Source organism: Lontra canadensis, unplaced genomic scaffold (genome assembly GCF_010015895.1).
Source record: "Lontra canadensis isolate GAN:19392208 unplaced genomic scaffold, GSC_riverotter_1.0 scaffold181, whole genome shotgun sequence".
In the NCBI taxonomy this organism is placed as follows: Eukaryota; Metazoa; Chordata; class Mammalia; order Carnivora; family Mustelidae; genus Lontra; species Lontra canadensis.
The window spans coordinates 790058-1051426 of NW_022631175.1; the positions used below are offsets into that span (position 1 = coordinate 790058).

A 261369-nucleotide genomic window follows, 5' to 3' on the forward strand; every position below is an offset into this window, starting at 1 on the left:
TGAGTGCTTTCTTGAGAAGTTCGAACCACATCCTTGCTGTTAGAGACCAGACGAGCACCCCTCTTCCTCCTTCCCGATCCAACCCAGCCCCCTCCCACCAGCCTCAGCATTGGCACCAAGAAGGCACGGGAGTTTCCAGAAAAGGACACAGTGGCCAGCATGGCAGACATTCAAGGACACACACGCTCCTCCCACACACCTGAGATGACATGGCGTTAACGTCACGGGAAACATGTGACCTGACCCAGAACCACAATGAGCACGTTTAGGAAACAGATGGAGGCATCCTTCTTGCCCAAGGACACAACCACAGTTCAGGCCGTTTCTCCTACCCACAGGAGCCACGTAGACATGTAAATGCGTCCAAGTCCTCAGATCCCCGGCATGAGAACGGAAACTCCAGCCTCCACTTTCTGGACTTAGATCTGGCAGCAGACCTCGTGGACCTGGGACCCCCACCCCCACCCCCACAAACACATACACCTGTCGATTTTTATAGACTCCGTGAAACACGAGTTTAAGGCGAACGCTTGACATGTTCCCGTGTGCGGCTGGCTTCTCTTCCTCACGTGTCTGTTCTCATCATCCCTGTAAGACGCCACAAACACGGTCGTGCCCCCCCAATCACAACCCCTCAGAGAACCATGGTGGAGAGAGCCATCAGGAGTGTCGCCTCCCGGTGACCAGCAGCGTTGTGTTTCTAATCACGTGAGGCTGGAACAGCATGGAATTTGTAAGGTCTCAACAGCTTTTTCTTTTTTTACCATCCACCAAGGGCTTCTGTTGAGGTTCCCCCCCTCCTTTTTATGGTCTTTGTACTATAAACATATTTTTAATAAACAGTTTCAAGAGGGCACTGTCCAGAAAGACAAGCTTTGCGCCCGCGGCTTTGCAGCGAGGGACTGGACCTGGAGGAGATGAGAACTCCGTGTGCCAGACGCTCTGGGACACACACCCGAGCTTTGTTTGGCTTGGCTCCTGTGACTGGGAAGATGGCTCACTTCTGGCCATGCTGTCCTCGCCGTGACCTTGATTTCCTGCTCCCGAGCTGAGACCCTCTCCGAGCATTCTCTCCTGATTTGTACCATCTGGAAAAAGCATATGCGTCACATTGCACTCGAGACATGACTTTTCCGGGAAAGGAATGAAATCGCACGAGAAGGAGGTAGAGATTCGAGCCCCTCAGAAATCTACCTGTTAAACAATAGTTGAGTTTCTGGCATATCTAGGGCACGCCTTCACTGTCAAAGAGCCAAGGAGGCATTTCTTACAGGGGAATTCATTCAGAATAGTGCCCCAGGTCCCAGCTCAACACCTTTTCCCTAAAAATCGAGGCCACTTCCCTGCTCAGCTACAGAATGTCCTGCCTTTGTCAGGACAGACGGTGACTTCTGCGTGGAGGTCACAACCCCCACAGGGAGCAGCAATGTTCCTCCCAAATAACAGCCTCTTTGCCGGCATGGGGGCTGGAGACCCCTCTGGGGAGCCACTCCAGGGACCCTGGACGGCAGGGACGCTTGGGGAGGACAACCTTCTCAGCACCCCTGCCTCGGAGAAGTTCGAGGTTTGGGGAGCAGCTCATCGACCATACAGGCAGGGTGGGGGTTATGGAGAGACACTCCTCCCCTGACCTATGAGCATCTCAGCCACAGCAAGACTTACAGTCACAGTGGTCATCAGTGAGGACGTGTAAATAACTTCTGATCAGGTTTTGTTTTGTTTTTGTTCTTGTTTTTGGTGGGTGGGGGTTACTATTTGAAGAACAGAAGGGACAGAGGAACTAGCTGCTTCTACCACAAACCCTTGTCCCTCTGGCGGACTGCTCTGAGCTGGACCTGGCTTCCAGCCTCTGCTTCCCCCTTCCCCCTCTACCTCCCCCCTCCCCCTCTACCTCTCCCTTCCCCCTCCATTTCCTCCTTCCCCCTCTGCCTCCCCCCTACATCCCCCCCATCTTCCCCTTCCCCCTCTGTCGCCCCACTTCCTTCAAGCCAGAACACAATAAGAAGGCCAGGCCTGGAGTCAGCCGGTTGGTGGGTGCAATGGGCAGCGAGTCCATCCAGGGCTGCCTGCCACTGCCCCACCCCACCCCCCCACTGCAAGGGAAGACAGGCTCTACTCCCCGCTGGTGACAGACCCCTCAGCAAGTCTGGGGAGCTCTGCTCAGGAAGGAAGGCTCCATCCCCCAGCTCCTCCTCAGGCCCAGCTCAGAGAAACTCCCCCACCCTCTGCACTTGGGGGCCGGGCCTATACCGCCAGCCCCCCCCCAAGGCCCCCAACAGCCCAGCTTCCAAAACACGGTGGGTTCCAAGGGTTTAGACAAGACAGGATGACTGAATCTGACGGATCTGATAGCTCCTGCGGAACTGAGCGTTCCTGCAGGCTTCATGAACTCTCCTTGTTTGTTATGACTGCCCACACCCACTTCTTTCCACCATCTCCATGTTCAGTGAAACTGGTTTTAACTGAGGGCAAATCCTAAGTGTCCTCTTGCTGTTGGCCTTGATCGCTTAGACCCGGTTTCTGCTCTGGGGAAGCGAGGAGGTGGTGCTCGCGTCACGTCCCCTTGTGAAGCGGTCACGGCACCTAAACGTCATCAGACACCAACACTGATGTCCAGGAAGTAGAATTTGAAAGGGAAAAGGCAGGATTATGAGGTCGCTCTCTCCAAGAGCCCTTGATTAAGTGCCCACCTTGTGCTAAACGCACACACTCAGAGCTCAGGCCACCCCAGTGACTGTGAAGACAGGCTGTGAGAGAAACTGGTACGTTAACAGTCAGCTGCAGTGGGAGGCCAGGCACCTTGGGGGCGAGTCAGGAAGAGGGAGGTTTCCTGGGTGCAGAAGGAGGTGCACAGGGCAGCCATGCAGAGGTGTGACTGGTCTCAGGACCCTGAGACTGGCAAGGGTGGTGGGAGGGGGCATATCACTTCCCAGGGTGGGTGTGGACCAGACAGGTTGCCCCCCTCAGGGGCCTGGTCAGTTAGGCTGACCCCAGGTCCCACTGAGAGCGGGAAAGGAGGGTGCCAGGAGGCTGAAGCAGAAGCCCAGGTTGGCAGTCTCGGTGACACGGGGGCTGTTGGTGGGACCCAGAGAGCACCCTGGTGGGGACACTTTCCATCTCAGGCTGACAGGGCCTCTAGAGGGAGGCCTGGAGAACCAGCTCTCGGGCTCAGGCAGAGTTTTGGTAGAGAAAAGGGGGTCAAGGTGGGGCCCCTCCACATCGGAATCCCTGGGAAGCTGTGTTTTAAATGAACTTGTCACCTGCACCTACCAAAGTAGGCCCCAATCCCAGGGATGCCCTAAACCTTATCCTTTCTTACCCCTTCCTCCCTGTCTCCCACCTTCTCCCCTCCCTCCCACCCTCTTTCTCCCCTTTCTGCCTCCCCCTTCCCTCTCTGTCTCTCCCACTCCCCAGTCTCCCTCCTGTCTTCTCTGTTTCTCCCCTTCTCCCCTCTCCCCTTACCCCCCCACCCATCTTCCCCTCTCCCCTCCCTGTCTCCCCTCTTCTTCCCTCCCTCCCACCCTCTTCTCCCCTCCCTCTACCCTCTCTCCTCCCCCCTTACGCCTTTCTCCCCACATACACACACAGATGTGTACACAAGGCACATGCACACACATGCACACACACACACACACACACACACACACACTTGCTCACAGGAGTTAGAACCCCCCAGAGTGGGTGTCCAGCTGGGCCTGGTGTTACCTTAATTTCCGATGATGGTGGAGGCCAGTGTGGGGCTAATATTGCCCGGTGCCATGAGAGCCAGGCTTGGGAAAATGCCCTGGGGACCCTGACATTTAAGGTATGAATAGAACGAGCTCCTGACAGCGACCAATTTAGAAAAACCACTGAGTGTCACTTCCCTCTTCAAGAAAGGAGGTGTTGGCCTGACCACATTGCCACAGGCAGAGGGACTGGCCCTCACTCACTCCCAGAATCAGAGTTTGGAGTGATTCAACAGAGCGTTCACTCCCAACTCCACACCCGAGTAAGGGATATTACCATAGGAGGACCACTGTGACACCCTCAGCTTAAAAGAAGTGTCCTCCCTGCTAAGAGCAGTTGTGCCCTTTCTTGTGACCTTGTCAGTAAATCATTCCAAAGCCCACTGGGAAAAGGAGAAAATGAGTGTATATGTTCACATAACATCCATGGATATTTTAGCAGGACTGGAAAACTTCCCTTCCAGAGGGAAGGTGCCTGTATTGGGTGCATGGACCTGTACTTTTCTTACTGTCCAGCAAAACAGCAGGAAGAGCCTGGCATAGCAGAAGGAGAAAGTTTTCTCCCCTAGCTGCTGAGCCCCTTTACCCCACTCTGGGGCTCCCAGCCCCCTTGTGGCCATGGGGCTCCTCTGGGGTGCCAGTCGGGTCAAGGAGTGTGTGGTCTTTCTTAGGAGTGTCCTGAAAGATCTCAACAAACTGAGCCTTGAAGAAGAGAGTCTGGTGGGCCCCCAGCAGACATGGAATGCAGTCACCTGCGTTCCCCAGAGCGACGTCCCACCGGCCTCCTGTGACTGTGGAGGGGAAGGGGGTGCCGGGGACCTCAGCTGCCCAAAGGATGACATGTATCTCCCCAAGACTTGACTCTCTTGGTCTCTTGTGGTCTAATGAGACCCTGTGGGGGCCCCCAGTCCATGACCTGGGACTTATCTGGGGTTTTCCCTCTTGCCGTTCACTCTAGCTAAAGCCATTCGTTGTTTTCTTCACTCTGACTTGGGGAAGAAGGAAGATACTTCAGGACAAACAAAAAACAAGAAAAAAAGAATTTTTTTTTTTTTTGGAATTTCATGCATACTTGAGTATTAAACTTTCGGAAGGATTCAGTGCTGCTGGAACCATGCAGAACTCCGTCCTGGGCTTTCATAGTCCCTCCCTTTGAATTTTCTACATGCATATACCACAAAAAACAGAGGTTCGAGGTGGCGCTAACCCGGCTTGGCATCCTGAAAGGAATGACTTTCTCTGGAACAGCAGGCCTGGGGAGTGTTGCTGGTGGGCCAAGGGCAGCTGGCAGCTTCCAGAGACCCTGGTGCACAAGGCAAGGGTGGTCATCAAAATCAGGGTAAGCGTCTTTATAAACCACACGCATTGTCCTTGGGTAGAAAAGCCAAGAGCTGGAGCATGTCATTGACCTTTTCTCAGCTGCAGTGGATCCTTAATCCCCTGTGACACAACTTCAAGGGGCCCCCACCCAGTGGAGTGCTGGCCCGAAACCAGGCTCATTTCCCACCAGTCCACCGTCATCCACTTGAGTGAGCAGGCATGCAGGGAAGACGCATGTCATGTTGGTCGGTCATCTGACAAGCCCAGCTGGCCTTCATCAGCAACCTATCCCCTAGGCGGACTGTCACCCTCTCTCTCTCCAGCTCTCTTTAGACCTACGGGCAACTGTCGAAAGCTACAGATGATTGTTCTGAGCTATATTTTTACAAGTTTAACCCAACACAAAGTGAATTCTAATTTGTTTTCAGACTTATCCTTCATCCACAATTAAATTCATGGGGATTCACACTGTGAGATATTAAAGGACTATTCTAGTGACCGGTAGGTACTGAGCGAGGTGTTTGTAAAAACAAAAGGTGGGGATGGGGGATAGGTAGACTCTTAACACCCAGGCCATTTCTTTCCCTTCACTCAAGTACGCTGTCCCTAAGCAGGTTGACTGCCTACTGACTGCCAGCATGCTGTGTGGACCAAGTCACTCGCTGTGGCCAGTGTCAGGGTCCTAGCACTTTTACTGGGTGCCCCACCTGTAATGACACATACCGTCCTGGAAAGGGCGCTGTGTCCTTTGTCTCCATGGTCAGCTGACCCAGCTGGAGGAGGGGCGCCCTTGGCTGGTGTTGGGGTCAGAATGGAAAGCTAAGTCTAAAACTGAGAATGAGAAGCAAAGTCCACTCCCAAGTGGCCATGAATCTCTAAGGAAACCTGACCAGTGCAATCACAGAAACAGGGAAAAGACCCCAAGCTAGGAAATGCTATTTGGGGTAGGAACGGCCCTCACCTACTAGAACGTCCTGTTCCTGTACAAGAGCAGGAGTTGGTCCAAACCGTAGGCTACACACGTCACAATTGTTTTTGACCCTCAGCAGCTTTTGTACTCATCTAAAATATTCAAGTTACCCTTTCACATTTGGGTCATTCACAGAGCTCCTCTCATTCTGAGTTCCTGCTAACTATGCACAACATCTCAGAGGATGGCATACAGAACTATTTTTCTAACCGTAGCACAGGTAATTTGGGGGTGGGGGAGGCTTGGGATATATTTAAATGTGGCAAATGACTTCCCTTCCACCTTGAGGGATGAAAGGGATACTATGCACTTGAATTTTCATTCACCAGTGGATAGCTTGTGCCAGAAAGAACACATATCAAATAGCCAAAAAAGCAAAATCGATCACTTGCTTAGTTTAGGGGCTCACTGAAGGGGGGTTACCTTGTCTAGAAACACAGATACCTGCAAATAGAATGTAAGCTGATTTCTTGGCAAGCAGATCTTATAAGCCCTTTGAAATGTCCTGGGCAGCACAATGCCTAGGTCCATATGGTTAATGTAAGTATAATTAAGTAGTGAAATGGTATGGTCTATACCTATATGCTGATAGTGTATACCTGTATGTGTGGGGATTTGCGAATATAACCGTTCCAATAAAAACCTATTGACAAAGCTGCTTTGGCCATAGTGGTAATCTGTATCCGCGAGGACCCCCTTGGTTGTAAGTGACAGAAACCCCACCCAAACTGGCTTGAGCAAAAGGTGACCTTAGTGGCTCCCAAAAGCTAAAATGCCAGGGCTGTCCTCACGTCACTTGCGGCACGGGTTAGCCCTCAAACACGGACACCAGGACACACTTGCTAGCTCCCCCCCCCCAGGGAGGCTCCAGGCTCGGGAGTAAGGTGGCAGTAGCCCCATCAGCATGGGAGCTGGGCTCCTTCCCCAGGAGGTAACCCAGACTGGAATGGGCATCTCCTTGAGCCTGACTGGCTTGGTTGGAGGCCTGTGGCCCTCTCCCTGAACCAGCCACTGTGGTCACAGAGTTGATGTGTGCCAGTGGCCGAGGCCAGCATGTGCTTCACTTCTGCAGCCATGAAGTGAATGTGGCTTTCCCTGAAAGACAGGAGATGAGAGTTCTGAAGGTGGGGTTTCCTCAACAAAATCATGATGCTGCACACGAAGAAGTGGATGCTGGGACAAAAGCAGCAAATGTCCAACATGTGTAGAAAAGAGTTGGTACCCAAAAAGGTCTGGACATCGCTACCACCTCTGCCACTCACTAGTATGAACTCGACAGGTAATTTCTTCTGCCTGGATTTCAGTTGTATCGTCTCTCATGTAGAGATCATAAAATACCTCATGGCATTAACATGTGGAGATTAGAGTTTAAGGAATGTAAGAAGTAGGCTTAATATCACTTATCCAGTAACAGTCTAGTATTTAGAATATATATGGGGCACCTGGGTGGCTCAGTCATTTAGGTGTCTGTCTTCAGCTTAGGTCATGATCCTGGAACCCCAGGATCCAGCCCCACGTTGGGTTCTCTGCTCGGCAGAGAGTCTGCTTCTCCCTCTGCTCCTTACCCCACTTGTGCTCTCTGTCAAATAAATAAAATCTTTAAAAAAAAATAGAATTATAAATAAATTTTTTTAATTAAAAATAAATCTTATAATTCAACAATAAAAAAAGCAACCCAATTGAAAAATGGGCAAAGCATATGAATAGGCATTTCTCTATTGAAGATATGCAAATGACCATCAAGGACATGAAAAGATACCCAACATCATAAGTCATTAGGGAAAGGCAGATCTAAACCACATAAGATACTACTTCCCTAAAGTGGCTATGTGAAAAAAAGATAGGCAATAACAAATGGAGATACGGAGAAACTGCAAACCTCACCCATCACTGGTGGAAATGTGCAATGGTGCAGCTGCTTTGGAGAACAGTTTGGTGATTTCTCAAAAAGTTAAACATAGGGGCGCCTGGGTGGCTCAGTTGGTTAAGCATCTGACTCTCGATCTCAGTTCAGGTCTTGATCTCAGGGCTGTGAGTTCAAGCCCCATGTTGGTTTCCACACCAGGCATGGAACCTACTTAAAAAGAAAAAGAGTTACACAGCTTTACCACAGGACCCAGCAGTTCCCCTCCTAGAAACATAGCCAAGAGAACTGAAAACATGTTCACACAAAAGCATTGGTCATAATTGCCAAAAAGGGGAAACAACCCAAATATCCAACTGATTAATCGATCAACACAATGGGGTGTGTTTCTACAATGGAATATTATTCAGCCTTAAAAAGGAATGAGGACTGATACCTGCTATAACATCAACCTTGAACGCATTCCAGCAAGTGGAAGAAACCAGACACAAAGGCCACATAGTGTGTATGATTTCATGTTTGGGACATGTCCAGAATGGGCAAATCCAGAGAGACAGAAAGAGATTCGTGGTTGCCAGGGGTGGAGGGGGTTGGGGAATGGAGAGTGATTACTAATAGGTAAGAGGTTTCTTTTTCTTTAAGATTTTATTTATTTATTTGCCAGAGAGAGAGAGAGAGAACACAAACAGGAGGAGCAGCAGGCAGAGCAGGCAGAGGCAGAATCAGGCTCCCTGCCGAGCAAGGATCCCCATGCGGGACTTGATCCCAGGACTCTAGGATCATGACCTGAGCCAAAGGCAGCAGCTTAACTGACTGAGCCACCCAGGCGTCCCTAAGAGGTTTCTTTTTGGAATGATGGAATTAGTGGTAATGATTGCACAACTCTGTGAATATACTAATACTGAATTGTGTACTTTAAAAGGATGAATTTTATGCAACATGAATTATATCTTAGAAGAAGGGGGAAAATGAAGTAGGTTTAGCACAGCCTAAGTGCTCAATAAATGTTTGTTTTTTTCCTTCTTATAAAGCATAGTTATCAAAAGGTGGTCAGCAGCATCAACATCACCTAGGAACTTGCTAGAAATGCAAACACTCTGAGGTGGGGCCCAACCATGTGTGTTTTAACAAGCCTTGCCTTTGATTCTGATGCATGCTCAAGCCTGAGAAAGAACAAAATAACCATTTACCACCTCCCAGGGTGGTAACAAGTACTCCAAATTCCTGAGGGTGGTTACTCCCCAGAGAGCATGCTATCAATGTAAGCTTCCAAGGTCTTAGGGGAAAATGGCCTCTACATCTCAATTCAGTCTCAAGCAATATTTCAGAGGACTTTTGATTACTCTGGCTGTCCACCATGAAACTGCCCACTTTACCTCCATCTATCATATTGGATTCTTGAATGCCCGTGACAGAAACCCAATGGGCAACCAGCTTAAACTCCCGGGATGATCCCAAAGTGCCCCTTTCCCTCTGCCCTCCTTCGGGGTCCTGGCAGGCTCAGGCCAGCAGCCTGATCCTGCCACCCAACTGGCCCGTGGACATTCTGGATTGCCCCAGAGGGAGTTCACAGCTCCCCCTTTCCCTCAAAAGGGTCAGCGTTGGGGGTTTAGCGCTGGGAGAGCAGGGACCCACATCCCCCAAGGCGGGGGGCGGGGGGAACGGGTAATGCTGCCCTTGCCTATGCAAAAAAACCCAAAGTCCCAGGGCCAGCCCTGTCCCCGAACCCTACACCACCCAGCCCCAGTGTCCGCATCTGTCAGGTGAGTGGACTGCAGGGATTTCTGAGGATCCTGCCAGCTTCGGCGCTCCGGGCGGTTCTCCTAGTCTCCCGCCCGAGTGTCAGAATTCTGAGAATTACGACAATCTTCTCCACCCGTCCGCAGCAGCCCTTTGCAAAGTCAACACGCCCTGGGGTGCACAGCACAATCAGCCGAAAGTGTTTTTGCAAAGGCTATTTCTTTACATTTTCTCCGTCCCCACAAGCCCCTGGACTGGTTTTCACAAAACGCCAGGGGCCCGGCTTTCTGCACAACCCGTTCCTGTGGCCTGGGCACTCGGCCATTCTCCCCGTGTCCCCGGGGCTGGCCCGTAGCTCCTAGATGAGTCTGCAGCGGCCGGGCCTGGGCCAGAGGGCGGTGGACGCGGTCGGGCCACGCCAGCCAGTGACGCGAGGCCGGGGGCGGGGCCTGGGGGCGGGGCGGGCGGGGCCCCGGGAGGTGCGCGCGCCGGGCGGGCCCGGAACCCGCGTGTGTTGGTCCGCGCGCCCGCCAGGGGGCGCCGCCTGCTCGGCCCGCCCGCCCCGCCCCGCCTGCTCGGCTCCCGCGGCAGCGACGACGGCGGCGGCGGTGGCGGCGGCGGCGCTTCCGCCTGGCGGGCCTCGGCCCGGTGCGAGCGGCCCCACAATGTGGCTGGGTCCGGAGGAGGTGCTGGTGGCCAACGCGCTGTGGGTGACGGAGCGGGCCAACCCCTTCTTCGTGCTGCAGCGGCGCCGCGGCCACGGCAAGGGTGGCGGCCTCACGGGTGAGGGGCGCGCGGCGGTCGGGCCTGTGGCGGCGCGCCGGGCGGTGAGGGCACGCCGGCAGCGGCGGGGGGCCGGGCCGGGCGCGGGGCGCAGGGTGGGGAGGGCCGAGGGGGTGTCTGCGAGGCGGGGTGGGGGGGGACGGGGCCGCGGCCAGGAGGCGGGGGCGGGGGCGCGCCGGGGGTGCGGGCCTAGGACCGGGGGAAGGCGAAGGTGCCGTCGTTGGGAGGGTGGTGGGTGACTGCGGCCGACCCAGGGCGCCCAGGGGAAAGCTGGCAGCGGCCTCTGCCCGGACGCGGCGCCCGTGAGCTCCCTGGGACTTAGCCCAGGCGCGTGCAGCCTCCTGGAGTGGGATTCACAGCTGAAAGGCGGCGACGCCTCCTCGGGCTTCGTCCTCTGCCTCAGTTTCCCCAAGTGCCTCTGAGCGGCCAAGTGACAGAAGCACATATTCTCTTTTGCCTCTTTCCTTCCCCCCAAAATTGCCCTTTGAGCGAGATCAGAGGTCCCCCGAGCTGCTGCTGGCCTCAGCCCCCATCTTTCCGGTCGGTCTGTCCTCGCCCACCTTTCCTGCTTCTTGGTGACCGGGAGCGGCAGACGCAGGCCTTGCCTGATTACCAGAGTCTGCTGTTCTGGTGAGCCAGCCAGGGTGCCCTTTTGTCCACCTGGGCAAAACCGGTAACTGTGGACAGGCACTTCATGAAGTCGTGTGACACCTGGGATCCAGGGAAGGCCTATGTGGCGTGCCCTCTGCAGTGTGGTCTGAGGTCCCTCTTGCTCCAAGCCCGTTGTGGCCACATCCCCCACTCTCGAGCTGGGGCAGACTGGGGGCCAGACCAATCAGTGGCCCACTGTGGCCATGCAAGACTGAGGGCGCATCTTCCAAGTTACCAGCAGCAATTTCTGTGAAACATCCTGATTTGAAACATTAGCAGTGAATACAGTCCTGCCAGATGCAGGCAGAAGTTTCCCGTGGATGTCCTCTGCCACCCTCTCTGGAGCCACACCTCCTAATGTGGAAGACACTGTCCCTTTCCTAAGAAAACTGTTCCCTTCACTGCCTGGGGCTGCCTCCCCACAGCCTCAGGAATCCCAAGAGCCAGCGCTGGACCTGCATCCTGGACTCGCTGCTCAGCGGAGGTGAGACAGCAGCCCCTCTGGACAGTCTGAACAGTGGTCAGCCTCAGAAGCTACGGCAAGCCAGAGCAGGAAGACGAGGCATAGTGCCCAGAACCTTTTGTTACATTGCACCAGCGTACCAGTGTGTCCAGTCTGGTCAGTGCGCTTCCACCAGCTTGTTCGGTTTTCAGTGCTTCTGAGGGTCATCTCAGAGGGTGGCTGGGACCCTCTGTGCACAGAAGGCCCTTCCCACCTCACGCATCTCTCTGCGTCCGCCAGGATGGAGCCCAGCCCTCCCCTACCCCACCCCAGGAACCACTCCTTCAACTTCCCATTCCAGTTAGGTTTGGCGAGTCCTGCCCGGGCCTCTGCCTGGCCTTCCCTGTGCCATCATAGGCATCATGGCCTCCTGTACCCCATCTTCCCCAAGGGAGGAACAGTTAGTGATGTGGTTTTGTTCAGGATGGCTTTTACAGACAGACGCGAGCCTGGATCTTTCAGTGACGAGTCTAAGAGCGGCGTGGGTGGCTCAGTCAGCTAAGCGTCTGCCTTCGGCTCAGGTCGTGATCCTGGGGTCCCGGGATCGAGCCTCACATCAGGCTCCTTGCTCAGTGGGGAGCCTGCTTCCCCCTCTGCCTGCTGCTTCCCCTGCTTGTGCTCTCTCCCTCTCTGTCAAATAAATAAATAAAACCTTTTTTTAAAAAAAGGGGGAAGAGGAAGAGCCTGAGTATGATGAGATGGTCTGCGCACGAAAGAGCTTTCAGGTCTCGAAACACGGATATGCCAACAGAATAAGCATTGAAATAAAGTTCCCAAGACCAGAAGAGAAACCCCAACAGGAACCATGAAAAAAAGTTTATTCTACACACTGATAAAGCTTGAATATATGCCACTTTAATGACTACGTAGAGAGACATTTTAGAACATTTCAGTAAAATAGGCGAGATTACAGGCTCCTAACTTGGGTGTATGCGATGCGTACCTTCTTTTTTAATTAGTAATTTTATTTGTTCAAGACTGGGGAGGGAAAAAAATCATTAAAAGTGGAATATGAAATGAAAGTGTTGTATTCAAGTTAATACAATCAGTAAAAATTATTCTGACATCAACAGGAAAACGGTAACAGACTATTTCCAGAGCATACCAAAAGCAGCACTTCATCAAAGAGGAAAACATAAATTCCAAATAGGAACAGTGAACAGATTTTAGAGAGCTTGATAATTCACTTAACAAAGAGGAGAGAATCAAACACAGCGGTAAAAGGCAGACCACTTCTCTGATTTGTTGGGGGAGATGGTGTCATTGACAAAGGCTGTACGTGAGGAGAAGGAAAATCTGAAATGCTCTGAAATGCTTCAGAGCTGGAAAACACTGGATAAGTGTTTTCCCAAATGGGACAGTTCTAAAAATTGCTGTGTCCTCTTCAGCCATGACTTTTGAAGCCACAAGGAACTTTCTTAACACTTCCCAGAATAAAAATTTGTGATTACTTGGCGGAGGAAAAACTACATTATCTTCTGTTGTTGATAATGGAAAATGATACTATAAAATCATCGTCTTACTTTTTTTTAAAAAAAGCGGGCAGAGTACATGGCCAAAAATGTTGGGAAAATGTACCTTAAGAGATGTGTCTGGCAGTTAATAAAACACACTGTACTCTTTGTCTGGATTTTGTGATATCCGTGGTGGTGTTTTTGTCTTTAATTTGTGACAGTTGTACTTTCTCATCTTTGAGAATTTTGAAAAAATTTTTGAAAAAAGTATTTAAAATAAATTTAAAAATTAAAGAACAACCTAATTTTTCCTAAAAAGGGCCTTCCAGAATGGTTTAAGCTTATAAAGAAGGCCCCCTAAAACCTGCCTCAGCCCCTGCCTCCAAGTGTTCGTAAGTCCGGGGAGTGAGCCCAAGCTGCCAGGAAGAAGTGGGAGGGGATTTTTCCATAGGCCTTAGAGGAAAAAGAAGTCCTTTGGTGGATGAGGGGGGTGCCAGCTGTGTCTCCGTCTGGGCCGGGGCATCGAGGGCAGTGCCACTGTTTTGGGCAGCCTCCAGGGCTCAGCTGTGAGCGTGGCCCTCCCTCACCCTCTTCTCTCTGCCCTGCCCCCAGGTCTTCTCGTGGGCACCCTGGACGTGGTGTTGGACTCCAGTGCCCGCGTGGCCCCTTACCGAATCCTGCACCAGACCCAGGACTCGCAGGTCTACTGGACAGTGGCGTGTGGTAGGTGCTGGGTAGGGCCTACTGTGGACGAGTGGGGGGACCCCAGGAGGAAGGGGACACAGCCTGCATTCCTGGGCTTGATGTTGCCTCTGGAGAACCCAGTGCTGCCTTTCCTTCAGCCCACATGGCCAGGCTGGCATCCCGCTTAGGAAGGCAGCTCATATGGTCATGGGCACCCTGTGGACAGTCATGGAAATGTGCAATGAGCATCTTGAGTCTCCCGACACTCGGGTTCCCAGCCCAAGGGGGACAATACATCCTTCTGCTTTCTGGCAGTTGTCAGACTATAAAACAGGGGTCCTTCCTGCGGTCTTTGAGCCGTACTTTGGGCATTTTGTAGGTTTTGTGGGTGGTTTTGCTGTTGCCAGTGGCCCCAAGTGGGGTGCCAAGGTGCCAGTTGTGTCCCTCAGCACAAACATGGTAATGGACCTCCTGGTGAGAGGTCGTGTGTTTGGGAGGCTCCTTTCAGGCCTGAGTTACAGCTGGTGCCGCTGGCCTCAAGTGCAATGGGAGGGAATTAATATATACGAAATAAGGCGCCTTTAAAGTGAAGGCTGCGTGAAACACAGTCATGGACTGATCGGTTGATGGAGACGTGTGACCCCACGTTTTCGGGAGCATAGCCCTCCCCACAGCTCTGGGATCCGTCCTGGCCTGTTCCATGTTCCAGGAGACGTGATGGAATGCAGCTGCCGCCAGTAATGACAGCGGTGGCTGTCCTCCCGGGCAGAGACACACACCACCCTCCCAGGGTCTGGGAAGAGGTCCCCATCAGCCCGTACTGGCCTTGCTAAGGTCACTTGGACACATTCACGGATACACTCAGATAGCACTTCCTACAGGCCAGGCACTTAGCAAATCTCCCAAGAACTTCAGAAGGTGGAACTTTGTGGGGGGTGGGGGGTTGGGGTTTGGGGTTTTTTTCTATTTTGAAGATGAAGCAGTGGCCCCGAGGGGGTTAGGAGGCCTGAGAAAGGTGACAAGACCATCCACAGCTGGGATCCTGGCTTTGGAAGTCAGCCTCCTCTGTGGTTGGGGGTGGGTCTGAACGGAGGTGCCCTTTCCCCTGTGTATGAATCCAGGTCTGGGTTTGCCCACGGCCAAGTGGGGCATGGCAGGACCCCGGTGCTCCTGGTTCCAGAGCCTGCAGGAGAGAGGGGTTTCCATGGGGTGGGGCCCAGGGAGATTGGTGTGTGCTTGGGCTGGAGCGAGAGACGTGAGTCTAAAATGGGCCCTCGAGATTTTCCTCTGTCTCCCTGATGTTCTTTCTCAGGGAACAAATCTGGAGGCAGTGAGGGAGGTAGGAGGCCACGCTGGAGAGCCTTAGTCCTTAGCCTCAGGCCACACGCTCCCAGCTGCTGCGGCTTCTATCAGGCCTCCCAGCCCTGCCCTGACCTCTACTGGGCACGCCCCTCACCTCCAGCTCTACCAAGCCAGGTTTGGTCATGCCTACACCTGCCCAGTGAATCCAGACTCCTTAGCCTGCCCCTGAAGGCCTTTCGGGATCAGCCTGCCTCCATTCCTGTCCTCCCCTCAGCTCACACCTGGCCTGCAGCCAGACCAGACAGACATTCACGGGACCCGAAGTTCCCAGCCACACCTGTCTTGGTCCCTGTGCCTGGTGTCCCCCCCCACATCCACCTAACCTACCACTCCTACCACTCTGTTGAGACCCTGCCCAGGTGTCAGCTCCTATGGAAAACCAGATTCCCCAGACCCAGACATCCATCTTTCCTTCTTGCTCCCCTGGACTTGCCGTGTCTTTATCAGCATCTCATACACTGCAGGCTCACAGGCTCTCCCACTCGACTTGCAGCTCTCTGAGGGCAAGGGTAGACAGCCTCAGTTAGGATTGTGCTTTGCTTACTTCCCAGCTCTGTGACACTGGGCCACTTACTTAACCTCTCTGTGCCTCAGTTTCTTCCTGTGAAATGAAAATAATGGTCCTGTCTCCAAGATTCTCTAAGAAATAAACAAGAGACATCACGAAAAGGTCTGAAAGCCAAAATAGCACTTTATAATAATTAGCAGTTACATTTTTTATAGTCTCTGAACCTAACACACAGAGATGGCATAGTTTGTGTTCAGTTATTGCTAAATGAAGACTGAGTTGCTGCTAACTAATAATTATTTTAAATGCACACATATTAATATTTATAATCAAAATGCACACAGATCCACACGGGTAGTGTGGACAAGATTTCTTCTGTTTGAGGTTGCCAGGAACACGAGTGTAAAAGAGAATGACACGCTTGAGTTGCATTGCTTGCAGATTTAACTTCCAAATTCAAACGTGGGATCTTGGCAGAAGAAGAGGGAAATCCCTTCTCCCAGCAGCTAGACCTTGGCCTTTGTACACCAGGGAAAGGAGGCTACATGAAAAGCCCAAAGAAAAATGGGGGGGACAGGTCATTTATGGATGATTGAAGGGGCTTGCCGGGGTCCCGTTGATTGTATGTTGTGGCTCACTGTAAGTCATATGATCCTGGGTTTTAATCGCCTTCACAGAGGCAGCCTCATGCTGGCCCACAGGGGAGGGGGAGGGCCCTAATTCAGAATGGTTATAGAGTAGTGAGCGCCCTGGGTAAAGGTAAAGAAACAGTCATTCCTCACCAAGACACAGCTGGGCTGTGATATGTGCCAGAGCAATGAGCAATGACAGAGGAAATGGTGGGGACCAACTCGACCTGGCCAGGGTGGGCTCAGGAGTCTCCAGCAGGTAGAAGAGTGTTGCCAGGTAGGGAAGGACGGGCTACCAGAGAATCAGGCAGCCTAGCAAAAATGTCTTTGGTCCACAGCCGTGTTGATCTTGTGTCTTTGCTCGGGCTCCCTCCATGTAGACATAGGTCACAGGGGATCAGCTGGGCCTTCTTGGCACTCTCAATCCATAGACTGTCCCACCCTGGGTCAGCTGGGAGGAGGCAGGGCCCTCCCCCTTCTTCTTGTGTTCACTCCTTCAGAAAACAGCTCTTGAGTGCAAGGCCCCTGCCAGGCACAAGCAAAACCCCAGAGAGGCAGGGGAAGGCAGGCCAGGCAGAGACTTCCCTCATCCTTTGCTTCTCCTCTTGGGGGGCCCTTTTCCCAGTTCCGGGGGTGGGGGCAGAGAAAACAGCCACCCCGCCCTTTGGGAGTGGTGGTGAACTGCCTTCTCTGAGTTTTTCCGTTACCAGTGGACTTGCTGTGCCCCACAGGGCCCCTTCCTGAGGAGCACAGGACCACCTCCTAGACAGAAAAGACACAAGGGCCCAGCCAGAAGCTGACGGGGTCAGGCAGGGCTTCCTGGAGGAGGCAGGAGCAGGGCTGGGATGTGAGCAGGGATGGGGAGGAGAGGCTGCAGGCAAAGACCTGGGTGGCTGCATCTGGCTTCAGAGAGGGGGTGAGAGCCTCTAGTATGCTCAGCAGGAGACCAGCCGGCCAGGGGGCCGGAGTCCTACAAGAAGGAACTGTCTGGAGGACTTCAGTCCCTTACACCAAGTCTGTGTCTGGTTAGTCCCCTGCATACCAGAGACCACAGGAAATCCTTTATCCTGAAGGAAAATCGTGACAACCTAGCAGATCCACAGACCTACAGACTGCTTCTGGAAGGGCATATGGGGAATAGTGGCCACTCTTCTGTGGTGTTAGGGGAGATGCAGACCTTAGCTTGCAAATGACTGCCATTCTGCCCGAGTTATTTTCGGGTACACTGGGACCATTCATAACTACTGTCATGTACCCATACAGAACGCTGGAGGAAGGAAAAGAGAAAGCAGCCTCAAGATTGTAGTGTCTTGGGTAGAGCAAATTAGGTCATCCATGTTAGCCTCCGAACTTATGTTTAAGGCCTGGTGAGTGTAATGATTTTCCTCTTTACTCCACCAAACCTCCCCCAGGTTCTTCCCGCAAAGAGATCACCAAGCACTGGGAATGGCTGGAAAATAACTTACTCCAGACGCTGTCCATCTTCGACAATGAGGAAGACATCACCACCTTTGTCAAGGGCAAGATCCACGTAAGGTCCACCTTTTCCACTTCTGGTTCCCATGCCTGGCTCGGTGCGGGCAGTGTTGGCCTGTGTCATCTCATTTACTCATCAGACAGGGTGGTGTGGCCCTCATCTCCCTTTAATAGCAGCGAAGGCAACCGTGTGCTCCCATTCTGCTCCGGGAAGGGACGTTTGATTGAACTCATTGTCAGGCAGGGCCTTTCCTCTCAGGGCGGGCCCGGGGTCAGCCTGCACTTAGCCACGACTTCCTGTCCCCTGCAGAGGATCTTAGAGCAAGCAGGGGGCACGCATCGCTGATGGTCCGTCCCACAGAACAGGGAAATGCTGGAAGTACCAGGTTAGCCGGAGGTACATTTCACTTAGGAAATTACAACTGCATGTGCCTCTGATTCAGCCTGTCCCTTGCCTGGTGTTGGTCCCACAGCATAGGCACATGTGCAGGGTGACACATGGGTCCCAGGATGCTCCCTACAGTGCTGGCAGCAGAAACAGTACCTCCAGGCTGAGGCGGGGAGGGGAAGTAGCCGCAGCCGATTCCTCAGAGCCAGAGCCGAGCGGCTTGCTGGCCTGGCATTTATCGAGCACTTTTTACCGAGTCCTGCACCCAGCTCATCCAGTTCAGTCACATGCGGTACACTGCATGGGGTGTGTTACAGCTGTAAAAACTGGAGCCGTGTGTCAAAACCCACAGGGATGCTTCAGCTTCTCTTCAGGAGCTCATTCATGTGGTAACGAGCCTCTACCTGAGAACATAGGCCTGTGCGTCGTCGTCTTTCTGTCCCGTGATTTTGCCTTAGATTAGGTTTCTTGGAGGGCTTTTACGGGGTCCAAGTTTAGCCGTGCAGGGTTGCTTTGGGCAGGTCCCCGTCACTTCATTATTCCGGAACCTTCTAGATGCAGGCAGACGGCGTGAGCTCCTTGGCTCTTCCTTATGCACTTTGAGGCTCCAAGCAGGACCCACTTCACCTTTGTAGCTCCATGAGAAAAGGCAAGGAGAGCAGAGGCAAGTCTCCCTTCTCCCAGTGAGCAAGCTGGGCAAGAATGATAATAATAATAATAATAAAGCAACATTATTGTATGCTTCTTGCATGCCAGACCCAAAGTCACCAACAGAATGGAAAAAAAATTTCTCCATGACACATGGGTTAAAGAAGAAATGTGCGTTAGAAAATATTTAGAACCGAATGATCCTCAGAATGCCACGGCATATCCAAATTTGTAGGCTGCGGCAAAAGGAGGACACAGCAGGACATTCGAAGGCTTAAATCTTAGGAGGAGAAGAGAGGGTGGGATTTCACAACCCAAGCTCAGTAAGTTCAATAAGTTAGCGTGTCTAAGCCCAGAAATGAGGAAATCCGAAGGAATTAGTACAGGGCAGAAGTTAACTCCATAGGAAATGAGAGAACGGTGCAGAAAGATAACAGGTCCGGGGAATGACCTAAGACATAAGCAGACCTGTGGCAAATGGGATGCAGGACCAAAGCGGGAAGCCTCAAGCCAGTAGGGTTAGAAGGGAACTATAAAAAAGCAGAGTTTTAGAAAAGAGAAAAATGCCATGAATAGCTTCGAGCCAGGCAATCCAAGAGTTTAGACAACACGGATACTTTCTCACAATAGGAGGCGTTCGTTTCCATCGCTGCTTGCCACAAGTTCCCATACGCTTCAGGCCCCACACAGGTCCATTAGCTGGGAGTTCTGGGAGTCAGCAGAATTCAGCAGGTCTCGGCTGAACGCCAGGTTTGGGCGGATGGGGCTCCTTCTGGAGGTTCAGGGCGGGGAGGACCTGTTTCCCCGCCAGTTCCTTTTACAGGGCCGCAGGTCTTCCTCGGTTCTGAGCCCCTTCCCTCATCTGCATGCCAGCAGCACGGCACCCGAGACCACGTCCTCTCTCTCCCCACTCCTGTCCTCTCATTCCCTCCACGGCTCTGACCCTCCTGGGTCTTGACAAGGACCCTGGTGATGATATACCGGGCTCACCTGAATCATCCAGGGCCTTCTCCCTGGGTCAGAATACATATGTTAGCACATCCGCAGAGCTCTTTCTGCCACATAAGGTAACCTGTGCCCCAGCTCTGGGGTTTGGGCTGTGGACATCTCTGAGGCGCTCTTATTTGGCCTACCGTGTAATATAACTAAAACTGGGACTCAGGAAGAAGTAAGGAAGCTGAATATGCCTAAAACTATTAAAGAAATGGACTCAGTCATTTAAAATCAGCCGAGTAATTTCTGCAGTCCCATTCGGTCAGCCAACAAACCAAATCCCAGCTTTGTGAGCCAGGCCAGCTCATTCCCATTGGTAGGGACCATTCCTCCTGCCACACTGTTCCTAAAGGGCAAGGCATTGGGAAGAGGGGCCCCAGGAGATCGCAGAGGGAAAGGCAGAGCAGGAGAGGTCAGCCCCTCTGTGCCCTGCTTCGGGGTCCCAGCTGCAGGGAGAAGGGAAGAGGGGGCTTCCGACTGAGACCCAGGAAGGTGACAGATGCAGCAGGGTGTGGGTGATGGCCCATCCGCGCTCCACCAGTGGGCCTGCTTCCCCAGCCTCCCAGTAGGTGGGACAGGGCAGCAGAAGACAAAGGTGGGGCCTTAGTGACAAGGCAGGCGCTTTGCAACCTCTGGCCCTCACCCAGGCCCCAGCTATCCGCCCTCCCCCTGGATGGAGGGGCAAGAGGCCACCAGGAGGCCTGGTGGGAGCAGTAGGCCAGGCCCCAAACGCTGCCCTTGAATTACTTTCATTTATTGAGGAATCATCCTCCTGGAAAATCTGCATGTGTTTTGAGCCAAGGGTGCTAAGAACATCTTTTACCTCAAGAGGTTTTGGGCTGGCTCTGTGGCCCAGGGTGGTATCTCTGGGCATCCTGAGACCAGGGAAGATGCCGGCAGAGCACAGCACGGATATGTCCTGAGCTGAGAGGGGCCTGCAGCTGGTCTGGGAGTGGGGTCAAGAAGCAGGAGCCCCTGGTATATTGAGGGAGTGGGGAGAAAGTCAAAGAAATACAGAGCGTCCTTTTCATGAGAAAGGCACTTCACTGAATGTTGCCGCAACTGGATGCCATTTGGGTAAAGAAAGAGGGAAAGAGAAAACCATGTGTTTGTGCAAAGGAACGTTGGTGCCCGCATGTCCGAAGGGAACCAGGAGAGTGGGCAAGCGGGAGGCTCCATGCTTACTGAATACACTGTTGTACTCGGTGTTTTTTACCACATTTATTAAATTTTCCAAAAAGTTTACATAGAAATAAATGTTTATTTGAAAAGTCCCTACTTCCGCTCAGCCATGCTGGAGGGATTATCAGCTCAGGGGTTGAGGGAACCTGCCTGGCATCTGTCCCACCACGTGCCTCGGCTCGTCAGCCTGTAGCCCTGGGGCCAGCGTCCAGGAGTCCTGAACGAGGCACCTGCCCCCCCCCCGCCTCCCCCACTGCCAGGGTCTGCCAGAATCAGTCCCCTTGTCCCCCTGCAGGGCATCATCGCAGAAGAGAACAAGAACCTGCAGCCGCAGGGAGATGAGGACCCTGGGAAGTTCAAGGAGGCTGAGCTGAAGATGCGGAAGCAGTTCGGGATGCCCGAGGGGGAGAAGCTGGTCAACTACTACTCCTGCAGCTACTGGAAGGGCCGCGTGCCCCGGCAGGGCTGGCTCTACCTGAGCGTCAACCACCTGTGCTTCTACTCCTTCCTGCTGGGCAAGGAAGGTGAGCGGCCCCCAGACCCCTGCCCCCCAGCCATCCTCGCCTCTCCCACCGCCGGAGCTCCTGAGTTGCTTCCCCCCCGCCATGGCCCCCTGATAATCTGCCCGCACACCACCCCCCTCCCCGGAGGGTCTCCCTGAAACTCAGTGCACTTCCGTGGTTCATAGCAAGGAGGCCCCGATATGAGGCAGGCAGGCACCTGGCCCACCTGCACCCACCGATGGGGTTCTTCCCAGAACGACGGGTCAGGGGCTCACTGCTCTCCTTGAAGTCAGAACATTCTAGGTCCGCTGCCATCCCTGAGCGGCAGAACATGGTGGAAGGGCCTTGCTTGGGGAAGCCCTGGCCTTGGGGCATAAGGCACAGTCCCCAGGGCAGCCACGCCACCCCCAGAAAGAGCTCTCAGGGTTTCAGTGCTTCCGAGCACAGCAAGGCCTTGCCCCACTGTGCACACACCTGTCGTACACCCTTCCCCTGCCCTCCTCCTACCTGGCACCTCCTCACGGGGCAGGGTCCCCTCTGGCTCACCTCCCTGTGCCCTTTATCACCCTTCAGCCATTTGTGGGGCAGATATTCCTCAGGGTGGGGTGCTAGTTTGGCCAGGGGTCCAGAGGAGACCCTTATGGCCCCCTCCTTGCAGGACCCCCGTCCCAGCACAGCCAGGCTCAGGCATGGGGAAGGGACAGGGGCCCCACTACGGTCCGTGATGCCCTCGGGTATGGTTCTCCTGGTGGGTTTCAGGCGCCGGAGCTGTTCCACTCTCTGGCCCATGTGACCCACCAGCCTGTGTCCCTGCTGGTGTCCAGTGAGCCTGGTGGTGCAGTGGGTGGATGTCACAAGGCTGGAGAAGAATGCCACTCTGCTCTTCCCTGAGAGCATCCGTGTGGACACGCGGGACCAGGAGCTCTTCTTCTCTATGTTCCTCAACATCGGTGAGACCTTCAAGCTCATGGAGCAGCTGGCCAACCTGGCCATGCGGCAGCTGCTGGACAGCGAGGGCTTCCTGGAGGAGAAGGCGCTGCCCCGGCCCACCCGGCCACACAGAAACATCTCAGCTCTGAAGCGGTGCGCAGCCCCCTCGGGTGGGAGGGCCCAGAAAGGGCTGGTTGCCCATAGTTACAGGAAGGCACCATCCAAGGATGTCACTCTCCTTATGCCAGTGACGGGGTGCTTTTAGAACCTTCCAGAAAGGAAACGAGCAAGGGCCAGGACTTGACAGTGTCCATCAGGCTGTGCCCGCCAGGCCCTGCTCAGGAGGCCAGCAGCCCCCGTGGCACTGGGGAGAGAGATGCTTACAAGGAAAGAGCCACCAAGCAGGCCAAGAGCAGGGTGCCAGGCGGCCGCCTCTCAAGGTCATCGGGCAGGCGTGCCTTGGTGTCCATCCGCAATACCATGGGTTTGAGCTCAGGAGGTGCTCGTCTGGGTGTCTCCATGGGGCCGGGTCTTCTGTGGTGGCAGCAGCAGCCTCAGGGCAGAGGCGTGGGATAGGTGTGGGGTGCCTCTAGGCCCTGGGCCCCTGTCTGCCCTCGGCACCTAGCAGGTGACTTGTCAAACCCTGTCAAGCCTCTGGCTGTCCTCCAGAGCCCTCGGGGCTCCAGGGCGTGCTGTTTGCTGACCGATCTCTGCTGGTCTTTCAGATGTGTATTATGGTATCTGGCCATCTGCCAAGTGTGTTCCATGGAACTCTGAGATCCCTGGGCATGACTTGCTCACGGGAGGACCCCAAAGAGCCCGATCCCACATGGCAGCCCCCTTGCAGGCACACTGGCCCTGACTACTCTCCCCTTCCCCCTCTTACCCTGCCGTGCTTCCCCAGAGACCTGGACGCCCGAGCCAAGAACGAGTGCTACCGGGCCACATTCCGGCTGCCCAGGGACGAGCGCCTGGATGGCCACACAGGCTGTACCCTGTGGACCCCGTTCAACAAGCTGCACATCCCTGGCCAGATGTTCATCTCCAGCAACTACATCTGTTTCGCCAGCAAGGAGGAGGATGCCTGCCACCTCATCATACCCTTGCGGGAGGTGAGCCCCCAGCCCCCTCAGCCAGCTCTCCCCTGACTCCCCGGGGCACCTGGTGGAGGTCGCCAGCCCAGGCAGCCCTCTGGGGTTTGGTAGTGGGCACGTGGGGAGCACATAGTGAGTCAGCAGCTTCCCTGAGCCCCTGCCTCGTGTCAGGCCCCTCCAGGCATGGGGTGAGCTGGATGCTCCCCCGGGGTCCACCTCTCCTCATGGGGAGACAGGCTGGGGTTTGGCATTCCAGAAGAGCTCAGCTAACTTCAGGAAAGACCTGTGCCTCCCCTATCAGATCCCAGAGGCTTCCTGCAGGGGAGTGTCCCCAAGTCCTGCCTTCTTGGCCCAGCAGTTGGACTTTAGCAAAGCCCCACTTTGGCTAGACTGGGAGGACTTTGACCCTGACCAGCCCCACCTTGTCACTCTCAGAGGCCACCTCACTGTTCCTCTCCCGACACTTGTCTTGGCTGTGACTCAGACTCCAGCAGGGCTGCTGGAAGTCCACTCTCACCTGTCAGGTTGGGGATGGTTCTCACCTGTCAGCTCTCAGCTGTCAGGGATGGTGACAGATCTCAGCTGTCATAGGTAGGGGTCAGCTCTCACCTGCCACAGGTAGGGGTCAGCTCTCACCTGTCACTGGTAGAAGTCAGCTCTCACCTGTGAGGGATGGGGACAGATCTCACCAGTCACAGGCAGGAGTCAGCTGTCACCTGTCCCAGGGGTCGGCTCTCAGCAGTCACAGGTAGGGGACAGCTCTCATTTGTCGCAGGTAGGGGGTCAGCTCTAACCTGTCATTCTTTCCTCGGGTTTCTTGGGCTTCTACGGTGACCCTGATGGAAGCAAGGCCGTTTGTCCTATGCCACAGTGAGGGGTGTGGACAGTGAGGGAGAGGGCTCCCTCCCAGATGAGAAGCACTGACAGACCCCCCCCCCACCCTCAGAAGGTCCCCAGGCCTCCTTTTCCTCATGGCCCAGCAGGGCAGATTGGCTGTTCAGCTCTCTGAAGCACAGTGAGGTGCTTAAGTTATAATCTAAATCACAGTGTCCTGATTTTATTAACGACCTGGAGGGATGAGATTTCCCCTTGCATTTACAAAGCCCTCCAGTTGTAGGTGCAGCGGTGATAGGTATGGGGTCAGTGAGAGGGGGTTCCTGTGTGCTGCCTCATTTTCCCCAGGGAAGTCTAAGGCACAGGACTGGAAGGCGCCACAGCTCTAGAAGCTCCTGGCTGAGGGCTCAGGGCACCCCTGACCCTATATCTCCTGTTCCTGCTGGGCCGTGAGTCTGTCCTGGGCCAAGGCCTGGGGGTGGATACAGAGGTCTCCGTAGTCCTCAGCTCTGTTTCTCCTGATGACCCCGCCGTTTCTGATGGCAGAGAGCTCTGGCTGAGGCAGGGAGCAGGACTGACTTGGTCTCTGGGGTTGGGACTGAGGTCTGGAGCTGATGATCCTCAGTGTGCCCACCACAGGCCTTCCCAGGGCCACTCCCGCAGAGCAGGCTCCACACCCACCTCCCGCAGGCTCTGGACATGATGCCCCCAGATGTGCTCTTCTCATCGCCGCCTAGGGAACCAGCATTTCTTCCGTCCATCCGCTCAGCTGAAAAGCAGGAGCTGGCCTGGATGCTGACCTGGCCTTGTTCCCGCACCCCACCCGTAGCACGTCCCTTTCCCACAGCTGTCCCCCCCCCCCGCCAGGAGGATGCTAACTGCCCCTGCCCCCCTCTAGTTCCCCTACCCTGACAGCAGCCCGTGGAATTCAGAACATCAGTCAGCGCCTGTTGGTGCCCGGCCATGACCTGTGCACCTTCAGTGAACCGTTGGCCCCTTAGATCTCAGCTCCCATGCATGCAGACCTGTGCACACACACACACATGCACACATGTACACACGCACACCTGCACACTCTCACGTGCCCCACCCCTGCTCACTCTTGTACCAGTTTCTCCAGCCTGTCCTTGTCTGTCAGGCCAGCCCCTGCATGTCTGTTGTCTGTCTGCCCTCTCTGGGCTGCAGGCTGTGCAGAGGCATCCCATGAAAGCCCGTTCTGCAACCCCCATGCCTGTGATGCTGTGCCCATGTCTCAAGGTCAGAGCCGGGCCTGGGGCTGCACCTGTCGGCCTATGCCAGGGCAGGCCATGCTTAGGCCAGTGCGTGGGCAGGGCTGCTCCCTGTGCTTCAGAGAGTAACTGGATGTCTCTGGGAAGCCGAATGGACTGGCAGCAGGGCTGGCGAGCTCACCTCGCCCATCCATGGGGGGACACCAGGCTGCGCATGCACATGACTTGCTCAGAGTTGCCCAGTGGCAAGCAGCAGACTCAACGCAGGAACACAGTGGGGCCCAACCAGTGCCCCTGGCCCAGACACAACCACGGGAGGCCACTGGGCTCCCACGTGCACAGAGCCGATCAGCTTCCCGTCCTCAGACACTGACACCCGGTGCTTAATTTGCCTTTTCAGGTGACCATTGTCGAGAAAGCTGACAGCTCCAGTGTCCTGCCCAGCCCTCTGTCCATCAGCACCAAGAGCAAAATGACCTTCCTATTCGCCAACCTGAAAGACCGTGATTTCTTAGTGCAGAGGATCTCTGACTTCCTCCAGAAGATGCCGTCCAAGCAGCCAGGAGGCAGCGGCGGGGGAAGGAAAGCCAGCACCGCGGACCCGGCCCCAGAGGTCAGGGGGTCCCCGGGAGCGCTGGGCCGGAGTGGTCAGGGCCAGGAAAAGAGACCGGGCAGCCATCAGCCTCCATGCTGCTGCCTGCCATGAGCCTCAGGTGGGGGGGCTCCCTCCGGGTGCAGGATGGCAAGCCTAAGCTAGCCTGACTCAGGTGTTCCAGCCATGCCTGTCTCTGCCCCCGCAGTCCTCCTGAGTGTCACCTGCCTGGCTCAAACCCCAGCCATATAAGAAACCACCTCTGGCTTGACCAGCCAACCTCATGTCCATCCGTTAGGAACTTCTGCCATACTGTCGAGGCCTAGCCAGCTTGGGTTTATTTACTGGTATTTCTCTCGTCAATCTTGAACCTTTCAGGGATTTTCACAGGGAAAGATTTTTTTTTTTTTTTTTTTTTTTTAGTTTAATTTTCTTTGGCGGGGCGGGGAGACATCCTTTTTGAAGACTTAATTTCAATGTCATTATTGCGCCAACAAAATTAACAGTAATTCCTTGACATCAAATACAGTTGACCTTTGAACAATGCAAAGGTAAGGGGTGCCAACCCCTCACACAGTCAGAAATCTGTGTAGAACTTGTGACTTCTCCAGAACTTAACTACTAACAGCCCACGCTGGACTGGAAGCCTTACTAAGCATTAGCAGTTGATTAACCTGGATTTGGTATATTACATGTATTATATACCGTATTCTTACAATAGCAAAAAAAATTTGAAAAATCGTAAGGGAAGGAAGACACATTTACAGCACTGTGTTTATCCAAAACAGGGGGCCTGCACGCTCAGAACTGGGCTACTCAGAGGTACAGTACTTGTGTTCACATTTCCACAAACACAGGCCTACTTTTTACCGGTTGAGCACTATTGGCCTTGAAATGCACATAGGTCATAGATAGGCGGCTGATAAGTCTTTCAAATTCCTTTTGAAATTTTTGGAGATGTTTGCTCCATCTCTCTTTCTTCTTGCAGTATTTTACGGAAGGAAGGGGGTCATTTGTGCTGTAGAGGGCCTCGCGGTCTGGTTCTTCCTGACAGCATCTCTCTGGAGGCGTTTAGCGTGTTTCTCGGTCCTTGTCTCCTGTAGGTTGGTGGTTGAATAGCAAAACCCAGATCAGATTCAGATTCACTTGTTTGTGCGTTTAGGGGGCAGGTCTGCTTGTAGGTGGGCTTGAGGACCTATATCCAACACCCACTCTTCTTGTCACATGCTCTTTCCAGCCCCTGTTGGGCTTTGCATAGATGTGGAAATTCATCAGGGGTTGCAAGAGGGCAGCAGTCTGCTGGTGTCAGTCCTTCTGTTTATGAGCTGGAATCCGTCCCTAGGCAGACTACTTCACTACTTGAGGCACAGTTCACCTAGGAAAGGCAGAGGAAATCTTTTATCCCTGCTTTTACTCACCAGTTGTTAGAACGAGGAGCTGCATTTCTAGTATACTCCAAACGTGATCGAGTCACTTGCAATGTTCAGTTTGTGATATAATTATGAACTTAGAGATTTAGGCAGTGTGATGTGCTTCAGTCCATGGCAGTGATTACCCTCATGTCTATCTGGGACCAGAGGGAGCTCGCTGAGGTTGGCACAGCCGTGGCCATATCTAATTACTTCCTGGTATGACAAGGTATGTGTGCTGTGGGTCGGTCTGAGTTTGTGAAACCACTTCATGAGTAGAAGAGTCCTTATAAAGATCCACATAGCTGGCTTCTCTGGAAGAATCAGCAGCGTTGGCATTACGGGGTCCACATTCCTGCCAGGTGGCATTGGACCTGAGCGATGGCACGTGCCTGACAGCTCCCCAGAACCCCACCTGGTCTGGCCCATGGAGGCCTTTGTATTTTATATCCCCATGGTCAATGCTCAGTAAGCTGTTAAGTAGGTAGGGAAGGGATGCCGAGGGGCCAGACAGGAGACATTGAGAACGGTCTCTTACAGGAAGGTAGGCTTGACCTGGGATTTCAAGAGAGTGAGTTTAGGTTGGGTGAAAAGGGACACAAGCAAGAATGTTGAGGCCTTCATGAGGCCCAACACGACAAATGACGGGGCCCACCAGGCCAGAGTAAGCACAAACCCTGGGCCCCTTCTAAACGCTCACCATTCACCCAGCATAGTTTTGGGTTGTTTTTTGTTTTTTGTTTTTGTTAAGATTTTATTTATTTATTTTGAGAGGGAGAGAGAGAGCACGAGCAGGGGTTGGGATGGGGAACAGAGGGAGAGGGACAAGCAGACTGCGCTGAGTGGGGAGCCTGATGTGAGGCTCATTCCCATGACCCGGAGATCACAACCTGAGCTGAAACCAAGAATCGGATGCTTAACCCACTGAACCACCCAGGCAGCCTCCGCTAACATGTTTTTACTGCATTTCCCTTGGGTGCCAGGTGCTACCCCAGGCACTGGGAATAGAGCAGCGAACTGATTAGACAGAGCTTGTATTCTAGTGAGAGAGACAGATAGTAAGCAAACATCTGAGATACTGCAGGTGGTAATAAGATCTATGGATAAAAATAGAACAGGATAAAGGGATTGGGAAATGGAGGGGCTCCGATCAAGCTTGAAAGAAGCAAGGGAACAAGCCATGAAGTACCTGGGGAAGGGGCGTTGGAGGCAGAGGGAATAACAGGTGCAAAGGCCCAGAGGTGGGACTGGGCTTGGCACCGGCTACAGAGGCGAGCAAAGACCAGTGTAGAAGTTGAGGTCAGGGAGGAAGCAGGAAGCCCGAGCACAGAAGCCTGTAGGCCTTGTGGGCACTTCAGCTCTGACTCTGAGTGAGATGGGAAGCCGTTGGGGACTTCTGGCCAGAGCGACAGGATTTGTGTGTGCTTTCATAGAGTGAGTCTGGCATGTCAGATTGGGAATGGGTTAGAGGCGCAGCTACTCTGTACTGAAACCACATGCGGCTCTGGAGCCCTTGGATCTCAGTAACTTTCTATAGTAATTCCATGTCGTAGTAAGCATATATTGGCTCTAGCAGATCAAATGAAATCGGCTATTTAAAACTCATCTCACCAGTTTCTCTCCTGTGTCTTAACATGGCTGCTAGAACGCGTTAAATTACATATGCTTTTCTAATTCTTCTTTTTTCTTTTAAAGATTTTATTTATTTATTTAAGAGAGACAGACAGAGACAGAGATAGTAAGAGAGACTACAAGCAGGGAGGAGAGGGAGAAGCAGGCTCCCCACTGAGCAGGGAGCCCAGAGCGAGGCTCAATCCCAGGACCCTGGGATCACGACCTGAGCCAAAGGCAGATCCCCAACCAGCTGAACCACCCAGGCTGCTCTCATCCTGTTTCTCTCGGGCAGTGCTAGGCTCAAGAAGGGTCTGGGTAGAAGCAGACAGGAGTTGAAGGCTGCTCAAATAATCAAGACATGGAATGATAGAGCCTTGGTCAAGGGTAGGAGCAGAGGCGCTCAGGAGAAGTGGTCAAATTCAGGAGGTCTTTTTTTTTTTTTTTTTTTTTTAAATTGTGGTAAAAGACACGTAACCTAAAACTCGCCACCTTACCCTTTTTGAAGCGTACAGTTCAGTGGCGTGATGTCCATTCACTTCTTGTGCGGTGCACCCACCACCACCATCCGTCCCCAGCACTCTTTCCATCTTGCAGAACTGAAACACTATCCCCGGTCCCCCTCCCTGCTGCCCCTGGGAACCACCACTCCGCTATCCACTTCTATGACTCTGACCGCTCTAGGGGCCTCATAGAAGAGGAATCCTATGGTATCTGTCCTTCCATGGTTGGCTGATCTTATTAGTGTCACGTCATCAAGGTTCGTCCTCATGATAGCAATGTCAGAATTTCCTTCCTTTTTAAGGCTGAATAATATCCCATTGTAGATGTATGCCATATTTGTTTTTCCATTCACCCCCTTTTTTTTTTTTTTAGAGAGAGTGTGTGAGCAGGAGCCTTGGGGGGGTGGGTAGAGGGAAAGAGAGAATCTTAAGTAGGCTCCACATTTAGCATGGAGCCCAATGCGGGCCTTGATCTTATAAACCTGAGATCATGACCTGAGCTGAAATCAAGAGTCTGACGCTAAACCCACTGAGCCACCCAGGCAGCCGCTGTCCGTCTTTCAATGGACTCTTGGGTTGCTTCTGTCTTCGGGCTATTGTATAATGCTGCTGTGAATGTAGGTATACACGTATCTCTTTGAGACCCTGCTTTCAGTTCTGAGAGGGAGATACCGGGAAGTGGAATTGCTGAGAAGAGGTCAGTGGGTAATTCAGTGTTGAGTATTTTGAGGAATTTCCACACCTTTCTCCACAGCAGCAGCATCATTTTATGCTCCCACCAGCAATGCACAAGGGTTCCAGTTCCTCCCCATCCTTGCCAATGCTGGTTACCTTCCAGGTTTTTTGTAATAACTATTTTAATGGGTGTAAAGTGGTATGTCATTGTGGTTTTGATTTGTGTTTCCCCAGTGATCAGTGATATTGAGTATCTTTTCATGTCCTCTTGGCCATTTGTCCAGCTTCTTTGGAGAAATGTCTATTCAAGCCCCTCACCTTTTTTATTAAGTTGGGTTGTTTGTTGTCAAGCTGTAGAAAATCTCTATATGTTCTGGATATTAACTCATCAGAGATATAATTTGCAAATATTTTCTCTCATTCCCATGGATTGTCTTCTCATTTTGATGATTGTGTCCTTTGATGTACGGAAGTTTTACATTTTCATGTAGTCCAGTTTATCTATTTTTCTTTTATTTCTTGTGCTTTTAATGTCATCTCCCCAACATGTACATGATCTTCCCAAAAGTACAGAAGGATTCACGTCATTTAAACCCAAGCAACAGAGGATTATGATCACACCCCATACAAAAGCATCATAGGGGGAAACAAACCCAAGTAACCTTCCACAATGAAAGTCTGTCAGAACACTGTTCCCCCAAAGCAGATGAAAACCGTACCCTAATACTTCAAAATGACCTTAAAAAAAAAAACTAGAAAAGTAATAGAAACTACCAAAGAATGGTATAAATAAAATTTTTTAGAAAGCTCGGAAACAAAGTTGACAAGTCAACAGGAAAGAGAGTTGATGGGACTCGAGAAATTTTTGAGAAGTAAGTATTATGCAAAGAGAATGCAACAATGAATAGTCTTGAAGGGTTAAAGAATGGATGGGGGTCAGAGGAGGGACAAACAAGTGAAGAAAGAGAAAAAAATAGTCAGAAGCTGTGATAAGGAAGTCAGACAAAGAAGATCCAACTTATGCAAAAGAGCATAGACTAACAGCTGATAGAAACTACTAGTCGAGAAAACTTTTCTGAGCGTAAAAAGACTTGACGGTGCATGGTGGAAGGGCATGTCATACATCTGGGAAAACCAGTCCATTATTACAGAATGCGGTAAAAACTATTTAAAGATTAAAAAGAAAAAATCTTTGGGACAACCAGTCAAAAAAGACCCAAGTCATTTATGAAGGAAGAAAATCAGAGTGGGTTCAGACTTTCAGATAGCAACATTTTATATAGAGTAACATTTTATTTTTAATTTTCTTAAAAATAAGCATCAGAGATGTCTTTTTTTCTTAAGACTTCTTTTAAGACTTCTTTTTTTATTTGAGAGAGAGAGCACGTGAGCCAGAGGGAGTGGCAGAGGGAGAGAGAGAGAATCTCAAGCAGACTCCATGCAGAACCTGACGTGGGGCTCGATCCCAGGACCCTGAGACCATGACCTGAGCCAAATCAAGTCAGATGCTCAATTAACTGAACCACCCAGGCGCTCCCAGAATAACATTTTTTTAAGATTTTATTTATTTATTTATTTATTTATTTATTTATTTATTTATTTATTTTAAAAAGATTTTATTTATTTATTTGACAGACAGAGATCACAAGTAGGCAGAGAGGCAGGCAGAGAGAGAGGGAAGCAGGCTCCCCGCTGAGCAGAGAGCCCGATGCAGGACTCGATCCCAGGACCCTGAGATCATGACCTGAGCCGAAGGCAGAGGCTCAGCCCACGGAGCCACCCAAGCGCCCCAGAATAACATTTTGAAAATAACACAATTTTTAAAAAGCACAAGTGAAGAATTTTATATTGGCAAACTAAGATTCAGGAGTGAAGACCACAGGTAATAAGTAAAGAACATGAAAGAATTTAAGAAATCTAACAGCTTTATGGAGCACCTGGGTGGCTCCATCGGTTAAGCTCAGGTCATTATCTCAGCGTCCTGGGATCAAGCTTTGCATCAGGTTCCCTGCTCAGCAGGGATTCTGCTTCTCCCTGTCCTGCCTCTCCTCCTGCTCGTTCTCTCTCTCCCTCCCTCCTCTTTCTCTCTCTCTCAAATAAATAAAATCTTTTTTTTCAAAGGCATGGAAAGTAAAATAAGTTCCTCAGTTGCCTCCTTACCTGAGAATGAAAGTGTATTACTGTATATCGACAGGGAAAGCAGGGATGGGGAGAAGCTCACTCGCTGATTTCAGTATTGCCCATGGGATGGAATTGACAGGGTCTAGGAAGAAAGGACCCAGGTACTAGGTATTAGACAATAGAACATGGAGGTATACTTTCTGACGGACTGGGGGAAAAGAAACAGTCTAATAGTCTAAACAGCTGTTTTGAGAAGTTTGTATAAAGGTCAGCTGAGAAGAACAGGGGTCACTTCAGTTGAAGTATAACCCATACACCAGTGGAAGTGCGAGGAGGGCTTGTAGAGACGGCGCAGCCTGGATCAAGTCCATGGGCCCACTGGCGGGGGGGCGGTAGTTGCCTAGAGGGAGGTCCTGGAGGTGGAATGGTGGGACTGTGGGCCACGGATGCAGGAAGGAAGGCTGGCTGACGGCCGTGGCCATGACGGACCCTGGTGCTCACGCTTGCTCACTCAAGCAGGAGGCTGGAGGTTCTGTTGAGCAGGAAACGAGGTGGGCAGGTGATTCAGGAGGTTGGCACTGGACAGATGTGTGAGGTGGTCACCTGCAGGCATGGGAGGACCTGCCCCAGGAAAACACAGGGCTCCCAGGTGGCCCGTGAGCTTCCCGTCTCGCACACGGCTGTCACAGAGGATGGTACAGCCAAGGCCACATCCTGGAGTCCAGGCCCTTCACTGGCACTGAGAGTCTGATTCCCTGAGGTACTCTGGGGCCTGCAAGTCCATTTGCGCCCTGGTCCCTTTGGGGAACCTCGGGCAGGAAGCAGAATCTCCATGTAAGTCTAGACTGGGGTTGTGTCTCACAGACTGAGCAGACCCAAAATCCATTTCCGAAACACCAGTGGGGGACAGAGAGATGGACTATGGATGGGACCTAGCAGAGTTCGCTTCTTTTTTTTTTTTTCTTTCTTTTTTTCCCCACCTTTTATTAAAAACAGCATCTCCAGGATAAAACTGACATATAATATGCCATATATAGTCAAAGACTAGGGTTCGGTGGGTTTAACACATATTCCCTACATCACCTGTCATCACAGCCAAGAAGAGGGCTCTCTTATAAGGAACACAGAGAGGGTGAGGTCCCGCAGGAAGCCAGCCAGCGTCCCCTGTCCCTGCCACTTGGGGGACAGGACCATGCGGGGAGTTGGGATCAGAGACAACAGGACCCAGACTGGAACACGACATGCAAAGGCGGGGGAGGGTTACAGATCCACAAGCCACGAAGTCCTCGCAGTCGGCCGCCTGTCTTCAGAGGGGCCTCTCCCTGCTGGACAGGGCTTTTCACCAGGAAGGCCTAGTTCCCAGGCCGTGTATGGGACCAGGATCCTCCTTGGCTCATCCCAGCATTCCCTGCAGAGTCACCCGTGTTGTCCTTGATGGTGACTGGGTAACATAGTGCCTCTAACCACCCTCTGGGCCCAGCGGTGGGAAAAGCTCATCATTAGTACTGGCTATCACCCCAGTTCTCAGTGGAGCCCACAAAGTACGAGGCCAAGAGTGGAGAGAAGTGTGCCCCCACATAAAAACGGGGAACTGCTGCTGGCAGGAAGGGAAGTGAATGGTGAGGAGCCAGTGACGAGTGCCCACCTCAGAGCAGTGTTGTTCTTGTCGGTGGGTGCTCGGGGAGGGAGCCGAGGGGAGAACAGGCAGAAGGCGCCAGCTCTGGCCCGCGTGACCCCCTGGGCCAGGGGACAAGGCAAGCTCCCTGCATAGGGCGTCGCCCGCACCGAGCTCCCCTGGAAGTCAGGCCGCAGGGACAGTGGACAAGCAGGGAGCAGATGTCAGGTATCACCCACACTGGGCCTGAAGGGTCATGGCTGCCAGCGCTCCCCTGAGGAGATGTGTTTGCCAGGGGACCGGTTCCAGAAAACCAGGGGAAGAGCCCTAGAAGTTAGGGCTCCCCTATAGACCTTTGTCCCTGAATCCTCCCTTCCCTCTGCCAGTCCCATACTGCCGCCCACCCTGGTATGTTCGCTGGGCCACTCTGGGCTCCCTTTCTCAGCTCCTTGGCTGGCTATGTGGTGTGAAAACAGACCCCTGGACCTCCATCCCGGGCAGGGGCCTATAGCCCTCTGAGGCCCTGTTTATGGCTAGACCCCATGGGGGAAATAGCTAGTGGCACCCAAGGCAGAGAGGGTCCGTACCCTCTCTGTGTACTAGAACACACCCAGTTCTAGTACGCCAGACGCCACAGTACCCAGTGCCCAGCTGACACGAGTGTCCAGGACCAAGGGGTCGTGTGGCCGCTGTGGGGCACACCCCACACCAGGCATGTGGACCAGAGGAAGATAGAAATGCAGGGAGCTATAGGGGCACCAAGCAGCCCTCTTGGGAGCCCCTTCTTCTTGGAAGGGCCCTTGAGGCCCGAGTGGACAGGTCGCCCAAGGGAGAGGAGGCAGAGGAGGGTTCCTGGCCTGGCCCGGCAGTCATCAGGAGCTCCTGCAGCACCGATTGCCTCTATCAACATACAACGGACAGGCCGGGCCCTCAGGTCACCCTGCCTCTGCTCTATTGTGCAGCCCGGCCCTTGGGCTCTGTGGGGTTCGCCACTCTGTCCTTGCATGCCCAACATGAACGGCTCCCCGCGGCCCGGGGCCAAGAGCTCAAACAGCCTATGGGCAAATACATCAGAGACCCCGCGCTGGGCAGCCCACTCACTGGGTCCTTCTTCTCCCTCCCACCCCCACCCCATGTTGTGTTTTTCAGCGCCCCCCAGTTCCAGCAGAGGCGGCAGATCAGCCCAGCCCCACCACCCCCCTGGGGAGCCGCCAGGGCTCCAGTGTGCAGGAGGCACCAACCGCATCCCAGGGGCTGCTTAAACTCTTCCAGGGAAACTCTCCCATGGAGGACCTGGGGGCCAAGGGGGTAAGCCCGGAGCGTGGACCCCATCACCGCACGGGACCCGGGCCTGGGAGGAGGCTTCGTGCCTGCACGCCACCTCAGGTCCTTGGACCCCGAGGGACAGTGTTCGGGGGCACCCTGCCCGACCTGGGCTCGAGGCCTCCACGCGGAGGCTCGTGTCCCTGCTGCCCAGCATGGGCCCTCGTGCCATGTGCAGTAGATGGCGGAGGGCCCTGACCCACACGCCCAGAGCGTTTGCTTCTCCCCCAGGCCAAGGAGAAGATGAAAGAGGAGTCATGGGACATTCACTTCTTCGAGTACGGCCGCGGTGTGTGCATGTACCGCACAGCCAAGACTCGGGAGCTGGTGCTGAAGGGCATCCCCGAGAGCCTCCGTGGGGAGCTGTGGCTCCTCTTCTCTGGTGAGCTGCCCGGCATCAGCCCGGCCCCCAGCACCGCCATGTGAGAACCCCACGGGCCCCGGGCCAGCCTTTTGTGTCCTCCGGGCTGGAGCTGCCAGCCCTTTTCCAAGGCCGAAATGGGGCTCTGAGCTGTGAGGGGCCCGAGCTTGGGGCACTGTCCCAGGGTGCAGACATGGAGGGCGGGGCTCTGTCACCCAGATGGTGTCTTCCCACCCCCGCCAGGCCTCCTCTCCTCGGGTCAGGCTCTGTCAGCACGCACGCCCTTAGCCACCTGGACGGTTTCTTGAGAAGACCACTCAAGCTGTGGTGGGGCGACCCCTCCCAGGAGCTGCCACCAAGGGACGCTTGCCTCACAACTCCTGATGGGCCCCAGAGTTCCTCTTCTCTTTGTGGTGCACTGACACGCCCGGCCTGCCCTGTCACTGTCCCCATGGCCCCAGCAGGAAGGGAGGAGGTGGGAGACAGCTGCCGGCTCTGTCTCCTCAGGGGCCTGGAACGAGATGGTGACTCACCCGGGCTACTACGCAGAGCTGGTGGAGAAGTCCATGGGGAAGTACAGCCTGGCCACAGAGGAGATCGAGCGAGACCTCCACCGCTCCATGCCCGAGCACCCCGCCTTCCAGAACGAGCTGGGCATCGCTGCCCTCCGGCGGGTGCTAACTGCCTATGCTTTCCGAAACCCCACCATCGGCTACTGTCAGGTAGAGGGGGTGAGCCGGGCCCAAGGGCCACACCTCCCGCCAGTGGCTCACTCAGCAGAGGCCAGAGTGTGCCCTGTGTCCCCTGCAAGAGCCCGACTACCGAGAGTGGTGTAATGGGAGCCACTCTTACCTGCTCACTTCGCCCCTTGGCAGGGACGCCTTCTGCGGGCTCAGGTCTGGGTCCCAGAGCATTTGGTTGTCTGGTGTCTGCCAACGACTCCCCTGCAGTCCCCTTACTGCCTTCCATCTCTATGGCTTTGCACGCCTTAAGTACCTCCCCAAAACTGAGTTGTGTGGGATTCGCCTTTTGGGCACCGGCCAACTCCATTAGCGCAGCATCCTCGGGGCTCATCCCTGTTGGGTCCCGTGTCAGAATCTCTCGAACCATACTGCACTTCGTGGATAGGCCACACTCGCTCTCCCTTGCATCTTCAGCTGGGCACGTGGTGGCTTCTTCTTCGGGCTCTTGTGAATACCACCGCCATGAGCGGGCCCTTGCGGTGCCTGTTCCTCTCCCTGCTTTCACTTCTCTTGAGTCCGTTCCCAGAAGTGTAATTGCTGGACCGTATGGCAATTTGACCTTTAATGTTTTTGTTTTGTTTTTGGAATACCCATAGTGCTTTCCACAGCGATGACACCATCTTACACGTGCCGCCCCCCCCCCCCACCGTGATACACAAGGTTCCACTTACCCCACGTGCTCACCACGCTGGCTTTCTGGTCTTTGGACCGTAGCCACCCTAATGGTGTGAGGTGGCCTCTCATCATGGTTTCGAGGTGCACTTCCGGCAGCATCTGATTTTACATCTGGGGAGGCCATTTTCCTGGCCCCGTCCGATGGTGTTCTGTTTCCCTGAGACTGTGTCTGGGTTTCTAAGAAGCATGCTGCCCCCTCAGAATCCCCTTTCCCAATGGCCAGTGTTCTGCAAGACCTGTTACTGGGACAGGGAAAGTCCACGTGCTGGCTTGAGCGAATTTTTAAGATGGAATCTTATTCTGAGTAGCCTTGCTATCGGTGCAGACTGTGTGCAGCCCCGTTCGACCTCAGCCATGTGGCTGTCACGTGGAGCTCACTCACCGATCCTCCTGTCCCTGTGTCACACCTCTTACCCCAGAAACCTCTCTGAAGAAGAGCCACATGCTCATTCCCTCCCTCTTGGCTTTCCAAGCACCCACTGGCCCGATTGGAGGGATCTGGCTGATGGTTCTTGCCAAATTGGTTTCCTGCAAATGGCCTTTTGGCAAATTGCCTGCTGTTGTCATTTGTTGTAGTCGGACTTACGTGGAGAGTGAGCCCATGCAGGTCCTTGGGGGGATGGGACGGTTTTACGTGGTGGCCCAGCTCCATGAGCCTCCCCTTTGCTGTCTCTGTGCCTGCAGGCCATGAACATCGTCACCTCTGTGCTCCTGCTCTACGGCAGCGAGGAGGAGGCCTTCTGGCTGCTGGTGGCCCTCTGTGAGCGCATGCTGCCTGACTATTACAACACCAGGGTCGTGGGTGAGTGCCCAAGGCTCCCCGTGGGGGTGGTGCCCCTAGGCCAGCCCCCGCACCGAGCACTCAGCACAAGTGAGCTCTGGGGGGTCCTCAATGATGTGCAGCAGGCTGCAGACCCTCACGGCTCCATTCCCCAGATGACGCTGAGAAATGACCACATAGCTGGAAGGAAGAGGCCACGCAGACCCCCGTCCACCTTGCACAGACTCCGTGCAGCTCCCCAGGAGCTGCTGGCAGGGAGAGAAGCTATTACACATTCAGTGGTTTTCAGAGGTCAGCCTGGTCCTCCGTTCTCAGCTGTCTAACTCTGTGTAAGGGTTTTCATTGTGCCGGATTTCCAACCTTGCAGTGAGAAGGGGTAGTACCTCCCTGCGTACCTGTCACCCAGCCTGACGACCAGCCCGAAGATTAAGTGGAAATGCACTGGCAAAGTGTTTAATTACAGACCTGACTCAGTCTGCTATTTGAAGATGCCCTTCCCCTACCATTTGGTTTGGGGGACCTCCCCCACTGGGGTTCACAAGTTTCAGGGCATGACAAGCAGTAGCACCCATGGCTCCTGCTTACTCCTGACACTTCTAGAAGGGAGGGATTTGTGTTTCCCCCAAAGCAAATCCAAGCACAGTGGGAGCAAGTGTTCTTCTCCCACAGTAGTTTGGACGCCGAGGAAAGGAAGCCCGCACGCTGTTTCTCTCTTGTTTCCTCCAGCCCATCCCCTCTGGCCCTGCATGTGAGTGGAGCTGGCTGGGGATCCAGTGGGCTCCCCGCATCCCCTGGGGCCTAAGCCAGCGGCATGGGCTTGGCCTTCAGACTCCCTTGTTCTCTCCCTAGGGGCCCTGGTGGACCAAGGCATCTTTGAGGAGCTCACGAAAGACTTCCTGCCCCAGCTCTCGGAGAAGATGCAGGACCTGGGGGTGATCTCCAGCATCTCTCTCTCCTGGTTCCTGACCCTCTTCCTCAGCGTCATGCCCTTCGAGAGCGCTGTGGTCATCGTTGACTGCTTCTTCTACGAGGGCATCAAGGTGATCCTGCAGGTGGCCTTGGCCATCCTGGATGCCAACATGGAGCAGCTGCTGGGCTGCGGCGATGAGGGCGAGGCCATGACCGTCCTGGGCAGGTGACCGAGCCGGCCTCCCTCGTCCTGCCGGGCTGCTGGCCGGCACCCCTGCATATGGTAGAGCCCAGCCCCCCAGCAGCTCTGGGCACTCCTCACTCAGCATGCACCGATGAGCCCACTGAGCACACTGGGCAGTGAGGAGCCTCCTTTCTGGGGGGAACATGGCAACAAACAGCCCTGGGGTGTGATAGCTCTGGGAGCAGATAAAGTGGGCTGGAACAGCATGGCCTCCAGCCACGGGTGGACGCCCTGCATCTGCTTTCCTCCCAAAGCAGTCCTGATGCTGCTTTCCCCGTTCCGCATCACTCCCCATCACTGTCACCCAGATGGAGAGGTCCACGCTAGGCTTGACAGCACAGCTGAATGGATTCATACATACCTGTCTCCTGGCCACCACATGCCCCCTGAGTCCCCACATCCCACCCTTGCACATTCTCTAGGACCCAGCCCCTCCCTTCATCTCCATGCTAGCCCACAGTCCCCCTACCCTGGGCCCTGGGCCTGCTTCATCACAGTTTTGCCTGCGCTGGCCCCAGCCAGCAGCATCCCACAGAGCTCATTCACCTCAGAATCTGGCCTTGGGACTCCCCATGCCCCCTGCATCCAGGACCCCCGCCCCGCCCCAGCCTCACACTGGCCCAGGCCCTGAGTTCTGTAGGGCCCTACTGGCCATGTGTGCATAGTTGCCTGGCCTGGAACACTCCCAGCAACCCTGGCCTGCCAGGGGTGCTGCCGCCTGCCCACCGAGCCAGCCCAGAGCCCTGTCGTCCCTCCCACTGGGACAGACCTTTCTCGTGGTGTGGTTGGGTCTGGGCTTAAACAGTGTCCTGACCCAAGGAACCCCCAGAGGACAGCCTGGCTTCCTAGAGTTAGTGCTCAGGCCTCATGAGGGGTGAGGTCTCTCACTGCCTCCAAGGGGATTCCCAACTTGCCAAGGCACCTCATTTACTGATGGGGAGTCTATGCAGGTTAGGTTCTCCATGTCAGTTAGTAGGTAAGACACCCCCGTTGCCTGTGGGGGTCCAGGCTTCAGTCCTTTAATCCTTGCAGATACCTAGATAACGTGGTCAACAAGCAGAGTGTTTCTCCTCCTATCCCACACCTCCATGCCCTGCTGACTAGTGGAGATGACCCTCCAGCCGAAGTGGACATCTTCGACCTCCTGAAGGTGTCCTATGAGGTCAGCACCCTCTGGGGCTTTCAGGCCAATCTGCGCCATCCGGGCGTGTGGGTGTGGGTGGCCGTGGCCCAGGGCATTTCTCTGCTCTGTGGTTCTGCCTCCTCTCACTGAGTCACCTCTGGCCGGTAGAAATTCAGCAGCCTGAGGGCCGATGACATCGAGCAGATGCGGTTTAAACAGAGGCTGAAAGTGATCCAGTCCTTGGAGGACACGGCCAAGCGCAGCGTGGTATGGACAGGGCTGGGCTCTGATGGCCACAGGTTGCTGGGGGCGGGGGCGGTGGGCATGACCCAGGTGGGCTGCTCCTCCCCAGAGGGTGTGGGGCAGAGTCCCTTAGTGCTGCCTCTTGTGGGACTGGAATCTGGGAGTGAAGGTGCAAATTTGAGGAAGTGGGAGGGGCCTGGTGGCTATTTTCTGCTCCTGGGCTGTCACCTCAAGTTTCTTTGACACCCCAGCACCTAAAGGCCAAGGGTCATCCTCCTGTGGGCTGAGTCCTCCAGCCTGGCTTCTCCCATGCCCCTGGGTAATGACACTTAGCCACCCTCCACCTACCCAACACGCTGTGCCTCTACTACAAGCCTTTGTCCTCCCCAACTCTGTAGAGATCCCTTACTGGGAAGTTCTAGGACACCTTCCAGAGAGCCAATGCCAGAGTCTTTCCAAGGATCCAGACAGCGGTCACTGCATCATTGCCCTCACCCTGTGTCCCTGACTGGGTGTTCGGGACAGAAAGGCCCCTGTGGCACTCACCACGAAGGAACTTGGAGTGTGGACTGAGTGGTGGGATGGGTGACCAGGGAGAAGCGTATGGTCCACACCCCCTTCCCTGAATGGACCGCCGTCCTGGGCTTGGTCGACTAGCAGCACCCTGGCAGGGTGGTTTGTCTTAGCCTTTGTCTGGTGGGGATTCTCTCAGAGACCTGGAACTTGAGAATCCCTCAGTACATCCTGTTGCCCTTTCCTTCTAGGTCCGAGCTATACCTGGGGACATCGGTTTCTCAATTGAAGAGCTGGAGGACCTCTACATGGTGTTTAAGGTGACAGCCAAGACCAAGGGCAGGCCCGATACCCCAGCCTAAGTGTGTCCCCTAAGTCTCCTAAGTGCGTCCTCAGTGCGACAACCTCCTGCCAAAGGACAAATCGATTTTTTTTAAAGATTTTATTTGAGAGAGCATGAGCGGGGAAGAGAAGGAGAAGCAGGCTTCCCACAAGCAGGGAGCTCGACATGGGGCTCCATTCCTGGACCCTGGGATCATGACCTGAGTTGAAGGCAAACACTTAACCGACTGAGCCACCCAGGTGCCCCGAGAAATCAATTTATAAGCATCCTCAGATGTAGTTACCACAGACTTCCTAGGGCAGAATTTATTCCTTCAGGGAGTTTAGGCAGGATACTTTCTTAAGAGGCAGAAAATCCACTCAAGTCAGCTTACAGTTACGTGAGAGGAGATATATTGGTTCATGTTACTGGAAAGTCTAGGAATGCATAGCTTCATGCATGGCTAGATCCAGGTGCTTAAACATGCAGCCCAGCTCCCCTACTTCGGATGTCCTCTAGACTGCTCTTCCTACAGAATGGCAGGACTGTCATCTGCAGCTCCAGGCTCATCCCGTTCTCTCAGGGGAAAGAGCCTTTTCTTTCCAAGTGGTTTTAACAAGAAGTCCAGAGTTAATTGTTGGACTAACTCAGGTTAGGTGCTGTGGCTACAGGAGGGTGTTTGTTGAGCCAAATCTAGGCCATGTGCCCAGCTCACAGCCTGAGGATGGGACAGGAGGGGCTCTCCCCAAAAATTTCACATGCTGTTAACAGAAGGGGAGCAGTTGTGAAGGGCAGGCAGAAACAGCTAAGTCCAGACCACCTATTGTTGGTTCCCGGCGGCCTCTGGTTTGGCACTCAGACCTGAGCCTTATGGTCACAACGGTCCAGTCGGTGCCGCCTCCCACCCGCTGTGGCCTGTTGTAGCCAGCCAGCAGCCCTAGGGCTGTGTTTCCGCTCCTGCATCTGTCCATGAGAGGCCGATGGGGCCTGTGTGGCAGTTCTGTGAGATGCTGTGTCGGGCTGGTCCCGGGACTCTGCAGGCTCCGACGGAGCGGGTAGGACACATGGACCAGTCGGGCAGTCCTGAGCACCGGGGCGCTGGGGGACCCGGCCATCTCACCAGGCTGTGTCCCCTGCAGGCCAAGCACCTGGCAAGTCAGTACTGGGGGGGCAGCCGGCCCACCGCTGTGCGTCGGGACCCCAGCCTGCCCTACCTGGAGCAGTACCGCATTGACGCCAGCCAGTTCCGGGAGCTCTTCACCAGCCTGACACCCTGGGCCTGTGGCGCCCACACGCCAGTCTTGGCAGGGCGCATGTTCCGGCTCCTAGATGAAAACAGGGACTCTCTGATCAACTTCAAGGAGTTTGTGATGGGGATGAGTGAGTAGCTCCAGGGCCCTGCCCCCAGAAGCCTCCAGATGCCAGCCCCACCAGTTCTCCCACTGCAGCAGCAACCTTGATATGGAAAGGGCAGTTTTCCCACTGGGGACATGTGGGCGTCCAGTGGGGTCCTCCCCACCACTTCCCCTCCCTCGGGCCATGGCTGCTTGGGGTGGGTTTGCCAACTCTGAGAAGGGCAAAGCTCAGGGCAAGTGGGGGGCCTGGGGCTCCCTCCAGAGAGCTCTCCAGGAGAGAGGCTGGAAGGAGGGATGCACCAGAACCCACTCCAAGGGCAGGGTCTCCATTGGGGACTGGTTGGGGGGCTTTGGTGCCCTCTTGCTGGCAGGCCTCCTCACTGGCTTCCCTTTGCAGGTGGGATGTACCATGGGGACCTGACCGACAAGCTCAAGGCCCTCTACAAGCTGCACCTGCCCCCAGGTGAGGGCCCCCTCACCAGTCAGGGCCTCTCATGCACGGGATGGGGACCGTGTTGTGCAGCCCATAGCAGGAGCTGCTCTCCCTGGGCTCTCTGCGCTGTGCTTGAGCTTCCCAGGGTCACCAGCAGGCCACAGGGGGAGAAGGATGACAGGCAGCAAGTCCTCGGGCCGAATCCCATAGTCTTTCGGTTCCCACTGCATGGCCCAGCTCTCCCTGCCCAGCACGGAGAGTTCTCCAAGATGAGGCTCCTTGTTTCCACTGGGAAACGAAGACTCAGGCCGAGGTGAATTCCAGCCCAGGGGTGGAGCCGCCAGGTCCCTGCTGCTGCTCACCAGCTGCCCCAGGGCTACGTGGAGCGGCTGGCACAGTGGTTTAGAACACAGTGCTGCGTGCGCCCCTGAGGCTGTCACTTCATCGGCCAGGAATGCGGTTCTAGAGCTGCCTGGGGGTTGGTTCTGGATGGCTGGAGCTGGAAGCCGCAGGCCTGGACCTAGGTGTTCTCACCTGTGGCTGGTTTTTGCCTGTAATTCAACACGAACAGTGGCCTCAGGCATGCCTCCAGGGAAGGTTGGTGCCAGCCACCTCTCACCCTGTGGAGGGAAAGGCCTGGGCTGGGCAGACCCCACTGGGCCATGCTCCTCCGGGTGAGGGCACGTGGGACCATCTTCGCCCACTCCCAAGCCACCTGTGTCTGCCCTGCTCCATCCGGGGCTCCCAGAGCCCACAGACCACACTCTGCCACCTCCCCCAAGTGCCACCTGTTTAACCCCTGTCATTGCATTCCCATCTGCACTGGGGGTGGGGAGAACGAGTCCCCCCCGCCACCACAGAACCACGTGGCTCCCAAACCCTGGGGACCACATCATCACGAAGAACGTACCAGTGGGAAACGATGCCCAAGATGCGTAGAGCAAGAAGAGCAAGTCCCTTGTATGTGGCTGGTCCCCATGCAGCTGCCCACAGGGGCCTGGTCCCCTCAGGACGCTTTGTACCACACCAGCAGGGTGGGAGGGAGGCTGGCTGTTGGCAGGACTCCCAGCTACGAATGACAGGGTATTCGAATGAGCTACTTGTGACGTTCTCAGACACAACGTGGAAGTCAAGAAAGGAGCAATACCCAAGATCCGTGGTCATTGTTACCGCTCTGCCCACACCGTATCTCCGGGCCCTGTGGTAGCGCGCCTCACTATGCTCTCACTCCCCTTTCTCTCTGAGCACAGCCCTGAGCCCGGAGGAGGCCGAGTCAGCCCTGGAAGCGACGCACTACTTCACGGAAGACAGCTCCTCAGAAGGTGAGTGCCACTGGCCCCAGCATTGAGCGGGGAGCTAGCTTCCAGCCTTGCTGTGGGGCAGTCGTGCAGTGGGACCTGCACAGATGGTCCGCGGCCCTCGGTGGGATTGGGGAGCCACGGGTGACGGCAACAGCCTCTCTCTGGGAGGGCCCCCGGGATGTTCTCACTCCTGTTTCTCTTGTCTCTGCCTTCCTGGACCTTGGTCTCTCCCTCCCTCTCTCCTCTACTCCTCCGCTCTCCCTTCCAGCATCTCCTCTGGCCTCAGATCTGGACCTTTTCCTGCCCTGGGAGGCTCAAGGTCAGTCCCTGGGGACCAGGGGCACCTGCTTTGTGCTGGGCTGTGTCTGCCTAACACCCCCACCTCCCACCACACATGGTCGGGAGGCCTGGACACGCTTGGTCCCTCCTTAGTCCAGGGAAGCCTCCTGTGAGAATGAGGTCTGAGGAGGACCCAGGACCAAGCCGCAGTATACTGGGGAGGAGGGAGGTGGCCTCTGTGCTGGTCGAGGGGCATAGCAAATGAGGACATACGGCACAGTACTAAGCATCAGCTCCCCAGCCGCACGCAAACAGCATTCCATCGTCAGGCTCGAGGGAGAAAGTCCAAACGCCATCATTGCAACAGTGGGAAACGGACAGGCAGCAGGGGAGGAGGGCGGTGGAAAACGTTCTCATGGTCTACACAGCTCTTCTGTTAAGGAGAGAGAGATTTGTGGGGTGCCTTTTTAAAGGTGTACCTGCTACACGTAAAGCCTGTTGAGAGCGTCACATCCAGGGTGATGGTGCATTCTGGGCCTGGGGTTCACCGGCCAAAACCCCAGACTGTCAGTTCTCATGGTAGTTACTGCCCAGCAAGGATGACACAGAGCCAAGAGAGAGATGAAACACAGTGCATATTAGGATACCCAAGGCAGGCCTGCCGGTGGAGTCAAAGGCTTAATTTGAACTTGATAGGAAGCCTGAGGACCTTGATTTCAGGTACACAAAGCAAAGAAGCAGATGGGTCTTCTGTTACCATGAGAATCTGGGAAAATACAGGCACTTCTGGCCTTTCCCAGGGGCTTCTAGTTAAGGCCAGGGCCTAGGGATACAGAGCCCTGTCCTTAGACCCCACGCAGCCCCAGGCAGTGGGTCTCTACTCCACAGTGAGAAGCCTGAGCCCAGAGGCTCCCTGCTGCTAACTGCGCTGGGAGGCTGCCACCCACTGGGGGACCCCCGGTGGCCTTGCCACCCCCAGGTCTGGGAGAGCTGGGCTGCCAGCTCCTCCCCACGTTCATGGGCCCCATAGCAGACAGTGTGGGCCAACTCCAGCAAATGTGTCACTTTGAGAAACGGTGCCCAGGACAGAATTCCTGTATGTAAAACTCCTCATCAGTCAGTGTGCTGGTTGGTGGAGGGTTGAACTGATGATCAGGACCGCCCTCAGTTTGACCCTTTTCAGCAGACACTACAGAAATCAGTTCTTGGGCTTTTCTCCCCACGGGCTGAGACTCGTGTTCCCTTGGCAGAGAGGAAGGTGGGTCTAGTGGCGCATCAGTCCCTGTGAGCAGGTGAAGAACGTGAGTGGGCGCTGGGCCCACTGCTCCTGCGGGAAGCCAGAGCGGGCTGCTCGCAGACCTCCGTGGTTTGCGATTGCAAACAGGAGTGTTCCCTGTGTGCTTTCTCTTTTCTGGTCGTCCAGAGACCCTACGGCAGGAAGAGCAAGAAAGAGGCGGAAATGAAGACAGCCAAGAAAAAAGAGGAGGTACAGGCAGGCTGTTGTTTGCGGTGCTGATCCAGATCCCAGGGCCCTGGGGCTGGGCCGTCCTCCCTGTGGGTGGGACCCCCACCCAGGGAAGCATGCTGCGGGTTGAAGCCACTCTCATCAGCCCCAGACCTGAATCTCTCGTAGCTGCCACCCCCCACGCCCATCACCACCTCCTTTCAGGGCACCTGCTTTCTGCCAGGACCTCTCTGGGTGTCCAGTCTCCCTCCCTCTCCTGCCAGCCTCTCCCCACCCTCCACGTCATCCCTCCTTCACCATCTTGGAGGAGACAGGGTGGGGCCATCTTCATCAGCTCAGGCCTTACTTTAGCATAAGAACTCGGGGAAGACATCGGGTGTTCTGGAGTGTTCTTTCCAACACCACCTCCCCCAAAACCAGGGTGTTTTGTAAAAGGGCGCAGGTAACCCCGTGCCAGACAACACCGAAACCCACTCACTACCTGCTACTGGCTCCCAGCTCTTTCTCTAATTTGACAGATTTTTTTCTCCCAACTCAACAGAGGAGAAGGGGACTAGCCCTCCCGACTATCGGCACTACCTTCGCATGTGGGCCAAAGAGAAAGAGGTTCAGAAGGAGACAATTAAGGATCTCCCCAAAATGAACCAGGTAGGCCCACTCAGAGCCCACAACAGACACTTTTGAGGCTGGGTTCCCCCCAACCCAGCAGCTCCCAGCTCCCCTCCCTCCCTCCCTCCCAGCGCTCCCTGGAGGGCGGAAGTTCTCCTGCCTACCTGCTGCATCTGCCAGTCAGACAGCCATCAGGGAGGATTCCAGAAGGACGGGGGCCAGTTCTTTGGGGCTTTATCCTGGATGGTGTATCGTGGCGATGATCCATTCACATTTCACCAGTATCTACACACCAGAGAAGCGGTAGGGAAGGTTAGCCTCTGACACACAGAGACCCACACTACCCCTTTTATAGGACAGCCTCACAGTGCCCCTGTTCCTCCCAGGCCCCTCCTCGGTGCCGTGCCCACCCAGGCCATCTCTGCCCATGGCCCCTTTTTCAGTTGCTGGCCTCTGGGTCGGGAGCCCAGCATCTGGCCAAGGGTCTCAGAGCTGGGGCCACAGCCCGACCACAGCCCTGCCCTGCCCAGAGGGGCCCCCTGCAGTCTGGGCACTCTCTCACCTGTGTCCCGAAGAGTGGTGGGGTCCCCCATGGAGCAAGGCAGGAGGCCTGAGTGTGTAGTGTCAGACTTCTGTACCCCCTCCCCCGACCCAGGCTCTGCTTGCTTTGTCCTCACCCTCCATCCTGGTCAAAGATAACAAAAAACTCAAAGTGATTGCAAAACACACTGAAGAAGTCCTTGTAGCCACTGGATCTGGAAGGTCCTGATAGAAATCGGCCTGGCTCTGCCCACAGCGCCGCTGTAGGGACAGGGAGAGGCTCTCAGTTACTCTCCGTGCTGAAAGAAAGGCAGCTGGGAGAGAACGCTCTTCTAAGGCTGTGATACTAGTCAAGGCACTTTCCCTCTTCTGCACTTCCATGTCCCAGTCTGTGAAATGGGCACAAGGCACAGGTCTTGGAGACCATGAACAGGACAGCGCAGTGCTGGCAGTCTGGCTGATTCCAGGCCAGACTAACCCGTCTTTCACCATCTCCCTGTCCTTCCTCTGTGTCTCCCCGGCAAAGGAACAGTTCATTGAGCTGTGCAAGACGCTGTACAATATGTTCAGTGAGGACCCCATGGAGCAGGCCTTGTACCACGCCATTGCCACCGTGGCCAGCCTGCTGCTTCGCATCGGCGAGGTGGGGAAGAAGTTTTCCGCCCCACCAGGCAGGAAGCCCAGGGCCGGTGTCGCTGAGGAGGACGAGCCGCCAGCCCCCGACCCCACACAGGACCCAGCCCTGGAGCTTCAGCCTCCAGCTGCAGGGGACCCCCAGGCCAAAGCCGGCGGGGACACCCACCTCGGGAAGGCTCCCCAGGAGACCCAGGTGGTGGGTGACGGGGGTGGTGGTGAGGGCCGGGGCTCCCCGTCCCAGCTGCTGTCCGACGACGAAACCAAAGACGACATGTCCATGTCCTCGTACTCGGTGGTCAGCACAGGCTCCCTGCAGTGTGAGGACCTGGCCGACGACACGGTGCTGGTGGGCGCGGAGGCCCGCGGCCCCCCGGCCCCCACCCGCGGCGGGGGCACTGTGGACACGGACTGGTGCATCTCCTTCGAGCAGATCTTGGCCTCCATCCTGACAGAGTCCGTCCTGGTGAACTTCTTTGAAAAGAGGGTGGACATTGGACTCAAGATCAAGGACCAAAAGAAGGTGGAGAGACAGTTCAGCACGTCCAGTGACCTCGAACAGTCTGGAGTTTCAGGCTGACAGGGACCCGGCCTGTCTCTCCTCCCTGCCCCCTCCTCCCTCCTGTTCTGTTTGCTCTCTCAGGACACACCTCTCCTGTTCTCCCTGGACCGGTGAGCTGCAAATGGAAAAAAGGCAGAATAGCCACAATAGGGCCCAGACAGAGGCTCCCAGTCCCTTCTTCCTGCCTGCCTGGCGGGACCTGCCTTGGTCCCTGTGTTGTCGTGTCAGAGGCCGCCCATCCTGGCCTGCTTGCCCAGTGCCTCTGTGGCCCGTTCTGTGGCCAGGCCACACCGCACCTTCCGCACTTGGGGTGAGGGGGTGGGGGTCCTGGTGCTCTCTAGGAGCCTGGAGCCTGAGCCCCTGGCTCAGCCCCTGGGGTGCACCAGAGCGGACCATGAGGGCATTACTCTATATCCTCTCTCAGCTCGTCAGCCTCACCGTTAACCTTACAAGCACACCCCTCAGGTCCTGGTAGATTTCCTTGTCTTCATTTCGGTTGGCAGCAAATCACACTGTGCGCAATGCCTTAATAAACCCCCGAAAGAACTCAATACCACACTGTGTACAGAGCCTTCATGTGGCCTCAGCTACTGCTTGGCTTCTGGCTTCCTCCCAGGTCGGGGGCCCAGGACATGTTCCAGGGGTTCTGGCCACTCAGACCCCCACGGGGTGGGGCTTCAGGGTCCCCAGGGAGAAGGACGACACAGAAGGTGCTACTGCAGGCCCAGAAGAGCTCGAGCTGACGTCTGCCAACAGGGGAGGTCCCCAGCTCCACAGGTACAAACAGCCTGGGTCCAGTGTGCAGGCGTGGGCTTGGGCCTGGACCTGGGCTGTAGCAAGCACTTGGGTTCAGGTGTTGTGGGGCCACAGGTGACAGACTGAGCCAGGAGCACCCCCTAGCTTTGCAGCAAAAGCTGATCTTCAGTGTCTAACATTCGCCCCCCATCCCCACCACATGGGGCAGCTCTTCTACCGAAAGATACATCTGAGGGACACCTTGGTGGCTTAGTTGGTTAAGCGTCTGCCTTCAGCTCAGGTCATGGTCCCAGGGTCCTGGAGTAGAGCCCGGCATCGGGCTCCCTGCTCAGCCTGGAGCCTGCTTCTCCCTTTACCTGCAGCTTCCTCTGCTGGCTCACTCTCTCTCTCTGACAAATAAATAAATAAAACCTTAAAAAAATATATGCGGATCTGAGGCTGGGAGGCTTTTTCCTCTTTTTTTGTTTTTGTTTTTTTTTTTGTTTGTTTGTTTGTTTTTGTAGGTGGGCTCCATGCCCAGCCTGGAGCCCAGTGTAGGGTTTGAACTCACAACCCTGAAATCAAGACCCTAGCTGAGCTCGAGTCGGTTACTTAACCAAGTGAGCCACCCAGGCGCCTCTGTTTTTGTTTTTTAATTTAATAGCTTTATTGAGGCATAATTTATGTGTCATAAAATTCACTTATTTTGAGTTATAATTCAATGATTTTGAGTAAATTTATAGTGTGACTATCACCACCATGCAATTTTAGAATACTTCCATCACCTGAGACATACCCTCCTACCCATGTGCAGCCAATCCCTGTTTCCACCCCCAGCCCCAAGCAACCGCTAATCTACTTTCTATCTTTAGATTTTATGGCTGGTTGTTTAAATAACAAGTCTCCATGATTTTACCTTGTTCACAGCTGCTGGGTCCCATCTCAGTAAACGCAGCAAAACAACAGCAGGGAAACTGAATACCTTGGCTTTCTTAACAACAACAAAAGATGTCAATCAATGTAACTTCCTTTCTAGTATTTACACAAACTGACTACATGCTTTGCCATAAAGTAATGTCAAAGGGCTCAAACCAGAAAGACCATATTCTTGGCCATAATGAAATTAAGTAAAGATAAACATGAAAATTCCACAAAGTTGGCAGTTTTAAGTCTTAAATTATAATCAATTAGATTTAAATAATGTGAAATTTGGATATGTATTTTATATATCATGTGGAAGTCTAAATGTGAGAATATACCAAAGAAACAGAAGAATATAAAACAGGAATCTAGCCTTTCATATGATAAAAGAATATACAAAAATGTACAATAGTACTTTCATCTATTAATCATTCAACCTGCAACGACATTCAAAATGACAACTAGGACAGTAACACTAAAAAATAGATGGATAATACAAGTAAAGCTTTAAAAATATTTTTCTTCTGTAAGTGGATGTAATTATATTTTAAAACTGCTTACCAGGTGATGTACCAAACCACGTCAATTTTATAATTCCTAAGAAAACTATATGAAGTTTTAAAACTTACATATTTGTTGGGGCGCCTGGGTGGCTCAGTGGTTTAAAGCCTCTGCCTTTGGCTCAGGTCATGATCCCAGAGTCCTGGTATCAAGCCCCAAGTCGGGCTCTCTGCTCTGCAGGGAGCCTGCTTCCTCCCCTCTCTCTCTCTGCCTGCCTCTCTGCCTACTTGTGATTTCTCTGTCAAATAAATAAAATCTTTTTTAAAAAAATTTACCTATTTGTTGTGAAAGGAAAAGTAGAAAAGTGATTTTTCCTAGTATTTAAAATTACTTAGGTTTTTTTTTAAAGATTTTGTTATTTATTTGACAGAGAGGGATCACAAGGAGGCAGAGAGAGAGGGAGAAGCAGGCTCCCCACTGAGCAGAGAGCCTGATGCGCGGCTCGGTCCCAGGACCCTGAGCTCATGACCTGAGCCAAAGGCAGAGGCATAATCCACTGAGCCACCCAGGCACCCCTACTCAGTATTTTTTTTAAGATTTTATTTATCAATGAGAGAGAAATGCAGAGGGAGAAGCAGGCTCCCCACATTGCTGGGAGCCCAACTGGGGGACTCATTCCCAGGATCCTGGGATCATGACCCCGACACTTAGCTGACTGAGCCACCCAGGCGCCCAAAGATTACTCCGTATTTTTGTGTTTATTTTTTTATCTTTTTCAAACCTGAACCCATACCGCATATAAAAATAACTTAAGGTTTTAGAGAGAGTGCGCGTGCCTGTGGGGGGGGGGGCAGGGAGGCAGAGGAGCAGAGGGAACAGGAGAGGAAGAATCTCAAGCAGACGCTGTGCTCACTGGATCTCACAGTCCCGGAGATTGTGACCAGAGCCAAAATCAAGTCATACGCTTCACTGCTTTGCCAGCTGAGCCATCGAGGTGTCCCATGAAATTGTTCTGCTCTTTTCATTAAGCATAAAACACTCTTTTCAACTGCCTTCTGCTTTTAGCCACAGTAACTCAAACAGGTGGGAATAAACAAAGACCACCCAAATGAGAACAGGGACTGTGCATCTGGAGCTTGCTAGAAAAGGAGCCACCCATCATCCCTTGCATTTGGCAGAGACTCAAGGTAGAGGAGTGGGAAAGCCTTAAGCGTGAAAACGAGGGAAGGTTTCAGGGGGTGTGCTGATTAGGGGCTGTTGGCCTGGAAGGGGAAGCTGGCTAACTGGAAGGGGAAGCTGGCTAACTGGAAGGATTTCTTCTATGTTGGTGTGAGGAGCATAATTGGCTTTCTCTGGCTGGTCCTGAGATGAAGACGAAGTGCAAAATATAAGGAAATTGGCCTTTTTGACTGAGCCCTGTCTGTCCTAGAGGTTGAAGGTTGGCTTGGAGGGTTGGGGGTTGGTTTTCATGTGTGATCTGGTCACAGTCCGTTTGTAAATCCAGCATCTTAAACATTTTTTTTAAAAGATTTTATTTATTTGAGAGAGCTCACAAGAAAGGGAGTATGGGGGGGGGCGTGGGAAAAGGAGGGGGACGCTGGATCACAGGACCTCAGGATCATGACCTGACCAGAAGTCCAGATGTGTAACCGACTGAGCCACCCAGGCGCCCCTCAAACAATTTTTTAAGCAATTTGGTTTTTTTTCCCTAATATATGCTACTGTGCAAAATTTGGAAAATATAAACAACTTTAAATCTTCTATAACAGTAATCCCCTCTCCACCCCTGGAAATAAATAATGCCTGGTTTTACCTAATTGTAATTATGTACTGTCTGTAACTTCTTTGCTTCCCATCAATACACATGCAGCATCTGCACGGGGAAACTCAAAAGATTGTCTGTAACGGACCTGCACGATGGTCCGTTTAGCACGTCTACTTCCATTTTCCTGTTCTACGTCAGTGAACACTAGTACATAAATAATAAATCTGGGTGAGTCAGATTGTTTTCTTAGAGCAGGGGTAACTGCTCTAAGATGGTTTTCCATTTTACCCTTCTACCAGGATCCGTTAAGAAGGGTTCCTCCCACCAGGCCCTTGTCAGGGTGTGGTGATGGAACGTCTTGGCGGGCTGCCGGGCTGGGACAGAAGGGATCCTGCCCCTCCAACCTTTGAGGGGGTCGTGGCGGGGCTTTCCCGGGGGGTGGTTGGTTGCGTCCACAGCAGCTTCCTGTCTCCGGAAAGCGTGGGGCTCATGAGCCACCCTCCCGGGATCCTCAGTTCCGCAGCCCTCGGGCTTGGGCTCAAAGGTTACCAAAGGCAGCCTCCGCCTAGAGGTCCTTCGAATTCCAACCCCGATCCCCAGCGTTTGGGCCGCAGCGGGGAGGAGCCCACCCGCTTCCGGTGGGCGACTAGAAGCCGCAGAGGGAACGGCGCGGGCAGAAGCCGTACCCGTAGCGGCGCTGGAGGCCCGGCCCTTGCAACTTCAATCTTCCCAGCGAGCCCCGGCGAAGACGCGGGCTTAGAGACGGGGGCGGGCCTGCTCCGGGCAGCAAGTCGGTGGTAACCCGGCTGACCCAAACCCCTTGCGATGCCCGACTGCCTTGCCTGGGCAGTCACAGGGACCACGGCTGACCGCCGAGACGCTAGGCGGGCTAGAGAGGCCCGAACGCGTGGAGGGTAGCTGGGCGCTGCAGGGGCGGGCCGAAGCGCAGAGCGCACGCGCACGCGAGGCGCGCCGGGGTCTAAAGGACCCCGAACGCGCGCGCAAGACGAAGCCGGAACGGACAAGAGCATAGGGCGCATGCGCAGCGGCGACGGCGTCCGCAATGGCTCCCTCACAGCGCGTTTGGGTGCTGCGGTGCTGCCGCTGTCGCCTTTTCCAGGCGCACCAGGTGGGGCGGGCACCGGCCTCCCCCTCCTCCGGGCGCGGGGAGGGCGGGCAGGACTTGGCGGGGCCGCGGGGGGGGCCGGGTCTTCTTTGTGTTCCTTGCGGCTGCCAGGCGCGGGCGCCGTCTCGTGCGGTTGCTTGGGTCTCCCGGACGCCCGGACTCCTGACGGTGACTGGCCCTGAGGACTGGGTTTTTGCTGTCCCGCCAGAACGTCGTTCCGGGCTTTTTTTTTTTTTTTTTTTTTTTAAGTTTCCGGCGTGATGGTTATAAGATGCGTAGAAACCGGGGGTAATGGTTTTTGCGGAGGCAGCCTCGTGGCTTCTTGCGGATATTTGGGGAAAGCAGGTTGAGGATAGCCCCTCCCAGAGCGGCTCGCTCTTAATTTCACTAAGAGAGGGATTACTGCTTTTGAGACTGAGACACGACTCGGCGTGCCTTGCCGTCCAGCCCTTAGCTCCGTGGTGTCTCCCTCCCGGTGATGAGGGGCTGTTCCCCAGACGGTGAACAACCCTCGCATGGAGCGTTTTAAACAAGATACTCGGTATTTCCAAAAGGTACTGCTTCCTTGACTGTCAAGACGCAGGAGAGGGGATGTCACTTAACCTGTTTTCTCCTGGATTGCATTTCATCTTCCTACTTGCTGTCGCCTAATACTGCCGTCCAGCATACCTACTTCTTGACAGTTCTCTCTTCCCCCTGGTTACCTGCTCGTCTGTTGTGTCCTGGAAAAGGATAACATCAAACTCACTCAAAATGAGTGTTTAAAAGATGCTCAGTATGCACCTGGAAGCTTGCTAAGACCCCCCCCAAGGGCTACCGGGGGGCTCAGAAACTGTTTCTACTTCACTTTTTTGCACTGTGTTGTAGGAGTTGAGATTCAATGGAAATCGTGTCCATTTTTCAGTTATTACACATATGTAGTACGCATTCTCACGGTCATTTTCAACTATGAGAAATGATTTGAAACTAAAGCGAGAAAAGAGTTACGGGTAATTGCAGATGGGACCATTTCACACACCCCATACTATCTCTCTCCAGACTCCACACCCGTAGAGCTAGCCACTTGTATGTCCTTCCAGACCTTTTTTTTTTTTTTAAAGTGCATTTCTTACCTCCAGATGTACCCATAGAAAGCGGTATTTTTATGGTGTTTGAAGATAGGTGCTAGAGAATCAGAAGTGCTGAATCGGCAGATATGCCCACAAAAATTTGTAGTAGGTGCTTTAGGTGCTGCTGTCCTCCTTAGAATCCTTTTGGGTACTTCCCCAAGAAGACTGATTGTACTAGGATCATACTCATATTAATTTTCATATATCAACCCAGGCATCTTGATGTTAAGCATGCAGCTTCATTCCATTTTTTTAAAGCAACGTTGTGTACCTTGATAACACTCTTTCTTGCTATTATAAATGGACTCTCCCATTACCTTTTCTAACTAGGTATTCACTTATGTAAAGCTATTAACTTTGTACTCAGCCCCACTCTATTTAATTGTCTTACTGTTTTTAGTACTTTTTCATTTGATTTTCTTGAGTTTTCAGGTAGATAAATCATATCTGGGGCACGTGGGTGGCTCAGTGGGTTAAAGCATCAGGCTCTGCTCAATGGGGAGCCTGCTTCTCCCTCTCTCTTTGCCTGCCTCTCTGCCTACTTGTGATCTCTGTCTGTCAAATAAATAAATAAAATATTTTTTAAAAATCATATCTATAACGTTATTTTTTTCCTCCTCTCTGGTTTTCATACCTCATTACTTTTTCTTTCCCAATTCCATTGGCAGAAATTGAATAGTAATGGGGATTTTTGGCTTGTTCTTGATTTTCATGGGAGTGTTGGTCGTGATTTTCCAGTTTTAGAGCTGAATGTAAGGTGTTTTTTCATGTTAAGAGAGAACCCATCTAGTTAAACTTCTCAAGAATTGAAATTAAAGGTTGTGGAAGTAGTAGAGATCTACTTGACTTTGTTGCATGTGGACAGCAAGCTTTTCCAGCACCATTTATTAAATAGTCTGTTTTTTCCTCATTCCTAAAATGCCACCTTTATAATATAGTAGCTTTTGGTAGCTTTTTTTTTTTTTTTAACATATATGGTGATTTGTTTTTAGGCTTCTATTCTTCATTGATCTTTTAAAATCATTATGATTCAGCTCCACCTGTTTTAAACAATCATCTAAGCCAAATTTCTGGAATTTCATTGTAGGAGAAAAAGGGTCTGAAGTGGACATGCAAAGCTTGTGGAGAGAAGCAGTCATTTTTGCGGGTGAGTCTTGAGAAACAGGGGTTCTAACAGCCATGCCAGAAAGCGGTAGGACCCAGCCCTACAGAAGCGTGTTACTGTGGAGCCCCAGGATTCCAGTATTGGGACCAAGTTCCCTAGATCTAGAACTTTCGCCCCGTGGGTTCCTATTCCTTCAGGAAGTGAACTGGATGGAGCAGTGGCTAGAAAGTTCCCTTCATTGTTCATTCAGTTAGCAAGTATTTACTGAGCACCCTCTGTGTGCAGGCACAGGAGAAACAAGGGAAGGCCAAACTTTGTTATTCTTGCCCTCACAGATCTGCTCACGTGGAAGAGAATCTGATACACACACACAGGTCATTTAAAACTAGACTGAGGGGCGCCTGGGTGGCTCAGTAGGTTAAGGCATGTGCCTTCGGCTCAGGTCATGATCCCAGGGTCCTGGGATCGAGCCCCGCATCGGGCTCTCTGTGAAGCAGCGAGCCTGCTTCCCTTCCTCTTTCTCTGCCTGCCTCTCTGCCTACTTGTGATCTGTCTGTCGACTAAATAAATAAAGTCTTTAAAAAAATAAAAATAAAAAATTAAACTAGACTGAGAAATGCAAGGAGAAGGCAGGGCATGTAAGGAGATGACCGGGCCATCAGACCCAGCCGGTGGGTGTGTGTCAGTGCGCACAGCGTTCGGGTGAGGTGGGCTCAGTCAGGAAGTGGAGGCCGGTAGGAGACACTCGAGAGAGAGTGTATGGACTGAAGGAAGCTCGGGGTAAAATCTCTCACTGAGGCCACTTCAGTCTTTTGCAGGCGAGTTCCTATTGCGCCACCTCATCTCTTCACTACCACCAACTGTCCTGCACCCTTTGCCTCACCGAGCGCTTCGCTCGCCTTCTCTGGCCCTTGATGCCACGTCTCCTGCCTCAGCTTCTCGTTCTCCTCCTCCAGCCGTAAAGCCTTTCCTTTCAGACCTTGAAACGGTCCAGCGCCGCACTCTCACAGCCTATGTGCGCGTTGCTGGGGCTTCCCCCAGCTCTTCTTGTTTTCCTGGTTTAGATATTGTGTCCGAGTGTGTTTACGCGAGTATCGTTTATCTCCTGGAAGTTCAAGCTTCGCCATGTTTGTTTACTGATACACCCTCTCACGTAGCACAGTGCCTGACACGATAAGTTTACTGGCTTAGCCAGTAAATATTTGTTGAATCAGAAAATAATCAAGCCCACAGTGATTGGCATTTAGGCTGATTTTCGTTTTCATTGTTATGAACAGCTCTGCAGTTAATCTTCTTACAAAGACCTCTTTCTTGACCAATTATTTCCTTAGGACAAATTCCTAGAAGTCAAGTTGCTATTTCAAAGGATATCTTTTGACCAAGGTTCTTTTAGTTTCAAATAGAAAAACAAAACAAAACAAAAAGAACACTTCAGGATGGCTTCAGCAAAATTAAAAAAAAAAAAAAAAAAAAAGACTGGCAAGGTAACGGGGTATCTTGGGGCTTGCAAAGGAGGAGTTTCTTCCCTGAGCCCTTGAAGGACCAGCCCCAGAAACTACAAAGCTGCAGACGACGCGGGCATTTTTTCTTCCCCTGGTTTCCTTGCACCCAGATTCTCCCTGTATCTTCCTTCCCTGTTCCCTGCCTCCTCTCCTTCCTTTCCTCTGTCTCCCCAGATAGTTCACGGTGACATACTCCACCCACAGACCACAGACTCTCACTTCAAGCCAACTAGAGTGGCCGAGTCCCAATTAATAAACTGGGAGAAACAATCTGATCGGCTCCGTTGACCCAGATGGCCACATCTGGTCAAGCCAACTGGGATGGTGGGAGTAGGGACGATCAGGTCATTGGTTAGCAGTATAGCTGCTGAGGCCCACCCCGAAGACAAGTAGCGGGCTCGTGAGCTAGTGACTGCTGCTTGTTTTCCATGTCAGCATGTATTTCCAAATTCTGGAGGGGAGCTCCTCTCGCACCTCCGTGCCTGTGCAGTTGAGCCTGGCTTCCTGTAGGCTAGGCCACAGTGACACACAGACAACAAAACGGAGGTAGCCTGACAGATAGAGTTGTCTCTCTTGTTCAATCCTGGGAGGGATTGAGAGCAACAGCATGGCCATCCTTGGTGCCATCATGCAGGTACCCAGGCCCCCTTCCTCTCAAGGTCCTCTTACTCCCCGAGGCCTGTCTCCTGCTGCCTGCGGCCACCGAGGACCAAAAACAGGAAGGAACTACATGGGAGGCTTTTAGGGGTCAGGCTTGGAAGTGGCTCACATCCCACTAGAAAGAACCTTGTCTCCTGGCCACCCTTGACTGCAAGGAAGACTAGAAAACGTTGTCCAGTTTGTGCCCAGATGAGGGAAGAAGGATTTTAGCATTCGGCTGTGGTCCCTGCCATTTATGCCAGATGTCAAGTAACGTCTTGCAAAGCTTTTTCATTTCGTTCTTCAGTTCCCCTCTCCCCCTCTCACTTGAACTTGCCCCAGCTGGGCTTTTATTCCCCACAGTGCAGTAAAAGGGCTCCTGTCAAAGTCAGCGGTGCTCTCCATTTGCAAAAAACAGTAGTGAGTTCTCAGGCCTCCAGGGACTTGACCTATTGGCAGCATCTGTCACAGTTTGTCATTTCCTCCCCCTCAAACACTGTGTTCACTTGGACTTCCAGTCATCCCACTCCTAGTTCTCCTGCTGTCTCTCTGGCTGGGTTTCAGTCCTCTTGGCTAGCTCTTTCTAAGCTAGCCAACTTCTAAATTTGAGAATTGCTCTGGCTCTCAGTTTGTTGGCCTCACTCCCTTCGTGCTCTGAGAGGAGGTCATCTAACTGTTCTGGGATGTCTGTCTCGGACCCCACGCCCAGCCCTGAACCTCCCATTAAGGGCTCTACTGGTTCTCGGATAGGCATCCAGAGACCCCTTTCCAAACAGAAGGCCTCACCAGCCCCCACCTGCCTGCTCTCCCACAGTCCTCCCCCTCACGTATGTGTTAGTTGTTTGGGCTTAAAACCTGGAGGATATCATGACTCGTCTTTTTTTTTTTTAAACACTCTTCGTCCAGTCCATCAGCAGATTTTGTCAGCTCTGCTTTGCGGATGCGCCCAGCCTGACCACTTGCTACTCCAGTGGTTGGAGCCACACCACTGTTGGTGACACTCCCTGCCACCCGCCCTGTTGCTGCGCACAGCCTGCCCTCAGCACTGCAGCCTCAGGTCCTACTAAAACGGTGCAGGGCCAAGCCACTCTCCCCAGCCTTACAGGTTAGAGCAAAATCCCTGGTCCTACAGACAGGGCCAAGTGTGCCTGGTACAAAATGAAAATGGAAGGCCCCTTGTTCAAAAGCAGAAAAAAAAAGCCATGAAAGGTACTAAAATAGTAAGTTTTTCCTTTCTTTCCTGGTCTCTCTTGACTCCTCGTAATGTTTTTAATTTACTGTGGCATGTCTTCCTAAGTTAAGAAAAACCGGTATTTTAAATTATTAGCGTGAATTTTACCATTGGTATTATGCAACACCAGTTTGTTTTTTTAAGATTTTATTTATTTATTTGACACAGGAGAGAGATCACAAGTAGGCAGAGAGGCAGGCAGAGACAGAAAGGAGGAAGCAGGCTCTCCGTGGAGCAGAAAGCCCGACGTGGGGCTCGATCCCAGGACCCCAGGATCATGACCTGAGCCGAAAGCAGAGGCTTTAACCCACTGAGCCACCCAGGCGCCCTGCAACACCAGTTTAAAATGCAAAGAGCATTTAGCCATGAGCCAAGTAACATAAGAGTGTTTACTGTATATGCAGAATTATCCAGATTGTCCTCCTTGGGTTTTGGATCTCATACATGCCTATGTATTTCACTGTTCCCAAAACAGTGGAAATGCTGCACAAAATTAATTCAGCTTTTTTCTTAGTGATATGCACACATTCTGCCCACACTCCCCCTCATCAGCTCCCTGATGTGTAAGGAAGGACTGAAAGGGAAAGGAACGAGGGTCTCCCTTTCTTGCCTTTCCCTTCAGTGTCCTCCTTTTCAGCATCAGTGATCAGCTGTCTAGGCAAGTAACTGAAATAAGAAAAGATATGACAGGGTTCCTTGGTCATCCGTGTATGTTTAGAACACCCTTGCCTTTTATCTGCATCTGAAGCAGGTTCTTGTTCTTTGGAAAGCCTGGCTTCTCAGGCTATGGGTGCCCCCCATACTCAGGTGTAGACAGCAAACACTTAGCGTCTACGCTCGGACTCTCCGTGTCTACGCTCGGACTCTCCGTGAACACTCCCACATGTTTGTTGTGAGTCCACTGGAATCCTGTGCTCTGGGGTCAGTGAGCATGCTGTGAGCAAATGGTGCAGCAGAGAACCACGGGCGTGTATAGCGTGTGTATCCCTGCTTACAGACACGACCCATTGTCCCATGAGACTTCACTTAATGCAACACAAGTTCAAAGGTAAGATTATTAAGAATTTCAAATTAAAAAAAAATGTTTTCGGGACACCTGGGTGGCTCAGTTGGTTGAGCGGCTGCCTTCGGCTCAGGTCATGATCCCAGAGTCCTGGGATCGAGTCCCACATCAGGCTCCTTACTCAGCAGGGAGCCTGCTTCTCGCTCTGCCTCTGCCTGCCACTCTATCTGCCTGTGCTCACTCTCACGCTCTCTCTCTCTCTCTCTCTCTGACAAAAAAAGAAATAAAATCTTTAAAAAAAAAAAAAAAATGTTTTCAAGATGGCAGCAACAAAACAGGTCTCATGCCCACAAAGCCAGCTTGGCCTGTGGTAGGGACTACACTCAGACCTCACCTCCTGCCATTTTCCCTCAGACCACTCAGCTCTAGACATGTGGCTGCCTTATGGTTCCCCCAAAGTGCCAGGCACAGGGCCCTGACTCTCGTGTCCTTTTCATTGCTTCTGCTGAATCCTACCCCCAGGTGCCTACATGGCTCTGGCCCTCATATTTTCCTGTTGTGTGCTCAGATGTCAGCCTAGTGATCTGTTCCCTGAAAACCCTATATAAAATTGTCTGCTCTGTCTCCACTCTACCCCTTTCATTGCCTTATTCTCCTGGGTAGTACTTATCATCTGATGGCCACATAGTTATATGCTTATTGTCTGTCTTCTCGCACTAGAATGTACACTCCAACATGACAGTGATTTTTGTCCACTCTTGTAATGTATTGTCCTTACCTCGTCCAGGGGCCTGGCACATAATAGGTATGCAATAAATGTTAAACAAATGATTGCTAGGTGGGGAAGAAAAGGTACTTCGTTGTATTTTGATTTATGTTCCTCTGATTATCAGTGAATAGTAAGTATCATATTGTATGTTTATTGATGGTTCATGTTACTTCTCTTCCAAATTTCTTGTTTACATTCAGTAACCATTTAGTGTGGGGTTTGGGGCTGAGTGTGTCTTTGATATGCAGAGTTCTGAGTGCTTTAGAAGGACAGCCAGAGGGGCACCTGGGTGGCTCAGTTGGTTAAGCGACTGCCTTCGGCTCAAGTCATGATCCCAGAATCCTGGGATTGAGTCCTGCATTGGGCTCCCAGCTCCATGGGGAGTCTGCGTCTCCCTCTGACCTTCTCCCCTCTCCTGCTCGCTTGCTCGCTCTCTCTCTCTTCAAATAAATAAATAAAATCTTAAAAAAAAAAAAAAAAAGGACAGCCAGATAGCCCAGAACTATTAGTTCCTGAGTTTAGTTTGTAAATAAACTACAAATAAATAAATTGTAAATAAACTACAAACTTTAGTTTGTAAATAAATCACTCCAGAAATAGTGGTCAGACATCAGGATTTCTGCATGTTGTTTCTGGGCCTTGCAAAGTACAGCTTTCCACTTCCTGAGGTACATCACTAATGGATCTGTTTCTCAGCATTCCATCCCTGTTTCTTAAACTTACTATTTTTTTTGTTTTTCAGACTTACGGTGAGGGCTCCGGTGCTGACTGTAGACGCCATGTCCAAAAATTAAATCTGCTACAGGGACAGATTTCAGAGATGGCATTAAGGTATAGTTGTTTGAGAAGGGCATGGTTATCTTATCTTGGCCTGCATTCACCTTGAATGGTTAGTGGAAGTAGAAGATGGAGAAATCCCTTAGATTTCCATGTGATGATTAGTTTCCCTGAAGGGTCTTCCCACTTAAAATAACTAAAAATGCTAACTGTAGTATTTTGAGTACCCTGATGAGATGGCAGGGAAGTAAACGAAATATCAGAAGTCAAAAATAAAGCAAAAGCCAAAGTCCAGAGAGTAAGTGCCTGAGCTGCTCCAGAGCTCCCATTTACATGGCTAGGAAGGGTGTGGGGGACAAAGACAAGGCCTATGGCCTGGTCAATGTGGGAGGGTCAGTAGGAGACCACCACCTAAAGTTGAGTCCCCAAAATACTACACCCTCAGTGGATCAGCAAATGAACTAGAAATACACCCTTTCTGCAACGGGGAGCATGTTGGCCTTGGAATGGGGAATGGAACTATCTCTCTAGGAATTTATAAACACAAGAAAGCGGTCACGTGGCTTTTCAGCCTTTTACACGCTCTGTGTGAAAAGCCTCAAGCTGAGAATTTATTTTTAAATCGTCCAAGGAAGCAAAGGTAAATGCAGCGCCTTTGGAGCATACATCTTCAACCCAGGCCTGAAAGAATTTCTGCAGATAAAGTTCCAGGAAGCATATACTCAGAGTTAAAAAATCATTAAACACTCAAGGAGATATGTCATCATGAGCAAAAGAGAACAGAAACAACAGAAAAGTGAGACCCACAGAGACTTCAGACTACAGAATATATATTTGATACATTTAATGAGATAAAAGACAGTGTTGATAATATAAAAAGTAAAGGACTTCAGGCCACCTGGCTGGTTCAGTTAGTAGAGCATGCAACTCTTGATCTCAGGGTCATAAATTCAAGCCCCACACTGGGGATAGAGTGCAAAAAAAAAAAGAAGCAAAGGACTTTTAAAAATGCCCAAGTAGGTGACAGACAACCAGAAAGAGTTTATAGAAATGAAAAGTATAATCATTGAAATTAAAAATTCAGTGGATAGGTTTAGCATTAAATGTAGCTGAAGAGACAATCAGTGAAATGGAAGCAAAATCTGAAGAAAGTATTCACAATGCAACACAGAAATAAAAAGACGGAAAATGTCAGTTGAGAAACATGAAAGCTACAGGGAAGAGTTCCAGTGAGAGAGAGTAAAGAAAGTGGGGCAGAGGCAATATCTGAAGAGAAAAGACTAGAGCATTTTCCAGATTCATAGTCTTACATTCTTAGATTTAGGAAACAATAAATCTCAAACTGGATAACGTCATTATTTTATTTGCAAACAACATGGTTGTATATAAGGAAATCCTAATGAACTTATACAAATGCTACTAGAGCTAATATTTTACCAAGATCACAACAATACAAATTTAACATACAGGAGCGCATGGGTGGGTCAGTCTGTTAAGCATTTGACTTCAGCTCAGGTCATGATCTCAGGGTCCTGGGATTGAGCCCTGCATAGGGCTCCATGCTCAGCAGGGAGTCTGCTTGTCCCTCCCCTGCTCCCGGCCTCTCCCCTAACTTGTGCAGTCTCTCTCTCTCTCTCCCCCTCATATAAATAAATAAAATCTAAAGAAGTCAATAGGTAGAATTAAACTATTTCTATATAAATGCTATGAGCAATTAGAAAAAAATTTTTAAAGATTTTATTTGACAGAGAGAGACACAGTGAGAGAGGGAACACAAGCAGGGGGAGTGGGAGAGGGAGAAGCAGGCTTCCTGCTGAGCAGAGAGTCCAATGTGGGGCTCAATCCCAGACCTGGGATCATGACCTGAACCAAAGACTTAACCAACTGAGCCACCCAGGAACCCCGGAAAATTATTTTTTAAATCAAATACAATTTAGGACAGCATCAAAAAATTAGATATGTAGGGATAAATATAACAAAATATATGCAAGATCTGTTCAGTAAAAACTACAAAACATTGCTGAGAGAAATTAAAGAAGAGCTCAATTAACGAAAAGATATAACATGTTCATGGATTGGAAAACTCAATATCACGAAGATTTCAGTTTATCTTAAATTGGTAGAGATAACCTAATCCAAGTCAAAATTCCAGTGGGCTTCTTTTTTTTTTACAAAAATTGACAAACTGATCCTATTATATAGAAATACAGTACCTTGGGGCACCTGGGTGGCTCAGCGGGTTAAGCCTCTGCCTTCGGCTCAGGTCGTGGTCTCAGGATCCTGGGATCGAGCCCCACGTTGGGCTCTCTGCTCAGCGGGGAGCCTGCTTCCTCTCTCTGCCTACTTGTGATCTCTCTCTCCCTGTCAAATAAATAAATAAAATCTTAAAAAAAAAAAAAAGAAATATAGTACCTATAATTACCAAGACAGAGCTGGAGGACTTGTGCAGCCTGGTTTCAAGATCTACTATAATGCTACAGTAATTGAGACAGTGCGCTATTGGTGAAAGGCTAGACATAGAGATAAATCAGAAGGTAAATGGATAAATAAATTACAGGTATGTTCCTGCAGTGGGATGATACAATATTCAAAATAACAAGGGCAAATCTCAGAAACATTGCTAAGTGAGAGAAGCCAGACACAAAAGTCTACATATTATAGGGATCAGTGGTTTTCTGGGGGAGAGGAGAATTGCCTCTAAAGACACATATGAGAATTTCTGGGGGTGATGAAAATTTTCCATATGTTGTCCATTATATCTCAATTAAAATTTTTTTTCTCGATCTTAATTGGATAATAGTTTCAAAGATATAATTCATCAAAGCTCATCTAACTATACACTTAAATTTTAGTGTATGTCCTACCTTAAGTTAATTTTTAAGGTTAAAAAAAATCTGCCCTTAGACACAGGAACATAATAAAATTAAAGAACACAGAAGACAAAGGGAAGAGCTGAAAAGCAGCTGGAGAGAAGAGAGATTGCCTACAAAGGAACAGCAGAGGCCGAACTTCTCAGTGGTAACTTTAAAGCAAGAAGACAGACTGCTATCTTCAGACTGTTGAGAGCTGTCCTTTGTTGGAGTTGAGTCCCTGAGTCAGAAAGATGAGCAGAGGTCTGGCCGGTAGCTGGTAGGACACGGCTCAAGTGAACGCCAGAGTATCATCCCCGTGGCCGGGTAGGTGTTGCATGTGCATGCTCCCGTTGCCTCTTTATAATCGCTCTGTGAAGATCATGGATGTCTGCGTACCAGTGAGGAAACTGAAGACCAGATGCCCACACTCGGCCGCTCACTGGAGAGAGGTCCCATCTGATGGTGCGATGTAACCACCCCATCCGACGTGGGGGGGGGGGGGGGGGCGTGGCTTTGCTCCAGCCTCCGGCGTGGGCACAGTAAGTGTTCTCCTGGCCAGTCATGCCCCTCAGAGGCCATGGAGGCCCTGGCCCCCCACTCTCTATGTGTCGAGAGGACCCTGCTGCCCCAGGGAGACTGGCAGAAGGCACTGTGACACACACACAGTGTTTGTCCTCACTCATAATGGTAGAACTCTGAAGACATACTTGTATAACTGTGCAGCAGACACCTCCTCGCCTTTGCTGACAGGAGGGACTCTGCTATAAGGCTTCCGCTGACGTTACTCTGTATCCCAGACCCTCAGCAAGGCACGGGCACATATCATCTCTTTCATCTTCATAGTCACCCACGCCATCTTGTGTTTGTGGAGAGGGAACTGGGGTACATTGACAAACCCAAAGTCACACTGTCACAGTGACGGCCAGTCACTGGCAAAGCCAGGATGCAAACACGGGTCTGTCTAGGTGAAGAGTTGGCCCCTTCTGCCAGTGTCACCTTTCTTGTTGATGGACGGCTTGACCAGCCTAAATCTGAACAACAAAGGGTCCCTCCTCGCAGGCCCTTCTGAACTGTTTGAGTATCACCAGATTACATCAAAACAACAGACATAAGATCCTAAGATCCCTAGAGCAGTCCTTGATATCCATTGTCAAGTATGCACATCCTGGCATCCCCATCTCCTTGCCCTTTGTCTCCTGGGTCATTTCACTAAGGACACATGTATAATCTTTCACTGAGGTCTCTGGAAGAACCTGGAAATGTTGATGAAGAGGAAAATGCGGGGCCCAGGCAGGCTGAGCGTGAGAGTGTGCAGGTAAGTATGTCCCAGAGGGGGTTCTCTTGTTGGTCTTTTGTGCAACAAATGCTGTCCGTAACACACACTGGCTTAAAGCTGCAGGGAACACAAACCCATCCCTTTGGTGAGGCTGGAGACAGCCGTGTGTAGTGGTTATTATGGGACTCTGAAAAGGGCGTTGTCTTTGGCTAGGAGCTCTCTGAACTTCGCCTGAACTTCACCTCCTCGTGTTTCTCCCCTTGGCTCCGTTGCGCTCTGGGCACACCTCAGCTAGGGGAAAGATGCTGTTGCAGAGTCCCTGGCTTTCATGTTCCCTTTCTCCAGACAGAGCCTCCCCATGGGGCTCCCATCCAGTTTTCTGCCCCAGTGCCCAGTAAAGTAGGTGCTCAGGCCATGGTGGGTGGGTGGTGTATGTCAGAGCTTGAGTGACTGAGGAGGTGACACCATGGGTACACAGGGTGCCGTGGGTACACGGAACACTGTCCTGCCAGGGCCGGGGGCGTGGGAACAGCTGTCGGAGGTTCCCCGCCCACCGGAGGACAGAGCCCGCCTCTGCTCACAGAATCGCATTGGCAACGTCCTCCCTCTGCTGGCTTTCCATATTTTTATTATAAACGGGAGTGTTGCTCCTACGCCACTTTAACACAACAACTCTCACATGGTTGGCGCTCTGTTTCCGGTTTTGTCTGCTGAGGGACTCCATCTCACATCATCACGATTATGAGAAATCCTAGTTTGCGCCCCGGAGTTTTCACGTGTGTCGTTCCCTTGCTGTAGAGTCTGCAATGATGCCCGGTATCTACAGAATATAGTGGAGGTACTGATACTTACCCCATGATGAATGGGCATGTAGATTATTTCCAGATTTTCACTGTGGTGAGTTTTCACTCTGATTTATGTCACTTGGATGAGCCTTTTTGTGCTTTTGTCTTCCTTTGGAACCACTAGGTCGGGGAGCGTGGACATTTGGAAAGTTCCTTGATGAGTCGTGCCCAGCAGCTTTCCCACGCTCTATGCCAGTGCACAGCCCCCAGTGTGCCATAGGATGTCCATCTCCCCATTACTACCCCCCATCACACACGCACACACACGAAATGCCTTTCCTGGTGCCAGGGCGGATATGGGTCCTGAGAATAAACTTGCTTCCCAATCCTGCAGGAAAAACCCCAGTCCTCAGAGAACCGCTGGCTGAAGTATCTGGAAAAAGACTCGAAAGGGCTGGGGATGGAAGGAGGCGTGTGTTTCGAGAGCCCACCCTCGTCCAGGACAGAGAAGCCAGAGCCTTCCTTCAACACAGGCCTGCCTAAAAAAAGGTGCCGAGCTCGTCACTGATCCAGCCACCGCCCTGTCCCCACGGTGTCTCACAGGGAGTGACGAGTGGCCTCTGGCAGGCAGCAGCGCAGAGTAGCCTGGCGGGAGGTGCCATTACCACCAAGCCCTTCTTGGCCTTGCAGGGTCCCGAGTGCTGCTGTGTGGTGGTCAGGGTCGGGTAGGATGCCAGCACAGGTGCCTTTTATGGTGCTCACATCCTTGTGACTGCACACAAAGTGCAGTGTGGCCAGGGTGGTTCGCGGTTCTGGGAGCTTGTAGCCTACAGCAGGGAAGACCTGACCTTTTGTAGGTCTGTGCTCCTCTAGTTTCCATGAGTCTTCGGAGAAAGTACCTGGTCTAGAACCAGTGTGGCCCCTACAGGGCAAGTGATATTGGGAGTTAGATTCCAGTTCAAAGTAAGAACTTTCTAGCAACTACAAGCTCTGGGCCAGAGAGGTGGGCTGCCTTGGGTGTCATCGGGCAGCCTGCTCTTGGCAGCCAAGCAGAAGTTGAGTGGCCATCTGGGTGGGAGGCTGTATGGGAGGACAGGCCCCTACCTGTGCTGGGATGACCCCAAGTATGGTGACAGGACTGGATTCTTGACAGTGCTTTCTCTCTACCAGGAAATGGAGCCAGAGCACAGTCCAGCCTCCACCCAGCCCTGATCTCCAGAACCTAGGTGATTCTGAGGTTACCTTGGAGCCCCAGAAGGTCAGTGATTGAGGACAGTGTTTCTCTTCTGGTCCCGGTAACCATGAAACACACATAGAATTGCTAACTACCCGAGTGTTTTGTCTGCTCTGACTTAAGCCATCCTCGTTCTCTGGCCTGACCATCTCCCTGCCATGCCCAGTCTCAGTGATGTGAGCTGCTGGGCACGAGGACAGCTTGTTGCCTTGGATTCAACCAAGGTTGAGCAGTAGGGCTTTTCTGAGTCAGGACCATTCTCTTCCCTTGACTTGCCGGGGCGGGTCTTTGTCTGACTGTCCAGCATGGGACCTGCCCCGGACTTCCGATCGTCACCCACCCAGGTGGTCCTTGCGCATCGAGGCACTATCCTCACCTAGGACCTGCTCTTTTTTTTTTGTTTGTTTGTTTTTTAATTTAATAGAGATCGCAAGTAGGCAGAGAGAGAGGAGAAAGCAGGCTCCCTGCTGAGCAGAAAGCCCAGTTCAGGGCTTGATCCCAGGACCCTGAGATCATGACCTGAGCTGAAGGCAGAGGCTTTAACCCACTGAGCCACCCAGGCGCCCCCCTGGTCCTGTTTCTATTTTCATTTTTGAAGTATGGTTGACAGATGATGGTATATTACTTCCAGGGGCACAACACAGTGGTCTGGCAGTTTAGTACTTGAGTCCGTGCTCACCAGGCCAGTCATCGTCCATCAGCACACGTTGTTACAATATTACTGACTCTATGCCCTCTGCTATATTTCTCATCTCCTTCCTTATTTTTCACCAGAAGTTTGTACCACTCAATACCCTTCATCTGTTTTGCCCATCCCTTCGTCCCCTTCCCCTTGGGCCACCACCGGTTCTCTGTACTTATGAGTTCTTTTTTATGCCTGAGTAATATTCCATTATGTAGGTACACACCACATCTTCTCTTTCCATTCACCTGTCAGTGGACACTTGGGCTGCATCCCTATCTTGACTGTTGTAAATAATGCTGCAGCAAACATAGGGGTGCGTAGATCTTTTCAACTAGTGTTATTGCTCTCATGGGTAATGAAATTACTGGATCATATGATTTTCTATTTTTAATTTTTGGAAGAAGTTCCATACAGTTTTCCACAATGGCTGCACCAATGTACATTTCCACCAACACTGCACAAGAGTTCCCTTTCTCCACATCTTCCCCAATACTTGTTATTTCTTGTCTTCTTGGTACTACCCATTCTGACAGGTGTGAGGATAATCTCGGGGTTTTGATTTGCAGTTCCCTGATGGTGAGTGATGTTGAGCATCTTTTCATGTGTCTGTTACCTATCTGTATCTCTTCTTTGGGAAAATGTCTATTCAGGTCCTCTGCCCATTTTTTAATTGGATTATTTGGGGTTTTGGTGTTTATAAGTTCTTTATATATTAAGGATGTTTTCAGGTACATTGTTTGTGAAGATCTTCTTCCATTCAGTATGTTGTCTTTTCATTTTGTTAATGGCTTCCTTCACTATGCAAAAGCTTTTTATTTTTATGTACTCCCAGTATTTTGTTTTTGCTTTTGTTTCCCTTGCCTGAGAAGACATAACCATAAATACGTTGGTAAGGCCAATGTCCAGCAGCTTACTGGCTATGTTTTCTTTTAGGAGTTTCATGGTTTCATTTCTCACATTTAGGTCTTTAATCCATTTTGAATTTATTTTCTCATATCGTGTAAGAAAGCAGTCCCGTTTTCTCACCACCTTTCATTAAAGAGACTCTCTTTGGCCCATTGTATATTCTTGCCTCTTTCATCCTTGATTATCTGGCCATATAATTGTGGGTTTAATTCTGAACTTTCTGTTATGTACCATTGATCTATGTGTCAGTTTTTTATGCCAGAACCATACTGTTTTGATTACGATGCCTTTGTACTATATCTTGAAATCCGGGATAGGTTTTTTTTTCTTTCTCAAGTTTGCTTTTGCTATTCAGGGTCTTTTGGGTCCCATACAAATTTAAGGATTATCTGTTCTAGTTCTGTGAAAAATAGTATTGGTATTTTCTTGTGGATTGCACTGAATTTCATAGAATGCTTAGGGTAGTATGGACATTTTAACTATATTGGCCCTTCCCATCCATGAGCATGGTTTATCTTTACATTTGTTTGTGTCATCTTCAGTTTCTTTCATCAGCATCTTAGTTTTCAGAGTATAGACCTTTCACCTCCTTGGTTAAATTTATTCCTAAGTATTTTACTCCTTTTTTTTTAATTAATTAATTTATTTGAGAGAGGCAATAGCAAGAGAGAACACGAGGTGGGTGGGGAGAGGGAAAAGCAGGCTCCCTGCCCAGTGCAGGAATTGATCCCAGGATCCTGGGATCATGACCTGAGCCGAAGACAGACGCTTAACCGAGTGAGCCAGGCCTCCCTTTTTGTTTTTTATTTTTGCTTTTTTTTCTTTTTGCTATTTCGTTATTAGTGTATAGAAACACAACAGATTTCTGTATATTCATTTTGTAACTTCACTGAATTCATTTATCAGTTCTAGAAGTTTTTAGGTGGAGTCCTTAGGGTTCTCTGTATAAAGTATCATGTCACCTGTAAATAGGGAATTTACTTCTTCCTTACCAATTCAGATGCCTTTTATTTCTTTTCCTTGTCTGACTGCTGTGATAGGACTTCTAGTACTGTGTTGGATAGAAGTAGTGAGTGTGGACATCCTTGTCTTGTTCCTGAGTTCTTAGAGGAAACGCTTTCACTTCTGTGCCATTTGGTATGGTGTTAACTATGGGTTTGACATCTGTGGCTGTTATTATGTTGAAGTATGTTTCCTCTAAACCCATTTTGTTGAGAGTTTTTTTTTTTTTTTTTTATCCTGAGTAGATGCTGTATTTTGACAGATGCTTTTTATGCGTCTGTTGGGGTGACTATATGGTTTTTATCTTTAGTCTTGTTGATGCGACGTGTCCCATTGAATTGCAAATATTGAACGACCCTGGTGTAACTGGAATAAATCCTGCTTGATCGTGCTGAATGATCCTTCTAACGTATTACTGAATTTGGGTTACTGAGATTTTGTTGACGATTTTTGCATCTATGTTCATTAGGGATTTTGGTCCATAATTTTCTTTTTACATAGTGCCTTTTCTGGTTTTGGTATCAGGGTGATGCTGGTAGAAGGCTTATAAAATGAATTTAGAAATTTTCTTTCCTCTTCAATTTTTTTGAGTAGTGTAAAGAAAATAAGTACTAAGTCTTTAAATGTTTGCTAGAATTCACCTGTGAAGCCTTCTGGTCCTGGACTTTGGTTCGTTGGGAATTTTTTTTATTACAAATTCTATTTCATCACTACTAATTGGTCTGTTCAAATTTTCTATTTCTTCCTGATTCATTTTTGAAAGATTTGTTTCTAGAAATTTATGTAATGCTTCTAGGCGGTCCAACTTGTTGTCATATAATTTTTTAATGGTAGTCCCAGAGTCTTGTGTTTCTGTGATGGTGGTTGCTACCTCTCCTCTTTCATTTCTGATCTTATGTATTTGAGTTTACTTGATGAGTCTAGCTAAAGATGTACCAATTTTATTTTTCAGAGAACCAGCCTTAGTTTCACTTGTCTTTTCTATTGTTTTCTTAGTCTCTTTTTCCTTTATTGCTGCTGTTTTTGAGTCCTTCCTTCTACTAACTTTGGGCTTTGTTCTTTTTCTTTCTAGTTCCTTTAGGTGTAAGATTAGATTATTTGAGATGTTTATCGTTCTCCTTTTTTAAAAGATTGTATTTATTTATGTATTTGAGAGAGACCATGGAACAGGGGCAGATGGAGAGGGAGAAGCAGGCTCCTTACTGAGCAGAGAGCATGATGTGGGGCTCCATCCCAGGACCCTGGGATCATGACCTGAGCTGAAGACAGATGCTTAGCTGACTGGGCCACCCAGGTATCCCCTGAGATTTTTATTGTTCTTGAGGGAGGCCTATATTGCTATAAACTTCCATCTTAAAACTGATTTTCCTACATCCCAAAGATTTTGGACCATTGTGTTTCATTTTCTTTTCTCTCCGTGTGTTTTTTTTTTTCCTCTTTAATTTCATGGTTGAGCCACTGGTTGTTCAGTAACATGTTGTTAGCCTCCATTATGTTTGTGTTTTTTCCAGTTCTTTTCTGGTCATTGATTTTAGTTTCATAGAGTGTGGTTGGAAAAGATGTTTGATGTGATGTCAGTCTTCTTAAATTTATTGAGACTTGTTTCATAGCCTAACATGTGACCTCTCCTGGAGATAGTTCTGTGTATACTTGAAAAGTATACGTATTCTGCTTTTCTTAGATGGAATGTTCTGTATGTGTCTGCTAAGTACATCTGTGTCTTTCAAAGCCACCATTTCCTTATTGATTTTCCATGTGCATAATCTGTCCATCGATGTAATAGAGGCGTTAAAGTCCCCTACAATTATTCTATTACTGTCAACTTCTCCCCTTTGTCTGTTAATACTTACGGGTTTAGGTGTTCCTCTGATGTTGGGTGCACGGATACTTACAGCTGTTACCTCCTTTTGTTGGGCTGATCCCTTTATCACTGTGTAATGCCCATACAGTCCTTAAGTCTACTTTTTCTGATGAAGTATTGCTACCGCAGCTTTCTTTTCACTTCCATTTGCATGGTGTATCTTTTCCTGTCCCTTCACTTTCAGTCTGTCTTTAGGTCTGAAGTGACTCTTGTAGGCAGCACATAGCCTTTTTATCCGTTCAGTTACCCCATACCTTTTGACTGGAGCACTGAGACGATTTAAGATAATCATCAATAGTACGTGTTTACTGACATTTTGTTATTCCTGGTTGTTTTCGTGGTTCTTCTCTGTTCCTTTCCTTAGTGTTGTGCTTAGGTTCCTTTCTATTCTTTGTGCATCTGTCATAGCTTTTTTTTTTTTTTTTTTTTTAGGATTTTTATTTATTTTACAGAGAGAGTGTCGGTGGGGGCGGGGGCAGAGGGAGAGACAATCTGGAGCCTGAGGGCGGTGGAGCCCAACATGGTGCTCAGTCCCACAACCCTGCCCTCACCACCTGAGCCGGAATCAAGAGCTGGACACTTAACCTGAGTCACCCAGGCGCCCCAGTTTTTTGTAGTTTTTTTTAACTATCCTAGATTTTTGATTTGTGATTACCGTTGGGTTCATACAGAACAAGAGCTGTACGTATGGCAGTCTGTATTAAATTAATGGCTGCGTAAGTTCAAACACATTCTAAGAGCCATAAATTGTTACTTCCCCCTCCACATTTTATGTGTATATTTTATATCTTTTGTGTGTGTGTGCCTTGACTACTATCTGTAGATATCATTGATTTTACTACTTTTGCATTTTAATCTCCATAGGGGCTTTATAAGTGATTAACCCACTACCTTTCCTAGATGTTTGCTTTCCCCTGTTAGATTTTTTCCCTTCATAATTTTCTTCCACTTACGGGCTTTTCTTTCTTGTGAAAGTTCCTTTAATATTTCTTGTAAAGGTTGATTTAGTGGTGATCCTTTGAATTTTGTCTGGGGAACTATTTAGCACGTTTAAAAGTCTGAATAACGGTCTTACCAGGTAGAATATTCCTGACTGTGGGTTTTTCCTTTCAGCACTTCGAGTGTGTCATGCCACTCGCTTCTGGCCTGCAGAGTTTCTACTGAAAATCAGCATGTAGCCTTATGGCATTTCCCTCGTATGTATGTTTGCTTTGCTCTGATTGCTTTTAAGATCTTCTCCTTGAAGGGCACCTGGGTGGCTCAGTGGGTTAAGCCTCTGCCTTCAGCTCAGGTCATGATCTCAGGGTCCTGGGATCGAGCCCCGCGTCGGGCTCTCTGCTCAGCGGGGGTCCTGCTTCCCCCCTCTCTCTGCCTGCATCTCTGCCTACTTGTGATCTCTCTCTGTCAAATAAATAGAATCTTTAAAAAAAGAAAAAATCTTCTCTTTGATTTTGCCATCTTCATTATGTCCTTTGTGGGAAACCTGTTTGCGGCTTTCTGTGCTTCCCAGTCCTGGATATCTGTTTCCTTCCCCAGATTAGGGAGGATTTTAGCTATTGTTTCTTCAGATAAATTTTCTGCCGCGTCTCTCTTCTTCTCTTGAGACCCCTGCAATGTGAATGTTGTGAAGTTTGCTGATATCTTAGAGGTCCTCTCACCTGGTCTCATTTTTCATTATTTTTGCTGTTCAGCATGGTGCTTTCCATGACCCTGTCTTCCAGATCGCTGAATCGGTCTTCCGCATCCTCTAATCTGCCACCAATTCCTTCTGGTGTATTTTTTATCATTTTTATCTCTTTGTTGACAGTTTACCCACTTACCTCTCAAGTTCAGAAACCATTTCTTACCATTGTTTTGAACTGTTTATCCAGCATATTGCTTATTTCCATTTTGTTTAGTTCTTTTTCTGTGGTTTTGTCCCATTCTTTCATTTGGGACATGGTCCTCTGTCTCATTTTGTCGGATTCTGTTTGTTTCTATAGATTAGGTAGGTCAGCTGTCTCCTGCTCTTGCAAATAGTGGCTTCATGGAGAAGCGTTCCTGTGCTGCTCTGAGGCGCAGTCCCACACGGTCAGCAGAACCACGCCGTGGTGCTAGGGGTGTCCCCTGTGAGCGGTGAGCCCCTGTTGTGTCTGAACTGTGGCCGCTGTGGGCGTGCTTGCAGGTGGGGCTGGCTGCAGTGGCCTGCTTCCCTGCTGCAGCTACACGGGCACGGTCTGTTCCCGGCACCTTAGAGGCCCGGCCGCAGCCACCAGGGGCTCCCGGGAGCAGGGCCTGAGTCAGCCCCACAATAGCAGTGGGGGCACTAGAGCACCGGGCTTGCCCCCTTCATAGCTAGCCAGGAGGGCAGGCTGGCACACTGGTCCCTGCCCCCAGCCCCAGGGCAGGAGCCACTCTGCAGGCAGAGAGGTTGGGTGGAATAAGCCCGCAGGGGTGCTGGAGCAGGGCACCCACCTGGAGCTGGCACGGGGATGGAGCACTCGCTCGTCCAGGCCGGGGGAGGGCAAGTGAAATGCTCCCCCCCACAATACTGTTATTCCGGGGGGAAAACTGTAGCTCCCTGGCCTGCCAACACACATCCTAAAATTAGTCGTTAAACCTTCACATGCATACCAGGCGCTTTTTCCGACTGCTATTTCCATGCGGTGTTGGGCTGGGCTCTTGAGCATGTTGGTTTTTTTGTTGTTGTTTTTTTAAGATTTTATTTATTCATTTGACAGAGATCACAAGCAGGCAGAGAGGCAGAGAGAGAGAGGGGGAAGCAGGCTCCCCGCCGAGCAGAGAGCCCGATGCAGGCTCGATCCCAGGACCCTGGGATCACGACCTGAGCTGAAGGCCGCGGCTTAACCCACGGAGCCACCCAGGCGCCGCAGCATGTTGGCTTTTTAAGGGCAGGGACTTAGTGTCCTGTCACCCTCCAGCGCTGGGTGTTAGGCCCCAGGTTTTCAAAGCCAGATGGGATGCAGGGACTGGCTTGCCCAGTGCAGGTCCCCAAGGCCGGGGACGCCCAGTTCTGACCCCATGTTCTCAGAGCTTGTGAGGCCCTTCCCATCTGTGGCCAGTCACTCCAGAGGTTTGGTTCCTGACCACACGTCCACCCCTCCTACCGTTTGTGATGTGACCTTGCTACAGCCAGCCGTGGACGGTCAGTCCTGCTGGCTTCACGGCATCTTCAGTTAGTTGCAGTACGTGCAGTTGTTGCCTCAGTGTGTCTGTGGTAGGAGGTAAGCTCAGGGTCCTCCTGCCCTGCACCCCACGCTCCACCCCACCACGCCATCCGCACACCGCTGCTCATTCTAGAGGCTTCCCGCCCGGCAGGCCAGACCCCACTGCACTTTTAAGGCCGCAGAATGCAGGCTCAGCTGTTGTCTCACAGGAGCCACAGGCACGGAGGCCAAGGCTCTCTGCTGGGCATCGGTCTCTGCCGTCCCCCAACAAGGCCAAGGCCAGCCTGCCCAGCTTCAACTGGTAGTGCAAAGGTCAGACTTTGATGTTGCCTCTAGCTGTGTGGCCCTGAAGCTCTGAGTCATAGAATAATGGCAGTTACTGATGGGCCAGGCCCAAGGTTAACATTCAACTGCATTCTCACAGGGAGGGCTCACGCGGGCACAGTTTTGAAGGGGAGGAACTCAGGCTGCACCATAGTTGAGTGGAGTCCCGGCAGGTCAGGGGCACTGCGTCTGGAACAGAGCACCACGAGCCTCTTCCACACCGCCCCGGGGTTGTGATGCGGGGTCCTGCCTGTCATCGTGAGCCTCCCTCTATGGGCAGTCAGGACCCGGTGCTGCGGTTGCTTCCTCCTGGGGTCCTCTGCAGCCACTCCCACGGCTCCGAACCCTCCCCCTGGTTCCGGAGACTTTCGCATCTGCCTGGCACTGAGCAGACAGGACAGAAGCTTTTCCACCCTTTCTAGATGATCTCAGGCACCTGATTCTAAGGCTTCCGTGGGAATATTCCCTTGAGGGAAGGCCGGTCATGGAATCTGGCCGAGGTGGGGAGGGCATTTGTCTGCCCTGCTTTGCTAACCCACCGGATGACAGCAGGAAGGATCGGTGGAACAGAGAGTGAGACGCGGGAGCCTCGAGGCGGAGAGGAGAAAGCAGCAGTGCAGGCGTGGGCATCCTTCCCTCCCCTCCCTTGGCCTTGCCAGGCCACTGCCACTTGTTCAGAATAGAGGACATGGTTCTCTCCTGTCATTTCCATTGCAGGACGAAGCTGGCCTGGCCGGGAAGGTCAAAGGCGGCGGGGACCACCACAAGGACAGGGGAGCTGTTCCTCGGGTGGGTCCTCCACGTCTGGCCCCACAGGTCAGAGCTACATCTTCCAAGTGGGAACGATTCCTTCTGCCACCTGGAAATGGCCCACGTGCAGACATGGAGCCCTCACTGGCCCTACAGAGAGACCCCAAGCATGCTGAGGCAGCACTGGCTGAGCAGGGGACCCTGTGGGTCCAGACCCCAAGGGAAGGGCACCCCAGCAGGCCACTCGGTGCACCCAAACTTCCCTGGCCTGCGCATACTTCCACATCGGGGTCTCAGAGGCCCTGTGTAAAGCCCTCCAGACAACCACGGGACACTGGTCCTCTGGCAAAGGGCAGTCCCTTGGTCACAGGGATACAGGAGCCCCCACTTGTGCGACTATGTGACCTTTTTAAAACTGGTGAGGACTTTGAAGATGATCTGTGAAGTGACTTAAACAAGGTTACCCACCCGGACACATGTTACGTGAGCCCTTATCCCCTGGACCTCTTGGCCACTGCCAGAAAAAAAATTAGCTTTTAAATAGGATGGGACGGGTGGGGCAGTACCTGAGAGGCTCAGTTGGTAAAGCCTGTGCCTTCAGCTCAGGTCATGATCTCAGGGTCCTGGGATCGAGTCCTGCATCTGGCTCCCTGCCTGGTGGTTGCGGGGGGCAGGGAAGGGAGAGTCTGCTTCTCCTTCTGCCCCTCCCCTTGCTCATGCTTCCATCCCTCCCTCCCTCCCTCTCTCCCTCACACTTTCTCTCTCAAATAAAATCTTTAAAAAAAAAAAAAAAAAAAGGACCAGGGAGGATTTATACAAACTATCAACAAGAACAAACTATCAAGTCGTCTCTGGTTGCAACATCTTTGATTAAAGTGCTTATACCATTTAATTACAGATTGTTTGCAACACAGCAACAGAATGGTTACAAACGGGTGTTCTTACTGTGAAAGCAACAGACATACTCAAAAGTGAGAGAATTAGAGTGGTTATGGAACAGGCGGTATTCCGTGAGCACCAGCCTCCCTCTCGCAGCCCCTCCTCAGTCACAGATTCAAGAAGCCCAGGCTTGGACTGCCTTGTCTGCCCTGCCCTCCCCATCCTCACTCCTGCCCCACCTGACAGAATGTCTGCTGTCCTCGCTCTGAACTTGGAGCCGATCAGGTTTCCGGTGAAAATCAACTATAGGTCAGCTTACTATTATAGTCATTAAAAAAAGAAAAAGCGTAAGACCATTAGGCAGGACATTCTGGACTGCTGGTGTGATCCTGGTGCTGGGGGAGAGCAGCAGCAGGCCATCGGGCCTCCGCGTCCTCCCAGCAAGGACTACTTCGTCCACCCACAGGAGCCGGCAGACACTTCGACATCAGCAGCCACACACATGGGCCTCCCCCTCCCATCACTTGCGTTACTGCCCTGGATGGCCTGGTGCATCCCCACCCCCAGATTCTGGAAGAAGAATGCAGAGAAACTGGCCCTGAGAGGGGCCCCGCTGTTCTACACTAGCTCAACACGACCAGGAGACAAGAAGGGGGACGGGACCGGGGGCAGAAGCCGTCACAACGGGTGCTTCGAATACTGGATGGTGTCCAGCGCCGCCCCGATGTCGTAGTTCTTGGTCTGCAGGAGCCTGGTGAGCCAGCCGCCTTCGTCGGAGAAGCCCATGGACAGCATCTGGGACAGGGACTCGATGAGCCGGGGGTCAGCCTCTGCCAGGAGGAGGACAGAAGCCGTGAGGGGGGCAGCCAGCCAGCACCCAAGGGACCAGACCTTCCACGAGCCCTCTGCCCAGCATAGCGACCCTCCCAGACAGCCAGACAGGTGCTTTCCAGAAAAGGCCAGAAGGTGAGGATTTTGAGCAGCTCTGCAAGGCTGTATGGTCTCCTAACTCGCTTCTGCCATTACAGCGAACAGCATAGAGTCTGAACAGAAGGCCGCAGCCGTGCTCCACGGCAACTTCCGGCCCAAATACGGACATCTGACCTTCTTCCAGTTTTCACATCTTGACCTCTTCCCAGCCATTATCCAAATGAAAAAAATCAGGGCACCTGCCTAGGGGCTCAGTCAGTTAAGTGTCTGCCTTCGGCTCAGGTCATGATCTCAGGGTCCAGGGATCGAGGCCCGCATTGGGTTCCCTGCATAGCAGGGAGCCTGCTTCTCCCTTTGCCCCTCCCCCTCCCCCTGCTCATACTCTCTAATAAATAAAAAAATATTTTTTTTTTAAAACAACAGTTCTTGGCCTATAAGTGATAGCTTGCTGTCCCTGCTCCAAGGCAGAGATTAGTATCAGTAGCCCAAAGGGCCAAATGTGGCCCACAGGTGTGTTTTCACCAGTTTTATTGTTTAATGTTATTGTGAGAATAACGAGCCTGAGCAAGGGATCAGCTGTCCCCTGCTACTCAGCTGTGCTCCAGGCTGCCACCGGGCCTTACTGCCACACACACACCACCTCTCCACGTTGCTGGGCGTCCTGCCTGGCTCCAAAGGGACCCTGGCCATGGACCCCGCCCAGAGGTCGACACCGTCCTCAGGGAAACTGGAGGCGTACTCTAAGTCCGACGGCCTTCGTGATTCTGGGTCCGGACGCTAAAAAGAGGGGAGGGGATGTTCAGAGAGAAAGAGGCAGAAACAATTGCTTGAAGCCACTTGCCTGGTGGCAGATGTGGGTACAACGCAGCTTCCTTCAGTCCCGTGGGCCCTTCCTGGGAAGAGTCTAGAGAGCCCGGCCCTTCAGATTCAGGCATCTGTAGAGACTGGAGTTCCCCTGTAGACGGGTCCACTTCCTTTGAAGACAAATGAGTCCAGTCTTCGTCTCCTCCCGAGCAGTTATCCGACTCCATCTGCTCCTGGAACAGAAACCCCGTGAGCACACAGGACCCCCGCACCGAGCCCACCTGCCCCCAGCCTCCACTCCTGCAAATGGTAAGGAACGTTCAAGCAGCGGGTTTGCAGAACGACACAAACGCCCTAGGCGGCCCTCTGCCAGGAAGGCGGCCTGGTGGGCTGTGTGCAGGCCGGGGGTCGAGGTAGGAAGCGCTTGCCTCGGGCGGCCCTGACTCCAGGGCAACCTTGTCCATCCGCTCCGCCAAGGACTGCACCACGCCCTCCGGGTCCCCGTCCGGTTTGCTGGGGTCTGAAGAGCAGCTGCTCGGCTGAGAGCCACACTTCTCCTCGGTGCTGGAGCTGCCTGGAGAGACGGGGGTGAGGCGGCTTCTTTTCCCCCCGTGTTCCACATCAATATCCACTTCGATGCCTGCAGAGACCGAGGAGGAAGCAAACACCTGCGAGGTCTCCGGAGGGCCTCCTGGCTGGGGACACAGTGTAGTGGGGCGGGGACCCCACAGCGTAGGAGGGGGCTCCACAGAGTAGTGGGGAGGGGACCCAGCATACTGGGGGGGGCCCCAGAGTGGAGGGTGGCACAGGATAGCACAGCCACAGCAGGACCAAGGCACAAGGCCAGCCCCCCGCCGCCACAAGGCAGATGGCCGTTCATCTGCCCTTCAGGATCCCCAAGGGCTAACTGCTGCCCGTACCCTGGCCCCAAACCTTGGATCCCAGCACATGTCTGCTGACTTGTGCACCTTAACTGGCCCTTCCTCTTCTTCCAAGTTAATGCAACCTAATCTCAGTGAACATCCCAGGTCAGCACTGGAGCCGAAAAGCCCATAAAGAGCCCCTGTTTGCCCTGTGTGGGCAGCGGGCTAGAAACAGGGAGCCACATAGCAGACGTGGCCAGAGAGCCCCAGCCACAGCACCCAGGACCACACGAAGCCTCACACGTTGGGTGGGGGGTTGCGGCGCAGTGACAGGAAACCCAAGAATCCTGCTCGGCCTGTGGGAAGCCCACTAGGAGGGAAGCCTGGGCCAGCCATCAGGTCGCCTGCAGCCCCTCACAAGGGTGCACGTGCCCACTGAGGGGACGGAGGGCAGAGTCACTGATGCTGTTTCTAATTAATTTTTCAGACGGCCACATGCCCCCAGCTTAGACTCCAACCATTCCAGAAGGCTCAAGCAGAGATTCCTGGCCCCAACACATAGCCCGCCCACTCCCCAAAGACAGCTTTTACCCCACGCCACCTTTTCTCTGATGGCTCGAGTTCACGGCTTCTTGTTCTAGATCAACACTTAGCTCCCCTTCCCCTGTCCTTTCAGAAACTCTTCAGTGAAAACCACACTCAGTGTTCAGGTGAATGCCACTACATACAGCTTTGCTCTGCCCTCATACGTTAAGCGTTTCAGCTGGGAATCGCGCTCAAGGTTGAGAAGCCAGTTCTGTTCAGACGTTCACAGTCACTGGTTGACCCACAGTCTTCCGGTGTTGGCCCCTGGAACTCTCGAGCTCTTACAGTAACCTGGAGCATTTCCAGAGCCTCCCGTTCTCCAGAGGGTTCTGCGCCAGGACAATGAGGTCTGGAGTGGAATCTTTTCTGGTCACTGTCCAGGGCACTTGGAGTCCTTTTCAATCTAGAGGTTAATGTCCTCTGGGCCAAGATGGTCTTATATTCTTTGTTCATTTCCTTCCTTCAGTTTTGTCTGCTCTCTTCACAGAATTCCTGCTAGCTGTCCTACCCTGGGCATCTGGGAATTAATCCTTGATTCTTCTCACTTTTTCTCTCTTCTCACCTCTATTTTGTTTTTGGAGTATTTCCTTGAAGTAACCTTAAAATCTAAGCCTTCTTTTAAAGTTCTTTATTCTGGCTATTTTTCTTAATTTCTAAAAAAAAAAATGTTCTTGAACTGTTTATCTGCTCTTAAGATACCAGTTGTATCTTGTTCTTTTTTCAAGGATGGAAAAGCTGGACACTGACATTCTCTTTCCTGTAAAGCCCGTCCCCAAGTTCCTTCTCGTCCATGTGCAGGAAGTGCCCAAAAGACTGGAGACCGTGGCCTTCAGACCCTACCAAGGCCCTCTCAGAGGGGCCAGAGCCATCATTCGTCTCCCTCTGGAGGGTGGCTGAGTGCCTGGCCAGGCAGCGGGATCCCAAGTGGCAGAGCTGTGGGACCTGGCTCTGGCCTGTCTGGCCTCTACTGAGCAGGGACACCCCAGCCAGACCCACTGCCCATTCACGGGGCCCAATTTCAGGCTGGTGCCTCACCCTGCCCTGTGTCCCTAGGGCTGGAGTTTCCCTGGGTCAAATGCTCCAGCAACAAAGCATCAGGTCACGTGCGTGCGTGGGCAACGACCAGCAGCCGGCTGACCAGCCAGTGATCTCCACGTGATCCTGAAGAGTGGCCTTCAACCAACCACACCACCCCCTCCCCAGTTCCTTGGCCTTTCCTGACAGGCCCCAGGACCCCTGAGCAGGTCCGTGGGTTTCCACGCTGCTGGTTACCACTCTCAAACTCTTTTCCCACCACTCAAGGTGTGAGGTCTTCTTACCTTCTCTAGCACTTTTCCCCCCTTTTCTTTGTCCATGTTGCTTTATATTCCTGTGTTTAATCCCTTTACTGCTAATTTGGTACAGCGTGAGGAGCAAAGAGAGATAAAAGCGGGCTTAGCTACCAATACCCTCATCTGAATATTTAAGTCCTTTTTCTCCTTCTATCCTCCCCCAACTTTTCGTCATGAATGGTTCAAGCATGGGTGTCTGAGTGGCTCAGTCAGTTGAGCTTTTGGGCTCTTAGTTTCAACTCCGGTCATGATCTCAGGGTCATGAGCTGGAGCCCCGCATCAGGCTCTGTACTCACTGGGAAGTCTGCTTGAGATTCTCTCTCCCTCTGCCCCTCCCCCACACGTGCTCTAAATAAATATTTTTTTTTAATAAATCTTAAAAAAAAAAAAAAAGGTTCAAGCAAACAGAAAAGTTGGAAGGACATACAATAAACACCCATACACAGTCTCAGTTTTCTATGTGGACAAATGACAGGACTTCCGTAAATGAACCAGAGAGATTCTAGAACCCCAATTTCTCCAACAGATGATAACCTGAGACCTAGGGGCTTACAGACTGTACCACTGGTTGTGGCCTGCTTCCCCCGGAGCCTGTGAAGAGGAGGGTCTTCTGAAGACCCTGGGACAAGGAAAGGACCTGTGGTTCTGGGTCGCAGAGGTCAGTGACTGCAAACTCGGGCTGGGAGTGGTCTTGGGCCTCAGCGGCAGACCTGCTCAGCTGGCTCTCAGGGCACCTACCAAACAAGGCCTTGAGGCTGTGCTTTAAAATTGCTGAGTCACTCATATAGTCCGCCCTCTGGGAAGTGTTACTGGCTGTCCCTCTGGGCCCCTGCTCTGGGAACAGTCCCTTCTAGGCCATTAGCATAGGAGTCATCCTAGCTGTCAGGACCTCCTAAGAAGGAAAATACCCAGAGTTCTATAGAGTTTAATCAATTCAGCAAGTAGCTTTCCTCAACTGAAACCACTCAGAGGCATAGGTACTGAAACTGTCCTTGTTCGAGAGCTTCAGGCTCCTCCCTAGTGGGTACACAGCAGCTCTGCAAGACCTGAAAAGGCCTTTACCCTTATCCTACACCTCTGAGCCTGGCCAAAATTATTCCCCTCTGTCCCAAGTGGGAAATCCGGGTCAAGTTCTGAAACAGGTCACATGCTCAGATGGGCCTCACGATGGACAGCAAGTGGAACTCAAAGTCCCTGGCAAGCCTTTGAAATTCACAGCTCCCAGGCCTGACCCACGACCAATTTGCCAGAATCCAGAAGGTGGACCTGGGACTCTGCAGTTTCAAGGTTCCCTACCTGGACCTAGAATGGGGTTTGGGACTCCCCAGCTTGTCTGGTTTGTTCTTTTAGCGAAAGACTTTGTTCTTCAGAGTAATTTTAGACAAGTTTACATACGCCAAAACATACCAAAAAACAAACAAACAAAACACCCCATGTTGGTGATTCGGAGGCTCAAGCCAGCCTTGAGAACCACTGGCCATTTACCAGCTTCCAAAGAGAAGCTTCCCATCCCCCCAAATCATGGCTCCCACCACAGCACCTTGAGCAGCAGCTGGGCTTCAGCACCAGCTTGTCTCCTGATGAGAACCTGGTCACCACCCCTCTGCTATCCTGCTAGAAAGCATTAAAAACATCCGTTCTTTTCCTTGCTCTCCAGAGCCTTTAACTCCAGTGTGAAACTGCAGTCCACTGTTTCACGGAGGAGCAACGCCAGGAGGTCCCCACTGAGCACCGTCCCTGCCCAAAGGAGGGGGAGCTGAAATGCCCTCAAGCTGGGGGCAAGAACAGGCCTGCCTCCCCTTCCCATCAGCATCCGCTCACACGTGGACACTCGCTGCCATGGCAATCACAAAGCCTCTAGTCAGAGATCACGGGTCCACTGCACCCTTGAACCAGAAGTCCCAGTCCTAGTGGACTCCCACTGCCACAGGGCCCAGCCCTGTAGCAGAGGCTACTGGGATCATCCCAACCTAACACTTGTGGATTCCACTTCACTCCACAGGGAAAGTTCCAGAAAGTGTCAGGGAATTCAACTTTGAGTGGCCTGTGGTGCAGCGCACGGCGAAGGCTGGTGTGAGGCGACAAATGCTGGCCAGCCCTCAGGGCCCAGAAGTCACCATTCCTCCACGGCGACCCAAGTGGTGACAAACAACCCACCAGCCACCCCCTCACCGAGTAAAACACTGCTGCTCTCAAAGGACAGAGGCCACCACTTACCCAGAGGGCTCAGGGCAGCCGCCACACTCTCCCCTACGTTCTTAAGGAAATTTACACTGGGATCCTCCGACGGACCAGCAGCTTCAGTTTCCAAAAAAAAAACCAAACAAACAATGTACAAAGCAGACTTCAATACCTGATATGATCCTATCACCTTCCTCACAGGTGCGCCCCCCATCCCCGGGGCGGGGGGGGGGGGGGTCTTGTCCTGGCAGCCTTCCCGAACTCTCTCCTGCTCTGGGCTCCTTTGTGCCCCTGGTGCTCAGCCCATGGGGGATTTGCTACATGCGCTTTACAATACTGACCACATTCTAGCTCAAACCCCATCAGGATCAAACATCCCCACCTTTGTTCCAAAGAAAGAGGACATCAGAAGACAGTAAGTTAATAAGATCAGAATAAAACCAGAATCCAGGATTCTGGAACACAAGCCAGATGTTAAGCTCTTCACTTCGGGACTGTGCTCCAGAATACTTGAGCAGGGGCCCCTGGCCGCCTCAGTCAGGAGAGCACGCAACTCTCAGAGCTCAGGGTTGGGAGTTCAAACCCCACACTGGGTGTAGAGCTCACTTTAAAAAACAGAAGCTTGGGGGCGCCTGGGTGGCTCAGTGGGTTAAGCCACTGCCTTCGGCTCAGGTCATGATCTCAGGGTCCTGGGATCGAGTCCCGCATCGGGCTCTCTGCTCAGCAGGGAGCCTGCTTCCTCCTCTCTCTCTGCCTGCCTGTCTGCCTACTTGTGATCTCTCTCTCTGTCAAATAAATAAATAAAATCTTTAAAAAACAAAACAAAATAAAAAAAAAAACAGAAGCTTGTCAAATAAATAAAATCTTTAAAAAAAAAACAACAACAAAGCTTGATGAGGGTGCAGTTTAGGGCTGAGCACTCAGCTAGTACAGGCAAAAGAGCAGCCTCAGGCACTCTATGTGTGCAAGGAAGAGAAAGGAGATGCTCCCCACTCCCCAGGGCTCTGTGAGCTGAGGGACACCACCACCACCACCAGGACATGGGGAAGGCTCCCAGGCCGCCAGCTGGCCACCTCCCCCGTCGGAAGCCAGCAGACGCAAGCCTCACCTGGTTCTGCTGCAGAGCTGGGCCGGGTGTCCCCTGCCCGGGGAGGACGTGGGCTCCAGTTCCCTGGTGGGCCCATCTCCCAGCCGGGCCACCCAAAGTGCCCGTGTTTCAGCTTCCGCAGCCAGCGGCTGTGAGAGAAACCCTGGGGGCGGGGAGGAACAGAGGGGCCCAGTGACACCAGAGCAGAGGACTCCCCCACCTCCAGCTCCTGGCCCTCCATGCCCCCCACCCCGCCTGCAGCGCAGCCCCGCTCACCTCAGGGAAGGGCCCGAAGGCAGCAGGGAGAACCAGCTTGCTGTGCTCCCGGTGCAGGCCCTTCCCCTCGCAGGCAGCACACAGATCGTAGTCTGGGCAGACACTGCACTTGTAGCGGGTCCCTACCACAGGCCCATTGCAACCGTCGCAGATCACGTTGGGGTGCACCAGGCCGCGGGGCATCTCCTGAGCACACGGGGGGCGGTGGTCCCGCCGACACTCCTTCTTCTCTGCAGGAAGGGCAGAGAGGCAGAAGGTGGGACTCCATGGTTCCCGCTCATCCCCACTGCGGGGGCTTTCAGTCAGCCGGCCCCTGGTCCTGCTCTCCAGACACGGGGTCCGTGTGCAACCCGGCTGTTCAAGTGACAGCAGCAGGGCACCCAAGAACCTGCCATGAGGCTCGCAGTCCTGTGCCTGGTATCCAGTACAGGGGGCCCAGGCAAGCGAGAAGCCGCAGGGAGTGCTGCTGCCCCACTGCATCCCCAAAGCCGCCCCTGGCACCTGGCTGGGGCAGCATCAAGAGTGAACCCAGGGGCGCCTGGGTGGCTCAGTGGGTTAAAGCCTCTGCCTTCGGCTCAGGTCATGATCCCAGGGTTCTGGGATCTAGCCCCGCATCGGGATCTCTGCTCAGCAGGGAGCCTGCTTCCTCCTCTCTCTCTCTGCCTGCTTCTCTGCCTACTTGTTATCTCTGTCAAATAAATAAATAAAATCTTTAAAAAAAAAAAAAAAAAAAAAAGAGTGAACCCAGAGATCCCCAGGCCCAACCCCTGCGGGACTCCTCTCTCAGGCCAAGCACAGAGAGGACAGAGTCTAGCTCTTAAAGAACCCCAGGACCTTCCCTGCTCCTCGGAAGGGATTGCTCAAGAACCTCAAGCAGGTTTTATTCAGCAAGAAGCACCCGGCTTCAGGGGGCCCCCAGAACAAGCCTTTACCTTTAATGTAAATACGGAAAATGTCATCCTTCACATACGACAGTGCCATGGTCAGTTCCTCGTCACTGGAAAAGGCCACCAAGTCTCCGTCTTCATCTAGATTGTTTACAAGACAGCATGTGAGCACCAGAGGCTTCTCAGTTGGACCCAAGCTGCTGAGAAGGACACAGGCTAGGCTGGTACTAGAGGGGCATCTGCACGCCTAGGAACTGAGGCACACCTGAGTGAGCCAGTGCCCGGCGGGGCAGAGGCCGGACTGCCCACTCACTGTGACACTGCCTGGAAGGTAAGCTCTCTGACATGGGCCCTGGGTTCCCATGGGGGACAGAGTATGTGCCAGCGAATGGGGGTTGCTGAGGGCGGGGGGCGGCTGGGGGGGGCGTACTGCAGCTGCCACTCTGCCTCTGAGCCAGCGGCCCCTTAAGCAGGCACTGCCTCAGTCCGCGTCTGGCCAGGCCAAGACCCATCTTCAACTGTAGCAGACCCCCACCCGTGAGGGATTCCTGGGGCCCCAGCCCCACCAAAGGCCTTGGGCCTTTGGCTTTTTAGGAAAGCCAAGAAGAGGAGTCCACCTGCCTGCTTCCGCCCCCAATAAAGCTACAGGATTTGTAATGTACTCTCTGATTTTTAGTTTAGCAAACGGTGCTGAAGTCCCACCATGCAGGCCAAACCATCCCCCGCACCTGCAGGCTGCGCCAGCTCTGTGGGCCCAGGACACAACATCTGCCATAAGAACAAGCGCAGCGTCAAAACATCATAACCCAAACCCCCACCAGCTAAGGAGCGAACGAACAAAACGTGGTTATGTGCGTAGAATGGCCTGTTATTCAGCACAAAAAGGAATGAAGTCCAGACACAAGCTACAAGCCCCTAAACCTCGAAAGTGTTACGCTGAGTACAAGCCGGTTGCAAAAGAGGAGGAAAATACAGGGTTCCTTGTCCACAGGAAACGTCCAGAATAAGAAAATCCATCAAGAAAAACATTAGCGGTTGCTTAGAGCGAATGAGAAGGAGAGCTACCTATGCCTTAGCTAAACCTTAGGTCCTTTCTCAGGTGACGTAAAGGCTCTAGAACTGTTCCCGCAATGGGGGAGTTACACGGGAAGTGGATTAGAGCTCCATGAAGTTGTCACAAAAACAAACAAACCAGGAACCAGGCGGGCCAGCTGGCAGCGCTCCTAGGGAGGGCTTGGCACTGCCCCGCCCAGGGGCCGGTCTTGGCTGCCCGCCCCCCCCCCGCCCCCACCGGCTCCCCCGCCCCCACCCCCAGCGGCCAGGGCCCACACCCGCGCCGCAAGAGACGGAGCGCGTTCCTGGGCATCTCCGCTGACACTGCTGCAGGACGGCCCCGACTGGGTCCCCTTGCCCACTGCCGGCGGGAGGTCGTCCGCACCCAGGCCGCCCTCGGGCGCTCCTAGGCCGCTCCCGCCCGCTCCTCCCCGCCGCGCCGCCTGCACGCGCCCCGGTGCTGGTTGGCCCGCCTCCCCCGCCAGCCCTTCCTCCGCGGCCGGCCGGCTCTTCCCAGGCCCCAGGCAGCCCCGACTCGGCCGCAGCAATCGGTCAGCGTAACCCGAGTGCCCGCCGCCGGCAGGCGAGGACGCCCCAGTGCGCCCGGGCCCCGACCTGCGACGTCACCGCAGGGAGGAGGGAGGGGCCGGCGCCCCGGGTCTGCGGCCCCGACCCCCGCCGAGAGGGCCACCCCCCCCCCCCCCCCCGGGGCCCCCCCCCCCGGGGGGGCGGCCCCCCCCCCCCCCCCGCCCCCCCCCCCCCCCCACCCCGCGGGCGCCCCCAGGCCGGAGGAGCAGAGGCAGCCGCCCGCCCCGCCCCGTGCTGCCCTGCCAGCCGGCGTCACGGCTCCCCGCAGTCCCCCGAGGGCGCCCGGCCCGCTCACCGCGGTAGTGCGTCTGGAAGCCGCCGGGCCGCAACACCGGGAACAGGGCGGCCACCCGGCTCAGCAGCCGCTCGCAGGGCCCGGGCCCGGCCGCGCCCTCCGCCTCGGCCTCGGCGCTGAAGCAGAAGCTGAAGCGGCGGATCTCGCGGGCCGCCTCCTCCTTGCCCAGAAGGTAGGCCTTCACCGTGAGAGACGCCATCACTACCCTTCGGGCGCCTGGGGACGAGCCGGGCCCAGATGACGGCGGGCGCGCGCTTTTATAAGGATCACGGGAAGCCCCGCTCCGGCCGGCCTCCTGGGGGCGGGGTCTCCGCGCCCCGCCCCTCTGCGCTGCCCTGCGCGAGCCGCCCTGCCGAGGCCCCGAGCCCGCTGCCCCCTCCCGTGTGTCGCCCCCCCCCCCCCCCCCTCCCCCCACGGTGTCCCGCACCCCCCTACAGCCGACCCCCTCCTCACTGTCCTCAGTGCCCCCGGGACCCCAAGAGGCCGACCCGGGACTCCGACCTCTAGGGTTGGGCTCCGACCTCCTCACCTGCGGGAAAGCACCCACGGGGGTCCCGCCCCGGAACCCTTCCAGGCCTGGGCCTGACCGTGACTCAGCAAAGCAGAACAAAGGCCTCCGGAGATGCCCAGTGCAGCGGCCCGAAGCCCTAGGCCGGAACTAACTGGCTCCCGAGGTCCTGTGCGGGACACTTCACTCTTCACAGCCTCCCATCCATTGGAAGAAGTTGGCTTCCAGGTGGCAGCCCGTTCCAGCGCCTCCAGCATTTTCCATGATGGCCCCTTACTGGAGTGAGGGACATAACCGCAGTTGGGCCTGAGCATCAGAGGAGCTCCTGGTGGGTAAGGCTGAGAGGTGCCTCAGGAGCACGGGGTCTCCTACCCTCACCTGGCCCTGGTGCCTCAGTGGTCCTCTGGTGTTCACTATAACCCAAGAGACTCCCCAAGGGCAGCCCGACCCCTGCTGGTCAGCACAGAGTTCAGTTCCACAGGTGGTGCCCAAAGGGCCAGCGTGGCCTCGGGCCTGTTGGCCACATGGACATCCCAGGAGTCAGACCAACAGCCGTCCAGCTAATAACCAAGAAACACGGTTTTATGGAACCAAACCCACCAGTTCACAAGGTCTGGAGGAAGGTGGGGGGAGGGTCTTCCAAGGAGGTGGGCAAGAAGGGTAGGTCACCCTATGCAGTCTCCCAGGTGGGGTCCTGTGAGTAGAAGGCAGACTTGCTGAGTCATGTCCTCTCATGGTGGGGTTTGGAGGAGCAGGCAAAACCTCAAGGGATGGGAAACCCGGAAGGGAAGGGTGGCTGGACTTGGCTGTCAGGTGTGAAGATGATTTGCTTATGGGAACACAGCAGGGACCTGTCCACAGGTGTAGATGGTCCTTCCCAGGGAGTCCAGAGTAGGTACACCCCTTTAAAAAGGACATACCCTCGCAAGCCCCTCCCTGCATCCCTGCTGTGAGCCTGGGAAAGGGACCTGATGCCCACTGCCCCAGGGTCAGAGGATGGACAAGGGGTGGCTCTGGGCAGAGGCTGCCGCAGCCCCCAGGTGTCCCAGGGCAGTCTTGACCCAGAGCCCAGCTTCCCACTCCCCCCAAGTTTCAGTGGCTTCATCGGAGCGAGTGGGGGTGCAGAAGGAAAGCCCTGGGGCCCTGGGAACCTCCGGTCTCAGGAAGGGCTCGAGGCGCAGGCCCTGTCCAAATAAGCGGGGGAAACAGACACTTGCCGCCAGAACCTCTTTGCTTTCTGACCCTTTGGCCCCATTGGGGACTGTGGTGGGTTTTCAAGGACAGATGGAGAGCTTAGGGGGAAAGAGAGTGGCAGGAAATGGCCCCAGGGAAGCCAACCTGGAGGCCCCACCCCTGGAGAGTCCCTGCTCTGGCCTTCCCAGGATGCCCTCCTGCTGAGCAGAGCCCTGGCCCTGGCCCTGCCCTCCTCTCCTCCCCCAAGGCCAGTGAGAAGTAAACAAGGCGGCAGCTGGGGAACCCCCTGGCAGGGCCCTCTCGCCTGCCTGCGGGGAGAGGTCAGGTGGTCTGGCCAGCAGTGAGTCAGTGTCCCATGACCACCCGTCATAACAGGGGGGATCCCCGCCCCCCTGCCACCTAGCTGGGTGACATTTTAACAGGCAGCCATGCCGCCAAGGTGGGGAGCAGTACTCCAGAGCTGCAAGAGGCCCCAGTGGCAGCAGGGAGACCAGAGCCAGCCAGACCCTGTCCCTGGGGTCCCAGGCCCCCTTCTGAGATCTGCTGCCTGTCCCCTCCCAGGACTCCACGAACCTCCCCTGTGCCCACTGGGACGTGAATCGGAAGACCCACCATCCACCAGTTCTGTCATCTTCAGGCATATGAGAAGCCTTTCAGTTTCCCCATCTCTGAAATGGGACTAGAATGGGGCTCCTCCCAGGGAGCTGGCTGGGATTTGGCTGCCTTTGGGGACATCAGCTGGGGGGTTGGGGTGTCAGAAAGGAGACTACAGTAGGGTTTGAGGTGCGGAGCAGAGAGAGACATGAGTCAGGAGTTTCTGGGGGAGGAGCAGGGGTGGCCGGGAGGTCATCTGACTGGGTTTATTGCCCTCTCTAGGTTGTAACCCCCCCCAAGGCCTCCTCCCTTACAGAAGTAATCCCATCCCTTGACCACGAATTTCTGATGTTCTGTGTATTTTCTTTGGGGTATGGAGCCAAGCCTACAGGTGGGTGGTGGGGCAACCAGAGACAAGGCCATGGCAGGACTCTGGCCACAATGCTCTGGGCCACCTTGAGGAAACTGAGGTTCACAGGGGATCAGGTTCCTCCAGAACCCAGCTAGGGGCCCAAGGGCTGAGTCTTATTTCTCCATGGAGAAACAGTGTGCTTCGTGGGTGGGAGCTCCACACCGTCCTCCACAAGGGAGGAACACATCCCCTCCTTGGCTCCTGATCCTGCCAACTCATTCTACCTGATGACTTTCCCCAGGCTCCTCCCTATCTGGAACTCTCCCTCCTCCTCCTGCATTGGCATCTCCTCCATGGGGAGAGGCCTTTCCTGAGCATCCCCTTGGGAAAACCCACAGACACTGGATGTTACCTCCTTTTAACCCCTCCTGCGAAAGCCCACAGTCCAGCCAAGAGGTGTGGGGGGCCATTGCAGGGTGAGGGTGGGGTGGGTTTGGGGGTGTTCTTAAAGAAAAAGGGCTCTGGGTACAGGAGTGGTGCAGTCGGTTAAGCCTCCGACTCTTGGTTTTGGCTCAGGTCGTGTTCTCGGGTCAAGAGATCAAGCCCCAGGTTGGGCTCCACGCTCAGCAGAGTTGGCTTGGGAATCTCTCTCTCTCCCTCTCCCTTTGCCCTCCCCCCTACCTGCTGTCTCAAAAATAAATATATAAATGTTTAAAAAAAAGAAAGAAATAAAAGAGGCTCAGGGTATGCAGCATCAGGGAAATGCAGTAAAGCCGCAAGGCGTCATGATTGGAGAGTTCGGGAATGCTAAGTTGCCAGGCATGTAGCTGGAGGACAGGAGCTTCAGTCTGGGCTCAGCTGCCTGCATGCCATCCCATGGGGGCGGGACACTTGTCCCAGATGGCCACTGAGGGGCACCCTCTGCACGTGACAGTGCTCCTCCGTGGGCAGCAGGCCGCTCTCATCAACACTGAATGAGGGAAAGGAAGCACGGCAAGGCCCAATTCGGGCCGTATGTGTAAATACCTGTCAGAAAGCTCGGGGACACCTGGGTGGCTCAGTCCATTGAGCATCTGCCTTTGGCTCAGGTCATGATCTTGGGGTCCTGGGTTCGAGTCCTGTATCAGGCTCCCTGCTCAGTGGGGATCCTGCTTCCCTCTCTCCCTCTGCTGCTCCCCCGACTTGTGCTTGCTTGCTCTCTCTCAAATAAATATATAAAATCTGAAAAAAAGAAGCAAGCAAGCAAGCTCAGTGCCCAGGCTGGGCGGTACTAGGGACCTCTCTAGCTGAGCCGCGTGCCTGCCATGTGCCTGGCCAGGAACAAATGTGCAGCCAGAGCTTGGCCCAAGGTGGGAGTCCTTGGAGGGAGCCATAGGCCACCTGGGTAGAGGCTGGACTGGACCTCGTCCTCACTACTGGTGCCCACTGGCCAGCCCCCTCTCAATCGTGTGTCCCTGGGCCCTTAGCCCTGGGTAGGTCCTTGCCCTGTGGAGATGCCAGCAGCGGCACTGGTTTCCCCACCCACAGCACCAAGGAGAGCACCCTCACTGCACACACATCAGATCTGGTGGTCCCCTAAGGCCATTGATTACTTGGAACCTACCCACGCCTGGGTGGAGGCTCAGACAAGGGTCACTGGGGTCACGGACGGAGATCTGACAATGGAGCCAGACCTCGCAAGCCTCTCCCATTCTTTTGCACACTGTTGTGGGCCCCCAGGGGGGCCAGCCTGAAGGCAGATGGTTCTGGAATCATCTGTGGAGAAGCTTGGTGGTATGGGAGAGGGGACCATGATGAGAGAGTGCAGAGACCCCGGACAGGTTTAGGCGCCCCAGGCTGATCCAAGACAGGAGACCAGAGGAGGCATCTGGGCCTGGCAGAGCAGGTGGCTGCAACTGGAGGCAGAGGGGTGGGGGCGGGGGCTGAAGTTCCCCTTGATAAAAGTTTGGGTGAGGAGCACCTGGGTGGCTCAGTGGGTTAAAGCCTCTGCCTTCGGCTCAGGTCCCAGGGTCCTGGAGTCAAGCCCTGCATCGGGCTCCCTGTTCAGCCGGGAGCCTGCTTCCTCCTCTCTCTCTCTGCCTACCTCTCTGCCTACTTGTGATCTCTGTCAGATAAATAAAATCTTAAAAAAAAAAAAAAAGTTCGGGTGAGAGAAGGAAGTTTACAGCCCTCACTGTTGCATTTCACATGCATTCCTAATTTCCTTTAAGGATGGAAATTGTCCCTTAAGGATTCATTTCTCTCCAAGGGCTGAGGGAAGGGTGGGACAGGGACATGCCCAAGCTTGGCCAACTAGAGCACTGTGGCACCCTGGGTCAGGGCTGGGTGGCTAACCCTAGCTGGCCACCGACCCTGACCTCAGCCTCTGAGCTCCTTGGTCCCCGGCAGGCTTGACGCTGTGTCACGAGATGCCTTAATCCAGTTGATTTGGGTCTCGGTCAGTGGTAACCACGAGTACTACCGACCACCCGTCACGCCTGCCCCAGGGCCCCCAATGACAAGGATACTCCGCACAATGCCGGCCAGCAGGCGGGGCTCAGCTGTGACCCTGTGGTGCCTTCAGACCCCTGGCAGGTTCCTGTTGGTCATACATTCAGATAATCACAGTAAAACACTCAGCAAGTGCTTCTCTTATGCCAGGAAGCAGTCTGAATATTTTATGTATGAACTCACCTGCTCCCCTGAGGTAATGTCACACCGTTCATTCCAGCCCAGGACCTGAGACAAGAGCCCCATAAGACTTATAGGCCAGAGCATGTGTTTATTTGCCAATGTCAAAGCTTCTGTCCCTGTCGGAGAAGCCCATAATGTTCAGACGGTCGCATCTGAAAGCCTGGGCAGGAACTACCACAACCAGAGTTCCCCAACGACCCGTGAGAGATGCCTGGCTTTGAGAAATATACCGTTATTAAATCATGGAAATGTGCGGTTATGAAGCCTATCCTGACTGATTATTATCCCCACTTTTCACCCCAGGGAAAGAGGCAGAGAAAAGATTCAGTAACTTGCCCAGAATCAGGATTATGAACCCAGGCAGGCTGCCTCTCTAGTCCACGCTCTTGACCTCAACAATATACAATCCCCTGAAGGTTGTCCTGCACCTATCGACTTCATCTCCAAAACCCTGTCCCCCATTCCAGGCCGTCTTGCTCCCAGATGCCTGCATCAGGGCATCTACCTCTACCACTTCCCTTTTAGGTTCAGTACCTAGGGCCTGTGAATTAAATTAACAAAACAAAACAAAAAAAAAGATTAGCAAGAGATAAGTCAGAATTTTATTTCAGTACTAGGCAGTTAGAATTTGGGGGCTGATAGCCCAACTTAATAGGGAAAGCAGAGGAGGAGATGGTACTTAAGGGGGAAACAAAAGACTTCTAGGAAAGATAAATGGCTGCTCAGGAGAAGGATGAGAGGTATTATTGATGGTTTTGTAACAATGGGCTTATCAGGTTATAAAAGCCACTCTGAAAGGGATTTAGAATAACTGAGTTATTTTGGGAGGCCTTGCTTTCAGGCAGATAAGGGAGTTCAAGGAAAAGCCTATTTTCAGATGCTTTCAGCTCGATACAATTTTCATGCCCCAGTGATGTATTCTGGACTCCTTCACCTACAAGGGCCCTTTGCTCATCTCCCTGCTTCCTTTCTTCCTCCCTCCGGCCCCTTCCACACACCTCTCCCCTCTTGCTGTAGTGATCTTTTCAAAATGTCAGTATGACCATCTCAGTCCCTGGTTTGGATGCTCCCCGTAGCTCCAAGGGTAAAACCCCCAACCTCTGAAAAGGTGTGCAAGGACTTGCTCCCCACCCACCCCTTCTCTCACTGAGCTGTAGGGACTCCTTCCATGGCTGATCCAGCTGACCCCCTCTGCTAGGGCCAGTCCTCCTTCTCCCCTGGGGCATATCACTAACCTCATCTCCCCAGGAAGGCCCACTATCTTCGGACAAGGGAACTTCCCCCACTGTAAGCTTTCTGAGCTCCATGGACTTTACCTTTCCAGGACTGGGTGGAGTGGCCAGAGACAGGACGCCGGCTGTGTAGTGTCCCCGCTAGTGTCCCTGGTATCGTTGGTGACTCAGGCATGTCTGGCACACAGCAAACACTCAGAACATTGGTTATGAATGAAAATAGAAATGAGGTATCCAAGGAAAGAAGGGACCGCTGAGGGCTGAGGTGAGGCTTAGGGCAGGACTTCCAAACTCTCACGGGGCAGGAGATTGATTCCCTTAGCATCTGGAGAGGACAAAACATGCTTAGAACCATGTTTTGAAATGCTTAAAATATATTGCATCACACAAGGAGTACTAATATTGAAATGCAATTATCAAAATATAAAAACACAAGTGTGGGGGGTGCCTGCCCGGCTGGCTCGGTCCATGAACTCTTGATCTCAGGGTCCTGAATTTGAGCCCCACATTGGAGAGGGGCTTGAATTCATGAGCCTGAGCTCATGACCCTGAGATCAAGGGTCCCGTGCTTTACCAACTGAGCCAGGCGCCGCACCTGTGATTCTTTATTAACTCATTCCATTAAAACATAGGCAGGGCTGATAAACACGAGAATCACCAAGCAGAAGTGTGTTACTGCTCTTCAGAGGCACCTGCGACACCCATAGTCTGAAAATCCCTGAAATTTCTGTGCAGTGGTCTCAAATACCACTCATTCTGCCCAACTTCCCTCACCTCTGTTCATAACTGGAGGAAATGCTGCGTTGCAGTTACAGATTAGTAAACATTTAAGATGGATTTTTTTTTTTTTTCTTTCTCATCTTATCTCCTAGACCTTCCCAGTTCCAGGTCCCTGGACCACAGGTTGAGAAGCCCAGGAGAGAAGGATGGAAAGACCAGCAGTGCCAAGGGTCATGCCAGAAAATCTCCAGGAAGGCAAAGTGGGCTGAGGGCTGACAGGTGATCCCGATATGGGGGAGTTTTCGCTCTGTAGGAGGCAAGACAAGGGAAGAAGGACAAACAGCTTGGAGTCTGGGGAGAGAGCAGGACTTTTCTGTGCCCATTTGGCTCCATGCTTTCTCCTGGGTGGGGATCAGAGTTGCCAACCCCAGGACAGAAGCTGAACCCTTGGGTGAGGAGGTGCTGTTCCCCAGGCCTTAAAGGGCCTGGAGGGAGTCTGGCTGTGGACAGTCCCTGGGGAATGAATTATTTCAAGGGCACAGAGAGCATGGAAAACTGCATGGGGGCCCAGCAAATGCTCCTGTTTCAAAGGAGAAAGGTAGGAAGGAGTCCTCCAGGAGCTGGGACAGCAAGACCCCCACCACAGTGGGCAGAATGAATGAATGAATGAATCCAGGAACAAATGAATTAAGAAACACCGGGCCTCCCCTCCCGGGGATGTCACTTCTGCAGGCTTCTGTTCTCTTGCCAGGACCACCCCACTTCCAGCCCCCTTCTGGTGGCAGCACCGGCTTTCTTGGGGATGTCCCTTCTCTCCCTCAGCTTACAATCCCAGCAGGACATTCGGGCATGGCATTGACAAACTGGCAAATGCGTGGGGAATCCCTCCTGGGGAAGACTGCTCCCAAAACGCCATAGCCTGGACCCCTGTGGCTGCCCAACCACTGGCTCGGGTGTGTGGCCCCCTCCAGCCTAGAGCCCCTAGCCCCTCTCACACTCCCCTTCACTCCAGATTTTAGACTTCTCGAAGTCGATCACCACCGTTCTCCCCCACCATGGCCCTGGATAGTCCCATTCTTTTCTTTTTTTTTTTTTTTTAGATTTTATTTATTTATTTGACAGATAGAGATCACAAGTAGGCAGAGAGGCAGGCAGAGAGAGAGGAGGAAGCAGGCTCCCCGATGAGCAGAGAGCCTGATGCGGGGCTTGATCCCAGAACCCTGAGATCATGACCTGAGCTGAAGGCAGAGGCTTAACCCACTGAGTCACCCAGGTGCCCCAGATAGTCCCATTCTTGATAGAGGCTTTGCAATCTCCAGGATTCTGTCTCCATCCCTGGGGCATCCCTAATTCCGGTTCCTCCTCCCCAAAGCCAGAGTGTCTGTGGGAGGGGACTTGGATGAGTTCCCCAAACTTTTATCACAGACAGGCCATCTCTTTAATTTTTACTGGTTTAGTAATTTTCCTTAAATCAACTCGCTTTTAAACTTAGACATTTAGATAAATTTAAAAACCCCTGTATCACAGTCCAGATGAAAAACCATTATCCCTTGCCACAACCAGTAGATGCCCTGTAAAAACACAGGAACACAGTTTCCTTCAGAAGACTCCAACAGGGGCGCCTGGGTGGCTCAGTGGGTTAAAGCCTCTGCCTTCAGCTTAGGTCATGATCCCAGAGTCCTCTCTGCTCAGCAGGGAGCCGGCTTCCTCTTCTCTCTGCCTGCCTCTCTTGCCTACTTGTGATCTCTGTCAAATAAATAAAATCTTAAAAAAAAAAAAAAAGACTCCAACAATGGCTCAGTGGGTTAAGAACCTGCCTTCGGCTCTTTGGGTCATGATTCCAGCGTCCTGGGTTCCAGCTGGGAGTCCGCTTCTCCCTCTCAGACCTCTTCCTTTGCCCCTCCCCCCTGCTCATGCATCCCAGAGTTCTCTTTCTCTCTCAAATAAAAAAAGGCGGGGGGCATCTGGGTGGCTCAGTTGGTTGGGCGACGGCCTTCCTCTTGGGTCATGATCCCAGAGTCCTGGGATGGAGTCGTGCATGGAGCTCCCTGCTGCCGGTGAAGCCTTCTTCTCCCTCTCCTCCCTGCTCCTGCCCTCTCTCACTATCTGTCTCGCTCTCTCCAATAAATAAATAAAACCTTAAAAGAGAAGAAGGAAAATCCAACAAAGCCTCGTGTCAGTTCATAAAGTTCATTAGGGGGCCCCTGGGTGGCTCAGTCGGTTAAGTGACGGACTCGGTTTGGGCTCAGGTCATGCATGCTCTCGCGGTCCGGCGATGGGGCCCAGGGACAACCGGCTCCGCACTCAGCGTGGAATCTGCTTAGACTCTGTCTCCTTACTTGCTCCCGGCATAAATACCTCTGCAGAGGCTCCCGCCCAGACCCTCCCGTGCTCCCCGGAGCACATCCTACCCCCAGATGTGGACCCGGGCTGGAAGGAAAAACAAACCCCCAGCAACTCCTGGTCTGAAGCCTCTCCCACCGGGCGGAGCCTGCGAGCAATGCTGGGAACCATGACTCTAGGAACTGGAAAAGGGCTCTCCCCAAATGCCCGGCCCGAACCTCAGTAGGACGAATCCTTTTACCGTTTGCAGTTTGCACCCTCCCCGGTTTCACCGAGGGCTGGGGAAAGAAGGAAGGCCGGAGCGCCCCGCGGGGAGGGGAGAGGCGAGGGACCGCGAAGGGCCGTGGCCCGCCTCACCCTGAGGTCCCCCTGCCTCCCGCCCACCCGCGCCACCCCGGGAGCCAGCCCCGCTCTGGACTGGCCACTGTGCCCAACACCAGCGCAACAGCGGCTCTTTTGCTCGGGAAAACGGCCCGCTGCCCGCACTCTGCGGAGCAGGAGCGCCTCCGGCAGCCCCCTGCGCGCCCTCATCCCGCCGACTGAGAAAGATTCTGGAAGGCGAAACGCCCGGGGCGCGGTGCAGGCAGCGGCCACTCCGGGCCAGCCTCCCAGCTCGAGGCACCGCCAGCTCCAGCTGCACCTCGCCCCCTCCCGCCGGCCCGAGGGTCCCGGGGTAAAGGGGACGTGGGGTCCGGGGCTCAGCTGGAAAGGGGCAGTGGGTCCTAACGGAGAGGTTAAGAAACCGAGGTCCCGGCCGCCGCTCCCCACCCCCGGCTCACCACCTCCCCTGCAGCCGACCCGCACTCGCGAAGGCCCCGGCCTCGACCTACCCGAGGCTGCCCGACGCCGGGGCCGCGCGAGCCCACGCAAGGAGCCACAGTCCCGGGCCGCGCGGGCGGGATCCCGGGAGCCGCTACCCCACCCCGCCCCCTCGCGGTGCTGGCGGCGGCAGCTGGTGTTGCGGCCCCTTTAAATCCGGGCCGCCCCGCCCTGCGCTGCCGACTCCGCGGCGGCCCCGGATCCAGGCCGGGCCGCGGCTCTCGCCGCCCAGCCTCGCGGAGCCCAGCCCGGCCCGGCCCAGCCGCCCAGTCGAGGCCGCCCGCGCCGCCCGCCCCGCGCCCGCGAGGAGCCGTCAGCGCGGCGCCCGGCCCGTGTCCCCGGCGTTGCCCGCCCGCGCCCCCGCCCGGCCCCGGGCCCCCAGCCCCATCCCGCCCCGGGGCCGGGGCCCCCCACCGCCTCCCGGCCCCCCGCGCCCCGGCCCCGGCTCCCCGGGCCATGCGGCCTCGGCCCCGCCGGCGCCCGCCGCGCACCGGAGGAGATGAGGCTCCGCAATGGCACCTTCCTGACGCTGCTGCTCTTCTGCCTGTGCGCCTTCCTCTCGCTCTCCTGGTACGCGGCGCTCAGCGGCCAGAAAGGTGAGCCCCTCCCCCGCCGGGCCCCGCGCCACGTCCCGCACCTGGGCTCACCTGGGCGCCGGCGGCCGTAGCGGGGTCCGGCCGACCGCCGCGGGAGGCGGCCGGAAGCCGACGCAGGCGCCCCTTCCCCGCCCGGGAGGCGCGGGAGGACGCCCCTCCCATCCTCGCCCCCACTTGTTTGCTGCCGGAATAGCGAAATCCTCCTCTGGCCTGGGCTGGGCCGCCGGGGCCGAGCGGTTGGCGGGGGCCCGGGGCGGCGCTCCGGACCGCGGGATCGGCCTCGGTGAGTACGGCTGCGCCCGTACTAGGGCTGGTCGCTCCCGCGGGCGACCTAGGGACCTTGGAGTTTCCAGAGAGGGGCAGAGACACAAGGTCAGGAGATGGTCGTGGCCAGGTGGCCCCAAGGTACCTTCTCCAGGCACCTGGGCAGGAGCAGGTGCAGTGTCCCTGAGACAGGTGCGAGGGGGCAGCCCGGCAGCACCCTCCACCCCACACCACCTCTCCACCCCAGCGTAAGGTGGGGGGCCGCTCTCTGGGGCCTCCGCTGCCCTCCCCCATGACGTCTGGCCCCAGGATTCCTCGGCGGGGACCTGGGTGCTGGGGGAGCACTCCCGTGGCTGCTGGCCCGCTGCTGGCCTGGTGAGTAGCCCGCCCAGCCTCAGCTACCCGTTAACTTATTTCGTGTGGTCTCATCGGACCTCCAACCCTCCACCTGAAGTTTGGGCAGGCTGGCCAGACCACCACTCCTCTGAGCTTAGTCTGCACACCTGGGGATGGGGGCAGGCCGCAGCTCTGGCTGAAGTCGCTTGATGTTGGTTGGGACTGGGACGGCTGGGGCTGAGGAGGCCCTCACAGGCCTCATTCCCCCCGGCCTGCAGCATAGGAGCCTCCGGGAAAAGCTGCTTCCTTCCTGCCTCCTGGCCTTCCTGCGGGAAGTCTAAGCGGGATGGGCTGGGGCCAGCTGACCCTCTGCCTCCCTCCTACCTCCTGCTTCCCTCTTTTCTCAACCCCATGCTACATGAAGCTGGAGGAGGGACGCCTGAGGGAAGCTCTGGAAACTACCTGACCCTCCAAGCCCCAACGACCCCCACCTGCCTCTCCTGCCTGACCAGCTCCCCGCCCCCACTACAGTCCACCCGCCTGTTTGGGTCAGGGCCTTAAGGCTCCAGGGGCCCTGAAGGGAGGTCCCTGGGGCCTGGCACAGGGAGGGCATGGCTGGGGCAGAGTTCTCTGGAAGTCTGTAGGTTGGGTGTGTCACCTGGGAGAAGGCATGGATGGGGCAGAGTCCTCTGTAGGTGGGTGTGTCATCAGGAGGAAAGCATGTCAGACCTTTGGGACAGTAGCCACATAAGCAGGGTGGCATGGAGACCAGGGTGGTCCTGGATCCAATGCGCTGGGACACACCTGTCTGCCCGTGAGTGGGCTGATGAGCCCTTGCACCCCATCTTCAGCCAGGCCGCGGTTCCTGTGCGCCTCCTGCAACAGCCAGGTGCCCTCATCCTGAGATCAGGAGTTGCAGTGCAGGTGTCCCCCCACACAACCCCTTCTCTGGGAGCCTGGCTGGCCCAGGGAACTGACCTCCAGGAGCAGCAGAGGGACAGCGGACACCAGAAGCTCCATCCAGGGCCCACTGTCTCCGAGGGGGCCATCCGGGAGGCTGGCACTCCAAGCCAAAGACATGTGGGGCCCAGTGGCAGGGGTCCTCACAGAAGCCCAAAAGCCTGTGAGGCACAGTGACAGGGTGACCAGGCACTTCTCTGTCAAAGGCCTGGCAAAGCCAGGTCTTTGGAGGCCTCAAGAAGAGCCTGAATCTGGGCTCTTAGGCAAACCCTTCTCCTTTGTATGTGTAGACACCTGCACGTGGGGAGGCCGGGCCTGACCCCAGCTTCTGGCTGCAGTAAAGTGAGGGGTTTAGGACAGGCCTAGCCCAGGCACCAGTACAGAAGGGAAGGGCAGAAGAACCCGGATCTGTAAGAAAGGTAGGCTGGGAGCCAAAGAGGAAGGAGGCAGCAGGAGCAGGTGGCTTCCTGGAAGCCTAGGGCCAAGGGCCAGGAAGGATACCTAGGCCTTGGCCAGCTGGACCCTGCATCCGGGTTTGGGGCCCACTTTCATAACCAGCCTTGACCAGATTTGTGCAACAGCTCCACTAGCACTCAGACTCTGGCCCTGAGCCAAGCACCTGCTGCAGGCCCATCCCCAGGGAGAACAGCAGACCCTGTGGGGCTGGCCTCCGCCCTGCCCAGCATCCCAGCAGCCCGGATGTCAGCAACTACTGGCACCCTCCTTGCCCCCTGCGAGGGGGTTTGCGAGGCCTGGAGAGGAGACCACCCCGGGTCCACCTGCACATTAACCCCACCCCTTCACGGGGCCTGACACCTGCCTGTGCCCCTTGGAGCCTGTTTCCCCTTCCCTAATTACATGGCACATGGCCTGTGCCCGGCTTGGCTCTTAAATCTGTTTCTTCAATCAAGGAGGGAATCAGGGGAAGACTGTGGTCCTTGGTCCTCAGATGTCCTGATTACTTTGCCTTTGGGTGGGGGGAGGAGTGGGAAAGGCGCCCTAGTGGGGCCCCAGCTGCTGTCCTTCCCTAGGGCCAGCTGCACCTGGGCCAGGCCTCCACCTTTCCTCCCTGGGCTAGGAAGGTGTGCAGAGAGAGAAGCCAAAGTGCCCTCAGCCCTAGCTCCCAGGAACTTCTGTCCCTTTGCCCCTCCCCTCCCTTGAGCCACCTCCCTAGCCTGTTCACCGTGGCAGTCCAGCCACCTAGCCTGAAAAGGTTGTAGGGGTGCCAGGATGGCTTTGCAGAGCCCCGCCACCTAAGGCTCAGCCCAGAGAGACGCAGGCACAGAGCTTGAGTTTCCAGCTTTGCGAGGCAAAGACAGTGGACCCAGGACCAGGGACATCACAGACGATGGTCCAGTTGGGGACCTTGTAGGCAGGGCAGGAGCAGGGCAGGCTGCTGAGGGACAGGGCCTGTGGTGTGGAGGGAAAGAACAGAAGGGTTGGTGTGGGCCTATTGCCTTCTGGTAAACAGAGGAAGTTCAGGACCCTGGGTTGGGGAGGCCCCTAGGAAGGGAGGCCGGAGTAGGGAGCAGGCTGGGCCCAGGCCTCGGTGGCCAGGGTGACTCAGGTGCCCACGGCTGCCCATCTGGCTTGTCTGCCCAGGCAGGTGAAGGTGGAACAAAGCTTAGTCTACACAAGAGAGAAGGCCAGGGAGGCCACCTCCCCTCCCCCAACTTCACAGAACAGCTCTGAACTCCCTCCCGGGCCCTGAGCACTCCAGTCCCCGTTTCCTGTGGGACCGCTGCCCCAGAGGAAGAAGCTCATGGTGCCTGGTGCCACCCCACTCTGGGCAGGGTGGATGAGTGTTTGATGGGGGTGGTTGGCTCCTGTTCAAGGGGTCAGGTTTCCAGGGTAACCCGGCCACTGAACCCAGCACAGAGCCTCACAGATCTTGTAACCTGACTCTCCCCTCCCTCCTCCTGCAGGGCTGTCCCTGTGGGGCCAGCAGATGAGTCTGGAGTGCCTTCTGGAGGGCCCACTTGGCTCACCTCCCCAGCCTCCCCTCCCTCCACACACCCTCCACCCCCCTTCCTCTTCCCTTTGGATTTAGCTCTTAGACCTCTGCCCCTTGCAGCTTAAGGGGGGAGGGGTATCCCGAGATGACAAATTTGCCTTGGTCATGACCTTTGGTGCACATTGCTGGGTGGGGGTGGCCACTATCCCGGGGCATGCTGGGGGCTGGGACCCCATAGGGAAATCAAGAAACAGAAGAGCTGCCTAGGGTTGAGAGGGGAGACTTTGAAACTAGGCCTGGAAGGCTTCATGGGTTTTCATTAGACCCAGAAAAGAAAAGGAGCTCCTAGGCAGAAGAGAGTGCACACACGAAGACACAAACAGGAGCCAAGGTAAAGCCGGTGTAGGGATGACAAATAGAGCAGAAGCGAGCTGAGAACAGTCCTTGAGTGCACAGCCCCACGGGACACGCCTGCACTGGCCACTGGTTGGTGGGGGGGATTGTTGTTTGTCTCATTCTTGCTCACTGGTCCCTCCCAGACCAGTGGGGCCAGGTGCTTGGCACCCTGGGAATCCCTTTCCACTGCCAGCACCCTGGTGGTGCTCCCACCCTGCCTGCACCCCTAATGCCCGCAGCTGGGGCCCGGCTGGAGGTTGGAACACAGGTCCTCCTGGGGGAGAGGGACACGTGCTTAGTACAGGTCTCCAGAGAGCCAGGCCCGTGGACATTCGGAGCTGTGTCCCCTTGCAGCTGCTGACTCACTGAGTGACCTGGGAGTAGTTCCTCAATTTCATTTATTCCTTGGAGCATAGGGAGGCCCTAACTGCAGCAGCTACCCCGTGGGGCTGGAGGGCGACAGAGAATCCAGAGCTGGTGCTTAGTGCACAATGAGCACTGGGGCCCATTGCTACTTGGAGAACAGAATGAGAACCCAGGGAGGGCCATTCCCAGAGGGACTTGGGCCTGCCTGTGACCTCCTCTGTGAACACCAGTGGGGAGCGAAGGGCAGAAGCCGAGGGGAGGGAAGTATCCTGGGGGATACCCTGGGCATCGATCCTCCTGGAAAGAGTGGATACTACAGAAAGAACCAAGAGGGGGTTTGGGAGCCACTGGGTGATAATTCAGTCTAAGGACTGCCCCAACTGGGGCTGGAAGTGACCCCGAAGCTCTCCTTCAGCTGTCCCCTCAAAAGTGAAGATAATGGGGAAGGGGGAGAGCACTGGAGAGTACTGATCCTGCCAGGGAGGATTTTTCTCCCCGCAGTGTGTCAGTGTGACCTCAGAGTGACCCTTATGCACACTCCCCCTGCGTGCGCCCACACACACACACACACACACAGGGAGCTGGCATGTGCACAGGCACAAGAACAGATGTAGGTGGACCATCGCACAGATGGGCACAAAAATGCGCGTGCGGGCACACTCCCCGAACAGTAGGTCAGCGCTCGGCTGCCCCCTGGTGACAGCGTGCGAACTCCCCACAGGCGATGTGGTGGACGTGTACCAGCGGGAGTTCCTGGCGCTGCGTGACCGGCTGCATGCGGCTGAGCAGGAGAGCCTCAAGCGCTCCAAGGAGCTCAACCTGGTGCTGGACGAGATCAAGAGGGCCGTGTCGGAGAGGCAGGCGCTTCGAGAGGGGGAGGGCAATCGCACCTGGGGCCGCCTAACTGGTGAGCGCGGGAGCGGCGCCCGCGGCGACCGGGGAGGCGGGGCGGATGGCGGGCCGCCTCGTCTGACCCGTCCCTCCCCGACCCGCTCAGAGGATCCACGACTGAAGCCGTGGAACGTCTCCCACAAGCACGTGCTGCACCTGCCCACCGTCTTCCACCACCTGCCGCACCTGCTGGCCAAGGAAAGCAGCCTGCAGCCCGCCGTGCGCGTGGGTCAGGGCCGCACCGGAGGTAGGGGCAGGTCCCGGCAGGGGCTGGGCGGTGGGGGGCGGGCCCCACCATCCCGCCGGTACCGACTCCTCATACCCCTGCAGTGTCGGTAGTGATGGGCATCCCCAGCGTGCGGCGCGAGGTGCACTCGTACCTGACGGACACACTGCACTCGCTCATCTCGGAGCTGAGCCCGCAGGAGAAGGAGGACTCGGTCATCGTGGTGCTGATCGCCGAGGCGAGTGGGCTGGGGGACGGGGTGGGGGCGGGGTGGAGCATTCGGGGAACACAGGGCACGAAATAACAAGGAGGAGAAATGAAAACAGAGCAACATTCTGGAGGAAAACACTGCTAGAGGTTCGATTGTCAGTTTCATTCACAAATTTATGAAAAGTTAAAAAAAAAAAAAAAGAAAAAGAAAAGAACCATTTCAGCGCCCCCTGGTGGAGACGCCAGTTACCTAGGCTGCCGCACCCCCAGGGCCCCGTGTACACAGAAGGCCCCACCTGTGGCCCCCAGGCCCAGACTTACTCGGCCCTCAGGATGGAGGGTTCACTCCCTCTGTGCATGGGGTCATCTGAAGCCCGCGCCCTTCCCCCAACCCCTTCTCTCAGGGCATTTGGGGTGGCAGTCAGACTTAGGGAGGGCACTTGGTCTCCCCACAGACTGACCCACAGTACACCTCAGTGGTGACAGAGAACATCAAAGCCTTGTGAGTACTGGCGGACCCATAAAACTGGTGGGGGGGAGGGGCTCTGCAGAGTGTGGGGCAGGCAGGTGCCTTCTTCCCCTACATGATCCTGGCTTCTTATGTGGGAAAGGGGGCTACCTCTCTTCTCTGAAAGACAGTGAGTGTGTAGAGGTGGCCCAGCCCCCTGGAGCCTCACTGCCTCCTTAGGGTGGGTGTGCTGTTGGGTGATGGCTGCCTGGGGGGCCTGAGCAGAGGGACTGGGTCCAGCTAGCTCAGCACTGCCCCAACTGCTGTGCCTGGAGACTGCCCACCCACTGGCCTTCCGTCCCCCCAGGTTCCCCACGGAGATCCATTCCGGGCTCCTGGAAGTCATCTCCCCTTCCCCCCACTTCTACCCTGACTTCTCCCGCCTCCGAGAGTCCTTTGGGGACCCCAAGGAGAGAGTCAGGTACGAGAACTCCCCCCTTCCCCATGCACCCTGACCACCTGCCCACTGGTGCTGAGAACCTGGTCTGTGGGTGCCCAAGTCCCAGGCACTTCCTGGCAGTGCCTCCGTTTCTCCATCAGAGAACCCCTGCATGGGGTTGGGGTGGTGGGTCTGAGCTCCTGAGCCCCTGCCCCTGCCTTGCAGGTGGAGGACCAAACAAAACCTCGATTACTGCTTTCTCATGATGTATGCGCAGTCCAAAGGCATCTACTACGTGCAGGTCAGCACCGAGACCCTGTTTTGCCCCCCATCGGCCCTGGCCCCTGGTGGTGAGCCCAGCCCCACCCCAGTGCCCATCCTGAGTCCAGCCCCCCTTCTACCCACCCCTGTGCAGCTGGAGGATGACATTGTCGCCAAGCCCAACTACCTGAGCACCATGAAGAACTTTGCACTCCAGCAGCCTTCAGAGGACTGGATGATCCTGGAGTTTTCCCAGCTGGGCTTCATTGGTGCGCCCCCCCCACCCCACCCCATGCCACCAGCCTGACCAGGGCCCCTCAGTCTGGCCGACCTTGGCCTCTCTGTCCTTGTCCCTGCAGCCCTGGGACCACAGAACGTCATGCTTGCAAGCTTTGCCAGGAGTGTCCCCTGCAGCCCCAGCTGACCTGTTTCCCCTCGCCCTCTACCACAGGATGTTGGGGCTCACCACACCCGTCTGTCCCCTCGTGCCCGCCCCTGTCTGTAGCTGGCCATGGGGCTTTCTGTGGGAGCCTTCTTAGTGACCCCCCCACACCCACCCAGCACTCCTTCCCCCCTTTCCACCCCCAGGAAAGATGTTCAAGTCGCTGGACCTGAGCCTGATTGTGGAGTTCATCCTCATGTTCTACCGGGACAAGCCCATTGACTGGCTCCTGGACCACATTCTGTGGGTGAAGGTCTGCAACCCCGAGAAGGATGCGGTGAGCAGGAACAGCACCAAGGGCGGGGCAGGGCAGGGGGAGGCATGCAGCCTCCAGCATGGACCGACACAAGGAGACAACCAAGCTGGGCCCTCAGCTATCCCTATCCCTCTGCAGAAGCACTGTGACCGGCAGAAGGCCAACCTGCGGATCCGCTTCAAGCCATCCCTCTTCCAGCACGTGGGCACGCACTCCTCACTGGCTGGCAAGATCCAGAAACTGAAGGTGGGCTGTGCCACCCTCGGGCCTGGCTGGGGACAGGCAGAGCCCCAGGGAGCTGGGGAGGGTGGCTGGGGGTGGCAGGGCAAGTCCCCCTCGAGAGGGGGCCCTCTCTAAGTCTGCTGTTCCTCCTCGGTGGCAGGACAAGGACTTTGGGAAGCAGGCACTGAGAAAGGAGCACGTGAACCCACCGGCCGAGGTGAGCACAAGCCTCAAGACATACCAGCACTTCACCCTGGAGAAGGCCTACCTGCGCGAGGATTTCTTCTGGGCCTTCACGCCTGCGGCCGGGGACTTCATCCGCTTCCGCTTCTTCCAGCCGCTGCGCCTTGAGCGGTCAGTCCTGGCACCCATAGCTCCACCCCGGGGGAGGGGCAGGGAGACCGCCAGGGGATCGGCCTCACCATATGCCCCTCTTGGGCCCCCAGCAAATGACTTAACCTCACCTTGCCTCAGTGTCCTTATCTGAAGAGGAAGGTTCAGCATGGTAGGTACTAAGTATAAGGCAGTGCCCACAGTAGCTCTGTGACAGTGGCCCATCACCTTCATCCCTGGTTGCCTTGCACGAAACAACGTCTACCCCCCGGGTGGTCCCCCGCCTGGCTCAGCACCCCAGGGCTCACCTGCTACCCTCCTGGGCCAGGCCTGGCCTTTTCTGTGCCAGATGGGGGCCAGGGCTGCACCCCCATCCCTCTCCCTCCCCCACCCCTCCCCCACCCGGGCAGCAACTCACAGGCCTGTCTGGCCGCAGGTTCTTCTTCCGCAGCGGGAACATCGAGCACCCAGAGGACAAGCTCTTCAACACGTCAGTGGAGGTGCTGCCCTTCGATGTGAGTGTGGCAGGGGAAGGATGTGCTGGAAGGCCGGCCCCTCCCACGGCCACTGGCTTCAGCCCCTTTCTGTTGCCCCCCAGAACCCCCAGTCAGACAAGGAGGCCCTGCAGGAGGGCCGCTCAGCCACCCTCCGGTACCCTCGGAGCCCTGACGGCTACCTCCAGATAGGTGAGTGGGGGGCAGGCAGGAGGACACGGGGGTTGGGGGGATGGGGCTGGGCTGAGCGGAGGTCTGGGGCTCGCGGCTCAGCGCTGCCCTCCCTCAGGCTCCTTCTCCAAGGGTGTGGCAGAGGGCGAGGTGGACCCTGCCTTTGGCCCCCTGGAAGCACTGCGCCTCTCCATCCAGACGGACTCCCCAGTGTGGGTCATTCTGAGCGAGGTAAGCCGGGCAGGTCAGGGAGCCAGACCAGGGCTGAGCGCTGAGGCCCCCCGCACCTCGCTGACCCCGAGCCCTGCTCTTCTAGATCTTCCTGAAAAAGGCCGACTAAGCCGAGGGCTTCTGAGGGTGCACTCTGGCCGGTCCTGAAGCCCCCTGGGAGACCCAGGATGTTGTCGCTGCTGCCCCGGAGGGCCCGGTGCCGCCGCCGCCCCAAGCCTGAGGGGTTCTGCCCGGCGCCCCGCTCCGCAGGCCTGGGATCCCCGCTGGCCCGGAGGCCCCAGGAGCTGGTGCTGCCCCCGCCCGCCCGGCCGCGGGAGGAGGCAGGCGGCCCCCACACTGTGCCTGAGGCCGGCCCTTGCCGCCCGGAACCGTTCGCATCCCCGGCCGGCTCGAGCCAGGCCGTTTTAGAAGAGCTTTTTCCTGGGCGCCCGCTGTCTCCGGCGCGAACACTGGAATGCATATACTACTTTATGTGCTGTGTTTTTTATTCTTGGATACATTTGATTTTTTCACGTAAGTCCACATATACTTCTATAAGAGCGTGACTTGTAATAAAGGGTTAATGAAGCGCGTGCCTCCTGTGTGAGTGCGCGTTCCCAGAGCTCCGGCCGGTGGCGGGAGGCCGAGCGCCAGGCAGTGCCGCCGGTGCCCGCGGCCACCTCCGCCCGCCGCGCCGCGCAGCTCCGCACGACCTCGGCCGCGCTTCCCCAAGGGCCCGGGCCTCCGGAGCGGTGACTTGCAGGTGGAGCCGGCACGGAATCCCGGGGCGGGAGCCCAAAGCCTCCTCTGCTTCCGGACGACCGCCCCCGCCCCCCGCCAAGCACGCCCCCTAACACCCATCATCCCGCCGCAACTGCCTGCTCCTCTCAAACGCGAGGCATCCCGGATCTTCCACATCGTGAGTCCCAGCCCTGCTCTAGTCTTCGGTCCCCAAGGCCCGGCTCACCCCGCCACGCCCCCCACCCACGTATCGGACATATTTTAGGGTCTCCCGCCCACGTTGGGGCCAGTGCACGCGCGGCTGCCCTGCCTGGAAAGCTCCTCTCTTCTGCAGACTGGGCTAAAAAATCTCCTCTTTAGGGACGCTGTCCGGCCAGCAGGCCTTGCCCAGGTCTGGTCACCCAAGGCACCCGGGCGTCCCTCCCCCGCCCCCCAGAGCGCCTGTCACAGCTACGTTGCCTGCACTGGTCGCCGCCCCCACGGCTGCGCGCCAGGGTGCCTGAGCATCTACACCGTGCTGGACGCCAGGCACCGAGTGCTGACCCGAAAATGGCCCTGGTGTCAGCTGTGAAAGCCAGGGGACGAGGAAGAGGGCGGCGGGGGGACAGTGAAGAGGCAGCAGGCCTCAGAGGAGGGGACAGGCGAGGAAAGCGTTGAACGCAGGGAAGAGGAGCCGTGGGGTGAACCCCGGTGAAAAGGGCGGCCCCAGGGCCGGAGAGCAGGGCCGGAGAGGGCCCTGTCCTTCCGCAGCACCCCACCCTCCGGGAAGCCCACCGGCCGCCGCGGCTCGGGGCTGGGCTCCACCGCACGCGACGCGCGAACCCCTCCGACCCAGAGCATGCGTCCGTGGTCCAGCCATCGACACTTTAATTGGAGACTGAGATGGGGCGAGCACCCCTCCCCTGTCCTCCCGGAAGCTCCGGCCCTTCTCCGGTTCCGCTGACCAGGCGTCCTCCATCTCAGGCCCTGGGCAGCAGCTTCCCGAGCCGTCCCAGGAGCGCGGCGCGCAGCGCGCGGGGGAGAAAGTGGACGAGCAGGCCGAGCGCCGCGAGCGCCACGAGCAGCCAGAGCGCGCGCGCGCTCGCGTACAACGGGGTCAACCTGCGGGCGGGGCTCAGCGGGGGCGGGGCGCCGGCGGCCCCGCCCCGCCCCCCTGCCCGGGCCGTCAGACCCCGCCCACAAGGCCCCCGCCCCGCCCCGTCCGATCCCCACTTCCTCGGCCCCTGGCGCCCTCCCACGATCCCCGCCCGGGTCCTCACCTTTGCTGCGCCGAGCGCGCGTAGCCCTGAAAGTAGCGGAGGCGCGCGAAAAGGTAGACCAAGCCGCACAGGGCCGCTGTACCTGGGGGAGGGCGGGCGGGGCAAGGTGAGCCGACGGGCGCGGGACCCGGGGCTGCGGGGTGGGCGCGCCTGTCCCGAGCGCAGACCTTCGTGAAAGAAGATGCCGGCGACCCAGAGCGTGGCCAGGAACAGCGGGAAGTACTCGCTGCAGTTCACCCTGCGGTGGGGGCGGCATGAGGGCGCCGACGGAGGCGTGGGGGGCGCTCGGACCCTGCCGCCTCCCGGGCTCGCTCCCTTCCGGTCCCGCGCCCTCCCTCCAAGTCTCACTGGGCTCGGTAGACGCGTTCGAACTCCGGCGGCCCGGTGGTGAGCGGCGGAGAGACGCGGAAGGCTCTGCGCGCGGAGATCACCTGCAGGGAGAAATAGGCTGGGGGCGAGAAGGGGCGGGAGTCAGGTCTGGCTGCCCGGAGGCCCGCACCCTCTGTCCGTTCCCACCTTTTCTGCGCCCTCTCCTCGCCGACCTTGTCACGACTCCCCTTTAAAGCTTTCCTGGAAAATAAAGGCCAGCCAAGGGGCTCTCTCGCCCCCACCCCTTGTTTCTGGGCCCGCCCAGTATTTAAGATGCTCAAGAGGGAGTTCAGGGTGAGGGCCTGGGATGCCAAGATGCCCCTGCCCTGTCCCTCCATCCCACCTCCCCAGACACATTTGTACCGGGGAGGGACTGGAAGCTCAGGACTTGGCTCCTGAGTCCTTTGACTTGCAAAACACAGGCAAATGACTAGCTCCTACTCTTTAGACACGGACCTTGACTTTGGGGGTCCCTGAAGAGGGCACACAACTGGGGCTTGAGGGCAGAGGTGGCTCTTCCTTCCAGGTACAGGAGAGTATACACTCTGCGGTCTACAGTTTCTGGTCCCCACCTACAGGGCCCACTGGGCGGGGAGGATCTCTTGACCCTACATCAGGCCAGTTTCTCTGTTCACGTGTTCCGGACCCCAACCTAAATCTGACAGACATTCCCTCTCCTCTCCTCAGGTGGTTGCTGCTGGGACACTTCTAGTCCCACCCCGGGCCTCCTGGGGCTCTGTCTCCCTCCATTTCAGCATGGGTGGCTGTGGAGGGTGGGCTGGCCCCAGAGGATCTGCATGCACAGGGTCCCCACCACACACACAGCTCCGGTGCTGGTTGTCACCAGCTGTCTTCCAGCAACTCCTGTGGCCTTGGTGCCCTTGGTGCCATATACCTTCCCAGCTGCCCTGTGGGTGCCGAGGGCATGCGTACCATCAGTGTAGGACCTGGAGGAGGCCCTGTGGCTGCATGAGGAGGGCTTGCTGGCTGCATGAGGAGGGCTTGCTCATGAAGCAGAAGATAAATTCAGCCCCATAGCAGGGCCCCTGCCCAGGCTATGCCTTGTCCTAGCCCCTACAGCGTGGGGTCACGGTGTCCCAAGTGGGTCCCAAGGATACCTAGCCTGGGAATGTGTCCTCTAGGGCTAGCCTAAAAGGCCAACACACAGGCCCCTTTGGGGGCTCAGGGAGCAGGTTCCAACCCTGTCCAGCTCTATGTGGATCCCAGCATAGAGAGGATGCCTTTGAAGGCAGAGCTGGATTCTCCTGGGAACTCCAGCAAGAGGACAGTGGGAGAGGAAAAGGGAGGGAGAGGACAAGGGCAGGATCCATTGGAGCAGGGCTGCACCAGGCCCACGGCTGCCCCTCTTCGAGACCACAGCCAGAACCATGCAAGCTTCTCAGTATTCAACTGCGGCCAGAAGAGGTGGGGCCCCAGGACTCTGGGCGCTCCAGACTTTGCCTCTGCCCCTACCATCCCCCCTCCTCGGGCCCTCCAGCTCCTCCCCAGGGTCTGGAGGGCAGAAGGCAGGCTGCAGGAGTCCAGAGCCCATCCACCTCCCCAAACAGGAGCCATCTCACCTTGCAGCAGGACTCCCAGGAGGGTGACAGTGGCCAGAAGAGCCACCTCGTCCTGCATGGTGCTGGCAGCTCTATGGGCCCAGGCTGGTGTGTGAAGAGAGTCACTGCAGAGTTCTTCTCAGCCCCAGTCCGCTGGCTCTCTCAAAAGGCTGGCAGGAAAGGAAGACTGGCCCTTCTCCCCGCCCCTTCTCAGGGGAGGGGCCTGAAGGAGGGGCGTGACCACAGCCAGTGAAAGGGCAGAAGCCTGAGCAGGCGGAAACCAGGGCCAGAGGGAGCCCAGGGAAGGATGGAGCAGCGGCCTGGGGGCAGCCTGGCCATTTCCTCCCAATCATTGTTTTGTTTTGTTTAAGATTTTACTTATTTATTTGAGAGAGGGAGAGCATAAGGAGAGGGACAAGTGGACTCCACACTGAGCGTGGAGCCCTATGTGGGGCTCAATCCCATGATCCTGAGATGACCTGAGCCAAAACCAAGAGGCAGAGGCTTCATGGACTGAGGCCCCACCAGGCGCCCCTTCCCGGTCATTCTTGCCTCTTCTGTGCCTAGCGTTGTGCTGGCAGAGCTCCAGGCATCTGCCCGAGCCTCCTGCAGCCTTGCGTGGGCCTGGCTCCCTTGTCCACCCAGCGTCCTCCAGGCCCTGCACCCACAGCAGTCCCCGTTGGCTTTCCGGACCTCCCCTTGTCCTGAGTCCGGTCCCAGGGAACCAGAGGGTCCTCCCCAACGCCCCCCCCCCAACCCCCCCTTCGGCTATCACTTTCCACTGACCCTCAAGTCCTTCTCATTCTCAAATCCACCCCGTGCCACCTTCTGAGCCCTGCCCTGCATCAGTCGTCTCTCATTGGGGCACAGGTCACGGGCTCCTCAAGGGTTCCCAGCCCCACCCCCCCCCCACCCATACATGCTCACATACCTGTTTCCCCCACCGCCCAACCAGGGCTGTGATGGAACATGGAACCCTGATGCAGGACTGTCGCTGCACCCAGACCACACTGGGCACAGCCATGTCCCTGCTCCCCTCAGGAAACCTGATGTCTGCCAGCTTCACAGCTGCCTGGGCTCTGTGCACACAGACCACTAGAAGACGACCCTGCTAGCCTGGCACGGTGGGTCAGACCCCTCAGGATCCTTGAGCCCATCCTCTCCTGGGGCTCTGACCCTAGCCAGAATGGTCACCTGCTGTTTCCACCTGCCCAGCGTCCCCCACTTGGGGGATCCCAACCCTTCATCTTCCCAGGTCCTATGGTGTGGACAGAGCTGCCTGCCACCCCTCCCAGGCCTGAGGGATGGACATGTGAGTCAGAACTGACTGTGCTGGCTGAGGCTAATTCAAGAGGGTGAGATGCAGTTCTGGAAACTTCCTTAGAACTTTGGGAAACGGAACTCTGGGGGGGAGGAAGATTTCTGAGGGCCCTTTATGGCCACTGGCCACCCCAAGGAGGAGAGAGCCAACATGAGGCCACACTGGGAGGAAGGAGGTGGCTGATGTCCTGGAGCCCCAGGGCCAACTTGCCCAGAGCAACCCTCTAGCCGGGCAGCCTTGCCATTTCATAAGGCAGCCACTTCTTCCTTTGTGTAGGGCTGGTTGGAGCTGGGTTTGGTCAACAATGGCAGAGCCCAGCCTGATAGGGGCACATGGGCAGGAGCTGACAAGGCTGCACACACAGGCAGGTCCGGCTGCAGGAGGGAGAAGTGGCTGGGTCCTTGGGGCAACCGCCTCTGCATTTAGTCCTGGGCCGTTATGAAACCCTGGCACCCTCTGCCTGGTTGCTCTGGGGGAGTCTCCACATGTCAGCGTCCGGGGACCCCAGGAGCTCTGTCCTTGCCACCTAGTGTTGTGGTGCATGGAAATGAAGTTCTCAGTCACCAGCCTGAGCAGCTGTGCTGGGCCGCCTCTGCCAGGGAGAACAGCTGCCGCTGAATCCCGCACAGAGTTTTTATTTTTGTTTTTTTATCAGAAAGCAAGGACAGATGTCTCCAACCATGGAAAGGAGTACAAAGGGGCAAATATCTTCCCTAGGCATAGGCACTCAGGGAGTCAGTCCTGGGATAAGGGAGGAGCAGATGTTCGTGCTAGCAATCTCCAGGTACAGAAAGGGGAGGCTGAGGTTACATTCCTTCCTAGCTCCTAACTCATGCCCTGTGCCTGGGGATCATGGGATCCTGCTCCCACCAGGCCACTGCACTCAACAGCTGAGAACAGGACCGCAGCTGACACTCACCCCTTAGGGCTTACGATATATTTTCTAAGAATAATTCCACAGTTCCCCCTTGCCTTGACAACTATAATGAGAAAGGAGATCATTAAAAGCAGTATGCCCATGTCAAACCGAGAGTAGAAATTGAACCCAGGGAACCAATTTTTTTTTCTGGACTGAGCACACAGAAACGTCCCTGACATTCTTCATGATAGCCTGTTGACTTCCCTGTAGTTGTGCTTATACCCTAAGTTTCAAATTTTCAATGGAGAGATTCAAAGAGGAGGAAAAGCCTTGATGAAGATGAGTCTTCAATTGCCCCCAAGTCTGGTTATAGGGAATTGAAGTAACGCAGTGGGAGGAAAGAGTCAGGAGTTTGCTGGGATCTGGTCCAGAGTGCTTGGGATCTAGCGCCTCCTAGCCAGACAACAGCGGCCTTGAGAGCCTACCATCTAGCTAAAATGTGTGGCTTGACCTTGACCCGTTCTTCTAAATTAGATGTAGTGTTTTGCATATATGAATGCATTTGTCGCGCAGTTTGGAGATAGAAAAGATGCGGCAGCAATGGCCGAAACAGCAGTGATGGTTAAAATGGCTGCTAATGGGATACCTACGAACCTATTTGTTCTTTTTCTCTCTCTTGTAAAGCATAGACCAGTTATTATAGGCGAGATCCCCCCTTGCCATGGCCCGGACAATCGGACTGAGAGCCAGGCTTGGGCTTAAAGGACAGAAAATGCTCCAATAAAGCCTTCTTGTTTGGGGGCTTTTTATAACCTTTTTTTTTTTTTTTTTTTTTTTAAATGGAAAAGGAGGCACTCTCTCCGACAGCTTTATTTTCTGCCCTCAGAGAGGGCGGAGGATGAGGCAATTTATTAGGGGATAATGTTGGAGCCTCTGGTGGGGTGCTAGGGGCTGTTGTTGCAACTGGGGACAGTGGGGGCCAGATTTGAAAGGGGGAGGAATAAAGTCCTGCCAACTAGTTTTAGCTGTTTTTCTTCTGCAAAGAGTAGATAGCAATCCATGGATCCGAATGAGAAATTTTAAGAGGACCCAAAGCATCTTTTAGCCTTTTGCCCATGTGCTCTCAGTCTTCAACCGAAAGAGCCTTCAGGCAGGTGCCCTAGGCAATGTTGATATAGTACAGACAACAGCTGTGTCGAATCTTCATTCCTTCGAATCCTATAGAATGTAGCAGTATATGTAGTTGTTTTTTATGAGAACCTGTTCCTTCCTTAAATATGTTCCCATGACTGACAGGTTTATAACAGACAGAAAAGTAGATCAGGACGAAATAGAAAGTAAATTCTGCACAAAATAGAGAAAAAATGAGGTCAATGGTTACTCCGTCACAGACATCGAGTGCCTGTAGTTCCTACCTGGATGAGCGGACGTCCTTTCCCTTTCTAGGGCTTGAGGAGTGATGTGCAGACGAGGACTCTTACCAGATCCTGAAGATGTCCAAGCGCCAAATGTCATTGCGCACTGAAATAAAATTCTCAGTCACCAACCTGAGCAGCCATGCAGGGCTGCCTCTGCTAGGGGGAGCAACCGCCACTGAATCCCACACAGAGCTTTTATTTTATTATTATTATTTTTTTATCAGAAAAGCAAGGACAGACGCCTCCAAGAGTGGGAAAGGAGTACAAAGGGGCAAATATCTGGAAGTGGGCTTGCATTCTTCCCTAGGCATGGGCACGCAGGGAGTCAGTCCTGGGATAAGGGAGGAGCGGATGTTCGTGCTAGCAATCTCCGGGTGCAGAAAGGGAGGACTGAGGTTACATTCCTTCCTAGCTTCTAACTCATGCCTTGTCCCCTGGGGATTGTGGGATCTGCTCCCAGGGGCCACTGTGTTCAACAGCCTGAGAACAAGACTGCTGCTGACACTCCCACACTCGTCCCTTAGGGCTTACGATATATTTTCTAAGAATAACTCCACAACCCATCTGGCCTCTTTCCTTGCTGCCCCCACAAGCATGGGTTCTAGCCTGAGAGCTTCGTAGTCTGCTGGGCTCCCCGAGAGCCCCTTTCACCCCTCTCCTGTCCTGGCCAGTGCCCAAGGAATGCCCTTTGCCATCAGGGGGCGCTGCAGGCCCCCTGGCGACAGGGGTGGGGGCTCCATGCCAGTGCCCTGCTTTAGACCAGCTCTGCCAATTGCAGGAGTGGGCGCTCAGGGGTGGAGACATGTCCTCCAGCTCGCTCACTCTCTCTCTGCCACTCAGCCCCCTTCCTCCCTGAAAGCGGTCCTGACCACAGTCCCCTGTCCAGCCTCCTCTCCCACCCCCTCGGGGACGACTATGAGGACCATGCGTGTCTGTGGGCAGGCATGGTGTGTGTCCCTTGGGGCCTCTGTGCCTGTCGCGTTTGGGAGCTCACGTGTGTGTCTGTGGGTCTCCACACATTTCAGGGGATCCCTTCTGCCAAAGCCTCATTTCCTCTGAGGCCCAGACATCCTCCCCTTCAAGCCAATCCCCTGCCCTGGCAACAGGAAGCTGAGGCCTAGCCCAAGCAGCTTCTGAGGAAGTCCTTGGGCAGAGGTCCATGCCATAACTGGGGTCTCCACCCCTGGAGCTCTCCCCAGGCCTTCTCATCTGCACCTCCCTCCCTGCCCTCGCCCAGCCTCTCAGGGCCCTGCCTGGGCTGGGACTGCTCCGGCTGACCGAGGTGTCGCCGGAGGCCCCTCTGGGCATGGCCATCCTCCTGGGCAGCCCTAAGGTGCTCATATCATGAAGGAAGTGGAAAAGCCCCTCCCTGAGCCCCTGCAGGACACACCTCTGTGACCCTGGACCTACTTCTCCTACAGGGGCCCTGAGGAACATTCTGGAAGCTGAGCTCATCAAGGACCTCTGAGGAAAGGAAGAGCCAACAGAGCCATTTTGTTGAGAAGAAACCACAACTTCAGAACAACAGACCGTGATAAGCGTGAAGAACTCAGACACTAAGCTAAATTTAAAAAGTAATAATAAAAGGGGAGCAGGGTTGAGGGGAGAGAGAGGAGGGCTGCTGGGACTGGCTGACTTAGTTGACTGGAGCTCATGACTAAATCCTGGGGTTGTGAATTCAAGACCCACACTGGGTATGGAGATAAATAAATAAACCTTTAAAAAAAAGATGTTAAGGGGCGCCTGGGTGGCTCAGTGAGTTAAAGCCTCTGCCTTCAGCTCAGGTCATGATCCCAGGGTCCTGGGATCGAGCCCCGTGTCGGGCTCTCTGCTCGGCAGGGAGCCTGCTTCCCTTCCTCTCTCTCTGTCTGCCTCTCTGCCTACTTGTGATCTCTATCTGTCAAATAAATAAATAAAATCTTTAAAAAAAAAGATGTTAAAATTATTTTACTTACCAAAAACGTTGCAAAAATAGTACACAGTTCCCAGATACCCTTCGCCCAGCTTCCCTTAATGTTAAAATCTGATAAGCCATAATTCCATTATGTAAACTGAGAAATTAATATGGATACAAATCTATCACTGGTCATTCTAGAGACCTTATTTAACATACACCAACTGTCCCACCAAAATGGGACAAAGGCCTCAAAACCATTATACTAAGTTATACCAAACACAGAAGGCCATATATTATATGATCTTTACATGAAATGTCCAGAAAAAGCAAACCAAAAGATGCAGAGAGTAGAACACTGGGAGTCCAGGGCTCGGGGTGGGATGAAGACATTCTAAAACCAGATTATGTTTGCACAGCTCAGTATATTTACTAAAAGTCACTGAAGTGTATTTACTAAAAGTCACTGAATGGGGGGCGCCTGGGTGGGTCAGTGGGTTAAGCCTCTGCCTTCGGCTCAGGTCATGCCTCTCTGCCTGCTTGTGATCTCTGTCTGTCAAATAAATAAATAAAATATTTTAAAAAATAAAGTCACTGAATGGTACCTTTAAAATGGGCAAATTTTGTGGTATATCAGTTAGTTGATGCCTGAACAACGAATGTAGCACAGTCAAACATCTGAGTATAATTCCCTCAAAACTTAACTTTAACAGCCTATGGTAGACCAGAAGCCCTACCCATAATGTAATCAATTCACATGTATTTTGTATTTTGTGTTTTACATGTCTTATATACTACAGCCTTACAATAAAGTTAGCTAGAAAAAATTATTAAGAAAATCACAAGGGGGCGCCTGGCTGGTTTACTCCATTGAGCGTGTGACTTGGGATTTCAGGGATGTGAGTTCAAGCCCCAAGTTGGGTGTAGAGATTACTTAAAATATTTTTTTTTCTTGAAGATTTTATTTATTTGACAGAGAGAAACAATGGAAGAGTGAACACAAGCAGGGGGAGTGGTTAAGGGAGAAGCAGGCTATCCCTAAAAATAAAATCTTCAAAAAAAAATCATAAAAAAGAGAAAACACATTTACAGAATATACTGTATTTATCAAAAAAAATCTGCGTCTAAGTGGACCTGTGCAGTTCAAACCCGTGTTTTTCAAGTGCCAGCTATATATCTCCATGCAGTTGTTTTAATGCATAATACAAAGAATGTGTGTATGTGCTTGACTGAGCTTCCTCAAATGATAGCATGTTATGTAACAACAGCATAATGATTACAACCAGGTAATTTTGTAATATTGATCCAGGACTCTTAATCAATAGACCTTATCCAGATTTCAATAGTTGTCCCATAATGTCCTTTTACTGGTCCAGGATCTGATGGAGTATCATGTGTCCTTAGCTTACTCCAGGCTGGGACAACTGGATGGTCCCTCAGCCTGTCTCTGTCTTTTTATGATCTCGGCACTGTTGAGGACTGCCAGTCCCTGTTTGGTTTGTCTGATGTTGTCACGTGTTAGACTGAGTTCAGACTCAGTTTTGACAAGAATGCCACAGATGTGCCATGTGCCCTTCACGTCAGAAGGGACATGAATTCCATAGGTCACCACTATAAGCTTTAGGAGGAAGGAAGGAAGGAAGAAGGAAGGAAGGAAGGAAGGAAAGAAGGAAGGAAGGACCGCTGATGCTGGCACTTCCTGCTCTAGACTTTCAGCCCAGCCTGCCCTCAGCCCACACTCCACCAGCAGAGTCCCTCACTGATTCATGGCTCTGAACTGGGTCTTCCTCAGCCTGATGCCCTTTGGGTGCTGGGGCCCCTTAGGCACCTGCCAGGACTCCTGAGACCCTTCCCTGGCTTCCCTTGTCCCTCTCCATTTTCCTAGTTGGGTTTTCTATCTCTGCACCCTTCCAGGAGGGCTTGAGAGGAGACACCTGTGCTATGCCTGGCCCCCAGGCTCGGTGTGGAGAGGGTGCTCAAAGAAACGGAGCCACGAATGAGGAAACAGAGGGCTGCCCAGCTGGCCTGGCTGTGCTTCCATTCCCCGCCCACCTGCCCCCCAGAAACCACTGAACTGATAGTGAGCCCATGGTGACCTGAGTACACAGGGCACTTCCCTTTAGGGGAGGGTTGGGGGGGGCACTGGCCATAGTGTCGCAAGGTTTTCACAAGGATACTTGGCCTCTGCTTCAGTCAGTGGGGTTCTGGGTCTGAGAACTGATTTAGGTTTGGAAACGGGCAAGGGATCATGTGTTCCCACTGGCTCGGCTAACTTGGCTTTTCTGCTTGTCTGTTCTGGATCTCCTTTGGTTATGATATCTGTTAAGCAGTGTATCCCCCATCAGCTGCCTGTTACTCTTGTCACTAGGTACCCCATTTTCTGTGAGCAATTGCTCTAGACCCTTTTTTTTTTTTTTTAAGATTTTATTTGAGAGAGAGAGGGAAAGGCAGAGGGAGAGGGAGAAGCAGACTCCCCGCCGAGTAGGGAACCCGATGCTGGATTCAATCCCAGGACCCTGAGATCATGACCTGAGATCATGACCTGAGCCGAAGGCAGATACTTAACCAAATGACCTACCCGGGTGCCCTAGACCCTGCCATTTGATCCTGCAAACCATCATGGCAGTCATTGACACATGGCCTTTGCCAGGTGTGTGTTGTGCTCTAGGTTTTCTGCCTCTATCATTTCCATTTGTTCCCCAGGCACCCTGTTCTATCATGGCATCTCTTATCACCCATCCCAGACCACAGCGGCCAAGGAGAGTCATGTAACAAACTCAAGCGTGTTCTGGGCCTTCCAAAAGGAGTCTTAGCCAAGTTCCATTTCACAGGGAATGAGCCGGGCTTGAGGGCCCTGGGTCATTTCCCTGGTTCCTAGCTGTATCATTAGCCGGTTGTACTGGGCGGTTGGCATTGTGTAAAAACAGAGTTTGCACAACGTGGCTGTCACTGCTGTCCTCGTGGGGCTGGCCCTTGGCTGATGTCTGCTAACTTAAGATGTTGGGAGAGTTCCCACCATTAACTGAGATTAATGGCTCAACCGTGCCTAACCTATTTGGGTTTACGGGGAGCATCTACTCTCCTTTGGGGAGTCTGGCACTGTGGCTCCTGCTAGACGGATGAGAACTACATGACCAGCCCCCTAGTAAAAACCTTGGGGTGCTGAGTCTCTGATGAGCTTTCGCAGTTGGCCATAATTCACACGTGTCATCACATCTTATTGCTGGAGGAATGAAGCATGTCCTACATGACTCCAGAAGCTAGTATCTGCTTCCCTAGTCTTCACCCCATGTGCCTTCTCCCCTTTGCTGATTTTGCCCTGCACCCATTGGCCAGAATCCAGCATGACCTTCTACTGAGTGCAAGAAGTTGTACTATGAGCAACATTACTGCTGAGTCCTGGGGGTTCTCCCAGCACATCATGGGACCCAGGCTGGCCTTGGGGAGCCTCTGACACAGGCAGATTCATACACTGGTTCCTTGACCTATAGAGTAGGAGGTACTGGAGGAGGAAAAATCAAGAACAAGATTGCCTCTGGGAGGAAATTGCCATGCTGAAAGCCTTTAACAGTTGGAGGGCGGTGGCTCTCATCACATCCCCAGGTTATTTACCAGGCTGGCCTCTGCAGAAAGCAGAGGAGCCTGCCCTCCCAGCAGCATTGGTGACAGATGTGACATACTTATCAGAGCGTATCAGCAGGCTGGAGTAGCTGCTGTGCAGCCGCTGGCTGCGCTCATTTCTATTCCCATGGGGAAGGAGGATCAGAAGCAGTTTGCATTTGCAAGGGATGGACAATGTGTTCTCTCACCTCAGGACTATTGGAACTGTTGCACTATCTCCGCCATAACACAGTTCGGAGGGACCTCGATGCTCTGGGCATTCCCCCCAAACCACGTGCATCCAGTATACGGCTGATGTCATGTGATTGATCAGAGGAGCAGGAAATGCCGAGGACATGGGTGGCCTTGGTAAGACACACACACTGGGGGCGGGAGTGTCAGGGACTCGTCCCCTCAGTGACCTGTCGGGCATTCCGTAAGTACAGGCTATTATTCCCACCAATGGGAGAAGGAAGAGAGACGTGGTGGGTCTCTCTGGGTTTGGGATGCAGTATATTCCACACTGGGGGGACCCCGCAGGGACACATTTACTGGATGTCACAGAAGGCTGCCAGTTGTGAGCAGGACCTAAGGTAAGGATGAGGCACTACAGCAAGGACTAAGGAGTAAGCACCCTCCTGTTTGGTGACCGGGCTCAGTATATCCCCTGGGGCTAGAAGTATCTGTGATAGAGAAAAAGACGCCCTATATCTCTAGCAAGCCCCAGTTGGAGCCTGGCGCTCACCCTCAGGGCCTGGAGTGAGGCCCCAGGAAATGTACATCATTCTGAAAATGAAGCAAAACTTGACCCCATATGGGGCCACAGGAAAATGGGGCACCAATTGAGAATGTGGCCAGAGCAGCCTGTCATCTCAGCTGGTTCTATGGGACTGAACAAGTCAAAACACAGGACCAACAGACAAGGGAAGAGAGGCTTGGTATTGGCTGAATGGGGTCCTGGGCACATGGGAGTGCCCAGGTCATCTACCGCAGCAACCCTAGCACCTCTTTCAGCTGCTGGCCAGAACTAGGCCCGGGGAGGGACTCCCTTTGACCAGAGGCTGGTGTCTTCAGAGTCCTTAGAGTGGCTTGCAGTGCATGCAAGCTCTGAACTTTACTGTAAGAAGTTTATCCATGAGGACCCCTGGGTAGCTCAATCAGTTAAGCGTCTGCCTTCAGCTCACGTCATGATCCCATGGTCCTGGGATTGAGCCCCACATCGGGTTACCTGCTCAGCAGGGAGTCTGCTTGTCCCTCTTCTTCCTGATCATGCTCGCTCTCTCTCTCAAAGAAAAAATCTTTTTTTAAAAAATAAAACAAAAACTAAAAAAGACACTATCATTATCGAATCAACAGACTTCCATGAGATATGCCTGTCTTTATGGCAAAAGAAATGCCAGGATTCGGCGCTGTGTTTCACTGTCAAGGGTGTTCAGTTCCCTTTAGTCTGGAAGCATTCATCAGTTCACATATGTTTATCTTTCATGAGGCCAGTTATTTTGCAGAAATCCACTGATCTGGGTTTATCTGATGTTTCCGCTGACGACAATTGATCATGCGCTTTGAGCAAGAGAGTCAGGGGAAAGGCGTTGTGTTCCTCTCAAGGAACTGTCAGGAAGATACGTGATGTCAGTCTGTCCTGTTTCTGAAGATAGGTTCCATGTTTTTTTTTTTTTTTTTCTTCTTCCTCTGAAGACTTTAAGTAATTTCTACATCCCAGAGATCAAGAGTTGCATGCTCCACCAAGTAAGGCTTGTTCCTGGAAAGGTTTGAACTGTGCTGTTAACATGAGGTCTGCTGGCTTTTCTGCTGTGAAGCGAGATCTGCAAGAACTCTCCGCACGCTGACTCTGTCCACATCCCTTGCACTAATGGACTTTGCTCAAATTCTCCTGAGGCTTCTGGCAGCCCAAGACCTAAGCCTAAGGCCACTGGGATGACCCAGCCCCCTTGAGTGCCAGTCTGGCAGAGTTAAAGGTTGATGAAAGAATTGACTGTTTGTTCCAGCCAGCCCCAGAAGATGGGCTCCTGACATCCCATTCTTAGAGCCTTTGTAGAAAAACCTTACAACTGTTTAAATCCCTTCTCTGAAATGTCCCTCTGAAATGGCGTCCTCAGGAAGGCTGGGGTCTCTGTCTCCCTGTCTCAGAGGGAGGGAGAAGCCTGACTTCACAAAGCACCTCATGACTTTGACAATGACAATGACCAACCGTCTTAGCTGCTTCTTGCGGTTTCTCAGTCCCTGACTCTGTAGAGTCCCCGGTCTGTTTTTACCTCCCGCACCTTGACCCTGGCTTTGTTGATCTTTGACAAAACATAACTCTTTTTCCCATTGAAACTTCTCTTTGTCGGGTCACACCTTGAGGCTCTGAGGAAAAAAAATCCTGTTACTCCTCAAACTTTCCCCGACTGATTTTAACCACCATTAGGGATCCTTGCCCAAGTCACTTACTAGCCCAATGGTCATTTTCTTTCTTTTTTTTTTTTTTTAAGATTTTATTTATTTATTTGACAGACAGAGATCACAAGTAGGCAGAGAGGCAGGCAGAGAGAGAGAGGAGGAAGCAGGCTCCCTGCTGAACAGAGAGCCCGAAGTGGGGCTCAATCCCAGGACTCTGAGATCATGACCTGAGCCGAAGGCAGAGGCTTTAACCCACCGAGCCACCCAGGCGCCCCCCAATGGTCATTTTCTAATTCCGTTCTTTCTACATTGGTGAAAAAGAACGTTCCCTTCTCGTCCACTTGAGTACATATTTGAATCATTATGAATTCATAAATTCTTAAATTAAAAAATTCATATTTTACTCAAGGGTTATACTTCTTTGTTGTTATTTATTGGGATGTCCATGTTGTCCATGGTTGGCCAGGGTGTCATTTTCTGCATTTACACCCTCCTGATGGAAAGAACTGGGAAACAGGTGTGCATATATATATATACATGTATGTATATACATATATACATATATATACATATATACATATATATACACATATATATATATACATATATACATATATATATATATGCACACCTGTTTCCCAGTTCTCTCCATCAGGAGGGTGTATATAGTTAGTTCATATACATATATATATATATGCATACATATGTTGAGGGGCTCCTGGGTGGCTCAGTCAGTTAAGCATTTGCCTTCGACTCAGGTCATGATCCCAGAGTCTCAGGAATGAGCTCAGAGAGGAGTCAGCTTCTCCTTCTGACCCTCCCCCCACCTCATGCTCTCTCTTTCTCAAATAAATAAATAAAATCTTAAAAAGAAATGTTGTTTAAAAAAAGAAAACAAGGGGTGCCTGGGTGGCTCAGTGGGTTGAGCTTCTGCCTTTGACTCAGGTCATGATCTCAGAGTCCTGGGATCGAGTCCCATATCGGGCTCTGCTCTGCGTAGAGCCTGCTTCCTCCTCTCTCTCTCTGCCTGCCTCTCTGACTACTTGTGATCTCTCTGCCAAATAAATAAATAAATTCTTAAAAAAAAAAAAGAAAACAAAATTCAAACAAGGAAATGTGAAGATCTCACTGGCTTTAATATTAAATGATTCATGAATTGGGCAGCATCCCCATCTAGCAAGTAGAGGGGAGCCCTAAAGCGCCCTAGAAAAGGAAAAGTTTTTAAAGGCAGGACTTAACTAACCTACTAACCTATAACTAACTTCCCGATCACCTGCTTCTCCTGTGCAACACCCCCCATACCCTTTTTCCGTCCTTCCTCCTTTAAAACCTTCCAGCTTCCCTTGGGTGCGGTTGGGTGTGGGGAATGGTCTCTGAGACATTAGTCCACCATCTTCACAGGTTGCCGGCTTCCTGAATAAAGCCTTTCCTCTCCCACATTGATTTTCAGGCAGTGAGCAGCAAAATCTGAGTTCTAGCCAGGTTCTCTGTCCAGTAACAATATGATATACATACTGATTTAAATATCATGGCCAATGAGACTTGGTGACATTCACTGAAATTCTCTACCTGTGTATTTACTTATTTTCTTTTAAAGATTGTATTTATTTATTTATGAAATGGAGGGGGATAGGGAGAGAATGAACAGCGGGGAGGGGCAGAAGGAGAGGGAGAAGCAGACTGTCCACTAAGCAAGGAACCCGGATGGGGGACTCCATCCCTGGACTCCGGGATCATGACCTGAGCTGAAGGCAGTAGCTCAACCAACTGAGCCACCCAGGCGCCCTGTACTTACTTTTTAAGTGCTGTGTGCAACCATAAAGTGGGACCTGAACCCAGGACCCCAAGATCGAGAGTTGCGTGCTCTGCCCACGGAGCCAGCCAGGCACCCCCTCTTCCTGACAATTTTAGAAGAGCTTAAAATCAGAAAGAAAGACACATAAATTGCTTATTTTCCAGATGCCCCATGCAGTGAGATAGGCCCGGGGGGTGAGAAAGGACACCTTTTCATCCCCACAGGCTCTGCGGGGAGACTGAAAGAGGGCGGGACCCCCAGTTTGGGGGACAGGAAAAAGCCTTTGAAATGCTGATGAGCTCCGGTTCGCACTGAGCAGGTTGCTCGGAAACTGAGCGCGTGGGGACTGCGTCCCGGATTTGGGGACTGGGTCCCAGAACGTGCATGCTTGTAACAGAGGTGAGGGAGGCGAGAGGGGCAGGGGCCCGCTGAGCTGGGACAGGGCGCGGCCGAGCCCCAGCCCGTCGCCCCGCGGAGGGGGCCCTGCAGCTGCGCTGGCCTTCGGGGGCGGTCCAGGGCTGGGGCGGCATTGAACGCGGGTGGCCTTGCGGAGGGGAGTAGCGCACGAGAAGCGCAGCTGCTTGCGCAGCCCCGGGCCCAGCCCATTCCCAGGGAGAATCCCGTGGCCCCCCGGGGGCAGCACTGGGGGGCGCCACAGCGTCACCTAGAATCCGCACATTGCGCCACTCGGGTCCTCTTCATCCAGTAAGTATAAGTCCGATTACACGTCAGCGGACCTGGAGGGGCCACCCAAACCCATTCCCCGGGAGGGGGCCCGAGCCCCTGATCACTCAGCACTAGCAATGCTTGGTGGCCGCCCTGCCCCCTTGCCACCAAAACTGTACCAAGAGGGCACCAGCGGGGCAGCGGGGGGGCATGCATTGTCTCTCCCCAGTATGGAACTTCACCCTCCTCCCTTGATGGTCGGGGTCCTCTCCTCCTGCCAGATTTCTGGGCACAAGGAGCTCCAAGGCCCAGGAAGCAGGTAGCTTGGAGCCTAACAGTCCTGCTGTGTCTTCTGGTGGCTATGTTGTCCCTTCAGGAGCCAGGGTCCCTGGTCGCACACAGTCTTAAGTGGAAGGACCTCCCAGGGGGGTCTCCGGAGTGAGAGCAAGCAACATCTCCTCAACCTCTGCTCCCGGATCCCCCTCCATGTCTCCTATCTAGTGGAGGCCCATGTCCCCCAGTCACTGATCTGGGGTACATACCCCTTCCTAGAGGATGGCGCCCTCTCCTTGTAAGGCCCTCTCACTGAGCTGACCCCTGACCTGTACTGTGCTCCTGGACAGCAGCTCCCGGGTGTCTGGAGATGACGGCACAGTGGATCCTATGCCGTGCTCCCCGTGACGGCACTGCTGTGCAGAGATGCTCCCTCCAAGGTGTCATAGGACACAGACTTTGTAGTGGTGGGTCAAACACTCTTGACCCTCAGTGGCAGGACAGCCAGAGCCACACCCAGACGCAGCGTCTGTTCCCAAGACATGTGAATGAATGGCTGCTGCCAATGACCGCAGTGACAAAGACCGAGGAAGCCGCACAGATCATGGGAGACGAAGGAGGCTGGACAGCTCAAATGCAGTGTGATCCTGGATGGGATCCCAGACTAGAAAAACAGGCATTACAGGACAACTCTCGACAGCTGAATAAGATCTGTGGATTAGTTGACAGTCTTCGTTTCAGTATTAAGTTCCTATTTTTAATTTTTGTTTTATTTTAAATTTGGGCGGGGGGGGGGTGGTTTCTGAACTCATGTCCCTGAGATCAAGACCTGAGCTGAAATGGAGAGTCAGACACTTAATCAACTGAGCCATCCAGGTGCCCCTAATTTCCTGTATTTAATAATTATACTGTTGGGGCCTCTGGGTGGCTCAGTCAGTTAAGCGTCTGCCTTCAGCTCAGGTCATGATCCCAGGGTCCTGGGATCGAGTTCCATATCAGGCTCCTTGCTCAGTGGAGAGCCTGCTTCTCCCTCTTCCTTTCCCTCTATGCGTTCTCTCTCTCTCGTGAATAAATAAATAAAATCTTTTAAAAAACTATTATACTGTTGCTATAAAGGATGGGGAAGCTGGGGGAACCATATCTAAGCATTGAGAATGGCAACTTTGCTGAGGTATAGAATTTATATACCATAAAATTCACCCATCTTGAATGTCCAACTCAACGACTTTTAGTAAATTCGCCCAGCTGTGCGAAGGATCACCATGATTTGGTGTTACAGCAAATTCATCATCCCAGCAAGCTCAGCCCCAGGCTACCTGAATCTTTTCTGTCTTTACTGGTTTGCCTTTTCTGGACATTTCACATAAAGGGATTCATTCATTCTTGTTACACGTGGTTTTTGTGTCCATTGCGACTCAGCACACTTTTGTGACCTTTGTCCTCTTTTCAGAGTTTTTTGTAGGTTTTTTGTTTGTTTGTTTGGTACATCTGAGGTTCTAGCTAAACCAAAAGGCAGAAAACAAAAAAACAAAAACAAAAACCAAAAAAAAAAAAGGAAGAAAAAAGATGACTCACCATCCTTTCCTGGCGTGGGAGGGACAGACGTAGTACCAAGTGGCTAGCTGGTCTCCAGACGTGGGCTGACTCAGAGGCTGGGCATTGGTGTCTGTCGCTAGCAGGGTGGACACTAAGCAGTGATGATGCTCGAGCTCCTGGGTGAGTCAGAGGCATGCTGCCGGGATCCTGCAGAGACGCCCCCTGACCCCTAGCTAGTCTGTTCATAAGCCCCCTTTTCTAGCACAGGGAAGGGCAGAGTGGGATGGCAGAGGCTGGCTGATGTTCCCTGTAGCTGCAGTTTGGGACTTGGTCTCTCCTTTGCTCAAGGGGTGGTGTCCCTCAGGGTGCCCTTTTTCTGGTCTATGGATGTCCTCGGGCTCCCTTTGTGAACATACTTGGCTGGTGGGCCTATCTGGCCATCACAAATACAGAGGTACATGCACTCTAGTGTGCAGGATTTAAGCAAAGTCTCTTTTACTGCACAAGCAAATATCAAAAAGAAGAAATGGCATGGGAGTGGCAGATATAACTAATAGATGGGGTTTAAAAAAATTTTTTTTTCACTACTCAGGGTCTAGCTACCCACCCCCCCACCCCGATTCTCCATCACCGAGAATAACATGACACAGTAATGGGCTACCTTGAAGATGACAGTAAGTGGTTGGGCTCTGCCCCCCACAGTGCAGAGAAGTAGCTAGGTATTTAAGAAAATACGGAACCCATCTGAAACCTTGACATTCAAGACAAGACAGCGGGTGATGGTGTGTCAGGAGGGAGAGATCCAAAGATAGTTCAGCAAGCACTCACCTTGGCTGTTTCAAGGGAAGCTACCACCTCCGTAACTTGAATATAGAATGCCAGCTTTTCCTTTGGCAGTCTTGAAAAGTTCTGCTTTCCAGGGACAGGAACAAATGGAGCCTCCTGCACAGGCCTTGTCGAGCTACTAGTCCCCGGGCCATTGCCTTGTGGCTTCTGCTCCTTCCATGCCTGCAGGCTGGCCAGGACCTGTGGCCTGGAGCAGGGAAGACACTGGACCGCCCTCTCCCGCCCCCGGGTCCAACAGCTCTGGCTCTAGCTGTTGTCATTATGGTTTTGCAGCACACCGTGTATCCTTCCCTTCCCCTCACGCAGGCCAACTCCCTCAGAGATCAGCATTCCAGGACACAGATATGAAGGCGGATGGGTGAGTTCTTTGTCCTGCGGTTTCTAATGTGGGAAACAAAGGCGGAAGAAAAATTATTAAATATCCGTATTAGCTATAGCCCATTGACAAATCCTTGAAACAGGCAGAGTGACATTCTTCTAGGGACTCAAGGGCCTCTATGCTAATACTTTGCTAAGGGCAAAAGGCAATCTTACCCCAATGCCCAGGACTCTGTGAGTCTACTTTAACATACAAAAATTCCTTTGGAAACTTCCTTTATCTCTAAACACCCCAAAATATGTGTTGGCAATCATCCCCCAAACATACAGCCCACCGATAAACATTTGAAGGGTCTCGTGACTCAGGTTTTATGAGACAGTAATAAATGACCTTGTCTCAACAACAGCCAGCCCTCTCAAGGTCCTGGATACCTTGCTTCTGAAATTCCTTAGTCACTTAACACTACCCCCTCACCCCCTCCCAACCTGAAAGTGTATAATGGGCTGCTCCTCACAACCCCAGTGCAGCTCTTTCACCCCACGGGTCCTGTCCCTGTGCTTTAATAAAATCACCTTTTTGCACCAGAGAGGTCTCAAGAGTTCTTTCTTGACCGACAGCTTGGAACCCTAACGCCTTTCCTATGTCAGTTTCTGCTCTGGGTGAGGGTCCAAAGATCATCTTTCCCAACCTCCCCAAGAAGGTCTGTAGGCACTAGCTAGCCTCTGGGGCTGGGCTTAGGGCAGCCACTCAGCCAGCCAGTTCTCTTTGAAACACAAGCACAGCCAAGAGGGAAGAGGGGCAGGTGCATTACCAGTGTGAAGACAAAAGGGGAAGGGTGGGTCCATCATGTGATGACCCCCACAGTGGACAGTGACAACAGTGGGTGGGTGGGTGGGCTGGAGCATATGTTCTTCTAAAAAAAAGCGGGGGGAGGACACCAGATAGGACCTAGGGGAGTGGGGTGTTTGGAGGATAAGTCTCAGGGCTTCCAGTAAAACATCTCAACTGTTGAAGACCTAAAGTATCCAAGTCACCAGGTCCAACTTCCTCCCTCCCATTAGACATAAGGACGGGGTGGGGGGTACACAAGAGGGGAGAGGCTGGTGGCCCCAAATTCCACCCTCCTACCCGTGATCAGGTAATAAAAGTTACTCTGAGGTAAATCAGACCAAATGTCCCTCCTTCCACCACCACGCAGCGGGCAAGCAGCTCCATCCCGGATGGACACCAACTACCCAAGAAGTCACACGTCGGTCCCCCACCCACCCTGCTGGCGCGGCCACGTGAGGTCCAAGACACAGGCAGTTTCCATACTAGCAAAATACTTTTATTATTTTATAATGATAAAAGAAGGAAAGTAAAGATTTCTTTTTGGTGTATACCAGAGTTAAGGGCAGTAGAAGAATAAGGGAATTAATGGGATTTTTATGTACTTTGATGACAATAAAAAGTTAACAATACCAACTGTTTGCCATAAAACTTATCATACTCCCCCAAAACACATATATAAAGGATCATAGTTTTAAAATCTATAAAAGTAAAAAATATACAGTCAGAAACTCTAACGCTTATTTCCTCTTTAATATAAAATTGTAAACATTTATTTACACAAAGCAAATGTGTATAACAAAGTCCGAGCACCCTTCTTTTGAGTCATGGCTCCTGGAAGAGGGGATTTGCACTGAAGCGGAGACGTCTCCTCCCCTGACTCCCCAAAAACCAGATTCATAAATAAAGCCACGGGCAGCTCCCTGGGGGGACCCCAAGCATCACATTTTATTGCTCTGACACTGCAGCGAGAAGCCTGCTGTCTGTCTGGCGGCCCGAGGACTAAGGCAGGGGCAGCCCTCCCCAGGAGGCGACAGAGGTGAGCAGCCAGAGGCAGACCAGGAGAGGAACAGGACCCATCACCAGCCTTCAGCCCTCTATTTTTGGTAGAAAACCCGCTGAAGTCACCCTCTTCCCCTTCAGATTGGGGAACTCACGCAGAGGGTGGAGTCTTCACTGGCTTTATGATTCATTCCCTTCTTTGAAAGCTAAATTCAGCATCTGGGAGGGCAAGGGAGGGCATTTAAAGGGGAAATGGCCCAGACACCACCCAAGGTGGCAAATGGCTATTATAGAGAAGAGGATCTGAGGGTCCAAGTACCCCCAGCAAAGGCACTGCTGGTGCAGAATTACCCCTGTGTGCACAACCCTTCGTCCCCTCAAAAGCCACTCAGGCTGCCCACGCAGATTATCTTCCCTGGCTCAATTCTTTACATAGGACACTCCTTGAATCATCTACTTTGAGACTCCAGGGAAATAAACACGGGGTTTCAGTTTGTCCCGAGACCACTCTGCATGGAAGCCACTCTTCTCAGTGTCCTCTCTGCTCTCCGACACTGTTTAAAAGGGTCTCACCCTGCACTTACCACTCTGCTTTCATTCTAACCCAAGTGCTCTCTCCATCTGTGTTGTCCAGAAACAGCCCACAGGGAATCCTGTTTTGCGGACTTTTAGCTTAGTCAAGTCCATAGACCTTCAGAGAGACATCCACTCAAATCCCGAGAAGGATATATTAGTGTTATAAAGCCATTCTCTTCAAAAAGTGCAAGTCATCTGGCGTGGGAGAGTGGCCAAAGTGGTGAAACCAAGTGGAATTCTCTTCTCCAGCCTGGCCTGCACCCCTCCCCCTTCGGGGCCCCCACACTCCTGGCTTTCCCTCCTTCCCCCGCACCCTTGCCTTCTGGGGAGGGGACGCCCTCCCACCTACAACGCTGGGGCTCCCTAAGGGATTTTAGTGACTCCCCACCAATCTGGTACACTGCCTTCAAGAGGTTTTCCATTTGGGCTGGAGCAACAAAGAGGGGAGGCAGGAAGGTCACAGGAACTGGAGACGAGGTGAGGACCTCTGCGCGCAGCTCAGCTAGGATCACCTTCCTGATACAGCAAATCCCAGTTTTCAGAGAAACTGCAGAAGGAGGGCAAAGACACAGACACAGGCACCCCAAACATTCCATTTCAGCACGTAGCCTGGGGGCAAGTCATGAGTGTCGACCCAGAGGGCGCAGCACTGTGGGAGGAGGAAGAAGGCGAGTGGCTGGAGAGGCCACATCTGTGTTCCCAGCGCTGCCACCTCGTGGCATCCTGTTCCTTTTTGGCACATACAGTCACAGGCTGCGCTGACAGAAATTATCTCCCAGGGACCCTCCCTCTCCCCTGAAAAGCAGACAAAGAGCAGGAATAAGAAAGGCTCTTGACCACAAGGAAACCCTCAGTTCCCAATGCCAATCAGTTTAAACCACCACCTATCCTAATCGGTCTTCAAATCTTTAAAAACATTTTTTAAAATCTTTTCTATGCTACAAATTGCGAATGGTTCTGCTATACAAAGTTGCAACGAAACCTGTCCCCAGCCTTGGGGCAAGTGGTGAAATCTTGGATTATCAACACGATGGCACACATCGTGGGGTTTCACCGTCATTATTCTTGGGGTTTTTTTTGGTCATTTAGATAGAAAACCACCTGCAGAACCCTGTCCTGCTGTCCCGACACCAGGCAGTGGATGCCAGCAGAGGGGCTGGGGCCAGCCCGACGGACCGCAACTGCTGGCTGGGAGCTGGAGGTGGGGGGGGGCGGTCCCCGCAGATCCTGGCCAGGGCCCGCTTCGGCCCTGGGGCTCCAATCCCACACCTTAGCCCTGTTCTCTGGGCCACGAGCTTTTGGTCCAAAGTAGTTGATATTTCTTGAATCTGAGAACAAAAATACAGGCTGTACGAACACCGAGAACACTGCAAACCCTCCAGTTACTGAGGCCCTAAAAGGTCATCCAAATCATTCATCCACTCTTCCGAAGTCCTGTTCTTCAGCAGGGAGTCGATCAGGTCGGCATCTCCGGCCATGCTGGCCAGCCCACTGGCCCCCGGCTGCCCGCTGTAGGCAAAGGGCAGCTCCTGGCCCGCGGTCCGCACAGAGTATGCCTGAGTGCAGTGCAGTCCCGCCCGGCCTCCCATGGGTGGTGCCGGGCTCTGGCTGAAGGCCCCCAGCTCAGGCCCACCGGGGCTCAGGCCCGGCAAGCCTGGCTGTGGGGCTCCCTGGGGAGGTGCTGGGGCGGGGGCACTGGTCCTCTGCTGCGCACTCACTGGGGGCAGCATGGACCCCGCCGCGGCTGCCGAGCTCATGGGGGCCATGGGCCTGCTGGGCATCGCCTGGGAGAATTGGGGGCTGGACATTTTCATGTGGGCCTGCTGCATGTGGAAACTGGAGGCTGCCGTGAAGGGGCTCACGGTGCTGCTCCCCGGGGTCTGGCTGCTCAAGTTTGGCAGGCCCTGATGTGGCCACGAGGCGTTCTGGGCTCCCACAGTGGCTGACACCCTTGGGACCTGTGGCTTGGTTAAGCCAGAGTTCATAGTCCCCTTATTGTGCTGCTGGGAGAGGCTGGAGTTCCCCAGAGAGTTCTGCCCGTAGGCAGCGGAGACAGAGGTGTTCTGGCCCAGGCCGGTCTGCCGTGCAATGTGGGCATGTCCGTTGGTGGCCTGTGGCGGCGGCTGGGCAACGATCTGGGTGATGCCGGAGGCCATGCCGTAGAGACCGCCCTGCGGCAGGCTTTGGGAGCCAGTGAACTGAGCCACACCCCGGTCCTGCGGGCCTGAGTTTGAAGGGAGAGAGGAAACCGAAGTGTGTCCAGGGCCCATTGGCATCAGATTCCCAGCCTGAGGGAACCCTCGAGGACAGCTGGAGTTAGATGGCCCCAAGTTGTTCATGCCAGGCACAGCACCAGAGGACCCTAGAAGGCAGAGAAGAGCCAGTCAATTGAGCTGGCATTTCTGGGCCCGCTGCCACCGAGAGGCTCTAGGACCCCAGCTGCAGGCACTGTTCTCTGGCGTGAAAGGCCAAATCAGAACACCAGGTATCTTAAGGTCAGTGGACCCTCAAAGAAGACGGCCCTGTGGGCCAAAGGGGAGCAGGTTTCCCATAGGGTGGAATGGAGGCCAGTCTGGAACAGTGATGAATTTAAGACCAGCTCAGAGGAGGGGGCCAAAGCCCAGGGCGGGGGAAGCCAGGAGACTTAATGATTCACCCGTCAAAGGCCCACTCTGTTTCTGCTCCGTGGGAGCCCCACACCAGCACGGCGGACTCCAAGAGAGATATGGCCCAGGGTCTGCCTCAGGGAGGCAAAGGCTCTGTGGTATGACAGGGTGGTAACAACAGCTGGCAGGGCAGGGGACCAGAGGCTCAGTGCCTTGGAAGATCTGGGGACGGCTTCAGAAAAATGGTGACAAAGACATCGGGTTTTCAAAGGGATGAATTGAAAAACTGATTCCAACAGTTTGGAGAAACAGAATATTCTAGACAGAGAAGAGAGTGTGAAAATGCCAGAGTTATGAGAGGTGGTCTGTGTGGGGAGCTCTGTGGCTGGGGTATGGGGAGGGTGTCCCCACAGGCTGGGGATACAACTGGACAGAGAGCTGTGGCCAGACTCAGGGAAGCTGCGGGGGGCATGTCAAGGGCAGGAATGCAGGGCAACAGGGCAAATAGATGGCAACAGTGGTTCTAGGCCCAGGCAGTGGTTACTCAGATCACTCAGGTGAGGGGTGCACAAGCTGCTGGCACCGTCGGGATGAAAGAGGGAGGGTGTGAGGTCCTCTCATATTCCTGGAGGGATGGCCCGAGCAAGGGCAGTCAGGTTCCCATGCACATCTGAGATGTGACAGCTGAGACCTCAGAGTGCTATCTGCCTGTGACACCAAAGTGAGCCGACAGGAAGAAAGAGAAGCAGCAAAAAGGCCACATAAACTACCCCAAGTCTCTCCTTAACTGGAAAACGAGAGGGTCACTTTTTGAAGGCATATCACAGCAGAAACAAAGAGCTTTCTTAAGAATTACAGAACCCATTTCCTGTTGGTTAGCTATCCTCCAGCCAGAAATGATTTCACTTCAAAAGATTGTGTGGCCAGAGTGCCCGCCAAAGTGGTCTGCCCCTGCGACCCTTTCCCCCGACCCTGGGCCTGCAGGCTCTACCGGCACACTGATGTTTACACAAGCCAGTTGATCTAGTTAGCCCCTAGCAGGAAGCCATGCAGACAGCAAGAGCCACCCACTGCGTCCCGTGTTGCCTGCGCCGACTCCGCGGTCCCCTCACCTGGGAACTGTCCAACCTGCTGGGGGAAGGTGCTCTGGGATGGGTCCTGGTACTGGGGAGGTGGGCGTGTCAGGTGCCGCTGAAACTGCTGCTTCTCCTAGAAAATGCCAAGGATGGAAGAACAAAACAACAAGACCCACATAAAACAAAAACAATAGAGTCAGAGCAGACAAAAGCACACCCCTATGTTTGTTACTCACGGATGCGTTCCTGTGGACACAATGCTTGTGGTTTCGTTTGGGGGATTTTTAATAAACTGTGTGAAACAGAACAATGGCACAGACCTAAGGAGCAATGATTTTAAAAAGAAAACAAAAACAACAGCGGTGTATTGGTTTAAAAGAAGTTGGGTGGGGAGCACCTGGGTAGCTCAGTCGGTTGGGTGTCCCACTCTTGCTTTCGGCTCAGGTCACGGTCTCAAGACCGTGAGATGGAGCCCCATATCAGGCTCGGAGCTGGGCATGGGGCCTGCTTAAGATTCACTCTCTCCCGCTGCCCCTCTCCCAAAGCTGGGAGGGCAGATCAGGCAAATGCGAATCAAAGCCACAGTGCCATACCACTTCACGCCCACCAGGATGGCGAGAACCAAAAGACAAGTACGGGAAAGCTGAAGAGAGACTGGCGCTCTCACGCCACTGTGGGCATGTAAAATGGCATGGCCGCTTGGGAGAACAGTCTGGCAGCTCCTCGCAGGGCACCAAGTAAGAGCTACCACAGGACCCAGCGATTCCTGGAATACACTCAACAGAGCTGAAAACCTCCAACCATAAGAAGGGGGAACAACCCAAATGTCACCAACCGGTGAATGGATAAATCAAATAGAGCTTATCCACAAAAGAGAGTACTGCTCAGCCACGGGAAACACTGGTGTGCACCGCAACACAGGTGGTAGCTTTTTTTTAAGATTTTATTTATTTACTTGACAGAGAGATCACTAGTAGGCAGAGAGGCAGGCAGAGACAGGGGGAAGCAGGCTCCCTGCTGAGCAGAGAGCCTGGTGTGGGGCTCGATCCCAGGACCCTGAGATCATGACCTGAGCCGAACGCAGAGGCTTAACCCACTGAGCCACCCAGGCGCCCCAACAGGTGGTAGCTTTTAATGGGTATATGGCTTCTTTTTAGGGGCTGAAAACGGATGAAATCGACTGTGGTGATGGTTGCACTCCTGTGTGAGTATAGTAAAAACCACTGAATTATACACTTCAAATGGGTGGATTCAAGGTCACATGACTTGAGCCCCAATAAAGCTGGTATTTTTAAAAATGGCAGAACTGAGGCAGAGATGTGGGCTTTAAAGTCATTCTCAATCACCTTTGTCTTCTGGGTAGCTGCTGCTTCTCTTACGACTTTAAAGATGGAATCTGAAATCCCGAGCACTGCTGTCACCTTGGTGTCTGCGCACCAGACTTGGGGACCGAGCAGGTGAACCGCAGGATATGAGGTGGGTGGGTGGGGCTTGGCAGGCCCGATTCTAGAACTCGAGGGCCGCAGGGACATTTCCATTTGCCTGTGTCATATTCTGGCTCATCACAAACTACGCTTACGACAAAGCTGGATCCCACATTGAACCAGGAGACCAAGGAGCTCAGTGCTCTGGCAGCTGCAGACACAGGACATGGAAAAACATCCCTAACAAATATAGTTTAAGCCACAGATTTGCCTTCACGAATCCCCACCAAGTGATTTGAAAGCTGCTTCTGACACAGGCCACCACTGCCTGAGAAACGCCACATTCCTGAGAAGGGGCTGAAAAGGGCAAGGGGGGGGCACCTGGGTGGCTCAGTTGCTCAAGGGGAGTCTGCTTGAGTCTTTCGCTCTAAAATAAATAAATCAATCTTTAAAAAAAAAATTTAGGGGCACCTGGGTGGCTCAGTGGGTTAAAGCCTCTGCCTTCGGCTTGGGTCATGATCCCGGGGTCCTGGGATAGAGCCCCATGTCGGGCTCTCTGCTCAGCGGGGAGCCTGCTTCCTCCTCTCTCTCTGCCTGCCGCTCTGCCTGCTTGTGCTCTCTGCCAAATGAATAAATAATCTTAAAAAAATAATAATAAAATAAAAAAAATTTAGAAAGGGCACACGCAGCAGGCCCATACACAGGCGCACGCACGCACGCACAGTGGGGCTGACGGCCGAGCAGCGACACCGGAGGCAGATGAAGATGCAGCTGGCGGGGGTCGTCTTCCCCTCTCGCTCTACCTGTTCTGCCAGAAGGTGCTGCTGCCTCTGTAAGAACTGCTGCTGCTGCAGATGCTTTTGCTGCTGCTCCCTCTGTTTCTGCTGGTCCAAAAGCAAGTGATGCTGCTTCATGACTGCCGCCTGCTGCTGACTGCTGAGATAGGGGGCGCTGCTGCGCGTGCTGGCCGCAGATGCCGCGGGTGGCTGGCTCCCCACGCCACCTGCGGGGGCAGCCACAGGGACGCTGGGCGGGTTCTGCTCCTGTGAGTGCAGAGAAGGGGGGGGTCTCAGGTCAGGGGGCACACAGTGGAGTCTACAAGCTTCTGCCCAACGCCCCCGACCCAGTCACTGCAGAGCCAAGGGCACACGTCCTCCAGGGCCAGGTGGAGAGGCGAACACCCGCGTATCCCGGCACAGCAAGAAGATTTGAAATCTAAGCCCGTCTATTCACACGCATGACGCCCCGTCGGCAGCCGGAGCTTCTAAATCCTCACTTTCTGGAATGCGTGAGTACAGATGGGCCCCCAGAGGAGGAACGCTCTGCCAGATGGAGACAAGATGTTCCAAGCCAGCCAACCTCATGTCCCCCGCCATGGGACTGTCCCTGAACTGCCTGAAGCCGTACCACGTGTCTGTCTGTGTAGAGCATTTTCCTGGGACCAGACTGCTGGGCTTTTGTCAGATACGCTCACAAAATACTGAATATCAATGAAAACTTGAATAAATATTCTCAACACAAAGGGTAGAAGTGAGAGTCATGTCAGAGGCTCCACAGTATTATCCCATCATGACTTACATTTAAAAGGGGGGAGACTGGGGAGCCTGGGTGGCTCAGTGGGTTAACCCTTTGCCTTTGGTTCAGGTCATGATCTCAGGGTCCTGAGATCGAGCCCCGCATTAGGCCCCCTGCTCGGCAGGAAGCCTGCTCCACCCCCCAACTCCTGCCTGCCTCTCTTCCTACTTGACATCTCTGTCAAATAAATAAATAAAATTTTGTAAAAAAAAAAAGAAAAAAAGGGGGAAACTTAACTTGAAAAGGGAAAAAGGGAAAAAGCAATGATCATTTAAAGGATCTCAACTTTCCAGTCCTTATGAGCCTGGACATTTCATCCTTACAAGAGTCTAATCTTCGAGCAGATGCACCGAGGTAATTTGCTCACCCCCCCCCCCAAGTCTCCAGGCTCAGGCTCCGAGTGCTTTGTGAGGCGCTAAGCACTGGCAGTTGTCACACTCTTAAGGATGCTCCCAGGGGCTGTGCAGAGCTTCTTGGCTGGCAACGGCAGCAGCAGCATCAACATTTACATGCGTGCACTCCTGCTGGGAGATGCCCAATCTGCTTCCAGTTTGGGGCAATTAGAAATAACGATGCAATGAATATCCTGTATCTAACTTTCCTATTTTTTTAGGGATTGTTTCTTGCAGGGGTATAATGTGTTGATGCTTACGAACAATTTTATGGCTTAAGAAGAATATCTAATGCCAAATTACTTCCTACCAGCACCAGGCCTGTGTATACACCCTCCTCACCAGGAGGACATTGACTTCCCAATTTTTATCATTACCAACACTGGGATTTTAATATTTAAAATTTCATAAATCCACACCGGAAGCCACAAGGGTACTGGCCGCAGGCTTCCTTATAGTCATGAAGACCCAGAGACGACGGGGTACACCAACACGAGGGCATGCCTCAAAACTGTGGCTACACGACTGGTAACAAGTATCAAGAGAGCTACATGTCCAGACACGAAGGACAGTCCGGGACACGCTGTGGAGGGAGAAAACAAGTGCGCTCCCCTCTGTCCTGGAGGAAGTTGTGGGGACACGCCATCACCGTGAGAAGGTTGCCAGGGAAGAGACATCTTTGAACACATCTGACCATGAGGAGAAATGCAAACAGTGATCATGGTAAGACTGGTGCTTGACCATTCTCCACCCTACAGAGCTCTGCCAGGCTGCACGGGGTTTAAATCTTAAGGTACTTTGCGAAGATCTGAAAGGTGGTTTAAAATTAAAAAAGGCAAAGCCTCTAAGAAGCACATCAAGTGTGACCTCTCCCTGCAGAACACAGACCACACCTGACTGAATTTACACTGCATGGTAGGCAGGAGAACTCAATGCCTCCGCCCAGGTGCCCGGTGATGCCTCAAACGTATGGATACTTTAAACCAAGTTACACCAGGGAATTCTACCTTATTTTTGCTTATTCAGAATCGAGCCCACTTTGCTCAGCTGATTTTCTCCTTCCAGGGACTCAAAGGCCAAGGGCAGCTGTTCCCTGCCTCCCTCCTGCTGACCGCAGGGGTACACAGTGACAGAGAGGGAAGCTGCGAGCTCACCTGGTTAGGTGGAACCAGTGACCGGAAGGGCATGTTTCCTGGCTTTGGTTTCATCAGAAACAAGGAGTTCTGCTCATTGCTCAGATGAGGCAGCTGCTGGGGAAGGTAAGCCATGAGGGCGGTCTTGCTCTGGCCGGACGCGGGGCCGCCTTGCCCGCAGTCGGCTTTGTAATGAGACAGGGGTTTGGTGTTGCCGTAGTCCAGCACTGAGCCCTGGCTAGGCACGGTGCTCTGATTCAGGTTACTTGACGGTGGGTGACTCAGCAGGTTCACATGGCCAGCCTGGAGGTAGGGGCCTCCGGGCCGCGGGGAGCTCTTGTTCACTCCGGGCATCATAAGCAGTTTGGGGCTGGTAAAGTCTTGCTTGTAGCCGGGAGGGCTGGCAGGCTTCTCCAAGGGATAAGGGACGTTCAGGGGGCTGTGGGAGGGGCCTGTCTGCTGCCATGGGGACATCTGGCCTGGGGCTGGTGCAGAGGCGGCCGGCTGTGGGTTTTGGAGCATCTGCTCGCGCTTCTGCTTGGCAGCAATCTGCTGCAGCTGGTGGGCAGAGGACAGCTCCGAGGCCCCTCCCGGGCCCTGGCTGGGCAACACCACACCAGAGAGGGCTCTTGGGGTATTCTGGGCCTGCACTGATGCTGGCATCAGGGTGGGACTGGGGTTGTCAGCCCCGGGCTGACCAGAGGCGTGGAACAGAGGTTGAGCGCCCCCCAGGCTGGGTGACTCTGTGCTGCCAGGGCCAGCTGAAGGCCCCATAAAGGTCTGTCCTGCAGACCCAGCCCTCACTTGTGGAGAGCCTAACTGTTCTTGTTCGAAGGCTGCCGGAGAGAATTCTGTCTTAATATTAATGTCCTGTGCCAATGGGGTCTGTGTTGCCGACCCAGATGACTCTGGGTCTTTCTTCTCTTCAAAGTCCTCATTAAACAGATCCTTCATGTCTTCATCGGGCACTGACCTGTTCAGCTCCTCGATAAGCTCCTTCCACTCCTGCTCATTAAGGTTGAGGTCAGGCATGAGGTTGCTCTGAGATATAGAGCCCCCGGCCCCTGCGATCATGCAAGGCAGGTCATCGACGGGCTCTTGCTTCAGCTCTTTATTCAGGCTCAGAGGAAAGGGCTCCCCGGGGTTGCTGCCCCCGTTCAAGTGGAGGCTCGCATCTGCCAGACACTTCTTGCTAAGGGAGTCCAGCCCCAGGGAGTGCTTGCTGCCAACCTGCAGTGCCTCGGTGCCGGGCTTGTCAGGCTGCCCCATGGGGGAGGCCGGGGGCAGGCCATTGGAAGCAACGGCTACACCCAGAGGAGCCTCACGCCGGGTCTTCTTGTGTCCAGGAAAGAGGTCTCCATAGCCATTCTGCTGCTCGCCATTCTGAGGAGAGGTGGTGCTATCGAGGTTCCTCTTCACCGTATCGTGGAGATGCTGCAAAACATGGACAAGAGGGACTTAAGACACAGCATCGTGTAGGAGGCCCCTCCGCGTCTGTTGGTGACGTCAGTCGGGGCCCACATCCCACAACACTCTAATGATTGTGCTTGTCCAGTTCGTGCTCCCTCCACCCCCACTACCCTTCTCCCGGGTCCCATGGCTGGGCCTGACTCCCGACCACTACCTGCGCTCCAGGAAAGTGAGCACGCGTCAGTCAGCACATGGATCCTGGCTTCTGGGGCCCTCTCTTCCCACAGGACGCAAGCCTGATGCTGCCCATAGTCGTCTAGTCAGAGAGTGTGCCCAAGAATGGAGCCGATGAGAAAGAACCAGAAGATACAGATCCGTTCTCGAGGGCGCTACCTAAGTCCAGTTTGTACAGGAGACCATTGCCCCTGGACTTTTCACTTCAGGGAACCAAAGAATTCCTCCTGTGTTTAAGCTGATTTAACGCGGATTTCTATCGCTTTCCACAGGAAGGAGCACTGGTTGCTAGCGGCTCCTTCTCAGGCCTCAGTGGGGGCAGCTCATGAGCACCAGGCCACGCTTCCTGCCCTGTGCAGCTTCTCGAGGAGCCACTGCCTGGCCCCATCCCTTCTCCCCAGGCAGGGCTGCTCCCATGTGCCCACCCTCCTCCCTGCGGCAGGCCAAGCAGCTTCCAATCCCCTGTGCCCAGTCACGAGCCCCAACAAACCCCACTTCTTATCAGAAGCATTCCTCTGAGCACAGCCAGTATGCCTTACATTGCTGTCCTTGCTTCCCCCTCTTCTCCTCAGAGGGTTTGTTCAGCTAACCTTCCTAACAGTCCACCTTGTGCGGGAGGACAAGGGCTGTGTGCAGATCAAGACAAAAGTGGTGGTTGCTGTGGAATTCATGCGCCACAGAACCCAAGCAGACACGGCTACAGAAGAAGACAGAGGCCCTCCAGAAACAGCTGAGCAACCGCGCCCTGAGACGGGGCTCCAGATGCAGGGGTTTCGTGAAGAGAATGCGACAATGAGAGTGGGGAGGAGAGAAGGTGGTATCGTTCCACTCCTTCCCCAGCATTGTTTTCAGCTCCCGGGACAGGACTCCTCCAAGTGGAGGTACCTACACTTAGCTCTTAACAGGGTGCTACTCCTTTCCAGGCTTACTTTGGTTACATTTTTGTCCTTCACCCTTCCTCCCACTGACCCCAAGCATCTACACCACGCTATTTACATAGTTCCGAATGGTAGCTTTCATTGTATCTTTAAATAGCCACCAGAGGAGTCGGTAGCACCTAGAACTCCAGAACGCTGTCCTCCGGCTACAGAGAAGGGCTACACAGACCCAGTGCAGCATCCCGAGAAGCCTGCGTGCGTGAGCGCTCTGACCCGGGCTCCTGCCTAGATACAAATGCGCAATGAGCAAGGAAACAAGGAGGGCAAATTTTCTCAATCTGGAGTTCCAATTCCATTGCTCCTTTGCCTTTGTTTATCCCCACTTCAAGATTTCCCGCTTTCTCTACTGTTAAAGCCCACTGCACAGGGCTCTATAAATCCTGGCTGAGTCTGTATTTCTCTAAATCCGTGTCTGGGTACCTAAGTTAGCTCCTAAACACTTAAGGATACTCAATAGGTGGAACAGTAGGGCAGTGGTGTAAGCTGATCCTAGGACCCTACAAGAAGACAGCGGCCTTCCTTTCATGTGGGTTCTTCTGCTTCCTGCTGCCACCTAGGGGTGGGAGCGGGGAAGGGACCCATGCTCTTAACATGGACCTTCCTAAGATCTACTGTTGGGAAGTTTCCTTTGGGGAAGTCAATTCATAGCCATTTAATCCGTCACAAGGAAATCAAAATGAGTTCATTTTCCTTGGATTTTTTAATCTTTCTATTATTTCTTTTTGGAAAATCATTTGTTCCTCAGTGTCAGCTTGGGGCCATCTGTGAACCTGGGAGCTCAGTTTTCCACTCTCCTAAGAGGGAAGATGGAAATCTAGGAGGTCAGGACACTTGATGAGTCAGCTGGTTGTCCCAGATTAGAAACAGAATCTTTCTTTGCCTGAATCATTATAAAAGCCACCACTCCCTCTTTCAATATCTGCATGCAAACAGCTGCAGACAAGTTCCAAAGGAACAACTCAATTTTGCAATCCCATTACTTTCGGCCAAAGGAAACAGCAGGTCATTTTCTCAACTGCTCACAAAGTGTACCTGGGATGATGTAGGCGGGGGTGAGGAGTGTGGAATGTGGTGGCCCTGGCAGATTTTTCAATCTGGAGCATTTGCAGGAATGCCTGATATGTGCAGGGCACTGGAGAGGAAGACGAAGATGGGTAAACCATGGAGACTAACCACCAGGAATTTACAACAGAGTGGGCAGACAGCCTGAACGGATTATAAATTATATAAGAATAAACAGTGTAAGAGACATAAAGCATCCAAAACTGGCTGCCATGGATAAACACACGGACTTGCTCTCAGCAGATCTGGTACTTGTGGGTGCTCAGTGCAGAGGCTCCCGTCCTAACCATCAGGGTTCCAGGAGGATCTGGTCCTGGACAACGTGATCTGATGTTCATTTCCTTTGCAAGGGGGTTTTGTTAAAGGGTACCAAGTACCTGATGCTAAGCTGGAGGCCCTGCATGCTCACCCAGTCTTCCACCAAAGGACCCTGCAGGCCTCTACCACCCACCACTGAAGTTCCAGTGCACTTTCTGGTCAGACTAACCACAGGCTAACACCTGTACTCTTGCACTGAGCTAACAAACACGTGTGGCTGCTTAAGACAGGGGTGGCTCTCTCCTCCATATTCCTTACATGTGGGTAGTGACCTGGGGCAGCACCAGTGCTTCCTGCTCCTTCTCAGATCCTCTTTTCCTCGGTCATCCTTCTATCAGCCAAACACGACTCCCTAACCCCCGTCTGGAGAGTCAATACCCTGACCCACTGCAATATGGGTTCCATCCTCTGGGGATGCTGGGTGCGGATGAGTAGAAGGGAGAATTTAGGGCTGCTTTCCCTGAGGCCAGCAAAGACCTTGGTGCTGTTAAATGCAGTCCACAATTTCAGTCTTTCCCTCCATCATCTGCCTCTTAATAATTCCCTGCATTTTAAAGTTCTCTATCCTCCTATTTCTTTACCACATTATCTTGCTTTCTCTTCTACTTTTCTGGTTGTTTCTTCTAGTCTCCTTTGAGATAGGTCTCCCCTTCAAATGAGTATGGGAGTCCTCTTTTTTTTTAATTTTTAAAAAAGATTTATTGATTCATTTGAGAGAGAGAGTGTGCATGCGAGTGTATGAGCAGGGGGGAGGGGCAAGTGGCGAGAGAGAGAAAAGCCCAAGCAAACTCTTCACTGAGCACAGAGCCCAACGAGGGGCTCACTTCCACAACTCATGAGATCATGACCTGAGCCGAAGGCAAGGGTTGGACACCCAAATGAGCCACCCAATTGCCCCCTCTTGTATTCTATACACACTCTGATCTTATCTACTCCCATGGCTTCAAACTCCTATGACTGAACATCACACTCAGAATAGACCCAACTGTCAGGGATCAAGTGCTGATCTATCAGCCCTCACCCTCCATCCAACCCCCTTTTCCATGCTCCCCACGGTACAGCACACTGAGTCACACCAGCCTTCTTACAGTTTCTCAAATGTGCTGTCTGCCTCAGGGCCTTTGCACTTGTTCTCTTTGCCCAAAACACTTCTTCCCCATCTCCCTAGGAGCACATAATTTGGGTCCCTCATCTCCTAAAAGTCATAGAACGACTATTCTCCATCTCTCCAACCTATCTCCTTGCTAAGTCCCCCATGGAGGCACTCACGTGAATAAGCCGAGCTTCCCCCATTAGAATGAAAAGCAGAAACCCACTACCTAGAACAGTGCCTGGCACTCAATAAGTATTTGTGAATGAATGTGCTCCTACCCACCATGTCGACAGAGCTCCAGACCCCCGTCTGTCCAACCACCCACCTGATGTGCAGGGTATACCACAGATAATCCAGACTTAATCTGTCCCAACCTGAAGCAGCCTCTCTCCCAGCCCCATTTTCCTTTCTCTGTTCCTGTCCCCAACAGTGTCACTACCATCCACCTAGTCATATAAACCAGAACCAGAGAACAGCTCTAGCCCCTTCTTTTCCACTCCCTGCATCCAATCAACACCCTTGTCCTGCTGAGCCCACCTCCTCAGCATTCTTGGATCTATCTACACACTAACTTCTCTTGCTTGAATCATTTCAACCACGTCTACAGCCAGGCTCCTTGCAATCTCTGCCCTCAACTACATTCCGCACTACGGTCAGAGTGACTCCATCGAAGGGCAAATCTGATCCTGTCCCTCTCCTCCTGAAAGCTCTTCAATGGCACCTCGTTGCCCTTAGGTCTTGGTCACCCTCAGCTCAGCTCCGCTGTCCTCCTGGCTCCGGCACTAGTTTTAACTCTCCACCAACTTTCCCACCACACCCATGCTGTACACCAGTGCTACAGCTCCCTGGAGTGCTGCCAAAGTGTAGGCTGAAACATACAAATCCTTAACTTTTAAAGGCAGCAATTCAACCTAATACCATGCCCACTTTTCCTTCTCCCCTATGTTCTTTTTGTACCCTGTACGGACACTCAGGAACCCGGACTGTTGGTGGAAAAGACCATCTCCAGGTAAAGTCGACCTACTTTCAGGCACCATTCAAGATTTCAGTGATTTGAGGGGCAATGCGGGAAATCCGTGTCAAGTAGCAACCTCGGGAAGGCACGAGTCTGAGCCAAATGCCACAGGGCCAAGTCATTACTTCCTCAGTGGCCTTGCTGACTGCTCAGTACCTGCCCCTAGCTATTCCTCATGGTGTCAGAATCTCACGCAACCTTCAAAGGCATGCTACGAAGGAGGATCACTGGTCCTGTCTTCCAGCAGATGAAAAGTCAGATTGCAGGATGCTTCCCAAGGCGGGAGGCATTGGGGCTCAAAGGAAGGGAAGGGTCTGATGCCGACCCTCCCTCCTGGTCTGACGGGGAAGGGCCCACATCAACTCTGCTGCCACCTGTGAGGCTGAGTGAGGCGTCTGGTATAAAACCCAGGCAGCAGGGAGTGAGTCAGAGCTGCAAGCTGTGAGAAGAGCACTTCCCCTCTGCCAAGCATGAAGAAGCCCATTAAGGTGTTGTGACCAGAAAAACGGGCCATGCAGTGAGGAAATCACACATACACACTAAAGAAAAGGAAAAATATCACAGAACCAAATATAACCTGCTTCTAAAGATTCCCACTTTTTTTTTTTTTAAGATTTTATTTATTTATTTGACAGAGAGAGAAACACAGCAAAAGAGGGAATACAATTAGGGGGAGTGGGAGAGGGAGAAGCAGGCTTCCCGCTGAGCAGGAAGCCAGACGCAGGGCTTGATCCAAGACACCAGGATCACGACCTGAGCTGAAGGCAGACACTCAATGACTGAGCCACCAGGTGCCCTAAGATTCCCATTTTTTCTTAAAGGTTTCTTTTTATTTATTTGAGAGAGAGAGAGAGAGAGAGAGAGAGATCACAAGTAGGCAGAGGGGGAGCAGGAAGCAGGCTCCCTGCTGAGCAGAGAGCCCGATGCAGGGCTTGATCCTAGGACACTGAATTCATGACCTGAGCCGAAGGCAGAGGCTTAACCCACTAAGCCACCTAGGTACCCCCAAGATTCCCACTTTTAAGATATTTGTCTTCATAGTTTGGAATCACCAGTGATTTTTGAAGGATGGTAAATACTACAGAGATCAGTAAACACTACTCTTTCCCACTGAATCCACCTATAAGAACATGCTGAAAATGGAAAGTTCCGAGAAATGCATTTTCCAGAAAACTTTATACTTTGGGGTCCAGACATCTTTACCATAATTTCTTTAATGTTTTATTTTTAACGAATTATAGGTTCCTGTGTCAACTATACTCAAATTTAAAAAATTAAAAAAATATATCGAGGTTCACAGGAAATTGGAAAGAGAGTACAGAGAGGTCCTATGTATCCTTCCACAACTTTTCCCAGAGGTATCCCCATGCACTGCTCATTCACAAGATCCTACTATTTGCCAGACACTGCCCTACGCAAGTTGAGCACAAAATAATTGTAAATTCAGATAAGCACTTGGTTTTTACTGTATTCTAGGCAGGGCACTGGGTCCTGGGATAAAAAAGACAAATAAGGCATGGTTCCTGCTCCCACTAGCTGGGATGAGATGGTGAAGCGATGGAGGTAGGACAGAGTATTACGGGTGGAAGGAGAGGGGGACACCTGAGTTAGGTACTAAAAGAACAAAGAAGTCATCCAGAAGTAGGGGGCAGGCATTCCAGGCTGAAAGGCATAGGCAAGGATACGCAAACGAACACTGAGAGTGGGAGTGGACAGAAGGGAGGCAAGCAGAAAAAATAAGTCGCAGTTTAATGTTGCTCAAGTGTAAATGGCACAACAGGAAGTGCTGAAAGTCAGGCTGGGAACGGACGCCAATGGCCCTGAAATGTTATTTAATAATGTGAGATTTCAAAAAATACACAAAACGAGAGAGTACAGTACACTGAACCCTCATGCACCCCTCACCCAACTTAAACGACTCTTAATATTTGGCCATTTTGTTGCATTTCCACCTCCCTATTCCCCACCCCCCCAAATTGGATTATTTAAGAAACAAATCCTGGGCATAATACCATTCAACTCACAAATACTTCAGTATGTATCTCTGAAAAGTAAAAACTCTTAAAAATATACATGGGTGTATAATATCCCAATACCATTAATCACACCTAAAAGATTAATTATTTTTTTAAAGATTTTATTTACTTATTTGACAGAGAGAGAGAGAGCGATAAAGGGAACACAAGCAGGGGGAATGGGAGAGGGAGAAGCAGGGAGCTTGATGCAGGGCTTGATCCCAGGACCCTGGGATCATGACCCGAGGTGAAGGCAGATGCTTAACAACTGAGGCACCCAAGCTCCCCAACTTTAATAATTATTATCACCACCTCAAACACATTAGGATGGCTACGATCCAAAACAAACAAACAAACAAATAAAAAAAACTGAAATAACAAATGTTGGCAAGGACATGGAGAAACCATATAGTGCATCTGCTATGGAAAACAGTTTGGTGGTTCCTCAAAAAATAAAAAACCTAGATATACCATATTAGTCAGCAATATCATTTCTAAAATAATTCCATTTCCAAAAGCACTGAAAGCAAGGACTTGAACAGATAATTTGTAGACCGTGTTCATAGCTGCGAAATCACTGTAGCCGAAAAGTAGAAGCAACCCAAGAGTTCACCAGTGGATGAATGAATAAACTCCATACAATGGAATATTATTCAGCCTTAAAAAAGATGGGGCTCCTGGGTGGCTCAGTGGGTTAAAGCCTCTGCCTTCTGCTCAGGTCATGATCCCAGGGTCCTGGAATGGAGCCCCGTATTGGGCTCTCTGCTCAGCAGGGGGCCTGCTCCCCCCCACCCGCCTGCCTCTCTGCCTACTTGTGATCTCTGTCAAATAAATAAATAAATAAAATAAGAGAGAGACATTCAGACATGTGCTACAATATGGAGTAACCTTGAGGACATTATGTCAGGTGATATAAACCCGTCACAAAAAGACAAATACTGTAGAATTCCACTTATGCATGGTACCTAGAGTCATTGAATTCAGAGACAGAAAGGACAATGGTGGTGTCTGGGGGCTGCGGGGAGAGGGAAGTAGGCAGCTAATGTTTTTGTTCTGCAAGATGAAAAGAGCTATGGAGACGGATGGTGATTGTGGTTGCACAAACAACATGAATGTACTTAGTACTAGTGTGTATACTTAAAAATGGTTAAGCTGGTAAAGTTACACACACACACACACACACGTGTGTATTTTTTTTTTTTTTTTAAGAGGGAGAAGGAGAGAAAGAATCCCAAGCAGGCTCCATCCTGAGTGTGGGGCCCAACACAGGGCTCGATGCCACATCCCTCTGAGATCACGACCTGAGCTGAAACCAAGTCGGATACTTAATCAGCGGTGCCATCCAGGCACCCCTTGTTTTATTTTAGTACAATTTAAAAAATTTTTAATTCCTTATTATCATCCTGTAGGCCAGCAGTGTTCAAGTTTCCCTGTCTTAAGATCTTTCCAAGACTAACAAAATAACCCCTTTATTATGGAAAACTTCAAACACACACTAAAATAGGGAGAAAGTAGAATGACCCTCCATGCACTCACTGCCCAAGTGAAACAACGCCCAGCCCATTTTGTCTCATTCATACCCTACCCCTGGGCTAACATACCAATCACATCATTTCTCCTTATATAGTTCAGCATGCATCACTAAAATATGAAAGTTCTTCAAAAAATAACCAGAAAATCATTAGTGAATGTCAAAAAAAAAAAAAAAATCGTGGCTACAGTTTGGTTTATTCAAGTCAGGATCCAATACACTGCATCTGGTTGACATGCTGTTAGGACTTCTAGTACGTATCAATTCTCTCTCCCTTTCTTAATTTGCCATTTATTTGTCCAAGACACGTAGTCCCTCGTCCTGTAGCATTTTCCATTTCCACAGCTGGCTAATTGTATGCCCACCCAAACGTGTCATTTACAAGTTCTTCTATCCTCTGTATTTCCAGTAAACTGATAGAAGCTTGATCGGATTCAGATTTTTTTTTTTTTACATAAATACTTAAATGAGATGTTGCCCTGCATGTCACTTTAATTGGATCTTAGCAGATGAAGTCAGACTTGCATTATTATTATTATTATTTTTGGACCTGCATTTTTATAAGCTATCTCTAATGCCTCTGTGGCAAATACATTTTAGGGAGGGAGGCCACAGCCAGAGTGATCACCAAGGAGACTACCGAAGTAGTCCATGAAAGAGATGAGGGCCAGAGAGCAGGCATGAGGAAGAAGAGAGGATTTCAGAGTTGGGAGGCGGAATTCAGCAGGTCCTGAAGACTGATCTTATATTGGGGTTGAGGAAGAAAGAAGTTTTTCTCTAGTTTGGGCACACAGGTAAGACAGAGAACAAAGGCAAGGCAGAGTTTTGATGGGGGAAGGTGATAGTTTAGTTTTAGCCATGAAGAGATGACTAGACCACTCAGGTAATGTCCAAGAGGCAGTGAATAACACTGATGATGAGTTCAGGGGGAAGACTGTCACCAGCAATGTGCGCAGCTGAAACCATGAGCAAGATCCAATCACTCAGAAGAGTGACAAGCCAGCCAAGGGGCAGATGAAGTGCCCATAATAAAGACGGAGCACAAGGGAGAATGCTGGGTTAAATACATCCGAAAGGTCCAGAAGGATAAAAGCTGAACATGTCCACTTGGTCAGAACATGTCCAAAAGGTCACTCACTGATGCCATTGTCCAAAGCAGTTCCAGAAGGCTGACTGGAGTAAAAACCCTTGACTTCAGAAGTAACTGGAAAGCAAGTGAAAAGAGTATGAATTGTTCTTTCCCAAGCTTAATTTATTTTAAACATATTTTATTTATTTATTGACACAGAGAAGAGTCAGAGAGGAACACAAGCAGGGGGAGTGGGAGAGGGAGAAGCAGGCTTCCCACAAAGCAGGGAGCCCGATGTGGGGCTCGATCCTAGGACCCTGGGATCATGACCTGAGTTGAAGACAGATGCTTAATGACCGAGCCACCCAGGACCCCTCCCCCAAGTTTAATTTTAAAAGGGAGATAGAGAGACACAGTAGATTAACCTATTACTTGGACAGGAATTGGGGGGTGGAGGCATTGATGGGTGACAGCTAGGGTTGTGGGGCTTTCTGGGATGAGGTAATGTTCTAAAACCTGTGTTGATGGTCAGACAATTCTGTGGATAAATGTAAAACCACTGAAATGTATGTGGGAAATGTAAGGCAGATGTGCTAACCACTACACTATGGAACCTGTATATGGGAAATGAATTTAAATGGGTGAAATGTATAGTATGGAAACTGGATCTCAATAAAGGTAAAAAAAAGTGAGGGAAGGGCACCTGGGTGGCTCAGTTGGTTGTATTCAACTCTTGATTTCGGTTCAGGTCAGATCTTGGGATCATGAGACTGAGTCCCACATCGGGGTCCATGATTGGTGGGGAGTCCGCTTGAGATTCTCTCTCCCTCACCCTCTGCCCCACCCCACCCAGCTCATACACTCTTTCTCTCTCTCAGGAAATAATAAATAAAGAAATAAGTTATTATTTTTTTAAGTGAGGGAGAGAGACCGGGTAGCCAGAGAGGGTCAAAGAAGGGTTATTTTGGAATAATACTTGAGCTCACTTAAAGATCAGCAGATAAGTGGTGACTGGGTGGCTCAGCTGGCTAAGCAGCAGCTGCCTTGGCTTAGGTCATGATCCCAGGGTCCTGGGATTGAGACCCACCTTGGGCTCCTTGCTCAGCGGGAAGCCTGCTTCTCCCTCTGCCTGCTCTGCCTGCCACCCGCCCCCCTCACTTGTGTGTGTTCTCTCTCTCTTGATGACAAATAAATAAATAAAACCTAAAAAAAAAAAAAAAAGAATAGCAGATAATTATCTATTAGACCAGATCTATAATATCCTCTGGAACTCTGTGATACTGTGCAATCAGGCATTCACAGATAAATATGAAAAAGATGCACCACGAACAACTGAAAGCAAAAACACCAAGATCTTCTCCTGCACAAGGTGATCCTGACTTACTGAGGGGCTGTGCATGAGGCTGTGCATGTAAGGATGATACTCTACCCTTCCCAAGCTGCGCCTTCCACCTGGGTTCTCTATCCCATTCCCATTCCATCCATCTCCCTGTTTTCCAGGTCTTTCCCCACCTAAGCATTTACTTGCAATGCTCAGTACCCCCATCTTTTAGCCCCCATCCTACTCTACATTTAGCTCAGGGTTAAGGGGGTAGCTAAACTGGGTTTAGATTCTGCTCTGGTTGCTTAACAGCTGTGTGCTCACATGCAAATTAACAGCATCTCGAGAAGCTCTGGTTCCTCATCTAAAGAGGGGCTGGCGGGGGGTGGTGTGCAGAGGATAGTCACTTCCTGGGGGAGCTGTGAGGCACACGCCTACTGCTTAACCAGGCAGCTGATAACATCCTCACCCTTCAGCCAATCCCCTTCCTTCACTTTGGAGCTTCCTCAAAGATGGGTCTCTAATTTGCCGTATGCGCCAAGGTGACCTCCTGGATCTTAAATCCAAGGGACACTTCTTTTTTTTTTTTTTTTAAGATTTTTATTTATTTATTTGACAGAGAGAGAGAGAGACAGATCACAAGTAGGCAGAGAGGCAGGCAGAGAGAGGAGGAAGCAGGCTCACTGCTGAGCAGAGAGCCCGATGCGGGGCTCGATCCCAGGACCCTGAGATCATGACCTGAGCTGAAGGCAGATGCTTAACCCACTGAGTCACCCAGGTACTCCTGGGGTCTTCATCTTTGTGCCCAGCTCTCTCTCCTGTGCTCTAGATGTATTCGACTGTAACCAGGAATTTCCACAAGGATATCCAACAGGATGTCCTCCAGACCTGGCTCTTCCTCTCAAGCTCCCTCACTCAGTGCACGCCTCAATCCTTGTCCTCTCCTGACTCTACCTCCTAAATCTCCAGTGAGATCTCTCCACATCACCACCACACCTCCCTCTTAGTTGAATGCCTTGTTTTTTAAAAAATAGATTACTGAAATAACTTCATGCTGATCTGATCTATTTCTACTCTCTCTCTGTTCCAACCCACCCCTTATGTTGTTACCGAGTGATTTCTATAAAACATGTATCTGAACCACTTTACATCCCTTATTCCCCCCTCACTTACAGATCAAGGTCAAATTCCTTATTCTGGCACCAACAGCCTGTTTGATCTGATCCCAATGAGCCTTTCCACTTAATCCCATGCCATTCCTGTTGGGCCCCAACTTACAGTGAACTTCTTTCAGGGCTGAGAATATACCTCTAGCCTGGTGATCTCCTACTAAACTTTAAGGATTTAGCACAAACATCAACTCCTCTGTAGCATTTTTTTCCCTGGCCACTTACCCCACACCTGGTCAAGTTCCTTATTCCATCCTTAGTGCTCTAACAAAGGATTTTATATAAAAAGTATACTCCACGTTCAAGGTAAAGCATGGAACCACACTGAAAATACACACCGACCTACTTCTCTGCGTCTTGCCCCATCTGTGGAGGACAAGAACCTTGCCCTCTCCACCCCCAGCGCCAGCAAGTTACAGGTGCCCAACAACCATTTCCAGATGAAGCCTCCCTCCTGCCCCATTGATCCCCTTCATGGACACTCTACTGTTCTTTGGCCACCAGCACATCTGTCTTTCAGTTTCACGGGCTATCTGTGCCCAATAATGGAGACAGTTCTAGTTCACTTAATCTTCACGACAACCTCTGGGGTCCTTGCTGTACCATTACCCCAATTTCAAGATCAAGGCACCAAGGTTTAAAGCAGTCAAAGCATTTGCAAAAGTGAGCACGAAACCAAGATCTGAACAGATTTATTTAATTCAAAGTAATTTCCCAAAGTCCAACTTATGTGGCCCCATCAAATGCGCCTCTTTTTTATCTCAAAACTTCTTAAAGTCTTCACTTTTCTCTTCTCTCCTTCCTCTCTGAGAGGAAAACATCTCTCCTTGCAAGTATTAACCGCTTTCAGCTGCACCTTCTTACTCCTTCTGGACCTGCCTCATCTGAGAATTCTCTTCAAATTATCCCCCTCCAGGGCACCTGGTTGCCTCAGTCAGTGCAACATGTGCCTCTTGATCTGGAGGTCATGAGTTCAAGCCCCACAATGGGTGTAAGCTTACTTAAAAAGAAAAAAAAAAAAATAAATGCCCTTCCCAGCTCAAAAATAACTTCAACATGGAGATGCCTGGGTGGCTCAGTCAGCCACGTGTCCGACTCTTGGTTTCAGCTCAGGTCCTGATCTCAGGGTCCTGGGATGGAGCCCCATGTTCAGCTCTGAGTTCAGCACAGAGTCTGTTTCAGATTCTCTCTCCTTCCCCTTTTGCCCTCCCCTCCCCCAACTCACATACACGCTCTCTAAAGTAAAATCTTTAAAAATTTTTTCATTTGTAAACAAAAAAAATCAATGTTTTGTTCAGAGCAGTGGTTTCTTTTTTAAGATTTTATTTATTTGACAGAGAGAGACACGAGCAGGGGGAGTGGGAGAACCAGGCTTCCTGCTGAGCAAGGAGCCCGATGTGGGGCTCGATCCCAGGATCTTGGGATCATGACCTGAACCGAAGGCAGACACTTAACGACTAAACTAGGCGCCCCTAGAGCAGCGGTTTTCTTTCTTTCTTTTTTATTTTTTAGAGGAGTGGTTTTCAATTAAGAAGTTTTCAAAATCCAATTTTTGGCACAATACAATTTGGACTAGGCACCTTGCAAGCACTTAACAGGCCCCCGTAGCTGGTGGCTACTGTACCAGATGACATGGCTCTAGAAACAGGCCTTGACTGTAAGTTTTCAGGACAGTACTAAGATAAAAGGAAGCACCCTGAACCTGCTGCCTGATTTAGGCAGTGGGGGCCTCACCGTACGTTCAGCTCCTTGCTCCTCCTTCCAGCCTGCCCTCCTGATCAGGAAAGCTGAACTTCAACACGCCAGGCCCCCTTGTGTCTCTGCACAGGTGGCTTCTTCACTGGTACTGGAAGTACTCAACCCTGACCTTCCTTTCTGTTTCTCCCCAACTCCTTTTCATGATCTTCTTTTTTTAATTTCTTCTATTTAGTTGACAGAAAGAGTGTATGTGAGAGACGGAACACAAGCAGGGGAAGCTGCAGAGGGAGAGGGAGAAGGAGGCTCCTCGCTGAGGAGCTCTATGTGGGACTTGGTCCCAGGACCCTGGGATCATGACCTGAGCCGAAGGCAGACGCCTAACTGACAGAACCACCCTCATGATCTTATTCGATGTATTCTACAAAAAGTTACTGAGAGCTCAGTCAGCCACTATCTGAGTCCTGGACTACAGCAAAGAACAAACAACCCCCTTGCTCTCCTGGAACCTACTAGTTGGCTTGTGTTCCCAAGTAAATAAAGCATAGAAAGGGAATTTGTGGGGTTTACAATTTTAAAAAGATACTCAGATAAGGCCTTACACAGCATGAGAAGTTTGAGCCAAAGTCAGCAGGAGATGAGAGAGTGAGCCATGGTAACATCTTCAGAAAAGGGTCCAGGCTAAGGGAAGAGGGGGCACAGAGGCCAAGCGGGAGTATGCCTAGGGGACACAGGTGGGGTGCATGAAAAGATGGTGGAAGAGGAGACCTGGAAGAGGGAAGAGAATGAAAGCGAGACAGGGCCTGAAGGCCAGGCATGCCAGACTGCACAGGGCCTGTGGCCCTGGCTAAGGGTGGGCTTTTCCCTCAGGTGAGATGGAAAACTGAGCAGGGAAACAAGTCCATTCCACCTGCTGCACAGCCAACAGACTGTAGGAAGGTTCGGGCAGATAGGGAAACTGATTAGGAGGCAATATTCTAGGTAAGAAAACCCAAGTGGTAGTGGCAGAGGCGGTGAGAAGTGGCCAGTTCTGGATGTATGCAGAAGGCAGAGCTGGTGAGGTTTGCTGAGAGCACTTGGCCTTAGGGATCTCTGGGAGAAGTGTGTCCCTGGCAGGCTCCCAGGCTAGTGTGCAGTGAGTGAGGGCAGGTGGCAGCAGAGAGCTAAGTCTCCCTGGCACAGTCCCAATGGACTCTGAGGCTGGTGAGGGGGAGAGGCCACAGGTCTGTGGGGTTAAGGATGGAGGGAGGTGGAGAAGTGGCTTTTCCAGGAGCACAGGGAGCTCTGTGGGCACGTGCCTGCACTAGATAGCAGGCAGCACATCTCAAAGTCTTCCCCAACTCCCAAGGGTGACGGAAGAGTCTGCCCTAGCTTTTCGTACCATCGTCTGGTGTGGCACATATGACATAGCACAGTGATGACTGGCCTCTGCATATGTCTCTGTCAGCTCCTGGAGCACAGTCACTCCCTTGTTCACCTGTCTCTGCAGCACCAGATGGCACCTGACTCATCACCACCAGTGTTCGGTCAGCAGCTCTCTAAATTCTGCCTGGCGGTTGGGACCCGCTAGTTTGCCAACCAAAAGAACAATCCGTGGTTGGCTAGGTCCTCTGGCAAAGGCTCATACCTGATTAACAGAGGTAATCAGAGGTAAACACGTCAGCAAACATTTAAAAAGAAATCTCCTGGGGGCATCTGCCTGGCTCAGTGAGAAGTCTTGATCTCAGGATCGTGAGTTTGAGTTGGGTATATTACTTAAAAAAGCAAATACCCAGGGTAGCTCAGTCAGTTAAGCATCTAATTTTTTTTTTCCTCAAGATCACGTCTTGATCTCAGAGTTGTGAGTTCAAGACCCAAGTTTTACTTAAAATTAATTCATTAATTAATTAAAAAAGAAAAAAATCTCCTAAACCAACAAGAACCATTTTCTTAAAAAGGAATTTATTTGAGAGAGAGAGAAAGAGAGAGAGAGAGCGCGCGTGCACACAAGCAGTGGGAGGAGAGGGAGACTCCCTGCTGAGTAGGGAGCTTGATGTAGGACTTGATCCCAGAACTGCCTGCTGAAGGCAGACGCTTATCGCACTGAGCCCCACCGGGCACCCGCAAAACAACCATTTATGAAGCACCTATTCTGCTCCAGGCAGAGCAACTCTGCAAAGCAGGTGTTGTTGTTACCATTTCCCAGAGGAGGGAAAAAAGGCTTGGAGAGAGTAAGCAGAGCAAAGAGGAGGAGGATTGTGGTTAACTATAGCTCAGAAGCAATGCAGGAGAGAGTGTGTGTGGGTGTGCGGGTGTGCGGGTGTGGATTGAACTTGGGAGTGACAGCTGCTCACATCTTAACAAGCCTTGAAGGCACAGCAGAGAACACCGCGGGGTATAAGCTATAAACATCCCCCTGCCGTTTCACAGTCCTGGGGGTGGCTGGCGGCCTGCCACACGAAAGGCTGGCACAGTACCCAGAACACATGTAAATTCTTAACTCTCCACATAACGCCTTAGACAGGCTGCATGCATGGGATCACGTCGTACCACACAACCCAACTTACAACACAGATTCTCAACTTTCTCAAACGAAACTCGGAGGTGAAAGAGACAACCTGAGGCAAGTTGAGGTGGAAATTATAAATGGATCAGTGGAACATTAATAGTGCACCTAAGGCAAAGCTCCAAATGGGCTGCAGCTCAAGACCCCTGCATATCTGGAGCTGGGGACTAGCTCCACATCTGATGCCCCCACCCCGGTCCCCACAAATGCCCTGACAAGGTCACTAATGAGGCGCCCGTGGCTAAATGCAACTTCCCAGCAACTCCTGGCCCAGGAAGGGTTTCTCCTGATCCAGGATCAGGAAAGGGAATCTTAGAAAACAAAGTTTGTTTGTTTGTTTTTAAGATTTTATTTATTTATTTGACAGAGAGATCACAAGTAGGCAGAGAGGCAGGCAGAGAGAGAGGGGGAAGCAGGCTTCCTGCTGAGCAGAGAGCCCCATGTGGGGCTCGATCCCAGGACCCTGAGAACATGGCCCGAGCTGAAGACAGAGGCTTAACCCATTGAGCCACCCAGGTGCCCGAAATCAGAACCTCTTGATACATCCCCCAATTTCACCAATTTTACCACCTCCTTGGCCCACACTGCCACTTTCTAGCTTCTCCTAATCATATCTTGTCTAGACCAATGAAACAGCCCTTCTCAACTACCTATGCTCAATTCATCCTCCACACCATCCTCCACACCAACGCAAAGATTATCTAAGGCACAAATTTACTCAACGGTTCACCGTTATTTAAATTCTTTAACCCGGCTCTCCACAGTACACGGAGAAGAATCAAATTTAAGCTCCCTGCCATGGTATACACAATGGTTGATTCCGGGCATCAACGTGAATAGATCACCAAGTGTCCAAATGTCTATCTGGCCAAACATAATTCTGGGTGCATCTGTGAGGGGGTTTCCAGATGAAATTAATGTCTGCGTCAGTAGCTTGAGTAAAGCAGATTGCCCTCCCTAATTCGGGTGGACCCCACTCAGCCTACCAGAACAAGATGGAGGTAAGAAGGAACTCTTCCTGTCTGCTTGCCTGGAGCTGAGACATGAGGATTTTCCTGCCTCTGGACTAAACAGGAAACACTGGCTCTTTGTGGGGTCTCAAGCCTGTCAACATCTGGACTGGAACTAGACCACTGGCTCTCTCGGGTCTCCAGGTTGCCAACTGCAGACCTTAGCACATGCTAGCCTCCATAACTGCACAAGCCAACTTACTATAATCAACCAGCTGATCAGTATCTCTCTCTCTCTCTCTCTCTCTCACACACACACACACACACACACACACACACACACACACGGGTTCTGTTTCTCTGGAGAACCCTAATACAGTATGTAAGGCTTTTATGATTTGACTTGCTTATGTCTCCAGGCGTATTGCTCAACACATCCTTCTCATAGTTTTCTTTAGCAATGAACTTTTTTCTTGCTCTTATGAAGGGTATCATACACATATGCACACATCACAGTGCAAAGGACAGTAATAAAACAAATACTATTTTCCAACTGCTCAAGTTAAGAAACACTTCAGACCTTGGCACTCAACGTGTGGTCCCAGGACCAACAGAACTGGCATCACCTGAAAGGTTACAAAATACTGCATCTCTGTCACTGCCACCTCTTAGAAATCTGCATTTTTTTATTAAAGATTTTTTAAAAATTTATTCATTTGACAGAGAGCACAAGTAGGCAGAGCAGCAAGCAGAGGGAGGAGAGAAACAGGCTCTCCACTGAGCAGGGAGCCCTATGTGGGACTCGATCCCGGTACTCTAGGATCGTGTCCCAAGCCGAAGGCAGACGCTTAACTGGCTGAGCCACCCAGGCATCCCTATAAATCTACATTTTGAAAGCAACTTCAAGTGATTCATACACACATTAAGCCTCAGAAGCTCTCCTTATAAATTCCTGCACCCTCCTTCTTCACTCCACAAGAGAGAACAAATGTCCTGATTTCGTGTTATCTGATTTTGTCTACAGCTCTACCACCCTCACGTAATCTATGCCCAAATGATCGCTGCCCTAGTCTCCTGCACATGCCAGCTGTGCAAGAAGAGGGCAGTACTGCCCCTGCTGGACAGAGAGTCCAGGAGGAGGTGAGAAGAAGAGTCTCCAGGTCAGGTTGTGGTCTGACTTCCCCTTCCCTGGGAGGTGACAAGGCCCCTTCTGGGGAAGTTGCAAGCAAGGCCACCAGTGAGGCTTGGGCAACATGGGGCTCTTCACACTGGAGTGCTTAGCAAGAATGAGGTGTGGACCAGGCACTGGACATGCGGCAGAATTATGGCCAGAGGGAAGGGGCTGCCTCCCGCTCTCAGAGAAAAGCTGAAAACTTCTGTGAGGGACACAAATGCACTCAGCAGAGCATCAGGGGAGAGACCCTCAGGAGCACATGTTCAAGACAAGCCAAATCTTCATGAGAATCTGGACCAAGCCATCCTGGGCGTTCTGTCCTTGGTTTAAGAAGATGGCCCGATGGAAATGGGGAGGGGTCTTCGTGATGCCCAGCTGTCTCTGGGGTCACAGCATTGTGGGATGGCTCAGCCCTGTCCACATCAGCCCCAGAGCTGGCATCCTAGGAGTGCTCCCTCATCCTCCAAGGGATTCCCTCCTCGTTTTCTTCTATGTTGAGTCTTGTCTTTTCTGCACCTCACGTCTTACTCTTTCTTGACTTACCTTTCAATTTGGTGGAGTACATCTTGCAGTAGGTCCTTGAGAAAGGGTGTGTGGCAGTTAAATTTTGAAAAATCTTTATCTTTGAAAATGACTATCCTATACTCATTCTTGTATATTTTGGCTAGGTCTAGAGTTCCTGTAATCATTTGCCTTCAGAATTCTTAAGGCACTGTACTAATGTCTTTTGGCTTCATATGTTGCTGCCATGAAATCCAAAGCCATTCGGATTCTTTTTTTTTTTTCTTTAAAGATTTTATTTATTTATTTGACAGACAGAGATCACAAGTAGGCAGAGAGGCAGGCAGAGAGAGAGAGAGGGGGAAGCAGGCTCCCTGCTGAGTAGAGAGCCCAATGTGGGGCTTGGTCCCAGGACCCTGAGATCATGACCTGAGCCGAAAGCAGAGGCTTTAACCCACTGAGGCACCCAGGCGCCCCTTCCAATTCTGATTCTTGATATGTGACCTAGTACCCTACCTCAGCAACCTGTAGAATCTTTTCTTTAAACCCAGTGACTGGTATGGGGCTATTTTCTTCCCCAGTGCTTCCTCACACAGCGTGCCCTTTGAATCTGGCAACTCCTGTTCTTCAGATCTCAAGTTATTTTATTAATCATTTCCCACCTTGTTTCCGCACTTCCTGTTATTTCTGTTATTCAGATAGATGTTGGACCTCCTACACCGGTTGTCTAATTTTCTTTTTTATTTTCCATCTGTTTTGTCTCTTTCTTCTTTACTTTTTGGGAAAATTACTCCTATTTCATATGCATAGTTCACACATATACTTCATATTTTAAAAACATCTCTAAGATTTTGCTTTCTGAATTTTTAAAATTCTTGTTCCATAAATACAATGCATCTTCTTAATCTCTCTCAATAATATCTCATTGGCCAAAAATAATTCACATGTCCAAGCCCCCAAATCAAGGGATGAAGAAGTAAAGCTATGCCAAAGGTGTGGGTGTATAATATGACCTATAGGGGTGCCTGGGTGGCTCAGTGGGTTAAAGCCCCTGCCTTTGGCTCAGGTCATGATCCCAGGGTCCTGGGATGGAGCCCGCATCGGGCTCTCTGCTCAGCAAGGAGCCTACTTTCTCCTCTCTCTCTGCCTGTGTCTCTGCCTACTTGTGAACTCTGTCAAATAAATAAATAAAATCTTAAAAGAAAAAATGACCTATAGAGTGAAGAACTGAGACCAAACATTTAACTGACACCCCCCCACACAATTAAGGGATATGACATTCTCCCATCAATAAAAGCAACTCGTATTAAAGATTTATTTACTTGAGAGAGAAATAGAGAGTGCGGGGGCGGGGGGCGCGGCAATGGTGGTGGTGGCAGGGGGAAGGGTAGAATCTCAAGCAGACTCCCTGCAGATCACAGAGCCCCACTCCGGACTCGATCCTACAACCCTGAGATCATGACCTGAGCTGAAACCAAGACTCAGACACTCAACCAACTGAGCCACCCAGGCGCCCAAATAACAGCAACTCATTTTAGCCGTGACTAAAGATAAAAGTCAGGGGACAGATAGAGGAGGGAGGGCATCAGAAGGCAAGGAGATGTATATTTTAAAAGTGCCCCAATTCTCATATGTCCCCTGCCACAGAAAGTGTCTTTACTATACTAAATAATGTATTAACTGTGCTATCGTAAATCATGTGTTAACCAGTAATATGTTTCTAAAAAGGCTTCTGATCTTTGAAAAGTTCTTTCGCATGTATGGCATCTGCAGAACCTAAATGGCACAGTAGAAAGAGAAAGAGCTCTGGGGGCGCCTGGGTGGCTCAGTGGGTTAAAGCCTCTGCCTTCGGCTCATGTCATGATCCCAGGGTCCTGGGATCGAGCCCCGCATCGGGCTCTCCGCTCAGCGGAGAGCCTGCTTCCACCTCTCTCTCTCTGCCTGCCTCTCTGCCTACTTGTGATCTCTGTCTGTCAAATAAATAAATACAATCTTAAAAAAAAAAAAAAAAGAGAGAGAAAGAGCTCTGGTACTGGACTCTGGTTTGAATCCTTGTCTTACCACTGAGCTGGCAACCTTGACAACTTAACCTATGAATCTTAGTTTCCTTACAAGTAAAATTGGCCACAATAATATCCACCTTATGAGACCGTTGTGAGGACGGAATGACAAAATATTGAAAGAATCTGGTCCTTGGGACGCCTGGGTGGCTCAGTCAGTTAAGCATCTGCCTTTGGCTCAGGTCATGATCACAGGGTCCTAGGATCGAGTCCCACATCCGGTCCTTGCTCAGCGAGGAGCCTGCTTCTCCCTCTGCCTGCTTGCGTTCTGTCAAATAAATAAATAAAATCTTAAAAAAAAAAAAGAAAGAAAGAAAGAAAGAGAGTCTGGTCCTTTTAAAATTTTCTTTTGACCTGAGACCCTTGACTACTTAGATCAAAGCAAATGTGACTGGATGCCATGATCCAAAGATAGGCACATCTGATCTAAGTAGCAGAGGCAGCCAAAGGCTAAATCCTAGGCAGGCAGCCCCTTCACAAAGCAGCCCACCTCTGGGCAACCCAGGGCTTCCTTAATGGAAAGGTGCTGATTATCATTAGCCAGTCAGCAACACAGAGTCTTTGCTTTCCTAGCAAGGGAAGAGATGGTCTGTGGTCTTCTGGCTTTAAAAGAACCACCCTATTTTTCCTCCCCTGAACCACATGCCCCAGAGCCCAAACCATGCTAGATTGTGTTCTCTGCTTAGAAGTAAATGTTTCCAGTTAATTTACAATCTCTGGTCTGTTAGTTTTTTTTGTCCCCTTAATATCTTTTAAAGACAAGGGAGGTTGGAGAGGAGAGAGACAAAGTACCATACCTAAAGTCACGTAATTACTTTAGGCCAAAAGTATCACTGCATTCAGGTTTTTGGATCTAGGCCCATAACCAGCTTCATCCCTTTTGCATGCAAATCTTTTAACTACCTTCTTTCTCATTTACAGCACCTTCCTTCCCTGAGCCATAGGGAAGACATACTGGGGGGAGGGGGGTTTGTTTGTTTGTTTTAGTTTTGTTTAGATCAACAAATTTTTATTCATAACTATACAGAAACAGAGATGCAAAACAGATAAACAAAACAAAGTTTTTCATTGTTTTATATTTAAGCAGAGAATCACAAAATCTATTATATCTTTCTCTGATTTTTTAAAATTTTATTTATTTGAAAGCATGAGAGACAGAGAGAGTGCACACAAGAAGGGGGGGAAAGGACAGAGGGAGAGGGAAAAGCTGACTCCCCACTGAGCAGGGGGTCTGACGCAGGGCTCATCCCAGGACCCTGGGATCACAACCTGAGCCAAAGGCAAACGCTTAACAGACTGGGCCACTGAGGTGCCCCTCTCTGATTGATTTTTGAATGAAACTGGTCTAATTTCACTGATATAAATTTAATTAAGAATCCATTAATATTTCTAAGAAGTTTCCAGGGTATATAGTTTGTAAAATCACAGCTTTTATCTTGTAGCTAATTTTTTCAAAAACTGTACCATAAAATACACCATCTTAACCTTTTTTTTTTTTTTTTTAAAGATTTTATTTATTTAGGGACGCCTGGGTGGCTCAGTTGGTTAAGCGGCTGCCTTCGGCTCAGGTCATGATCCCAGCGTCCTGGGATCGAGTCCCACATCGGGCTCCTTGCTCCGCGGGGAGCCTGCTTCTCCCTCTGCCTCTGCCTGCCTCTCTGTCTGCCTGTGCTCGCTCACCCTCTCTCCCTCTGTCTCTGACAAATAAATAAATAAAAAATCTTTAAAAAAAAAAAAAAAAGATTTTATTTATTTATTTGAGAGAGAGGCAGTGAGAGAGAGCATGAACGAGGAGAAGGTCAGAGGGAGAAGCAGACTCCCCATGGAGCTGGGAGCCCGATGCGGGACTCGATCCCGGGACTCTGGGATCATGACCTGAGCCGAAGGCAGTCGTCCAACCAACTGAGCCACCCAGGCGTCCCCCATCTTAACCTTTTTTAAGTATATGGTACATGCTGTGCAACTGATCTCTAGAACTTTTTCATCTTGCAAAACTGAAACTCCGTATCCAATGAACAGCTCCCCCAACCCCCATCCCTTTAGCCCCTGGCAACTACCATCCTATTTTCTATTCCTAAGAGTGACTATTTTAGATATCTCATGTAAGTGGAATCATGCAGTATTTGCCTTTTTTGGAGACTGGTCTATTTCACTTAGGATAACGTCCTCAAGGTTCATCCATGTTGTAGCGTATGACAGGACTTCCTTTCCTTTTTAAGGGCGAATAACATTTCACTGTATGTACACACCACATTTTCTTCATCCATTCATGTCCAGATGGGACACTTAGGTTGCTTCTACCTCTTGGTTACTGTGAACAATGCTGCATTCAACATGGGAGTGCAAACTGGGGACTACAGGTCTTACTTCTGCCAACTCCACTTCTGAAATGATCCCAGCTTGAAAACATACAGCTTATGAGTCCCCATTCACAGTTCCAGCCACAATGTCATCCACTGAATAAACACTTGCTGAATATGTGGCAGGTATGGTTCTAGACTCTTGGTCTTGCTCGCAGGTGGCTCAGAGTCTATTGGAGAGCAGCAAACACACTAAAGCTGAATGTGATTTTTCTGACAGAGGTTGAGCACCTGGCCCAGCTTGAGGAGGGACGTGAGACGAGTCCCGGAAAAGATGATGTATGAGCAGAATTCTGAATGAGGAGCTGCAGATGTTACAAGACTGGGGAAAGATACATGTGATGATACCAAGAGAATTTAGGCCATTTCAAAGAACTGCATTCAAAGTATCTGGGGGATCTTGGGAGGGCGTCACCTGGGCTTCATTCCCATGGTACCGGATGCCACACTGATAACAAGTTGCTCCACTAGGCCTGGTAGCACTAATGCTGCTCCAAATGTTTACCGTGTGCCAAGTCTCCGCCGCTGCTCTGCTCTGACAGATAGAATAGTTCTCCATGGACCTCAGGGCCTTGAGCACTTAACATGGCGAACATCTGGTCTTTGAGTTAGGATGCTTTAAATTCAGACACACCATAGACCGGGTAGCTGGAGTTGTGGCATTTTCCATTTAAAGACATCACTCCTTCATCCTCAAGTTATCAAATCAGCTCTTTGAAGGAATGCTCCACAAGAAAGCAGACAGAACAGGGTAAGAAATATGAAGGCAATGAGTGGTATTTGATGCAGGTAACAAAATTCACCACAAGGCTCCATGCTCTTTAACTCTTCCCCTTAGAATTCAGAAGTGAGATGGAAGTCATGGGGATGAGTATTTGAAAAATAAAGTCAAACCTTTTCTGATAGAAAGCTGAGCCTGATGTGGCTAATAAATCTAACAATAAAGACTGGTTTTGCCAGTTAGGTTACATGGCAGAGACTGTCCAAACTTTTCAGATATTAAACAAACTATAGTCACAGTTTGATGAAAATATATTCAAAGCCAACAGAGGATTTTATCAAAAACACTGTATTGACAAAAGTGTAGAAAAGTGTGTTTAGATTGGCCCAACCTATTTTGAGAATATTCGGTTAAACAAGGTACCTCTAAGAAAAGAAAAACCGGTATAATCGGTAATCAATTGATAAGACTTGATAAAGCCTTTTGTATATTTCTCAGTAAATGAGTGACTGACTAATGAGATTAATCCTTTCATTAGCAGATGGATTCTAATTTTAAGTTTTTATTTAAATTCCAGTTAGTTTACAGTGTAATACTAGTTTCAGGTGCACAATGTAGTGATTCAACACTTCCATGCATCACCCACAGTGCTCATCATGGCAAGTGCTCTCCTTAATCCCTGACACCTGATTCACCTCTCTGGTAATCAGTTTGTTCTCTATAATTAGGAGTCTGTTTCTTGATTTGTCTTTTTTCTCTTTTGCTTGTTTTTTTTCTTAAATTCCCCATATGAGGGGCCTGGGTGGTTCAGTTGGTTAAGTGACTGCCTTCAGCTCAGGTCATGATCCCAGGGTTCTGGGACTGAGCCCCGTGTTGGGCTCCGGGCTCAGCGGGGAGTCTGCTTCTTCCTCTCCCTCTGCCCCTTCCCCTGCTCTCTCTCAAATAAAGAAAATCTTTAAAAAATAAATAAATTCTACATAAGAGTGAAATCATATGGTATTTGTCTTTCTCTGCCTTATTTCACTCATTTCGCATTATACTCTCTAGATCCAAGATGGCTTCTAATTCTTTGTTTTCAATAAAACTGAAAGAGTACATAACCAATTCCTGAGGTTAATTAGTAAACTAGTTTTTGATGATTGATCACCATGTGATTTTGGTATACAACTCAGTCTTCAAAAAAAAATGTGTAACAATGCTAGAACTAAATTTCTTCCTTGCTTTTGCATTAATGTGAATAAGGATTTCTGGAGCTTACATTTATAAAAACAAAAAATAGGGACAGAATTGAAAACTCTTATTTTATCAACAATATTCACTCATGGTTCCATGAACAAACTGCGGAAGGGGAAAGACTCATCCATCTCACAAAGGGAGGCATTTCTTTTTTTTTTTTTTTTAATTTTATTTACTTATTTGAAAAAGAGAGATACTTCATGCAAGAGAAGGGTTGAGAAGGCAGAGTGGGGGAGGGGGAGGAAGAGGGAAAGAAGCCCAACTGGACTCAGCACTGAGCGCTTGAGATCATGACCTGAGCCAAATCCAGGAGTAGGACCCTCAACTGACTGAGCCACCCAGGGACCCTTAAGTGAGGAATTTCTAATAAACTTATGCTCTTTTAGCTTAATGATTATTTACAAAAATTTATGATGTATTAGTTGTTGGTTGTGCACTAAGTCTAACTCAACTTACTGAAATAAGAAAACATGTAACACACAGAAACTTATAAATACTACCTGTATTTTTCTTTTGTATAAATCAACCCTTTTTTAAAAAAAAGATTTTATTTGATTTTATTTATTTGATAGAGATCACAGGTAGGCAGAGAGACAGGCAGAGAGATAGAGAGGAGGAAGCAGGCTCCCTGCTGAGCAGAGTCTGATGCAGGGGCTCGATCCCAGGAACCCGAAACCACAACCCGAGCAGAAGGCAGAGGCTTTAACCCACTGAGCCACCCAGTCACCCTTAAGTCAACTTTTTTTTAAATTAATTTTTTAATAAACATATAATATATTTTTATCCCCAGGAGTACAGGTCTGTGAATCGCCAGGTTTACACACTTCACAGCACTCACTCAACCTTTCTTAAAGAGAGCAAAAATATCCATAGAGCTTTATGGTCAAAGTAAATTGAAAAGTTTTCAGTTTCAATTTTGAGGCCTTTTAATTGTTGCCGAGAAATTTGCTAGAATGATAAAATAAAAAGACCTAAACACACACACACACACACACACACACACACACACACACACTATGTTAGAATAAAACTATGTAGGGCAGGGGCTCCTGGGTGGCTCAGTCGTTTTCGGCTCAGGTCATAATCCTGGGACCATAGTACTGAGTCCAGCATCTGCTTCTCCTTCTCCCTCTGCCCTTCCCCCACTGCTTCTGCGCTCACTCTCTCTGTCTCTAAATAAATAAAATCTTAAAAAAAAAAACAAACCCAAAACTATGTGGGGCAAGTATTAAAGAAATGCAAGTTACAAGAGGAAAAGGAAGGATTTCAAATTTCTATGAAAGAAAAGCATTTGTTAAATGGATGATAAAAGTGTACTGCTAAGGTATTCAGATTCCACAGGCTACATTTTAAAAAGTGATGTAACCACCTTATTTTTAAATGTTAATATTTATAATTCTCTGAAAGCTACAGCCCCTGAAACTATAAATAGCATTTTGTCTTTTCTCTTTTTAAAACAGTTGATTCATACTGAATATATGTAAGCACTTATAAGACTGTTACATATACTTATTTCATATATTTCACTTAATAAACGGAGTTACGGTAATTAAGCATACAGTTGATCAAAAAATTTTTTTAAAGATTTTATTTATTTGACAGAGAGATCACAAGTAGGCAGAGAGGCAGGGAGAGTGGGGGGAAGCAGGCTCCCTGCTGAGCAGAGAGCCCGATGTGGGGCTCGATCCCACGACCCTGGGATCCTGACCTGAGCTGAGGCAGAGGATTAACCCACTGAGCCACCCAGGCGCCCTTGCGTTACGATTTTTGGTAAGCTTAAAAACCTGGGATGAAGTTGTAGATGTCCACATAAAAATGTGTCGAAGGGTGGGGGGCACCTGGGTGGTTCAGTGGGTTAAAGCCTCTGCCTCTCTCTCTGCCTGCCTCTCTGCCTACTTGTGATCTCTCTGTCAAATAAATAAATAAGATCTTTAAAAAAAAATGTGTTGAAGGGGTTCGCAGTGTTGTAAAGAATTATATAGTCCAAACACCCAGTATCAAATACACAGCTTTTCAGGATATGACTACCTTTCTAGCTTCACCTTCTAGCTTCTAACACTTGAAGCCCCAAATTCAAAGAACTAGTTACTGTCATAATTTTGTGCTTTTGCTTAGTTTCCCAAAGGGATCAAAATCCTATTAGATGCCCTGTGATAAGAGCTCAAGTCCCCATGTATATTAGTTGTATTTAAAGGCTTGGAAAACTCCTAGTAACGGAAACTGTTTAAATTTGTTTCTCCAACTCTAGAACTCTTTTAATATTCTGTACAATTAATGCTCCACAGAACACCTTTTAGGCAAAGCATCCAGCAAAATCTTAAGACATTTAAAAGTCTTTTTTTTTTTTCAATTTTTTTTATTTATTTGACAGATCACAAGTAGGCAGAGAGACAGGCAGAGAGAGAGGAGGGGGCAGGCTCCCTGCTGAGCAAAGAGCCTGATGTGGGGCTTGATCCCAGGACCCTGGGATTATGACCTGAGCCAAAGGCAGAGGCTTAATCCACTGAGCCACCCAGGCGCCCGTAAAAGTCAAGTCTTTAATGCCTTCCAAGCTTCATCCAAGAGGCAGCCCTTCCCCAGTATTCCCCCAGGCTTTGCAGCCCTCAACATAGCTGTGCAAAAACTAGCTTGCCACCTACTCCCCTGAGGCTACAAGACCTAGGTCCAGTATGACCATGATTCCTGGCTCTTAGCAGGGGCTCAAATGGTTGAACAGACCAATGGAAAGTGGCAACTGTAGGAAAGGAGTGGGCAATTCACAGGTTTCTACTTCGGATGACTGGCCTAGGGAAAATACTCAGAAGGAATATAAGATTGGCAGGAAAAAGGGAGAGTCCATTTTGGATATGTGGGAAATAAAAGTGGAAAGGTCCGGTAGACAGCTGGAAATATGGATCTGAAACTTGGAAGAAAGATCTGGAGATCTGCAGACTCTTACTATTATAGGTGGTAGACGGAGCCATGAAACAAACAATGACATGACCCAGGAAAACAGGACTGTGTGGAAAAAGTAGAGAGCAGAGTAACCCAGTAATAGTAGTATCTAAAAGGCATGCCAAGAAAGCTTCTCAAGCCAAAAAACTCAGAATTCTCCCTTTCTCCTCCTCCCAACCCCCCAATCGACTCCATCTGGCCCATCACTAAGCCCTGTCACCTCTGCCTTTGGGAGCTATACAAAACCCAACTCCTCCTCTCCATCGCCACTGCCATATCCAGCCTCAGTCTAGACCACCGCAAAAGCCTTAACTGTATCCACTCCTGTGTACACCAACCCCAAGCATTCTCCATAGCACCAGAATGGCCTTTAAAACATAAGTCATGCTTCTGCTTAAAACCCTGCTAACTGCTTCCCAGTGCACTTGATCTGGCCCTTCTTACCCACATCTCACACTAGCTACCTACCTGCCATCTCTCCAGCCACAATGACCTCCTTTCTCAGAAGGTTCCTGCCTCAGAGACTTTGTGCTGGTGGTTTTCTCTAACTGGAATGTTCTTTTCTGAGACTTCCAGCTGACTGATGACCCCCTGTCAATCAGGCCCAGATAAAGACAAGAGCATCTTATCTAAAGCTGCTACTGTAAGTCAACCAGTAGCACAATACTCCTCTCATATTTTCTTAGCATTATAATATTATAAAAATTAGTTTTTAAAATTATCTATCTCTTTCTCCATGAAGCCGGAGTTTTAATTTGTCTTGTTCACTGCTGTATTCCTAGTGCCTAAAATCCCCTCTGGCCCACAGTAGGCACTCAAGTACTCGTTGCATGAATTATTAAGGGAAAGCTGGAGACTGAGGAAAAAAACCAGAAAACTGGAAAGAGAATCAGAAGGGAGCAGAGGGGTGCCTGGGTGGCTCAGTGGGTTAAGCTGCTGCCTTTGGCTCAGGTCATGATCCCAGGGTCCTGGGATCGAGTCCCACATGTGGGGGGGGGGTCTCTGCTCAGCGGGGACCCTGCCTCCCCCCACCCCGCCTGCCTCTCAGCCTGCTTGTGATCTGTCAAGTGGATAAATGGAATCTTTAAAAAAAACAAAAAAGAAGAAGAAGAAGAGAGCAGAAACTAAGAGAAGAGCCTTGAGAAGGAGGAAGTCAAAAAGAATGATGACTAAGAAGCCACTGAATTTGGCAATTCCATCTTTGGTGCCCTTTAAAGGGGCAATTTCGGAAGAGAAGAAGAGGGAAAAGGCAGATTACAATGGGCTAATGAGTAAATGGGAAGTTCAAGGGGAAAGGGCAAAGGGAAGGAAAAAGATGGAATACTATTCTGAGAGTGAGAAAAGACAAAAGAAAGGAGAATAATTGCTTATGTTTTCAAGCTGAAGGGAAGGGCCAGTGGGAAAGGGGACTAAAGATAAAAAAGGAAAGAGGGCCAGGACAAGGTCCCAGATGTTATAGGAAGAAATGGGATCCTAAAGCCACATTAGTCATCTCTTCTCTAAAACTATCCCGCATGATTACAGTAAGATGTCTAGTAATTTGTTATTTGCATAATTCTAACACAGTTTGGTCTACAAAATCATTACTGAAATGCTGTATATGTTTCTTAACTCTTAAAAACACACACTGGGTTGTCTGCGAGTAGAGAGCTGTGAGATTTTCAGGTAGTGCTCACGTAGTTCAGAGAACAAAGGTGTTTTAAGAGAGAGAAAGAGATGGAAGGATGGATGTAGACAGGAGAAAGAGCGTGTAGGCTAATGATAAAGCAAATGGGACACAATGGTGATATGGGCAGAATCTAAGTGAAGATGTACAAATGGTCTTTGTAGTATTTGTGTACCTTTTTTCTAAGTTTTAAATTATGTACAAATAAAAAATTAAAAAGAGAGAGAGAAAGGTAAAGTTCTTACACCTAAACTAAGCAGGGAAGGCAACTTCCATGAATGGTTGGCAGGCAACTATCAAATTTCTCCAGAGACTTTCACAACTACTTCAGGAATAAGCAGCAAAAATGTAACAATAGTGGATAAAGGGATGAAGCATAAACCTTTATGGCATTTTACTAAAAGAAAATGCTCAAGCTATTGCATAAGACGATTTTCATTACATAACGCTTGTATAAAGTGGTTAGATAATTCTCTATAATCTAGCATTCCTAATAAAAAGTCAATTGGGGGAGGGCACCTTGGTGGCTCAGTGGGTTAGGGCCTCTGCCCTCGGCTCAGGTCATGATCCCAGGGTCCTGGGATCGAGCCCCCCATCGGGCTCTCTGCTTGGCAAGGGGATCTGTCTCTCTGCCTACTTGTGATCTCTGTCTGTCAAATAAATAAATAAAATCTTAAAAAAAAAAGTTGGATTTTTAAAAAAAAGATTTTATTTGTCAGCGAGAGAGCGCACAAGCAGGGGGAGTGGCAGGCAGAGGGAGAAACAGGGTCCTCACTAAGCAAGGATCCCAACACCACACTTGATTCCAGGACCTGGGGATTCTGACCTAAGCAGAAGGCAGATTCTTAACCGAATGAGCCACCCAGGTATTCCAAAAGAAGTCAGTCTTAACTGTCATTAGAAAGCAATACTGGGGGCACCTGGGTGGCTCAGTCGGTTGAGCATCTGACTCTTGATTTCAGCTCAGGTCATGATCTCAGGGTCCTGGGATCAAATCCTGCACTGGGCTATGCAGTTGGCATAGAGTCTCCTTGGGACTCTCTCTCTTCCTCTGCCCCTCTCTCTGCTCGCTCTCTCTCTTTCTCTGTCTCTCAAAAAAATAAATTTTAAAAAGAAAAACCAATCTGGTCTTTAATACACATACAGTATAAAGAAAACCCAGTAAGGTCATTCCTTGACAACTAGAATAGAAAAAAGTCTGAGGGACCGTTTCTTCGGTGCCTTCTTTATTCTTTAACAGAATAACCAAAATAAGGTTAAGACTGCTGGTGTTGGGACATCCTAAGAAAGGAAAAAACCTGAAGGTTGAACTCTATAAATCTGATCCCTTTTCAGTTTTACAAACGGTTGCTGATGAAACAGCTGCCTACCAGTATTATAGTACAACTGGGGGCGGGGGAGAACTAATAATATTCCCTATGTAAGGGATATTAATCAGATCAAGTACACATATAGAACTGTCCAAAATAACAATGACTAAGAGGCACCTTCTCCACTCCACTTCTCTGTGGAAAGCTGTGCTCTCTCTCCAAGGCAAAGTCCTATCTGGGGAAGGACGCTCTCCTCTCTGAACTGAGTAAGCCATTAAAATGGAAAACACCACTGTTATCTTAGTGACACGGACCTATTCTTGTTACTACGACCCCATTCCAAGGCCAAAGAGCTCAGCTAGAATCAGTTGTAGACTGAAGTGAAAAGGGTCCCTCTCTCTAAGAGGGAGGCGGAAGAGCAATTCCACTCTGAAGTTTAAACTCATGAAATCCTTGGGTCAAAGTTTAACGTGATAAGACATCAACATAATACGGTCCACCTGCTTAGGCTCTAACACCCGAAGGAATGAATGACAAGCCATATTCAAGTTCTAACACTCAGAATTAATTTCTCTTCAAACAGCGTGCCTCATTTCTTTCCAGTAAATCAGCACTAAAAATAACATAGAGTCTAAGCTCTTACTCCCTTTAAACAAATTGAATCACTACTCATACACCTTCTACAGAGTGTTCAAGGCAACTGTTTGGAGTATAAAACTAGGATTTTTATGAGCTTTCGTTGTTTACTTAAATTGGAATGACCATCCACTACTCTTACAGGCTTTCCTTAAAACAAGAGTTGTAAGTAAAGGTGGCTCATGAAATTAAGCCATTTTACTTTTTAAGGTTAGCGCGTAGAAGGATAGATGACTGAGTAAAGTACTACAAAGCTGAGTATCAATCACTCAGCATGTGCGGGAGGCCTAAGATGTGCACAGGACTGAGCCAAACTCCTCCCTGCCTCCCAGGGCGTACCGTCGGCTTGGCAAGACATGACCTAAAGCAGTACCACTATGTGCCTGCCATACCTTTTCCAAATGTTTTCACAAAGAAGACTGACGGTGGGCTAGGGTGGTCAGAAACAAGCTTTAAAGAAGAGGAAGATGAGCCAAAGGATGAGGGCAGGATTCTGAAAGGGGAGAAGGGCCCTGCAGGCAGCAGCCTCTCTGTTTAAGAAATAGGAAATATTTTCACACCCGCACTCATTGGAGTCTTGTAAGAACCCTGGAGGATAAGAAGCTAAACGACATCCACAGTTTACAGACGGAAAAAGTGAGGTTCAGAAGCCTGGACTAGTGGATACGATAAGCAATGAAATGTCCAGCAGCCCAGTGTAGGAAAGAATGAGGAAAAGCACTCACCAGAGCATAGGACCCATGGGGGCAGAGCATTTAGAGAGAAAGAACGACCAAAGACTAGTAAGGGACCAGCACAGCAATAGCCTAGTGAGAGGTAATAGAGGCACAAATTTTAAAAACACACAGAACAAACTAGACCGGTAACACTTGTTTTAAACTTTAAATCATCAGGAAAACCACCACAAAAAATAAATAAATAAATAAATAAATAAATAAATAAATAAATCTTCCTTTTATAAATCAGTTTCACGGAGGTGAACCTCTAACCAACAAATTCTCTAACATCATCGGAGATTCTTAAGAGGTTTGTCAATTAAAGCGGGAACTGTCGTCAATATTACTGGAATTACAAGTTCACACATTTCGGGGCTGCCTCAACAAGCAATAATACTTTCTTCGCAACTCGATGAGCAGTATTATGCCTTTTGCTGTGATCTCCCAAGATTTTTGGATTTTTCCGTTCAGAACCGTTTAATTTGGACAACCGCGGATCGGCTTATTTCCATATGCAAGCCCTGGCTCTTCAAAGAGCAGGGACCTTATAAATATTCGCAGGATAAATGAGGCCGCTATCAGAGGCAACTCTGTGCCAGCCTGCTCCCCCCAAAAAGTTACCAAACATTCGGAATCAAGCCCGGAAGAATAACCTTTCAGCCACAGTTCCCAGCCTCCCCAGCCGGGGCCTTAATTAAGTCAGGTCCTTACGGTCATGTTCTCCCAAAGTAAATGCCACAGTGCCGTTTCCCGCAGATGACAACCGCTCCGTCCCTGCCGTGTCAGCCTCCCCCGAGCCGGACCCGAGGAGCTGCGGGCACCGGGGAACCCACAAGGCGGCCGGGCGGCGTCAGAGGCAGCGTCTCCCCCAGGACAGGGGACAGGGGGTGCTCCCCACGCCCTACTCACCGCGACGGGGCGGCCGTGCTCTGGGCCGTCGGCGGCGTCGAGTCGCGGGGCCGAGGCCGGCGCGGCGGACGCCGGGGTGGCGGCGGGCGCCGGGGCCGGGGCCGCGGCCGAGGCGGGCGGCTGCCGGTGCTTGCCGGCGCGCTTGGCTTTGGCCTGGATGCAGCGCTGGTGCAAGGCGAAGGTGTGCTGGCGCTCGAGCTCCAGGCGCTCGGGCGACACGGCCTCGTAGCGGGCCTCGCAGGTGCTGTGGTGGCGCCGGCACAGCTCGATGCGCCGGCGGAGGCGCTCCATGACCGCGCTGTGCCGCGGCAGCGCGAACTCCGCCATGGGGCAGGTGGGCAGCACCATGGGCCGCGGGCTGCACGGGCCGGGCCCGGGGCGGGCCTCTCGGGGCCGGCTGGCACTGCGGGCTCCGCTCCCCGCCGGCGGCCCGGCCGCCTCACGGCCGCGCCATGGCCCCGCGGGCTGCGGAGCGGGCTAGCGCGCGGCGGCGGGTCTTCCTCTGGCCCCGCTCGGCCCAACCCGGGCCGGCGCTCGCTGCCCACCTCAGGCTTCGGCCTGTCCCCGCCGCCCCGGCCCCATTGTTTTCCGCGCCGCCGTCGCCGCCATCTTAAAATTGTTTTCAGGGCTCTCGGAAGAGGGCGGGGCCCCGACAGGCGACCCCGGCGTCACGGCTGATGAGCAGGCACTGCGGCCAATCAGAGCAGGCAGAGCGGGCCGCCCGAGGGGTGGGGGCGAGCACGCAAGAGGTGCGTTGGGGCTCCCGAGCGGAGTTTAAAAGGAACTCTCAAGTGAGGGGCGGAGGGAAGCCCCCGGGCGGGCTTGAGTGCCGGGCACAGGGCCAAGTATGACCGACGGGAGCCGGTCCTAAACGCCAGCCCTCACCGGCAGGCCCTTCCGGGCCCGCGGAGGAAAGGGGCAGACCGCGAAGCATATCGTTAACTGCCTGACCCAGACGCCCGCCTGGCACTACAGCGCTTCACCAGTTTCTTCCCCTGCAGCCTTTTTGAGCTGTTTCCATCAACTCAAAAGTAGCCACGCTTTTTCAATGTCAGCTGTTTTTCCACCGCATTCCTTACATCCAGCCTCATCATTGGTCGGAATTGTCCACGAGTGAGCTGGAAGAGGCTTCCTCTTGCACCATTCTGAATCACTGTCAGTTTCCACTTGATATAAAAGTTTGAGCAAGTTTCGAAAGTACTTAAAAAACTAAAAAAAAAAAAAAAAAAAAAAAAAGCCCCAGCAGATGTGAAGAGGATTCTGGCTCCATTACTGGGGACTAGAACTGTAAAGGCTGAAGCTTCAGCCAAAAAACAGGGAGACTGGCGGGCCATTAAAGGATGGTGGCTTAGGTAAAATTGAGTCACTCAACAAAATCCAACCAGAGACAATTACGTTTAGTATTATAACCAGTAGGCATAAGGGGTGGGAGACTGGGGGTGGGGAACAGGAGCAGTGACTCAGTACTAAAACTAGGTAACTAAGCCTACGTTGGCTCAAGAGGTAGGGAACAGTCATGGGCAACCTAACTGCTAAAAAGTTAAACAGGAGGTGCCAGGACCACCACCAATTCAAACATTTGTTACAGTAACTTTTTGCTAGGGCCCACAAAAATATTTTATTTTAAAATCAGAAGGAAAAAAAAGTTCTTACTCACGTAGTATGTTTTTATACCAATGCTGTAAAAAAATAAATACAAGAGGCTCAAGTCAAAAGTGTCCAGAGCTCATGAAGGCAACATCAATGGTTCTGGGTTTTTTCCCCCCAGTCTTCAAACATATATTTTGCATTAGAATTAAACTACTTTCTAATAGGGGAGAGAATAGTAACTAAGAGTACTACACTCTGTGTACTTCCCTTCCAGCGAGGAATCCAAAAGCCTTAGCACATATTTAAGAAGTTTTGACCTAACTTCAAAAACATCCTTGAAATACTTAATATGTGAAAGATAGAGTCCGATTCTGAACATTCTCTAATAAAAATTAAGAGTTCAATGGCTCCCATACATTAAAGAATGTTATCATAAAATCTTAAAAAAAAAAAAAAAAAAAAAAAAAAAGAGGGGCGTGCCTGGGTGGCTCAGTCAGTTATAGCTCCGCCTTCAGCTCAGGTCATGATCCCAGGGTCCTGGAATCAAGCCCAGTGTCTGCCTCCTTGCTCGCTCAGCAGAGACCCTGCGTCTCCCTCTCCCACCCCACCTGCTGCTTGTGGTCTGTCAAATAAATGAGTAAAATCTTAAAGAAAAAAAAAAATTATCTACAAGTTACTGCCCCCTCCCCCATTTCTGAGCTGCTATCCCTACTCTACAATAGGAAATGCTGACCTGCAATCCAGCAGAGAAAGAATGCCCAATCTACACTGAATTGACTGGATCAAATCCACACGGTGACATGAAGTAATTACTCAACCATCCACATTTTCTGCAGCATAACACTTGACTTGGAAGTTACCATGAAGAAGTTCAGTCAAAAGCAGACACTTAACACAGGGCTTTAATGTAATACCATTTAGTGACGTGACAATTTGAGAAAAATGGAGAGTATTTTGTGGTAAGAGAAACTGAACACATCTGATGGAGTGGGATTTTACAACACTGTGACAAGACAGCCAGCATGGAAAACTATTAATTTAAGTGCATTTTAAGAACTAAATACTGCTGGTCATTCATTAATGTGTCAGACATTTAATCGGAAGGGCGCACCTTCAACAAAGAGAAAACCAAGAAAAGATTTTTCTTCTTCTTTTTTTTTTTTTTTAACAAACTTTGCTACTAAATAATCCCAGAAAGGCAAATGAACCTTCTAGTTTGTACTTGTCATTCCACAGATCAGCTGGAAGAAACTGTTAGGTGAGACAGGAGACGTAACACCAGACAGTGAGGAAGGCAGGTTTCTGGAAATGCAGTAATCCCCCACATTTGCTTCAAGGAGAAACCTGCAGACATATTTTCAGATCTTGCTAAGTAACTGTTTATTTGCACTCAATACATTTGGGAAAGTCTGCTACATAGCTAAGGTCACTGTGACCACATAACAACAGATGAAAAGGATAAAGCACGGAACAGCAAGAAAAATTCATCCCACCCTCCTAAGAATTTCAGTGAACCAGTAAAAAATTGAAGATAAACAAAATAAACAGATACAGCCTTCATCTTTTATGAATATACTTCCTTCCCAAATCTCCCCAATATAAACACTTTGGAGTGTTTATATATTCAGTGCAAGAAACAGTGTCATCGGTACATTTGAAACACCTCTGAAGAAAGAATAAAGCTAAAACAATTCTGAACACATTTCAGTGTGGTGTAATAATGATATTACACTAGAGTGATGGGGGAGAGGCTCTGATAGCACCCATCTGCATTCCACATGAAAAAAACAAATCTAAGATCACTTTTTAAAGAATTCTACAAGCCACATACCCAAACAAAAAAAATTTTTTTTCAACAGGACTGCTTTATCATGTAATTTAAGACACAAATGTTACATGAACTGCAAATGAAGACTTCAAAAGTTAGCAGCTAAAAAAAAAAAAAAAAAATCAGATAATTCATGCTGTATGTCACTCCTCCCATAAATACTTTTAGCCTGTGTTCAATTACAGTCAATTCTGAATTGGCTCACCTCTGGCTTAGACTTCTCAAGTCTTTACACAGAGTAAAAAGAAATGGGTAAAGATGAAGGACAGTATTCTATCCTGTACTTTGACCCTGGAAAGGTGTGGGTCTGCTTAAAAAAGGAAGAAGAAACAATCACAATAAAGCTTAACACTATGCAGAGCGTATAATCATTTTCAGCAACGGACTGCAAGCTGCGCTGTGAAGAAAATGCATAGCAGAGGAGAAAGCTGGGGATCTGGGGCAACAGGGAAGGAAACAGTGTCAACACAGTGGAAGTGATGAAAACATGTGCGTCTACTTGGGAGCCCCCATGCCCTGGGAGCATTCCTTAAATAGCCCCCTGCTCTGGACGGCTGGTGCCCAGACTCCCCCAGTCTGGGAAGCATGACTGCCCGTGTGCCACCTTATGCTACTTCCTCCACTGACTGCAAAGCCGTCTGGGAACGGAGCTGTTCCAAGGGCAAGAGAACACACGCACTGTATGGTCTAACCAACATCAAGAGGAAAAATTTCTTCTTTCTGTATGTCTATTTTTAATACAACTGAAACAACCTTTACATAAATTTGGGCTTCCATCCAGTCCATCTCCTCAGTTTCCTTAGGAAGACTGGGCAATGGAAGCAAGCAAAACAAGATTATAACCACAAATGACTGCACTTTCAACATGATTATCAATTTTAAGGGACAGAGAACACTTGAATGTTTTGTAACACCAAACTTAAAAAACAAATTTGATTCTAAAAACTGCAATTCATCCCCCTAGCATTTCTAAAGGTTGGTGTTATTTCTGCACGGACAGATTAATATATTAAATTAAGCCAAGATTTTAAAGATGGGCAAAGTTCTATCACTCTATTTTAAAAAACAAAGATGTTTAAAACAAAAACGAAAACAAAATACAAGTTAGTTGCTTCATGTTACATTTCACAACCATTAATGTTATATGCTTTCTTTCTACAGACACAAGGTCCTTTATATCACAACTGCAATTACTGACTGCTTAGATGTTTACAATTACACGGGCTAGTGTTCGACTAGAGCCTGTCGATGGTGACGTCTGGAGGTTTTCGGAGTTTCAACCTAAGGTGTGCCAGGCCCTCTCCTAGGACCACGCTTGCAGGGAAAGGGGAGGGAGAGGAAATCACAGATCAAGTTCTTAAGATTGTTTCACTCTCTTCGTGGCTTTCTGTTTCTTGGTGATCTGTTCAAAATTTCATCCTCCTGTTGGTTGAAAAAATAAGAAATTCACTATAATTAGCAATGCTTTAAATAAGTGAAAACTTCACCAAGCTTTCAAGATCAGCCAGGCTGAGGGTAACCCATCTGCAGCAAAAACAAGAGAAGAAAAACGATTAGAAGAAAATGTACCAGAAACAATGGTTTTCTCAAAGGCAGCAGGGTTCTGTATGCTCTAATTTTGTCTGTACTGTTTTCTGTAAACATCCACTTTCCTCAATCTAACCCATCAAAATTTTCTTTAAAAAGGACCAGATGCCCTGCTTTCCCACGTGATCTTGCTCAATCCTGAATAACCTACTGGCCTGTGGGCACATTAGCCCCATTCTGAGGCTGAGAAAGCTAGGATCTCAGGGGACGGGGGACTGTCCCAGTGGGCCCCACACAGCACTCAAGACTGTACGCCCAGGGCTCTTCGTACTCTACAGAGCTTCTTCTATTTTGTGAGGAAGATTGGGGAATATAAAATACATGTGTGAGACCGGTCCCTACCTGAAAGAAGTACATCTAGTTCAAAGTCTACATTGTAGTTGAGACAGAATATAGCCACAGAAGGTATCAACAGCATTGACCTTTATCGATGGAGGGGCAGTTGTAGAAGCTGGAATGGAAACTGGGTAGGGTTTTCGAGGAAGGAGCAGACTGAAACAGAGCAGTGCTTGCGAAAGGGCCCCAAGAAAGATGTAGATTATTCTTTCCCTCATATATCCTACTATTCAATCCACCCAAAATCTGTACCGAGAAGCCCAGTGAGTTCTCACACTCTCCTCTACCCCTGCTCATAGCCACCATTATCTTGCCTGCATTACCACAGCAGCCTCCCAACTGGTCTCACTGATTCTCCCCGGTCTGTAGAAAACACGGCAGCCAGCGTAATCAGATCCTGTCACTCCTGTGCCCCAAAGCCTGCAATGGCTGCCCATTTCACAAGGAGAAGCCAAGCCCACACCACTACCTGGGATACCCCACCTAATCTGGAGCCTTCCCCACCCCTGACTCTACTGGCCCACATGGTCTTCTAGACTACTACCTTCAGGCCTCTGGGCTGGCTGTTGTCTCTGTAGGAATGTTTCTTCCCATGGACATTTCTACAGCCAAGTCCTTTATCTCTTTTAAGTCAGCCCCAGGGTCACCTCTTCAACAAGGCCTACCATCTCTAACACTGCACCCCACCCCACCTCCAGTACTTCTAATACCTCTTTCTGTTCTACTTTTATTTTTCACAGCCCATCACTTCCTAACATATTATTTACTTCATTATAATGCCTACTGCTTATTGTCAGTTTCCTCCCACTAGAATTTAGACTCCCCAAAGGAAGGGTATCTTTGTCTTGTTCACGGACAATGTGAGGCCCATGACGGGCACTCCATAAATAATTGCTGAATGAACAAATCCATGAACAACAGGGACAAAAATTTTAGAATACAATAAAATCATTGTTCAAGAAATACTTTTTTCCCCCTCCTAACCACTAGACCACCAGGGAAGGAAATACTTTTTCAGGGCACAGTGAGGAGAGAGAAAGGAGACCCACGTGTTGGATAATAACCTGAATCTGAAGTTACCATCTTCGCAAACACGTTATTGGTTTTCCCCTGAAACCTTCTGCTTACTCCAGAAAATCAATTACAGCAGAGAAAAATACTTCTGAGATTCAGATGTAGTTTTAAATGATCCAAGGAAATGCTTCCCTATGTTGCTAAGAATTCTACTTTTAAAAAATTAATCCTCATGGATTTTTTTCTTACTGCCACAGCCCATGAAAATTATCCTCTGAAAATAAGCCCCTACTTAAATGCACCTTCCCCAAGCTGCTTGGGCTGGAAAACGTACTCCCCCCTGCCGTTACCTCTACTTTAGGTTTCCTGTCGTCCTCCTCCTGACTGGCAGTACCCCCATCTTCTTCAGCATCACTTTTCTGCTTCTCTTCTGAGACAGAGACCAAAAGAACAACAAAATGAGCAAAACCTCGTACTTGTTTTTATCTAGACCAGCAGCCTTAGAACACACTTCTGGAGTCTAGGGCAATCTTTTTCGTCACTTGTTTCTGAGTTTGAAACACCTTAGGGTCTTGCTTAAAGCAGATATTCTGGGGTCTACTTACCAAGCTTTTCTTCGCCCTCCTCCTCCTCATCTCCCTTGTCCTTTTCCTCTTCCTTTTCTTCTTCTTCCTCCTTCACATCTGGTTGAGGAGCATCGGTCTTCTTATACTCCACGGGACTGGACTGTTTCTGAAATATTCCCCAAAGTACAACAGTTTTGTTCATGTTTTTATGTACTACATTATCATGTAATTATTGAATGCCTATGAGCAAAGTTCTGCATGAGGCCCTATACTGGCATAGATAAATAAAAGTATTAAGACATTCCCACCCCGAGAGCTTTCTCTTCAGTGAGTGTGTGTGTGGGTCAAAGGCAGAAGGAAGAGTCAGAATAAAGGGGTGAGGCAGGATCATGCAGATCTGAACACCCACGATGACTGAGACACAGACACACAGACAGAAGCATGGTGGGGGAGATGGCTGAAAAAGGAACTTTGGGGATCAGGTTACAAAACATATCAAATGCAAGGTGAAACACAATCCTCACTGAACAGAAGTAGAGTGCCTAAACAGAATATTCTCTCCTGGTTTCTGGATTGCATACAAGAAAGACTAAACAAGAAAAACTTTAAAATAAAATAAGGCTGGATTATCCCCCACATGTTTTTTTGGGGGAAGGGCAGGGATAATGAGGGAAGAATGGATAATGAAAAAAAAATCAAAGACTGAATTATGAAGCAAATGGATACAAACAACTACACCAAGGAGGAAAAGCTGGTTTAGGCCCAGATGGCTGGTTTTGTATCTAAGTTGTTGGGTTTTTTATTTTTGTTTTCTAGAAAACTTCTGCCAAATATTAGGGAAGAGTAATACAGCTAAAACACCAATAGAAACTGAAGGCCTGTAAATCCTGCTCCCATCTGGGCACCATAAATGCCCAGTGAGAGCAGTGAATAAGGTTTCAGATGTGGCCCAGTCATTACTGAGAAAACCTCAGGCAACAGATCTTATACTAATATAAAAAGAGTTCTTTTTTTTAAAAGTGACTAACAGAAAAGCTCATACCTTTCCAGAGCAGCAGAAAAGGATAACGAGAAACACGGGCAGAGCTACAGTCAAAATGTAGACCACCCAGAGCCATGGGCGCTCCTCTGCGGCCTCAATCATCTGCCCCACTACACCTGGCTGAAAAACAGGACAGGAGAGATTTCAGGTCCTTGGTTTTGACACCAAATATAGGCTGCACTGTTTCACTGTTCAATTTCTGCATGTCACTACTCAGGCTCCTCCTCTGTCAAAGGGTTCAAGCCAAGATAATCATATGACCTGAAAAGGAAGTAAGAGAAAAACCTCCATTTCCCCCCCCTACTCTTATCATCAAGGTGATTTCCCTTTCAGAGATGTGAACGCAGGTTTCTTAATCACCTGCTAGAGGCCCCCTTAACCTCAGGGCCAGTGAATGAAGAATTTCTTGATCTCAGTAATCTCTGGCTCTCCCACTCACAGCTTGGTCATGTGGCCAAACTGGGGCAAAATTATGTATACTGGTAAATCAAGATTCAACATTTAAGAGTGCATTAAAATACCCTAAATGGCTAATTTCTTAAATCGTGTTTTAGCACATTAATTAAAAACAAAACAAAACACACCCTACCCATAACACAAATAGGGAATCTACAAAGCTATTACATAAGACTAATGAAATCATGTCCAAACGCCCAGTATTTTGTCTTTAGCAAGCATCCAGTCACATATTTTATGCCAATATTCTCAAATAGGGGAAAAGACAAATCTTAGAAGATAGGCTGCCATAAAAGAAACGATTTGTCACCAGCAATAACAGACATAAATGCATGAGAAGCAAGTGAGAACGAACCTCGGCAGCCCCGTCAGCAGCTTTCTTCAGACCCCATCCATCATTGGCCCAATCATCAACTACTCTTCGATCCCCACAAACAATGAAGTTGTCAAAAAAAATGTCTGAGGTCATGGACCACAGTTCCAAACCAATAGCACTAAAAGGAGTCATTTTGAAAGGTTCCAGATCTTCAAAGAAATCCGGATTTGGTATTTTCCGGGGCTTCCAGATTCCCTGGAGAAAAAAAATACAGTTTTTAAAACATTTCAGATAATGAACAACACAAATGTATGGTGAACCTAAATAAGAATTAAGATGAATTCTGCATGATCAACGAAGATAAGTGCTGACTTTGTAAAATGTAACTGAGTACCCGGGAATAAACGATGAAGATGTCTGGATTTCCAACTACTTTCAATTTCTAACCTCAGCCCTGACCTTGACCCAAACCAACACCTGCTTTGCCTGGCATATTCCAACAGACTCTTATCAACGAACAGCCTTGAACAAGCACAGGCTTGCTCAGTGGTGATTTGCAATGTATGTGACCTTCAACCAGCAAGTGTACTTCTTGATGACTAGCTAGAAGAATAGTTACCACACATACCCAGACGTGTGCAGGGTTGAACACTGCAGCAAAGACTCTGAGAGCAAACATGGGTGGAAGGCAATCCACCCAATGGCCATCCACAGAACAGCTAAAGGGCCGGGTTCTTTTTTTTTTTTTTTTAATTAACATATAATGTATTATTTGCCCCAGGGGTTCAGGTCTGTGAATCATCAGGCTCACACATTTCACATCACTCACCATAGCACATACCCTCCCCAATGTCTATCCCTACCACCCCTCTCCCCTCCAGCAACCCTCGGTTTGTTTCATGAGATTAAGAGTCTCTTATGGTTAGTCTCCCTCCTGACCCCATCTTGTTTCATTTTTTCCCTCCCTACCCCCCACAACCCCCTGCCCTGCCTCTCAAATTCTTCATATCAGAGATCATATAATTGTCTTTCTCTGATTGACTTATTTCACCTTAGCGTAATACCCTCTAGTTCCATCTACACCATTGCAAATGGCAAGATTTCATTTCTTTTAATGGCTGCATAGTGTGCGTGTGTGTGTATATATATATGCCACATCTTCTTTATCCATTCATCTGTTGATGGACATCTAGGTTCTTTCCATAGTTTGGCTATTGTGGACATTGCTGCTATAAACATTTGGGTGCACGTGCCCCTTTGGATCCCCACGTTTCTATCTTTAGGGTAAATACCCAGTAGCGCGATTGCTGGGTCATAGGGTAGCTCTATTTTCAACTTTCTGAGGAACCTCCATACTGTTTAGAGAGTGGCTACACGAGCTTGCCTTCCCACCAACAGTGTAGGAGGGTTCCCCTTTCTCCACATCCTCACCAGCATCTGTCATTTCCTGACTTGTTAATTTCAGCCATTCTGACTGCTGTGAGGTGGTATCTCACTGTGGTTTTGATTTGTATTTCTAAAGGGACATTTTACTTAAAGGGCTATTTTAATTTATTTTATTGCTTGACTACACAACTAAAAATACACTTACAAACAGAAATGTATACACACAGTATAGGCACAGAGACACACACTCATACCTTACATTATAACGGAGGACAGGGATGCCTGGGTGGCTCAGTCGGCTGAACATCTGACTCTTGATTTGGGCTCAGGTTGTGATCTCGGGGTCTTGAGATTGAGCCTGCTGTCACACTCCATGCTCAGAGAGCAGTTGGCTTAACACTCTCTCTCCCTCTCCTACCCCTCCACTGCATGCTCGCTCACTTGCTCCCTCCCTCTCCGAAATAAATATTTTGTGAAAAATAAGATACAATAAAGGGGGACAAAGTGGAAATTAACGATGACAAATCATCTAAGACAGAAACTGAGGAGACCAGGGTCTGAGTGGTCACCATCTGTATGCCTAGCATTTTGTTCGCACCTCTCAGTCTTTTCACAGCTGAGATACTGAAGCGAAGCACTGAGCGGACTCGCAGTCAGGGAGCCCCCTCCCATCTCCATGGTCTATCCCACCGATCGCCAGTTTGGATCCAGTGGCTGCGACGCCCCTACCACATGACAGCAGGCTGCCCAAATCACAAGTTTTTGTTTTTCTTTTCTGATTTTAAACACAAGTTACAAAGCAATCATGAAACCTCTTTCTAGTCCCTAGGTTTATATTTTTCAACGCTTAACATATAAGCTCTCTCTCAATTCCGAAGTTTGGGTTTTTTTGCATTTTTTTTTTTTTTTAAGCTGGACGGGGAGCCTCATGCACCACCCTGACTCTTTTAAGACTTAAGCCCAAATCAAGAGTTGGATTTTCAACTGACTGAGCCACCCAGGCGCCCCTGAAGTTTGTCTTTAATTCAATTGTTTGAATATAGTGATCAACCATGCTGCCTCCCTATAGACAAAACTTCTCTCCAAACAGATCAATGAGGCAACTCAACCATGAGGAGGCACACACCTGGTAGTTAGGATTGTCAATCATAGGAGGCTTCCATTTGCCCTTATAATTAGGGTTGTCAATCATAGGTCGCTGCCAGACACCACACCCAGGGGCCGACTCACACTTGGGGTTGGCAATCTGAGGAGCCTCCCATTCTCCATCCATGTCTTCATCCCTGTGGAGGTAGAAACCAATTACAAACAGATTCTGTGATCCATGACTAGGACGGCCGTGCCAAGGCTCCCCTGAAGTCCTGCAGTAATGCTTCCAGGGTCACACTGTGTCACCAGAGTATCATTTTGTCCCTGCATTTCTAGTAACAAGGGTTTTTAAGGACAGATGCCTTCAAAACAACCATGTAATTAAATCTGTTGAGCCCTACACTTAAATTGGACACCTGGCTATCTTTAATCAGTAACTTTTATGTCAATAAAAGAGCAGGCAATTTAAGAAGTTCACCGAAGCTCTTACCAGTCCTCTGGCTTCTCTGCATCTGGATCAGGTACATATTCGGGCTCATCGTCTAACCAGCCTTCAGGCTTTGAAGCGTCCTCATCCGGAATTTTAGCAGGTGCATCTTCATCCCTTACAACAGAAAAAGCCGGTCAGGACAACACTGGCCAAAGAGTCACAGTGTGATCCCACATTATTATCTGAAACAGGGGCAATCTGGAAATATTCTGGTCGTGCTTACTCTCAAGATTTAAAATAACTCCTTCTAGAAAACAGAAGAGAATAATTCATTCATCTGACAGTGGTCTAGTATTCAGAATACATAGAGAGCTCTTAGAATTCCATAAAAAAGACAACCCAACTTAAACACTGGCAAAGGATGTGAACAGACATTTCTCCAAAGATACACAAAAGCATGAAACAACGTTTAACATCATTAGCCATTGGGAAAATGCAAATCAAAGCCACAATAAAATATCACTTCACACCCACTAGGATGGCTAGAAGAATGACTGCTAAAAACAAGTGTTGGCAAGGATGTGGAGATCTCGTAATGTCACTGGCGGGAAAGGAAAACAGCAGCAATTCCACTCTAAGACAATGAAAACATAGAACCACCCAAACACCTGTAATGACTGTTCATAGCAGCATGATTCATAACCACCGCCAAAAGAGGGAAACCACCTAAACGTCAGTCAACTGGGGCCTGGATAAAGTGCGGTGGTATCCACATGATGGAGTATTTCTAGCTCAGAAAAAAGAATGAAGTATTGACACACACTTCAACATGGATGAACCCTGAAGTCTTTATGCCAAGCACAGAAGCCAGATACAAAAGGTCATATATTACAGTATATGGATGTCCAGAATAGGTTAATCTAATAGGTTAGTAGCTATGTCCAGAACAGGTTAACCAGGGAGACAGAAAAGAGGGTGGATTTTAGTATGTGAACAGTAACTCAAACATTTACTCTTAAAAGAAAAGTTCATCAAGAAGTAGCTTATTTCCTCACAAAACAAACTGAGGGTTGCTGGAGGGAGGGGAGTTGGGGGGGGTTATGGACATTGGGTAGGGTATGTGCTATGGTGAGTGCTGTGAAGTGTGTAAACCTGGCGATTCACAGACCTGTACCCCTGGGGAAAATATGTATGTTTATAAAAAATAAAATTAAAAAAAAAAAAAGTAGCTTATTTCAAAGTTTTATGCAGGCATTATGAAACAGAGCCCACATTAACTGGTAAGCAAAGACATCTTCTATCCTCTGCCAAGATTATGCTTTTGACCCATGCTTGTTCTAAATTAATTGCATGAGAACACTGCAGAACACTGTACAACATTCAGCTGGCCCTTTTAATGAAGCTGAACATTCACACTCCCACCCACAAAATAAAACAGCTAGTTAAGGAGTACGATACTGAAATAGGCGGAGTCCAGGTCTACACTCACAAATATACAAATAAATTCAGTGTTTATACTAGTGCAGCATAAATATTCAGGTACACATACTTTAAGGAAGGAAAAACATCAGCTAGAATTTAACTGCTCTTTGTCACTCTCTGACATTTCTAAAAGTCACTGGATCGTAGTTCCAACATGGCCACAAGACTACAACCCTGCCTGTTTTCACTTTTCATCACTCTCCAATTCGTACCCAACAAGAAAGGCTATACAGCATATACTCAAGTTCACTCACACATGCCAAGCTCACTCCTACCCCTCTACTTACTGCATATGTTGTTTTTCCTCAGCTGGGAGTACCATTCCCCATCTTCACCATTTGCCTGACTCCTTAACCCACTTCCAAGTCTCAGTCTGACTTCCCTGCTGAAGAAACTGGCCCTGGACCAGGCATAGCTGGTGCTCTTGTCACTCACTAACACCTACTACCAGATCACTAACCATACGCACACCAACCTTGTCTGCCTGCCTCACAACTCGACTGGAAGCCGTGTGGGCGCCTGGTATCCCTGTGGCTTTGTCTTCCACTGCCCAATACAGAGCAGAGGAGTCTTGAGTGTTGTTTAAATGGGAAAAAGGTTATTTTACAAATTAAAGTTTAAACTTTAGGGCACCAGCGTGGCTCAGTTGGTTAAGCGTCTGCCTTTGGCTCAGGTCATGACTTCAGGGTCCTGGGATGGAGCCCCACTTCACGCTCCCTGCTCAGCAGTCTGCCTCTCCCTCTCCCCCGACCCCTCCTCCCCACTTGTGCCTGTGCATGCATGCGTTCTCTCTCTCAAATAAATTAATTAATTAAATAAAATAAAAGAAATAAAATCAAGCAGGGAGCCCGATGCAGGGCTTGAGCCTGGGACCCTGAGATCGTGACCTGAGCCAAAGGCAGATGCTTAACTAACTAAGCCACCCAGGTGCCCCCAAAATCGTTTAAAAAATTAATTAATTAAATAAAATTTCAAGACTTTTAAAGATTTTTTTTTTTAATTTATTTATTCATTTGGCAGAGAGAGAAAAAAGGGAAAAGCAGGCTCCTTGCTGAGCAGAGAGCCCGATATGGGGCTCGATCCCAAGACCCTGAGATCATGACCAGAGCTGAGGCAGAGGCTTAACCCACTGAGCCACCCAGGCGCCCCATAAAATTTCAAGACTTTTAAATGTGAATTCATAAAAGCCCTGGAAAGGCCTAGAGAACAAAGGTTCTGCTACAAACCCACCATGTTCCCCAGGCAAACTCTATCATCAATTTCAGCATTTTGTGGCTTGTAAAATGGTATTAGGCAATCATGATGATCACTATGGCCCCTTTTCAGCTATAGTGGTCTCCCATTTTTCCTACCATTTAGAGAGCACCATAGATTATTGAAATTATGAGATCTTAGCCAACATCAGTTGCTTAAGCCACATGGAACATATGAAATGCTGCACTGTGAAGACTCACCAGTCATCCGGTTTGACAGCATCAGGATCTGGTATCTTTGGTCTTTCATCCCAATCCTCAGGCTTCTGGTCTTCTGGGTCCTCAATCTCACGTGAAGGATTTACAGGAGGAGTCATGTCATTTAGCAAATTTCCACTATTCACAACAGACTGGTCCACTAATATTTCAAAACTATTATCTGGATTCAAGACTGAAAAAAAATAAATGCAATTTAAAAAAATAAATCAACCACTCATTTCCCAAGTTCTCTTTACCACAGCAGAAGATCCTATTTCTAATAGGAAACGGAAGCACAGAGTAATGACCTCAGGGTGTCAGAGTCAGAAGACGGTCTTGGAGCCTTATGTAGTTAACCCTCTCTTCCTTATCTGTAAATCATAAATGCTAGTTCCTTGGGATTTTAAAACTAAAGCAAATGACACATAAAATTTAAAGTTGCAGAAGACTTCACTTATGGACATTAAAAACATCAAAACACCAAAGGTATATAAACTCATGCAATAATGGTCTGACACAAATGGTTACACACCAATCAACAGGCAAATAAGTTTATTTATTATAACCACCACCCCCCAATAAGAAAAAGCCCATTTCCTCATTTTTTGAACTGGTACTACTACCATCTATGTTACCAAAATTTCCAAGTACACAAGCGTTTGATTTTATATATTAAACCACATGTCTACTTATGGTTGTACTTTTGAGTCCAGTGGAACTTTAAATCCATAAACATATCTGAAGTGAGACTTACTCTAAAGCCTGGATCCCACACCTAAATGTCTCATTGGCAACTGACTAGGTCCCAGCACATCCAAAATACTATGGAAAGCAGGGAGCACCTATGCCACTGGCCTCAGTGTTAATGAAGGCCGGCAACGTTGTCAGTCATATGTGCTCTCACAGAGATATTCTTACACCTTTGTGAAGAGAGTAAGTGGAATACAGCATGTTCAACTTTTTTTTTTTTTTAAGAGAGAAAGCACATGCATGTGTGCAAGGAGAGGAGCAGAGGGAGAGGGAAAGAGAATTCTGAAGCAGACTCCCCACTGAGCATGGAGTCAGACTTGGGGTTTAATTCCACAACCCCAGATCATGACCTGAGCTGACATTAAGAGCCAGCTGCTCAACCAACTGAGCCATCCAGGCACCCCAGCATTCGACTTTTAATAAAACACTACACGTGTTTATACAGATACGGTCAAATACATATTACAATGTTGACATTTCAAATAATTTTAAATGTAATTTATTTTGCTTATTTCTAGCTTTGGAATTCTATATGGAGTATGTATTACTTCTGTTATAAAGAAAAAAAAGGTGGGGCCCCTGGATGGCTCAGTCATTAAGCATCTGCTTTCGGCTCAGGTCATGATCCCAGGGTCTTGGGATTGAGCCACGCATTGGGCTCCCTGCTCAGTGGGAAGCCTGCTTCTCCCTCTCTCACTGTGTCTCTCTCTGTCAAATAAATAAAAATCTTAAAAAAAAAAAAAAAAAGGAAAGGAAAAAAGTTACTGTATTCTTTAGGAAAAGAGGCCTGTCTATATATACTTAAACCAGCAGGAAAATAAAAAACGCATTCCAGGGGCCCCTGGGTGGCTCAGTTGGTTAAGCAGCTGGCTCTTGGTTTCAGCTCTGGTCCTGGTCTCGAGTCCATTCCAGGCTCTGAGCTCAGTCAGAGGATTTCTCTCTCTCTCCCCCTCTGCCCTTCCCCTCCCTTGCATGGTCTTTCTCTCTCTCTCAAAAATAAACAAATACATCTTTAATAATAAAATAAAAAATGCATTCCAATGTCCAACTGTCTAGGGATGCCCAGGTGGCTCAGTTGATCAAGCATCTTGATCCCAGGGTCCTGGGATCGAGTCCCGTACTGCGCTTCTTGCTCAGCAGGGAGTCTGCCTCTCGTTCTGCCCTGCCATTCCCCTGCCTGTGCTCTCTCTCTGACAAATAAAATCTTAAAAACACACACACACACACACACACCTCAACCATCCAGGTATTGGAGCATCCAAACTTTAACTGAAAGATAATTTGAAAACAACAATAACAACATGTATTTCTATTGTGTCCCATTATTTAACATGTTATCAACAAGAAAATACACAATGGGAGAACATGAGGGGAATCAGCAAAGCTTTTTACGGAACATACAAGCTTACTCTTAAGATGGTCTCAAACCCCACTTTTCAATTCAACCTATGGGAAAAGCAGCTTTTTTTGCTGCTGAAAAATTAAGTTATTTTCACCACTACAATATTAAGTCAACAGAGACTCTTACTTGTGGACTTCAGTCTTCTCCAGATATGTAATCTTTAAATTAAACAGATAATAAATGTATGGTGCCATAATACCCCCAAATTAATATGTTTTCTTACTTAATGTATAAAGATGTGTCTTCTTATCAGTAAAATAAGTCTTCAGATCTGCATCTGGCCTCTTAGCATGCTTTTCTTCATATACACCCGTTTTGGGGTTTTTGTGGCGGAAGATGAAATGCAATTTATAGTCTTCTCCACATTTATCTGGACCAAACATAATCGTATAAGGGGTCTTGTCGTGGAACTGATCCTACAGAAACAAAAATGAATTATTTTTAAGTGACTCAATCAAAGGGTTCAAAAGCAAACTTTCAAAATGTGCTATTTCCTCTAATAAAATCCCAGGTAAATTTCTGGCACCTTAAAGAAAAAGCTGATTCATTTGTGAGGCTTATATAGATACCACTGAAAAGGAATAACCAGAGATTACCCGGGTAATCATGTATCCTTACATGAGGATACATGAAAGTACTTAAAAAACAAAAACAAAACAGAGTAATGCATGTATCTAGATAGTTACTGCTTCTTTCATAAAACAAAGAAATAGGTTTGCCAAAACTAAAAATTACACAAACAGAAGTCAGGGATAAGGCACAATGGCTTTGAAATTCACATCTCAAATAAAAAAGAAGCATCGAAGTCAATATTCCCAATCCTCTAAATATTTCAACAGTAGGAGAGGAGGCCTTCATTTTCTCAGGTCTTACAAGATTCTATTTCCTTTTCTCTAAGATTCTTAAAAGACAACTGTGGGTGGCCATATAAGGAAACAGGAAGGACGTACCAGGTTGAGTTCTGGTGTTTTGGAAAGCAGTTTCACGTAGGCACCACCACATTCTATTCCATTTTGGAAATTAACCTCATACCTGATTTCAAAGAGAAAACCAGAAAACCATAAGGCATTTTGAAAGATCAAATTTCTTTGACCAGTCTTGGTCACATGTTTTATCACAGGTCATATGTTTATCTTTAAGAAAAATTCCACCCTATTGAAGACCTTTTTTTGAAGGAATTTTTATACCCCACTGGGGCACCAATTCACACCCCAAGATCAACAGTCTCATGCTTTACTGAGTGCTCCTCATTTTCTTTTGCTTTTGAATGGCTGTTCAATCACCCCCAAAGCATAAGTAAAATAAAATAAAACCTTAATGCAGATTCCCAGTATACACTTTTGACAAAATCCTGATCATTTGCCATCAGGAGAAAAGTAAGTTAATCTGTTTCAAAAGAATTTACTGGGCAGAAAAAAAGTACTGGACTACAGGATGCTTAAATATACTGCAAACCTGCCACTGTGATAGGTAATTATTCTTATAATTTCCTAAGATCTGGGAAGTTTCTATCAAGCAAACGTTTGACTCACTGAACAATGAGAGGCTTGGTATCAAACAAAAAGGGCTTGTTCAGTTTCGCAGAGATGGCATGATGCTTGGCCCGAGACATCAACACAAGCCCTTTATCACCTGGGAGCTTCGTTTCCTTCATTTCATCTACCTCCCACTTTCCTGCAAGACATCAGAAAAAAAAAAAAAAAAAAATCCACTCACTAATGATGCCTTTGAAGATCTCTTAAATGGTAACAAGCAAAACTCCAAGGCATGCACATCTATCATACTGGCAAATTTTTAACCTACTCCATTTACCTATGAGAGCTAGCCCATTAACCACACACATGCGACAAGTATTAGGATATGGTTTTTAAACCTGTAGCTTATTCACTTCATCTACACCTAGAAAGACCTTCCATTTAACATAGACAGTAGCACAGGTGACACATTACCTCTCCATTTTATGGTGTAAAGCAGTCAACAGGTCTAATCCTATGAACACACAGACAGCAAAGCTTCTAAGGGAAAAATCTTAAAATGTATACATACTATTTGCAGACCTGCCTTAAGACACACTATAGAAACCACACGTGAAGCCTCAGTCTGCTACTCTATGTAAATCAAATGGAACTCTCACCATCGTATTTGGCAATTTCATCATCAGTATCATCTTTCTTGGCTTTGGATAAAATCCACCTGTAATTAGGACAAACGCCCAAATTAAGATTTAAATGCCAGCTGGCCTGTGAAAAGAAACAATGTAAATACTAACACAAGCAGCATCTACCAAGTCTTCTTAGCCTACTTAATCACTCTAGTACTTTCCTTTTCTTTTTTTAAGATGTTATTTATTTATTTGACAGACAGAGATCACAAATAGGCAGAGAAGCAAGCAGAGAGAGGGGGAAGCAGGCTCCCTGCTGAGCAGAGATCCTGATGTGGGGCTCGATCCCAGGACCCTGAGATCATGACCTGAGCCGAAGGCAAAAACTTAACCCACTGAGCCAGCCAGGTGCCCCCACTCTAGTACTTTCAACTTTTAAATCTGCCAAACAGAAATACATACTATTCAACTCACAAACCTGTAAGAAAAAGTACCAAACCCATGAAATAATTCCACTTTTTTTTTTTTTTTAAAGATTTTTAGTTACTGAAAGAGCGAGTGCGGATGTGTGGGAGGGAGGGAGGGAGAGAATCTGAAGCAGACTATTCACTGAGCATAGAACCTGACATGGGGCTCGACCCCATGAATGCAAGATCAGAACCTGAGCTGAAACCAAGAGTCAGACGCTTAACTGAAGTCACCAAGGCATTCCTCCACTTTTAAGACTAAACAGAAAAAAATTTCTCAGTTCAAAAGAACAATATGTAAGATCAAGGGGAAAAGAGAAATGGAAATTAGACCCACATATTCTAAAAAACTTTTCTAAATGGACATGTTCTAAATTCCGTCTAAATGACGACAAACACTGGGGACATAAAATAGTTATAGTTAAGACATTTTACTATATAAAATGCTATCTGAAAAAGAATCCACCATCACATCTTACTTACATGATGCTTGCCTACAAGACATTTTTCCCCAAGAAACACTTACCCTGACAGGGTTCCTCTGTCAAAAGAATCAGCAAAATACACTTCCCCTGTTGGTACCGGAGCTTTATAGGTAACCTGTGTTAAATTTAAAAATGTATTAAGAATTGCAGTTTTCAGCACAATTCCCTTCTTAGTAAGATTTGCTTTCAATTACCCCAAACTTTTATAGCTGCCTCATGATTCAATATATGTAATTTATCATTGGCAACATATAAGAAAGGCTGGTATTTTAGCCAACTTTGCTTGCCCTTGGAAAAGGAGCCAAATTTACCTTCATCCTTTAACTACCTCAAAAGGCCAAAAAATAGATTCAAAGACCACTTCAAACCTTTGGAGATGGAGGAGTGCTGGTATCTGGTTTCGATTTGGAGTCTTCTACCTCTTCAATAACATCATCGAGGTCGTCCTCAATATCAATCATATCATCATCGTGTCCTTCATGAGCCTGAACAACGCCAGTTCCAAGAACCAGTAACATACACAGCAGCCACTTCCCTTCCATGTTCTACATATAAAAAAAAAGTAAAATCAGTGAAATGTTATTGCTTCCTTTTAAATATTTTTTAAAGACCACTGACGCCTCTCTTATTTAAAATTAAGGCCTTCAAATCAGCAAAAAACTTTACTTTTTCATTTTACAGATAAAGAAAGTGAGCCCAGAGAGATAAAGGGGGTTTTCCTAAAATCGGTTAAAAGACTGAATTTCACGAAAATTTCCAAATGAAACTCAAAACGATTGTCCCCATATAGAATTATCACATTGGCTCCCCAGACCCAGGCTGTCAGAATGCAATTTCCAACTCACTTCTTGCATTTACAAACAGTTCGATGGGGGTGCCTGGGTGGCTCAGTGGGTTAAAGCCTTTGTCTTTGGTTCAGGTCATGATCCCAGGGTCCTGGGATCAAGTCCCGCATCAGACTCTGCTCAGCGGGGAGCCTGCTTCCCCCACCCCATACTGCCTCTCTGCCTACTTGTAATCTCTGTCAAATAAATAAATAAATCTTTAAAAAAAAAATTTAAAAAAAAAGTTCAATGATGGACAAAAGCTTTTTTTAACACATTAATTTGCAATTTACAATGACATGGTAACAGAAGGGCTAAATAGCCTCACATGAATGATTTAATATAGATATGGTTATTGTTCAAAGATCACCAAGTTTAGACATGGTTTTAAGTTGGTGTTTTAAGACTGAACAAAAATATTAAACCAAGGACTAGCTACTCTTATCTCTTGTTCTTTTAAACACGTAAGTGCCTTGTGTATTGTGTTAGGCTGTCATGGGTGGTAGTGGGTCCTCTTTCCAAGGACCACAGATCTAAAGATATAAAAGCCGAGTCACATGGATGGACAACATGATTCAATAGTTCGTAGTACAGTTCCAGTTCTGCAAGATGAATAGGGTTCTAGAGACAGATGGAGGGGATGATTGCACAAGAATGTGAATGTAATTTATGCCACAGAACTGTACATTTAATGATGGTTAAGAAAGTAAACCACCACAAACAACAAAAACTAATTTTTAAAAAAAGACAGCAAATCTTATGTGTTTTTAAGGCAACAACAACAAAAAAATGATTTAAGGAAAAAAACCTGAGTTTAACATTTTTGGTCTCTTGTTTACAATGAAGACCTTTATTTCTCAGGAATCCAAAAAGAATAAATAAGAAAAAAAAACTGAAGGAGCTCCTTCATAAACTTCAAATGGCCCCAATTCACAACCAACACTGCCATTTTGACCAACTGAGTTTCTAGAAAAATGTAAATCAATTTATTCTCATGCTCAGTTTAATGCCAAATTCCTTATTAACTCTCTAATCCTTTACAGTGAGTAACTCAACACAAATAACTATATTTTCATGCATCATTTAGTGGTATTTCTTTATTTATGCATCTTAGGACTGTGTTCATAGAATGAAAGAAGGTAGAGACTGGATTCCTAAATGCTTAGCATTTAGTGCGGAAAATAAAAGTGCTAAATAAAATCATTCACAACCTTCTCTAGGACTGGTTTTTAGAAAAAAAATTTTTTTTTTAAGATTTTATTTATTTATTTGACATAGAGAGAGACAATGAGAGAGGGAATACAAGGAAGGGAAGTGGGAGACAGAGAAGCAGGCTTCCTGCCAAGCAGGGAGCCGGACGTGGGGCTCGATCCCAGGACCCTGGGATCACGGCCCGAGCCAAAGGCATACGCTTACAACTGAGCCACCCAGGCGCCTCTTTAGAAAAAATTCTTAGTATCAACATTCTGCTTCAGTTTCTTATATACTTTAAAAACACAAGTAACGGGCGCCTGGGTGGCTCAGTGGGTTAAAGCCTCTGCCTTCGGCACAGGTCATGATCCCAGGGTCCTGGAATCGAGCCCCACATCAGGCTCTCTGCTCAGCAGGGAGCCTGCTTCCCCCTCTCTCTCTGGCTGCCTCTCTACCTACCTGTGATCTCTGTCTGTCAAATAAATAAATAAAATCTTAAAAAAAAAAAAAACACAAGTAATCTCTCATTTATTCATTGGAAAGACCTCTGTTTTCTGGAATGGCATAGCAATATTGCTATTTGATTTACAACTTGCTCTCTGAAACTAAACAGGCTGATTCAACCCTTTTATCTAAATCAATTTTATCTAATTCCCAAGTTCTTGCCCATAGAAACAATGCTATAGAGGCACCTGGGTGGCTCAGTCAGTTATGTGTCTGACTCTGGCTCAGGTCATGATCTCAGGGTCCTGGGATGGAGGCCAGCCTCAGGCTCTAAGCTCAGTGTGGATTCTGCATGTCCCTCTCCCTCTGCCCCTCCACCCCACTTGTGTGCAGGTTTTTTTCTTTTTAAAGATTTTGTTTATTTTGAAAGAGAGAGTGCGAATCTCAAGCAGACTCCACATTGAGCATGGAAGCCCACGTGGGGCTTTCTCTCAAGACTCCTAAGATCAGGGGCGCCTGGGTGGCTCAGTGGGTTGGGCCGCTACCTTCGGCTCAGGTCATGATCTCGGAGTCCTGGGATCGAGCCCCGCATCGGGCTCTCTGCTCAGCGGGGAGCCTGCTTCCTCCTCTCTCTCTGCCTGCCTCTCTGCCTGCTTGTGATCTCTCTATCAAATAAATAAATAAAATCTTTAAAAAAAAAAAAAAAAGACTCCTAAGATCATACCTGAGTCAAGATCAAGAGTCAGAGTCAGACCAACCCGCTCAGATGTCCCTAAATAAATAAAAATCTTAAAAAAAAAAAAAAAAAAAAAGAAAGAGACAAAGCTATAAATGGTGATTAGAGTCCCAGGTATAAGCTATAAAATCAAACTAGCCCAAAACACAGCTAAAACAACATATAGCTAAGACTTTTTGAAAGTAAATAAAATGTGCTAAGACTAGTAGTAATTAAAAGTACAAAAGCAATGGATTACTTAGAACTGAGTACTGGTGCTGGAACACACATTGTCCAAGGAAAAAAGCTAATCAGGAAGATGGTCTGGTGGACTAAACACTTGCCTTTAAAAAAGACAGAACTGATTTTTTTTTTTCTCAGTAAGTTTTAATGTGTTGATATATCGCTGCTATAGACTGAATTAGATTGTCCCACCCAAATGTGCATGTTGAAGCCCTAATTCCCAATGTGACTGTATCTAGACACAAAACCTTTAAGAGAGGACTTAAGGTTAAGTGGTCACAGGGCACATAGGGCCCTAATCCAGCGAAACTGGTACCACGTAGGACACTAGGAGCGTTCATGAACCGAGGAGAGTCCGTGTGAGGACACAATCAGAGGGCAGTTCTCTGCAAGCAGGAGAAACGTCCTCACCAGAAACCAATCCCAACAACACCTTGATCTGGGACTTCCAGCCTCCAGAACTGAGAGAAAATAATTTGCTATGATTTAAGCCCCTGCCGTGGTATTCTATTCAGCAGCCCAGGCCAACCAAAACAGCTCTCCTTCAGTTTTTAAGTAAAATGTAGAGCTGTGTTTCTCAAACTTAAACAGCTGTCAGCATCACACAGGGACTTGCTGAAGAAGACTGCTGGACTCGGTCCGAGTTTCTGATGCAGTCCAGGCCTGGATTTTTACTTTACTTTTTTTTTTTTTAAAGATTTTTTTTTATTTTTATTTATTTGACAGAGAGAGATCACAGTAGACAGAGGCAGGCAGAGAGAGAGAGAGAGAGGGAAGCAGGCTCCCCACTGAGCAGAGAGCCCGATGCGGGACTCGATCCCAGGATCCTGAGATCATGACCCGAGCCGAAGGCAGCGGCTTAACCCACTGAGCCACCCAGGCGTCCCGGATTTTTACTTTTCCAGCAAGTTCCGGGAACCACACTTTGAGACCACTGCTTAGGGTTTATGAATAATCCATCTGGGCTTGGTTTTCCAGTTTATAAAGCACTTTCATACACACTGTTCATATAAATCTCCTGTGAGGTATTACTCTTGTTTTATTTTATGGGTTAGGAAGCAAGACTTAGTGAAATCAAAATAACCTACTTATTATCACAACTAATAAGTGAGACTCAAAGAATTCAAATCCTGTATTTCTATTACACTAGACAGAACGCTACTATGTAGTTGCATACTGAGAAGGCATAACGGAAGAGAAGACAGGAAAAAGACCAGGCAGGAGGAGCCTTTAGGAGTGATCTGGAATGGGGAGGTTCAGATAGGGTTAGTGAGGGCAGAGCGACTGTGGAAGAGCGAGCCCAGGCCGTGGGCCTAGGATGGGGGGGTGGAGGGGAGGCATCTGTGTCGGGGAGGCAGAGTGGTCCCACTACAAGGAAAACCCTTTTCACAGAGCAGAAGGCTGGCTACCTGTCCTGTCAGGAACAACACAGGAAGTCTCTAGGAAGCTTCAGAAAATGCACTTCTCACCCACTGCCGTTTCCTCTACACTCTGGGGTGCAGAACCTGGTTTTTTAGGTGAGAGAAGTGTGCAGGCATTCACCTATTCCCTTCACATAATCCAGAAGGCCGTGGAACCTGTGAGGCATCAGTCCTGCCAAACCACGCCTCTCAGAGCTCTTACTTTAATGAGCCTTACCCTCTGCCAGCTCCACATATGCTGTGTTAACACCAGTACTATTACACCAGTATTGTTACAGTATTTGCCAATATCCCCCCCAAATGCGACAGCCAATAGGTCCATTCTAGTTCCAAGAACCACTAGTAAGTCAACTTAAATGTTCCAAGTTGTGTTAGAGATTTGTCCATATTTACAAAGAATTCAACAATAAATTTTAAGGTGACTTTAATTCTCTGCTTTGTTAATGAAAATCCAACATTACTAAGACACAGCATCCCCCCATCTTCTTTCAGCCCCCCTACATGGAATGGAGTCCAAAAGGTAGCACTGACTGGGTGGGTATTTACACAGGATGTTGCACTACTATGCTTTCTAGAAGAAACCACAGGAGAAAATTTCGGTGATCTTGGGTCTCACAATAAGGTTTTACATACAACATCGAAAGGAAGATATATGGAAAGAAAAATCAGTAAGTCAGATTTTATTAAATTAAAAACTTCAACTCTGTGAAAGACTTAAGAGAATGAAAAGACAAATCAGACAAGGAGAAAATGCTTGGAAAACGCACAACTGATAACAGACCAGTTTCCAAACTGTACAAAGAACTCACACTCACCAAAGAGAAAACCAACCATCCAGTTACAGAATGGACCAAAAATTCTGAAGAGAGCTCACCAAAGATACAGAGATGAAAAATAAACATGAAAAGATGCTCAGTATCATCTGTCACTGGCTACTTGCAAATTAAACCAAGATACCACCACGCACATATTAGAATGACCAAGATCCAAACACTGGCAAAGGTGTGAAGCAACAGGAGCTCTCATTTATTGCTGGTGAAAATGCAAAACAGCATAGCCCCTCTGGAAGACAGTGTGGCAATTTCTTACAAAACTAAACGGAGTCTTACCATCTATTTGGCAATCATGTTCCTACGTACTTACCCAACTGATCTGAAGGATTACATATGCACAAAACCCTCCACACCAGTGTTTCTAGCAGCTTTATCCATAACTCCCCATACTTGGAAGGACCGAAAATATCCTTCAATAGCTGTATGAATAAACAAGCTGCAATGCACTATTATTCAGCAACTCAAAGAAATGAGTTATCAAGCCACAAAAAGACTTGGATGAATTTTAAATGCATATTGCTAAGTGAAAGAAGCCAGTCCGAAAGGGAAAAATGTTGTATAATTGCAATATGACATTCTGGAAAAAGCAAAACTACAATACAGTAAAAAAATCAGTGGTCACCAGAGGTTCGGGGGAGGTGGTCAGGATGAATGCCATCAGCACAGGGGGATAATTCAGGCAGTGAGACTACTCTGTAGGTTGCTAGAATTATGGATACGTAACTCTGCATTTGTCAAAACCCATGAAACGTCACAGCACAGAATGAATCTCACTGGATGAAAACCTTAGAAAATCATTTAGGAGGTCAAGTGATCCAAGGACAGCACATAGGATGTGACAATCTGTTACACATACATTAAACCACCTCACTGGAAGGGGTAGTGAGAAGATGCTGACCTACGTAACTTCAGAATCTGTAAACTAGACTGTGCAAAAGCACTTTACCAGCTGGTAAGTTCGTTCCCAGGGGTGTACAGGTTGACATTCCTGATACTGCTGTATACGGACACAGGAACTGAGCAAGTGAGTATACGGGTGATGGAAGGTGGGAGCCACCTTTTCACTGTTAGGTGTGCGCACTGACTGATAAGCAAGGGCAAGAGGCTGGAACAGCCCTATAGTAATGGGAGAGGGCTGGAGACATCGGTGTAAACTCATGCTGCAGCTAATTCACGGAGGGTTACATGTAGTATTTCTAGATATGCACACATATGCCCGTTAGTACACACGTTTCCCTGCTGTCACCTGTGAAGGCCTAGAAGAAACTACACCTCAGTAGCAATAAATATACCTAGTACCAAAATCTTGATTTTTTTTAAAGAGTTTATTTATTTATATGACAGAGAGCGATCACAAGTAGGAAGGGAAGAGAGGCAGGCAGAGAGAGAGGGGGAAAGCAGGCTCCCTGCTGAGCAGAGAGCCCGATGCGGGGCTTGATCCCAGGACCCTGGGATCATGACCTGAGCCAAAGGCAGAGGCTTAACCCCCTGAGCCACCCAGGCACCCCAAGATCTTGATTTTTTTTTTAAAAAGATTTTATTTATTTATTTGACAGAGATCACAAGTAGGCAGAGAGGCAGGCAGAGAGAGAGAAAGGGAAACAGGCTCCCTGCTGAGCAGAGAACCCGACACGGGGCTCAACCCTAGGACCCCAAGATCATGACCCAAGCTGAAGGCAGAGGCTTTAACCCACTGAGCCACCCAGGCGCCCCCAAGATCTTGATTTTTAATACCACTTCCAATTAAAGGAAACAGGGCCCTTTAGAGAAATGGCCAACTCTAGGGTTGGGGTAGGAAATAAGTAAGATGAGCCTGGAACATCTCACAGTGCCAAAGAAGTGTTCAAAAAAGAAAACAAAAATAAAACAGCCATCATGATTGGGGGGGTGGTATGTTAAAGGAACACAAGAGTGCCCAGTGGCCAAAGTGGAACAGTATGAGTCAACAAAATAAGTGGTACTAGATAATACCCCAAGTATAAAGTAAATGTCCATCTGATACAAATACATGGGTAAAGAAAGAAATGGGGGAGAAGAGACAAATTTCCCATGCAGAAATATTCCAACTGATCTATGCAGCTACTCCTCCTTGAAGGAAGGAGAGCCTAATCCCCCACTCCTTACATGTAGGTGGCTACACAGTGATGTCCTCCCAAGAGCACAGTATGGGAAAACCAAGAGAGAGAGAGAGAAAGAGAGAGAACCATTTCACTGGAGAAACCTGGCAAAAGCTATCTCACCCAGGTGACCAAGGTCAACATCAACAGTGAGAGGTCATGTTGATAGTATGTACCCTTGACACAATGTGATGAAAAAAGGACTTTAACCTCTGCAGTCTTCCTCCCAAAAATCCGTATCCCCAGCCTAATCATGAGAAAAGCACCAAACAAAATCCCAACAACAGGAGGACATTCTACAAAACATCCTAACCAGTAGTCCTCAAAAATGTCATGGCCGTCAAAACTAAGGAAAGACTAAAGAATGGTTGCAGCCAAGGAGAGCCTAAGGAAATCTGACTAAATGCAATGTATCCTGGAACAGAAAAGGGACAGTGAGTAAAAACAAGGGGAACATGAATTAAAGAAAAGTTTAGTTAATATTTATGTATCAAGATTGGTTCCTTAATTATAATCAAATGTTCCATACTAATTTTAAGTTGTTAACAGTAGGGGAAACTGGATGTGCATCATATAGGAATCCTCTGTGTGGGCTTCATAATTTCTCTGTAAACCTAAACCTTTTCTAAAAATTAATTAAAAAAAAAAAAAAAAGATGTTCCACAATTATGCCTTAAATGGTTGATCTCCCACCCCTTCAAAAAAATCCTGGAGCTGAAATATACCACAGGAATCTAGTCTAGCTCTCCTTTTTGCACAAGAATGAGGTCCAGAGACCGACTTGCCAACAATCAGTTATTGGCAGAATCAGGATCAGAAGCCAAGGCTCCTGGGGCGCCTGGGTGGCTCAGTGGGTTAAGCCTCTGCCTTCGGCTCAGGTCATGATCCCAGGGTCCTGGGATCAAGCCCCGCATCGGGCTCTCTGCTCAGCGGGGAGCCTGCTTCCCCCTCTCTCTCTGCCTGTCTCTCTGCCTACTTGTGATCTCTGTCAAATAAATAAATAAAATCTTTAAAAAAAAAAAAAAAGAAGCCAAGGCTCCTGCAGTCTGGTGCAGTGCACGCTACTTGTAATTCCACAAATGCTTTTGTCTGAAAGACAAAGTGATTTTTCACATATTTTAACAGCTAGGAAGATTTCAGAGGTTTTTTTTCTCCCTTTAAAGTCTTCATTTGTCTTTACGCTGACAGAATCCTAAGCAGAGAGCACACTTCTGTCACTTTGCTTTCCTGTTTCTAAGATTATCGATAGGAAATCTATAACAAGGAGTTCAACAACAAAGCAAGAATGCTTAATTTAGAAAACAAACAGCACACACACACACACCCCAACTTCCCCAGAGCCACAGAGCAAGTGGTTCGTAGATTTGAAAGGCTGAGGAGTAAAAGTGCATAAAGCAATTACCTTTAAACCAAGAAACATTCTCTTATAATAAAGAAACATTGATCACATTTGCTAAAATTCTCTTCTATTTCACAGTTCATGCCAAGATCTATCAGCTCTTTGACAGCAAGGCTTCCCACATTCCTGCACGCCATGACAGCCCCCCACCTCCAACTTTAAGCCATTATATTCTTAGATCACTTCATTTTTTGGTCTTCTTTCAGAGGCCATCTTCTCTCCCTGTCTCTCATAATTTTTATCACTGCAAGACTCTTACCTTAAACTCTACAGCAAAGCCCCTGTGAGCCAGGACGCAAATGCTGGGTGGATGAACCACCTGTAGCTAGGCTAGTCGGTGCTATGAGAGTCTCACAGTGGGCTGTTTAAATTCCTATCTTAGCCAAATTAAAATCACTACAGTCATGGACCCCCAGGACAGCCTGCAATCAGAAAACAAAAGCACAAATATGAAAATCTTTCAACATCTATGAATCTACTGAAGTGGACAACTTGTCTCAAAAATACCATTCAGTTATATACAAATGGGAGTTTTGTGTGGTTCTGTCTTATGATATCCTTTAAGCAAAGGCTTAGTCAGTAAAACCAGTAACTGTGGGGGCCAACTCCATATGGTCCAAGTTCTAATTTCTACTGATCCAGAACTTGATCTAAAACAAAACCTACGGGACAGCTGGGTGGCTCAGGGTTAAGCATCTGATTCTTGATTTCGGCTGGGGTTCTGATCTCAGGGGACCAGGCTCCCCATTCAGCAGGACTCTGCTTGAGACTCTCTCCCTCTCCTTCTGCCCCTCCCCATGCTCACAAGTGAACACACTTTCTTTCAAATAAATAAATCTTTAAAAAATAAAATAATAAAAATAAAATAATAAAAATAAAACCTACAATACCTAGGTTCTAGAGAAATCGACAGACTGCATATCCTTCAAATCCTCATCAGTCAATCAACTGGACTTCTGATAAAAGCTGGGTGGCAGAGTTCAAGAGTGTTTTCTGGCAATCACAGGCTCAGGCTGGGAATTATATATTAAAAACGGGTTAAAGGAAAAAATGCATCTGATGCCCATCAGAAAACTTGGCTAGAGTAAGACACTAAACCAATGTTTGTTAATGGTATCCAATTCCACGAGTGCCAAGGAGGGATCAAATATGAAAAAAAAAAAAAAGTCAATCAGGAACTCAATCTGTAATATGGTATCCATAAAGTCTGAAAACACAAGGGGTAAGGGGATTTTTAAAAATCTGGAAACATAAAAATGTTTTACGGATTAAAAGTGACCTTGATGACATTATGTATACTTGCCTGTGTTTTCAGACTTAATGAATATACTGTAGTAGTAGTTCTACAAATCAATTTGGGGGGGGGGTTGGGGTCAGTATCAAAATAAACTCATAATACTATAACCTTATCTTTTCTTTATCTAACTTGCAAAAAATGCACAGGTTAGTACCACTTAAGACTCATGCTAGTATTCTCTTTCTACAAAAACAATGCCAAAAAAGCAGCAATTTCAAAAATGAATTCCCAACATGATAAAACTGCATAGAACTATATACACACACAAGTGCATGTAAATCTTGGTAAACTCTAAGTAAGGTCTGTAGATTGCACCAATGTCAATTTCCTGGATTCGAGATTGAACTATAGTTATGTAAGAAGCTACCACTCAGGGGATGCCTGGGTGGCTCAGTCAGTTAGGTGTCTGACCCTGGATCTTGGTTCAGGTCTTGATCTCAGGGTTGTGAGATCAAGCCCAACACTGGGCTCCACCCTGGGCATGGAACCTACTTCCAAAAAAAAAAAAAAAAAAAAGATGCTACAATTGGGGGAAGTTGCATGATGGTTGCCAGAGACTGCTCTGTACTATTTTTACAACTTCTTACAGGTCTATAATTAGTTCAAAATTAAATGGTCTTTTTAAAAATATTTTTATTTATTTATTTAACAGAGTGATAGAGAACAGAAGTAGGCAGAGCAGCAGGCAGAGGGAGAAGGAGAAGCAGGCTCCGCAAAGAGCAGGGAGCCCGATGTGGGGTTTGATTCCAGGGCCCTGGGATCATGACCTGAGCTGAAGGCAGACACTTAACTCACGGAGCCACCCAGGTGCCCCTGAAATTAAATGTTTTTAAATGACGTATACTGTATCAACAAAGATGGCACTTCAGACTTGAGCAAAGTTGTCCAGAAACCAGCTTTAAACTGACCTCCTTCTGTAAAGCTTAAAATTATAAAGGAAGACTCAGAAATATGAGCTGGATTAGAAATCTGAACTTGAAGAGGTCAAGTCTTTCTCTTTTCCTTCCAGTTAATAATGGTTTTGTTTTTGGTAATTAAATGTAATTATCTACCTATATCCATGCCAGAGTATCTCTACCCTCTGAGTTCACATGGACAAACACACACATTTATACTATACACTTATAATATACATGACTTCTGGTTTGATTCCCAATTTCCCAAGGACAGAGCACTAAGTCCAGCTCTCAAAATCTCAGGGACAGGAGTCTTCAAGAGCACCTAATCTACTCACTTTTAATACTGCAGTCGACACTTTTTAACTTTTACAAGAGTGAATTCATTTTGACTTCTAGAGTTGGAAATTTCCTACCTTAAAATGGACAATTCAGAAAAGTAATTCCTGATAACCCAAGGCAGTACGGCACATGTAGTTGGTATAACCCAGAGAAGCCTGGGCCCCAGACTCCCCTGCTCCTCCCTGTGGCCCTGCTCAGCTTACTGAACTCCCAGGAGTCTTCTTTCCCTGTTTTACAGCTGCGGTAATAGTACTACTGGTGGGGGACGCCTGGGTGGCTCAGTTGGTTAAGCAGCTGCCTTCGGCTCAGGTCATGATCCCAGCGTCCTGGGATCGAGTCCCGCATCGGGCTCCTTGCTTGGCGGGGAGCCTGCTTCTCCCTCTGCCTCTGCCTGCCATTCTGTCTGCCTGTGCTCGCTCTCTCTCTCTCTCTGAAAAAAAAAAAAAAAAAATTTTAAAAAAAAAAAAAAAAAAAAAAAAAATAGTACTACTGGTGGGAAGGCCTGCTGTGAAAATAGAAAAAGGTAATACAAAGTCTATCAGAGTCCAGGACTTTATAGGTAGGTATAAGCAAATAGTTCGTTCTTTGATGCACAATTAGTACAACCAATTGAATTAGTTCAATTCTCATACAAGACCCACAGGTCTAATAAACCTGCCTCCTCCTCCAACGTTTTTCAGCAAAGCTGAATAATTTTGCATGGCCAGAAAAACTTGCTTTCCTCCAACCACACTGTATGATTTCTTAACTCTTCCTTGCAATAGTGTCTCTACAATTTCAGCATTCGTAGACAGAAATGTCCATGTTTATCTGTGATTTTTTTCCTGCTTTGTCACTGATTATTTCTGTTCATGAATTCTCCAAAATTCAATTTATTTCTTGGTTAATTCTAATTCTGTTCTCAGCACATTCTGAAAAAAGACAATCCCAACTATTTTACTACATACATTTAATAACACAGGAGACTTCACCTGTACACGTAATATCTGATTTAACAGAAACAGACAATTCTGCATTGAATTTCAGCAAATTCAGATAACCACTTAGATCAACTTTAGGAATGGGCATGCTAAAGAAATAGTAAATTTGTACCCTGTAAGGCACAAAATTTTATTCTCAATAAGGGTCTGTGTAGAAAAAAAGGTATTTAAAACAAATGGAGCCTTATTTTTTGAGTTTATTAAATTTAAAATTTCTATATTTTACCTTTTTAAGTCTATTTTTTTCATAGGAAATATTGGTCTGGGGCACCTGGCTGCTAAGTCAGTAGAGCATGCGACTCTTGATCACGGGTCATGAGTTCAAGCTCCATGCTGGGCGTAGAGCTTACGTTTAAAAAAAAAAAAAAAAAAATATATATATATATATATATATATATATGTGTGTGTGTGTGTATGTATTTTGGTGTATGGGGGAGAGAAGTAGGGATAGGGTGGCTGGGTTATGGACATTGGGGAGGGTATGTGCTATGGTGAGTGCTGTGAAGTGTGTAAACCTGGCGATTCACAGACCTGTACCCCTGGGGCAAATAATACATTATATGTTAATAAAAAAATTTATTATTAAAAAAATATATATATAGGTGTATGGTTTTCTTTTCTTGTGAAGGCTTTTCTGGTTTTGGTATTTAGGGAATATTGACCTTACTAAATGGGTTGAGAAGTATTGTTTCTCTCCTATTTTTCAGAGGAGTTTGTGGTAAGGATTGGTATTAATTCCTCCCTAGGTTTCTGAATGAATTTACCAATAAAGGCATTTGGTTGTGGGCTTTTATTTGTGGGACTTTGTTTCTTAAAAGAAGTTAGGAAATTTCAACCCTAATTCCTATAATCCATGTGAAATTAGAAAGAGGAACAGAAGAAATCCCCAGGAAGGGATTATTTGTCACTTCATCAAGCTGAAGAAGTTCTTTCTATTCCCAGTTTATTATTTTTTTAAATAAAGATTTTATTTACTTGAGAGAGAGAGAGAGAGAGAGAGAGCATGAGACAGGGGAGGGCCAGAGGGAGAAGCAGACTTCCACCAAGCAGGGAGCCCGATGCGGGACTCGATCCGGGGACTCCAGGATCATGACCTGAGCTAAAGGCAGTCACTTAATCAACTGAGCCACCCACGTTCCCCAGTCTGTTTATTTTTATCATGAAAGGGAGCATTTTGTCAAAAGCTTTTTTCTGTGTCTATGAGATATGGTTTTTGTCCTTTATTAATGTAGAGTGTTACATTCATTATTGTATGCTGAACCAACCTTGCATTCCTGAGATAAATCCCAGTTGGTCATGGTGTATAGTCCTTTTTATATGTTGCTGGATTCTATCTGCTAGCATTTTGAGGGTTTTGCATCTATTTTCATAAAGATACAGGTCTATAGTCTTCTTGTGAAGTCTCTGGTTTTGGTATCAGTATAATACTGGCCTCATAGAATGAGTGGGAAGTGTGCTCTCTTCTATTTTTGGAAGAGTCTATGAATGACTGATGTTAATTCTTGTTTAAGTATTTGGCAGATTTAACCAGTAAAGCCATTTGGTTCTGGGCTTTTCTTTGTGGGACTTGTCTCTTAAAAGAAGTTAAGCTATTTCAAATAATTCTTTTAATCCATGAGAAATTAGAAAGAGGAACAGAAGAAATGACCTACCTAATGTTCTTGGTGGTTCAAAAAAAACCAAAAAACAAAAACAAAACCAATTTATTTTTTAAGGCAGCATATAAGAAATGAGGCAGTCTTTCTTTCATGCAGGTTATCCACTCATCTATTAATACACCCTTTCAAAATGTTGGTCTTATGGGGTTTAAATATCTCAGGTTGTCTAATTTAATCCTTACAAGAACCCCAGGAGGTTTGATCACCCTCAGCTGACACAGGAGAAAACTAAAGCTAAGAGAAATTACAGAAACTATCCAAGGTCACAGTTAGACACACAGCAGTGTTTGTGAGCAGGTACTCAGAAGTCACAATCCCTCCTGGACTATCCAATAACTTGGTACAGCGAGTGAACTGCTAACTTTGGGGCCTCAGTTTCTTCATCTCTTAAATGAGAATAAGAACACTATATACTTCTTAGGGTCGTTGTATAAACAAAATGCAAGTGCCTGGCTTGCAGGATATATGCATAACCCTAGCAGGGATTTCTACTATTACTACATATGGCCTAGTGATACCACGTAAGTTTTAATGGTTCTAAAACTCGAAGTTTCAAGGCAAGCAAGAAACTGTAAGTCTTCGATTGGAAAGGAACCAGTTAAAAGGGATTTGATTCCAGTCACTGAGGAACCAATTTACTACCCCATACCTTCTGACTATATTACACATGCATCTAGTCAAAAAGTAAAAGCATTGTGGGGGCGGGGGCCCCACATAAAACATAATCTTTATTGTGAACGCTTATCCACTTAAAAATATATCTATATAGGTGCCTGGGTGGTTCAGTCAGTTAAATGCCAGCCTTTGACTCAGGTCGTAATCCCAGGGTCCTGGAATGGAGTCCCACATCTGGCTCCCTGGGGAGTCTGCTTCTCCCTCTACCCTTCCCCCTGCTCGTGATCACTCTCACATAAAATCTTAAAATATATATATATATACACACACACACACACACACACACACACCTTGTTTCGAGTTTTGAATTTTGTTTTTCATTGATGGGAACATAATTGGTTTTTCCATACCACCACTTTTTTTTTTCCTATAACCTAATTAGGTTTAACATGTGAATACTCAAAACACATTGCTGAAGATCCTCTAAATTCTTTTTTCTTTTTCAAGATTTTATTCATTTATTTGACAGAGAGAGACACAGAGAGGGAGCACAAGCAGGGGGAGCGGCAGGCAGAGGGAGAAGCAGGCTTCCCACTGAGCGGGGAGCCCGACGGGGGCCTCGATCCCCGGACCCTGGTTATCAGGACCCAAACCAAAGACCGCTGCCTAACAACTGAGCCACCCAGGTGCCCAATCCTCTAAATTCTTTATCAAAAAACAAACAAACAAACAAACAATTCTCCAAATCGGTTTCATAGCCCAAAGTTAAGCTTAATTTACAAGTACATCTGTTGCAGTTAAAAAATCGACCAACCAGCCGCACTTTCCCAATGAAGTTCTACAGTAAGCTATACAGGTTACAACTATGTGCGGGCCCTGTTATTTTTCCTAGGAGTTGTTATGGACTGCCAGTTCTCCTGCCAGGAGTGTAGCAGTTCCCTGTTCACCATCTTATTTGTCCCTCCCAGTAACCCCCCCTAATGGTTAGGCAGCCAGGAGACTTCCCATTTCTACCTTGAAGATGGGGAAACCAAGGTGGTTCCTAAGTCAGTTACTTACCATGCTGGGCCTGGAATTCAAGACTCTGCCTTCTGCTTACCAACCGTCACTTCATGCCTGAAGCTATCTTGCAGGGCAAAGAGAACTCTCATGAAAGGATACAACAGCATGACTGCTAAAAGGGCAGCAACAGCTTCTGCCCAACCGTTTACCTCTCATGGTTCTTGGAAGATAATGTCAGCTGAACTGCCTGACCAACTAAGATAGTTTAGGTGGAGCATGATGCTAACACCCATTTTCAGATAGGTCAGAAAATCTGCCGTTGTGGGACTCATTCACTCCAATACACCGTTCACTCCAGCCTTCTCGTGATTCAGTTACCAGGCCTGCTGGCTTGTGCACCCTGGCTGGTGCGAAGAACTCCCACACAGTGCTTTACCTCTCTGTTCCAAGTCTGCTCTGAGTATAATTACAGCAAGTGTACAACATGGCAGTGATTCTATTCATGACCCCCAAACGATGCGGAAAAAGCTAAGATACAGTAGCACCTCAAAACTCAACACAACTCCTCTCTTAAAGACAGAAGTCTACTCATTACAAAATTGAATATTCCGTTTCCTAAACCAGAGGTAAAGAGACTTAACCGTGGCTCACCTTTGTCCTCGCAAGCTTTTAATTTTCAACTCAGTTTAACTTCCCTCAACCGGCATTCACTCACGTGTGCCATTCCCAGCAGCCGACCCACTAGATCCAGTTCTCCCTCCCGTTAGTGTAAACGTAGCTTCAGCCAGAAACCAACACTGCGCTGTACGTTCATTAAAGTTTGAATTAAAAATAAAGACGTAAATGTGACTTCAGATACTGGGCAACAGGACCTAACTCGAAACGCAGCATGGGAGTGCAGTGGACCAAATGAACTGGGATTAGAGCAACACTGCAATCATTATTCGTCTAACACTATGTGTCAGACTTCCCCACTTTACTGTACACCCAATTTAGTTCTAACAACAACTTCATCAGGTATTATCACGTCCGTTATTTGCGGAGAACTAGGACGCAAACGGTAAGTGAACTGCCTAAGTTCACACAACAACAAATGGTCCAAAGGGCTTGAACCAGGGCCGTTATACCCTCAATCCCTCCACCAAAACTGCCCTGCCCTCAGCTATAATCCCAAACGTTATCATAAAATTAATGGGCATGACCTTGGGCCAGTCATTTCATAGCTCTGGGTCTCCCGTTTCCTCCACCATAAAGCGCCCTGCCCTCGGTGAGCTTTTGGGTGCTTTCCTGCTTTTTAATAACGTCCCCTGAATTTCCGACTGGATCCCTCCCCACCCCCAAACAGGTGTAAATGTTAAGACTGAAGTTTTTCAACCAAGGCGTGTTCTAGCACATTCTCCACTCTTCGGGGTGCTAGGGTTGTCTTCGCTTCGCGGGTTTATCTTCCCCTACCGAACCTGTAAGGCTAATCCCAGACGTTCCCTCCCGGTCTGAGACCCCCTTCTCCCACTGCTAGGAGCGCCGACTAGGCCCGATCCCACTCCAGACGTTTCCCCGCTGACTCCGACCCACCTCGCGGCTTCCCAGGTAGCCAGTAAAAGGCCTCAGAAAGCCCTAGAAGCAAAGCCATAGGAAGAAGTTAGCCACCCAGAGGTCAAGGGAGCCTCTAGGGCACCTGCCACGCCTCCCGCCCCCGGCGGCGCGGCCATGGCCTGGCTCCCTACACCGAGCAGCCCAGATTCGCGCCTCGTCCCTCACCGCCGGCGCGTCTGCTGGGGCCTGGGCCCTCAAACCCAGCCCGACCCCCTCGGGCCCGGCCACGCCCGGCCCTTCGGCCGCCGCGCCCCGCACCCAGGCCCCCCAAGGTCCTCACAGGCCCGAGGACACGCGTGGGCCTCCTGTCTCACCTCGAGTTTTACGGGGACCGCCGGCGGAGCCAGCGCCTTCACCCGCCCGCACACCTGGCCCCGCGCTGCAGTGGAGACAGCGGCAGAGTCGGCCCGACCGTCACGTGCCGCAGAACCAAGAGGCCTCGGCTACCCCCGCTGCCGCGCGAGCGAGCCCCACCGCGCGAAGCCCGGCCCTGCGTCCGCCCCTCGCTCCTGAGTAGCTAGGGCCGGCGCCAAGTCCCGCCCCCCCGCACAAGCTCCGGTCTTTGGCTGGCCGGTGTGGCCATCGCTCTATGCACCTTCCCATACGCCCCCTAGGGCTATTCTTCGTGGAGTGTGAGGATTGGCTGGGAATGAGGCAGGAAGTGGCTGTTGATTGGGCGGGAGGGAAGGAGGTGGGCCGCCCCGGAATCGGGAACCTCGGGCGCGCGCGCGCTGGGGCGGGGCTGGCCCGGCGAGCCGACCCTGCCGGCGTTCTGGTGCTCGGTTGCCCTGGTGCCTTAGTGGGCCCAATGCCCAGTCTTTCATCCCCAGCTGTTGGTTCCTACGCCGCCGGGGCCTGGACCTGGCCCCCGGGATGGGCATCCCGTTCCCTTGGCTTAGGGGCAAATGGCAGTCGGCAGACCGGGTGGGAGCTCCGCTGGGCCATCGGGAGGGGCCGGTTCCCGGAGGCGGCATGTGCGGGCCCGGGACGCAACCCGGCGCGGGCTCCCCTGGCCTGGCCTGTAGTTGACTTCGCAGCGCTGTGCATGTAACCCGGCGCCACCGTTCCTGCAGAGTCATCTCTCTGGGCGCAGCAGCCTGCCGCCGCCTTACCCAGCACAGAGTTCAGAATGCTATAACCCAAGGTCATTTCCTTTTTCAGTTTGGGATGTCTCCTTGAATAAGATTACACGTAAGGGCCCGGAGACAGACTGACGGCGTTCGGGAAAAGGATGGGAAGATGTCAGACACATCACAGTTTTTGTAACCCACCTCAGACACATCTTCAGTTTTAATGTGCTGAGAACCTCAGAAAATGGTTTCTCTCGGCCTTTATAGGTCCTGGTCTTGGTCTTCCGTTTGTTTGGAGACCCAAAGGCTGAATCTTAAGATGGAAAAAACTAGAATCAGCAGGTTAAGAATCAGCCACGGTTAAGTCTTTTTACCTCTGATTTAGGAAACGGAATATCCTATCCTAGGAACCAGCATTATTCCCTCCTGGCGCTTGTGAGGATAAAAGAGGAGACAGAGTTTGATGTCTGCCTGAGTTTAGTATTCTCCAGTTCTTCAACACCCAGGTCTGTGTAAGAGAGTTTTACTTATGATATTCCCTATGCCACGTGTTCCAAACAGTGAGCTTAAAATGTAGTTATAGGAACTGTATGCGAGCAAAAGAGCTACGCCAGTAAAGGGGCTAAAAAGTAAAGAGAAAGGAAGGGGCGCCTGGGTGGCTCAGTTGTTAAAGAGTTTGCCTTCCGCTCAGGTCATGATCCCACTCCCTGCTCAGCAGTGAGTCTGCTTCTTGCTTTCTCTGTGATCTCTCTTGCTCTCTCTCTCAAATAAATAAAAATCTTTAAAAATTTTTTTTTTTAAAAGAGAAGGTAATGTAGCTTTGGGTTGGAACCGCTTTCATCTAGAATGGACAGGGAAAGAAGAAGACTTGAGCTGGACCTGGTAAGGTGTGCAGGATTTCTGTAGATGGAGAGTTGGAAGAGAGTTGAAGTCTTCCTTAGATGAGGCAACGGCATATGCGAACACAGGAGAATGGGTAGTGTGTGTTTAGGCTGGAGTGTTTTTTGTTTGTTTTGTTTTTTAGATTTTGTTTATTTATTTATATTTATTTATTTGACAGACATCACAAGTAGGCAGAGAGGCAGGCAGAGAGAGCGGGGGAAGCAGGCTCCCCACTGAGCAGAGAGCCTGATGTGGGGCTCGATCCCAGGAACCTGGGATCATGACCTGAGCCAAAGGCAGAAGCTTGAACGGACTGAGCCACCCAGCGCCCCTAGGCTGGAGTGTTTTAAAAGATTTTATTTCTTTGGCTGGAGAAAGGTGTTTAAGCAAGCAATAGGATGTCAGCTCTAGGATTGGGTTAGGGGCTAGCCCTTGAAGGCCTAGCCAAGGAGTCTGCAGGGAGATGATTTGGATTTTTTTTTTTTTTAAGATTTTATTTATTTATTTGACAGACAGAACTGAGGGAGTTCTGTCTGTCAAATAAACAGCAGAGAGCCCGATGTGGGACTCGATCCCAGGACCCTAGGATCATGACCTGAGCTGAAGGCAGCCACTTAACTGACTGAGCCACCCAGGTGCCCCTGGTTTGGATTTTAGATTATTTCAGTATTATTCCAGGGAATTCTGAAAGACAGAGAGACTATGAGGACAGTTAGGAAGCCTCTTCTTGGAGCTGATTTAAGGGCAGGGTTAGGGAAAAGCAGCATGTATAGAAACAAAAGCATTAAATGTTGATGCTTGAAGAATGGTCTGTTGGACTCAGGAGGATAGGGAAAGAGAGGAATCAACGCCAACACTGGGAGTGTGAGCCTGGGTGACTGGAGGTGAACTGTATAGCCCCTCAAAAGAGGGAATTCAAGCTTGGCTGATCTAGGGTATCCTCTCTGGGCCAAAGACAGAGCAAGACTGGAGATCTTGCTAAGAATCCTGCTTGGGATTTTTTTGGCTAGAGCATAATGTTCTTCAGAGGAAGAAGTAAGGGGCACGTGGCTCAGTCAGTTAAGATCATGATCCCAGGACCCAAGTAGAGCTCCCTGCTCGGCGGGGTGCCTGCTTCCACCTCTCCCTCTGCCGCTCTCCCCCCAACAAATTGTGCTCTCTCTTTCTCAACGAAATAAGTAAAATCTTAAAAAGGAGGAGGAGGCGGCAAAGGACAAACCTCATGGAATATATCCCCTTCCCCCGCAATTTAAAAGCAGTCACTGTTGATTAACTGACCAGATTACAAAAATAATTGCTCAATTCATCCCTCTACTAAGCCTGCAAGTCTGGTCTTCCATGTTGCCAATATCTCCACCTTTTACCAAGTGGGTGGTCTTTTTCTTGATTCCGCTTGTGGAAATGATCATCTGACGGCCCTAGGAAGTTGTTTGCTTCTCCGAAATGTTTTCCAACAGTGAAGATCTCATCAATCAGATCCCCCATGCAGATAATGCTATACTTACCAAGAGATGGAGAAATCCAAGGGTTATCTGACAGGGCAATTGGTCCTTGTTGATTTTGCCATAACCACACTTGTGGATTTGTTCATTTTCTGACTTTAGGTTCAGGTACCTCCTGTGCAATATGTGGGTTCTGCAAGTGAATAGTGAAAAGGAGGCTTTTTCATAATGTGTGTATATTATTTTTTCAATGAAGAATCACATAAATGGGGGCGCCTGCCTGGCTCAGTTGGTAGATTTTGTGACTCTTAATCTCTGGCTTATGAGTTCAAGCCCCAACACTAGGTGTAGAGTTTACTTTAAAATCATGTAAATGGGGCGCCTGGGTGGCTCAGTGGGTTAAGCCGCTGCCTTCGGCTCAGGTCGTGATCTCAGGTTCCTGGGATCGAGTCCCGCGTCGGGCTCTCTGCTCGGCGGGGAGCCTGCTTCCCTCTCTCTCTCTCTCTGCCTGCCTCTCTGTCTGGTTGTGATCTGTCTGTCAAATAAATAAATAAATCTTAAAAAAAAAAAAAAAAAATCATGTAAATGTCTGCTTTTGTGTTTAGTTTTAAAAAATAAAATGTCTAGGGATGTCTGGGTGGCTCAGTCATTAAGCATCTGCCTTTGGCTCAGGTCAGGATCCCAGGGGCCCGGGATGGAGCCCCACAGTGGGATCCCTGCTCGGTGGGGAGACGACTTCTCCCTTTTCCTCTGCCTGCTGCTCCCTATGCTATGTGCTCTGTGTGTGTGTGTGTGGCAAATAAATTCTAAAAAAAATTAATAAAATGTTTAAAACTCATTGTAAACAAAACTGTTGACCAATCCCTCCTTCCTATCCAATTGCTTCTTATAACTTAACTTGCCTTCTACCTATCTGCAAAGCAGCCCTCACTCTTGCTTATCCCCTCCTTCCCTTGCTTGAAAGAGAAAGGGGGCACACAGCCAGAGGGAGCACTGTACATTCCTCTTTAGTTCTTTCCTACTGGTGAGGCTAGTAACCAGCCTCCAACAGGCAGCTCTCTAGGGGTCCACCAATAATCACCTCATTAGCATAAACTCAGGTGTGGCCGAAAGGGGGTCCTTATGGATAACAAAAGACGCTCCTGGGGCACTTGGGTGGCACAGTAGGTTAAACTTCCGATTCTTGATTTTGGCTCATGTCGTGATCTCAGGGTCCTGAGATCATGCCTGGCATCATGCTCCACATTGAGTGTGGCGTGTGCTTGAAAGTTTCTCTCTCTCCCTCCGCCTCTGTACCTCCCCTGCTCTTGCTCTCTTGCTCTCTCAAAATAAATAAAATCTTTTAAAAAATAAAAATAAGGGGCGCCTGGGTGGCTCAGGGTTAAGCCTCTGTCTTTGGCTGAGGTCATAGTCTCCGGGTCCTGGGATCGAGTTCCGCATCGGCTCTCTGCTCACCGGGAAGCCTGCTTCCCCAACCCCTCTCTGCCTGCTTCTTTGCCTACTTGTGATCTCTCTCTCCATGTCAAATAACTAAATAAAATCTTAAAAAATTAAAAAAGATGCTCCTCTCGTTCAGGAAATTCCAAGGATTCTGGGAGCTGTGCACCAGGAACCCAGAACAAAGGCCGATTTTTATTACACTACCATTCCCTCATAGCAATTCCCAGCCCATCCCTACTGCTGGCCTCAGGCAAAAGCTGACTTAATTTGTTACTACAGAGTTCTCTTTTCTAGAGCTTCATATAAATAGAACAATAAAGTATATAGTGTTTTGTGTCTGGCTTCTTTCACTCAACAGAGTCTTCCAGGATCCTCATTTATAAGGTAACATTTATCACAAATCTGTTCCTTTTGCTTGCTGAGTGGTATTCTATCGTATAAGGATGCCTGTCTGTTTACCCATTCACCAAGTAACAGTTATCTGGGCTGTTTCCAATTTGGGGCTCTATGGTATAAAATAGCTATGGACTCTTTGTACAGACATCTCTTTTAATGTTCTCTGAATAACCTGATATCTTCCATTTTTCTTTGTGGTTTACTACCATGATTGGTAGTTTCATCTTCCTGGTGCTTCCCAAGATTATGGAGTAAGGTTTTGTTGAAATCTTACACACCAGAAAAATCTTCTGGGACACCTGGGTGGCTCAGTCTGTTCTGTTGGGCATCTGCCTTCTGCCTGGGTCATGATCTCAGAGTCCTGGGATTAAGCCCCACATCAGGCTCCCTGCTCAGTGGGAAGCCTACTTCTCCCTTTCGCTCTGCTGCTTCCCCCACTCATGCTTGCTAGCTTTCTCTCAAGTAAATAAATAAAATATTTTTAATAAATCTATTTATTCTACCCTCCACATAGGTTTTTTTTTAAACTTTATTGATATATAATTTACATACCATGAGGTTTGCCTATTGTCAGTAAATGATTCAATAATTTTTAGTAAATGTAGAGAATTCTACAGCCATTACCACAATCCAAGTTCAGGATATGTGAGCCTTTGTCCATATTTGCAGTCAACTCCCAGTCAACCCCAGGCAACTGCTGAACGGCTTTCTCCCTCTATTGATCTCCATTTTCTAGAGAAGTCATATAAAAGGAATCATACTGAGGGGAATGGGGTAATTGGGTGATGGGCATTAAGGAGGGGATGTGATGTGATGTGATGAGCACTGGGTGTTATACGCAACTGATAAATTATTGAATACTACATCTGAGACTAACGATGTACTAGATGTTGGCTAATTGAATTTAAATTTTAAAAAATAAAGTAATAGAAATTTTAAAAATAAATGGGATCATACAATATGTAGTCTTCTTTCCATACATGTTAGCAGCATGTATACGAATGCATTCACTGTTCATTGCTGCATAATATTCCATTGCAAAACAACATGGATGGAACTAGAGGGTGTTCTGCTAAGTGAAATTAAGTCAATCAGAGAAAGACAATTATCATATGATCTCTCTGATATAAGGAATTTGGGAGGCAGGGCGGGGGGTTGTGGGGGTTAAGGAGGGAAAAAACGAAACCAGATGGGATCAGGAGGGAAACAAACCATAGGAGACTCTTAATCTCAAAACAAACTGAGGGTTGCGGGGGGAGGTGGGTTGGGAGAGGGTGGTTGGGTTATGGACATTGGGGAGAGTATGTGCTATGGTGAATTCTGTGAAATGTGTAAGCCTGACGATTCGCAGACCTGTATCCATGGGGCTAATAATACATTATATCTTAAAAAATAAAATAAAGGGGCACCTGGGTGGCTCAGTGGGTTAAGCCGCTGCCTTCAGCTCAGGTCATGATCTCAGGGTCCTGGGATCGAGTCCCGCATCGGGCTCTCTGCTCGGCAGGAAGCCTGCTTCCCTCTCTCTCTCTCCCTCTCTCTGCCTGACTCTCCGTCTACTTGTGATCTCTGTCTGTCAAATAAATAAATAAAATCTTTAAAAAAAAAAAAATAAATAAATAAATAAAATAAAATAAAATATTCCATTGCAAGGCTATGCCACAATTTGTCTATCCATTGAACAGCTGATTGACCTTTAGATTCTTTTCAGTTTGGGTCTATCGTAGGTAATGTTGTCATGAACATCTGTATATGAACTTGTTTTTTGGTTTTTTTTTTTAAGATTTTATTTATCTATTTGACAGAGAGAGAGCCAGCAAGAGAGGGAACACCAGCAGGGGGAGTGGGAGAGGGAGAAGCAGGCTTCCCGCTGAGCAGGGAGCCAGACGTGGGGTTCAATCCCTGGACCCTGGGATCACGACCGGAGTCGAACACAAACACTTAAAAAAGACTGAACCACCCAGGTGCCCCTGTATATGAGTTTTTATACAAACATCTCTCTTTCTCTTGGGTACTCTGTAGGAGTAGAACTGCCTAACTCTGTGGTAGATTTGTGTTTAGCTTTAGAAGATTCCCCAATTGTTTTCCAAAGTAGTTGTGCTATTTCACAGTCTCATGCCGGAAGGTTTCGGTTCTCTGCAGCATTGCCAACACTTGCTATTGTCTGTGTTTGTTGTTGTAGCCCTTCTAGTGGATATGTAGGAGCAGCTCACTGTGGTTTGTTCCAAATGCAGTGAGCCCCTTCTGGCAGCAAAGCTGTTGGATGGTGCAGTCCGCCCAGTCATGGTTGGCTTCCTTTCTGCTGCCCAGGCTGGGGGAATTCAAGCAGCCCGGGGCAAGAATACCACAGACTCTGTTCTCACCCAGAGTTCAGTGGTTTTTCATGGATAAATGCCCCTCAATTTCTCCTTTGCTTTTTGTCTATTTCCAGAACCCTGAATGGTTTTTTTCTTTTTCTTTTTGAAAAGATTTTATTTGGGTGCCTGGATGGCTCAGTGGGTTAAGCCTCTGCCTTTGGCTCAGGTCATGATCCCAGGGTCTTGGGATCGAGCCCCACATCGGGCTCTCTGCTCAGTGTGGATCCTGCTTCCTCCTCTCTCTCTGCCTGCCTCTCTGTCTACTTGTGAGCTCTCTTCTGTCAAATAAATAAAATCTTTTTAAAAATAAATAAATAAGAGATTTTATTTATTTATTTGACAGAGAGAGACAGGATTTTTTTTTTTTTTTACAAGAGGGAACACAAGCAGGGGGAGTGGGAGAGAGAGAAGCAGGCAGCCCGATGTGGGGCTTGATCCCAGGACCCTGGGATCATGACATGAGCTAAAGACAGAAGCTTAATGACTGAGTTACCCAGGCGCCCCTAAATGTTTTTTTGGATTTATTTTTTTCCTCTAACTTTATCATTGTTTCCTGGAGAGAAAATTGTTGATCTCCACACTTTACCATATACTTTTAGTTGAAGACTTTTTCCCTCTGCGTGTCTTCCCTTGACATTGCTTTTTTCCTGTTTTCTTGCATTGGTCTCTATGATTCACATTGCAAAGGCCATGTCTGCTATTAGAAAAACTTGGAAAGTTTATAAAAATCCTAGTGCCCGGGCACCTGGGTGGCTCAGTTGGTTAAGTCACTGCCTTCAGCTCAGGTCATGATCCCACAGTCCTAGGATCGAGTCCCAGATCGGGCTTCTCCTGCTCTATAGGGAGTCTGCTTCTCCCTCTCCTTTGGCCTCTCCCCCTGCTTGTGCTCTCTCTCTCTGTCAAACAAATAAAATCTTGTAAAAAAAAAATCCTAGTGCCCAAGCTGTACCCTTAGAACATTACATCAGAATCTCAAGGGGGAGAGCACAGCCATTTGGAACTCAAAATAATTATAAGCCAGTGAAAAATTAAAATGTCAACACATTTTTAAAAAGAAAAAAACAAATTAATAAAATGTAAAGAAAAATACCTAGGGGGCACTTGGCTGGCTCAGCTGGGACAAGCATGCAACTCTTGATCTCAGGGTCATGAGTTCCAAGTACCACATTGGGTGTAGAGATAACCTAAAAATAGATAACAAAAAAAAAAAAAAACACCCTATACTCCTGTGTTTCCCCTTTACTCACTCCAGTACCATACTCACAACCATTCTGACACCAGATATGTGGGAATTTTCCCCACACTAAGCAATTCTGTGACACCAGCTGGGTGTCCTGCAATTTAACTCAGTCCTGACACCATCTGCCTGGAGATAGCTAGCGTCAGATCCCCCCGATGCAAGGCTCAGTCCATGAAACTGACCACACTTCAGATGCCAATCACAAGTAGTGGGTCCCCAGGTTACTCACAACAGCCAAGTCCAACTTGGCTCCAGATCAGAGGCTCTCACGACCTCCTCTTGGATTTGATTTATTTGCTAGAACAGCTTGAAGAACTCGGGGAAATACTTATTTATGTTTACCAGCTTAAGAAAGGATGTGATCAAGGATACAGAGGAACAACCAGTTAAAAGGATACATAGGACGAGGTCTGGGAGGGTCCCAAGCAAAGGCACTTCCATACTGTAGTTTTGGGGATATGCATCCTTACTGCACAAACTATACATCATCAACCTGGAAGCTCTCTGAACCCCTGAAGTATGGAGGTTAACTCTATTTCCAGCCTCTCTGCCCCCTCTGGAGAATGGGGGATGGAGCTGAAAGTTCCAAGCTTCTAATCATGGCTTGGTCTTTCTGGTGACCAGCCTCCATGCAGGAGCCCACCAACATCTACTTCATTAGAACAAAAGACACAGCTATTACCTGGGAAAATTCCAAGGGATTTGGGAGGTCTGTATCCGAAAGAAGGGTCAAAGGTCAAATATGATAGCAAAATATGCACCTAGTCCTGTTACCACATAGGAAATTGGAAGGATTTTAGAAGCCCTGTGTCAGGAATTGAGGGGGGGCGGTACAAAGAGTATATAGATTTTCTATGATCTCATGATACTGATAGAGAAGGGAGACCTCTTGCTTATAGTAGAATGCTGAGAGCTAAGTGACAAATATGAAGTTAGTGCTAGCATTGGAAAAGCATCACTTTGCAAGTATAATGGTAAAGATTAGCTGAGGTAAGAATCACCACCAGAGGCTAAATGTGGAAGGAAATTTTGATGAGGAACAGGATATTTACATGGTCTTAGAGTGTCTGTCCACAGTACAGAGGGCTCCCTCGCAATACTTAAATGAAATACCTGTCTCTAGCTGGTCTCCTGTACTGAAAAACACTACTAAGGGGCATTATAAGGAGGCAGATGATATTGAAACATGGATGGTCGATTAAAGTAATTTGAAGTGAAATGAATTCATTGGATTGATATCTGTACTGTGGTCATACAAGACCACACAAGACCATACGAGGTGATACAAGATTGAAGTATTTAGGGACAAAGTCTCATGATATATGTAAATGGTTCAGAAATGATCAAGGAAATAGTGTAAAGTGTTGACTGTAGGGGAATCTGGATAAAGGGCATACAGGTGTTCCATGTACTATTTTTATTTATTTTACTTTTATTTTATTTTGGGGGAAGAGAGAGCATATGTGAGAGGGAGGGGGGATGGAGGGAAGGGGAGAGGGAGAGGGAGAGGGAGAGAGAATCTTAAGCAGGTTCCATGGCTGGTGTAGAGCCCAATGCAGGGCTTGATCTCACAACCCTAAGATCAGGACCCAAGCTGAAATCAAAAGTCAGTTGCTTAACCGAGTGAGCCACCCAGGTGTCCCTCCTTGTATAATTTTCAGCTTTACAACTTAAAAAAAAAGTCAGGCTTTCACAATCCAACGAAATTGTTCAAAGGCTGATTTGGAAGTTGAAAGCCCAGAAAGTTGCTTTGTTTTCCACAAAAGACTCACTTTCATTTAAGTGGTAACAAGGACCTGTGTAAAAGGTAACTATTTAGGACAAACTATACAAGGGCTAAAATTCCAAAATATTAACCCATCTCACAATCTTGTTCAAATGCCTATAAACATAAACTTCCTGGGACACCTGGGTGGCTCAGTCGGTTAAGCATCTGCCTTCCGCTCAGGTCATGATCTTTCGGTTTGGGATCGAGTACCCCTTCTAGCTCCCCGCTCAGCAGAAAGCCTGCTTCTCCCTCTGCCTGCCGCTCCCTCTACTTGTGCTTGCTCTCACTCTCTGACAGATAAATAAATAAAATCACTCAACAAAAAAAACCCATAAGCGTACCATACATTCATTTCCAACTTTTTTAAAAAGATTTTATTTATTTATTTGATAGAGAAATCACAAGTAGGCAAAAAGGCAGGCAGAGAGAGAGGGAGAAGCAGGCTCCCCGCTGAGCAGAGACCCAGATGCGGGCTCAATCCCAGGACCCTGAGATCATGACCTGAGCGGAAGGCAGAGGCCTAACCCACTGAGTCACCCAGGCGCCCCATCATTTCCAACTTTTGATTATAAAAGTATAATAAATGTATAAATTACCTAGTAACCAAAAATATTCAAATTCACATTTAAGTGGGATAACCAAAAAAAAATCTTTTTTTTTTTTTTTTTTCTGCTGGAAATAAGAGCCGCGTGCCCCATCTGGCTCCAGTGCCCCAAGGCAGGCGGTTTGGGGCGCCGCAGGTACATGGTCTGTGCGCTGAGACATGACGCGCATGCTCAGTCTACTTTTGACTCTTAGGAAAGACTTTGAACTCCACTCACCATTGGAGCTTGGCGTTCCCAGGCCTGCCTGCTCGCCTTCCCTTCTCCTTAACCTCCACCACTCGAACCCAGATGCAGACTCTCCCGTTCAGTGGTACTTCCTGGTTACAAGGTGGTTATCTAGAGCGGAGAGAATATGCATGGACATTTTTTTTCCCAGATTTTTTTTTTATTAAAACAAAATTTAAACATTTTTTTCATAAAGTACTTACAGAGTCCAAAGAACATGATGGAACTAATTTTAAGATCCAATTTTAAGATAATAGGAGAGGCATGGGGAAGAAGGGCAAAAGGAGTAGCCACCTCTGGACCACTACCGGGGGTCCATATGCGTGCTGCCCCGCCCCCCACTCCCCAAGGCTGTCTCCGCCAAGTGCCGGAGGATGGCTGAAGGAGAAGCTAGGGAAGAAAAAGGCCAAGGGAAGGGTGACAGGTGGACATCCTTTCCTGTTTAATTTGCTCTTCCTAAAAAGGCAGAGTGAAGCACGTGCCTTCTTTATAACTGTGTTCTCCGTGCTCTGTACTATCTGAATGACTTTTTAAAAAAACATTTGCCAATCAAGAAATGGGCAGAAGGGCTCCTGGATGGCTCAGTCATGATCCTGGAGTCCCGGGATGGAGTCCTGCATTGTGCTCCCAGCTTTATGCAGAATCTGCTTCTCCCTCTGACCTTCTCCCCTCTCATACTCTCTCTGTCTCTCTCAAATAAATACAATCTTTTTAAAAATGGGCAGAAGACATTAACAGACATTTCTGCAAAGAAGACATCCAGACGGCCAACAGACACATGAAAAATGCTCCACATCACTCGGCATCAGGGAAATACAAATCAAAACCACAATGAGATACCACCTCACACCAGTCAGAATGGCTGAAATTAACAAGTCAGGAAATGACAGATGTTGGCGAGGATGCAGAGAAAGGGGAACCCTCCTACACTGTCAGTGGGAAAGCAAGCTGGTGCAGCCACTCTGGAAAACAGTATGGTGGTTCCTCAAAAAGCTGAAAATAGAGCTACCCTATGACCCAGCAATCGCACTACTGGGTATTTACCCTAAAGATACAAATGTAGGGATCCGAAGGGGTACGCGCACCCGAATGTTTATAGCAGCAATGTCCACAATAGCCAAACTATGGAAAGAACCTAGATGTCCATCAACAGATGAATGGATAAAGAAGAGGTGATATATATATATATATATATATATATATATATATATATACACACACTATGGAGCCATCAAAAGAAATGAAATCTTGCCATTTGCAAGGACGTGGATGGAACTAGAGGGTATTATGCTAAGCGAAATAAGTCAATCAGAGAAAGACAATTATCATATGATCTCTCTGATATGAGGAATTTGAGAGGCAGAGCATGGGGTTGTGGGGGGAATGGAGGGAAAAATGAAGCAAGATGGGACCAGGGAGGGAGGCAAACCATAAGAGACTCAATCTCAGGAAAGAGACTGAGGGTTGCTGGAGGGGAGGGGGGTGGGAGGGATGGGGTGGTTGGGTGATGGACATTGGGGAGCATATGTGGTGTGGCGAGTGCTGTGAATTGTGTAAGACTGATGAATCACAGACCTGTACCCCTGAAACAAATAAAACATCATATGTTAATTTAAAAAAATTTGAGAGAGAGAGAGAGCACCTGTGGGGAGGGGAGGGACAGAGGCAGAGGGAGAGAGAGAGAATCTCAAGTAGACTCCCCATCCATTGCGGAGCCCAATGTGGGGCTCAATTCCACAACCCTGAGATCACAACTTGAGCTGAAACCAAGAGTTCAACTCTTACCTACCTAGCCACTCCAGGCTCACCCGTACTATACAAATGACTTCTGCCATGTTTTATATATATGCAGAATTCTTTTTTTTTAATTCACTATCTTAGCACAGAGAACATCTCGTTGTTTCAGGAAAGGGTAAATGTCACTAACAGTGACTCAGAAACCAAGTGAAATAGCCATGGGGCAAAACAAGTTTGCTTCCTTGGCTTTGGCAGTATTCATCTTGGTTGCCAAGAGAAGGGATCACTGACATTCACAGTTCCTATGGCATTTGCCTGTGGTGTGAGGAAGTGAAAATTCATTTTTACATCCTCTTCTCCTTTCCTCTGTTCCCTTAGAAGGAACTTTATGTCCTTAAACTCAGACCTGTCAATACCTGGCACTCCTTTCCTAAAGGGCTGGAGGTCTCGCCTTTTCAGTGTTGACATCGACACAAAGTTTCTTAATTCCTCAGAACCGAGGTCTTCTTGTAAAAGGGGTTAAGGTGTTAATTGTTCTTCATCTCTCTAAATTTCTCCTATTCAAATAATCAAACAAAGACTTCCTTGGGCTTTATAGCTTTCCCTTTTTCATAAGGAAATAAGGGAAATTGAAAGTTACTGTAGACTATGGCCACGCATTACCCATCTGAAATACTGAGATTGTTAATGCAAATGAGCCTTAATAACAGAGACACAATTTGGAGAGAGAGACAGAATGAATCACTGGCTCGATTAAAATATTCCTGGGCTCTGATTCCACGTCCATCAGACAACCTTCTGAGGGCTGATCTGAGCTTTCAAGTGTCCTCGTGATAGGAAGAGAGAGCTTTGAACAGTGAACATAAGGGTTTATTTGTGGAAACTGACATTCAAATTCTAAAATTAGGATGGAAATTCAATTATATGGAATTGCAAAGGACCTAGAAAACCAAAGCAATCTTTAAAGAATATTGCTGGGGGGTGCCTGGGTGGCTCAGTGGGTTAAAGCCTCTGCCTTCGGCTCAGGTCATGGTCCCAGGGTTCTGGGATCGAGCCCCACATCGGGCTCTCCACTCAGCGGGGAGCCTGTTTCCTCCTCTCTCTCTCTCTCTCTCTCTCTCTCTGCCTGCCTCTCTGCCTACTTGTGATCTCTGTCTGTCAAATAAATATTTAAAAATCTTTAAAAAAAGAATATTGCTGGAAGATACATACTACCAGATATTAAGACATTCTGTAAGCTACAATAATTAAGAAAATGTGATGTGGTGCAAGAATAGATAAAGAGAGGGGCACCTGGGTGGCTCAGTGGGTTAAAGCCTCTGCTTTCAGCTCAGGTCATGATCTCGGAGTCCTGGGATCAAGCCCCACATCGGGCTCTCTGCTCAGCGGGGAGCCTGCTTCCCCCTGCCCCCATCTCTGCCTGCCTCTCTACTTACTTGTGATCTCTCTGTCAAATAAATAAAATCTTAAAAAAAAAGAATAGATAAAGAGATCAATGGAAAGGAATAGAGAGCCCAGAAATACTCGGACAGTCACAGGAAGAATGACTGCAACTCGGGAGAAAGCCTAGTCTTTACTATAATTGGTGTGAGGTCAAATGGACATCTGTATGAAAAAAAAAATCAACTCTCACCTCACACTATAAACAAAAATTAACTCAAAAAGGGGCAACTGGTTAGTGTAGTCAGTTAAGCATCCAACTCTTGCTTTCAGCTCAGGTCGTGATCTCAGGGCCATGAGATCAAGCCCCATGTCAGGCTCCGAGTTCAGTGCAGAGTATGCTTATGATTCTCTCTCCCTTTCCCTCTGCCCTTCCCACTTGAAGATTAAGAAATTAATCTTCAAAAAATTAACTCAAGGGGCACTGGGGCGGCTCAGTTGGTTAAGTGTCTGCCTTCAGATCCAGTCATGATCTCAGGGTCCTGGGATCCATCCCCATGTCAGTCTCCCTACTCATTGGGGAGTCTGCTTCTCCCTCTGCCTCTGACCTGCCCCCCCACCCACTCATGCCCTCTCTCTCTTTCTCATAAATAAAATATTTTTTTAAAAATTAACTCAAAATGTAGCACAGACCTAAATGTAAAGCTAAAACCATGTAACTTCTAGAAGAAAACAGAGGAGAAAATCTTAGTGACCTTAGATTTGGCAAAGACTTCCTAGATATGAAACAAAAAGCAGGAACTACAGGACAGAAAATTGATAAGCTGGATTTTATCAAAATTAAGAACTTTCACTTTGAAAGGCAAATCCACAGAATGGGAGAAAATATTTGTAAAACATATCCATCATATCCACATATCCACTTTTATCTAGCATTACAGAACTCCTTATACTCAAAAAGACAAACAATCCAGTTAAAAAAAGAAGAAAGAATGGCAAAAGACCTTAATTTACCAAAGAGGGTAACAAAGAAGCACACAAAGACACGGCCAACATCATTAGACATTACGGAAATATTAAAACCACAATTTAGACATACCCACTAGAATGACAAGAATTAAAAAGGTTTACCATACAAAGTGTTGACAAGTATGGGGAAGAACAGAAACTCTTTCATGGCTGTTGGGAATGGGGTGCAACCATTCTAGAAAACGTCCAATAGCTTCGTAAAGAGGTAAACATACACTTACCATATGACCCAGCCATTCCACTCCTAAGTGTTTATTCAAGAGAAATGAAAGCATATGGCTGCACCAAGACCTCTACACATACATTCATAATAGCTTTATTCGTAAAAGCCCCCAAACTGGAAACAACCCAATTTTCCATCAAATAGATGTGAAAACAAACTGTGGTATTTCCATACAATGGGAAATACTCATCAATAGGAAATTGTTGATGAATGCGACCCCATGGATAAATCTCAATTATGCTGCAAGAAGTTGGTGCCCAAAAAAGGACATATTATTCTATTTATATAAAACTCTAGAAAATGTAAACGATTATGTAGTGATGAGCGCTGAGAAAACTTCTGAAGGTAATGGATGTCTTCATTATCTTGATTTGGGTGATGATTTCATACATCAAGTTATAAAGACATACCAAATTGTACATTATAAATATGTTGTTTATGGGGTGCCTGGCTTGCTAAGTTGGTAAAGCATGGTACAGCTTGTGACTCTTGATCTCAAGGTCATGAGTTCAAGCCCCACACTGGGCATACAGCTTACTTAAAAAAATTTTTCTTTAGGGGCACCTGAGTGGTTCAGTGGGTTAAGCCTCTGCCTTCAGCTCAGGTCATGATCTCAGGGTCCTGGGATCGAGCCCTCCATCAGGCTTTCTGCTTAGCAGGGAGCCTGCTTCCCCTTCTCTCCTGGCCTGTCTCTCTGCCTACTTGTGATCTCTGTTTGTGAAATAAATAAATTATAAAAAATCTTTAAAAATTTTTTAAATTTATTTGAGAGAGAGAGCACAAGTAGGCAGAGCGGCAGGCAGAGGGTGAGGGAGAAGCAGGCTCCCCATTGAGCAAGGAGCCTGACATGGGGCTTGATCCCAGAACCCTGAGATCACGACCTGAGCCAAAGGCAGCCACCCAACCAACTGAGCCACCCAGACACCCGTTACTTAAAATTTCTTTGAAATAAAGGTTATTTATTGTCAATTAAATTTTTTAAAAAAGCTTTTTTTTTTTTTTAAGGTTTTACTTTTGGAGGGGGGCGCCTGTGTGGCTCAGTTGGTTGGGCCTCCGACTCTTGGTTTCGGCTCAGGTTGTCATCTCAGGGTCATGGGATCGAGCCCTGTGTTGGATTCCGTGTTCAGAGCAGAGTCTGCTTGTCCTAGCCCCTCCCCATTGCTAGATCACTTGAGCTCTCCCTTTCTCTCAAATAAATAAACTCTTAAAAAGAAGATTTTATTTTTTCAAGTAATCTCTACACCCAACATGGGGCTTGAACTCACAATTCCAAAACTGAGCTGCATGCTCTTCTGACTGAGCCAGCCAGGTGTCCCAGTCAGTGATACCTTCAAAGACTGTTCAAGAAAAAAATTTCCCAGGAGGCGGTGCTACAAATACACCTGGCTCTACTCTGGGATATGAGCTCCTCTGGAGCTGGCTCTGACTCCTTGGAGGGCCATGCTGAATTAACTGGGAAGGGCTTTGGGGTCAGGAATGCCAAGCTGAGGTGACGGCAGTCAACCTGATGTGCTTGGCAGGTACGGTTGACTACCTTACCTCCCATTTTCTCAACACAAGATGCTTGTCCCTCCAACAGGCCCATTTCATTTCTGCCTCCAGCCCCCAATCTTCCTGTAGACCCCTCATCATTTAGGTCTTAGCCTGAATGTCAGGCACCTTCACTGAATACCACGTGCTAATGTCACTTTCTGTATTTCTCTAATTTTTATTGTACATATCAAAGTCAAATTCTTATTCATTTATTTATTTTCATTTTTTAAAGACTTCATTTTTCATTTGAGAGAGAGCGAGCCTGGTGGTGGGGGGCGCAGAGGCAGAGGGAGAAGCAGACTTCCCGCTGAGCAGAGAGCCCAAGACAGAGGGCTTGATACCAGAACCCAGAGCCTGAGCCGAAGGCAGAAACTTAACCTACTGAGCCACCCAGGGGCCCCTTCTATTTATTTTTATTATTTATTCTCTTCCTCCCTCCTCTATGCATTTGGGGCCCCAGATCCCTTTTCCTGGTGAGGCACCCACCCCATATGTGCCTTAGTGTTGGCTGACAGCTCACAGCTGCCCTGCCAGTAACTGATGGGAAATGAGGGGCGGGAGAGAAGGGAGAGGGTGAGAAAGACTGGCATTTCTGTGGCAAGGGGGCCTAACTCTGTGGTGTAATTTATGCAGTTACCTGTGGGACGGGTCTGAAGCTAGTTTCCACTTGAGGCCACTCTCCTGCTTGTTTTTGTTTGCTTCCCTGCCCTGTCCTGTTTCCCTCACACCCTTCTCCTGAGAGCACTTCCTCAATAAATCACTCAAACAAGAATTCTCATCTCTGGCTCTGCTTCTGGGAACCTGACCCATGACACCATAGGTAAACTTCAGGAGGAACTACCTTGTTCGTTCCCTTACATCAAATTCCTATCTCCAGCTCTGCAGAGCTGTACCTGGAACACAGCAAACACTCAATACATGTGTTGAATGAATATGGGGAGAGCCGAGAGCCCAGAGTCTGTTATATAGCTAGACTCTGGGCACCCCTTCTGTCCTGGGCTAGTCCGGCCTGGAGGCATTGTGAGTCATAGCTGGTGGACAGCAGCTGAGGGGTTCAGAGATGGGGCCAGGCCTGGGACAGCAGCTCAGCACCTCCAACACACCCTCCAGGTGAGGCACAACTTGCAGTGAGGTTTCCTGGGAAAAGGCCCTCTAGGAAGATGCAGCATTAAGGGTGGGCCTGGCTGCACCCTCTTGGGCCCTCTTTGGGGTTTCAGAGATGTCGCCCTGAGTCAGATCTAGGGGATAGTACCATCCGCTCAGCCTAGCTATGTGCAAGAGGAATATGCATGTACTGGATTGATGTAGGCATGACCGAGTGTTCTTTCCCTTTTCACCTTCCAAGGGGGAGAAGAGGAATTTAAGAGAGAACATATAGTCCTTTTCCCATAGAATAGAGTCAGCACTTTCAGGTTTTGGGGGAGACAGAGAATGAGACTTGTTATCTGTCCTTCAGCTTCCTTGAGGATGTAGTCTGCTTGTGAGAAAAGTCACAAGTAGTCTACCTAACCGCTATGACCTCGAATCCTAAGCATAGGTCCTAGTCCGTGGCACGTGCCCCTAGGATGTCACTGAATATACCGAACTACTGTCATCTACACACACATCTGCGTTCCAAGCCGGACCAGTAGCATCTTGAGGGTGGGCACAGACTAAGAACCCCTGCCCACACCAGGCCGGGCCCACAGCCCGTTATGCCACTGGCTATTTTATACATCCTACTGAATACTTTTCTGAATCCAGAGCTAGCCCTGGCTTTGTAATGCAGTAGTGCCAGGATGAAGTTTAGGCCCTGGGCTCCTTTCTGGTTTCCTCTTGTATTCCCAGCCAAGTCCCACACACCAGCCCTACTCCAAGCTCTTCCTCACATCTGGGACATTCAGGCTGTGCCTGGCTCTTACTCTGCCTAGAGGCTCTCTCTCTCATCTACCCCCAATTCATCCAGCAAAGCCCTGCTCAACTTTTAAGTAGCGGCTCCACCGTTCCCTTCTCCTGGGCCCATGATCCCTTCCAGCAGCCCGCCCAAGGCTCAGAAAGACAGGGATGCGGTCATTCATCCACAAATGCATCCCCTGCGCCTGACCCAGAGCGGTCTTTGGGAAAGGTCGTTTCAGAGACTACTGTCAGCGGCAGCGTGCAGGGATGGGCTCCTCGGCGACCAGCAGCTGGTTAGCCCTGGCGCCAGCCTCAAAGCTAAGCTCTGTCCACCGGTCCTCGCGGTTTGACGGGACAGCCTATCCAAGCAGGCTGCTCACCCGGACTCTTGCTCCCCAGCAGTGCCCCTGGCTCGCCTTCATCATTCTGGACACCGGGGCTCCGGAGGCAAGGGCGTAGCCCCGGTCGCCCACGTCCTCGAGGTTCGGCACCGGGCACCCACACGCCCGACAAGGCCCACTCGGCCCTCGCCCTGGAGGCCTTCAGGTGCCTGGCGTCGGGCCACGCCGGCCGCCTGTGGGAGCAGTTGCGGCAGTTCTGGGTCGACCACTTCTCGCGGCGCTTCTCGCCGCGGCGCCCGCCGCTGCGCCGCATCTCCTCCATGTCCACCTTCTACCTGCTGGACCACCGGACGCGCCAGGCCGAGCTGGGCCTCAGCTACGGCGCGCCGCGCACGCGCCTGAGCGACGAGGACTTCGTGTTCCGCGGCGGCCGCTGGACAGCCGAGGGGCTCCCCCTGCGGTCGGGGTCGCCGCTGTCCCCGCCGACCATCTCGGGCTGGGAGCCGCCGGTGCAGCGGGTCAAGAGCCAGGTGTTGCTGGAGGAGAACAACTACTTGAAGTTGCAGCAGGAACTGCTCATGGACATGCTGACTGAGACCACGGCGCGCATGCACCTGCTGGAGAAGAAGCTGGACACCGAGGCCAACCCGACGGCGGCGGCGCGCGCCTGGCAGAGGAAGATGCGCAAACGCGAAGGCGCGAGCGGTGTGCTCCTGATCGAGCCGCGCGCTCTGGAGTCGCGGTGACGCAATAAAGCCTGGGCGGCGCACGCGCACTTCGCTCCTTGTCGGGGCGCGTTTGTGGGCGGTGGAGTGGGCCTGTCCAGGGCTCCCGACTGGCGGGTAGGGTTCGTCACTTAGTGACCACTGTGGACGGGTGGCTCAGCCAGCAGCCGGGCTCGGGAGGGCGCGATAGGGCCTTGGCGGAAGGTGTGTGCGCGGCCCGCTCGCTGGGAACGCGGGGTGGGAGCCGGACTTGCCATGGAGAGGGGAAGGGGCGCGAGGACGGCTAGCGGGGGGCAGGCAGTGGCATTCTTGTCCCAAGCGACCGAGGACCAAGTCGGGGAGGCCACGAAAGCTTGGGCGCTCGGTGATGGAGGGTGCGGTGAGGCGGGCAGGCTGACGGGGTCGGGGACCTTGCTCCTGGCTCCCTCTGACTTAGAGGCGCGGCGCGGGCGGGAGGGGTTTCAGCTTCAGTCCAAAGTCAGTGCGTTAGACTCGGCTTTCTCGAACGTGAGCGCAGCCGCTCCCACCTGGCTGTGTGGTATTTGGGGAGTCGCTTCTCTATTACAGGCCTGTCTTTTTCTCCTCCGTAGTCTCCCCCAGAGTACAAACAAGCATTCTCCAGGGCAAAACCTGTACACAGATAGGATTTGCTCCACCCACGTCGCTTAAAAATTTTGCATTCGTTGCCAACACTTAAGAATCCGGAGATTTCACATTAAATATCCAGATATCCTGTGTTCTGAAAAAGAGACTTGGCCACCACCTGGACCTCCATTCTGTCCAGCCAGCAGTTTCCTGAGCTGAAGTGTGGCTGTCACCTGCTGGTTGCTTCACTCCTTCCTTGTTGCAGGTGTCTGATTTTGATATCCTCTTAGATCCCTTCTGGATCAGTGTTCTTTCCCAGGACGTGGGGAGCCCATTTCCCCAGCCTCCATACGTAATACCACGAGGTATTACATAAAGTGCTTTGGGGATTGTATTGTACTTGTGATGACACTTGTCCTTTCAATATCTAACCTTTTCCCTGGAATAGACAGTGCATTTCTGCATCCACTGAAACTTGAGACTGGGGGTGGGGGGGACCCATCTCCTGAGGGCCATATGACAGTTGTGAGAGAAGTGGGTGTCCTGCCTCAGCCCAATTTTGTTTCAGGAGTAAACTAGGGATTACTAAACAACTACTTTGTGTGAAATTGTGGCCTTAAGCAGCAAAACAACACAAAACATTTCGTTAGACACAAAGTTGAGAAACATTTCTTCTTCGCAGTGCTTTTTCGTATTTTAATAATTATATATTTACATTAACATAGATTAAAGTACTTAAAATAGTTATAAGGGTGAAATAAATTCCCCTTTTAAAACAACTAGGAAAGCAGGGGGGTCTGGCGGGCTTAGTTGGAAGAGCAAGTGACTCTTGATCTCAGGAGTTTGAGCCCTGCATTGGGAGTAGAGACTACTTAAAAATAAAATCTTGGGGCATCTGAGTGGTTCAGTCAGCTAAGCAGCTGCCTTTGGCTTAGATCATGATCTCGGGGTCCTGGGATTGAGCATCACCACCACCCTCTAGCAGGGGGTCTGCTTCTCCCTCTCACTCTGCCCCTCCCCCCTTCTGCTTTCTCTCTATTTCAACTAAATCATAAAAAATAAGTAAATAAAATCTTTAAAATAAAATAAGAAAAAATATACACAGAAAAGGAAATGAGAAGGGAATCAAAATGATAGACTAGAAAAAAAATCAAACCCAAGAGACGGGACTAATGGAGAAACCAGAAGTGAAAGAAGCTAGACACAAAGGATCATGAATTTCATGTTTCTGTTTATTTTTATCTTTTTTAAAGACTACATGAGCAGGACATGGGGAGGGCCAGAGGGAGAGCGAGAAGCAGACTCCCCACTGAGGAGGGAGCCCAATGCGGGGCTCGATCCCAGGACTCTGGGATCATGACCTGAGCCAAAGGCAGATGCTCAGCCTACTAAGCCAGGACACCCCTACATGATTCTGTTTAAATAAAATATCCATAATAGGCAAATCCATAGAGAAAGGAAGCAGGTTGGTGGTTACCAAGGATTGGGGGGAGTGGGAAGGAAGGAGGGACTGCTTTGCAGGTGAAAGGTTCCCTTTTAGAGTGATGAAAAAGGCTTTGGAACTGTTTGGTAATGGTGGCACAACATTGTGAATGTTCTAAAAGCCCCCGAATTGTACGCTTTTTTTAAAAAAAGATTTTATTTATTTGACAGATGGAGATCACAAGTAGACAGAGAAGCAGGCAGAGAGAGAGGAGGAAGCAGGCTCCCTGCTGAGCAGAGAGCCCCATGCGGGGCTCAATCCCAGGACCCTGGGATCATGACCTGAGCCGAAGGCAGAGGCTTTAACCCACTGAGCCACCCAGGCACCCCCAAATTGTATGCTTTAGTGAGTTTTATGTTAGGCGAATTTTACCACCACCACAACAACAAAATTTCAAGGAAAGTGCTTTATGTAAAAACATGGAGTAAAAACTCTATGAGGTATGGGAAAATAGCCAAAATCATAACGGCGATCCAAGAATGCTTAAAGTTTAGGGAATATTGCTTTGGCCAAACTCCTTGAAAATAAATAGTTTAGAGTATCGGGCATGCTAGACCAGCAGCAGGCAGACAGGCAGCCCCATGTTTAGTGAAAGGCATCCAACTGGCTAAAGGGCCCGAAATAAATGGAGCAGGATGATATTTTGAGATATCTGACTTTGTTCTTTCTGCTCTGGAATTTCACCCCCTGACGAAGGCAGCCAAGCTCATTGCCCCCGGGAGGGAGGTGACAGAGCAGAAAGCAGGAACAAAGGACTCTTTGTGGCATTCCCCTCCTACAGCTCAGAACTCTCTGAGGATCAGAGCTTTGCAAAAATATTTTTGGGCTTGAAGAGGGAGGTCAAAAAGGCCACAGATTTGTCGACAGCCAGAGGGAAGATGAAGGGAAATGGGAGTAGAGAACCTGGTAGATCTTCCATCTTGGCTAAACCTGTCCTTTCTTGACCCGACAAGACTTTGCAGCTACTGCCCCATTTCTCCGCTTCCCTTTGTAACTAATCTCCAAAAAGTTACTTGTATTCACTGTCCTCAATTCCTCCCCTCCCTCTTTGCTCTTAATCCCTCTCTAGCTTAGGTGTCTCACCCTCCACTCCCCCCAGCCTGCTCTCCTCACAGATGCCATCATCCTCCAGTGTTAGTGACTTTGGCCAATTCTCCATCCTCCGTCTTGGTCCATCAGCCGCATTTCCTGCTCCTCCTCTTGGAAACACTGTCTTCTCCTGGCTTCCAAGGCACTGCCAGCTCCTGGGCACTATTTCCCTCCTCCCTCCTCATTCCTCAGTGTCGGCTGATTTTACTCACTCTTCACTTCCTTCAGGTGTCTGCTTCAGTGTCACCTTTTCAATGAGGTTTTCCCTAATGACTCTGTTTCAAGGAGTCCGTCTTCTCCCCCATCCCAACCAAAGCAGGACAATGGATCCTCCTTTCCTGTTTTGTTTTCTAACATCTGTAACCACGTGGCCTGCTGTCTGCTTTATTGTCAGTCTCCTCCACACCCCCATCCCGCACCACTAGGACGTATGCTCTATAGGGCTTTTCATTCTGTTTTTTTCCTGTATCTCAGTGTAGAACACTGAGTAGGCCTGCTCCACATATTTCTAGAATGCACAGAGGTCTACAGAGGCAGGCACCTGAGTCCCAGGGAACCAATGGTGTTTGGCCTTTGGCATTGTCCCAGATTTCTGATCCCCTCTAAGGCAAGAAAGGTGTACTGGATGTTTTGGAACTTTTGGTTCTGCCCGATCAGCCCACTCTGACCCCAGCCACAGCTAGGGTAGATAACTCCGTGGACACTGGCAGTGCCTCATTTCCAGCATCTACTATGGCTTTCTCCTCAGCCTCAGGAGCGCTCTCAACCCAGCAGGCCTAGGCTGGAGTGCAGGTGTGAATGCCTTCAGCCCATAAGGGGTAGGAGCCGAAATACACAGTATTGAATTTTCCTTCTGCCCTGTGTCATTCTCACTCCCTCTCTCCTGTTTCCTGGATTCATCTACCAAAATGAGCTGCACCCACGTTCTAGGCTCAGGCTCTGCTTTTACGGGAATGCAAGCTAAAACAGTGGGAAGTAGCCCTAGAAGGGAGACTGTGGGGATAGGAGTCTAGAACTATGGCAACAGTGACCTCTCACCACCATTGGCCAGTGGACTGGAGTGTAAGACTCTTACCTTTGGTTGATTGGAATGAGATAGAAGTTGAAGGGAGAGCTGGGCTTATGAAGTGGCTTTGGCACTCTAAAGGAAGGCAGCTGTAGCTACAAGGATTGTGGAGGTGGCTATTTTTCTATACCTGCTTTAGAAACTTTACAGAAAAAACGTCAGGCTCAGGTGAGCCACGTCAACGAAGCCCATGATATGAAAGCCAGAAAGTCTCCTGAAGCAACATAAGGAAATGCTCACTTTTGCATCGAGGAAGCAGAGCATGCTGACAATGAGGCCCACGATGGAATCGTAAGGGCAGCAGAGTTGCAGACAAGACCCATCTTCCTCAACAATTCTCCTGTGCTATAAAGTCAGGGCATCCAACCCGGGGTTGGAGGGGTAGCGAGGGAAGATAGGATCCTGAGGGGATCATGGGGATGTTTGGGTGGACATACCTAAGAATCTGGAGCTCTAGAGCCCCTGAATCCTCCTGGCCAGCAGCTGGTGCTCCCTTCCCCCTTGATAAAGAAAAGTAGCCTCGTTTTGCCTGGAGGCCATGCAGAGATCTCACCTGGGCTCAGTGTCTTATGAAATGATGCTAATCACTCTCTCGAGATCCCCTCTGCTCGTTGCCTCCGGACCAGCAACTAGAATTGGGTCTCAGCCTAGCCTCAGCAGTGAAGCACAATCCGTGATCTAGGAGGAAATAGTTCAGTCCCCCCAAAAAGTTGCAGGACAGGTCTAACCACAGGACCTAGGGGAGCACATGCAGGAATGGATCTTACTGATGGGGGTGGGATATCTAATATTGGGCAGCGAGTTGATTGATATGGGAGCATTTCACATAACTCAAGACCTAAAGTCCTGCCAAGAACACCCTGAGCTTATTCTAATGACTCCGGAAGTTTGGACACAAAGGGGGCTTCAGTCAATGAGCTGGAGATGCTAGGATTGCCTTGGGCGAGTTTTGAAGAAGGAGCCTGGAGCCTCAAGGGAGTGGGGATCTGAGAATGGGTTTGTTATATAAAACTGGGAGATTCACCATTTTTTCCCTTTTTTTAAAGATTTTTTAAAATTTGGGATGCCCGAGTGGCTCAGTCAGTTAAGCGTCTGCCCTTGGCTCAGGTCATGATCCCAGAGTCCTGGGATCAAGTCCCAGCCTGCTTCTCCCTCTGCCTGCCTCTCCCCTTTCTTGTGCACACTCTTTCTGACAAATAAAGAAAATATTTTTTTAAAAATTCTTAAAAAAAAAAGATTTTGAAAATTTATTTGAGAACATGAGCACTAACAGTGGGGAGGGGCAGAGGGAGAGGGAGAAGCAGGCTGCCTGCTGAGCAGGGAGCCTGATGCAGGGCTTGATCCCAGGATCCCGAGATCATGACCTGAGCCAAAGTCAGATACTTTTTGTTCTTCGGCAGCTGTCCAGAGGATTCTCCCTCTGCTAAGGCAGTAGGGGACGAGACAGTGAGGGGGCCATTGAGTCATCGAGAAGCTGTTGGTGGCTGACCTCTGTGGGCCAGAGTTGACAGAAGGAGATGCAGCCGTGGAATGAGGTTTCCTAGTGTCATTGGAAATGGTGAGATTCTCGAATGGCTTCCTTCCTTCCTTCCTTCCTTTTTATTTATTTATTTATTTATTTATTTATTTATTTATTTTTGGAGAGAAAGAGCACGAGCATGGGGAGCGGCAGGCAGAGGGAGAAGCAGACTGGGACTTGAGCAGGGAGCCCCATGCGGGACTTGATCACAGGACCCCAGGATCATGACCCGAGCCAAAGGCAGACGCCCAACTGACTGAGGCACCCAGGGGCCCTTCAAATGGCATTTAACTGTTTGGATGATGGTGACGTGATACTTAACAGAAGATAGAAGGGCATTCTTTTTTTTTTAAGCAGATTTTCATTTAAAAAAAAATTTATTTATTTGACAGAGAGAAATCACAAGTAGGCAGAGAGGCAGGCAGAGAGAGGGGGAAGCAGGCTCCCTGCCAAGCAGAGAGCCCGATGCGGGACTCGATCCCAGGACCCTAATATCATGACCCGAGCCGAAGGCAGAGGCTGAACCCAGGCACCCTAGAAGGGCGTTCTTAACCATACTTCGCAGCAAGATTGAGGCAGCCGCTGGGGGGTGTTGCTTCTCAGAGCTCTCTGGCAATGCCATTGTGTCCATAGGGGCAAAATAAACGGGCAGCTGAAGGAGGCAGAGAGTTAGCAGTAGAAGGGTTTGGGGAATAAGGACGAGAGACGCACCTGCAGAGATCTGACTGACTTGCTGTTAAAGTGCCTTCATTTACAGGTCAGGATTTAGACGCATTCTAGGGAAAGGCAGGGAGAGCCCCACACTGAAGTGAAGTTTCCACCACTGGAGTAGAGCGGCAGGTTTGACAACAGAGTAAGTTACAGAGAAACATTTAAAACTGCCGTCCGTGGGCGCCTGGGTGGCTCAGTGGGTTAAGCCGCTGCCTTCGGCTCAGGTCATGATCTCAGGGTCCTGGGATCGAGTCCCACATCGGGATCTCTGCTCAGCAGGGGGCCTGCTTCCCTCTCTCTCTCTCTCTGCCTGCCTCTCTGTCTACTTGTGATCTCTCTCTGTCAAATAAATAAATAAAATCTTTAAAAAAAAAAAAAAAAACTGCCGTCCGTGCATCCCTGACTATGTGGAGTGAGACACGTCCTGCCTACATAGCCTACCAAGGAGACCGGCCAGTATGAGACGCTGAGAAATGTGACTGTGAGGGAACAAATTCAGCCCGTTTGGGTGTGTCTCTGTTCAGGCTGCTATCAAAATTCCACAGACTGGGTGGCTTTTATGCGACCAAAATAGGCGAGAAGTTCAAGATCAGGGTGCCAGTGTGACCGGGTGAGGGCTCTCTTGCAGACGAATCTCTTCCCCTTGTGTCCTCACCTGGCGGAGGAGGGAAGCAAGCTCTCTCACGACTCCTAATCCCATCACAAGGGCTCCATGTCAGGACCTGCTCTAACCCTGAACTCCCGAGGCCTCACCTCTCAATGCCATCACATTGGGGGGTAGGGCTTCGCCATATGAATTTGGGGGAGCTGGGGGGACACAGTCCATAACAGGAGGCAAATGCCAGAATCAGAAGCAGAATCAGCAGGCAGCAGTGAGGAGCCCCAGGACCTGCCCCTCAACCCACGCCGCCAGTCCAGGTGACCGATGGCAGCTGGGCTGTAACAGCAGTCGGTAAAAACGCCCGGCCGTTCCATATGAACCAGAAGAGGAGAGATCCGGGGATGGATCATGGCGATGGTTGCACAATAGTATAAATGTAGTTAACACCACTGGACGGTACGTGGAAAAGTTCTGGAGACGGTCAGTTTTTTGTCCCGTGTATCTTACAGCCAGAAAAAGGAGGAACACGTGGTGTGTAGAGATTAGGGTCCAGAATGGAATATTAGCCAGAGGATCATGCACAACCTCGAAGAGGAGAAACAGCCTATCTGAAAAATAGTGTCTGTCCGGAAGACAGCCTGCAATTCCCAGACAGACGTGCTTTCGAGAACATGTGTAGGATCACAGGGGAGAGGAGCAGACATGACCCCTGCACGAGCACAGACAGCAGTCCTGTGTCCAGGGGGGCCGGTGCACTAGCCTCACGCTGGCTAGGATAGGACTGTATACCACCCCACCCCACCCCGCTTTCCAAAGGGGACCCAGCCTGGGCTGGGTGTTTCCCACACAACCAGCTGCTTGCCTGGTGTCTGGGAGTGAAGTGGCCACAGCCTCACACCAGCGAAATTTCTACTTGTCCTGCTTCCATCTGGCTCCATGCCCCACAGCTGTCACTTTACACTAGCTCTTGCCTCACCGTCAGTTCTGATGCAGGCGTGTCTTCTCTGCTGCTCCGGGGACCACTCCTAACAGTGGCCTGTGCTGCTCCGGGGGCCACTCCCCCCCCCCCAAGCAGTCTGGGAGGCCATCTGCCAGCAGCACCTGGCCTGCTGCCCGCCCTCAGGCATGTCCAGAATAAGAAGGAGCACACTCAGAAGCCTGTGCCCAGAATGTCCCTTGTGCAATCTGCACACACATGGGACAGGATACCACAGAAGCCTGTGGCAACCAGAGGGGACTGGGGAGGGAGCAAAGGCCCACAGAACTCGCATGGTCACCAAGAACAGTGCTGTCAGGGAGAGAGGAGGCCTCGCAGGGGACCCTGGGGACCAGGGTGGGCTAGAGCTGCCCCTGGCACTGCTGTCCCTGGAGCCACAGAGCAGGAGCCTTGGCCCCTTCCCCCTTGGGAGCCACCATCAATGGCCTGTCTGTTGCTTTCTGTCCCCTCCTAATATATTTAGCTATACCGTAATATTTCCTACTCAGTCTGTTTTCAACTGGTCCGTGTCCTAGTTCTGATCAGCCAGGGCTGAACTGAAGTCCCGGGACAAAGCAATGTCTTGGGGATTCTGTGGGCTCACTGGGGGTGGGCTGGGTGTGGACGTTTGACACCCATGTCCTGGGGCTATGCCAGCGGGTGCACAACTCTCCTGAGGAAAGTGCAAGGCCAGTCAGTGGCTTGGTGGTGTGGATGACTGTGGAGGGGGGCCTGTGCATGGCCAGAGAAGTGAAAACATGGGCCTAGGGAGCATGAACCCTCACATGCTGGGCAGGCCTCTGAAGACACACATTAACTGGTCACAATGTATGGGCATTAATTGGCTCCAGGTTTTCAAATAAACTAACTGAAACAAACAAAACCACCAACCCCAACCCCCAACACATGAGACAACTGGGGATAAATGAAAACAGACTGATGATATCACAGAATTGTTCAGTTTGTATAGGCATGATATATAAGGGTTACATTTTGTGTTTTTGAAATCCTTATCTTTTGGGGCACCTTGGTAGCTCGGTCTGCCTTCGGCTCAGTTCATGATCTCAGGGTGCTGGGATCGAGCCCCACATCAGGCTCCCTGCTCAGTGGAGAGCCTGCCTTTCTCATTTCCCCTCCCCCTTGCTTGTGTTCTCTCAAATCTTTTTAAAAACAGTAAAATAATAAAATCCTTATGTCTTGGAGAAAATTAGTGGAATACCCTTAGATGAAATGCTAGGATGTCTGGAATTTGTTTCCAGGTGATCTAGGTAGTGGGCAGGGGAAGTGGGTGGGGGTACAGATGAAAAGATAGGGTTATAAGCTTGATTTTCGAAGCTGGTTGAGGGCTTACCATACCATTCTTTCTACTTGTATATGGCGGATATTTTCTGTAATAAAATATTTTCAAAAGGATCAGGGCACCTGGGTGGCACAGTGGGTTAAAGCCTCTGCCTTCGGCTCAGGTCATGATCCCAGGCTCCTGGGATGGAGCCCCACATGGGGCTCTCTGCTCAGCAGGGAGCCTGCTTCCTCCTCTCTCTCTCTGCCTGCCGCTCGCTCTGCCTACCTGTGATCTCTGCCTGTCAAATAAGTGAATAAAATCCTAAAATATATATATATATTTTTTTTTTCAAAAGGAAAAAAAGAGAAGCCTGCATTTTCCCTGGAACCGTTAAAGAAATCTGATTAGTCTTAGAAATCTCCCCGCACTGGCTTCCTCCGCAGGCTCCACCAAACTGGCAAGGAACCCATCATCTCAACCGTAAAAGAACAAACTTTTCCAGAGAACAGGAGGAGAACACGTTCCTTAGCACACGCCAGTATAGCTGAGAGCAAACCGTGTCCCAAAGAAAGCCACAGGCCATTCTCACCAGGACAACGGAAGCAATTAAATTAGCTAGTAATAAAAAGATAACTGCAAAAAAAAAAAAACCAAAACCCTGCAAATTATTAGCAAATCAATTTCAGCAGCATATTAAAAGGATGGTGTATCATGATCAAGTTGCATCTATCCCAGGAATACAGAGATGAATTAGTGCTAGAGAATCTATAAATAAGGCATGTAAACAGATTAAATGAGGAAAAACCGTATAATAGATGCCAAAAAAGTATTTGATATTCCACCTGAAAAAAATTCTTTTTTTTTTTAATATTTTATTTATTTATTTCACAGATGGAGATCACAAGTAGGCAGAAAGGCAGATAGAGGTGGGGGGAGCAGGCTCCCTGCTGAGCAGAGAGCCTGATGCCGGCTGGATCCCAGGACAGTGGCATCATGACCTGAGCCAAAGGCAGAGGCTTAACCCACTGAGCCACCCAGGTACCCCTCCACCTGAAAAAAATTCTTAACAAAAACCGAGAAATAGGAATTTCTGACTATATGGAATATATTGGGATGCCTGACTGGCATAGCCGGTGAGGCATGTGACTCCGGACCTCGGGGTTCGAGCCCCACGCTGGGTGTAGAGATTGCTTAATAAAATCTTGAAAAAAGAGAGATCACCCAAGAACTTATATTGTTTTAAAATTTTTAAGTACTGTTTATTATCTCATCCTATTTTGTGAACAATTAACTGCAAATACTCAAAGTGTATAATTTAGGGACGCCTGGCTGGCTCAGTCAGTTGAATGTCTGAGTCTTGATTTCCGCTCAGCTCACGGTCTCAGGATTGTGCAATCGAGCCCAACGCCGGGCTCCACGCTCAGTGGGAAGTCTGCCTAAGAATCTCTCCCTCCCTCTCTCCCTCTGCCCTTCCTCCTGCACCTGTGCTCTAAAGATATAAATAATTTTTTTTTAAAAAACCCAAAGTGTATAATTTAACAAGTTCTTATGTATTTCTATACCCATGAGACCATCCACAATCAAGACAATGAACGTATTCATCACGCCCCCAAAGTTTCCTCATGCCCCTTAAGGGGCACCCCTGCCCTCCTCCCCCTGCCCCAAGGCACCACTGATCTTTTTATCATTATAGATGACTTTTCAGTTTCCAGAATTTTCTGCAAATGGAATCATACAGGATGTACTTTTGAAAGTCTAATTTCTTTTACTCTTCCGAAGTATTTCGAGATTTATCTATACCGTTAGACACATCGGCTAGCCTTTCTACTAGGGAATAGTATTCCGTCCTGTGGAAATATCACTATGTATCCATTCCTCTGCTGGCGGAAATTTGGATTGTTCCCAGTTTGGGGTTAATCTAAATAAAGCTGCTATGAACATTTGTGTTAAAGCCCTTGTGTGGACATGTGTTTTCATTTCTCTTGGGTATGTTAACTCTGTTTCAATTTTTGAGGAAGCCAGACTGTTTTCAGAGGTGACCACACCATTTACATTCTCACTAGCAATGTGTGAGTGTTCCGGTTTTTTTCAAAGCTAAGTTCATACTCGTTACTTTATGGGTTGGGGGGGGGGGGGTTGTTTGTTTTGTTTTTTAATGTACGAGAAATCTCAAAGATCACCAACTCTCTTTGGGGGCACCTGGCTGGCTCAGTCAGTAGACATGCAACTCCTGATCTCAGGGGTTGTGAGTTTGGGCCCCACATTGGGTGTAAATATTACTTAAAAATAAAATCTTAGGGGAGCCTGGGTGGCTCAGTGGGTTAAAGCCTCTGCCTTCAGCTCAGGTCATGATCCCAGGGTCCTGGGATCGAGCCCCGCATCGGGCTCTCTGCTCAGCGGGGAGCCTGCTTTCTCCTCTCTCTCTCTGCCTGCCTCTCTGCCTACTTGTGATCTCTGTCTGTCAAATAAACAAATAAAATCTTTAAAAAAAAAAAATCTTAGAGGGGTACCTGGGTTGTGCAGTTGGTTAAGCGTCTGACTCTTGGTTTCAGCTCAGATCATGATCGGGGGGTGAGGTCAAGTCCTGTGTCAGGCTCTGCAGTCAGCGTGGAGTCTGCTTGCGATTCTTACTCCCTCTGCCCCTTCTCCCTGCACCCTCTCTCTCAAATAAATATTAAAAAAAAAAATCACTAGACCCTCTAAGGCTATGCTTATGGAGATTGCAGAGAAAATCCAACAAACTCTATACTAATTAAGGTTTAAAAAAATTGTGTGCACATTTACGTGTTTCTGAATGCAAATGTATAAAACAAGATAGGTATGGAGATGGGGCTCAGGCGCTTAAGCATCTGCCTTTGGCTCAGGTCATGATCTCAGGGTCCTGGGATCGAGCCCCACATCAGGCTTCCTTCTCCCTCTCTGTCTCTCCACCTCCCTCCTCCCCCCAGCTTATGTACTCTCTCTCAAATAAATAAAACGTTAAAAAAAAAAGTGAGTATGGAGAAGTCCAGCTGCACCTCTGTCCCATCTAGCCTGATAGGATACCCACTAGGTAAACGTATTTTCTTTTTTAAAGATTTTATCTATTCACTTGACAGAGCACAGACAGGGAGAGCAGCAAAAGGAGAGGGAGAGCAGGCTTTCTGCTGAGCAGGGAGCCCGATGCAGGGCTCCATCCCAGGACCCTGGGATCATAACCTGAGCCAAAGGCAGGCGCTTAACAGACTGAGCCACCAGGTGCCCACTCTTCATTCTTTTCTTCTCTTCCCTTCTTCTTCTTCCTCCTCCTCCTCCTCTTCTTCTTCTTCTTCTTCTTTTCTTCTCTTCTTCTTCTTCTTCTTTTCTTCTCTTTTCTTTTCTTCTTCTCCTCCTCCTCCTTCTTCTTCTTCTTCTTCTTCTCCTTCTTCTTCTTCTTCTTCTTCTTCTTCTTCTTCTTCTTCTTCTTCTTAATAGTAGTATTGTACCCTGGATGAATGTAGCTTGATCTATTCCTCTATGAATTCAAAGTTTTTTGTCTGTTTTTGGTTTCTTTTTAAAACATCGTGAAGTTCACATAACAGAATTTACCATCTTAACCATTTTTCAGTGTACTACTCAGTGGCACGAAGTCCTTTCACATTCTTTGGCAACCATCCCCACTGCCCATTCCAGAACACTTCATCTTGCAAAATGAAATTCTGTCCCCATTTCAGCATCAACTTCCCAGTCCACCACCCTCTCCCCACCCCCTGGCAACCACCGCTCTACTTTCTATGATTTTGACTATTCCAGGAGTCTCATATAAGAGGAATCATATAGTACTTGTCCTTTTGAAGGTTCCTACATACTGTAGCATGTGTCAGAATGTCAGAATGCTTTTTATGTCTGCATTATATTTCCCATATGCTACACCACATTTAAAAAATCCAGCTTTCATGCAAATTACCATTTTTTAAAAAGATATTTTATTTATCTGATGGAGAACAAGCAGGGGGTGGCACCAGGCAGAGAGAGAAGCAGGCTTCCTGCTGAGCACGGAGCCCGATGTGGGGCTCCATCCCAGGACCCTGAATCATGACCCGAGCTAAAGGCAGACCCTTAACCGACAGAGCCACTCAGGTGCCCTGTTTTGTTTTTTAATAGTTGTTCTGATGGTCATGAGGCGGTGATATCTCATTGTGCTTTTGTGTTCCCTGTCTTCTATTACAACTAATACTGCAATGAAAAGCCTTGTGTATAAGGTGGGATGCTCAGTGTTGCCCATGATAATAGAAATACTAAATAAAAATGCACTAAGATGTGATGTCTCACCTGTCAGATCAGCAAACACACAAAGGTCTGCCACATACTCTGTTGGCAAGGCTGTGGGGAAGCAGGAGCTCACTAAGTTGTTGGGAAATGCCAAATGGTACAACCCCATCATATCAAGATCTGACAACATGTAGCAAAATTGCAGGTGACTTTCCCCTTTCATCAAGCAATCCCGCTTCCCAGAATCAGACGCACACGTTAGTATAAACAGCCCTGAGATGAAGAGTCTGGGTAGTTACTGTGGATGACTTCCTTAGAGTCCCCTTGTCCCCTTTGTGTCCCTTTCTCGGGTGGGGTTCTGAGGTCATGTGCCCCCCTTCAGCCCTCTTATCCTGAATCCAGCCCCAGCTGGGAGAGTGTCCTGACCAGGCTTTGCACCCATGAACTGGACAAACTCTCCTGCAGGCCTGTGCTAGAGGAGGGGGTCTTGGTAGGCAATGTATAAATCCTTCTCTCCTCGTCAGGAGGGTAGTTCTCAGACGTTCTGTAAAGTGGCCTGGAATGTCCTGGGAGGCGGAGCGGGGAAGGACCACCTCAGCAATGCGGAGTTGTGTTAGCTCTCTCTCCTCGCCTGGTCGCGCTCCTTACCGTATCATTTCCCAAAGCAACTCCCCCGCAGGCTCTGCTTTCTGGGGGACCCAGGCCAAATCAGCTACAGAACAGGCACTCTCCGTCAAATGAGTACGAGCTTGCCCATGTTTCAAACAGTGTGTTTAGGGGCGCCTGGGTGGCTCAGTGGGTTAAAGCCTCTGCCTTCAGCTCAGGTCACGATCTCAGGGTCCTGGAATCGAGCCCCGGATTGGGCTCTCTGCTCAGCAGGGAGCCTGCTTCCCCCTCTCTCTCTCTGCCTGCCTCTCTGCCTACTTGTGATCCCTGTCTGTCAAATAAATAACGTCTAAAAAAACACAACAGTGTGTTTAGTGTTTAAAGAGCAGGGTTTAAAACGAAAATCCGGAGTCCTCACCCCGCCCCAGTGCAATGCCACAGAAGGAACAGGTGAGAACAGTTTCCAAGCCCTTTTTTCAATGCAGGAGCCAGCAAGCCAGCAAGCGGAGGACCTCGGGCTGAACTCACCTCCCCAGGTACCGCCCTCCCGTCCGCCTTCCCGGGTTTCGGGAGGGGATCGCGCGCCCCCTGCTGATCACGCGGGGCCGGAGCCGCCGGTGCCTCCCGAAGGGGTACACTTTCCTCTGCGCTGCTGGGGCTGGGCGTGCTCTGCACTCTCCCGCTCGCGAGGCTGCAGCCGCCTCCCTGGGGTAGCTCACTCTCACCAGGCAGGAGCCCAAGTCCTCTCCCCGCGATGCCCCGTGCCCCCGAAGTGCGCCCCCCCCCCCACTGCTTTCCCTGGAGCTTGAAGGGGCCAGGGCCCCCCAGCTCTCCCACAAGCTGGAGTGGTGGAAGCGCTTGACGCGGGACTTGGACCCGACCTGGAGTCCAGGTCCTCTCTGCCCGCTTGCTGGATCTCTGCGCATCTCTCTGAGTCTGTTCCTTGGAGATTTGGGACTGCTGAAAGGCCCCATGGGACAGAGATGCAAAGCACCCAGGAAGGGGGGAGGGTGCTGACTCGGAAACAGCCCTTGAACCCAGCTGCCTGAACTTTGTGCGCTCCCCATTCTCCTCCCGGAACCCAGGCCCCCAGCTCCTGACTGTCACTCCCCGAAGTGCTTCTTTCTGCTCAGTTGGGAAGTTCCTCACCGTCCTCCCTCCCACTGAGAGTGACTCTGTCCTGCCCTTGGACTTGACCACCGACTGCCTGTGTCTTTCCTTCTAGCCCAGGACCAAGCGATGTCTTACCTAACTCAGACTCATTTGACTCTGTAATCACACAATTATCTGCCAAATGCCAGGACCCAACAACTACGTGTTGTGTGTGTGTGTGTGTGTGTGAGAGAGAGAGAGAGAGAGAGAGAGAGAGAGAGAGAACACAAGCTGGGGCAGCAGCAGGCAGAGGGAGAAGCAGACTTCCTGCTGAGCAGGATGCCTGACCCAGAGCTCAATCCCGGGACCTTGAGCTCATGACCTGAGTCAGAGGCAGTCTCTCAATCGCTTAACAGAATGAGCCACCCAGGCGGACCCCTCCTCCCCCAACAACTCCATCTTATCAGTTGGCAGAGTCAGCCCTGACTGGGGAAAACCCAGAGGAAGGATGTGGAAGGGGGGAAGGGAAGGGCTTTGGTGCAGTGTTACCGATGGGGCCAGTCTTTCTGGGGATGCTGCTGCCCCTCCCCTGGTTGACTGATTGATTGATTCATTGATTGGGCAGATCCTGGCAGAGGTAAAGCCTGCAAAGGCTAAATGAAACTTGTCGATTCTACCAAGCAGGTGCTCTATTTTTACAGCAAGAGGCATTGCCTCTTCCAGGTGTGTATATAAACACAGACCCCCCCTGCCCCCAACCCAGGATGGTCATTCCTATAGTTCATGGAGATTTCCGGTTCTTTTTCTAGGACCATGGGGAAGTTTCATTTCCTGGCCTCTTGAAGAAAGATTTGGCCATGTGACTTACTTAATGAATGAGCTGTGTGGTCTGAGCTGTGAGAAATCAAGTTTGTCGTGTAAAACTCCTGAGACGTGGGGACGTTACTGCAGCACTTCCTAGCCCATCCTGCCTAATGCTCCTAACTCCTTTCTGGCACAAAACAGAATACAGGCAAACTAGCAAGCAGGTAGGCAGATTATTGTTTCCTTTGAGACCATAAACCCTGAGAATCTAGAATTTATTCTCGAACAATGAATGGCAGGTCAAGTTGTCTTCAAATCGAGGCTGGCACTCCATACTGTGGTGTGAGCTTATCTGCTCTGGCCTGGAGGCCAAGGTCACAGTCCTTCAGTTAGGACTGGTGGGTTCATTGTACTCATCTGCACCGCATGCCTGGGACTCTCTGAGCCTTCAGGCCATTCCACACCACCCCAGAGAGAGCCTGCTTCCCCCTACCTCCAGCCCCATTAGTCAAGCCTCATCCCCATCCTGTATGGTCTTCTGTCTCATATTCCCAAGTGGATGGTCAACAATGGTTGCAGCCTTCACGATACTGCCATCCGCCCCAGCGTGTGTGTAAGGGGAGAGGGTGAGCTCAAGTAGGGCAAGTGCAACTCCAATGGGAAAAAAGTAACTTGGTTTTTGACTTGTGAGCACCCCCTGCTCTGAGCCCTATTTCTATTTTTTTTTTAAAACATTCAATTTATTTATTTGACAGAGAGAGAGCAGGAGAGGGAGAGGGAGAAACAGGCTGCCCGTTGATTGGGGAGCCCAATGCAGGACTCGATCCCAGGACCCTGAGATCATGACCTGAGCCACCCAGGTGCCGTGAGCCCTATTTCTACTAATGGTGAATAGCAAACTTACTCTTTAATGGTGACAATCTCTCTGAATTTATTTTAGTCTCTTCTGGGTCTTCCATCTTTCAAATGTCCTTCCTTTCCCCCACGTCATCCCTGTCCCTGGCTTCTCTGCCACCAGACCCCTGACTGTTTGGGTCCCACCCTTGCAGAGGGAGCCCCTTGCCCAAGTTCAGGGATCAATCCTGACTTGTCTAACTCAATCCCAGCAGAGCCATCTCCCTGCCCTTGGTTGGCTGGGACGGAGCAAGGGATACAAATTCTGACCCAGGGTCAGATGGGAGGATATCTACGTCCCCTTGTGGTATGCTGGAAAAAAGAAACACAGGCAAAGAAATGGAATTTGTTATCCAAACCTTCCCGGGAAGAAAAATCCAGGCCCAGACGCTGTCTCATGAACACAAAGAGTAGAGGAGAGAGAGGAACACTGACCATTCAGTTCCTTTTCTGAGGCCAGCATAGCCCAGGACAGAAAGTTGGCAAACAGATTACAAAAGAAAGTCAGAGACCACTAGGCCAGGTGAATATGGACTTAAACATCCCTGTCAGGTATTAGCAAATTGAACCCAATGTTATATGAAAGGGTAACATGTCGTGACAAAGCAGGATTTATTCCAGGAATGCAAGGTTGTTTTAATATTTGAAAATTGGCCAGTGCATGCTTCTGTCACTGTTTCCCTGCAGATTACAGAGCTGTAAGCACCTATTCAAAATCCTTACATGGGTTTCACAACATAGTACCTTTCCGACTTTAGGAAATTATATGACACCCCCTCCCCTCCCTGCCATGCAGGCTCTGAGGCAGCCCATCCTAATCAGATGCTTTTGTTAATGCTTCTGCAGCAGAATATAGAAAAGATTCTCACCAAGCAAGATGAGTCAAGACTGCAAATAGCCTCGGGGTGCCTGGGTGGCTCAGTCGGTTAAGCATCTGCCTGTGGCTTGGGTCATGATCTCAGGGTCCTGGGATGGAGTCCCACATCGGGCTCCCAGCTCGGTGGAGAGCCTGGTTCTCCCTCTCGCTCTACTGTTCCCCCTACTTGTGCTCTCTAGCTCTATCAAATAAATAAATAAAATCTTAAAAAGAAAAAAGGCTGCAAATATCCTCGTATTAGCTCAGGTTAAAGTCCTGCTGCTGAATGAATTGGCCTCAGACTTAGCAAAGCCAAAACATCTTTCTGGTTTTCAAGACTTTGTGAAGTTGGGGTTGAAGATCAGAGATTTTGGATATGAACTGCTCTTTAATTTTGGCCAACCCTTTTGATACTTTAATTTGAATCTCTCTGACTACTTGTGAGAACTTTGGGCCATTTATGTGTCTTGTTTTTCTTACTTGTCTGTTAAAAATTGCATATTAGGGCTTTTAACTCTTTGTCTTTCACAATTTTTTTTTTTCTTAAGTAAGCTCCATGCCCAGCACACAGCCCAATGTGGGGCTTGAGCTCACAACCTTGAGATCAAGACTTGAGCTGAGACCAAGAGTCAGACGTGTAACTGACTGAGCCACCCATTTGCCCCACATTTCTTTTTTTTTTTTTATGATTCAATAATTCTATACATTAGAGCTCATCGTGATAAGTATACTCTTAATCTTTATCTAATTTCTCCTATCCTTCACCTACCTGGCTCTGGAAACCACCATTTTGTTCTCTGTATTTAAGAATCTGGGTGCTGGGACGCCTGGGTGGCTCAGTTGGTTGAGTGACTGCCTTCTGCTCATGTCATGATCCCAGAGTCCTGGGATGGAGCCCCGCTTCAGGCTCCCTGCTTGGAAGGGAGCCTGCTTCTCCCTCTCTCTCTGACCCTCCTCTCTGCTAGTGCTCTCTCTCCATCAAATAAATTTTTAAAAAAGAATCTTTATTGTTCATCTCTTTCTTTTCTTTGTTCATTTGTTTCTTCAATTCCGCATATGAGTGAAATCATATAGTGCTCGTCTTCCTCTCTCTGGTTTATTTCACTTAGCATTGTACCCTTTAGGTCCATCCATGTTGTCACAAATAGCAAGATTTCATCATTTCGTGTGGCTGAGTGATATTCCATTAGATAGACAGATAGATAGATAGATCAATCACTCTTCTCTATCCATTTGTCTATTGATTATTGGGTTGCTTCCATATCTTAGCTATCTTATTGAACTAGTATTTTTGTTTTCTTTGGGATAATACCAAGTAGTGGAATTACTGGGTCATATGGCACTTCTATTTTTAACTTTTTGAGGAAACTCCATACTGTTTTCCACAGTGGCTACACCAGTTTGCATTCTCCCCAACAGTGCATGAGGGTTCCTTTTTCTCTACATCCTCACCAACACTTATTTCTTGTCTTTTTATTCTGATGGGTGTGAGACGATAGCTCACTGTGGTTAAGATTTGCATTTCCCAAATGATAAGCGATGCTGAGTTCTTCTCATGTGTCTGTTGCCCATTTATATGTCCTCTTTGGAAAAATGTCTATTCAAGTCCACTGCCCATCTTTTAATGGGATGATGATGATTATTATTATTGCTGTTGTTGGGTTGTATAAGTTCTTTATAAATTTTGGCTATTAACCCTTTAGTGGTTATATCATTTGCAAATATCTTCTTTCATTGAGTAGATTACATACTGGTATTTTGTTGATGGTTTCTCTTCCTGTGCAGAAGCTTTTTTTTTTTTTTTTAAGATTTTCCTTTATTTCTTTTAAGATTTTACTTATTTTTTAAAAAGGTTTATTTATTTATTTACCTGACAGAGAGAGAGAGACAGTGAGAGAGGGAACACAAGCAGGGGGAGTGGGAGAGGGAGAAGCAGGCTTCATGCTGAGCAGAGAGCCCGGTGCAGTGCGGGACTCGATCCCAGAACCCTGAGATCATGACCTGAGCTGAAGGCAGATGCTTAACGACTGAGCCACTCAGGCCCCCAGATTGTACTTATTTATTTATTTTTTTTAACGAAAACTCTACACCCAACGTGGTGCTTGATCTCACAGCCCCAAGATGAAGAGTCGAATGTACCACCAACTGAGCCAGCCAGACAACCCCCTGCAAAAGCTTTTTGTTTGGGTGTAGTTCCAATCATTTCGTTTTGCTTTTGTTTCCCTTGCCTGAGGAGACATATCTCGAAAAATATTTCTCTGGCCGATGTCAAAGATATGATCGCCTATGTTTTCTTGTAGGAATTTTATGGTTTCAGGCCTCGGTTGCATATTAACGTTGTTGACTCTATGTCTTTCACATATTTGTAACTATTTTCTCAGGTTATCATTTGCTTTATATATTTTTTTAGACTTTTTCTAGGAAACTTTAAAATTTGTGCACAGAGGCGCCTGGGTGGCTCAGTCCTTAAGTGTCTGCCTTCGGCTCAGGTCATGATCCCGGGGTCCTGGGATCGAGTCCTGCATTGGGCTCCCCGCTCGGCGTTTCCCTTTCTCACTGTGTCTCTGTCAGATAAATAAACAAAATCTTGGGGCACCTGGGTGGCTCAGTGGGTTAAGCCTCTGCCTTTGGCTCAGGTCATGATCTCAGGGTCCTGGGATCGAGCCCGTTAGGCTCTCTGCTCAGTGCGGAGCCTGCTTCCCTCTCTCTCTGCCTGCCTCTCTGCCAACTTGTGATCTGTCAAATAAATAAATAAAAATATTAAAAAAATAAATAAAATCTTTAAGAAAAAAAAATTTGTGTGCAGTCAAATGTATCTTTCCCTTTTGGCTTTCTGGTTTCCAGACTTACTTAGCAGGTTTTTTTCCACTCCAAAGTTATATAAATATTATTCTTTTTTTTTCCTTCTAATATATTGTTTTTTATTTAAATATTTGTTATGAAATTTTCAAGGCATCAGAGAAGTATTTTGGTGTTTTGTGTTATTTTGAAGATTTTTATTTATGCATTTTTAAATTTATTTTAGATTTCAGATTTTTAGATTTTAGATTTAGGTTATTTATTTATTTGACAGACAGAGAGAGAGAGAGAGCACGTGTGCACACAAGCAGGGGTAGGGGGAGAGGGAGACTCCCCGCTGAGTAGGGAGCTTGATGCAGGGCTCTATCCCAGGACCCTGGGATCATGACCTGAGCTGAGGGCAGACGCTTAACAACTGAGCCACCCAGGCGCCTCCCAACACAATCTTTTTTTTTAAGATTTTATTTATTTATTTGACAGACAGAGATCACAAGTAGGCAGAGAGGGAGGCAGAGAAAGAGAGGAGAAAACAGGCTCCCCACTGAGCAGAGAGCCTGATGTGGAGCTCGATTCCAGGACCCTGGGATCATGACCTCAGCCGAAGGCAGAGGCTTTAACCCACTGAGCCACCCAGGTGCCCCTCCCCAACACAATCTTAAAAGAGAAGGGGGAACCCCTGTCTTGATCCAAATTTCAGCAGAAACAAATTGGATATATCATTTAATTTTATAATTTTGGGTTCAGTGGGGAGCTTGCTTTCTCCTCTCTCTCTCTGCCTCCCTCTCTGCCTAGTTGTGATCTCTGTCAAATAAATAAATAAAATCTTTAAAAAATAATTTTGGATTCTGGTAAGTAGTTTTTATCATATTTAACTATATTCTTCTATTCCTTTTTAGCTTAGGACTTTATTAAGAAAAGGTAGAGGAGGGTCACCTGGGTGGCTCAGTTGTTAAACGTCTGCCTTTGGCTCAGGTCGTGATCCTGGGATGGAGCCCTATGTCGGACTCCCTGCTCAGCAGAAAGTCGGCTTCTCCCTCTCCCACTCCCCCTGCTTGTGTTTGCTGTCTCTCTCTGTTAAATAGATATGTAAAATCTTAAAAAAAAGAAAAGATAGAGGGTTCTATCAAGTGCCTTCCTTTCTTTCCTTTTCTTTTCTTTATCAAGTGCCTTTCTGCATATCCATAGATATAATCACAAGATTTTTCTCCTTGATTTGCAAGAAAATGAATTACCCTTTTTATTTCCTGGAATACCTTCCTGTATTGTTTTCCTGTTACTGCTATAACCGCAAGCAGTAAAATTACCACAAACTAGTGGCTCTTGTGTTCAAAGAAGAGTATGTGGGTGTTGCGGGTGCCCTCCCTTACTCTCCTCTGCACCCTGCTCTGCTTTCTACCCCTTCTGCTCAACCTAACCTGCTCTTGCTAAAGGTATCAGTGACTTCCGTATTGCCAGATTCCAGGGTCTCTGTTTCTCTATCATCTGAGTCTTCTCACTAGAATTCGATGCTGTGGGCTGCACTTTTCCACCCAGAACCCTGTACTTCCCAGGCTTTCCCCATCTCTCTAGCCACTAATTTTCAGCCTCCTTTGCTGTCTTCCTTTCCTTTCCCTCCTTCTTTTTTTCCTTCCTCCCTTCCTTCCTACTTTCCTCCCTCCCTCCCTTCCCTCCTTTTTCTTTCTTCCTTTTCTTTCATTGATGCAACGTTCCAATCTTTAGCTCGTGCCGATGCCCGACGTTGGAATGGAATACCATTCTCAAGGGTAAGCGCCTTTATTCATCCCTAAAGTTTTAAATACTGTCTATATCCAGTGACATCCAGATTTTTATATCCAGCCTCGACGACTCTCGTTGGCTTCAAACTCATAAAACTCCAGCTGCTTGTATGACATCTCCACTTGCCTATCTTGGAGGATCTCGAATTGAGCGTGTTCAAAATGGAGTTACTGACACGCCCCCTCCTTTCTGCCTGCCTCCAGCCCTCCCCATCTCAGAGAATGGCGCCTTCATCCACTCCCGGGCACTGATCTTCACATGTCGTTCTCTTCTCCTTAATCCTTCTCTCGCCCAGCACTCATTTGTTGTTGCCTATTACGTGCCAGGCACTCTGTCCCAGTGCTAGCAAGGGAACCAACATTCTAGTGCGGGGAGCAGCCAAGAAAAAGTCATCACATAAATACACAAGATGATCACAGGGTGTAGAAAAGGCATGACTGATTCAAGGAGAGGAATTTGATGGCGAGACACCCAAAGAAGGAGCTGCTGCTGATGGCATCTGGGGGAGAATGCTCTGGGCAGAGGAATCCCCATTTGCAAAGGCCTGTGATGGAAAAGAGCAGAAAGGAGGTCAGTGCTGCTGGGAAGCCGGTGAAGAGATCCTGAGAAGATGGGAGGTACACAGGAGTCCCATGATGGCAAAGAAATGACTTACCTCAAACTGCAGTGAGAGCCCCCAAAGAATTCAAAGCAGGGGAGTTTTGTGATCTGATTTGAGTTTTGAAAGATCACTCTGGACTGATAATGGGCAAGGGATTTCTTTTTGTGGGCGAGGACAATGTTCTAAATTAGAAGGTGGTGACGGGGGCAGAAGTCTGTGACTACACCAAAAAATTGTATAGTATGTGAATTACATCTCAGTAGGGAAAAAGAAAATCACTCTGTGTTGAGAGTGACCAGGCAAAGGACAAGGGGATAGCCCAGGAGATCAACTGCCCTCATCAGATGACAGAGGGATGACAGAGACTGGGCCAGAGGGTGCCTGTCTGTGGGTGGAAGGCAGGATGTGGTGAACGATGGGTGGGGGAGGAAGGAGGAGTCCTTTATCTATTGGCAGCCCCACAGCAAGAAAAGTCTTTGGACTTTTCTTTGGATCGCTGTGCAGTGTGAGCCTTGAACCATATCTGGCCTCAGGCCTCCCAGCCTTAAAGCTGGGTTGCCTCTGCCAGATCACTCTGCCCTGAAGCAGGCCCTCTCACCTGTCAAATCCCAGTTTAGGTGTCACTTTCTCAGCCACTTTCCCCAACCCCAAATTACGTTATTGTCATGGAGTGAAATGCAGAATTGTTTCTTGTTTTGTGCACCTCCCCCACTCAACTGTGAGCTCCTCTGGGGGCAGGGATCTTTTCTTCTGGGATTATGCCTCCAGTGCTCAGCCCAGAGCATGGTGTATGGAACGCACTGGAACATTTTTTGGGTGAATGAGTGTGTGAAATGAATGTATATGTGAGAAGCCAGTGGGCAACGGGTCAAAGAACCTTCTGAAAAGGGAATGAACTTACAAAGATTCAAAAGTGTCAGGGAGAGGGGTGCCTGGGGTGGCTCAGTTGGTTAAGTGGCTGCCTTCAGTTCAGGTCATGATCCTGGGGTCCTGGGATCGAGTTCCCTGTCCAACTCCCTGCTCAGCAGGGAGTCTGCTTCTCCCTCTGCCCATACTCATCCTCAAGTTCTCTCTCTCTTTTTTTCTCAAATAAATAAAGTCTCTCTAAAAAAATGTAAGAAATCATCCACAGAAAGAGAAAATATTTGCAAATCATATATCTGATAAGGAATTAATATCCACAATACATAAAGAACCCCTAAAACTTATTGACAAACAGCAAAAACAAACAACCAAATTAAAAGTGGGCAAGGAGGGGCGCCTAGGTGGCTCAGTGGGTTAAGGCCTCTGCCTTCGGCTCAGGTCATGATCCCAGAGTCCTGGGATCGAGCCCCGCATCGGGCTTTCTGCTCGGCAGGGAGGCTGCTTACTCCTTTCTCTCTCTCTGCCTGCCTCTCTGCCTGCTTGTGATCTCTATCTGTCAAATAAATAAATAAAATCTTAAAAAAAAAAAAGTGGGCAAGGAACTTAAATAGACATTTCTCCAAAGGAGACAGAGGCATGGCCACTAAGCACATGAAAAGATGCTCATCACCACTATTCCTTAGGGAAATGCAAATGGAAACCACCGTGAGATACTCCTTTGGACAGCTACTCTAAAAATACAGAAACAAACACAAAAGCCAGAAAAGAACGAGTGTTGCTGAGGCTGTGGGCAAACTGGGAGCCTTGTGTGTTGCTGGTGGGAACGTTGAAGTGGCTCAGCCTCTAGTGAAAGAAAAGAACGAACAGTGGTTCTTCGAAAAGGAAAACATAGAATTACATATGATCTAGCAACTCCCGCTCATAGGTAGATGCCTGAAAGAAGGGAAAGCTGAGAATCTCACAGATATTTGTACCCCAAGGTTCAAAGCAGCATTATTCACAATAGCTAAAAAGCTGGAACCCAACTCCAATGTCCACTCGTGGATGAATGAATAAACAAAATGTAGTATATACACATAACAATATTATTCAGTTTGAAAAAGAAAGGAAACTTACCTATGCTAGCTACCAGGAGGGTCCACCTTGAAAACATTGCATGGGTGAAACGAACCACACACCAAGGGCAAATGTCCTACCATCCCACTTACATCCGGTACCAGGTAGAATTAAGGTCACTGGGGACCGGAGAGGGAGAATGGGGAGTTAGTGCTTAACGGGTAGGTAGCCTTTCGGCTTGAGAAGATGAAGACTGTCTGGAGATGGATGGTGGTGACAGCTGCACCACACTGTGAATGTGTTTAATTCCACCCAATCCTATGCTTAAAAGTGGTTAACATGGTCACTTTTTTGTGATGTATATTTTACATTTAAAAAAAGTTTTTAAAAGATTTTATTTATTTGAGAGAGAGAGATCACAAATAGAGAGGCAGGCAGAAAGAGAGGAGGAAGCAGGCTCCCCGCTGAGCAGAGACCCCCCCCCACCCCCGCCCATGTGGGGCTCGATCCCAAGACCCTGAGATCATGACCTGAGCCAAAGGCAAAGGCTTTAAACCCACTGAGCCACCCAGGCGCCCCTAAATTTTTTTTTTTTCCCTGAAGATTTTATTTACATTTTTGGAGGGAGAGGGACACGCAGGCTCCTGGTGGAGCCTTCGCGGGGCTGGATCTCACACCCTGAGATCGTGATCTGGGCCGGAACCGAGCTGGGAAGCTCAACCTACAGAGCCACCCAGGCGCCCCCACTGTAAAACATCCTTCAATGTAAGGAGTGGCGTTAGCCATCAGGTGTTCTCAACACCTGGCTTCAGGATGCAACCGCAGTGGGTGCCTGGGTGAAAGGCCTGGAGACCACGGTCAAGAGGGAGAGAGTTCAAAACGCACGTGGTCGCCTCCAGCAAAACAGGAGATGCGCTAAGCGCACCGGAGGGGGCGTGTTAGGATCCCCTTTTCCTGGTAGCGGCCTGCAGGGCACCCAGCTCCTCCCGGAGAGCCAGCACCCTCCCCGGGGACGCTCCGCCTCTGCCTTTGTTTCTGACGCACCAGATACCCCAATTCAGAGCGGGTGGAGTGGTTTCCGAGTCCGCACGAGGCGTGGGAGGAGTGGTCTCGCTTAACACAACGGTGACACCGCGGCGGCAAGGGCAGCGCCACGAGGCGTGGGGGCGGGATGCACTTGGGTGCCCAGTCCCGGGGTCCAACCGCTGGGCCACCGCGGCGTTCAGTCTCCATCTCCGAAACGGGGTGCCCACCCCCAGGCCCGTTCGGGAGGCTGCTGGTGCTGAGCTGCTGCGAGGACGAGGAGAAGCTCCTGCCCCGATGTTCTGTCTTACCACGCAGAGGACTGTGAAGTGCTCTAGCCACAAGTAACAGGTGTTGAGCATTAAAACGGTGGGAAATACCGAGAAACAAAACAAAACAGGGTCATTCACCCAGGCCCGCGCCATCTAAAGACCCTGTGAGCGTTTCGGATTTATACGTGTGTGAGTATGCATATTCCAGAAAAACTGAGCCATACGATTATCGTTCCATGAATCGTGTTTCATTCAACAAATACTGTAAACGGCTTTTCAGGAATATACCCCTACATCACCATCATATTATTATTACTGTTAAATTTTTAAAGATTTTACTTATTTTGAGAAAAAGTTTGCCAACGGGGGAGAGGCAGAGACAGAGGGAGAGAGAGAATCTCAAGCCGACTCCCCGCTGAGCACCCAGCCAGATTTGGCGGAGTGGGCTGGTGCTAGATCCCACAACCAAAAGATCATGACCTGAGAAGAAATCAACAGTCACAGTTGGAGGCTTAACCAACTGAGCCAACCAGTGCCCCCGCCATTTTTAATAACTATGGAGTATTCCATTATATAGATCAGTTTTTCTAAAAAAAAAAAAAAAAATTTTTTTTTTTTCATGGTTGCCACCCAAGGGAGACTTTTTGGACAGTTTTCCCCCTAATGCTTCCCCATATGAAATGTTAATAGCATAGAACTCTTTTTAGGTGGCCATAAACCATTGTAATAGTGCAAACGTTATTAGTCTCCCCCGCCCAAACTCCAGAACCAGTTTTTGCCCCCTGCAGAGGAAACATCACCCCAGGAGAGAATGCATAGTAAAGCTGTACCACAGTTTATTTCCTACAATAGCCATTTAAATTTTTTCCTAAGATTTCCCTATTTCATGCTACAATGAACATTCTTGTAATTTTTTTTTTAAGGAAGCTCTTCGGGGATGCCTGGGTGGCTCATTTCGTTGAGCATCTGCCTTTCTCTCTCAGGTCATGATTCCAGGGTCCTGATCGAGTCAAGCATTGGACTCCTTGCAGCGTGGGGAGTGTCTTTCTCCCTCTGCCCCCTGCTCATCCTGCTTGTGTGATTGTGCTGACAGATAAATAAAATCTTCAAAAAAAAAAAAAAAAAAAGTAAAGCAAGCTCTAGGCCCAACACTGGGCTCAAACTCACCACGCCAAGATCAAGGGTCCCATGCTCTACTGACTGAGCCAGCGATGTGTCCCTCAAAAGGGACATATATATATATATATATATATACATATATATATATATATATATATATAATATTTTATTTATTTGACAGCGAGAGAGAGAGTGAGAACACAAGTAGGCAAAGAGGCAGGCAGAGGGGGAGAGGGAAGCAGGTCCTCTGCTGAGCAGGGACCCTGAGATCATGACCTCAACTGAAGGCAGAGGCTTAACCCACTGAGCCACCCAAGTGCCCCAAAAGGGATGCATATTTTTAGGATTTTGAATATATAATATATTGCCGATAGCCCTCCAGAAAGAGTGTACCAATTTACATTCCAACCGCAATGCAATGCATGTGGGCCCCTGGGTGGCGAAGTATGTGTATGTCACCTGCGTGCATTCTTTCCAGCTCTTTATTACTCTTTTTAACATTGATTATTTTGAAAGTCAGTGGCAAAAGGTGTTGGATTGTCATTGTATTCATATTTCTGTGGTCACGGTGTTTTATTGTAACATTAGGATAGTTGTACATGGTCCATATACTACTTGTTAATATTGTTTTCTGCTTTCCCCACATACAGTTATATCACAAACATTACTTTAAAATAGCAAAAAAATGTATAAAAATATAATTTTATTATTTTTTAAAAAGATTGTATTATTTGAGAGAGGGGGTACAATCAAGGGGGGCAGAAGGAGGAGAGGGAGAAGCAGGCTCCTTGCTGAGCAGGAACCCCAACTTGAGGCTCAATCCCAGGACACTGGGATCACCACCCAGGGATCATGACCTGAGCAGAAGGTAAGGCTTAACTGGCTGAGCCACCCAGACACCCCTAAAACATAATTTTAATGGCCCACAATGTGTCATCACAAAAATTAAAAAGTGGAATATACCACTTTCCATCAAAACTAAAATGTCACCAATTTTAAGGCATTATTTTAGGTAACACTAAGAAAATAAATGCTGCCAATTAAAACATGCCACTGGGGGGGTGCCTGGGCGGCTCAGGGGGTTAAAGCCTCTGCCTTCGGCTCAGGTCATGATCCCAGGGTCCTGGGATCGAGCCCCACATCGGACTCTCTGCTCAGCGGGGAGCCAGCTTCCTCCTCTCTCTCTGCCTACTTGTGATCTCTGTCTGTCAAATAAATAAAATCTTTAAAAAATAAAACATGCCACTGGTTTTTAAGACACATCCCTATTTTAGAGAGGATAAACTATGAAGAAATGTTATTTTAAAACTGATGAAAGAGATAGGTGATGAATAAATGCATCTTTTATCTCTGCATAGGAAATATCTTTCTAAGCTTAAAGATGAAAGAGAGTACTTGGCGGGGGTGGGGGGGTGGGAGGGGTGGGGGAGAAAGGGCTTTCATCACGAACTTTGACACATTTTGTCGTTCGTTCCTTGTTAAGGTCAATTAAAGATTACCTAAATGTCAGTGCACCTGGGTGGCTCAGCAGATTATGTGTCCAACTCTTGATTTCAGCTCAGGTCAAGATCTCAGGGTTGTGGGATTGAGCCCTGTGCTGGGCTCCTAGCTCCGTGCAGAGTCTGCTTGGGATTCTCTCTCTCCCTCTTTCTATGTCCCCCCAAATGAATAAGAAATAAAATCTTAAAAAAAAAAAAAAAGACTACATAGCTGTCATATTTAAAGAAAAAAGATAAAAGAAAGTAAAATAGAAAAGGTAAAAGAAACTATCCATGGCTTTGACTTCATCAAAATTAAAAATGTCCTTGTTTCTAAATATTAAAACAGGGGCTCCTGGGTGGTGAAGTTGGTTAATTGTCCCACTCATGGTTTCAGCTCAGGTCATGATCTCAGGATCATGAGATTGAGACCCAAGTCAGCTTTGCTCATCAGAGTCTGCTTGAGATTCCTTTTCCCACTCTCTCTGCCCCTCTTACTCATGTCTTAGCTCTAGAATAAATAAGTCTGAAAAAAATAATTAAAACAGGTAGAAGGTAGAACCTTCTAGAAGGTAGAAGAAAAACAGGTTTTCTTCTGTTTTTCTGAAGCAAACAGAAAAATATTTAAGGCAGCTGTGGCCGAGGGCTGATAGCCTTAATAAAATCCAAAAGATCACTGAAGAAGTCAAACTGAGGGGTGCCTGGGTGGCTCAGTGGGTTAAAGCCTCTGCCTTCCGCTCAGTTCATGATCCCAGGGTCCTGGGATCTAGCCCTGCATAGGCCTCTCTGCTCAGCCGGGAGCCTGCCGCCCCC

At 49.7% G+C, this 261369-nt stretch overlaps 8 protein-coding genes and 1 long non-coding RNA gene across 13 annotated transcripts; 4 read left to right on the forward strand and 5 right to left on the reverse strand.

Annotated features, from left to right (window-relative positions):
* The first annotated feature begins 10238 nt into the window (after positions 1 to 10238).
* On the forward strand, positions 10239 to 48965 carry TBC1D9B (TBC1 domain family member 9B). Of its 2 annotated transcripts, XM_032846870.1 has the most exons (22): positions 10239 to 10405; positions 13625 to 13735; positions 17608 to 17726; positions 21178 to 21406; positions 22210 to 22468; positions 23220 to 23427; positions 25873 to 26085; positions 35148 to 35306; positions 35553 to 35703; positions 36190 to 36404; positions 37785 to 37902; positions 38731 to 39016; positions 40067 to 40196; positions 40326 to 40424; positions 41165 to 41233; positions 42375 to 42615; positions 42988 to 43053; positions 44274 to 44345; positions 44593 to 44643; positions 46027 to 46089; positions 46610 to 46716; positions 47744 to 48965. In XM_032846870.1, the coding sequence occupies exons 1-22, from the start codon at positions 10288 to 10290 to the stop codon at positions 48428 to 48430; spliced, it is 3771 nt and encodes a 1256-aa protein (XP_032702761.1). In that variant the 5' UTR covers positions 10239 to 10287; the 3' UTR covers positions 48431 to 48965. The 2 variants fall into 2 exon arrangements, with proteins under 2 accessions (XP_032702761.1, XP_032702762.1); XM_032846871.1 differs by lacking the exon at positions 44593 to 44643.
* Positions 48966 to 53358: 4393 nt separating this feature from the next.
* On the forward strand, positions 53359 to 76958 carry MRNIP (MRN complex interacting protein). Its single transcript, XM_032846843.1, has 7 exons — positions 53359 to 53463; positions 55657 to 55716; positions 61561 to 61649; positions 65687 to 65762; positions 66903 to 67057; positions 67679 to 67766; positions 76405 to 76958. The coding sequence occupies exons 1-7, from the start codon at positions 53398 to 53400 to the stop codon at positions 76879 to 76881; spliced, it is 1011 nt and encodes a 336-aa protein (XP_032702734.1). The 5' UTR covers positions 53359 to 53397; the 3' UTR covers positions 76882 to 76958.
* An 843-nt stretch (positions 76959 to 77801) lies between these two features.
* SQSTM1 (sequestosome 1) lies at positions 77802 to 88401 on the reverse strand. The gene is made up of 8 exons (XM_032846842.1): positions 88197 to 88401; positions 86306 to 86401; positions 85374 to 85603; positions 85119 to 85260; positions 84047 to 84127; positions 79479 to 79690; positions 79088 to 79283; positions 77802 to 78146 (listed from the first exon to the last, which is right to left on the reverse strand). The coding sequence occupies exons 1-8, from the start codon at positions 88393 to 88395 to the stop codon at positions 77995 to 77997; spliced, it is 1308 nt and encodes a 435-aa protein (XP_032702733.1). The 5' UTR covers positions 88396 to 88401; the 3' UTR covers positions 77802 to 77994.
* Positions 88402 to 92018: 3617 nt separating this feature from the next.
* LOC116860683 lies at positions 92019 to 95054 on the reverse strand. Its single transcript, XR_004381336.1, has 3 exons — positions 94834 to 95054; positions 93518 to 93562; positions 92019 to 92065 (listed from the first exon to the last, which is right to left on the reverse strand). It is a non-coding gene; the product is annotated as an uncharacterized LOC116860683 (long non-coding RNA).
* Positions 95055 to 99031: 3977 nt separating this feature from the next.
* MGAT4B (alpha-1,3-mannosyl-glycoprotein 4-beta-N-acetylglucosaminyltransferase B) lies at positions 99032 to 108695 on the forward strand. Its single transcript, XM_032846791.1, has 15 exons — positions 99032 to 99227; positions 104225 to 104410; positions 104501 to 104641; positions 104725 to 104858; positions 105286 to 105332; positions 105646 to 105759; positions 105943 to 106018; positions 106133 to 106247; positions 106567 to 106697; positions 106815 to 106922; positions 107059 to 107252; positions 107668 to 107746; positions 107830 to 107917; positions 108015 to 108127; positions 108213 to 108695. The coding sequence occupies exons 1-15, from the start codon at positions 99131 to 99133 to the stop codon at positions 108234 to 108236; spliced, it is 1647 nt and encodes a 548-aa protein (XP_032702682.1). The 5' UTR covers positions 99032 to 99130; the 3' UTR covers positions 108237 to 108695.
* A 1002-nt stretch (positions 108696 to 109697) lies between these two features.
* On the reverse strand, positions 109698 to 128390 carry LTC4S (leukotriene C4 synthase). Of its 3 annotated transcripts, XM_032846817.1 has the most exons (6): positions 127836 to 128390; positions 115630 to 115735; positions 110455 to 110554; positions 110274 to 110344; positions 110107 to 110188; positions 109698 to 109948 (listed from the first exon to the last, which is right to left on the reverse strand). In XM_032846817.1, the coding sequence occupies exons 1-6, from the start codon at positions 128040 to 128042 to the stop codon at positions 109807 to 109809; spliced, it is 708 nt and encodes a 235-aa protein (XP_032702708.1). In that variant the 5' UTR covers positions 128043 to 128390; the 3' UTR covers positions 109698 to 109806. The 3 variants fall into 3 exon arrangements, with proteins under 3 accessions (XP_032702708.1, XP_032702710.1, XP_032702709.1); XM_032846819.1 differs by lacking the exons at positions 115630 to 115735; positions 127836 to 128390 and adding an exon at positions 112056 to 112179; XM_032846818.1 differs by lacking the exons at positions 115630 to 115735; positions 127836 to 128390 and adding an exon at positions 112056 to 112179 and having other exon boundaries at positions 109698 to 109960.
* A 1876-nt stretch (positions 128391 to 130266) lies between these two features.
* MAML1 (mastermind like transcriptional coactivator 1) lies at positions 130267 to 174778 on the reverse strand. The gene is made up of 5 exons (XM_032846795.1): positions 174162 to 174778; positions 139595 to 141007; positions 137277 to 137516; positions 135086 to 135182; positions 130267 to 133729 (listed from the first exon to the last, which is right to left on the reverse strand). The coding sequence occupies exons 1-5, from the start codon at positions 174507 to 174509 to the stop codon at positions 132750 to 132752; spliced, it is 3078 nt and encodes a 1025-aa protein (XP_032702686.1). The 5' UTR covers positions 174510 to 174778; the 3' UTR covers positions 130267 to 132749.
* A 1857-nt stretch (positions 174779 to 176635) lies between these two features.
* On the reverse strand, positions 176636 to 211990 carry CANX (calnexin). 2 transcript variants are annotated; one of them, XM_032846797.1, is made up of 16 exons: positions 211824 to 211990; positions 203386 to 203548; positions 194308 to 194484; positions 193981 to 194054; positions 193021 to 193079; positions 192419 to 192560; positions 191837 to 191918; positions 191110 to 191302; positions 188738 to 188927; positions 185862 to 185975; positions 185409 to 185565; positions 182936 to 183151; positions 182125 to 182244; positions 181122 to 181248; positions 180867 to 180946; positions 176636 to 179001 (listed from the first exon to the last, which is right to left on the reverse strand). In XM_032846797.1, the coding sequence occupies exons 3-16, from the start codon at positions 194479 to 194481 to the stop codon at positions 178948 to 178950; spliced, it is 1782 nt and encodes a 593-aa protein (XP_032702688.1). In that variant the 5' UTR covers positions 194482 to 194484; positions 203386 to 203548; positions 211824 to 211990; the 3' UTR covers positions 176636 to 178947. The 2 variants fall into 2 exon arrangements, with proteins under 2 accessions (XP_032702688.1, XP_032702687.1); XM_032846796.1 differs by lacking the exon at positions 203386 to 203548.
* Positions 211991 to 229873: 17883 nt separating this feature from the next.
* Positions 229874 to 231818, forward strand: CBY3 (chibby family member 3). The gene is made up of 2 exons (XM_032846845.1): positions 229874 to 229943; positions 231108 to 231818. Exons 1-2 carry the CDS (start codon positions 229894 to 229896, stop codon positions 231793 to 231795), a joined length of 738 nt encoding a protein of 245 aa, XP_032702736.1. The 5' UTR covers positions 229874 to 229893; the 3' UTR covers positions 231796 to 231818.
* Positions 231819 to 261369: the final 29551 nt, after the last annotated feature.

Bases quoted from the DNA above. Each gene is read 5' to 3' on its own strand.
- TBC1D9B (XM_032846870.1), top strand. From the start codon at position 10,288: ATGTGGCTGGGTCCGGAGGAGGTGCTGGTGGCCAACGCGCTGTGGGTG. The intron at 21,407-22,209 runs GTGAGCGGCCCC...GCTGGTGTCCAG, and splicing joins CTTCCTGCTGGGCAAGGAAG to TGAGCCTGGTGGTGCAGTGG. The intron at 22,469-23,219 runs GTGCGCAGCCCC...GTGCTTCCCCAG, and splicing joins AACATCTCAGCTCTGAAGCG to AGACCTGGACGCCCGAGCCA.
- MRNIP (XM_032846843.1), top strand. From the start codon at position 53,398: ATGGCTCCCTCACAGCGCGTTTGGGTGCTGCGGTGCTGCCGCTGTCGC. The intron at 55,717-61,560 runs GTGAGTCTTGAG...TTTGTTTTTCAG, and splicing joins AGAAGCAGTCATTTTTGCGG to ACTTACGGTGAGGGCTCCGG. The intron at 65,763-66,902 runs GTAAGTATGTCC...CCAATCCTGCAG, and splicing joins CTGAGCGTGAGAGTGTGCAG to GAAAAACCCCAGTCCTCAGA.
- SQSTM1 (XM_032846842.1), bottom strand. From the start codon at position 88,395: ATGGCGTCTCTCACGGTGAAGGCCTACCTTCTGGGCAAGGAGGAGGCG. The intron at 79,691-84,046 runs GTAAGTGGTGGC...CGGTCTCTGCAG, and splicing joins GGCTGCCCTGAGCCCTCTGG to GCATCGAAGTGGATATTGAT. The intron at 79,284-79,478 runs GCAAGCGCTTCC...TTTCTGTTCCAG, and splicing joins TGGAGTCAGGGCCGCCCGAG to GAGCAGATGGAGTCGGATAA.
- MGAT4B (XM_032846791.1), top strand. From the start codon at position 99,131: ATGAGGCTCCGCAATGGCACCTTCCTGACGCTGCTGCTCTTCTGCCTG. The intron at 104,411-104,500 runs GTGAGCGCGGGA...CGACCCGCTCAG, and splicing joins CACCTGGGGCCGCCTAACTG to AGGATCCACGACTGAAGCCG. The intron at 106,698-106,814 runs GTGAGCAGGAAC...ATCCCTCTGCAG, and splicing joins GCAACCCCGAGAAGGATGCG to AAGCACTGTGACCGGCAGAA.
- LTC4S (XM_032846817.1), bottom strand. From the start codon at position 128,042: ATGAACAGACTAGCTAGGGGTCAGGGGGCGTCTCTGCAGGATCCCGGC. The intron at 110,555-115,629 runs GTAGGAACTACA...TCTCGCCCCCAG, and splicing joins AAGGACGTCCGCTCATCCAG to CCTATTTCTCCCTGCAGGTG. The intron at 110,345-110,454 runs GTGAGACTTGGA...CCCCCACCGCAG, and splicing joins GAACGCGTCTACCGAGCCCA to GGTGAACTGCAGCGAGTACT.
- MAML1 (XM_032846795.1), bottom strand. From the start codon at position 174,509: ATGGTGCTGCCCACCTGCCCCATGGCGGAGTTCGCGCTGCCGCGGCAC. The intron at 141,008-174,161 runs GTGAGTAGGGCG...CATGTTTTGCAG, and splicing joins AGCACGGCCGCCCCGTCGCG to CATCTCCACGATACGGTGAA. The intron at 135,183-137,276 runs GTAGAGCGAGAG...GGCATTTTCTAG, and splicing joins AGCACCTTCTGGCAGAACAG to GAGAAGCAGCAGTTTCAGCG.
- CANX (XM_032846796.1), bottom strand. From the start codon at position 194,481: ATGGAAGGGAAGTGGCTGCTGTGTATGTTACTGGTTCTTGGAACTGGC. The intron at 192,561-193,020 runs GTGAGAGTTCCA...GATGTCTTGCAG, and splicing joins TGAAATTGCCAAATACGATG to GAAAGTGGGAGGTAGATGAA. The intron at 180,947-181,121 runs GTAAGTAGACCC...TCTCTGTCTCAG, and splicing joins GGAGGGCGAAGAAAAGCTTG to AAGAGAAGCAGAAAAGTGAT.
- CBY3 (XM_032846845.1), top strand. From the start codon at position 229,894: ATGGGGCCAGGCCTGGGACAGCAGCTCAGCACCTCCAACACACCCTCC. The intron at 229,944-231,107 runs GTGAGGCACAAC...CTTGCTCCCCAG, and splicing joins ACCTCCAACACACCCTCCAG to CAGTGCCCCTGGCTCGCCTT.